At 44.1% G+C, this 254888-nt stretch overlaps 2 protein-coding genes and 2 pseudogenes across 2 annotated transcripts; 1 reads left to right on the top strand and 3 right to left on the bottom strand.

Moving 5' to 3' along the window:
• Nucleotides 1–38792: 38792 nt before the first annotated feature.
• Nucleotides 38793–96283, bottom strand: LOC126106113 (uncharacterized). The gene is made up of 6 exons (XM_049912359.1): nt 96278–96283; nt 85766–85831; nt 72458–72607; nt 64724–65017; nt 52961–53242; nt 38793–38891 (listed from the first exon to the last, which is right to left on the bottom strand). Exons 1-6 carry the CDS (start codon nt 96281–96283, stop codon nt 38793–38795), a joined length of 897 nt encoding a protein of 298 aa, XP_049768316.1.
• A 382-nt stretch (nt 96284–96665) lies between these two features.
• Nucleotides 96666–231546, bottom strand: LOC126106112 (trichohyalin-like). The gene is made up of 12 exons (XM_049912358.1): nt 231136–231546; nt 224562–224978; nt 215437–215523; nt 198744–198830; nt 179586–179692; nt 165016–165322; nt 164642–164752; nt 159153–159341; nt 140277–140384; nt 137960–138193; nt 118606–120376; nt 96666–96988 (listed from the first exon to the last, which is right to left on the bottom strand). The coding sequence occupies exons 1-12, from the start codon at nt 231544–231546 to the stop codon at nt 96666–96668; spliced, it is 4152 nt and encodes a 1383-aa protein (XP_049768315.1).
• On the bottom strand, nt 192559–192677 carry LOC126107216 (5S ribosomal RNA; annotated as a pseudogene).
• Nucleotides 231547–240585: 9039 nt separating the features above from the next.
• LOC126106969 (5S ribosomal RNA) lies at nt 240586–240703 on the top strand (annotated as a pseudogene).
• Nucleotides 240704–254888: the final 14185 nt, after the last annotated feature.

The raw sequence follows: 254888 nt of genomic DNA, 5'->3' as shown, positions 1-254888 counted from the left end.
CATTCTAACAGATGCGGGTGGGAGTTATCGTAGAACACACTTTCCGGTCGTGGTTCTAGGACTGCGCCTACAAGACGTCTGAGTTGTAGAGATAAATCTTAGCAGTGATGGTTACACCTAGAGGAAGCAATTCATAGTAGACCACATCGTCGCTGCTCCACGACATGCCTAACATACCTTTTGCGGATGAGTGCTGTTCTTTGTACAAGGAGTTGCTGCTTTGTTTGGGCTCAACCATTCCTTTCTTTTCCGTATGTTAGCATAAAGACACCATTTCCAGTCATCAGTAACGATACAGGGTAGAAATGGTAGGTGTTCTTCACGAGCCAATTGATGACAAGCAAGCAGAGATACATACTCGTATATGGCCACCTGCTGACCTTTTTTATTTTGACTCAGAGCATGCAGTACCCATACACCCGATTTTTAAACCTCTCCATCGCATGCAAATGGTGCACGACAGTGGAATGATTACAGTTCATCACATTCGTCAGTTATCTAGTACACTGACGAGGATCATTGTGGATTGATGCTTTTAAACGATCTTCATTGAACCAGAAAAGGTCTTCCTTCTTAAAACACGAAAGACATTTTCTTGCCTTGCTCTGTCCAATGGCAGTATCCCCATACATGGAGAAAATGTTTCTGGCAGCCTCCGCTGCTGTCACAACTCTATTAAACTCAGTCAGAAGAAAATGTCGGAGATAGTTCGACTTCTCCAATTGGCACTCCATTTCTTGGCGTACACAAGCTCCAATCACTAACTCTAAATGGCAAAATGACAATATGCAAACTCACATAGGAACAGTGACGTACAAACAAAGAATTTACAATCGATAAATGAAACCGTAGTAACCGGAATACCAACATGCAAAACAAAAACGCTACGAACATTTAGAGTTGTTAAAAGAGTACATATCGGGAATACGGCAAACAGGAAGCTAAATACATTAAAACATACAAACACGTTGTTACACCGCTGGAAGTTAAAACTGCATATCCAGAGAGAATGGGAAATAATGAATTTTTTTCATTTCTTTTTTATTTCGGGTCTTCACGTTCGGGGAATAGTTCCTACTACTTCTATTTCTGAGGAAGGACTTTATCGAAAAACTTGTACGTCCGTAGAGTTATGTTAACTGATTCTCCCGTCGTTTCTTGGCAGAACAACATAATTATAAACGAAAAACATAGTATTGTCTTTTTCATTTATAGTTTCTAGTACTCTTTCCCTTATGCGAGTGTGCGGCACTGGGCCTCCTCTACATGGTGAGTAGCGAACGATTCTCGCCAGTCATCTTTGTTTCCGTTCTTGCAGGATCTTTTTCCAGTCGCAGCGATATCGGAGATTTGATGTTTTATCGGATTCCTGATATTCACGGTAACCTCGTTAAATGGTCGTACGGGAAAATCCCAACAATAACAGCACATTCAAACTCACTTAAATCGTGATAACCCAACATTGTAGCAGCAGCAACCCATCTAACAGCAGTGCCAGACAACTGTTATATTGTATAGCCATTTCTGACCGCAGGGCCGTGTTCTGCCTACTTACATATATGTGTATTTGAATACGCATGACTATAACAGTTTCTCTGGCGCTTCAGGTTAGTACACTAAGGTGAATACGTGATTAACTTTATAGGTGATACTCTAGCAGACAAGGTGCGAATTTAGTACACAGGGCTGTCGTCTCTGGCAGCAACAATGACTCTAACACGACTTCACATCGAGAGGAACGGAACTTGGGTGACAGGTACACTATGTGATCAAAAGTATCCGGACACCGGGCTGAAAATGACTTACAAGATCGTGGCGCCGTCCATCGGTAATGCTGGAATTCAGTATGGTGTTGGCCCACCCTTAGCCTTGATGACAGCTTCAAATCTCGCAGGCATACGTTCAATCAGGTGCTGGAAGGTTTCTTGGGGAATGGCAGCCATTTCTCATGGAGGACAGGTATCGATGTCAGTCGGTAGGCCTGGCACGAAGTCGGCATTCCAAAACATCCCAAAGGTGTTCTATAGGATTCAGGTCAGGACTCTCTGCAGCCCCCTCCACGAAAAACGCGACTACACCATAACACCACCGCCTCTGAATTTTACAGTTGGCACTACACACGCTGGCAGATGACATTCATCGAGCATTCGCCACAGCCACACCCTGCCATCGGATTGCCACATTGTGTACCGTGATTCGTCACTCCACATAACGTTTTTCCACTATTCAATCTTCCAATGTTTACGCTCCTTACACCAAGCTAGGCGTCGTTTGGCATTTACCGGCGTGATGTGTGTCTTATGAGCAGCCGTTCGCCATGAAATCCAAGTATTATCACCTACCGCCTAACTGCCATAGTACTTGCAGTGGATCCTGATGGAGTTTGGAATTCCTGTGTGATGGTCTGGATAGATGTCTGCCTATTACACATTACGACCCTCTTCAACTGTCGGCAGTTCCTGTCAGTCAACAGACGAGGTCGGCCTGTACGCTTTTGTGCTGTACGTGTCTCTTCACGTTTCCACTTCGCTATCACATCGTAAACAGTGGACCTAGATATGTTTAGGAATCTGGAAATCTCGCGTACAGACGTATGACACAAGTGACACCCAATCACCTGACCACATTTGAAGTCCGTGAGTTCTGTGGAGCGCTCCATTCTGCTCTCTCACGATGTCTAATGACTATTGAGGTTGCTGATATGGAGTACCTGGCAGTAGGTGGCAGAACAATGCACCTAATGTGAAAAATGTATGTTTTCGGGGGTCTCCGGATACTTTTAATCACATAGTGTACGTCTACGTCGTTACAAAGTGCTTCAAATCTATGTGAGAGTGGCTGGTGAGCTTTAGCGTTCTGATCCCTCAGCAACCCATGACCTCAATTTTGTAAGCGGTGGGAAATCTAGAACGGGCTTGGCAGGCAACGGTGATTCAGGACAGCACGGACATCAGGCGGTCGTGCGTTATCTTGTTCGAAGACAACGTCACAGAAGCCTCGAATACAGCGCACAGGCACCGACCTTAACAAGTCAGAAATATGACAGCTGCTGTCCCAAGTACCGCACACCTGCCAGTCAGAACAAAACACATTTGTGACAGGTTCGCATGCACGTCGTATAGTGGTGGTATGCAACTCTGTCCACTTCGAAATTTAAATTATTTACTAAGCGAGAAATTAGAATTTACGAAACGTGAAAGATTCACTGAATAAATGAATGACAGCATGTGCGATTTCTGTTGTCCTAAATTAATCAGATATAAGTTCCGCCTATTTTGCAAAACACTGTTTTATCATACAACCCAAACATTTTTCTGCACTTCCATGACATTAGCAGTAGAGTGTCTTTATTCAAATCTGATTAATGTGAAGGTATTTTAAGTGGTAACTAATCTACGAAAAGACAGTTTTTTTGTTTCTCTCATTTCTTTAATTTTACCATATACGGTCATGCAGGACCATTAGTATATTATCATGTACTAGTAGCTTGTCATCTGCAACCAAATTATGATAACATGAATTTGGCTGGCGAATTAACACACCACTTTATGTTTAAACGTGATTTTTTGTGTCAAGGTATTTCAGGCTTATATCTGCTATGATTTACGTTTTGTTTTGGTAGATCCTTCTTATTTTGCAACGTCACGAGTTACTGAGAGCCACACACAAAAACTACACATATTTTGTGGAATTTTGTTTGTGGCAAACACTTTTCACATTATATTTTATACAATGACGCGTTACAACACCCATAAGAATTGTAATCATATCTGCAGTTATGTATGAGCACTTTTGCGCCATTTCATGAAAACACTGCCAGTCTAGGAGAATGTAACAAATGGAACAGCATTTTATTTGAAAGAGAGAACAGTACTCGACTTTTGCAGTCGATAGTCTGATCGTACTTAGCATTCTGTTCCAGAAATCTCAGCTCTGACTGCACCTCGTCCCTTTTCAGAACTCCTAGATGATGTGGTGACGAAGATGCGCGATGCTGGTATTTCACGGTTCTGCGTTGAACCTGTGTTTGCAGTTGGGTTTTACATGTTTTGCAAGTAAAATGCTGTGGGAGCTATCGCCGGAAGGGTGATGTCGAGGAATTGCAGTTCCAGAGCGTGCGCAAGATGAAACACATGGCACTCACATACGAGCGGATTGTATTTGTGTTCATGGTGTCCTACAATGGACACTAGCAAAAATAATTTCAGTTCATTGGGTCGTATGAATAATAAAGATTCTCAGATCAAAAGAGCATTCTCTGAATTATCAGTTTCGTACATATGATAAATTCGAAGGATATTCTATGACGAGGGAGTTTGTGAGGTAACGGGCGAGTTGTGGTGCCCTGAAAATATTCCAAGTTCGAAGTTGGCATGGCCATACGGGCCGCTCGGCAATCCGGGGCGCCGCAGCAAACACGTGGTGCAGAACGTTAGCCGGACAACAGAGGTAGCCCAGCGTATGGTCCAGCAGAGCTCGTGGCTGGGAATCTCTTGGTGACGCTGTGTCGATGAAAGAGACTTGTACGCTGGGAGAGCCAAAGGTGGCGGACTTTGTGAAAACTTAATGGCAGACATTTCACAGTTCGTATAGAAATTAATGGGAGCCAGATGAATCACACCTCAAAAAGAAACGTGTACATTACCACTATTTGCACGACGATTCTGATGGTGTAATCAGATTTTCAATATCTTTATTAGTTTAAAGTTTAGTATCTGACGATAAATTATGTAAGTAACACCCAGCAACGAATTTCCAATATTTAAACGGTTCATCCGATTCTGTCGATCGCCGTGTCTTTAGAAAGCTATTTGTGTAAACTATCAGTGTAAACCTAAACTGGTATAAATTACAGGCATGTAACTTGAGTAGTACACGAGTTATTGGAGGTCAAAGTGGCTGATTACTGTCGATCGCGTCAGGCCGTAAGTACTCCACAGTTACACAAAAAACGGTAGTAGCATGCTTTTATATTAGGGTGTCCATTCGTCCCGTTTTTCCCGGGACAGTCCCGTTTTTTACCAAAATGTCCCGCTGTCCCGAAAGTTTCTTTGGGGACGTTCAAATGTCCCGTTTTTGTATGATTCTGCTTGGCTAGAGTATTTTACGCTACTGGTTGTTTGACTTGCTATTAACTGCGCAATTATTTACGCTAGAAAGTGTGTGATGACTTTCAGCATACCCCAAATATGTACCGAACTGTCAAAAGTCTTAAGTAATTTTAAACGCACTATAGGTTACGAACAATCAGTTTAATAAACCACAGCTGCAAAATACTAACACGAATTCTTTACAGACGAATGGAAAAATTAGTAGAAGCCGACTTCGGGGAAGATCAGTTTGGATTCCGTAGAAATACTGGAACACGTGAGGCAATACTGACCTTACGACTTATCTTAGAAGAAAGCTTAAGGAAAGGCAAACCTACGTTTCTAGCATTTGTAGACTTAGAGAAAGCTTTTGACAATGTTGACTGGAATACTCTCAATCAAATTCTAAAGGTGGAAGGGGTAAAATACAGGGAGCGAAAGGCTATTTACAATTTGTACAGAAACCAGATGGCAGTTATAAGAGTCGAGGGGCATGAAAGGGAAGCAGTGGTTGGGAAAGGAGTAAGACAGGGTTGTAGCCTCTCCCCGATGTTATTCAATCTGTATATTGAGCAAGCAGTAAAGGAAACAAAAGAAAAATTCGGAGTAGGTATTAAAATCCATGGAGAAGAAATAAAAACTTTGAGGTTCGCCGATGACATTGTAATTCTGCCAGAGACAGCAAAGGACTTAGATGAGCAGTTGAACGGAATGGATGGTGTCTTGAAGGGAGGATATAAGATGAAAATCAACAAAAGCAAAACGAGGATAATGGAATGTAGTCGAATTAAGTCGGGTGATGTTGGGGGTATTAGATTAGGAAATGAGACACTTAAAGTAGTAAAGGAGTTTTGCTATTTGGGGAGCAAAATAACTGATGATGGTCGAAGTAGAGAGGATATAAAATGTAGACTGGCAATGGCAAGGAAATCATTTCTGAAGAAGAGAAATTTGTTAACATCGATTATAGATTTAAGTATCAGGAAGTCATTTCTGAAATATTTGTATGGAGTGTAGCCATGAATGGAAGTGAAACATGGACGGTAAATAGTTTGGACAGGAAGAGAATAGAAGCTTTCGAAATGTGGTGCTACAGAAGAATGCTGAAGATTAGATGGGTAGATCACATAACTAATGAGGAAGTATTGAATAGGATTGAGGAGAAGAGAAGTTTGTGGCACAACTTGATGAGAAGAAGGGATCGGTTGGTAGGTCATGTTCTGAGGCATCAAGGGATCACCAATTTAGTATTGGAGGGCAGCGTGGAGGGTAAAAATCGTAGGGGGAGACCAAGAGATGAATACACTAAGCAGGTTCAGAAGGATGTAGGTTGCAGTAGGTACTGGGAGATGAAGAAGCTTGCACAGGATAGAGTAGCATGGAGAGCTGCATCAAACCAGTCTCAGGACTGAAGACCGCAACAACAACATAGGTTACGAATAACAACGAAGATTCTTCTCTTCTAAATCGATCCACTGAATCCGTCCTTTCGGTCCAGAGATACTCTACACCACTGATAGTTCCTCTCTGGCTTTCGTCACCACACTGTTATGTTTTGCATTGTGCAATCACTGTTTCATTATGCCAAAACGAAAGTGTAATTTTAACAGCAATATAAAAAGCGAGTTTCCTTTTATCACTGGTAGTTGAGAAACTGTAGAATGTACGTTGTGCAGATCAAAATTTGCTATTGGTCATGGTGGAAGGTCTGACATTGTGAATCACATTAAGACGACGAAACATCGCATGAGTGATCAAACAAAAAGACCAAATAAATGCATGAGTGACTAATATGTAAACTTAAAATCAGTAACAGAAATGGATAGGCAGTTGGCAGCACAAGAAGCTACGTTTGCATACCACAGTGCAATGCATAACCGTAGCGTTAAGTCAATGGACTGTACTACAGCAGTTGTTGAAAACTTTTCAATCCTAAATTCATATGTGGACACACAAAATGTAATGCAATCATTTCAAATGTTATTGCACCGTATGCAGCTCAGCAAGTTTTAAATGAACTGATAAGTGCTACATTCATTTCTGTAATGATTGATACATCGCATCACCTGGATTTGAAGTTCGTTCCTCTCCTTATCGGGTATTTTCACCCTGAAAATGACATCACGGTGAAAGTGCTCGAATTGGTTAATTTAGCTGGAGAAACTTCAGATTTACTTCAGAATTATGTGCTGGAGGTTTTAAAGAAATATGATCTTGAGGGAAAGGTGATTGCAGTTTCTGCAGACAATTTTAGTGGTAAGCAAAAGAAAAAACAATTTGTTCTATAAACTGCAACACAACACAGTGAATAATATAGTAGGTGTGGGTTGTCCAGCACATGTGGTGCACAATTCCATACAAACTGGCTCAGATTGCCTACCCATCGACTGCCAATTAATTGTAAACAAAATCTACCGGCATTTCCACATATATACAGTAAGGGTTGAATTTCTGAAGTCATTCTGTAAGTTTACTAAAACTGAATACAAAACTGTACGTAGGCACAGCAAGACAAGGTGGCTATCTCTGCTACCAGCATTGGAAAGAATTGTAGAGATATTTCCTGCTTTGAAATCATATTTCATTTCCCTTGATAAGTGTCCTATTATCCTTAAACAATTCTTTGATAATCCTGAGTCTATTGTTCTTCTACATTTTCTTGTTAGCCAGTTAAAACCTTTCTCCACAACAATTAAATGTATTGACAAACAAGAAATCACAATAATGGAAGTTTATGAAGAAATAAACAAATTATTGGGCAAATTTCAATGTAGAAAATGTGAAAGATTTCTCACATCCTTTGTACATGAGACTGTAAGAAAGCTGGAAGAAGAGGGTGCAATTACTGTAGAACAATTTCATGTTTATGCTGAGGTCTTCCATGACTCTTGAATTGAGTATATTAAAGAATGGTGTTCACCATTTCTTACTCCTTTTAAAGCATTTGACTGGGTTAATACTGAAAAGGAGCAGCTACAGTGGAAGGATATTCAGGACTGTTGTGTTTTTGTTAAAAGTATTGTACCAAATTTTCCTGTTGATGAAGACGAGCTGTTCGATGAATTTTCATGTGCACAGAACTTCATAAAAAGTGAAGAAGGAAACAAAGAAAGTGTTAATCCAACGTGGTGCAAAATATTTGCTTATTTCAAAAGTAAAAACACTAACATGAAAAACATGATTCATTTGGTGCAGTTTTGTCTGGAAATTCCTGGGTCAAATGCTGCTGTGGAACGTGTGTTTTCGTTAGTGAACTCTTTGTGGTCAGATGAAGAACAACAGAATGAAAGTTGAAACAGTGAGGGCCTTGCTCATTGTCAAAACACACTTTAATGGTGTATCGTGTACTGACTTTTATGATACAATTTCAAACGAAAATGCACTTCTTAATAAAGTATATAAACGTGAAAAGTACAGTGATAGTGTGGCAGAATAACTGGAAAAAGGGATTTGGGATCATCTGAGCGCACATTGTAAAGGTAAACTTGTATGTATATTAAATTTAGTCAGTACAATATTTATGTCCCGTTTCTTTCTTCATTGTCCCAGGTTTTTCTCTAATTTATTTTAAATGTCCCCTTTTTCAATGAAAATGAAATGGACACCCTATTCATTCATCTGTGTCTTTGTTTATATCCGATATATACTATTCATGAAGAAATTGGGTAAATATTTACTGTTTTTTGGAAAGCACAGAGACATTAGGCTATTGGTCTACCTTTTGTTCAATTCCTTTGATATATGTATATTTCATTTGTTTATGTATCTAATAATGTGTGTTAGAGCGTGTTTATGGTCCAGCCGTAGGAATATTTATTTAATTTCAAGTTATTTAAATGTAAATCCAGTATTTAGAATGTGTTACATTATGTTTATGTGGGTACGTTTCTGAGCGTGTGGGGTTGATCTATTATTCTGTTATTCTGCGCAACAGATTAATCTGAGATGTACCCTTTACCCTGTGGCTCCTGCAAGATGCAATTTCCACCCCCACACTACTACAGAAGTCAGACAGACGCTCTTAACGTTCTAAAGAGAAATGCCCGAAAAACTTTCAGCAATAAATATCTTCTGGAGTCGTCCGCTGTAAGGAAATGACACAAAAATTCACAAAATTTCTTACGTAACTAGTGGGATACTTTGGTACTGGAGTAGTGCTAGTTAGTGTAAGAAAAACATGAAACTAACGAAAGTTATTATTTATTTTGCAAAAATTCTGAGAAATCACAATGACACTTTTAGTTATGAATTGAGCAAGTTATATCCTGGTTCTTTTCGGAATGTGAAGTTACCTTTCAAGGATAGGATTCGCTAATGAAATTTCTATACAAAGTTTAAGATGCTTGTTGCCTTGGCAGAATGGCTGAGAGGCGCGCATACTCAACTTGAGTAATTATCCTTTAGAATGTTGTTAGGTACAGTCGAGGCTGTCACGTGTGAAATGCAGTGAAGTGTACTGTTGTGGAGGAAATATGGGGTTCGCAATAGCTGTAGCGCACAATACCATAAGCTGCGATGACTGCTGTCTGCGTCGCTCACTGCTGACAAATAAGATAACTCTCGTTCTATCTGGATTGACTTTCGCCAATCAAACTTTCCCTATGCATTGATGAAGTCAAGGGTTCCTATTCGCCCATAGTCTTAACTATTGGCATGGAACACCGGTCAGATAACCAGTCCACCACGATGCCACTCAAAATTCGCTCGCAGGCGTTTAACTATAACTCTGTCCATTCACACCGCACAATAAGTATGTCGGCCAACACAGTGAACAGCCCTTAATCGCAAGGACTCAATATAGAGTCGCCCTTTGATTCGCTCTCGACAGAGGTGCTCTCCCAGTGAAGTACTGAGGAGAGACTTGTTCCTCGCTCTTTCGAGAACACATACGAGCGCGCACGCTCTCGTTACGTGTTCTCTCTCCAAGAGCGATAACGGAACGGCCCCTCTCCACGCCAGACATGAAGGGGTATATCTTTTGGTCTCTTCCAATATTCCTTCAGGTCAAGGCGTCAGAAATATCGTCTGCCAATCAGAATTGCTCTTCTAAAACAGGAGAATGACGTTTCGTTTAAGGCGATCAATCCGGAAGCTTGTATCTTTGGCGTTTGGCGTTTGCTGTCTCCCTGTGAAAATCTCTGAAACTGTGTGCTATGTGTAAAGAATGCGTAGGCTGGCCACTCCCACACAATGTAGCGGAATTTGCTTTTAAGCTGAACACGGGGTCGTTCCCCCCTTTCCACTCGGGCCCACGCTGTCCGCTACGGGTGGTCACTAGCCGACATGGGCTGGGTCGTCCTCTGAAGGGACTGGCGTCCTGTTGTGCGGTTTGCGTCTCCCGAACTAAAAGCTCCTGTGACCTTTGTGTCTGGAATGTATGTGCGTACGCCAGCCTCGATTATTTCAACCACGGTGCGCTTACTTGTAATTTGCATATCGTTTATATGAATTCATACAAAATTGACTTTGTCTTATCGAGTTTGGGTTCGAATGAAGCGTCTGGATGTGCGGAATATGATTGTGAGGGCGGAACATGTAAGCAATGAAGGTCAGGAGACCGTGACGTCTTACACGTTGGCTTGAAGACATGGCGCGAGCGCTCTAGCCAATCACACGCTCGTGAATGGGAGACTGGATGGAAGTGGGAGCAGAGTTCGGGACAGGACATGGGGTACGGCACAGCACATGCAGAGTTGCACAGGACACGGAGGAGAGTCCTGGACAGTACGGCGACGGACGCACAGGTGCGGGAAAGACTTGGATTGGAGCAGTTTGCGCGTGGCCGCGAGAGAGAGAAATATTTCGGAGTGCCGACTTGTAATCTTAAGTGATTTCCGTGGCTTCTGTAGTGAAGACGTAGTACGCGTTTAGAACTGCATATCTCGCGAGCTATTTTGTTGTTCATAACTAATTTCGTGAATTAGGAATCTATTAAACTTCCTGGCAGATTAAAACTGTATGCCGAACAGAGACTCGAGCTCGGGACCTTTGCCTTTCGCGGGCAAGTACTCTACCAACTCAGCTACCGAAGCACGACTCACGCCCCGTCCTCACAGCTTTGCTTCTGCCAGTACCTCGGCTCCTACCTTCCAAACGGTACAGAAGCTCTCCTGCGAACCTACAGAATTAGCACTCCTGAAAGAAAGGATATTGCGTCGACATGGCTTACCCACACTCTGGGGGATGTTTCCAGAATGAGATTTTCACTCTGCAGCGGAGTGTGCGCTGATATGAAACTTCCTGGGAGATTAAAACTGGGTGCCGGACCGAGACTCGAATTCGGAGCCTTTGCCTTTCGCCGACAAGTGCGAAAGGCAAAGGTCCCGAGTTCGAGTCTCGGTCTGGCACACAGTTTTAATCTGCCAGGAAGTTTCATATCAGCGCACACTCCGCTGCAGAGTGAAAATCTCATTCTAGGAATCTATTGTTTACCCGTTATTCAACTTATACTTTATTTAATTGCTGGACCATCGACAAGTGTTTTGCAGAAATATGGTTCAACTGGCTCTTAGCTCTATGGGACTTAACTTCTGAGGTCATCAATCCCATAGAACTTAGAACTACTTAAACCTAACTAACCTAAGGACATCACATACACCCATGCCCGAGGCAGGATTCGAACCTGCGACTGTAGCGGTCACGCGGTTCCACACTGTAGCGCCTAGAACAACTCGGCCACTCCGGCTGGCTTGCAGAAATATATCACATTCTCAAAATTACTTCTACTATCGTACCCATCATTTAAAGTCATTGAGACAGTACCTGCAGTTTTTATTTAATTGCGATCTTTCATTTACAAATTTCTATATTAATTCGCAATTGCCGAGTTACAAGAACCTTCGACCATTCGATTCATGTGTGTCTTCACACTGTATACTGTAGACTCAGCAGTATTTGGCTTGTAATGCGGCAACTACGTATCCCAGCCCCTAGATAACGAAACCAGCCAAAACTTTCAATATTTTAACTCTGAGTCGGAGGGTACGTAGTTGAGGGCCACCACATCACATCACCACATCATTCTCTATTGGCAAGCCCTCAAGTTCCTCCTCACTATTTCCTCTCCTTCCTGACAAGGTTCTTGGTGTGTGTCTTATGCCGTGTGTGGCATAAAACGTACGCCTGATGCTACATTTCATTTAGGTCACTCAAACAGGCAAACTATTCAGTGTACAAATGTAGAACTGGCATTAGTGTGTTCTGGAAGACTTGCACTACGTTTCGATTTTTCTTTAATGTGCGGCAACAAATTATTAAGACGATTAAGGACAGTTTATGAATATGCATTTTCTTTAAATGTTAACGAATTTTCGACGTGCGGGGAAACTATTTGTTATTGAAGTTAGGTGAACATATTATGCGAACGAAATCTTTGGTTTACGTACGTTTTCATCTGCTCCAAACAGGAACTCTGTCAAAGTTTTCTAATACGAGACAATTTTGGTTAAATGCGACGCATAATGGTGTACTCGCGTACGTTAGCGGTCGCACGTGCAGTTCCTTACGAGAAGCAGTTAGCTAGGTCTGTAATAAACCAGTTATTAATTTTTCTGATCTACCTACTTATTTCTTACATGTCAAAATATAGGATTTATGCTGTCAGAAGACGTGATGAACATCTGGAAATGTCAGTGACGCAGTTGTTCGGTATTTACCTAAGACTTCTCGTACATCAGTCTGGAAACTTGGGTCTGCTAAATAGCAGCAAAATTCTTTTAAATTTCACGTCGTTTGAAAGGTCGCCCCTATTCTTTCACGAATTTCTGGAATAAAGTTCGACAGACAAATGAAGATTTGTACAAAGTTCTTTAGTTCACTCTTCAGTATTTCTTTGGGCTACTAATATCTTTTTTTGCCTTCCAAACAATATAAATTCTGCCACTACTACCAACAAGTCGGTGAAACTTAACGTCAACAGAACTTTCCAGCTAGAAGTGTGCTACGAGAATTTTCTTTGTTTTGAGCAACTTCTTCCTCCCCCCCCCCCCCCCCCCCAATTCTCCAAGTAGCTTTGTTCGTGCGAATTTCGAGTATAAAGTATATTCTGTGTTTTATTCATACGTCCCATTGAGTGGCACTACAAAAATCGCAACAAAGGACAGTCCCTGTAATTTTCAAATCTGATTTCACGCAAGCGATCAATATGCATGTCTTGGTCACGCGAAAACTCTCTTACTTCATCAGAAATGAATGCACAGTGCCCAATTTACAGTTTACGCAAAAGTAATCAGCGTCTCCCTATACTTCATATCGATACGGCGTACATTTTAATTTAAATGTATTGCCTGTGTTGTCACACACCTACCGTTCATGACATACGTCAACAACCGGTGTCTTCTGCTCATCGACTTTTCCACTCGACTGTTCAGTTTTGATGGTCGTATCAAGATAAATCATGAACACTGAAACATTTATGTTCACATAGATGTAGTTGCAATATTTGAATGTACTGACATTTATTACTATGTATAATGAATGAAACAAATTAATATGAGGGGAGAAAATATTTGCTTCGACTCCCTAGAATTATTCCTCAATAAGCTCTTGCATCACATTGTGGATGATTGCGCAACACACGAAACATTGCCCAAACGTTATCTTTCAACACACACGAATTACAGGAAGGTTCCATACCCGATCTATCTAAAGTTATTCACAATTCTCAGCACATAGTTTTCAATTCAAAACACCATAGTGAGTAATGACACCTTAATTCCGCAACATTGTGCCTAAATGATAACTATTACTCTCCACCATGAACTTTCTCCAATGGTTGTCAGTTTAGAAAGGCACGACAATGTCTGTCATGTCTACAAATCAGGACAGAAATGGTGATAGTTTGATGCCGTGAAGCAGGTCTGGATGGAACCTCGGCTGGCCCATTTAGAACAACGGTCTGAGTTTTAACCCCAGTCCAGCAACCAGCGAGCGTATCGCAAAACTATTCACCGCTCTTTGCTATCTGGCCAACAACGATGATGAAAATTCCTCTGTAGCTTAGATCTGAACCAGTTTCCATTTTCTCGATCGTCCACACATCACTGCAAGCTACCGTTGCCGACAAATAGATCACCACCAACCACTTTCTGTACTGGATATCTGGAGAATATCAGCATTAGGTAAGATGCTAAAATTATTGTTATCAACCCTCTTGAAAGTGAACATCTACGCCCAGTGCAATAGCAGTAAAGATAAGAACGCCAAACACAGCGAGAGGCAATGTTTGCTTAGATAATGAGAGACACAAAGAGATAACACTCATATCCTTACGTTGAGTGCTAATATTGTCGTAGGGCAGTGGTGGGAGGAGAAAGGAAACGTTTCGATTTGGTAGATGGTAACCGTAAATATGTTGTGCAGGTGAAATCAATTCACAAGTAACTAATGTGATTAAATATGCGAGCCTTTTCTCTGGCTATGCGTGCTTGTTAGCCTATTTCCAGGAGATGATGATGATGTTGGTTTGTGGGGCTCTCAACATTGTGGTCATCAGCGCCTGTACAAGTTCCAATCTTTCCATTTCCAGTCTTGCCACTACCGAAATGATGATGAGATGATGAGGACAACACAAACACCCAGTCCCAGGGCGGAGAAAATCCCCGACCGGGGCGGGAATCGAACCCGTGATCCAGAAGTAGCAACGCTAGCCAGGTTTCCAGGAGAGATTCTGCTCTGTACTTGTTTTACTGTTGGTGACAATGTCACGCAAGGATCAGGAAGCTGTTCCCTACCGCCGTTACTGAAACCAAATAATAAGACAAAATTTACATTGAGAAACAATTGCCTGAAGTCTATTACGAAAGTGTTACCCCGTTCCAGTTATGCGCGGGTAGCATTAAGTAGAGGGCGAGCCAAAAAGAACTATACAACTTTGGAATGATATATAAATTTATTGAGATAACTTACAGAATCGGTCGATGTGTCATTTTGTAACAAAGAACCTCAAGTTTGAGTCACGTCATGTATCAGTACCCCATTCCGCCGCCAGGAGCGCCAGCTAGTGCACAGTTAAAATGGCTACTTTCACTGCTGCTTAGAGTCCTTGTTTCATGAAAAAAACTCTGAAACAACTGTTTGGTGTAAATTTCGCACCGTGTAAACTAAAGAAGTGTGCCTACAATTTACTCTTGGCACAAGAACTTATATTGAGATGGGTTGCTCACTGCAACGTTATAAATCACCAGGACATCACTTGTTGATGATTATGTGGAACATTTGGATATGCTTGAAAACTTCTTAATTCCACAGGTCGATGAAGATGATCGAAAGGGGATGGTTTACTACCAGCAAGACGGTGCACCAACTCATTACCTCACGGGAGTTCCGCGTTTCCTAGATAATTTCTTCCTAGGTCGGTGGGTCGCCCGTGAAGGGCCAATCCCATGGCCACCTCGCTCCTGAGTTGCCACCACTGGATTTCTTTCTCTGGGGTTTCATTAAAGACCATTCTATACTCCTCACTTAGCAAACAATTTAATTGACCTGGAAAATCTTTTAAGAGAATACAAGCATTCAGCTAATGACATTAACAAAATCATCGCCATTCTCCACAAAGCAGAAAAAGGCAGATCATGAAATATACTGGAAGAAACTGAAATATGCACACATATGACAAAACAACCAGACAACATTCTTAATGAACAAACCGAGTTACAGAATGAGATGTCTATACAAAATTGCAAATGGTTCAACCTGGTGTCTATAACCTGCATGTAAAAAATTGTCTTATTTGACGTGATATGTTGGATTACTTTACAATCATATACCTTCTGTATATTCTACTATCATATGTAAATTACCAAAAATTGTAATTTTACATAATTATATGACTGCAGGGTCTGGATATATATATATATATAAATATGATCTTAGAAATAACAAAAGACAGGTAATGTAGACTCTGTCAGTTCCACGTTTACTCTATATGGTAGTTATCTCAAACAATATCGAGAACTGTAACTGCCTAAAATCTGACAGTAGTAACATACATGACAAACTGTGCACTAAGTTACAGGACACATTTCAGATCCTGTCGTATTAACTGACAAGCACGTCATTCTTATAGAAGTGCATAATGTAAGCAGAGTGATCGTCAACGATTTATCTTCTTCTTTAGGGCCAGCAGCATAATGTACGTCTGATAATGACATCATTATTAAAGAGACTATATTGTACTCAAGTCTAGACTGATGTGATGTCCATATTACGTCGTTAGTGAACTATCTTATAACTCTTATTGTTTTAATAAGATGGTAAATGATGCAAATATACTGAAAAGAAAATGTTAATTACAACAGTAGTTTGTCTGTTCCATTCTTATAGCACTATATGTTTACAAAGACTATGCAGATGAACAGCTATATTATTTTAACTAAATTTTGTTACTATTATCTTTGATTGTTGCATTCGTTACTTCAGATTTATCCAGTTTCATGTTCCAAACTTCAGTAAAGTTTTTGACGTAGTACTTATGTCTAATTTATTATTTCTTGTAGATATTTTCCCGTGTGTATGGAGATTTCTAATTCTTCAAGAATGTTCATTGGAAAACCTTCTGGTATTCCGTGAAGAATCTGGAGTGTATTTTCGATCGTATCAGCAGAGTGATTTTGATTTTTCAAGTGTATAAAGAAGCTCGACTGATTATTTTCGCTCTCTCTAAAGCTTTTCTTATATCTCACATTAAAATTTCTTCTTGTTTCGCCAATATAAAAGCTGTCACATTTGATTTTATATGTGCCTGGATTATCATACTTCGATGTTCTTGTTGTGACGGAATGTAATTTTATTGAAAGTTTGTTATTGGTTCAGAAGGCTAGTTGAATAGTTGTGGCTTTAAAAAGTACATTAATTCTGTTGGAGGTTCTATCAAAGTAGACAACTGGTACCTTTTTCTGTGTACATGAATGTTTCTCAAGTTAGGCTTATCTTGCTATGTATTGTGTTCTACTTCGGTGTTTTAAACTTATAGTATAATTTTGTGATTATGATGGTGTCAAAGGCATTTGCAAAGGCTATATAACGAAGCGTGTTAAGTTCCCATTGCATTGCTGGTTTTCCTAATTGTAGGTTATTTAATCTGTTAATCACTGAATGGAAAAATTTATGAACCATTGGACGACAGAAACTGGCTTTTATAATGTTGTTGGAAGTGGTGTTCCTTCTATAAATGTCAAATGTGTTGTGATTATCATTTTTTGCCAATTGTGAGATCTAGATAGTTAATGGTATTATCTTTCTCACTTTCATTGTGAATTTAGTTTTAGGGTGTAGTTGTTGACTTTTGGAGGATATTTTCGATAACTGCATGGCTGCGATTTACCCACATGAGGGTATCATCTACATACCTAAAGCAGTATACAGTTTGGTTGAGAGTAGGCCAATCTGAGTTAAAGAACTTCTCTTCCAGAGAATTTAGGGAAATATAGGGTAATGTGCCTGCTACATTTTTACCCATGGCTATTCCATCTACTGAGATATGCACTTTGTTGTTAAATTCTAAATAATTTGTGATAGTGTGGTTTCCAAAAGATCTATAATTTCAGACGTTCCAGTCAAAACTATTTTCCTAACTTGTAACAGGTTGTATTTTATTATTTGAATAATTTCCTGTACTGACACATTGGTACATAGAGCTATGGCATCAAATGAAATAAATTTATCATTAAGTGCTATTTGTGTGTCTTTCATATCTCTTGCCAGATTACGCGAATTTTTGGTTTTTAACAGTTTGTCAAAAATATATAGTTTTGTTATAAGTATGTTTAGTTTTTTGACTATCGAATGTGATGGGCTATTTATACAATTAATTGTGAGCCTGCTTAGAACCATTGGTTTGTGTGTTCTTGGTTGGGCTCTTAATTTTTGTATATTTGGATTCATTACTATATATATGTTTTTGTTCATGTTCAGTGAGAATGGTATTACAACTTTTAATGGCTTTCTTTATTTTAACTGCAAATCTGTTGATAGGGTTGTGAGGCAATTCTGTCGTATTGTCAGATTAAAAGAATGACATGACCTTATCTATATAGTCGTTTCTGTTATGTATGACCACACTATTCTCTTAATCAACTTTTAATGCTATAGCACCATTTAATAGCAATTTATGGTTTATATTATTCAGAATTCTCTGTTCGGTCTTGGGCTGGTATTTATATGCATAATGTTTGCGTAGTTCCTTGTCTATAATGTTTGTTACGTTAACTGTAATTTCAGTCTGTTTTCTGTATGAGAGATTCGTGACATGTATTGCAACTTTACCAGTGGCTATCAAGTGATTTATAGAATTTTTCTGTAATGTCAGGGCTATGCTTTGTTTTAGACCTTTTGAGAGGAGATTTGTTTCATAATCTGTAAATTCTATATTTCTAAAATTTTCTAAACGTGGGTAAAATTAAAAATCAGATTCATATGCATGTGTAGGTTTTTGTATGCGATGCTGAATGTGTAACCATTTTGTGAATTTCCTGCTATGGGTATATTGAATATGTCTACTTGTTTTCCATATTTATCTTTGTACAAAATGTGCAGTATAATCAAAGATTGAAGGTATTATACTGTTACTTTACTTTAGATGTTGTGCATAGAATTCTTGACTAACAGTTTCTTTCCGATGTAATTTGTCCTGTATTTCTTGTCTTATCCACACTCTTGTTGCATAGTTCTTGATTTGAGGTACAGACCTGGTCTTGCTGTCACTTTTATTACATTTGATGCTTTCAGTTATCTTTACTAATTTAACTTTTGAGCGAAAGAAACGCAGAATGTTCCCCTTTATTTCATAAGGCAATATCGTCAACAATTTTTCTTCTTTAAGGCCAGCAGCACAATATATGTCTAATAACGACAAGATTATTAGAATAGATGACCAAATAGTTACTTATAATAAGTAATCTTTATTTACGATCGACTGTTTCGGTAGTTATCGCCATTGTCAAGTACCTTCGATTACAATTTGGTGAAAACGTGTATTAATGTGAATGTCATTGATATTAAAGCGACTATATTGTAATCAAGTCTAGATTGATGCGATGTCTATAGTACATCGTCAGTGAGCTATGTTATAACAGTCACTGTTTTAATGAAATGGTAAATGATAAAAATATATTAAAAATAAAATGATAATTACAGTGTGACAGTAGTTAAACAGTTCCACTCTTACGACACTATATGTTTACAAAGATAATGTAGGTGAACAGCGATATTATTTCATTAACTAAAATTTGTTACAAATGCCTTTGGTTGTTGCATATTGTACTTCCGATTTATCCATTTTCGTGTTCCAATGTTCAGTTATTATATTACTTATATTACTGCTATATAATCGCAGTTACCATTTGGTAGAAATCGATACACATGGAGTTATTTATTTCTTTGTATCGGATGCTACTGATGATGGGTTATAAACCCAAAAACCGATTTTGATAAAGAAAACCTTTCTATGCAGCGTATGGTGTATAGAAGATGGCTTTCAATAAATTATTACAGTTTCGGAAAAATTGGATTATTTATGTAAGAGAAAGAGCTTCACATATTGAGCAAGTCAATAACGCGTTGGTCCACCTGTGGCATGTATGCAATTAGTTATTCAGCTTGGCATCGATGATAGAGTTCTTGGCTTTACAATGGCTCTTTCATTCACTCTGTTACATGGATGTTACCTGCCATATAGATATTCAAAGCAGATATACTCGTGACACCGAAAACATCTAATGACCGCAATCTTCGAGTACTTACTTCGTTCCTTTCGAAGACCCGACGGAAAACGGACTCGGTTTCCATTTTAAAAAACTTATTTTTCGGGAATTAATTTCGATGCATACCACGTATACCATAATATTGCCTGAAAAGTCGCTGTTGAATGTAGATCGTGAACCATGCTGTGAATCATTATTGCTTCCGCTTGGTTGTGCGGTTCCTGCTGGGTTTCCAGAAGCAGATTACAATTTCCAAGCCACGAAATAAAGCTTCCAGCTTGGCGATGGAAATAAACATGGCACTGCTGGCACATATGTGTGCAGTTTGGCGACAGTGTTTGTACCATGAAAATATACAAAAGTACTATCATAGATGATAGTATTACTTTGTCCATCCCCGAAATCAGTATCAGACACAAATCTGTTAACAGCAACGTATGGTTTTAAAATATCCTGGAGATATGCTTTATAAATCTAGTTTGTCATTTTTCCGGATTTGGAGCAAGTAACGTAATCTTTTTTTTAAATAATTTTTTCCTTATAAGCACAGGATAGCTTCAGGCAACATTTTTCCAGACGCAGTGATAAAATATTGCGCCTTGTAAGAATGCTTATTTTACGTATGCTATGTTAGTGATAAAGTGACTCGAATTCTCGTCTTGTTTTAATAAAACTAGGCAAAAATTTTAATTCGTTGCTAATCCAAGTTGTGTGAGAAATATACACTCCTGGAAATGGAAAAAAGAACACATTGACACCGGTGTGTCAGACCCACCATACTTGTTCCGGACACTGCGAGAGGGCTGTATAAGCAATGATCACACGCACGGCACAGCGGACACACCAGGAACCGCGGTGTTGGCCGTCGAATGGCGCTAGCTGCGCAGCATTTGTGCACCGCCGCCGTCAGTGTCAGCCAGTTTGCCGTGGCATACGGAGCTCCATCGCAGTCTTTAACACTGGTAGCATGCCGCGACAGCGTGGACGTGAACCGTATGTGCAGTTGACGGACTTTGAGCGAGGGCGTATAGTGGGCATGCGGAAGGCCGGGTGGACGTACCGCCGAATTGCTCAACACGTGGGGCGTGAGGTCTCCACAGTACATCGATGTTGTCGCCAGTGGTCGGCGGAAGGTGCACGTGCCCGTCGACCTGGGACCGGACCGCAGCGACGCACGGATGCACGCCAAGACCGTAGGATCCTACGCAGTGCCGTAGGGGACCGCACCGCCACTTCCCAGCAAATTAGGGACACTGTTGCTCCTGGGGTATCGGCGAGGACCATTCGCAACCGTCTCCATGAAGCTGGGCTACGGTCCTGCACACCGTTAGGCCGTCTTCCGCTCACGCCCCAACATCGTGCAGCCCGCCTCCAGTGGTGTCGCGACAGGCGTGAATGGAGGGACGAATGGAGACGTGTCGTCTTCAGCGATGAGAGTCGCTTCTGCCTTGGTGCCAATGATGGTCGTATGCGTGTTTGGCGCCGTGCAGGTGAGCGCCACAATCAGGACTGCATACGACCGAGGCACACAGGGCCAACACCCGGCATCATGGTGTGGGGAGCGATCTCCTACACTGGCCGTACACCACTGCTGATCGTCGAGGGGACACTGAATAGTGCACGGTACATCGAAACCGTCATCGAACCCATCGTTCTACCATTCCTAGACTGGCAAGGGAACTTGCTGTTCCAACAGGACAATGCACGTCCGCATGTATCCCGTGCCACCCAACGTGCTCCAGAAGGTGTAAGTCAACTACCCTGGCCAGCAAGATCTCCGGATCTGTCCCCCATTGAGCATGTTTGGGATTGGATGAAGCGTCGTCTCACGCGGTCTGCACGTCCAGCACGAACGCTGGTCCAACTGAGGCGCCAGGTGGAAATGGCATGGCAAGCCGTTCCACAGGACTACATCCAGCATCTCTACGATCGTCTCCATGGGAGAATAGCAGCCTGCATTGCTGCGAAAGGTGGATATACACTGTACTAGTGCCGACATTGTGCATGCTCTGTTGCCTGTGTCTATGTGCCTGTGGTTCTGTCAGTGTGATCATGTGATGTATCTGACCCCAGGAATGTGTCAATAAAGTTTCCCCTTCCTGGGACAATGAATTCACGGTGTTCTTATTTCAATTTCCAGGAGTGTATTTTCCTACCTTGTTATTATTCCTTATTGATTTACTTACCTTATTAAATCTCTTGTTACTGTCAAATTCGAAGTGGAAAATATTCCAAACGAAAAAAAGAATTCACTTGGGAATTAAACACAGGTTCTCTGCACCCGAGCCAAATACCTTGGTTTCTTTGTGTGGCGTTTACTTATGACCGACAGTCAGAATAGTCACTCTTCTCGATTTATTTGAAAATATGCGTTTGTGGACCACTGATGAAAAATTCTCAGTTTTTCGATTATCTATCAATCTCGTCAATTTTGAGTCGATTGCGCGTAATGAAATTTAGGCTGGAGGGGGCGGGGAAGGGGGTGTGTGTTACTGAGCTACAATATGTTGCCTGTTTTAGGATGTAAACAAGCGACCTGCTAAATGCCATCTATGAGCCGAGTGGGTTGGCCTTGTGTGAGGCCCTTCCCCTAGTGAGTTGAAAGAAAAAGTACGTGGTTCCAGAGACAGATAAACTACAGACTGCTTTTTCTTGAAAAGAAAGAATGAATAATTCAGCCAATTTGCAAAACTGCAATGCATCGGATCGGCTCTTTTCATTCAGTTGCTCCCAAATACATAAGCAGGAGCAACAATTACAAATCGCATTTCATTCCACTTACAAGACATCTGTGATTTAAGAGGCAAATTAGTGTTGTCATAGAAGATCAGGTTTCTATTAGAAATTGGTCTACAGCCTTCTGAAATTCTTAGTAAAATGTATTATTCCTCATGACATGTGCATGGGATATGTGTATTTCAAGATAAAACGTCTAAAAATATCTACACTAGTGGCTGTCAAACGTTTTTGCTCAAGAGGCACTATTGACATTTTAGAGTGGAACCTTGGGCCACATATACACCGATGTTACACACATCAAAAAACTTTTGCATCACCCCAGTACCCAGAACTTCTCAGGACAGACGTTGACTGTGGGTAATGTATCACAGACACAGTGCTTTTGATTGTTCAGAGATGTCACTAAATCCACCCAAAGATGTAAACATCCATGCATGGGCAGCGCCTATTAGACGGAGGGGTTCCGAAAGATCAGTTCCAGTCATTCCACCAGGAAGGAGGTGCACGGCTTGTGTTGTCTGTAGTTCAACCATACCTAGACGGTCAATACCGCGGTTCGATCAGGTCCGCATTGTTACTTTGTGCCAGGAAGGGCTCTCAACAATGGAAGTGTCCAAGCGTCTCGGAGTGAACCAAAGCGATGTTGTTCGGACATGGAGAAGATACAGAGAGACAGGGACTGTAGATGACATGCCTCGCTCAGGCCGCCCAAGGGCTACTACTGCAGTGGATGACCGCTACCTACGGATTATGGCTCGGAGGAACGCCAGACAGCAACGCCACCATGTTGAAAAATGCTTTTCGTGCAGCCACAGGACGTCGTGTTACGACGCAAACTGTGCGCTATAGGTTGCATGATGGCGCAACTTCACTCCCGACGTCCATGGCGAGGTTCATCCTTGCAATCAAGACACCATGCAGCACGGTACAGATGGGCCCAATAACATACAAATAAAACAATATAACATAGAACAATATAACAAATGGACCGCTCAGGATTGGCATCACGTTTTGTTCACCGATGAGTGTCGCATATGCCTTCAACCAGAATAGAGATCAACAACCCTGTCAAGCTGAACGCCTTATACACACTGTCCATCGAGTGCAGCAAGGTGGAGGTTCCCTGCTGTTTTGGGGTGGCATTATGTGGGGCCGACGTACGGCGCTGGTAGTCATGGAAGGCGCCATAACGGCTGTACGATACGCGAATGCCATCCTCCGACTGATAGTGCAACCATATCGGCAGCATATTGGCGAGGCATTCGTCTTCATGGACGACAGTTCGCGCCCCCATCGTGCACATCATGTCAAGACATCGCTCGACTAGAGCGGCCAGCATGTTCTCCAGACATGAACCCTATAGAACATGCCTGAGATAGACTGAAAAGGGCTATTTATGGACGACATGACCCACTAACCTCTCTGAGGGATCTACGCCAACTCGCCGTTGAGGAGTGGGACAATCTGGACCAACAGGGCCTTGATCAACTTGTGGAGAGTATGCCACAACGAATACAGGCATGCATCAATGTTAAGAGAATGTCCTACTGGGTATTAGAGGTACCGGTGTGTACAGCAATCTGGACGACCACCTTTGACGGTCTGGCTGTATTGTGGTACAGTAAGCAATGTGTGGTTTTCATGAGCAACAAAAAGGGCGGTAATGATGTTTATGTTGATCTCTATTCCAATTTTCTATACAGGCTCCGGAACTCTCGGAACAGAGGTGATACAAACCTTTTTTTGAAGTGTGTATTTCTGACCTCGGCAATAGTAACGGTCTAAGTTGGGGAAAATAAGCTGAAGACGTGAATTGAAGTTTGTGTTAGGGAGGGCGTTGGTCTACGGTGGTCCGTGAAGCTGTGTTAAATGTAATTTTTCACGGCCGGAATTGTCACAGTTAATAAAATATTCCGGGGTGTTATGCCGTGGTCTAAGGAATTTCACTTCAAAATCCGACGTTTCGTCCTCATCGGCGAAGGACATTTTCAAGGGGGATCGTAGCTTTGTTGAACGTCCGATTCACGTCCTGGCTCGCTACTGACTACTGCAAAATTCCGCTTCCGCGAGAGTCCGCGCAGTGGCGTGACGTCACATGTTTTGAATACGCGAGCACAACTGGCCGTTGTTGACTGCCGTCGTCCGCTGTTACTGTCATCCCACGGTGGAAGACTGGTACACATCTTCTTCAGCACCGGAATCGAAATATCATTCAATTTCACGCCCTCCTCCTTCCTATTAAAATTCTTAGTGTGTTTCACAATCTCTATTGCCTCTCTGTATAGCCTTTCGTGATATCCGTTTGTGGCTGCCAGTACTCGAGTCCGGTCAAAATGAATGCGATGGTCTCCTGGCTGTACAGCAAGTTCTGCAACAGATGATCTGCTAGTCTCCCCTCTTCTGCAATTGCTGGTTTGAATCATACTTAATGAACAGAAAGCAAAAAGTTGTGCTGAATAGTACAAATAATGTTTGGAGGGTGGTAAATTCTAGTGAATGGGGAGTTATCACAAAGGGAGGCCCACAGGGTTCAATTTTAGGTCCTGTGCTGTTCCTTATTCATGTGAATGACCTCCCACTTAACGTTCGGCAAGCGGAACTAGTACTTTTTGTAAATGACTCGAGTGTTATAATGAATCCCATTCCATACAAAGCAGCTGAAGATATTGTTAAGGATGTCTTTCAAAGAATTATTAAGTGGTTCTCAGAAAATGGACTCTCCCTTAATTTTGAAGAACCTCTCTATATCCAGGTCTGTACACCGAATATAGAGTCATACTGACTATTGATGTAGCATATGAACAGGGCTCAGTTAACAGGGTAGATTTCTCCAGATTTTCGGGTGTTCACATTATGGCAACTTGAACTGGAAGAAGCATATTACTGGGTTTCTCAAACATCTAAGTTCAGCTTCTTTCGCTCTTCCTATAATCGCTAGTCTTGGTAATAAACAGATCAGCCTCCTAACGTACTTTGCAGATTTCCACTCCATAATGTCTTATGGATTAGTTTTCTGGGGTAAGTCACCAATTGACTGCACAAAAGAGAGCAGTGCGAATAATTAGTGATGTTCACCCGAGGACGTCATGTAGGCACCTTTTCAAGGAGTTACGTATTTTAACTGCACCATCAGAGTACATATATTCGCTAATGAAATTCGTTAAAAATAACCCATCTCAGTTCGCGAAGAACAGTGATGTTCATACGTACAACACTAGAGGGAAAAAAATGACCTATCCGTTATTGAAGCTGTCAGTTGCTCAAAAAAGGAGTACATTATTCAGCAGCAAAAATCTTTGATCATTTGCCCAACAACATAAAGTGTCTGGCAGGTAGCAGATCAAATTTTAGATCTAGCTTAAAATCATTTCTTTTGGACAACTCCTTCTACTCCACGGATGAGTTTCTGTCTCAGAAATGGTGAAAAAAGTACATCTAATTGTAGTTGCACGAGTAGAACTAAAAATTTCAGTAATATTAATACTGTCACTATTCATGTGTGTTTATATAGCTTGTAATCTGACTTCTTCCACATCATATCGATAAAGTAATCGGGAAAATGATCCACGGAACATGACATAACTAAGTAACTAACTTGTGCTGTTCGAGTCGTTTTTTCACTGTTCTTTTTGTTGTACCCCCACACCCCTCCCCAAAACTATAAGGAATCCTATAAATTCCAGCGGCTGGAGAGAATCCTTGGCCGATTTTAGATGATCTTGTATCTTCCGTGTTGGTGCTTTCTCAAGATTTTTCCTACGCGGTCAGTCACGTCCTTAATGAATGGCAGGGAAACTTTCGATTTCACCGGCGCTTGAGCACCGCTGTGATTTGTACGCGGTGGTCTTAACGCTCTTTTCACCTCAGCGAACGAATAACCATTCTTGAACAATGCAGTGGCGAGGTGTTTTAATTCTGCATCAAGCAGCTCTGGTTCACAGATTTTCCTTTATTATTATTGAGCATGTCTGGGACGCCTTGCAATGTGCTGTTCGGAAGAGATCTCCAGCCGTTCCTACTCTTACTGATTTATTGGCAGCCCTGCAGGATTCATGGTGTCAGTTCCCTCCAGAACTACCTCAGACATTAGTCGACTCCACGGCACGCCGTGTTGCGGCGCTTCTGCGTGCTCGCGTGCGGCCCACACGATATTAGGCAGGTGTATCAGTTTCTTTGGCTCTTCAGTGTAATAATATGTACCAAAATACAATGAAACGCTGTAACATGTTACCTGATTGATTGGACACTTTCAGCATTGTAACGCGTGAAAAAGACGCACGCATCTTCAGAGTAGCTAGAGGACCAGCTGACGGTAACAGCTGCACTGCCCCCCTACGCTTTCGCTAGCGGAGACGAGAGAGGAGATGGATCCTGTAGTTGAATGCACATGTGCTTTGCATTTAGACAACTCAGTATTTCACCTCCTGCGGTCTCAGTGAAGCAATACCTAATCGCTGTTGCTGGAAAGTTGCAGGAGTGTAGCGTGTAGCTGACCAGCCTCTGTGGCGCCTGTCAGACTGACAGCCTTTAATGTCTAAATTGCCCCCAGGTTCACGCTGTGTTTTACAAGTGTGATGCACGCACGCTACTGAAGTTGTAGAAAACATGTATACCAAGACTGTTTAAATGTAAAACAGAATGTGTCTTTTCTGAAACTGTAGGCGACGATTACAGCAGTACGACCGAGCGAGGTGGCGCAGTGGTTAGCACACTGGACTCGCATTCGGGAGGTCGATGGTTCAAACTCGCGTCTGGCCATCCTGATCAAGGTCTTCCGTGAATTTCCTAAATTCTGGCCATTGAAATTGCTACACCAAGAAGAAATGCAGATGATAAACAGGTATTCATTGGACAAATATATTATACTAGAACTGACATGTGATTACATTTTCACGCAATTTGGGTGCATAGATCCTGAGAAATCAGTACCCAGAACAACCACCTCTGGCCGTAATGACGATCTTGATACGCCTGGGCATTGAGTCAAACAGAGCTTGGATAGCGTGTACAGGTACAGCTGCCCATGCAGCTTCAACACGATACCACAGTTCGTCAAGAGTAGTGACTGGTGTATTGTGACGAGCCAGTTGCTCGGCCACCATTGACCAGACGTTTTCAGTTGGTGAGAGATCTGGAGAATGTGCTGGCCAGAGCAGCAGTCGAACATTTTCTGTATCCAGAAAGGCCTGTACAGGACCTGCAACATGCGTTCGTGCTTTATCCTGATAAAGTGTAGGGTTTCGTAGGGATCGAATGAAGGGTAGAGCAACGGGTCGTAACACATCTGAATGTAGCGTCCACTGTTCAAAGTGCCGTCAATGCGAACAAGAGGTGACCGAGACGTGTAACCAATGGCACCCCATACCATCACGCCGGGTGATACGCCAGTATCGCGATGAGGAATACACGCTTCCAATGTCCGTTCACCGCGATGACGCCAAACACGGATGCGACCATCATGATGCTGTAAACAGAACCTGGATTCGTCCGAAAAAATTACATTTTGCCATTCGTGCACCCAGGTTCGTCGTTGAGTACACCACCGCAGGCGCTCCTGTCTGTGATGCAGCGTCAAGGGTAACCGCAGCCATGGTCTCCGAGCTGATAGTCCGTGCCGCTGCAAACGTCGAACTGTTCGTGCAGATGGTTATTCTCTTGCAAACGTCCCCATCTGTTGACTCAGGGATCGAGACGTGGCCGCACGATCCGTTACAGCCACGCGGATAAGATGCCTGTCATCTCGACTGCTGGTGATACGAGGCCGATGGGATGCAGCAAGGCGTTCCGTATTACCCTTCGGAACCCACCGATTCTATATTCTGCTAACAGTCATTGGATCTCGACCAACGCGAGCAGCAATGTCGCGATACGATAAACCGCAATCGCGATAGGCTACAATCCGACCTTTATCAAAGTCGGAAACGTGATGGTACGCATTTCTCCTCCTTACACGAGGTATCACAACAACGTTACACCAGGCAACGCCGGTCAACTGTTATTTGTGTATGAGAAATCGTTTGGAAACTTTCCTCATGTCAGCACGTTGTAGGTGTCGCCACCGGCGCCAACCTTGTGTGAATGCTCTGAAAAGGTAATCATTCGCATACCACAGCATCTTCCTGTCGGTTAAATTTCGCGTATGTAGCACGTCCTTTTCGTGGTGTAGCAATTTTAATGACCAGTAGTGTAGCTTCAGGCAAATGCCGGGATGTTTCCTTTGAAACGGCACGGCTGACTTCCTTCCTCGTCCTTCCGTAATCCTGTCGACTGATGACCTCGTAGTTTGATCCCCTCCCCCAAATCAACCAACCAATCAATAGCAGATACTAACACCCCTCGCCCCTGGTGAGTGCTCAATAACCGGTTATCCATTAAGTAATTTTTCGCAATCTGTTGCGTGGGGTGTGGTCCGATAGGTGAGGGTGTTTTCTCTTTTGAAATGATGCAAGGGGTCGAGAGCGACAACGGTCTGATGGGACTGAAGATGTTTGTCACGTTTTGTGGGTGTTCCTCGTGCCACGATTTCAGTCCACTGGTTCATTTTACCGTGAACAAGAGCCAGAATTTTGAACAAAAACTTTTTTCGAGACCAGTTGTTGCCTTTTCTTCTAAATCTTGACGACGACAATGCTGTAGTCACTGTCCTCCTTCAACATGACAATGGTGCTGTTTACAATGATGGACACACTTCTTCCTGGTCTGACTAGTATTCAAGTACCTCACCTACGCCGCAATATCACTTCATCTGAATACCATTAGAAGTGGTTGTGACTGATCACGAGAGCAACTGAAATACAGTTTGATAGCTTTGGGGATGTAAATATCAGTGGTGATTATTTTGTCTACGAAGTACGGCACTATGAGGCCTTACACTGTTCGAAATTATAGAAATACAACAGTTTTCTCCATCAGTCACTTATGGACTGTATTCTGCCACTACGTGTTTCGATGGATGACACCATCATCTTCAGGTGGAGAATCGTTTAGTTACATACACTATGTGATCAAAGGTTTCAGGACAGCCCAAAAAACATACGATTTTCATATTAGGTGCATTGTGCTGCTACCTACTGCCAGGTACTCCATATCAGCGACCTCAGTAGTCATTAGACATCGTGAGAGAGCAGAATGAGGCGTTCCGCGCAACTCACGGACTTCGAACGTGGTAAGGTGACTGGGTGTCACTTGTCTCATAGGTCTGTACGCGAGATTTCCACATTCCTAAGCATCTCTGGGTCCACTGTTTACGTGAAGGAACACGCACAGCGGAAAAGCGTACAGGCCGACCTCGCCTGTTGACTGACAGAAACCGCCGACAGCTGAAGAGGGTCGTAATGTGTAATAGGCAGACATCTATCCAGACCATCACACAAGAGTTGCAAACTGCATCACGATCCACTGCAAGTACTATGACACTTAGGCACGAGGTGAGAAAACTTGGATTTAATGGTAGAACGGCCGCTCATAAGCCACACAGCACGCCGGTAAATGACAAACGACGCTTCGCTTGGTGTAAGGAGCGTAAACATTGGACGATTGAACAGTGGATAAACATTGTGTGGAGTGACGAATCACGGTACACAATGTGGCGATCCAATGGCTAAGTGTGGGAATGGCAAATGCCCGGTGAACGTCATCTTCCAGTGTGTGTAGTGCCAACAGTAAAATTCGGAGGCGGTGGTGTTATCGTGTGGTCGTGTTTCTCATGGAGGCGGCTTGCACCCCTTGTTGTTTCGCGTGGCACTGTCACAACACAGGACTACATTGATGTTTTAAGCACCTTTTTGCTTCCCACTGTTGAAGAGCAATACGGAGATGGCGGTTGCATCTTTCAACACGATTGAGAACCTATTCATAATGCACGGCCTGTGGCGGTGTGGTTACACGACAATAACATCCCTGTGATGGACTGGCCCGCACAGAGTCCTGACCTGAATCCTATAGAACACCTTTGGAATGTTTTGGAACGCCGACTTCGTACAAGGCTCACCGACCGTATTCGATACCTATCCTCAGTGCAGGACTCCCTGAACAATGGGCTGCCATTCCCCAAGAAACTTTCCAGCACGTGATTCAACGTATTCCTGCGGGAGTGGAAACTGTCATCAAAGCTAAGCGTGGGCCAAAACCATGCTGAATTCCAGCATTACGGATGGAGGGTGTCACGAACTTGTATGTCATTTTCAGCCAAGTGTCCGGATAGTTTTGATCACATAATGTAGGCAGTATTAGTGAGAGCACACATACTTTCCACAGCAGCGGACCAAGGGTCATACATAGTGAGGTGACAAAAGTCCTGGGATAGAGATATGCACATGTACGGATGGCGGCACTATCGCTTACACACAGTATAAAAGGGCAGTGCATTGGTGGAGCCGACATACATATTCAGGTAATTCATGTGGAAAGCTCCTCGACGTGATTATGGCCGTGCGGCGGGAATAACAGACTTTGAACGAGGAATGATGGTTTTCGCTAGACTTTTTGCACGATGTCTATTGCGAGTTCGCTCAATCTATCCTAAATGGCGTTTGTGTAGAGTTGTCAGTGCTCACAGACAAGCAACACTGCGTGAAGTAACCGCACGACGAACGTATCTATGAGGACAGTGCGGTGAAATTTGGCATTGATGGGCTATGGCAGGAGAGCGACGGGAGTGCCTTTGCTAGCAGTAGGACATCGCCTGTAGCGCCTCTCCTTGGGCCGTGACCGTATCGGGTGGATCATAGACGACTGGAAAACAGTGGTCTGGTCACATTAGTCCCTATCTCGTTTGGCAAGAGCTGGCGGCACAGACACCACGAAACGATGGACCCAAGTTGTCAACAAGGCACTGTGCGAGCTGGTGGTGGCTCCATAAGGGTGTGGGCTGTGTTTACACGGAATGGATTCATCATTGTTTGGAAATGGCTGCGTTCAGCTACACGGAGACCATTTACAGCCGTTTATGGACTTCACGTTCCCAAACACCGATTTTATGGACGACAATTCACTATGTCAAAAATGGTTCAAATGGCTCTAAGCACTATGGGACTATTCGAGTTAACGATTTGGTCACCCAGACCGCACGACATGAATCCCACTTAACATTTATGGGACATAATCGAGAAGTCAGTTCGTTCAATAAATCCGGCACCGACAATACTTTCGCTTTTACGCACAGCTATAGAGGCAGCATGGCTCAATGCTATTCTGTAGGGGACTTCTAACGACTTGTCGCATTCATGTTACATCGAGTTGCTGCACTATGCCGGTCAAAAGATGGTCCGAAATTATATTAGGAGATATCCTGTGACCTTGTCACCTCAGTGTAGATAACATTGTGTATTTTATTGATAATAAAAACGGGTTTTTAGAAAAGCACTTCTAAATTTAAAAAAAAAATGTGGTTCTGTGAGGGTAAATTGTACTTACAGGGCAAGTAGTGCCGTAAAAAGTTTGCATACTGTACACTAGTCGTACGTTCTGTCAACTTTCACAGTATTTACGCTATCACTTCAAATATACGAGGTCTGTCTGAAAAGTAACCGACCTATGATTTTCCCGCGCAAAATAGAGACGATAGCGCGGCGCCACTGTACACAGTAAAGGAAGAGACCTTTATGCGCACGCGTGGATTTCGTCCCCACCTTCCAGCGCATCAGTCGCTGCCTGTCGGTCGCTGAGTGAGGTGCTACACAACGTGTTCGTCGGATTACCGATTCTCTGAAGATGACTGAATGTATTGAGCAAAGATACTGCATCAAATTTTGTCAAAAGCTTGGTGATTCTCAAAGCGAAACAATTCGTAAGATTCAGTAGGTGTTTGGAGAAGATGCGATGGGTGTGACACAAATTAAGGAGTGGTTCAACCGATACGAAAATAGCCAACATCTGAAGAGAGTGACCAGCTTTCTGGCAGGCCCCCATCTGCTCGCAGAGCAGCTGTTGTTGAGAGGGTGCAAAATTTGGTGATGGCAGGTCGTCGTTTGACCGTGCGGGAGATTGCCCAAGAGGTTGGAGTGACTAAAGATTCTGCACACGCAATTTTGCGTGATGATTTGAACATGCACCGTCTGGCTGCGAAACTCGTGCCCAAGATTTTGTCGCTGAAAAAAAAAACCTCTGTTTTGACATTGCACATGACCTTCAGGACACCACCATCACTGATCCTGGGTTTGTGAACACCGTAATGAATCATGGGTGTATGGGTACGACCCAGAAACAAGAAGACAGTTGTCGCAGCGGAAGCATCCCGAGTCTCCAAGGCTGAAGACAGTGTGGTAGGTGCGAAACAAAATCAAGACGATGCTGACTGTCTTCTTTGATGTCCGTGGAACTGTGCATCACGGATACGCACTGGAAGGATAAACAGTGACAAAGGAGTGCTATCAAGATGTTCTCCAGCGACTTCGTAACGCAGTTCGGGGCTAAAGACCAGGTATGTGGACGGCGAAAAACTGGCAATTGCTTCACGACAACGCCCTCGCACGTTCATCCCACTTAATCCAAAATTTCTTGGCCAAACATGGACTTACAGCGGTTCGCCAACGTCCCTACTTTCCAGACATGGCTCCTTGAGAGTTCTGGTTGTTTGCAAAATTGAAGACGCCGCTGAAAGGATCCCGTTTTGAGAGTAGAGAAGAGATCATGCGGGACATGACGACGGAGCTGAACACCATTCCAGAAGAAGACTTCCGGAGGTGTTTGAAGGCAGTGGAATGATCTGTGGGCTAAGTGTGTGCAAGCACAACGGACGTACTTTGAAGGGACTAGGGTCCCAACCCCGTCAGATATTCGAAATATTTTTTCTGGTCAAAGGTTGGATACTTTTTAGACAGGCCTCGTATTCTACATGTTAGCGATATGCTTCCTTATCTCTTTGGAGTGGCAGTATAAACACAATTACAGTGGAGACGACATACAACAAGTACACAATATACAGACTTTTTACGATTCTACTTGTCCTGTAAGTACAGTTTACTCTCACAAAATCATGTCTTTCGAGTTTACAAGTTTTTATCAGCAGCAAAAGACGCAACATAACCCACGTTGCCGTTGTTCTGCTGTTGTGGAAAGGCGTCTCTGCTCTTCACTAACTCCACCTATGTAACTAAACAATTCTCGATGTGAAGACGATGGTGTGAGCCACCGAAACGGCCAGTGGTAAAAAGTGAGTGGTGCGGAAAACTGTTTTATTTTCATTTGTTTTGAGTGTCTTCAGGTGGACATGTCACACCTGAAGAAACTTTTAGACTCAACGAAGCGATGTTAATATCAACGGCACTGCCGATGTTGCACGGTGGTTCGCTTTTTCACTGGGGAGCAGGTACTTAGCGCTCATCCAGGAAGTTCCACACAAAGAGTGCGATAGCGGACAGCCCTGCCGAAACACGTCTGTTGTGACCATAGCAAACGAGAATGTCTACAGCATACTCATCATCGAGAGTTTGAAGAAAAGGCAGAAATTGTCACACATTTTTGTGGAACACCTTCTCCCACAAACAAATTAAATTTAGTTCGTGTGCCTCGAAAATGGCTCTGAGCACTATGCGACTTAACTTCTGACGGTCATCAGTCGCCTAGTACTTAGAACTAATTAAACCTATCTAACCTAAGGACATCACACACATCCATGCCCGAGGCAGGATTCGAACCTGCGACTGCAGCGGTCTCTCGGTTCCAGACCGTAGTGCCTAGAACCGCACGGACACTCCGGCCGGCCGTGTGCCTCGGTTCTGACCAAGGTTCTCGGAAATTGTCCCTTGTAAGGCACACGCCAGAACTGTAGATTTACTCTCAGATTATTCGCAACTGGAACTTCATCTGCCCCACAACCAGCTCGTATGAGATTTAACCGAAAGTAATTGGATCCTACATTACATCGCATCTCAACAGCTCGCTCTATCTCGCTATAGGTCCAAGAAATATGTTAACAGAATTATTAAATGCTTTTAAATGTGAGGGCGGGTTACTCCTGACACGGAAAATTGCCTTATAGCCACTCAGAGATAAGTAAAGCGCCATGTTAAGAAGTTCTGGAAAGACCTCAGACCTCATATAACTCACGAATGTGGACTAATCTACAAATTGCACCATACATTTTCCTAGTAGTGCACTTGCTATGTGTAACATTAGGTAACGAGTTTGCACAATTTCATCCACCATTTACTGGATCCTTCATTACGCTCGATTGCTCATTGAATCCGTCATGCACTGCCGAATGAAAAGTGTGTCGGACTGCAGATTAGGGAAGTGGACCACGCCCTAACAACACCACTTTAAGTAAAAATAAAAGCGCTACCGAAGCGACGTATTTTTCAAAATTGTCCGGAAAACCGATATGTGATAGATTCGCTTAACATTCAGTAATATGCGGAATTTTAACTATGTTAATATCAGCGTCTGTAGGCAACGATACTAACGACCCTATTAACCCTCTGGAACCTTTTGTCATTTGAAATTAAAAACAGTATTTTCCTTCCTCGTTAGAATTCACATGGACTTTCACTGAAATTTATTAAACGTGTTTCTTTTTCTTTCACGTTTCTTCTCCTGTCTGTAGGCCAGTCACAAAGTCTACATATTTTTTGTCGTACGTCCTCATCACGTCACTGTTTCACTTGATTGCTGAGAAAGATAATCTCCGACGTAGCATACATTTACGGATTCGGTGATGCGTTTGTTCAGTAAGGGCTAGAAGCAAAATAAATGAAATTATACACAACAGGGGAAGACAACACATTTTATTATTTGTACACTTTATAATCAATGTTTGCAGGAAAACAACAAGAAATGAAGAGCCGATATTCGGCCCTGTAAGAAAACTTAAACTGTACTTTCATTTTCGAACTACTTCAGTAGCAATAACATGACACATGACAGAGCTCAATTCATACATTAAAATACTTTCAAGTAACACACATTGGAACAACATATATTATTTTACATTCTTCTAAATTTTGAAGTTATCAGAGATAAATTGCAGGGAGTGAATGGTTGTATAAAACCTGTACAAAGGTTATGAATAGTAGAAGATTTTGAAAATGAGGGGGTAGTTGAGAATGAAGTGATTCAGCATTGAGTCAGATCCGTCGTGTTATTCAATCTGCACATGGAGCAAGGAGTAGTGGAAAACAACGAGAAATTTGGTAAAGGAATTAAGGTTCAGGCAGAAGAGGTTTTTACTGATGGCCAACAATGTTGTAATTATGTCAGAGGAAGTACCGGTAGAATCAGTTGAACGGAATTGGTAGAGCCATGAGAAGAGGTTAGAATACGAACCTTAATGGAAGTAAGACAAGGAAAATGGAACTCAGACAAGTGATACTGTCGAATGAGATTAGCAAATGAGATGCAAAAAGAGGGAGATGAGTTTTACATTTTGGGCAGCAAGAATGCATGGTCAAGGTACAAATAAATAACATATAATACAGTGTGTTTCAAAAAGAATGACCTGATTTCAAAACTCCATATTTATTGATAAAAGCATACTACAGACATGAGATGGATTGCCAAATACTCACAAAATCTTGAAGTTTTAGCTGTGCTATTATAAATGTTCTATGTGTCCACCAGCAGCGGTACGTCTCTTTACATTTTTACCACGTTTAATTTTCAGTGATGAAGCAACATTTCATGTTAGCGGCAACTTACTTCGGAGACTGCAGAACCCTGACGACATTACTGAGCACGAAAGAGACACATCTCAAGTGAACTGTTTTTGTGCCATTTCTCGTGACAAAGTGTATGGTCCCTTCTTTTTCGAGGTAAACACGGTAACTGGAACCAGCTATCTTCAGATGCTGCAGAAGTGGCTTTTTCCACAACTTCCGGATTACTTAATTTCCCAACAGGATGGTGACCCGTCACACTGGCACAACAACGTACACCAGTTTCTCAGTGACACTGCCTCAACGCTGTATAGGGCGTACAGGACCCTGAGACACCGCTCTGCATTCTCGGCCTCCAAGATCGGCAAAGAAGACCGCCATGCGATTTTTTCTTGTCAGGATATGTGAAGGAAACAGTGTTCATCTACGCCATATGTCGTGACACAGAAGAAATGAAAAACATAACGACAGCCACCGTAACTTCTGAAAAAGCAGATACATTGTGTGAACTTTATGTCGAATTTAGCTATCGTCTAGATGTTTGTGCTGTTGCTGGTGGACACGTAGGGAATTTGTAATAGCACAGCTAAAACTTAAAGTTTTTGTGAGTGTTTTGCAATCCATCCCGTGTTTGTTCTATGTTTTTATCAATAAATATGGAGTTTTGAAATCAGGTCATTCTTTTTGAGTATAGAAATAAATGCTCTCCTTAATTAGCAATACATTAATGTCAAATATACCTCCGAAAAAATTAATGCAATACCCTCAGGGAATGTGCTCAATGGTACCACGGAATAACGTCTGCATACTGAGATGTTTTTGTGTTGGTTGTTAGTCTGTAACGGTCAGTGGCGGTCAGGAAGACTGTCTGTGCGTCCTCTATTTGGCTCTTCAGGCAGTAACTGTGCTGAGTTCAGAGGTGAAAAGTGATAGCAACATTCACTGTAGGGTACAACCATGGCCCGCCGAAAAGTACAGACTCCTGGTGAACAGCTTCAACCATGGGCCTGTAGGAAGTTAGATTGACATATCAATGGATTGTCACACATGGTGCACACTTTGTACCGGTGGTGTGTCGCTGTTTTCATCAGCGGTCTGTGGAATATTGACACAGCTGTAGACCGGGTTCGATTAATTATGCCAGCAGCAGTGGCCGGCCGCTACATCACACAGGGTATAAATCCACGCACACCTGCTGCGTCATCTGCTTGCAGCAGATGTGTGCCTCTGGCCAAGCAACCACTGACACCGCAACACTACCCCCGTGTCGTGAAAGAGTTCACTGGGGAATGGAATGGCTCTCTGTTGTCTTGAGTGATGAGAGTAAGTTCTGTCCGCATGCGAGTGATTGATGTACAGGTGTGTGGCGTAGACGTAGTGAGCTCTCTATTCCAGAGCGCATTCGCCCATGGCACTCAGGTCACACCCCAAATTTATGGTGCGAGGGGCCATTGGGTGTTCCTGCAGTGTAAAGTAACCAATGTCCGCTACATTCCACGCTCTGTTATCTCCATGCTACAGCCGCTTCTTCGACTTTAGGGTGGTGTGCTCTTTCAGCAGGACAATGCACGTCCACATATAGCGTACTATGGCCAGCGAGATCAAAATATCTCTCGCCAATTGAACAGGTGTGGGAAATAATGAAGTGGGAAATAGCGTCTGCAGGAACCATTGGTGAACTGCAACAAAAGGTGTAAGGTTGTTGGGACAGTTTATCACAGTATTCTAAGCGGTACCTTTACGACCATTTGCTTGTGAATATACATGCCTTCATTGTCGCCAGAGCGGTCCACAGTGTATTGATGCGGCAGCTTCAGCGCCCTTTACTGTGACTTGTGCGTTGCATTTGGTCAGAATTTTCGCCATATGTGGAACTGAAACGTGTACGATAAATAGCAGAGATGGGTAGATGGCATAGCTTATGAGAGGGTACCAAATCGAAACGAGGAGAAATGAAATTTACAGCACGATCTGACTAAAAGAAGGGATCGGTTATTACGACAACTCCTGAGGGGTCAGGGAGTCATCGATTTGGTTATGGAGGAAGACTTAGGCTTGAATGCAGTACTAGGGTTCTAGTGGATATGAACTGCAGTTGCTAAGCAGGACAGAAGGGACTTGCATAGGATACACTGGTGTTCAGGATTCTCTCAAACCAGTATTTGGACCGAAGGCTTCAGGAATAACAGATTATATTAGGCTATGATAATCACTAGTCCTTAACTACAAATTAGGTCGTCACAATGTCATGGGAAAAATATATACACAGCACACACACACACACACACACACACGCAAACGCGCGTACACGCAATTTGATGAACATCAAGAAACTTGGAGTACTTATGTTGACTACATTTAAATTATAATATTGTGGTCCTCACCAAAACATTCATGTCGCTTACTTTTCAATGGAGGTGATTAGCGTTCTCTTCAGAGAATTACAGACTTAGATAGTGTGAATAGTGGGAACGCATCACGTTGGTCTCCAAGGAAGATGTTAAAACATGTGATTGGCCTGGGCCTGAATAAACGCCGTGTGCATCTTACGCTATTCAGATATCCACTAAAGATCTCACATCAGAATGAATATGGTATGTGGAATAAAAACTGACTAATTTTATTTGTCACATTCACGAGTGAGTGTTTACAGAAGGCGCTATGGCCGCTCCTCAGACGAAGATGGCGCCGTCGTCTTCCTTGTCGTCGCCGTCTGTCCGACCGGGCACGTAGCTGATTGGACGCGTGATCCCCGGTGGTGCTGGAGGTGCCTGAAAACGAAAGCAAAAGTTGAAACCCTTCCTCGGTTGCTGTTACTGTTCTTCTTGATGTCGTCTTTAGATTCCATACTGATCTGATGTGGGACTTTGGTGACAACATGTACAGATTTCAAATGGTCTCGAGTGTCCCACTAAATGATTAACCTTCTGTCTATGTTTCTTTTAAAATTGTAAGTCTAGGATAAAGAAATAACAACTGCGCTTAAAACCGTGCGTCCGCTGAATCTCTCCACAGCGGCAAGGTTGGCAGGACATACAAGCCTCGCCCGCACGTGTTACGTTGATCTGAAGTGGCAGGGTGCCTATAATAGTGTTGCATGTGCAATGCTCCTATTAGTTGTGTTATTGTCTAGTTCATGTGTAAGCTGAGTGTAGTGAGAATGCCTACCATTGCAGAGAGAGCGTTTTTGGAGATAGAGTTTTTACGTGCAGTGGGCAACTTTACGGAGCATGTGAGGTAACCATTTAGATTCCGTTTCCCCGCTTCGAGGTGACCTCATCGTGACAGTGTAAGTGATTTAACTCGCAAATTCTGGGCAACAGGTTCCGTTCATCATGCACCATGTACTGGAAGGCTCACAATTTTAACAGAACGGAAGATTGACGATATTTCGGACATCACGTTGCAGAAATCAGTGAGGAGATTACAGCAGGGGCTAAAGTCTCTTCTACGACAGTACATAAGGCCGTAACAAAAGAACAGGGGATGAATCCATATAAAATCACTGCTGTGCAACAATTACATTGTAGAGACCATGTGAAACGAATAGAGTATTGTGGTTTCAGCCATTTGTTAACCTTGGTGTTTTAGATCGAAACTTTTTCACTGATGACTTGGTTTCACCTATCTGCCTACATTAATTCCCAAAATTGACAGATTTGGTCATTAAGAAATCTTTGGAGAGAGAGTAATTACGAAATGTCTCTGGTTCCTGTACTCGCTATATCTGTTTCTAACAGACTATCTTCTATGGGGTGTGACTGTATATCAAAATAAGCCAAAGACAATAGATGACCTGAAGGGAGCGACAATTGATTATCTGCATTATATTGCACGTGAAACATTAGTGAAGGTATTCGTAAATATATGTTAACGCATTGAACTATGCCTCCAAGAAAGAGGAAAACGTTTCCAGCACATACAGTGGTGTTGGTGGGTGCAGTGTATTTAAGTGTAATTAATATAATTAATTTCGCTGTTATAACTGAAATAACGTTAAACCCCATCTCCCAATGTAACTGCAGCCACTGGCAATGAATCCTGTCCCAAAGCTTATGGAGTAGCATGACTCCTCGCAACATTATGCACCCCGCAAGGCGAGACACTTGGAGCTCGTCACTGCAGAGAGATTTTACGGACGCACTGTACACAGGATCTCTCTATCCTCAAACTATGTTTCCTCACTTATGATTCAGCCTGTATGCAGGGTGTATCATCTATGTGAAAGCTGGTCCAGGTGAAAATATTTCACACATGACCCGCAGTTGGACAATGCGATATATGCATTGTAGCCCACCAGCCCTTCTTGCTACTAACATCAGGCGACGTGTAGCACACAACTTTCGCCCAGGAGGGTCTGTAACTTGGCTTCTGAGAGCACCTGTTCTCGGAGTCCTCAATGACGAAATTTCAGGCCAGTCAGACGGGGTTCTTAATCAAATAGTTTCCATTCCATTTGCACTTTTACTAACGAGGACAGTAAATGATACTGAAGTCATTAACAATTATCCCCCTAACGGCTCGTCTGCGGACTCATTTAGACGGAAATTTTTCATTTTACTGTAATAGTTTTTCACACGTGTAATTTTTATATGTATTCATGGTGTCTGCCCTTTCAGACATGTCAAATAGAATGGACACCACACATTTATATAAATGATTCAACTTAACATCCTTCAGTCTGGATCTACATCTACATCTACACGGATACTCTGCAAATCACATTTAAGTGCCTGGAAGAGCGTTCATCGAACCATTTTCACAATTCTCTGTTATTCCAATCTCGTATAGCACGCGGAAAGAACGAACACCTATATCTTTCCGCACGAGCTCTGATTTTCCTTATTTTATCGTGGTGATCGTTTCTCCCTATGCAGGTCGGTGTCAACAAACTATTTTCGCATTCGGAGGAGAAACTTAGTGATTGGAATTTCGTGAGGAGATTCCATTGAATCGAAAAACGCCTTTCGTTTAATGATGTACAGCCCAAATCCTGTATCATTTCTGTGACATCCTCTACCATATTTCGCGATAATACAAAACGTGCTGTCCTTCTTTGAATTTTTTCGATGTACTCCGTCAGTCCTATCTGGTAAGGATCCCACACCGCGCAACAGTATTCTAAAACAGGATGGACAAGCGTAGTGCAGGCAGTCTCCTTAGTATACCTGGCACATTTTCAAAGTGTCCTTCCAATAAAACGCAGTCTTTGGTTAGCCTTCCCCACAACATTTTCTATGTGTTCCTTCCAATTTAAGTTGTTCGTAATTGTAATACCTACGTATTTAATGGAATTTACGGCCTTTATATTTGACTGATTTATCGTGTAACCGAAGTTTAACGAGTTCCTTTTAGCACTCATCTGGATGACCTCACACTTTTCGTTGTTTACGGCCAATTGCCAATTTTTGCACCATTCAGATATCGTTTTTAAATCGTTTTGCTGTTTGTTTTGATCTTCTGGTGACTTTATTAGTCGATAAACGACAGCGTCATCTGAAAACAACCTAAGACGGCTTCTCACATCGTCTCCCAAATCGTTTATATAGATAAGGAACAGCAAAGGGCCTATAACACTACTTTGGGGAAAGCCAGAAATCACCCCTGTTTTACTCGATGACTTTCCGTCAGTTATTACGAACTGTGACCTCTCTGACAGGAAATCACAAATCCAGTCACATAACTGAGACGATATTCCATAAGCACGCAATTTCACTAAAAGCCGCTTGTGTGGTACAGTATCAAAAGCCTTCCCGAAATCCAGAAATACGGAATCGATCTGAAATCCCTTGTCAATAGCACTCAGCACTTCATATGAATAAAGAGCTAGTTGTGTTTCACAGGAATGATGTTTTCTAAACCGACGTTGACTGTGTGTCAATAGACAGTTTTCTTCGAGATAATTCATAATGTTTGAACACAATGTATGTTCCAAAATCCTGCTGCATATCGACGTTAACGATATGGTCCTGTAATTTAGTGGATTACTCCTGCTACCTTTCTTGAATATTGGTGTGACCTGCGCAACTTTCCACTCTTTGGGTACGGATCTTTCGTAGAGCGAACGGTTTTATATCATTGTTAAGTATGGAGCTAATGCATCAGCATACTCCTAAAGGAACCTAATTGGTATACAGTCTGGACCAGAAGACTTGCTTTTATTATGTGAGTTGCTTCACTACTCCGAGGATACTTACTTTTACGTTACTCATGTTGGCAGCTGTTCTCGATTCGAATTCTGGAATATTTACATCGTCTTCTTTTGTGAAGGCATTTAGGAAGGCTGTGTTTAGTAACTATGCTTTCGCAGCACTGTTTTCGATAGTATCTCCATTGTTATCCCGGAGAGAAGGCATTGATTGTGTCTTGCTGCTAACATACTTCACATACGACCAGAATCGCTTTGAATTTTCTGCCAGATTTCGAGACAAACTTTCGTTGTGGAAACTGTTATAAGTATCTGTGGACAGGTGGTGGTAGGTGGGGACGTGGGTCAGCTGGGATGTGTGTCAAGATAGTCCGCGCGATTGCAATAAACTTTGTGTTCGGGTGGTGCGGTGGTTAATGTAAATGCCTAGTAAGAAAGAAAAAAAAAATGAATCAAATGGCTCTGAGCACTATGGGACTTAAAATCTATGGTCATCAGTCCCCTAGAACTTAGAACTACTTGAACCTAACTAACCTAAGGACATCACACAACACACAGTCATCACGAGTCACAGAAAATCCCTAAAACTTAGAACTACTTAAACCTAACTAACCTAAGGACATCACACAACACCCAGTCATCACGAGGCACAGAAAATCCCTGACCCCGCCGGGAATCGAACCCAGGAACCCGGGCGTGGGAAGCGAGAACGCTACCGCACGACCACGAGCTGCGGACAGTAAGAAAGAGATCCCGGGTACGAATCCCTGTCTGGCACACGTTTTCAGTCACCACTGCTGATTTTATATGAAGTCCGGATGCAGCTGACATCAATAGTCCCTTCCCTTTCTTTTCTGTTCTCCTCCTCCACTTTCAATTTTCATAATACGTATCATTTTTTGTATACAGACACAGGAAGTAACAAAAACCACACTAAAAAAATTTCATAGGTTATAAGCGTGTCTTGGGTAATGTGTTTAGTATAGAAACTCATTTTCAGAAATGTTACCATATGAAGGCGACGAAAAAAGGGTCTTTTATCAGTGTTGGATGACATAAATGAACATAAATTCAAATCCTTAATTAGTTCTTCAATTCAATCTACCACATCTCCAAGTTTGTTGGCATTGTTATGTGTACGAGATGAACATTAATGAAACTGACAAACTGTAGGTACAGATTCCACAGTAGTTGTGCTGGAGAATGAAAGTTCCTCTGGGCATGTGCCATGTGTTCCTTGTGTGTTGCAGGCTGTGTGATTGATACAGCGTAATGTAAACAGCAGAATGGTCCGTATTCATGTTGGGAACAATCAAAGATGTTTGTGTGCAGCCAAGATGCAGTACGTTCCAAATGCAGCATGGCTATACAAATACAGGTACCCTCACAGACATCAACCACATCACACAACATTTTATTCCTTTTTTGAGTGTTCGTGTGATTATGGGCTCGAGCAGTGGACTATGCATACATCATATCTGGAGGACCGGGTTCCACAGGATATTGAGACAAACCGTAGTACAAGCTCCAGGCAAGTCGCCCACCAACGTGGTGTAAGCCAAAGTACGATTATGCTTATCTTGTATGACAACTGCTGCATCCCCATCTCCTGCAATCCCATGGAGGCCCCTTTCAACATATGTTGTGACGTGGACATGACGGAACTCTGTACTGTGTTCCAGGACGATGTGTTGTCGTTGCAAACACACTCTCCATTTCTGGACACATGTTCATTGGACCTTTTTTCTTCCATTTCGAGTCAGAAATCTGTCACTGCAGTTTACCGGTTTCATTAATGTTTACCCTGGATATTGAGTAAACACACTGCCTGACAAAAACATTAAAGAATCCATGTGACATGTTCAGCGTTCAACATAACTTTGTTCATGTACTCTCCATCAGTGGGTATGTAAATGATTACTGATTAGAGTTACTAAAGTGCACTTCACTAAACTCAGTGTGTTCTCTAAATCTAAAGCCAATCCGCAAGCAATAAGTGCTCATTTACTAGAATACAAGCGTTCTGCTTATGATATTAACAGAAACAGGACCACTCTCCACAAAGCAAAATAAAAAGGCAGATTATTAGATATTCTAGAAGAAAGTGAAAAATACACTCACATGACAAACCAACCGGGCAACATAATGAACAGAGTTACGTTATAAGATGTATATACAAAATTTCAACAGTGTTTTAACCGAATAATTTTAGTCGGGAGTCTATTTTCTGAAAGGAAAATTGTCTAATTTGGTGTGATATGTTGGATTATTTTGCAATCTTATATCTTTTGATTATTCTGCCTTCACATGCCTATTATCAAACATTGTAATTTAAATAATTAAATGAATGCATGTCACAGATGTAGACGTATATATTATCTTAGAAATAACAAAATACAGGTAATGTAGACTCCTTGGACTGTCAGTTTCATGTTTACTCTATATGACAGATATCAAATGTTAGTGCATTAAATTTGACAGCAGTAACATAGATGACAAACTGTGCACTGTGTTATAGGACATATTTAAGATCCTGTCGTATTGACAAACAAGCATATCATTGCAATAGAAGTGCATAATGTAAGTAGACTTACATTACAGCTATAAGTGCACAGTTATCATTTCACAGAAATCGATGAACATATAGTTGTTTGTCCCTCTGTATCACATGCCACTACTCATGGGTTACAAACCTGAAAATCAGTTTTGGCAAATGAAACATTTCTAGTGCAGCTCTTGATGTATAGAAGAGGTCCGTTAATGAATATCTGGAAGTTGTGGATCGCTAAACATGCAAGACTGATGAACTCTGGCAGAGCGCTGAAGGAATATAGAATGACATAAACGTATCAGCAGATGAGCTCAGTTGAACTTAGCGAACAACTGTGTTCCAGCCGTTCCGGCTGCATGAAGTGGCACCTCTGTGTACTGTATGCCCACAAATCACTTACAGATGTAACCATACTAGTACACGGTACGTGCTTGACAAATAGAATTTGGTTATTTACGACGGCAATCCAGAAAGTAACAGACGTTTTGGTCTTTGGCGGCGTTGGTCGGGTCTACAGCCGCCATCTCGGTGCCGTGACCTTCCCACACGCACAAGGGGAGGCCACGGCGTTGGGAACGCGGATCTACTGCAAACTTCGTACACTCGTAGTACTCCATGAGGACAACAAAATGTGTAAGCAGTTGCGCGTACTTCTCAAGCGTTATTGAGAAAATCGCAAGATAATTTAGGTCTTCAAATATAAACCCGTGCGTGGCCATTTTTAGCACGAAGCGCCTGCAGCCGAGTGGTCAGTGTTCAAGCTCTGTAATCGTTGGGTTGCTGGATCGAGTCCCGCTCGTCAGTTTTTTTTATTTCTAACCCAGTCATTTTCTTTACTATCTATATTACAGTTGATGTAATGGGAGAAATACGTGTAATCGGATGAACTTTTATTAAATTTACAATGTTATTTGGCAGTCTACAAATTTTTATTATCACAAATACGAGTAATATAGTACTCATAACTACCGAATAGTAAACGATCAAACGCATAAAGTGATACTGAAAATGTATGCTTGTCCGTGTCTTCAAAATTGTTCGTACTGAATCGAAAGAGAACGAGAAATTGCTTCTCGTGAAGACGCTATTAAAATACATTCGATACCGCATGACAAATGATCAGCGCCGATTTTTAAGGAAATGCTGCGTTATGCATGGTTTGCTCCATATTATCGGCTGAAAGAGAGGTTTTTGAAAATGTTAACGAGTTTTGTTTTTCCACGGAAAACCTCAAAAGAGCTTGCGTGTGCGGAAACATAGCATTTATTCAATGCAGCTGGTGCCGTTTACCTTTGTTTTTCGTGTTTTCACGAAAAATAGCATCCCGCAACTTTTACTCGTAATGTCGAAGGCGACGATTAATTGTACATCTTTCGAAAGCCGTCTGTGCCGGTCAAAACTTGGAGATAACAAGTCGTTTCGGGCTCCTTCCAGGTATAGGGGATTTCTCAAATCACGGACAAGCATAAATTTTCAGTATCGCTTTATGCGTTTGGCCGTTTAATAGTCGGTAGTTGTGAATATTATAATATTTGTGATAATAAAAATTTGTAGGCTGCCAAATAACATTGTAAATTTAATAAAAGTTCATCCGATTACACGTATTTTTCCCATGCATCAATTGTAATATAAATAGTAAAGAAAATGACTGTGTTACAAATTAAAAAAAAAAAAAAAACTGACGAGCGGGGCTCCATCCAGCGACCCAGTGATTACAGGGCTTGAACGCTAACCACTTTTTTTTCGTTGTTGATCGTTGTGTTTGGTCGTTGCGGACGTCACATGACATCCGTTCAAGTTCGTTTGTTGGTCCTTTCACTCAGTTTTTTTATCACAGAGGCCAACCAGCTCTCTGACCGAACACGCTGAGCTACCGTGCTGGCATACCACTCGGCTGCCGCCGCTTCCTGGTAAAAATGGCCACTCACTGGTATATATTTGACGACCGAAATTATCTTGCGATTTTCTCAATAATGCTTGAGAAAGTACGGCCTACTGCTTACACATTTCGTTGTGCTCGTGGAGTGCTACGAGTGTACGAAGTTTGCAGTAAATACGCGTTCCAAAGGTCGCGGCCTCCCCTTGTCAGTATGCAGCCAGCGGTGGTAACGGGTGGACTATGTTTCCACTATTTTGCTTTTTGTGACGTGTTAAAATATGCGCTGCAATAAAAAATCCCGCTCCTTGTGTGGTGCGTTATGTGATTAGGCTTTCATTGGCAAAAAACTCAAACCAACTGAAATTTATCGCGACGTTTTTGATGTGTACAGAAAAGGAATAACGAGTGAATGCCAAGTGAGAGGCCGAGCGGTTCTAGGCGCTTCAGTCCGGAACCGTGGTGCTGCTACGGCGGCAGGTTCGAATCCTGCCTCGGGCATGGATGTGTGTGATGTCTTTAGGTTAGTTAGGCCAAATAGTTCTAAGTCTAGGGGACTGATGACCTCAGATGTTAAGTCCTTATAGTGCTTAGAGCTATTTGAACCATTTGCTAAGTGAGACAATGGGATGTTGATTTTAAAAGTGGTTGTACCGATCTTCACGATGAGGACTGCAGTGGTAAGCCTAGCCTTGTGACTAGGAACTGGTGACGAAAATCAACGACAAAATTCGAAAAAATCGTCGTTTCACGATTACGGAAATTTCACAAAATTTTATCCAACTTTCACCGAAATTATGGCAGAGAAGCTCTGTTACCACAAATTTGTGCTAGGTCGGTTCCCAAAATCATATTGGAAGAACACAAAAAACAGAATGGCTGCAGCGCAGACCTTGCTCGAAGATAACGAGAAAAATGGTAACGAAGTTATAGATCGTATCGTAACTGGGGACGAGACTTGGCGGAAGCGAGTCAACTATGACACAAAAAGGCAGTCGATGGAACGGGGACACACAAATTCTCCCGATAAACCAAGGAAGTGTCTGCAATCGCTGTCGGCAGGAAAGATCATGGCTATGTGTTCTGGGATTCTAAGGGAGTGATTCTCGCTGATTTCCCCGCACAAGGCACAACAATTAACTCACAGAGGTATTCAGAATGAGATTTTTCCCTCTGCAGCGGAGTGTGCGATGATATGAAACTTTCTGGCAGATTAAAACTGTGTGCCGGACCGAGACTCGAACTCGGGACCTTTGCCTTTCGCGGACAAGTGCTCTATCAACTGAGCTACTCAAACACGACTCAGGCCTCTGCCTCACAGCTTTACTTCTGCCAATACCTCGTCACCTACCTTCCAAACTTTACAGAAGCTCTCCTGCGAGCATTTGCCAGGGAAAGGCAAAGGTTCCGAGTTCGAGTCTCGGTCCGGCACACAGTTTTAATCTGCCAGAAAGTTTCATATCGGCGCACACTCCGCTGCAGAGTGAAAAATCTCATTCTGGAAACATCCCCCAGGCTGTGGCTAAGCCATGTCTCCGCAAAATACTTTCTTTCAGGAGTGTTAGTTCTGCAAGGTTCGCAGGAGAGCTTCTGTAAAGTTTGGAAGGTAGGAGACGAGGTACTGGCGGAAGTAAAGCTGTGAGGACGGGGCGTGAGTCGTGCTTGGGTAGCTCAGTTGGTAGAGCACTTGCCTGCGAAAGGCAAAGGTCCCGAGTTCGAGTCTCGGTCCGGCACACAGTTTTAATCTGCCAGAAAGTTTCAGAGAGGTATTATCAAATACTGACAAAGTTAAGGCGGGCGATACGAAACAAGCGTCGGCGAGAACTTAGCCCAATTTTTTTTCTTTTTTTTTCAGGAGCACGCACGTCCACAGATGGCAAGCTGTACTCGAGAGCTCCTACCGTGTTTTGGATGGGAAGTGTCTGATCATCCACCAAGCAGCCCGGGTTTGGCGCTAGCGACTACCACCTCTTCGCACCAATGAAGACATGGGTCGCTACACAACGCTTTGACACTGACGCCTAACAGTATGTCTGTATAAACCAGTGGCTGCAATCGCAGGCGGCACATTTCTGCCGAGACAGTATTGGAAAACTTGTGCCACGGTATGATAAGTGCCTCACTTTGAATAGCGATTATGCTGAAAGACAGCTTTAAAGAAAACCTTTAAAATGTGTCTAATATAACTGGTTTTCCATACTGTTAATTTTTTTTTTAAAACGTATGTTACTTTATGGGTAGGCCTCGCACTGCCTGAACTGTGACGGAATGTGACGGTTGGTTCTCTGAGTTTCCTCCTTGCCTGTAGCGCGTTCCTTTTGAAATTCCCGCTTCGCGCTCTGCTGTTTCCTTACCCTAGCCAGAGGGCGCTGTGGATTTGCTGCGGCCGGCTGCCTACCCTGTTTGCGGGAGATCGTCGGTCTGGAGGATGGACTCTGACTGCGGGCGTCTGGGAGCGTACAGGAGCCCACGCCGTTTTGTTGATGGTTTGGCGTGGCTCGTGTCATGTGAGATGCATCGCTAAAGCCGTGATAGCAGCCAGTGTTACTGTCTTGCTCGTAGATGGATCAAAGGGGATGAGGCCTGGTTATTCATTGAAACTCCTGTCCTACGGATGTCGTCGGACTTAAAGTAAGACGTTTTGACCATTAATTTGCGTTATTTGCATGCAACTGGGCATTCCGCCGTCTACAGTAATTCGGCGAAGATTAGTTGTTTCGTCGGTGTGTAAATAATTGAACAAGGAGCAGTTTATTTAATGTTCACTTAAGCTCGTGTTCTGCGTGTGCTGTTTGCGAGTGTAAACTTTATTCTCACTTTTGTCTGTTGGCTTTGAGCGCATCGTCAAATACTGGATCCAAGTAGTGACTTTCAATTACTTAGCTGGATTCTTCCTTTTCCTCGCAACGACGCGTGTTAAACGGCAAAGTAGACATGTATACTTTAATTTGCTACCTCACTTGCGTGGTCTCAGTAACAGAGCCTAACCTGTTAACTAATTAAGGCTTGTGGTAAACAAAGGTATTTATCTATGTTGTTTTAAAATATTATCTGAAAATGTGCCAATGATTTATGTTGCGCTAGCTGACTCTGGGGTATGAACGGATGTGTTGGCACGTCTGCCGGGAATCCTGCTAGTTTTGATTACCTTCTGACCAGGTACCTTGCTCGACACATGTCTTTAAATACGACGCTAACCTGGTTAGCGTATGCTGTGGCTATTTTAAATTAATCACTGCTCAATAGCCCAACACAATTTGTCGGCCGTCAGAAACAGTGTATGTGTTATTTATTCCTTTATTTTAGTCAATCTATAAGCATGCTATTCTTAATTTATTACTCTAGGTAGCCATTAAGTTGCCATTTTTGGGCTGTTTGGATGGAGTGCGGGTACTTTGAGTATAGATTTGACAACTTCCAATTTATTTTTCTTCAGCAATTTTTAATTGTGCTTATTCGCGTATATATATAAACAGGGTGTTACAAAAAGGTACGGCCAAACTTTCAGGAAACATTCCTCACACACAAATAAAGAAAAGATGTTATGTGGACATGTGTCCACTTAATTTCCATGTTAGAGCTCATTTTAGTTTCGTCAGTATGTACTGTACTTCCTCGATTCACCACCAGTTGGCCCAATTGAAGGAAGGTAATGTTGATTTCGGTGCTTGTGTTGACATGTGACTCATTGCTCTACAGTACTAACATCAAGCACATCAGTACGTAGCATCAACAGGTTAGTGTTCATCACGAACATGGTTTTGCAGTCAGTGCAATGTTAAAGAATGCGGAGTTGGCAGATGCCCATTTGATGTATGAATTAGCACGGGGCAATAGCCATGGCGCGGTTCGTTTGTATCGAGACAGATTTCCAGGACGAAGGTGTCCCGACAGGAAGACGTTCGAAGCAATTGATCGGCGTCTTAGGGAGCATGGAACATTCCAGCCTATGACTCGCGACTGGGGAAGACCTAGAACGACGAGGACACCTGCAATGGACGAGGCAATTCTTCGTGCAGTTGCCGATAACCCTAACGTCAGCGTCAGAGAAGTTGCTGTTGTACAAGGTAACGTTGACCACGTCACTGTATGGAGAGTGCTACGGGAGAACCAGTTGTTTCCGTACCATGTACAGCGTGTGCAGGCACTATCAGCAGCTGATTGGCCTCCACGGGTACACTTCTGCGAATGGTTCATCCAACAATGTGTCAATCCTCATTTCAGTGCAAATGTTCTCTTTACGGATGAGGCTTCATTTCAACGTGATCAAATTGTAAATTTTCACAATCAACATGTGTGGGCTGACGAGAATCCGCACACAATTGTGCAATCACGTCATCAACACAGATTTTCTGTGAACGTTTGGGCAGGCATTGTTGATGATGTCTTGATTGGGCCCCATGTTCTTCCACCTACGCTCAATGGAGCACGTTATCATGATTTCATACGAGATACCCTACCTGTGCTGCTAGAACATGTGCGTTTACAAGTACGACACAACATGTGGTTCATGCACGATGGAGCTCCTGCACATTTCAGTCGAAGTGTTCGTACACTTCTCAACAACAGATTCGGTGACCGATGGGTTGGTAGAGGCGGACCAATTCCATGGCCTCCACGCTCTCCTGACCTCAACCCTCTTGACTTTCATTTATGGGGGCATTTGAAAGCAACCCCGGTACCAAATGTAGAGACTCTTTGTGCTCGTATTGTGGACGGCTGTGATACAATACACCATTCTCCAAGGCTGCATCAGCGCATCAGGGATTCCACGCGACGGAGGGTGGATGCACGTATCCTCGCTAACGGAGGACATTTTGAATATTTCCTGTAACAAAGTGTTTGAAGTCACGCTGGTACGTTCTGTTGCTGTGTGTTTCCATTCCATGATTAATGTGATTTGAAGAGAAGTAATAAAATGAACTCTAACATGGAAAGTAAGCGTTTCCGGACACATGTCCACATAACATAGTTTCTTTCTTTGTGTGTGAGGAATGTTTCCTGAAAGTTTGGCCGTACCTTTTTGTAACACCCTGTATACAGGCGGAATCGAAATTTTTTATTACTATTGAGCTGTACTTAATGTCATATTGTGAACAAAGGAACTTATTGGAGATTAACTGTCGCCGTAAGGTGCTGTGGACGGTGCACTTTCCTGTAATTTATTTTAATGCTCTAGTCAATGTGTAAACTTGTTAATTATTTTCTCTTTACATGGAGTGTGCCTGCCTTGATGTTATAAGTGACTGTTTCATAACCAGTCCTTTAACGCTGTAAGTAGGCTGTTTAGGTTTTTATATTGGTAACGCCACGTAGCGCTCTGTATGAAAATCACTGGCTGCGCTGTGTGCAGTCTGTGGCTGGTTAGCATTGTTGTAATACTCGCTATTGTAGTGTTGGGCAGTTGGAGGTGAGCCGCCAGCAGTGGTGGATGTGGGGAGAGAGATGGCGGAGTTTTGAGACCGGATGATCTGGACGTGTCCATCAGAGACAGTAAATTTGTAAGACTGGATGTGATGGACTGATATATATATATATATATATATATATATATATATATATATATATATATATATATATATATGAACACTATTAAGGTAAATACATTGTTTGTTCTTTATCAAAATCTTTCATTTGCTAACTATGCCTACCAGTAGTTAGTGACTTCAGTAGTTAGAATCTTTTATTTAGCTGCAGTATTGGCGCTCGCTGTATTGCAGTAGTTTGAGTAACGAAGATTTTTGTGAGGTGAGTGATTCATGAAAGGCATAGGTTATTGTTAGTCAGGGCTATAATTTTTTAGGGATTATTAAAAGTCAGATTGCGTTGCGCTAAAAATATTGTGTGTCAGTTTAAGCACAGTCATTTATAACTTTTCTAAGGGGACGTTTCAACACGCCTACGTGGGGGAGAACTTAAAGTGTGTCCCCCTGTTGAACTTTAACTAAAGTGCAGAAAACTGAATCAGGTGTTTATTATTGTTCTAGTGCTATTATCTGTCAAGTGTAACATGCGACATTTTCTCGGTCTGTTATCAAGTGTTACAATAAATGAAAATAGCTGTTAAGAGATGCGCTATTTCAGTTGTTCCCGTGATTTCCTATCTCGGCATTGGTTAATCTAAACTCATAATATTTAATTGTTTAAATATTGCATGGAGGTGTGTGTGTCCCACTACCCCTGGCCGGTGTCGCAGTGTCAATGGTCAGTAGGGTAGACTCACCGTGGCCGGCAGCGGCGGGGGCGGCGAGGGCGGCTCCCCGGCGTCCGGCCCCCCGGAGGCGGCCCTCCCGGCGGCCCTCAGGCTGAGGGCGGCGTGTCCGGCGCCGCCCACCAGCTGCCACGTGCCGCGGCCCACGCCGGCCCTCTCCAGGGCCTTCCCAGACTCCTCGCCCTCCGAAGAGCTCGACGACGAGGACGAGGACGTCGACGACTGCTTGTCTTTTTTCTCTTTCTTCTCCTTCTTCTTCTCTTTCTTCTGATCCGCCTCTTTGGCCTTGTCTCTGTCTTCTTTGGCCACAGGCGGCTTCGGTGGAAGTGGAGGAGGCTGCAAAGATAACAACATTGACACTGAGGTGACAGAAGTCATTTGATAGCGGTATGCTCATATGCAGAGGGTGGTAGTATTACGTACAAGGGCAGTGCACTGGCGAAGATGTAACTTGTACTTAACTGCATGAAGAATGTAGGTATCACATCAGCCTTAAATACATGTATTTCAGCCGGCCGGTGTGGCCGTGCGGTTCTAGGCGCTTCAGTTTGGAACTGCGAGACTGCTACGGTCGCAGGTTCGAATCCTGCCTCGGGCATGGATGTGTGTGATGTCCTTAGGTTAGTTAGGTTTAAGTAGTTCTAAGTTCTAGGGGACTGATGACCTCAGATGTTAAGTCCCATAGTGCTCAGAGCCATTTTTAACATGTATTTCAGCGTAACATTTGGAATTGAATGGTTTAGAAAATTCAGGGTGGTTTATGGATAAACTGACATCAACAGATAAATAGAAACCATTTAGTGCATGCATTCCTCTCAATATACAGATGGGTTATTTGGAACATCTGAAATGCATTATAGTGAATTTAAAGGAAGAATTCATTTTAGTATCAAGCGGAATTGTGAGTAATGCATACATCCAGGGAGACACCAGTCCTTAAGAGAACAAGATTCTGCTTGACAAATTAATTTAAAAAATGCCCCATAGCTCTGTAATCGATGAGGAATGCTTGTAACTTCTGAAAATACTTGATACTGGCATTCAGTTGCCTCTAAATTTCAGATCATGGGATCTACCTGAATATCCTCTATTTCTGAATGCGTATTGACAGCTGGTATTTAATTGCCTCTAAATTTCAGATCATGGGAGCTATTTGAATGTACTCTACTTCTGAATACATATTGACAAACGTGGAGTAGTAAAACGTCAGTTCAATTAGAAACACTTCAAGTTACCACACTTGTACTTCAAACCAATAACAATGCAAATCTGAACCATGATTTGACTGAATTTGATAACTTCATATTAACAGATTAAAAAGTTTGTTAATTCAGAGCTCTACCCTTATGGCAATTTGCAACAGGATTTGCCGAATAATGTCTACACCATGCTGTTTGATATTCATGCAAGGATCTGTCCAGCGTACTATATGGGTGTAGGGAATGATGGTGTCTGCTCAGTCCAAAGGAATTTATTAAATTAGCTTCAACTGTAGTTATAGATTGTTCAAAACAGAATAAAAGTGTGAAGACTGGACTGATTGATGTCCTTATTCAGTTCGAAGCCTCTGAAAAGTTCTCAGCAAACACAGCAGAACTCGAATTAATACTTCACAATCACGTAATTAACTACTGTCCACATACAGGCATTCTGCAAAGCCTTGTACTAACTGATAAGTGCCATATCAAATCCTAACCATTCCACTATGGCACCTCAAAACACGAACATTCTAACTGGTGTACAAGGCTTCCTTGATGAATATGGCCAGTTTGTATTTAAGGATGTCACTTTCATCATTTTCCCTAACGAGAGTCACATTATCAGGATCTTATCAACAATTATCACGTCGAGAATACTTTTCAGAAATGTGAAATATATCATGAGACATAAAGGATGCGTTATGGTTAAGTCAAAATTGCTCTAGAACGAAGTCAGACTGGCATCACTCCAAATTTTTTATCATATTGACTCAATCACATAGATAGTGTTGAACCGATATGGATACATGATGCCGGCCGGAGTGGCCGAGCGGTTCTAGGCGCTCCAGTCTGGAACCGCGCGACCGCTGCGGTCGCAGTTTCGAATCCTGCCCCGGGCATGGATGTGTGTGATGTCCTTAGGTTAGTTAGGTTTAATTAGTTCTAAGTTCTAGGCGACTGATGACCACAGCAATTAAGTCCCATAGTGCTCAGAGCCATTTGAACCTTTTTTTTTTGGATACATGATATTTACCAGAATTCCGCAGTTACAAATCTAGAAATATATAAGTGTCCTCCACTATGCCTCCTTAGGGCGAAGATGAAGAAGAATTGGTTTACACATGCATTAGATTATGTAACACTCCATTAAGTTGAGTGAAAAATAAGTGACTTACTTTAGAACAATCTCTTGTCTTATTATTTCACCCATGGCGTCCCCCTGGCACTCACTCCCACAGCCACAGGAACAACATCATACACCTCCAAGCCTGATGAAAGCTGCATCTCTACTCATGGATTTCACCCCCTCCCAATGCTCCCCCAACTGAGACAATATAAAGTGGGCGGGCAGACCCCATTTTACTTCATTCCGTCTGTAACATTTGTGTTGTCAGCATTAATAGCATCTTCATCATAATGATGTGCTCCAGCAGTTGCAGTAGCAGTGGCAGTGGCAACAAATGTTAGCATCTCGAAGAAGAGGATGATACTATGCCATGACGATGATACGCTGGCTCCTTTAATGTAATGCACTTCAGAGGAAGACTTACGGGTTACTTTTTTTAATTTAAATATGTGTATGTGTGGGTGGGTGCGCATTTTCACTTTCAATTTAATGAGTGCTGTTTTTAAGATTATTGAATGTTGATGACAGTATACCAAGGCAGTTCTTGGCTTTGCTAGCATTAGAGAGATAGTCCCTTGATGTGAATTAACATGTTGGTCACATCATCTCAGGACCCTGATGGTGATGATGGTAAGTAAAATACCTATTTATATGTGTATATCCATGTATGTTTAACAAGTACGATTGTTTTCTTCTAGTAAACTGAGTGCGCTCAATGTAGGGCAGACAGTGCAATACATTATGGGCCACTGCATTCATGGTTAGTCAGCTTACACATTCGCAGAGTTCTATGTTAGATGATGAACTGAATCAGAGATTGCTAGAAGAGAAGCTCGAGAGGGGATACACACCCAAGAGGCATTCAGCAAAGGCTGAGCTTTTATGTTTTGCATATGTCTCTCTCTCTCTCTCTCTCTCTCTCTCTCACTATACAGATATGTTTGTATGGGTGTGTCGCTCTCACTACATGCGTGTGTGTGTGTGTGTGTGTGTGTGTGTGTGTAAATTTTCGATACTTGTAGACTCTTATACACACACGCACACACACACACACACACATATATATATATGTATATATATATATATATATATATATATATGTGTGTGTGTGTGTGTGTGTGTGTATGTGTAAACTTTCGATACTCGTAGACTAACGCTCTTTTTTCACAAATGTTGACTGGTTTGGACCTACCATCCCCTTGGATGGCATCCTCTGCACACACAGTCGGGCCTTGGCGATTGGCAGTGCTGACTTCGCCGCCCGCACTGGTGGCTTTCGCACCACCGGCTTCACCTGCATCTGCGCCAGTGGCTGCGAAACAGTCCGCGCCCGGGTCTTCACGACCGCTGGCGCCCGCACAGACTGCATTGCCAGAGATTGGCTCCGCACTCTCTCTTGCGGCAGCATCGTCACCTGCGCCATCAGTGTCTGTGTCACCATCGACCGCACACGGACCAACATGAGCATCATCAGTATCTGGGCCATCGACATCTGCAAGGGCCTTCTGTAGGCCAGCAGCAGCCTCTCTGGCCATCTGTTAGCGATGATGAGGGTCAGATAGGTGGTACGCTAATTCGAGGTGCACTTTGGGGCAGGATATCGTTTGCTCACATTGATAACACTGTCCGGCATCGTGATCTGATTCTTTTTCTAAATGTGTGCCCATCTGTTTTGGAAAGGGAACTATCCAAGACCATAAATGATCCATAGTATCCTGCCAGTAAGTCTATTGCTGTGCTATGCAGCGAGTTTGCTGTCCCGTTGAAGGCATCTCCAAAAGCTCAATTGTACCCATTGGAGTGATAATGGTGTGGTATTGTGAGACGCCGCAATATAATTGGAATAAAGGGCGTCAATAATGTCCAAAATAACGACTATTGTTATGCATGTTCACATTTGGGTTGCGAGAGAGAAATTATGATACATTCTGAGTGTACGAGCAAATAACGCATTGATAGTATTTGAAGGTGTTAAAAGCATGATGGAGTTAAATTCCCCGTGAGAATCTATAATGTTGCTGATTCTGAGGGGTAGAATCGCCATATATCTATATTTACGGCACAGATGACTCCAAGTCAGATGGGCATGATGGGGAGAATAACATTAAGCATAAATTTGTTGGACCCCTTCACTTATCGTCATTCACTGGTAGAAACATGAAGAGTTGTTGTTAATCTATCAGAGTGTTGAACAACACTACTGCTGGATGTAAAACATGTCCCACCCTGTTTCCTCGAAATGGTTTCAAAATATGGTGGATGACATATTTTTCCTAGGTGCCTGAACTCATTTCGTATGAATGAGCAATTAGTAGAGTATCTGGTGGGTTACTCTATATATGATCTGGTATGTGCTGAGATGCCTACTGGGGCGAGTAAGCTTTAAAGTTTAAGAATGTTCTCCACAAGAGGCATGTGGCCTTTGAGGTATACTTCAGGTTCTAACATCTTCTCACTCAAGCGGCACACTGTCGGAGCAACACCATTGCCTCATATACTACCCTCATAGAAAGACACATACTATTTGTATCAGTGTATTAGGTTGTATGTGCATACAACTCAAGTCATAACTATTTTGAGTCATACGTCAGGGAAGATCCCGTGAGATGGTTGCTCTCTGACCTTGAAGGACTTGCAAAGAAAGTTAGTGTGAATTATCACATGTACGTTTCTGTGAACAACACACAGGAAAATGAATCACTCTATGACAATGGAATTGCCTTCTGTATTTGTGGGCAGCCATTAGTTAATAAAGCTAAAATATCACGTAGGGATTAGTGCCATCTACCAGCAAATTCTGAGCGCTGCACACAATTCATGCAACGTGAATTATAAACTACCATTCCACATAGCTGTATTCTTTCACAATTTAAGCAGATATGATACTCTCCTCCCTGCTGAGCACTTGGGTAAGATCGATACGTGCAATCATCAGGTTAGTTTCATACCTGACAGCACAGAGAAATGTATTTCATTTTTAGAGATAATCACCAAGGATACTGCGCTGCATTTCCTGGACTCACTAGGATTCAAAAACTTACTGAAACCATGCATCAGGAACGTATTACTCTGACTCGAGTAGCACATCCTCATGACGGTAAGTTGCTGCTTAAAACCGAAGGGAGTCTTCCCATAAAAGTACATGGATATGATGGAGAAACTCAACTAAACCACATCACGTGCCATAACCACATTCTCCAATAAACTCGCAGACAATGCCATAACAGACGTAGAGTATAGGAATATGGTAAATTTTTTGCAGGAGTTTAACACCTCTAACTTAGGGGACTATGCAAGTCATATGGACACAGATGCATGCTTACTTGCAGACATTTTTGAACAATACCAGATGTATGCATGGAAGCATACTTGCTGGACCCTGCATTCTGCTACACTGCACTGCTATCAAGCTCACACATGTCCACATTGAACTTTCAATCAATGACGCCATGCAGGTGTTTATGAATGCGGGATCTGGGGGAGACTTTGCAAAGGTTTTCATAGGTACTCCATGGGAAATAAACCATTTATGCATGAAATATTCAGTGTATTCGGCGATTTAGGTACATTATGTGTTTAGATGTAAACAACTTATGCAGTCATACCATGAAACAATCTCTGTCTATTGGGAGGTTTCCTTGGCTGTAAAGTGAAGAAATCGCTGGATTTGGTAACTTCTCATTTCTGGTAGTAGATTCTGAAACTTTTAAAAAAAGTAGCCTTAGTGTGTCCTAATACAGTGCGTTACACGCACAGCGTTTCCGTTATGTTCGAGCACTGATTCCCATGAAACGGTTTCCATCCACACTGGACTCGCATTTGGGATTTAGGTTTTCCATGATTTCCCTGGATCACTCTGGGCAAATGCTGGGATGTTTTCTATGAAAGGGCACTGCCGATTTCCTTCCCATCCTTGACCCCATCTGACCTTGTACCCCATCTCTAATCACCTCTAAGTGGATGGGACGTTAAATCGTTCGGTTTCTACCCCAAGTTGTTGACAATGATGGAGGGAAAAACAAGGAATTATCGAAACCTCCAATGATGTATCGAGCTTGGGTTGCAACTGTAGAGTCACACAAGCTACTTCCTTCAAGCAACAGCCAGGTTCAAGGAATACATTGATGTAAATACCGAAAGGAGGATTTCTGCGCTGTCTGATTTTGAAAATATTTTTATAAGTTAATGAATAATGCAGTTTTTGGTAAAACTATGCAAAATGTTAGAAACCACCGTAAGATACTCTTATCCATTTTTTGGGATGGGCGTTGTGATGCAAAAATGTATATCATCAGGTCAAATTTTAAATGAACCACTATCTTTAATGAACTCGTGGTTCTGCACACAAAGTTTTTGTAGGTATGTGTATATTATACGTATTTAAACTCCACGTGTACCAGTTGCATTATACACTCCTGGAAATGGAAAAAAGAACACATTGACATCGGTGTGTCAGACCCACCATACTTGTTCCGGACACTGCGAGAGGGCTGTACAAGCAATGATCACACGCACGGCACAGCGGACACACCAGGAACCGCGGTGTTGGCCGTCGAATGGCGCTAGCTGCGCAGCATTTGTGCACCGCCGCCGTCAGTGTCAGCCAGTTTGCCGTGGCATACGGAACTCCATCGCAGTCTTTAACACTGGTAGCATACCGCGACAGCGTGGACGTGAACCGTATGTGCAGTTGACGGACTTTGAGCGAGGGCGTATAGCGGGCATGCGGGAGGCCGGGTGACGTACCGCCGAATTGCTCAACACGTGGGGCGTGAGGTCTCCACAGTACATCGATGTTGTCGCCAGTGGTCGGCGGAAGGTGCACGTGCCCGTCGACCTGGGACCGGACCGCAGCGACGCACGGATGCACGCCAAGACCGTAGGATCCTACGCAGTGCCGTAGGGGACCGCACCGCCACTTCCCAGCAAATTAGGGACACTGTTGCTCCTGGGGTATCGGCGAGGACCATTCGCAACCGTCTCCATGAAGCTGGGCTACGGTCCCGCACACCGTTAGGCCGTCTTCCGCTCACGCCCCAACATCGTGCAGCCCGCCTCCAGTGGTGTCGCGACAGGCGTGAATGGAGGGACGAATGGAGACGTGTCGTCTTCAGCGATGAGAGTCGCTTCTGCCTTGGTGCCAATGATGGTCGTATGCGTGTTTGGCGCCGTGCAGGTGAGCGCCACAATCAGGACTGCATACGACCGAGGCACACAGGGCCAACACCCGGCATCATGGTGTGGGGAGCGATCTCCTACACTGGCCGTACACCACTGGTGATCGTCGAGGGGACACTGAATAGTGCACGGTACATCCAAACCGTCATCGAACCCATCGTTCTACCATTCCCAGACCGGCAAGGGAACTTGCTGTTCCAACAGGACAATGCACGTCCGCATGTATCCCGTGCCACCCAACGTGCTCTAGAAGGTGTAAGTCAACTACCCTGGCCAGCAAGATCTCCGGATCTGTCCCCCATTGAGCATGTTTGGGACTGGATGAAGCGTCGTCTCACGCGGTCTGCACGTCCAGCACGAACGCTGGTCCAACTGAGGCACCAGGTGGAAATGGCATTGCAAGCCGTTCCACAGGACTACATCCAGCATCTCTACGATCGTCTCCATGGGAGAATAGCAGCCTGCATTGCTGCGAAAGGTGGATATACACTGTACTAGTGCCGACATTGTGCATGCTCTGTTGCCTGTGTCTATGTGCCTGTGGTTCTGTCAGTGTGATCATGTGATGTATCTGACCCCAGGAAAGTGTCAATAAAGTTTCCCCTTCCTGGGACAATGAACTCACGGTGTTCTTATTTCAATTTCCAGGAGTGTACATTTGCAAAAACTCGTTCTACTAAAGCAAAATCACTTTACATGGATACAAACAGCTTCATATGAAGCAAAAAGATGCCACCCTAATGCTTTGACACATCTGGACATGGTTCTGATAATCTTTATGACTCCTGAAGAGGGGTAGCTACCTTTTCAGTGGTTGCAGAGGTAACAGTGAGGATGACTGACTGATCTGGCCTTGTGACATCAACCACAATGGGCTTGCTGTGCTGGTACGGTGAATGGCTGAAAGCAAAGCGAAACTAGAGCCATAATTTTTCCTGGGGGCATGTAGCTCTACTGAATGGTTAAATGATGACGGCATCCTCTTGGGTAAAATGGTACTCATTCGGATCTCTGCACGGGGACTACTCAGGAGGACGTCGTTATCAGGAGAAACAAAACTGGAGTTCTATGGATTGGAGCATGAAATTTAAAGACCCTTTAATCAGTCAGGTAGACTAGAAAATTTAAAAAGTAAAATCGATAGGTTGAAGTTAGATACAGTCGGAATCAGTGAAGTTTGGTGGCAGGAGGAACATGACTACTGGTCAGATGAATACAGGGTTATAGATACAAAATTAAATAGGGACAATGCAGAAGTAGGTTTAACAAAGGATAAGAAAATAGGAATGCGGGTAAGCTACTATGAACAGCATCATGAATGCATTATTGTAGCCAAGATAGAAGCAAAGCTCACACTCACCAGTGTAGAACAAGCTTATATCCCAAGTAACTCCCAGATGATGAAGAGACTGAAGAAATGTATGTTGAGATAAAAAAAATATTCAAATAGTTAAGGGAGGCAAAATAAAATAGTGAAGTGTGACTGGAATTCCACACGAGGAAAAGGAAGAGAAGGAAAAATAGTGGGTGAAAATGGCCTAGGGGAAAGGAATGGGAGAAGGAGTTGCCAGGTACAATTTTGCACAGAGCAGAATTTAATCATCATTAACACTTGGTTTAAGAATCATGAAAGAAGGTTGTACATGTGGAAGAGACCTGGAGACACTGGAAGGCTTCAGTTGATTGTATAATAGTGAGTCACAGTTTTCAGAGCCAGATTTGAAATTGTAAAATATTCCAGGGGCAGATGTGGACTATGACCACAATTTATTTTTTAAGATCTATATATCGAAACTGTAGAAATTGCAAAAAAGGTTGGAAATTAAGGAAATGAAACCTGGATAAGTTGAAAGCACCAGACGTTGTTGGAAGCTTCAGAGGGAGCATTAGACAACGATTGACAAGAATAGGGGAAAGGAATAGAATTGAAGATGAATGGATAGCTTTGAGAGATGAAACAGTGTAGATAGCAGGTAAAAAGACAAGGCCTAGTAGAAATCTTTGGACAACACAGGAGATATTTAATTTAACTGATGAAAGGAGAGAATGTAAAAATGAACTAAATGAAGCAGGTGAAAGGGAAGACAAATGTCTAAAAAATGAGAATGAAAGGAGGTGCGAAATAGCTAACAGGAATGGCTAGACGATAAACGTAAGGATTTAGAAGCATATATCACTAGGGAAAAGATTTCTATCGCCTACAGGAATATTAAAGAGGCCTTTTGAGAAAAGAGAAACAGCTGCATGAATATCAAGAGCTTAGATGAAAAACCAGTCCTAAGCAAAGTAGGGAAACCTGAAAGGTGGAAGGGGTATGAAGAGGGTCTATACAGGGGAGATACGCTTGAGGCCAATATTATAGAAATGGAATCTGAGAGGCAGATGAAGATGAAATGGGAGATATGATACTACGAGAAGAATTTGATGGAGCACTAAAAGACCAAAATCGCAACATGGACCAAGGAATGGACGACATTCCGTTAGAATTACTGATAGCCTTGCGAAAACCAACCATGACAAAACCCTTCCTCATGGTGTGCAGGATGTATGGGACATGCGAAATGTCCACCAACTTCAAGAAGAACATAATAATTCCAGTTCCAAAGCAAGGAGTTGCTGACAGGTGTGATTATTACCGAGCTATCAGTTTAATAAGTCAAGGTTGCAAAATAGTAACACCAATTCTTTGCAGAAGAATGGAAAAACTGATAGAGGACAACCTCGCGGGAGGTCAGTTAGAATTACCGAGAAATGTAGGAATACGTGTGGCAGTATTGACCCTACGGCTTCTATTAGAAGATAGCTTAAGGAAAGGCAAATCTATATTTATAGCATTTGTAGACTTAGAGAAAGCTTGTGACAATGCCGACTGGAGTACCCTCTTTGGAATTCTGAAGGTTGCAGAGGTAAAATGGTTCAAATGGCTCTGAGCACTACGGGACTTAACTTCTGAGGTCATCAGTCCCCTAGAACTTAGAACTACTTAAACCTTACTAACCTAAGGACATCACACACATCCACGCCAGAGGCAGGATTCGAACCTGCGACCGTAGCGGTCGTGCGGTTCCAGACTGCAGCTCCTAGAACCGCTTGGCCACCCCGGCGGGCAAAGGTAAAATACAGGGACCGAAACGCTATTTACAACTTGTACAGAAACCAGACGACAATTATACAGGTCGACAGGCACGAAAGGGAAGCAGCGGTTGAGAAGGGAGTGAGACAGGATTGTAGCTTATCCCTGATGTTATCCCATCCGTTCAATCTGATGACATACTGGCTGCCAGAGGGTCTGGCTGGCTCTGAGCACTATGCGACTTAACTTCTGAGGTCATCAGTCCCCTAGAACTTAGAACTAATTAAACCTAACTAACCTAAGGACATCACACACATCCATGCCCGAGGCAGGATCCGAACCTGCGACCGAAGCGGTCGCTCCGCTTCAGACTGTAGCGCCTAGAACCGCACGGCCACTCCGGCCGGCCCAGATGGTCTGTTATCGCACCTACTCGATAAGGAACCCAAGTGCTGGAGCAGTACTCTAGAACTGTCACACAAGAGAGCTTTACCCAAATCCCTTCTGAGAAATCTAACTCTTCCACTCGCATTCCCAGCCAAAAATTTTAGTTGCTCACCACTTGACGCATCGACGCATTGCTGGACAGTACGGAAGGTGCGGTATCGAGTTTTCACCAAGATTGAAGCACATAACTTACGAGCAGCCACGGACAGAGGTCTGAGAATCTCATTGCGGCAGTTAGCACTCGACTATTGTGCGAGTGTGATGAGCTTAATAATCTTAGGCAGGTGGAAGACATGCCATAAGCAGGTGTTCTAGTGACCAAAAGATGAGGAGGTTGGAATCTTTGAGTTACTCAAAATAGACAGGCGATGAGTAGACAAAAGAAGGTGTTTTAGGTGATGTATAATGGAGGCAGTTATAAATCTTAGGCAGTTGATAAGATGCTAGAAGGTGGTGTTCAGCTGACCTTCAGTAGGATGAGAACCTCAGGCTGATAATGGCACAACAGAAGGTGATCGACTGATATCAAGGAAAATACGTTGGGGATTTCGACAGATTACGAGAAGGCAGAAACAAGTGTTCAGCTGATCTGCAAATGAGGATGTTGGGAATCTTGGAGAGATGGGTGCCACGCCAGAAGCTGGAGTTCAGCAGAGCTGTTCTCCTGATGTGGAGGTGCAGAATACTGCACAGGCAATGAGATACCAGAAGCAAGTGTTCGGCTGACCTCCCGATGAGGAGTTTGGGAACCGCGGACAGTGACTGAGACGCCAGCACCGTGTGTTTGGACTCACCTGCTGTGGCCTCTGTGGGCTGGCTGGCTGGGCTGCCGGGGCGTCTTCGTGGGCCGCAGTGGCTGGGCTGTCCTGGACGAGCGCCCAGGACTCGGCGCGCTCGGTGCCCTCCAGGGAGGACTCCAGCTGGGAGTGGGGGCGGCGCCGCCCCCGCTGCGAGCCCCGCAGCGACAGCCGGCGCTCCAGCTCCGCCTCCTCCTCCTCCAGCAGCGCCTCCGCCATGTTCTCCGTGGACACGCTCTCCTCGTCCGCGAAGATGTTCTCGATCAGGTTCTTCAGGCGCTGCTTCCGCTCCTGCAGCAAGTACGAGAGCGTGTCTCAGGTTCTGTAACACTGCCGTTGTCTCTACTGTTATGCGCCTAACAATAATGCTATGGTATTCAAAGAAGAAAGTTTCCGCATTGCAGAAGAGAAAACGAAAATGTGGTTATCTGGAAATCTTTATTGGAACAGATAGGGTAGCCGTTTGGCTTTTTCAGATAATGCTGAACTGATATACACTACTGGCCGGTGGCGACACCTACAACGTGCTGACATGAGGAACGTTTCCAACCAATTTCTCATACACAAACAGCAGTTGACCAGCGTTGCCTGGTGAAACGTGTAAGCAGGAGAAATGCGTACCATCACGTTTCCCACTTTGATAAACGTCGGATTGTAGCCTATCGCGATTGCGGTTTATCGTATCGCGACATTACTGCTCTCGTTGGTCGAGATCCAATGACTGTTAGCAGAATATCGACACGGAACGCCGTGCTGGATCCCAACGGCCTCGTATCACTAGCAGTCGAGATGACAGGCATCTTATCCGCATGGCTGTAACGGATCGTGCAGCAACGTCTCGATCCCTGAGTCAACAGATGGCGACGCTTGCAACACAACAACTATATGCACGAACAGTTAGACGACGTTTGCAGCAGCATGGACTATCAGCTCGGAGACCGTGGCTGCAGTTACCCTTGACGCTGCATCGCAGACAGGAGCGCCTGCGACGGTGTACTCAACGACGAACCTGGGTGCACGAATGACAAAACGTCATTTTTTCGGATGAATCCAGGTTCTGTTTACAGCATCACGATGGTCGCATCCGTGTTTGGCGACATCGCGGTGAACGCACATTGGAAGCGTGTATTCGTCATCGCCATACTGGCATATCACCCAGCGTGATGGTATGGGGTCCCATTGGTTACACGTCTCGGTCACCTCGTGTCGCACTGACGACACTTTGAACAGTGGACGTTATATTTCAGATGTGTTACGACCCGTGGCTCTACCCTTCATTCGATCCCTGCGAGACCCTACATTTCAGCAGGATAATGCACGACCGCATGTTGCAAGTCTTGTACAGGCCTTTCTGGATGCAGAAAATGTTCGACTGCTGCTCTGGCCGGCACATTCTCCATATCTCTCTCCAATTGAAAACGTCTGGTCAATGGTGGCCGAGCAACTAGCTCGTCACAATACGCCAGTCACTACTCTTGATGTGTGGTATCGTGTTGTAGCTGCATGGGCAGCTGTACCTGTACACGCCATCCAAGCTCTATTTGACTCAATGCCCAGAAGTATCAAGGTAGTTATTACGGCCAGGGCTGTAGGGAGGATGTGGCAACACTTCCGATCCGTATTCGCGCAGTTTTTGAGCTACAGAAAGGCTGATATTTGAGCGAGCATTGTCGTGGGTGACCTAGCCGCGAGCAACTGAGGTTGTGTTTTGTGCAATTTTGTGCGCAGGTTTTTCATGAAGTTACAGTAATACACTGCTGTGACCCTTGTTGCAGATGGAACTGTGTCATGATAATTCCTTGGTGATCATAAACAAAAATCATCATTTACTTGAGCTCTGATTGAGCGCATCGAAATGTTTTGGACGTGGAGTATCTGAAGCTCTACATTCATTGTACTGTGATTTCAACTGCGGTCCAAAGTCTTCAATCGACTTTTCATCAATACCAAGAATCCTTGACCTTCACGGTCGAATTGTTATTTGAGCAAGGTTTCAATGACCAGGCGTTTCTGCTTATCTTAGGCAGACAAACAGTGTGGGATACAGCTCGCAGAATTTTTCTCTTCTTCAAATTATTTGTCGGAATACGGAAAACTGGTGTTGGGGGAATTGCCGTGGCTTCAGGGAGTTCCTTACAAGTCGCACAGCGACCTTCTTCAAGAGCATCTGCCACAAGCTTTACAGATCGTTGATATGTTGACGTTTTTGGCCTTTCAGATCTTGGATTGTCTTCTGTACTCTCACGACCACCACGAAAACGATTAACCGAACGTCAAATTGTACTATGGTCCTTTGCTAACTCACCACAAACTTCACTTAAAGCACTGTGGATTTCTGTTGGGTTTTGACCATGTAAAGTTTCGATCTTGATCAACGACCTCTGGTCTTTAACAGTCACAGTACCCGAGACCCTTGGAGGGTTCTTATCTACCCCTCGCCAATTTTATGTTAGGAGTACACAGCGAAAAAACAAAAAGAAAAAAAGAACGTGCTTATTCCTTAAGCTCCTAACTACAGCTGACTGTCTGACGTAATTTTCATTGTTGTTGCATCGAAAAATCCACAGTAATACCAACGTGTGCATTATTTAGGAAATGTCCCTCGTATTTATGGTATGTGAAATTCAGAACTTAACAATCAATCAACCGAAGCAAATTGATGCAACTCTCAAAAATTATCAGGAGAATCTACTTTGAACCTTTCAGAGCATCTTTAATAGACTAAAATAAAGGTCACCATTTCCATACTCAGCGTGGCTGTGTGGTAGAACGTTCGCCTGCCGCGTGGGCGGCATGAGTACGATTCCAGGACGATTCAGATTATTAAATGTTCTACTGGCATTTCTGTGATGCGTAAAACACATAACGAAGGAAAAAAATCTGCAGCACATCATGACTAGCGATTGCTGGATCGTTTGTTCGAGTCTCACTTCGGTCATTACATTTTTCTTTTGTTGTGCATCCTCGTATACCTACGTTATTTACTCCAGTTTTTATTGCCTCTCTATGAAAGATCATCACTTGAGAACAGTTCGACCGATTTGGGTGAATTTTTTTGTTGTGTTCGTAATTATCAGGGCAAAGTTTGTAAGAAACAATTTTTTTGGAAAATCCACCGAAAAAGTCGGGAATTTGGCTTGTGTCTTTGAATGAAAATTTCAACGAAAGAAATGTGGCGGTCGGTCTGTGACTTCTGCTGTCACATGTTTTCATAATAAAAACAAAATTTGACGTTTCAGTTTGACAGTTCTACTGTCAAACTCATAACAACAACAAATTCCAAAATGAGTCTTGATATTTTGCAAAAAAGAATAGAAATGAAATCGATATTTCAGTGTGTTGTCGGTGGTGACCGAATCTTTGGTGTGTTGCAAAGATCGAATTGATGTCAGTTCGTGGTAATTTCGTGTGTTGCAAACATTGAGTCGGTTTCAGTTCGTGGTTTGTTTTTTTTGGAAAAAATGCCACCAGCGAGGCCTTGAAATACCGGTCAGAATATGCGAAACGCAGACCACCAACTTGACCGGAGAGTCAGGGAGACTGACGAAAAGCTTGGACATCGTTTGGGGGCGAATCAAATAAGAATTTCCCACGAGGGATCCATTATGACTCCGTGACAACGAATTCCGATTTATTTCATTTCAATAAATTCATGATCGTACTGAAATTGTTTTGTTTCAGTTCACACAAATTCAAGGAAAGATTCGGTTGGATGAATCCCTTCTCGACCAACTGACTGACTCACTGACAAACAACACACAGTCTAAACCGCTGGGGAAATAGACTTGTTTTTAACACTTTCTGTTAAACTGTCTACGAGAAACAACATACTTAGCTATGATAAGTGGCTTTGTTTTCGTTTTCGCAGTCATTTTGAACAGAAAACAGGAAACTTTTGTTTATGGGTAACTTTATATCTCTACCTGTTTGAAGATGAAAACTATGTCAAATATAATCGCCGGCCGGTGTGGCCGAGCGGTTCTAGGCGCTTCAGTCTGGAACCGCGCGACCGCTACGGGCGCAGGTTCGAATCCTGCCTCGGGCATGGATGCGTGTGATGTCCTTAGGTTAGTTAGGTTTAAGTAGTTCTACGTTCTTGGGGACTGATGACCTCAGATGTTGAGTCCCACAGTGCTCAGACCAATTTGAACCATTTTTTTTTCAAATATTGTCATTAACGTTACACCACTCACAGATTCAGCAGCTGAAGACGGCCCTTTCACACCGCATGTACTAATGACTGCAACTAATTTAACCATTCATTCTGACTTCTACTCCCAATCGAGGTTCCGTTTGCAATAACAATAAATAAAGTGAGAGAAAAGAAGATTAGAAGATGGACAGAGAAGGGGGGAGGAAAGACTATAAAGAAGGGGAAATAGTATATGGACAGACAGACGTTGGAGGAAGAGATTGATAGAGAGAGTGTGGTATAAGAGATGCACAGGGAGCTGGGGGAAGATGGTGGACTGAGACAGGGAGATGTGGAGGAAGAGGAGGAGGAGGAGGAGGAGGAGGAGGAGGAGGTGGACAGGGAAGGGGGCAGGAAAGGAAATATAGAAAGGGAAGGAGGATATGGACAGAGAGGTGAGGGAGGATGAGACTGATGGAAAGAGTGTGGTATAAGAGATGTAGTGGGAGCTGGGGGAAGATGGTGGACTGAGACAGGGAGAGGTGGAGGAAGAGGAGGAAGAGGAGGAGGAGGAGGAGGAGGAGGAGGTGGACAGAGAAGGGGGGAGGAAACGAAATATGGAAAGGAAAGGAGGATATGGACAGAGAGATGAGGGAGGATGAGATTGATAGAGTGTGGTATAAGAGATGTACAGGGAGCTAGGGGAAGATGATGGACTGAGACAGGGAGAGGTGGAGGAGGAGGAGGAGGAGGAGGAGGAGGAGGAGGAGGAGGAGGAGGTGGACAGAGAAGGGGGGGAAGAAATATAGAAAGTGAAGGAGGATATGAACAGAGAGATGAGGGAGGATGAGATTGATAGAGAGAGTGTGGTATAAGAGATGTACAGGGAGCTGGGGGGAAGACGGTGGACTGAGTCAGGGAGAGGTGGAGGAAGAGGAGGAGGAGGAGGAGGAGGAGGAGGAGAAGGAGGAGGAGGAGGAGGTGGACAGAGAAGGGGGGAGGAAAGGAAATATAGAAAGGGAAGGAGGATATGGACAGAGAGATGAGGGAAGATGAGATTGATAGAGAGAGTGTGGTGTAAGATATGTACAGGGAGCTGGGGGAAGATGGTAGACTGAGACAGGGAGAGGTGGAGGAAGAGGAGGAGGAGGAGGAGGAGGAGGAGGAGGAGGAGGAGGAGGAGGAGGAGGAGGTGGACAGAGAAGGGGGGAGGAAAGGAAATATAGAAAGGGAAGGAGGATATGGACAGAGAGATGAGGGAGGATGAGATTGATAGAGAGAGTGTGGTGTAAGAGATGTACAGGGAGCTGGGGGAAGATGGTAGACTGAGACAGGGAGAGGTGGAGGAAGAGGAGGAGGAGAAGGAGGAGGAGGAGGAGGAGGAGGAGGAGGTGGACAGAGAAGGGGGGAGGAAAGGAAATATAGAAAGGGAAGGAGGATATGGACAGAGAGATGAGGGAGGATGAGATTGATAGAGAGAGTGTGGTATAAGAGATGTACAGGGAGCTGCGGGAAGATGGTGGACTGAGACAGGGAGAGGTGGAGGAAGAGGAGGAGGAGGAGGAGGAGGAGGAGGTGGAGGAGGAGGTGGACAGAGAAGGGGGGAGGAAAGGAAATATAGAAAGGGAAGGAGGATATGGACAGAGAGATGAGGGAGGATGAGATTGATAGAGAGAGTGTGGTGTAAGAGATGTACAGGGAGCTGGGGGAAGATGGTAGACTGAGACAGGGAGAGGTGGACGAAGAGGAGGAGGAGGAGGAGGAGGTGGACAGAGAAGGGGGGAGGAAAGGAAATATAGAAAGGGAAGGAGGATATGGACAGAGAGATGAGGGAGGATGAGATTGATAGAGAGAGTGTGGTGTAAGAGATGTACAGGGAGCTGGGGGAAGATGGTAGACTGAGACAGGGAGAGGTGGAGGAAGAGGAGGAGGAGGAGGAGGAGGAGGAGGTGGACAGAGAAGGGGGGAGGAAAGGAAATATAGAAAGGGAAGGAGGATATGGACAGAGAGATGAGGGAGGATGAGATTGATAGAGAGAGTGTGGTATAAGAGATGTACAGGGAGCTGGGGGAAGATGGTGGACTGAGACAGGGAGAGGTGGAGGAAGAGGAGGAGGAGGAGGAGGAGGAGGAGGAGGTGGAGGAGGAGGTGGACAGAGAAGGGGGGAGGAAAGGAAATATAGAAAGGGAAGGAGGATATGGACAGAGAGATGAGGGAGGATGAGATTGATAGAGAGAGTGTGGTATAAGAGATGTACAGGGAGCTGGGGGAAGACGGTGGACTGAGTCAGTGAGAGTTGGAGGAAGAGGAGGAGGAGGAGGAGGTGGACAGAGAAGGGGGGAGGAAAGGAAATATACAAAGGGAAGGAGGATGAGGGAGGATGAGATTGATGGAGAGAATGTGGTATAAGAGATGTACAGGGAGCTGGTGGAAGATGGTGGCCTGAGATAGGGAGAGGTGGAGGAAGAGGAGGAGGAGGAGGAGGAGGAGGAGGAGGAGGAGGAGGAGGTGGACAGAGAAGGGGGGAGGAAAGGAAATATAGAAAGGGAAGGAGGATATGGACAGAGAGAGGAGGGAGGATGAGATTGATAGAGAGAGTGCTATAAGAGATGTAGAGGGAGCAGGGAGAAGATGGTGGACAGTGACAGGGGGAGGAGGAGGAGGAGGAGGAGGAAGAGGTGAACAGAGAAAGGCAATAGGAGTAATCCATTAAATTACAGGACCATATCATTAACGGCGACATGCAGCAGCATTTTGGAACATATATTCTATTCGAAAGTTATGAATTACCTCAAAGAGAATGGTCTATTGGCACACAGCCAACACGGATTTAGAAAACATCGTTCTTGCAAAATACAACTAGTTCTTTACTCACACGAAGTGTTGAGAGCAATCGACAAGAGATTTCAAATTAATTCCGTATTTATTGATTTCCAGCTGGCTTTGGACACTGTACCTTAGAAGTGGCTTGTTGTGAAATTGTTTGCTTCTGAAATATCGGCTCAGTTATGTCACTGGATTTGTGATTTCCTGCCAGAGAGGTCACGGTTCGTAGTAACTGACGGAAAGTCATCTAATAAAACAGAAGTGATTTGTGGTAGTACTCAAGGTACTGTTATAGACCCTCGTTGTTCCTTATCTATATAAACGATTTAGGAGACAATCTGAACAGCTGTCTTAGGATGTATGCAAATGATGCTGTTGTTTATGGTCTAGTAAAGTCACTGGAAGATCAACAAACTGCGAAACGATTTAGAAAAGATGTCTGCATGGTGTGGAAATTGGCAATTGAACCTAAATAATAAAAAGTGTGAGGTCGTCAACATGAGTGTTGAAAGGAATCCATTAAACTTCGTTTACACGATAAATCTATCAAATCTATAGGCCGAAAATTCAGCTAAATGCCTAGGATTTAAATTTGGAAAGAATTTAAATTTGGAAAGAACACATTAAAAATGTTGTGCGGAAGGGGAACCAAAGACTACATTTTATTTATTTTTAGAAAATGCAACAGATCTGCTAAAGAGACTGCCTACACTACACTTGTGCGTACTGTTAGTAGCCAGACCTGGACCAGCGCTCCAGGGCAGGGCACTGACCTCCATCTCGCGCTTGCGGTCCTCCTCCAGCTGCTGGTCCAGCTGGAGCCTCTGGTCGCACTCCTCCTGGAAGTCGCGCAGCAGTCGCTCGCACTCGCTCTGGACGCGAGACGTCGCTTCCAGCTCCAGCGTGGAGAGCCTCTCCTGGGCCTGTGAAGTGCAAAGAAAACGAAATAGCTGACTGAACGCTTCTGTTCTTGGCACATTAAAAATGCTTCTATGCTTTCCAGTACACTCTTCTACTTGTCAAATAGATACTGTGTTATTGAAGATATTCCCCGATACTAGGACCCTTTCCTCAATTTACAAGCTATTCACCGAGCACGTAACAAATCGAATAGTACAGAACAAGCAGTTGATTTTAATAAGGCAAATCAACGAGCGGACTTTTAATATACTATTTGCTTTGAATACGAACTGTTGTTGTTGTTGTGGTCTTCAGTCCTGAGACTGGTTTGATACAGCTCTCCATGCTACTCTATCCTGTGCAAGCTTCTTCATCTCCCAGTACCTACTGCAGCCTACATCCTTCTGAATCTGCTTAGTGTATTCATCTCTTGGTCTCCCTCTACGGTTTTTACCCTCCACTCTGCCCTCCAATACTAAATTGGTGATCCCTTGAAGTCTCAGAACATGTCCTACCAACCGATCCCTTCTTCTAGTCAAGTTGTGCCACAAGCTCCTCTTCTCCCCAATTCTATTCAATACCTCCTCATTAGTTATGTGATCTACCTATCTAATCTTCAGCCTTCTTCTGTAGCACCATATTTCGAAAGTTTCTATTCTCTTCTTGTCTAAACTATTTATCGTCCACGTTTCACTTCCATATATGGCTACACTCCATATAAATACTTTCAGAAACGACTTCCTGACGCTTAAATCTATACTCGATGTTAACAAATTTCTCTTCTTCAGAAACGCTTTCCTTGCCATTGCCATCTACATTTTATATCCTCTCTACTTCGACCATCATCTGTTATTTTGCTCCCCAAATAGCAAAACTCCTTTACTACTTTAAGTGTCTCATTTCCTAATCTCATTCCCTCAGTATCACCCGACTTAGTTCAACTGCATTCCATTATCCTCGTTTTGCTTTTGTTGATGTTCATCTTATATCCTCCTACACGGTCCATTCCGTTCAGCTGCTCTACCAGGTCCTTTGCTGTCTCTGACATAATTACAATGTCATCGGCGAACTTCAAAGTTTTTATTTCTTCTCCGTGGATTTTAATTCCTACTCCAAATTTTTCTTTTGTTTCCTTTACTGCTCGCTCAATACACAGATTAAATAACATCGGGGAGAGGCTACAACCCTGTCTCAATCCCTTCCCAACCACTGCATCCCTTTCATACCCCTCGACTCTTATAACTGCCATCTGGTTTCTGTACAAATTGTAAATAGCCTTTCGCTCCATGTATTTTACCCCTGCCACGTTCAGAATTTGAAAGAGAGTATTCTAATCAACATTGTCAAAAGCTTTCTCTAAGTCTACAAATGCTAGAAACGTAGCTTTGCCTTTCCTTAATCTTTCTTCTAAGATAAGTTGTAGGGTCAGTATTGTCTCAAGTGTTCCAACATTTCTACGGAATCCAAACTGATCTTCCCCGAGGTCGGCTTTATCAGTTTTTCCATTCGTCTGTAAAGAATTTGCGTTAGTATTTTGCAGCTGTGACTTATTAGACTGATAGTTCGGTAATTTTCACATCTGTCAACACCTGCCTTTTTGGGATTGGAATTATTATATTCTTCTTGAAGTCTGAGGGTATTTCGCCTGTCTCATACATCTTGCTCACCAGATGGTAGAGTTTTGTCAGGACTGGCTCTCCCAAGGCTGTCAGTAGTTCTAATGGAATGTTGTCTACTCCGGGGGCCTTGTTTCGACTCAGGTCTTTCAGTGCTCTGTCAAACTCTTCATTGCAAGAAAACGGACTAATAAATTTGTGGAATCATTTTCTGGAGCGAATTAATTTATCCTTGAAATTAGAAATCACGATATACTGACGGAAGGCACGCAGAAGCATCAAATTAGGTCATCTGGATAATCTCGGTGTTATTTAGTTTCTGCTCCGGCGCTGGACAGCTATGAATCAGGGTCATGTTCGTTTCCGCTTCGTGCTCAGTAGCGTATGTTTTAGTTTTGACGTAAGTATAGGCAACGTGGTTTCTTTGGTCAAAGTAACTAAAGTCTTATATGGAAGTGTTCCGTACGCTTTTGAAAATAATTTGATCATTTAATACTTCCTGTTTTTCATTTTCTCACCTCATTTACTCAATTCTTTCGTTGTTTTATTTGAAATTAATTTTTTTTCCGCCTCTTGCCACCCCTAAAGTATTGCCAGCCTAGATGGTCACCTAGTCTTGGCTAATGGCAGAAACGGTCCTGTGTACTTTGCTTCTTTCTGTCTAAAATTAAGATGCAGAAAATGGTGACTGTTTTTATTCTTGATGTTACATTTATGAAAACCACAATTTTTTTCCTCAAATTCTGCCCGATTTTTCACAATACAGTTGTAAGGTGGCTATAATTTCGCACCTTACGAGCACCCATCCACATGCTTTGCCGTGAACTACAAGCACAATTAGGTATCATTTGGTAGGTTATACATCGTATATACGAATATTTGAAGGACACTGACATTGTCACGTACGCCTTGTAAATAACTGTTAACGCTTATTGCATGAAAGGTGACGGAGTGTCTTTATTACCAGAACGGCGTAATGAATGATTGCCTACACTAGTAGAGGTTGGAACGCCAGTGGAGATGAAACGGCAGGCAGAACTCAAGCTCTCGGTGGAAGGCCAGCAGAGGTGTTGGTCCTGCTTAAAAACAGGAAGTAGCTAGACGGACGTCGTGGCTCCTGAGCTCTGGAGCACCATAGGGTGACGGCCGGCCGCTATTGCAGCAGGACTGGAAGGATAACCGGGAGCTCTGCAAATCTTGGACGCAGGTGAGAGGAACGAAGAAGCAGCACCTCGGAAACCACGCAGGCTGGGTTATTTCCAAGTATTTTTACTCAGAAGCGTACCATTGTACGAGTATAGGTTTTACCTCGCAAACTTTCCGCGCTGCACGACAAAAGACTAAAATGTGGTTGGTCGGCGTTCGGAAGAATCTGTTGACAGGGAGAATATTCAGTGATTTCGGGAATATGATTCGTTTTCGGAATTACGAGGGTGGGGAGCCGAGCCTTACTGGGAAACCAGCGGTGGAGAGACGAGGTCTTCCGTTGTGAGCGCCCGTGTGTGACGGTCGCTCGACATCAGCTTTGTTGGTACAGCCGGACTTGCTGTCTTTGCTCTCAGGAGAGTTTATAGTTAGAACAGTTAGGCACTGTACTGTTGCGAACCTATACGATTCTAGACTTCACTTCCGGGTTGGAAGTAGTCGTGGAGTACACAGCGTTCAGTAATTGAGAGCACTTCCTCTGCCTATACTTACGTTGAGACGTTATCTGAATACCGTCCTTGTGGTTGGGAGTTAGCGTTTCTCGTCTGTAGAACACAGAGAGGAGAAGACAGTATTAAAGTTGATTAGTCAGAGGATCACCTTCTGCCGTGCTAGTGTTTGAAAGAGTTTATTTGTGGCTGGAGTTCTTCCATCGTCGCAGACGAGTACGAGAACCATCACTTCGACGCACCGGACGCAGTACATACATGATACACATATTTCTTCGGCTTATTAGGGCTATAAAGCTAAACAGCTGTAACCACGTTAGTTTATTTCCACTGAGGTTCCACACCTCCGTAGATCATCTTTGAAAGTAGTGTCTTCTAGTGTTTGGTATGTAGATGATGTCAGTCATTTCGTGTTAGTAATATCAGACCGCGCAGTCATAATAAGAGGCAGAGTTGGGCAATTGATTAATAATTTTAGTTAGGAAATATAGACAATTGTACTTAAAGGGTTGATTTTAATCTGTAATAAATATATATTGAACAACAACGTTTATCATTTAGTAGTATTAGTTGAGTTGCCTTCATCATTCATTTATGTTTAGATTGTAATTTATACGTAAAAAAGAGCATTAAGAGATCCTAAGATCTGTTTCAGGGGGTAGTCAGACACAGCCAAATAATCATTTTAGCGTTTATTATTTTCCGTTGCGCACATTCATTTTACACCACCCTGGAGTAGCATCTTAGACAGTTCATAAGGGAGTAAATGATGTATTATGAGGTTATTGTTAGTACGCATAATTATTTAAACAGTTGCCTCCATGTAGTTTGACACACACGTCTTATTGCACCTTTCTGTGAAACTAATACATGTGTCTACATGGGTTGGACAAAAATATAGAAACACCATGAGAAATGTGTGCTTGAGCATAAATGGAGGTACTAGCCGATCCTGCAGGTGTCGCTGTTGAATTTGACCACGAACGACACCTGTTCAATGTCGTCAATACGTTGCAAGTGGCACTCGTGATCACAACAGCGTTCGCTGTAGTTGTGAATGCATTACGTCGCAGCTGAGTGAATTCCAGTTTGAGTAAATTGTTGAGCTCACATGGTGGGCCCTTCCGTAACCAAGGTAGGCGAAATATTTGGTGTTTCAAGAGGCACCACTTCCCAGATTTATATCAAACACTGGAGAAGTGGAAAGTCACAACGCGGATGAAAGTGTATGTTGAGTGATCGTATCGTGATAGACAGTCATTGAAGAGGATTATAATGAAAAACAAGAGGAAGACAGCTGGGAAAGTCACTGCAGAACTGAAGGTCGCATTCGTGAACCCTGTCAGCATCAAAACAACGTGACGGGAGCTTCAGATGGATGATATTACAGGGCGAGTTGGAATTCAGAAACCATACACCAGTGATACAATAACAGGAAAATGAGGTGTGGAAGACATAGAACTAGGACTATTGGACAATGGAAGAAAGTTACTTGGTCGGATGAGTCTCGTTTCACACTGTTTCAGCTTCTGGCCGAGTTTACGTCCAGCGAGTGAAACATGGCTAGGGCTCGGCGATGACTGGGCAGCCATATCGTGGTATTCCATGGAGGCCAAGGGTACTCTGGAAGATCACATTACTGGCAAGACTTATGTGACCAGTTCGGCCACCTCATGGTACAATGTTTCTTTGTAAATGGCGATGCTGTGTTCCAAGACTGGTTTTGTGAGCACGAGGATGGATTTTCTCACCCCACCTGGCCATCATCGTCACCGGATAACAGTATTACACACTACTGACCATTAAAATTGCTACACTAAGAAGAAATGCAGATGATAAACGGGTATTCATTGGACATATATATTATACTAGAACTGACATGTGATTACATTTTCACGCAATTTGGTTGCATAGATCCTGAGAAATCAGTACGCAGAACAACCACCTCTGGCCGGAATAACGGCCTTGATACGCCTGGGCATTGAGTCAAACAGAGCTTGGATGGCGTGTACCGGTACAGCTGCCCATGCAGCTTCAACACGAAACCACAGTGACTGGCGTATTGTGACGAGCCAGTTGCTCGGCCACCATTGACCAGACGTTTCCAATTGGGGAGAGCTCTGGAGAATGTGCTGGCCAGGGCAGCAGTCGAACATTTTCTGTATACAGAAAGGCCCGTACAGTACCTGCAACATGCGGTCGTGCATTATCCTGCTAAAATGTAGGGTTTCGCTGGGTTCGAATGAAGGGTAGAGCCACGGGTCGTAACACATCTGAAATGTAACGTCCACTGTTCAAAATGCCGTCAATGCGAACAAGAGGTGACCGAGACGTGTAACCAATGGTACCCCATACCATCACGGCGGCGATGAAGAATACACGCTTCCAATGTGCGTTCACCACCATGTTTCCAAACACGGATGCGACCGTCATGATGCTGTAAACAGAACCTGGATTCATCCGAAAAAATGACGTTTTGCCATTCGTGCACCCAGGTTCGTCGTTGAGTACACCATCGCAGGCACTTCTGTCTGTGATGCAGCGTCAAGGGTAACCGCAGCCACGGTCTCCGAGCTGATAGTCCATGCTGCTGCAAACGTCGTCGAACTGTTCGTGCAGATGGTTGTTGTCTTGCAAACGTCGCCATCTGTTGCCTCAGTTATCGAGACGTGGCTGCCCGATCCGTTACAGCCGTGCGGATAAGATGCCTGTCATCTCGACAGCTAGTGATACGAGGCCGTTGGGATCCAGCACCCCTTCCGTATTACCCTCCTGAACCCACCGATTCCACATTCTGCTAACAGTCATTGGATCTCGACCAACGCGAGCAGCAATTTCGCGATACGATAAACCGCAATCGCGATAGCCTAGAATCCGACCTTTATCGAAGTCGGAAACGTTATGGTACGCATTTCTGCTGCTTACACGATGCATCACAACAACGTTTCACCAGGCAACGCCGGTCAACTGCTGTTTGTGTATGAGAAATCGGTTGGAAACTTTCCTCATGTCAGCACGTTGTAGGTGTCGCCATCGGCGCCAACCTTGTGTGAATGCTCTGAAAAGCTAATCATTTGCATATCACAGCATCTTCTACCTGTCGGTTAAATTTCGCGTCTGTAGCACATCTTCGTGTTGTAGCAATTTCAATGGCCAGTAGTGTATGATTTTATTAAGCTGCGCGAGAAGCTGTACCAATAGATAAAACCACGTCAAAAGGTTAAGCACATCAATAAGAGTTGTGGTTTTGGGAAACTACACATGTGTAGTCGTGGGGGCTTCTTTTCTTTCCAAATAACATTTTGAAGGCATCGCGCTGTATGCGCTAGGTGCAGCAGTGACTTTGATAATGGACTCTTGAGTTGCTACGGCTGAGATCAGCGTTGCCCACCAGGAGCTGGTTTTGCACAAGGATGTTGTAGTGCGTACTGCCACTCGTATCATAAACCCTGTCTGCCACACAGTTTACGAATGTGGGATACTGAAACGTCGTGCACGAGCTTGATCGAAATTTCCGATTTAACTGTAAGTGTACTGACTAGGGATGTCAGTTATCACTAAAACAACCGGTTTTCAGTTATACCGTTTTTCTTTCAACAACAATTATACGTGAAACTTAAAACGGCTCAAATAAGCGGTTTCTGAAATAACCGATAATCGGTTTTCTGTTCCTACTATTTCCGACAATAAATGTAGAAATCGAATAAAGAATGAAAAATTTTGTCTGCTTTAGTTTCAAGATACATAGAATCAACATATGAAATACAGTAGCCAAGTAGAAGAAAATTTCGTCCGTCCACCGTTCGCTGATTCTCTCGAAAAGTGGTAAGTCGTTGAATTTACAAAAAATCACCGGTATTCTACAACTGAATCCAATTTTTTGAAACTTTTCTAAAAAATCATGTAATCGTCGAAGATACTACTATTTGGGCATCACGAATAGTCAGTGCTAAAGGGTGGAAACTTAAATTTTACAACTCTATTTCTCGTGTTAATTTATAGGTTTTCAAAGACTAGAAGCAGATAAAGACGTATTATGTAGATCCTACGACTTATCTTAGAAAATACACTCCTGGAAATTGAAATAAGAACACCGTGAATTCATTGTCCCAGGAAGGGGAAACTTTATTGACACATTCCTGGGGTCAGATACATCACATGATCACACTGACAGAACCACAGGCACATAGACACAGGCAACAGAGCATGCACAATGTCGGCACTAGTACAGTGTATATCCACCTTTCGCAACAATGCAGGCTGCTATTCTCCCATGGAGACGATCGTAGAGATGCTGGATGTAGTCCTGTGGAACGGCTTGCCATGCCATTTCCACCTGGCGCCTCAGTTGGACCAGCGTTCGTGCTGGACGTGCAGACCGCGTGAGACGACGCTTCATCCAGTCCCAAACATGCTCAATGGGGGACAGATCCGGAGATCTTGCTGGCCAGGGTAGTTGACTTACACCTTCTAGAGCACGTTGGGTGGCTCGGGATACATGCGGACGTGCATTGTCCTGTTGGAACAGCAAGTTCCCTTGCCGGTCTAGGAATGGAAGAACGATGGGTTCGATGACGGTTTGGATGTACCGTGCACTATTCAGTGTCCCCTCGACGATCACCAGTGGTGTACGGCCAGTGTAGGAGATCGCTCCCCACACCATGATGCCGGGTGTTGGCCCTGTGTGCCTCGGTCGTATGCAGTCCTGATTGTGGCGCTCACCTGCACGGCGCCAAACACGCATACGACCATCATTGGCACCAAGGCAGAAGCGACTCTCATCGCCGAAGACGACACGTCTCCATTCGTCCCTCCATTCACGCCTGTCGCGACACCACTGGAGGCGGGCTGCACGATGTTGGGGCGTGAGCGGAAGACGGCCTAACGGTGTGCGGGACCGTAGCCCAGCTTCATGGAGACGGTTGCGAATGGTCCTCGCCGATACCCCAGGAGCAACAGTGTCCCTAATTTGCTGGGAAGTGGCGGTGCGGTCCCCTACGGCACTGCGTAGGAACCTACGGTCTTGGCGTGCATCCGTGCGTCGCTGCGGTCCGGTCCCAGGTCGACGGGCACGTGCACCTTCCGCCGACCACTGGCGACAACATCGATGTACTGTGGAGACCTCACGCCCCACGTGTTGAGCAATTCGACGGTACGTCCACCCGGCCTCCCGCATGCCCACTATACGCCCTCGCTCAAAGTCCGTCAACTGCACATACGGTTCACGTCCACGCTGTCGCGGCATGCTACCAGTGTTAAAGACTGCGATGGAGCTCCGTATGCCACGGCAAACTGGCTGACACTGACGGCGGCGGTGCACGAATGCTGCGCAGCTAGCGCCATTCGACGGCCAACACCGCGGTTCCTGGTGTGTCCGCTGTGCCGTGTGTGTGATCATTGCTTGTACAGCCCTCTCGCAGTGTCCGGAGCAAGTATGGTGGGTCTGACACACCGGTGTCAATGTGTTCTTTTTTCCATTTCCAGGAGTGTAGATTAAGGAAAGTCGAACCTACTTTTCTAGCATTTGTAGACTTACAGAAAGCTTTTGACAATGTTGACTGAAATACTCTCTTTCAAATTCTGAATGTGGCAGGGGTAAAATACAGGGAGCGAAACACTATTTAGAATTTGTACAGAAACCAGATGGCAGTTATAAGAGTCGAGGGCCATGAAAGGGAAGCAGTGGCTGGGGAGGGAGTGCGCCAGGGTTGTAGCCTCTCCCCGATGTTATTCAATCTGTATATTGAGCAAGCAGTAAAGGCAACAAAAGAAAAAATCGAAGTAGGTATTAAAATCCATGGAGAAGAAATAAAAACTTTGAGGTTCGCCGATGACATTGTAATTCTTCAAGAGACAGCAAAGGACCTGGAAGAGCAGTTGAACGGAATGGACAGTGTCTTGAAAGGAGGGCATAAGATGAACATCAGCAAAAGCAAAACGAGGATAAAGGAATGTAGTGGAATTAAGTCGGTTGATACTGAGGGAATTAGATTAGGAAATGAGACACTTAAAGTAGTAAAGGAGTTTTGCTATTTGGGGAGCAAAATAACTGATGATGGTCGAAGTAGAGATGATATAAAATGTAGACTGGCAATGGCAAGGAAAGCGTTTCTGAAGAAGAAACATTTGTTAACATCGAGTATAGATTTAAGTGTCAGGAAGTCGTTTCTGAAAGTATTTGAGTGGAGTGTAGCAATGTACGGAAGTGAAACATGGACGGTAAATAGTCTGGACAAGAAGAGAATAGAAGCTTTCGAAATGTGGTGCTACAGAAGAATGCTGAAGATTAGATGGGTAGATTACATAACCAATGAGGAGGTATTGTATAGAATTGGGGAGGAGTTTGTGGCACAACTTGACTAGAAGAAGGGATCGGTTGGTAGGACATGTTCTGAGGCATCAGGGGATCACCACTTTAGTATTGGAGGGCAGCGTGGAGGGTAAACATCGTAGAGGGAGACCAAGAGATGAATACACTAAGCATATTCAGAAGGATGTAGGCTGCAGTAGGTACTGGGAGATGAAGCAGCTTGCACAGGATAGAGTAGCATGGAGAGCTGTATCAAATCAGTGTCAGGACTGAAGACCGCAACAACATGTAGACACTGACAGCAGGTGAGGTATTTTCTATTTTCATCGTAAACTATTAATGAGCAATTAAATTTTAAGTTTCTTCCTAATATGAAGTCACAAGTTTCTTGTGGCTCCTCCAGTTTCTAATTTTGCAAAGCAAACTGAGCATTGTACTTCTTTGCTATGTCACTTTGTGAAAATATTAGTTGGTCCCATTCTGTAATACGTCGGATGTCCGGTGACGACTGTCAGAAACTACCGTACAAACCAGGTGGGGCAAGTCTTGCACAATGCATGTACAAGCGTACCGCCTAAGAGACCACACCGCATGGTAAGGTCCGTTTCACACAGGGACACTGGTGACGGTCACCGACAGAGATACATTCGTTTGAACTGGAGCACTCACACCGGGACACTACATCGCCTCACGGGCCCACTGTGACCCAGCACTGAGTCACCCTCGCCACATGTGACGGACAGGCTCACTGTGTTCACGGCAGTCACCGCTGGCCATGCATTAGTTTGAATTGCAGTGTTCGCACTGGGACACAGACCACAGACACAGCACTGCAGATTTGCCAACAGGCAGGCAGTCATTTCCGAGACAGTGCCGCGAAATATTCATTATATATTATACTATACACATTGTAGCCATGAGTTTAGATTTCATTAACACGGCTGGCCATTAAAATTGCGACACCACGAAGATGACGTGCTACAGACTCGAAACTCTACCGACAGGAAGAAGATGCTGTGATATGCAAATGATTAGCTTTTCAGAGCATTCACACAACGTTGGCGCCGGTGGCGACACCTACAACGTGCTGACATGAGGAAAGTTTTCAACCGATTTCTCATACACAAACAGCAGTTGATCGGCGTTGCCTGGTGAAACGTTGTTGTGTCTCGTGTAAGGAGGAGAAATGCGTACCACCACGTTTCCGACTTTGATAGAGGTCGGATTGTAGCCTATCGAGATTGCGGTTTATCGTATCGCGACATTGCTGCTCGCATTGGTCGAGATTCAATGATTGTTAGCAGAATATGCAATCGGTGGGTTCAGGAGGGTAATACGGAACGCCGTGCTGGATCCCAACGGCCTCGTATCACTAGCAGTCGAGATGACAGGCACCTTATCTGCATGGCTGTAACGGATCGGGCAGCCACGTCTCGATCCCTGAGTCAACAACCATCTGCATGAACAGTTCAACGACGTGTGCAGCAGCATCGACTATCAGCTCGGAGACCACGGCTGCGGTTACCCTTGACGCTGCATTTCAGACAAGAGCGTCTGCGGTGGTGTACTCAGCGACGAACCTGGGTGCACGAGTGGCAAAACATCATTTTTTCGGATGAATCCAGGTTCTGTTTACAGCATCATGATGGTCGCATCCGTGTTTGGCGACATCGCGGTGAACGCTCATTGGATGCGTGTATTCGTCATCGCCATACTGGCGTATCACCCGGCTTGATGGTATGGGGTGCCATTGGTTACATGTCTCGGTCACCTCTTGTTCGCATTGACGGCGCTTTGAACAGTGGACGTTACATTTCAGACGTGTTACGACCCGTTGCTCTACCCTTCATTAGATCCCTGCGAAACCCTACATTTCAGCAGGATAATGCACGACCGCATGTTGCAGGTACTGTAGGGCCTTTCTGGATACAGAAAATGTTCGACTGCTGCCCTGGCCAGCACATTCTTCAGATCTCTCACCAAATGAAAACGTCTGGTCAATGGTGGCCGAGCAACTGGCTCGTCACAATACGCCAGTCACTACTCTTGATGAACTGTGATATCGTGTTGAAGCTGCATGGGCAGCTGTACCTGTACACGCTATCCAGGCTCTGTTTAACTCAATGTCCAGGCGTATCTAGGCCGTTATTACGGCCAGAGGTGGTTGTTCTGGGTACTGATTTCTTAGTATCTATGCACCCAAATTTCGTGAAAATGTAATCACATTTCAGATCTAGTATAATATATTTGTCCAATGAATACTCCTTTATTATCTGCATTTCTTCTTGGTGTAGCAGTTTGAATGGCCAGTACTGGATTATACTCTACACACTGTAGCCATTAATTTAGATTACATTAACACAGAAGATTTTATAAGTGATATGGAAAGTCGTCCCACTATTTGGGATGTCAAAAGCGGTGACTACAGCAACAAAGTGGTGGCTAGGAGGGTAGTAACCTTCAAGGTCATTCGCATCCATCGCCCTCTTTTCTTCTGCGTCTTAAGTCGTTCCGCCATATGGTTCAAAAAATAGAGTTAAAATATTATTCTTAGTTACAGTTATTTACTCGTATGTGGCTACTACAATAATGAATTTTATTCATTTATTATAATATTGAGGTACAAGTTCCTTACACACTATAATTTTAATTGTAACTTCCAGTCAGTTCAGTGAATACAATAATGTGACTTCTTACAGTTAACATAGTACTAATTGCAGAATGCACATCACAAATACAATGTCAGATAAAAAATGAGGCCTAACAACATTAACGTTCACGTTACCTTTCTAGCACTTAAATTTTTTGCAGCTGCTAAGCCACTTCAGCTTCAGGGACAACGAAGTAGTTTGCAAGGTCATCTCTGATGCTGTTCGCAATATTTCCTCTACGGGCTAAACGAGGTGACATGAATAGTTAACGTATCCTCAAACGACATAAAGAGTATAAAACAATCTTTTCTCCATCCTATCATGTAGCAGTTGATGTACGTGTAGTAAACGTTTTGACCTCATTCTCCTCCTCCTCCAGCTTAGAAGTTCTAACAATAGTTCCTCCTCACTCAAGTCCATTTCACTAACTAATCAGCTGGCAATATCTGCAGTTTCGGACACCGGTGATCCAGGAGTGTTCACCACAGTCACCGGTGACCGTCACTGGCGACCGTCACCAGTGTCCCAGTGTGAAACGAGCCTAATGGTTACAGTAACGTCTCAGCAATGATGTAACAGTATTGTTACTCGTTACCGTCAGCATTGTTATTAAACTAGCACTGGTCGCTTATCCTATTTTCTATTGTAATTTAATATTTTAAAGCAATGGAAATCTTACGAAAAAAATTACTCGTTTTTAAAAGAGGTTTAGCTAAAAACCAAAAATTTTAACACTGCTTCTGTCGTTAATTGATATTTTGATTCCTTTACACGGTTCTTAGCAAATAATAAAAAAACGTCTGTTGTAACCGAAGCCAAAAAAATACCGGAAAATACCAGTTATTCAGAAGTATCGCTCTTAACAGCTCGGTTTTCCACATCCCTACTACTGACGAAAGAAGACCAAACACGGTGATTCATTAGCCACTGATAGTGTAGAGGGGCTTACCTTGTGGACTGCACTGTCAGCAGAATCTCGAATTCCTGAGTTAATCTGATCCGTTGCCTTTTCGATCTGGAAAAACAAGAAAGAAAAACAAAGATCAGGAATACCACCAGTGTAACATGCCGTCATTCCAGATTTCGCGACTTCTTAAAAGGAAAGTGACGATGGTACCTCCAGAGTCTGAAACAGTGAACAAAATGGTGTCGTCTTTTATTAATAATGGAACCAATTGTGGAGGATTAATGCATCCTCAAGTGGCAGGTAGCTTAGTGCCAAGAGACGTGCTACGCCGTTGGTGTAGGGATCCTTGACGTTTGAGGTCTGAGAATAGACAACTAATTCTCCAGAAGTGGTACTATTTTTATTAAAGGACAGTCTCTTAGTAAAGATTAGCCACATCGTGTGCCATAGCATAACAGACAAACAGAATATTGTATTTGAAAACATAGGGTTTTTTTATGTGGAGGATTTCTCTACTATTATTAAAAAGGTAAATGATTATTTATGTTTATGATTATTTTCAAGAAACATATAAAGTTTATCTCAATGTTTACTTCATGAGTGATGTATGCATGTATTATGTATCTCCACTGGTTCCTATTCAGGGATTCGATACGTATTGATAAACATGTAACTTAATGATGAAGGTACACACATCAAAAAAAGTTTTGCATCACCCCAGTTCCCATAATTTCTCAAGACAGACGTTGACTGTGGGTAATGTATCACAGACACAGTGCTTTTGATTGTTCAGAGATGTCACTAAATCCACCCAAAGATGTAAACACCTATGCATGAGCAGCGCCTATTAGACGGAGTGGGTCCGACAGCCCATCAGTTCCAGTCATTCCACCAGGAAGGAGGTACACGGCTCGTGTTGTCTGTAGTTCAACCATGCCTAGACGGTCAAGACCGCGGTTCGATCGCGTCCGCATTGTTACATTGTGTCAGGAAGGGCTCTTAACAAGGGAAATGCCCAGGCATTTCGGAGTGAACCAAAGTGATGTTGTTCGGACGTGGAGGAGATACAGGGAGACAGGAACTGTCGATGACATGCCTCGCTCAGGCCGCCCAAGGGCGGATGACCGCTACCTACGGATTATAGCTCGGAGGAACCCTGACAGCAACGCCACCATGTTAGATAATGCTTTTCGAGCAGCCACAGGACGTCGTGTTACGACTCACACTGTGCGCAATAGGCTGCATGATGCGCAACTTCACTCCCAACCACCATGGCGAGGTCCATCTCTGCAAGCACGACACCATGCAGCGCGTTACAGATGCTCCCAATAACATGCCGAATGGACCGCTCAGGATTGGCGTCACGTTCTCTTCACCGATGAGTGTCGCATATGCCTTCAACCAGGCAATCGTCGGAGAGGTGTTTGGAGGCAATCCGGTCAGTCTGAATGCCTTAGACACACGGTCCAGCGAGTGCAGCAAGGTAGAGGTTCCCTACTGTTTTGGGGTGGCATTATGTGGGGCCGATGTACGCCGTTGGTCGTCATGGAAGGCGCCGTAATGGCTGAACGATACGTGAATGCCATCCTCCCACCGATAACGCAACCATATCGGCAGCATACTGGCAAGCCATTCGTCTTCACGCTCGACAATTCGCGCCCCCATCGAGCACATCTTGTGAATGACTTCCTTCGGGATAAAGACATCGCTCGACTAGAGTGGCCAGCATGTTATCCAGACATGAACCCTATCGAACGTGCCTGGGATAGATTGAAAAGGGCTGTTTATGAAGACATGACCCAGCAACCACTCTGAGGGGTCTACACCGAATCACCGTTGAGGAGTGCGATAATCTGGACCAACAATTCCTTAATGAGCTTGTGGATAGTATGCCACGACGAATGTCACATTTTCTAGTATTTCCCATTTGTTGATGTGTATTATGGACACAGCATTTGCTAGCGAGATGTTAATATTACTGGATCCTCCGGCGTTGTTGCAGTATGTAGGTGTTCGCCCTGGTTTCTTTAGAACAAAGAGGCTGCATTCATTTATTGTGTCAAATACGATTTGTCCGCTATTGTCTGTTCTGTCTGCGTGCCATAGACACGACGGTGCATTAAAGTCACTAAGTATGAGTAATCTTTTGTGCCTAGAAAGTTGTGATATATCTCTTAGTTGCTCAGCAAAAGTCTCATGTGAATACTGCCCACACACGGATGTCATAATCCACGATTCTGATCCATATGTAATTTCAAATGTGGCTACATGTTCAGAACATAGCTGATGGTTTGAGTGCTGAGCACGAGCTTAAATATGCAGAGCCTCCGTCTACTTCCTGTCACACTACTTCACAACTGCCAATCAGCGTTCATAATATGACGCCATCGTCAAAGTATAAAAGTAGGAAATACACTAATAACATAAAATTGATTCATTTAAATGTCTGATTAAAAGATAGTTAGTATGTCTACAGCTTATTTATATTTTACATAAAAACAGTGAACTACGATGTGTAATAGTTGTGCCCTCTATGGGCAACCTTAGTACTATTACAGTGCCAGTTACATCAAAGATGTGAAAGTCTTTGGCATTGTGGTATATATCGATTATACCGAGTCGCCTGCATCATAATTGCATCTTTGTTGGATGCTGCATAACCTCTTACTTTAACTGCAGTTTTTATAGCAATATTCTTTATAGTTGTAGGGTAGCAGCCAAGAGTACGTTCCACATTATGTATATCTGAATAACTGATAAGACTGCTGATTAAATTTTTTAATCATCGATCTAAAAGTTCTTATAATAATCAATGTCAATTTAATTTTTTTTTATGTTTTGCTGTATATTTTACATACATTGCTTTTGCCATGGGTATAACTAGTCTTATATTTTATAAAAAACAAAAGAGTAGATGCTTTTACTATAAAATTTCGTCAAAAAGGTCGTAATAATATTTTTCGCGAAAATCTAATTGTTCATTGAGCAGCACCGATGATTTGGTTTTCAAATGAGCATATATCTCAATTTCTTCTAGGATATTCATAAGTAAGCCTTTATTTGCATAATGCAGAACTTGTAAATTCTGTTCTACTGTCCCCTCAGCATGATTATTGAATGCTATATGATGGCCAAATACAGACTTTGTTCGTGAGGTACCCGACGTATGTTCTTTGTACCTTACTGCAAAATTTCGACCTGTTTGGCCGATATATATTTTCTCACAGTCTCTACATTGGATCTTGTACACTCCTGATCTGGTAGATTTTCCATTGTCTTTACTTACTGTATGTCTTAATTTTTGTTGTAAAGTATTGTCAGTTGTAAATGCTATTGTTATTCCAGAATTTTTGAATAAATTAGTAATTCTATCTGATATGTTTCCCATATATGTCATCTTCATATATTTTGGATTACCTATTAGTGGAGTGCTTTGTGATTGTTGTACTTTATTAAAAATGATATCTACCTGTCGTGTGTCGAAAGAGTTGGTTTTTGCAATTTGTTTTAAGATGGTCATTTCCTTTTTGATTTCATTAGCATCTAGCGGTAATTTTAGTATTCGGTGTATCATAGACTTAAAAAATGCTTTTTTATACTTGTCAGGATGACATGATGTGGCATTAATAATAACATCAGTGGTTGTAGGTTTCCTGTATATGGCAAATAAATGTTTCCCATTGTTATTAGTTGTAGTGAGATCTAGGTAGTTGATAGATTTTCGATTTTCATGCTCAACTGTAAATTGTAACTTCGGATGCGTAGAGTTTAATTTTATAGTAAGTTTCTCAATTTCATCTTTTGAGCCATTATAAAGCAATAATGTATCATCTACATATCGCTTGTAATATATGATTTTATTTGCGATGTCAGGGTTATTTTTCAGGAATTGCGTCTCAATGTGGTTCACGAAAATGTCTGCAACTGTCCCAGCTAAAGAATTTCCCATTGCTAAGCCATCTTTCTGACAATAGATTTTAGTATTAAAAGAGAAATAATTGTAATCTAAAGTGCATTCAAGCAGTTCTATAAATTCGATTATTTCGTCTTTAGTCATATTTTTGTATTGTATTAAGTTATCCCTAAATATATTAATTGTCTCATTAATGGGTATATTTGTATATAAATTTTTAATATCTAGTGAGGCGAAACTTGCACTGGTTGGAATGTCTATATTGTGGATTTGTTGTGCTAGTTCATAACTGTTTTTGATACTGAAATTGCTGTCATATGTATAGAATGCTTTCAAAATTTTATTAAGTTTCATATTTAGTTTATATGAAGGACTGCTTTTGTAGTTGACAATAGGTCGTATAGATTTCTCTTTTTTTATGCAGTTTAATCTGTGATCTTAATTTAGGTATTTGGGGATTCATATTTTTCATCATATTCTTTTCTTCAGGGGTCAAGAGGTGATTATTTTCATCGACTAATTTCTTGATCTTTAACTGGAACTTTGGAGTGGGGTCTTTAGTTACTTCAACAATCCCATTTTCATTAAAAAATGAGAGTGTTTTAAATATATAATCGTCTTCTTTAATAATAACAAGGGTATTTCCTTTATCGGCCTTTACCACAATTGCTTTCTCTGCTAGTAGTTTATTATTGATATTTTTAAGTGTTTTATCTTCAGTTTTTCTATGCAGTTTATTTTTCTCTTTTAAAATTAAATCCTTCGTTTTTAGGGCTATCTTACATGCTTCGGGTTTATTTATTTTCGATATTTTGCTTGTTGCTATAACATCAGCAATTATGTGTTTAACATTCGTATTATTTAGTGGGGGAGTTAAGTTATATTTTAAGCCTTTGTCAAGTAGCGACATTTCGGACTTTGTGAACTGAATATCTGTAAGATTCATTGTCCTTGGATAAAATTGATGTATATTGTTGACCTTCTCTAAAAGCTTATTTTGTTGTTTAGCTACGAGTAAATCAATTTTTCTCTGATATCTTTGGGTAATCGCTTTACGTAAAAAGTCTATTTTCTCATCAATGCTGCTTAGTAAAATAGAAAAAATCAAAGATGAGAGTTCGTTACTTAGCAATAAATGCAGACTATACATTTCGACATTTAAAAGATCTTTTATCTTAAAAGCTTCTCTAATTTCAGATTTAATCCATAAAATACTACTCTTTTGTTGTACATATGTTACATTACTAGATTTGGATTGGATATTGATTGACATTGATTATTATAAGAACTTTTAGATCGATGATTAAAAAATTTAATCAGCAGTCTTATCAGTTATTCAGATATACATAATGTGGAACGTACTCTTGGCTGCTACCCTACAACTATAAAGAATATTGCTATAAAAACTGCAGTTAAAGTAAGACGATTATGCAGCATCCAACAAAGATGCAATTATGATGCAGGCGACTCGGTATAATCGATATATACCACAACGCCAAAGACTTTCACATCTTTGATGTAACTGGCACTGTAATAGTACTAAGGTTGCCTATAGAGGGCACAACTATTACACATCGTAGTTCACTGTTTTTATGTAAAATATAAATAAGCTGTAGACATACTAACTATCTTTTAATCAGACATTTAAATGAATCAATTTTATGTTATTAGTGTATTTCCTACTTTTATACTTTGACGATGGCGTCATATTATGAACGCTGATTGGCAGTTGTGAAGTAGTGTGACAGGAAGTAGGCGGAGGCTCTGCATATTTAAGCTCGTGCTCAGCACTCAAACCATCAGTTGACTGCGTAGCAGCGAGGAGAGCTCCGCCTACCATCCTAAGGGAGCCATGGGTATAATTAATTTTATCTTATCTTGTTAAATTTTGACATCATTAGACACTTTCATTTTATTTAAAGATTGGTATCTAGTATTTCTTAAAATTTATCCACAGGTCTGATGATGGTTCTGTAGAAAGAACCGAAACCGGTTACCTATATCATTAAAACATACATGAGTGATCAAGACTGAACTTTAGTCAAAATATAACAATTAATTGATCACTGCTTTCCAAAAATGTTTACCAAAACTTTTATTGTTTATTCCGAGGGTATACTTGCATTAATGCATCTAGCAATAAATCAGATTGTTGTAGTGATCTTTAGTTTCATACAGTAGCTGGATGGCAACCTTTACCTATATTTCTATTGGGTTGTGGTACCCATGTTTCATGTTGAACTGGGCCACCCCTGTACAGATAGTCAGTACATGACTCTGCACGACTTTGCTTTTTATTTCACATGTTCACATATGGGGTCTTCGGTTCTCTGAGTGGATCAACAGATTCCGATCTCGTAGAATCTCAGAAGTATGTCAGATGATCAACTGACACCTCACACTAGGGTTTCTATGGAATCGTTCTACGATCTCTGTTGTTTCTAATCTATATAAACGATTACAGAATACATTCTAAGGGCCCCCCTTAGATAGTTTTCAGGTGACGCTGTCGTTGACACCCTAGTAAAGTCATCAAAGATAAAAAAAAAGTGCAACATGATTAAGACCACATATTTGCATGGTGCAAAAAGTAGCAATTAACACTAAATAAGCCGGCCGGACTGGCCGAGCGGTTCTAGGCCCTACAGTCTGGAACCGCGCGACCGCTACGGTTGCAGGTTCGAATCCTGCCTCGGGCATGGATGTAAGTGATGTCCTTAGGTTAGTTAGGTTTAAGTAGTGCTAAGTTCTAGGGGACTGATGACCACAGCAGTTAAGTCCCATAGTTCTCAGAGCCACTTGAACCATTTTTGAACACTAAATAATAAAAATGTGAGGTCTCAGACACAAATACTAAAAAAATCCATTAGACTTCGGTTACATGCTAAATCACAGAAACATAAATGCTAACGATTCAGTTAAATATCAAATGTGTACAACTACGATGAACTTGGATTGCAACAATAACACAGCTAATGCTGTGGACAAAGCGAATCAAAGACTATGATTTCCTGACAGAACACTTGGAACATTCAACAGGTCTACTGAAGGCATTGCACACACTAGGTTTCTCCATCCTCTTTCGGAGTCCTGTTATGCAGTATGGGATCCTTAGCAGACCATATTGATACAGAGAATTGCAAGTGCGCAGAGAAGGGCAGCTCGTTTTGTATAGTGGAGAGATGGGATGGCAGTCATCAACACAAAGGCGTTCTTCGTTGCAGCTAGTTCCTTTCCCCAAATGACAGTCACCAACTTTCCTCCCCCAATAGCAAAATATTTTGCTGAGTCCCACCAAATGGAGAGAAATGACAATTCTGTTAAAACAAGATAAACCACAGCTGGCATGGAATGATTTAAGTTTGCATTTTTCCCACGTGCTGTTAGAGAGTAGAATCAAGGTGCTTATATATTAACAGATTATTGTCATCAAAGTATTTCATAATGTTAGAGCACAATTTGAATTCTAAAATTATACTGCCAATAGGCGCCACTGATAAGGGGCCTACAATGCAGCAGATTAGTTCTGTTTCCCATCTAGTGTATTTTTGTGATCTGACAAGATTTGTAGTCTTTACACACCCACTTTAGATTGAAAGAGCGGCTGCGTGTAATTACTAAAAATGGATGTATTTCAAACTCTGAAAGAACCTTGATGGTATACAGTTTGTATTGAAGACTTTCTTTTATTAAATGATTTAAGCTGCTTCGCTACAAGGAGGGTATCTACGGTAAATTTCTCTTGTTAGTAGTTGTTCTCTATTCGAATTATTACTGCATCCTCTTTCATGAGATACTTATACAAAACTATGATTACTGACTATGCTTTGAAGAGGCAGTCGTTGGTAACATTACCATTGATATCACACAGTGAAAGAATAGATTGTCTCTTTGTATTTGTACGTTCTGGATATGACCACAATTTATTCCAGTTTGCTGCCAGATTTCGTGGCAGAGTTTCGTTGTAGAAACTATTAAAAGCATATCGCATTTAGTCCACATTAACTTCAGAGATTGTGTAACCTGTTGCATGTCCTATACATTTTGTCCTCTTTTATAATATGTCGTATGCTTCTTTAGTTGTCCTGACCTGTTTTATGTACCTTGGTGAAACACAAGAAAAATCTCAATGCTGATAGATGGTTCAAATGGCTCTGAGCACTATGGGACTTAACTTCTGAGGCCATCAGTCCCCTATAACTTAGAACTACTTAAACCTAACTAACCTATGGACATCACACACATCCATGCCCCAGGCAGGATTCGAACCTGCGACCGTAGCGGTCGCGCGGTTCCAGACTGTAGCGCCTAGAACCGCTCGGCCACCACGGCCGGCAATGCTGATAGACAGATGTAATTTGAACCCCAATCCTTCTACATGTGAGCTGAATGTCTTAACCAATTTTCTGCCTCTCTTTGTGGCAGTCTTTTAATGTTAAGCATTTGTCCGAAAATGTTGTTTCTGTACACCACAGTGCAAAAGGCAGTATGAATGTGAACCTGTGTATGGTTTTATGGGGTCATACGAAATAAGACACACGGTAACCAGAAATGTGTAAAAAGTACATTTACAATAAGAAAAAAGTAAAAAAAATGTTTCAATAAGTAAAGTTCACGAAATGATGGCGAAAACAGACCCTCGTCTGATAAAAGTGTAGTATTTAACATTTAGCGCCATTTGGTTGATGAAGAACGTTAAGTTTTCTTTCAAGTACACTGCATAAAGGTGAGATGATGAAACAAAACATTGACAAACCACCCATAATATCCCAAAGCAAACAGGGAGAGTATAGCCAAAAGGTGAATTCTTCTTATGGGGCAGCCGAAACTGTATAAGTTCATTTTGAAAAATGAAGAAAGCGCAGAACAGTTGCTTAATCCACAAACTTTTATTGCGTTCATGAACGATTTTGCGACACTTAAAGTTCAATGATCTGGTTTAACAAATGAAATAACTTAATCATTCTGAGATCATCCTCACACCAATGAGTCCATGACGACATTTGGGGTGAGGATGACCTCAGAATGATAAAGTGATTTTTTTCGTGTGTCAGATGATGGAACTTAAAGTGTTCCGAAACGGGTCATGTATACAATGAAGAAACAGCAATTGTCCTGCTGTTTCTTCATTTTTCAAAACAAGAGTTGTCACATGATAAGGGGAGGCTCCCAGCGGTGGGATCGACTTTTAGAAACGATCTCTATGGTTATGCAGGATAAGATCCCAGGTATCATACCATGAAGCCATTCACCCTGCTGGACCTTCGTTTGCGAGTAATTCACGAAAAATGATGTCGGTATTTAACGTGACTCCCATAGCTTTGAAAACGTAGCATTATAAATACTATTTGAGTAGCATAACGGCTAGGGGGAGAGTTTCACATGCAGAATGTTGTGGGATCGAATCTCTTCAGATGCTTAAATTTTTTGTATTTTTAAATCTTTGTCAAAATGGCTTTAATCATTATTTTTATTCGATTAATTGGTTTAAGTGTAAGCTTTCTTCTATTTCTTTGTCACAGCTTTTACCCACCGTATGAAGTATTATATTTGTTCACATTTTTTTCTTTACATCATTCTTTTTCCATCAGAATTTTTGCAAATGTGAATTTAAATACATTTATTTACCTACTATAAAGTTTAAGCACTTGAAAATCCCGATCTGTTATTTAAAAACCACAAGACGAAATAATGTCGCTATATTGACAGTGCAATGGTGTCAAAATTGTATTTTCTGTTGCAAGATGTGCATTTTTTTGGAACATAATCGTCACACAAACATTTTAAACATAAATTCATATTGCACTATAGACAAAACAACTTAGATGAAGATTTAAATGGAAGAAGTAATTAAAAGTAAAACAAAATTAAAACTAAATGCGGAGTAGGAATAATGAATGTATTATCATGGATAAAAATATAGGATGATAAATGAAAGAAATGAAATCGAAATTAATTCATAAAGTTAAATAACGTCACATAACAAAGATTGCAACTGGAAAAAGAATGACTACAAGAAAAATGAGAGAAAATGGAAAAATTGATATGATGATTAATATAATGTGACAAAGGAACTCAAATAAGAAAATACATTTAAACAAATTAATTGAATAAAGATAATGAACAAAGTCATTTTGATAAATATTTAAAAATAAAAAGAAATTTGGGCTCCTGACGAGATTCGAAGCTGTGACTTACTGTTTGTGAGAGCTTTACCCTGTCCATTGTGCTGCACAGCTAGTCTATACAACACGACATTTTTAAAGCTACTGAGCATCATGAAACATTTTCGAACTTTTTTTCTCGTTGCTTACTTACAAACGTTTGCCCACCAGGTGAATAGCTGCAGGGTGTGATACCTGGGACCTTAACCTAAATCACCGTATAGATAGTTTTAAAAAATCGATGGCACTGCTGGGGCCTTCACCTACAGAGTAAAAATTATGATACACTTTTTCAGTATACTATACACAGCCTGTCACGTATCAAATATGCTGCACATTGGCATGTTCTCTTGCTCAAGAAGGAATCTCTAAGTCTAAGCACACTAGTCGATTTGGAGATGAGCTCACTGCTTTAAAGAACTATACCACAGCCGGACAAGTGAGCTCACTGGGCCGAACTAGTCAACTTCGCCCTACCACCATGGCCTCTCACCCCTACCAGCCAATCCATCTCACGTCAGTGTGCCACGTAATGCCTCGACAACAGCGTGCTCACTGCACGAAGGGTATCAGCACATTATGGGGCAACAGGTGTGCTGCTGTGAGTGACAGACACCTTCCTTATCTCCTGCTGACCCCACTGAAAGGAGGAAATGGACAGCAGGTGAACAGCTGTGGGTTATATACTCATGTTCATATCTCCTGAAGGTCCAAATGATTGGAGGGGATGGGCAAAATATGAGACAGTACGTGAGCAACTGTGAGTGACATGTCACATCCCTTATCTTCTGCAGCTCCCACTGAATGGAGGTGGTGGACAGAGACTGAGACAGCAGATGAACAGCTGCAAGTGACACACCACCTGTCATATCTGCTGAAGGCCCAGCTGAATGGAGACGTCGGTGAGAGTAGGGAACAGCAGGTGCACAGGCCCACACTGTGCAGAGCGGTGGGGCAGGGTTCGGGGTGCGGGGTGTGGGTCAGACAGCAGCTGCGGGTGACTCACCGCCTCCCTGATCTCCTGCAGCCCGCGGTCGCAGCAGCGGCCCAGCCTGTCCAGCTGGCCCTTGATCAGCTCCTGGCACACCAGCTCCAGGCGGTCGCGCGCCTCCTGCTCGTGCCGTGACAGCGTCGCCAGCACGCGGCCGCACTCCACGCTCACCGCCTCGCGAACCACCGCCTCAGAGTCTGCAACCACAATGGCACCACTGCATGTTTGCGAGTTTGTCACACTGGCTAGTGTCTGAGGTAACGTATGAACCGACTCGAGAGTATCTGCAATTTAACATCGGCTGCACTTCTGTTTGTAGATACTCAAATTGCACTACAGCTAATAAGCACACCTCATTTAACAATCTACTTTAAAAAAGTTGTACCTGTGATCGATTTTTTTTCTTTGCTTTATTGAGTTTCGATCCCCCCCGAAGGGGTCGGGCTGGCAGCAGCTTAGTATGCTGCTCTTCAGCCTACAGAATTTGTTTTAAAAGGATGAAGATAATAAATAATAAAAACAGGCGATAAAATCGGAGACTTAAATGGTAACATGGCGGAAAATCGTGGAACTTAAAACATAGAACAAAGGGATTATGGTGCTAATGAAATACATATGAAGCAGACAGGTAAAATAATAGACAGACAATTAAAAAACACGGCGACAGTCTTGTTTCTGTTCACAAGAGACATAAAATTCACGCCCAGCAACAGCATGATTTCTGTTCGCAACACATTGGAAAGACGAACAACACTGAACATTCGCTTGATTACTGCACTGAAAAGTTGGCAAATATGACATACCACAGCCGAGGGCAGACAGGGGGAACCTGGACAGATGATGGGAAAATAAAAAGGGGGGAAGGAGAGGAAAAACGAAGAATGGAGGGGGGTAAGGAGCCGATGGAGGATGAGGACCCATAAGAGGGGTGGGGGGGGGGGGGGGCAGACGCGACAGGGAGTGGGGAATGGCAGAGGAGGGGAATACAAAAGGAGTTGGGGGGGGGGAGTGTGATCGGGTCTTAAAGACCACATAAAAATGAAGACCACATAAAAATGTTTGATCTCCTTCTCATCCTTCACCATTAGGAGCGTGGAGCTTTACGTTCATGTTTTATGCTTCTAATTCCATAAACTGAAGTGATTAAAGCCCTTAACTTAAAACACCGAGTTATCTCATTTTTATTATTCTGAGAGAAACTTAAAATCCTAACTACACTAGGGCAACATAAGAAAAGATTCTCAAACAAATGAAACCCCGCTTATACCCTTTTCAGCACTGATAGTTACGCGTTTGGCATCTGGTACTACATTTGTAGCGCAGCTGTCGTGTTTTGCTTGAGGTGGTTGCCACTTCTTTATTGTGTGCAGGTTTGGATACTCGCCAACAAAACGCACGCCTTCAGACACCCTCTTGTACTGTTGTTTAATCAGTGCTTTCAAGAAAGGATGGCTACAGTGATCCTGAGTTTGGCATTGAATTTAGCGGCTCAGGCAGTGAAGAGGAATGTGATGTTACTTCTTTAGAACTGAAAGTGACGACAGTTCGTCAGCTGAGAGGCAAGTGCTCGCCAGCGGAACGAGATAAATACATTCCACTGTACTCCAGCCAGCTCCTCCAACATTTATGTTCACAGGAAACCATTGTGAAACACATGGTTAGACTTCTTAGCTACACAGAAGCAATACTTCAAGTTTCAGGATACTTTAGTCGAAGTATACTCGAGATTTTATTATTGGTGATCTTCAAACTCTTGTAACTCATTGTTTTGAGCTTTAAAAGCTGTCAGTATATGTCTATGTGTAATGACATTCATTATAGGATGTTTTTCATTAGCACTGTACCCACACCTATTGTTCTAAGTTTAACATAACTGCAGAGAATAGGATAGTAACAATTCATCTTTGTTTAAAAAAGCAAATAAATACCAGATTGGGGAGAAGTCACTTCTCAGCGACCGCAGCGTTTGTGATTGAGGAGGAGTAATGTGCATTTCTTGATGTTAAATTTCTGTCCAGAATGCATGTATGTACGTATGTATGTTTGTGTGTATGTGGGGGGCGGTTGTAGATTATTGATGCTCCTCGCTAGCTGTCCTAGCGTTCGTTTCTCATTCGCTATTGAGTAGACATGGATGGAGCAACCGTGGGATATGATCAAGGTCCTATTCCATAAGCTTTGTGATACTGAATACACAGTATTAATCAAAATTCCTCACCATGACTCTTGGAAAGTCTCAGTTTAATGTCTCAGTTAAATGTTTGACCAGTGCTAATAAATCGACGACGCAGGGCAATATTTACATCACAATCATAATTTTGCATATGATCACATATGTCTTTCTAAATTTTCTAATTGGCCTGAGAAATCACCTATCTGACAAGGATAGGTGATGTGACTGGATTACAGCGCCAGAGGTTTGCTTACTATGGCTTAGTGCTACAACGAAATCAGTGTAGGCAACTTTGGTGTTATTTATTTTGTGTTTTTCCGAGCGAATGTTGCTTGTGCAGTTTTCCACAAATTTATGAATACATGTGTGTTAAGAGTCTGGTCATCATCAGCGTCATAGAAGGCAAGACGACTGTCTACTTTACACTTACTCATGCATTACAGTCTTCAGTTAAATGCATCGACGCTTCTCTTGTTTTCTGTCGTTATGTCATCTCCCGACCATTCATTCACTCGTCGTCCTTTTGCCTTGAAATCCAGCATAGGACTTTCCTGGGACACGAAACCATCAGCTCACTTGCCTAAATGTCCCAGTCAAATGTATTTGATTCCCATTACAGTGATAATTACGTCTTACACTGTAGCCTTTCACCTGCTCCATCCTTTCCTCGTGTGTCTCCCAATAGTTTGTCATTTTTCTAATTAAAAATCGGTGGCCTATTCTCGTAAGTCCAAACTGATAATGCATATTGACTAGCCACATCCGAAACTTGGTTTTAAAATGCATATTTGACTTAAAAACGTACTGTACTCAGGCATCGAGACGTGGCTGCACGATCCGTTACAGCCATGCGGATAAGGTGCCTGTCTTCTCGACAGATAGTGATACGAGGCCGTTGTTATCCAGCACGGCGTTCCGTATTACCCTCCTGAGCCAACCGATTCCATATTCTGCTAACGGTCATTGGATCTCGACCAACGCGAGCAGCAATGTCGCGCTACGATAAACCGCAATCACGATAGGCTACAATCCGAACTTTATCAAAGTCGGAAACGTGATGGTACGCATTTTTACTCCTTACACGAGGCATCACAACAACGTTTCACCAGGCAACGCCGGTCAACTGCTGTTTATGTATGAGAAATCGGCTGGAAACTTTCCTCATGTGAGCACGCTGTAGGTGTCGCCACCGGCGCCAACCTTGTGTGAATGCTCTGAAAAGCTAATCATTTGCATATCACAGCATCTTCTTCCTGTCGGTTAAATTTCGCCTCTGTAGCACGTCATCATCGAGGTGTAGCAATTTTAATGGCCAGTAGTGTATGTGCCATCTTCATTGATACGAGATGACTTGCCTACCACATACGAAGTGTAACTCATGCATAATGGCGGTTTAGCAGCGTTTATGAGCAAGATATAAAATTAAGGCAGGCAAGAGCGTGTAAAACGTTTCTCAAAAACAGCAATTTATGAACACTGAATACAGATTTAAATACAGAAAGCCCATTATCGAGGTATTTGTCTGGAGTGCAGTTCTGTACAGAGCTGGAACGTGGATGATGAAAGGATCCGACATGAAGAGAATAGAAGGTTGGGTAGATCACGTAACTAATGAGGAGGTACTGAGTAGAAGAAACGGAATTTGGGGTGAAAGCTGTCTAGAAGAGGGGAGCGGTTGATAGGACACATTCTGAGGCGACAAACAATCGTCAGTTTCGTAATCGAGGGAAATGTGGTGAGTAAAAATTACAGGCGGACACGTAGGCACGAACAGAGCAAGCAGGTGCAGCCGGTTGCAGTAGTGATAGAGACATGAAGAGGCTTGCGCAAGGCAGAGTAGCAAGGACAGCTGCCTCAAAACAGTCGTCAGACCTATGACCACAACTACAATAAGAGAGCACAAGTCATTTTAGCAACGGCTACTAACGATGCAAAACGCTTAGTTTCCCTAGGGAAAGTTAGCTTGTGCGATAATCTGCTTTCTTTTGAAGCTATGATTTTGCTATTAGAGCTTTCGAAGAATATCATCTCTGACTTATAGAATTAACGAGAAATAAGATTAGTCTGTTCAGTGTGGCACGACAGCGCGTTTCGTCTCACTTAAAGGTTAGTTATTCTTGTCACGACAGCGAGATAAACGCGATCCGAACGTACTGACTCACTCCACTTGGTCAAACAGTTTACAGGTCTGCCGCACAGATAAGGTTGAGACGAAAAATTGACTCACACCAAGCTTTAAGTCGGGGCTGTGGCCAAAGTGTCCCAGATACGGCCTCACCTTCAGCACAACGGCGCGTGATGGATCGAATCTTCTTGTAAGGTTTATAGGCCCGTTCACAGAGAGGTTATCACAGCGTTGAACTGATGTCTGCCTTAATGATACTGGATTACGACAAACTCATCATTGACTAAAACAGAAAGAAAGAAAAGTAGAAGTCGCGCTCGGAGTGTTCCCTACAAACTCATTTTTTTTCCTTTATTGAGTTTCGATTCCCCCTAAAGGGGGCGGGCTGGCAGCAGCTTATTACGCCGCTCTTCAGCCTACAGAATTTGTTTTAAAAAGATGAAGATAATAAAAAAATAATAACAGTTGGCGATAAAATCGGTGACTTAAAGGTAAAACGGCAGAAAATTCTGGAGCTTAAAACATAAAACACAGGGTAGATGATGCTAATAAAATACATAGGAAGCAGAAAAATAATAGACAGACAATTAAAAAACACGGCGACAGTCTGGGTTCTGTTCGCAAGAGATATAAAAAGCACACCCAGCGACAGCATGATTTCTGTTCGCAACACTGTGGAAGGACGCACAACACTGAACACTCACTTAAACACTGCGCTAAAAGTTGGCACAAATATGACATACCACACCTAAGAGCAGGTGGGGGGGAAACTGGTCAGATGACGGGAAAAAGGGGGGGGGGGAAAGGAAAGGAAAAGTGAAGGAGGAGGGGGGAAAGGAGCCAATGGAAGAGGAGGATCCATAAGAGGGGTGGGGGGTGCTGAGCAGACGTGCCAGGGAGTGGGGAAGGCAGAGGAGGGGAGTACGAAAGGACTCGGGGAGGGGGGGGGAGAAAGGAGACAGGGAGAGGATAGGCGGGGAGAAAACACAGTATGGAAGTGGGAGGAAGAGGGAGCTCAGGGAAAGGACGGAGGAAAGAAGGGGGGTGAGGATCAGAGTTGATAGGAAGGATAAATGGAGGGAGAGAGGGCATCATCTGGGAGGGGGAGTTGATGGACGCCACCTTGGGAAAGGAGATGTAGGGTGTAGAGATGGAGGGTAGGGGGGACACAACGGGGAAGACGTGGCAGGGGGCGGGGATGGGAGAGGAGAGGAGCAACCAGGGGGTGAGGGGGTTCAAGACGGTGGGAGGTGTAGAGGATGCGGATATGTTCGAGGAATAGGAGCAGATGGGGGAAAGGAATGAGATCATGGGGGACGGGAGGCGTATATGGAAAGCGAGGCGGAGTGCATGACGCTCAAGGATCTGGAGGGACTTATAGAATTTGGGGGGGGGGCAGATATCCAGGCAGGACTGGCATAACAGAGGATGGGACGGATTAAGGATGTGTAGGTGTGGAGGATGGTAGAGGGGTGCAACCCCCACGTCCGGCCAGAGAGGAGTTTGAGGAGTCGGAGGCGTTTGTGGGCTTTGAATTGGATGGAGCAGAGATGAGGGATCCAGGTGAGGTGACGGTCAATGGTGAGGCCAAGGTAGGTGAGGGTGGGGGTGAGGCGGACAGGACAGGCGCAGACAGTAAGGGAGAAATCCAGGAGCCGGAAGGAGCGAGTGGTACGACCTACGATGATGGCCTGGGTCTTGGAAGGGTTGAGTTTCAGGAGCCACTGGTTACACCATGCAGCAAAAAGGTCAAGGTGAGTCTGGAGAAGGCGTTGGGACCGGTGGAGGGTAGGAGCGAGGGCGAGGAATGCGGTGTCATCAGCATATTGCACTACAAACTTATTTATACTGGGGGTTTCACAACTCATGTTACACATTTCTATAGGCTGTAGAGGCGACTTAGTAGATTAAGTTTTACATAGACATCCATGTCCGGAAACGTCATCCTACGACGTTATACAGTATAGGCGCCGGCGCGTCTTAATGTATGTATATACAGGGTAAACACCAGTAAAATCGACAAACTACAGGGACGAATTCTTGACTGGAAATGGAGGAAAAAAAGATCCCATGAACATGCGTCCGGAAATGCATCGTTACCACGGTAGATGGCATTGGCGAATGACAGTTGCTCTGACCACGGCTGTGTGTTCCTTGTGTGTTGCAGGTTCATCTGGAGGGCGCCGCACAGCCAACCGACGTGTTCTGTGCAAAGCCTACCTTCATTACACAGTAGTTTTTATTGGACTGTGACAAGACCCTGAACTACAGGTGTAGACCTACTACGACACATATAACAACTTCGAAATACTGGTATGCAATTTAATGTAATGTATGAGGGTTGGAACTTGCCAACTATTTATTCACACCCTCCTCTCCCCCTCGTATTTCTGATTTTCCATTACGGCGTTTGACTGTCGTTCTCTGTCTCATATTCGTAAATTTTCTCTCCTGCAGCACCCCTGAAGTTTCGTATCACTGTCACGGGAACAGCTTCTGAAGCGTCCTCAGTGTTCATTTCTTCTCTTCCGCAGAAATCAATATGCTTTCCATAAACAAAGACCGGGTGAGAGCCAACTCGCTCTGTTTGTCCACGAGTATGGTTGCCATCGGTCCCAATATGTCGGGACCATCACCGTTATGGACCTTCTTATTCCTACATCCAGACAAGACTCAGTTTTGTCCCGATTTCTACACCATGGCATTGGATTACTTAGACAAATGGGCTATTTCCTTTAATAAATATCAAGTATGTGATTGGATGATGCTATCTGAAGCCGCAGACTGGGTGATGATTCAAAAAACTATTGTATAACTGACTAAAAATGGTGTTAAAGATGTCAGTCGACAATTGTTTTCAGGAATATATGTATCTGAAGGGCTTTTTAGCAACTAAGCGTGACTCAGATGAATGGAAGTCTAAACACTCCGTGGAAGAAAGATGTATTTGCTTTCTTAAGGAAACAGAAAATTCTAAACACAAATGCCAACAGCTAAAATTATGCGAGTGTTTGTTTTCTGTTCCCGCACACAACGTCACTGCGGAAAGAGTATTTTCGCTGATGTCGAGCCAGTGGACGCATGAAAGAAATCGACTGCTACCTGGGACTGTGTAATTAGCGGCGCCAGTTTAAAAACAAGCTAACTTGCATGGAGTTTTATAAATATGGAAAAGGGAAAAAAAGACTTGCTGAAAACGGCGAAATCTTCCGAAAAAAATGGAGTACCAGCTACTTCTGCCGCAACAAGTTCCATGTACTTATGTTCCAAATGAAAAGTAACTGTATTAAATAAATTTTTTACTTCATTTCTATATCCCAACTCCCCCCTATCTCAGAGTGTACCGACGAGGCCCCAACCAGATATGGCAACAATGTCTGCGAAGCCCACAAGGCGGCCGACGCCAGGCATCTAGTTCGATGCTCTGTTCCTTGACTTCCGAAACAGGGTCGTACACAATTTCGTACGACCACATAACGAATAAATCCCGTGCTTAGTCAATACAAGACGTGCTTTGTGACTAGACTGAAAAGTTTCTGCCAAATAGAACACACTTGGGTCGCCCGGTGTCCACAGAAAGCTACCGTTTGATTTCCGTTACAAACAAAATAATTTTTAAAGCGGAATTTTACGAGCCCGTTGCATAGGGCGGTCCCTGATTAGTCTAAAGAGATATTCGTGTTATCAATATGTATTGACACGAACAGTAATACACGAAGAATAACTGCTACCTGATTTTTATTATAAAGACTCGAGTTTAAGCATGAATTAGAAGCGAACCAATGGGCCTCTCACAAAATAAGTGATATTATTATTTTTTTTGTTTTATTCTGTGTTAGGTTATGTGGAACAATTTGCTTTTAAATATATATATATATATATATATATATATATATATATATATATATATATATATATATATAATGTAATAAGGACTGTGCAGCTCTTGGGCGTCTTCGCTACGAACTCCTCACTTAAAAACTATATAGCTTGAAATATATTTCTCCGATGTTACTGAAATTTTCATATTTTATACGCACATATATTGCTACTGGACATCTCAAGTTACAGAGTTTTCCACTCAGCCCACAAAAAAGTTGTTATGACTTTTCTAAAGTAATTTTTTGTCAGCCCAGGACAAACATGCTACGAGGTGCATTCAAGTTCTAAGGCCTCCGATTTTTTTTCTCCAGACTGGAAAGAGATAGAAACATGCACATTGTTTTAAAATGAGGCCGCATTCATTGTCAATACGTCCCAGATATGGCAGCACTGTACGGAAGATGGAATTTTACCGCCAGTGGCGAGAATGAGAACTGTTTTAAATACTTAAAATGGCGACGTTTTCCTTACTTGAACAGTGTGCAGTCATTCGCTTTCTGAATTTGCGTGGTGTGAAACCAATTGAAATTCATCAACAGTTGAAGGAGACATGTGGTGATGGAGTTATGGATGTGTCGAAAGTGCGTTCGTGGGTGCGACAGTTTAATGAAGGCAGAACATCATGTGACAACAAACCGAAACAACCTAGGGCTCGTACAAGCCGGTCTGACGACATGATCGAGAAAGTGGAGAGAATTGTTTTGGGGGATCGCCGAATGACTGTTGAACAGATCGCCTCCAGAGTTGGCATTTCTGTGGGTTCTGTGCACACAATCCTGCATGACGACCTGAAAATGCGGAAAGTGTCATCCAGGTGGGTGCCACGAATGCTGACGGACGACCACACGGGTGCCCGTGTGGTATGTTGCCAAGCAATGTTGACGCACAATGACAGCATGAATGGGACCTTCTTTTCGTCGGTTGTGACAATGGATGAGACGTGGATGCCATTTTTCAATCCAGAAACAAAGCGCCAATCAGCTCAATGGAAGCACACAGACTCACTGCCACCAAAAAAATTTCGGGTAACCACGGTGTCCATGTTCTGGGACAGCGAGGGCGTAATCCTTATCCATTGCGTTCCAAAGGGCACTACGGTAACAGGTGCATCCTACGAAAACGTTTTGAAGAACAAATTCCTTCCTGCATTGCAACAAAAACGTCCGGGAAGGGCTGCGCGTGTGCCGTTTCACCAAGACAGCGCACCCGCACATCGAGCTAACGTTACGCAACAGTTTCTTCGTGATAACAACTTTGAAGTGATTCCTCATGCTCCCTACTCACCTGACCTGGCTCCTAGTGACTTTTGGCTTTTTCCAACAATGAAAGACACTATCTGTGGCCGCACATTCACCAGCCGTGCTGCTATTGCCTCAGCGATTTTCCAGTGGTCAAAACAGACTCCTAAAGAAGCCTTCGCCGCTGCCATGGAATCATGGCGTCGCGTTGTGAAAAATGTGTACGCCTGCAGGGTGATTACGTCGAGAAGTAACGCCAGTTTCATCGATTTCGGGTGAGTAGTTAATTAGAAAAAATATCGGAGGCCATAGAACTTGAATGCACCTCGTAACAAAAAGCGTGGCTATGTTTGGAAGGTTTCTTTCCTCGTTGTAATAAACTACAACCACTGTGACCGTACAGTGTGGTAAGGATTTGATATTTAAGTCTGGTTCTGTACGCGCTGGACCGTGGGAATTACAGTAGCCGTAGTGTCGGAATCAGGTGCTACGTTGCCAGACACAGACAAATCGTTTCCCAAGAGCCCGGGGATTCGTCGCAACGACGCATTCATTTTCACAGCCGGGCACACTGTTAGTTAATGGCGAGGTCCAATACTCGTAGGACCAGTCTTAACTATCACTCTTCATGAAATCCGTATCACACTGTGCGAACACAGTGGCTGTAGTTTATTACAATGAGAAAAGATACCTTGAAAGCAAACCCACGCTCTCTGTTAGCATGTTTACCCTGGGCTGAGAAAAAATTGACGAGAATTCTTCCGGGGTGTACGGCCGTGGTCCATGGAACTCTTCTATCGCTGACGTTTCGTCCAAAGCTACGTTGGACGTCTTCGGAACTGCTCCTGGTTCTACTGAGTCTTTCCGACTGACGAGTCGGACGTCGATGAACGGCCTAAACACCGTGGAAAGTGGACGTGGTCTGGATTTCACGTGATAGCAGAGGTAAACCTTGTCAAGCATAAAATATAACTATCGACCATAGTACATCAAAGACAAAAACTTCTCATCGATTCTGTAGCGCCACTGCCCATATATCGCTGAGTTTCATGGCTTCTTCTTTTCTGTTAAAATTATCCCCATGTTTCTATATTTCTTTATAGCCATGGATAACAGTACATAAAACTTCAGGAGGCCTGAAGACAACGATAGGACACAGTGATGGAAGAACACCGTTTCTCTGCCCTTCATCAAAAAAGGAACGGATCAAATCGGCAAGATTTTAAGGAAACATAACGTTCGACCGATTTTCAGACCAACTAAGAAAATAGGCCAAGCACTTCGTTCCATTAAGGATAAACGTCCCCCTCTGTCTGCAAGTGGTGTATACAAGATTCCGTGTACATGTGGTAGGGTCTACATTGGAACTACAAAGAGAAGTGTGAATACACGGTTGAATGAACATGAAAGTCTTTGTCGACTAGGGAAAACAGACAAGTCAGCCGTGGTGGAACATGCTCTTCAGTCGGGTGATCATGTAGTGAAATTTTCGGAAACTGAAGTTTTATGTACTATGACGAACTATTATCCACGGCTATTTAGAGAAGCCACCGAAACATATAAACATGGGGATAATTTTAACAGAAAAAAAAGAAGCTATGAAACTCAGCGAAATACGGACAGTGGCGCTACAGAATCGATGGGAAGTTTTTATCTTTGAGGTACTATGGTTGATAGTTATATTTTATCCTTGACAAGGTTTATCTCTGGTATCACGTGAAATCCAGACCACGCCCACTTTCCACGGTATTTAGGCCGCTCTTCGACGTCCGACTCGTGAGTCGGCAAGACAGCACAACTAGGAGCACCTCCGAAGATGTCTAACGTAGCCTTGGACGAAACATCAGGGATAGAAGAGTTTCATGGATCACGGCATTACAACCCGGAAGAATTCTCGGCAGCTGAAACATCCGGTAGTGAAAGCCTTCATTGTATGATCAGAAAAAGTTACTTTAGAAAAATCATAAAAACTTGTTTTTGATGACTGAAAAATTCTATAACTTGAGATTTCCACTACCAATATGTGTCCTTATAACGTATGAAAATTTCGTTAACATCAGACAAATACACTTTATGCTGTATAATTTTAAAGTGAGCAGTTCATAGCGAAGACGCCGAAAACCAGCCAATTCTTACTACAATCTAAAATAAAAAAATTTACTGAACTTTAAAACCTAAATTGATACATGTGGACTAGCGCAGAATAAAACAAGAAAAATACTGTTGTAAACTCATTTTGCGATAGGGCTATTAGTTTGCTTGTAATTAAAACTTAAACTCGAATCTCCATGAAAAGAATCCGACAGTGGTGCACAGGGCCGAGGTGGCAGCTTACTGCGGCGGTGGAAGCGACTGACGTAGGAGCCTGTGAGTTGGGGGACCGAAGTGGACGGCCGCAAAAGAGCGGGAAACCGCTTACGTAAGTGTGCTTCACAAGATCGCTACAAAATGTTAACTACAAATATAAGACTATTAAAATAGCATTCAAACATGAGGAACAGGCAAAATGCCTACAAGGGAACGTGGCAGACTACATTAGGTAAAAGAGATATAAGATAAAAATACAACTAAAACAGTGCGTACGGATTATACATAAAAACATACATCGGAACATTGAGCAACAAAAGCTGAGATGTGGTGGGAGAATTATGCAAAGTGTTACGATCGTTAACCATGTATACACTTCCCCTTGCAGGGCAAAACCATTTTAGTATAAAAAGCTTAGGTACGATTAAAATGATAAACGCAACACCTATAATAATCTACACATACACGTGTTCGGAAATTCCCGTAACAAACTTCAAAGTCTTGTAGAGGGGAGTGAGTACTTAAAACTTTGAATAGGAACTCGTGTCCAGGAAGTAGTGGCCGTGCGGTTCTAGGCGCTACAGTCTGGAGCCGATCAACCGCTCCGGTCGCAGGTTCGAATCCTGCCTCGGGCATGGATGTGTGTGATGTCCTTAGGTTAGTTAGGTTTAAGTAGTTCTAAGTTCTAGGCGACTGATGACCTCAGAAGTTAAGTCGCATAGTGCTCAGAGCCATTTGAACCATTTTTGAACCGTGTCCAGGAAAATCATCCAACAACGCTACAGAGCGCCAAAATTGCAGGCGCCGGCGCTTCTAAACATAAGCATACACTCCGTGATTCTGTGATGATGTTACAGACTTTCTAGGATGATGGAGGAGGAGAAGTGTATGAATATGAGGTAAGGATCCTTGTGCTGGAAACGAAGGAGTCAAAAGTTATAAGCGAAACCCGTTCTGATACCTCTGACAGTGGAATACATGTACTGGTACTCCTATTGCTAAGATTGCAGATCTTAAGAGTAGTTAGAACGAAAAAAAATGTTTTCACATTTTCGACTTTTTATCTTATTATAAAATTTGAAATTTTCTGAATAAAATTATATATATATATATATCACATAAACTCACATGGGAAGTATTTTATTTTATTTTTTAAATATAATCTACACCTGTCGAAAATGTTAAAATGCTTACGTGCATTACTTCAAGATCTAATAAAATCAGTAATTTTTTTATATAGAAGGCTGTGGATTGCTGTGTTATATAGGTCATGTCCAGAAGAGGATGGGCACCAGGTTGAGGAAGTTGAAACAAAGTTTGAGAGACAAGAAACTTTCTGATAGTATAACCATAAGAGGCAGGCTGACAGACTAAATGATTGATGAACTACAGCAGTATTATGGAATGGCCATTAGAAATAATACTGAGGATTTGTTGACAATGAAGCAGTATGGGCTACCTTCTACCGCAGACTGTCAACTGATGAAAAACCAGTACACAATCTTTGCCCTCCTGGACCTGATTCATGGTGCCCAGTACTCGAGCAGCTCATACAGTCATAAACATTCCATCCCAGCAGCAGTCATGGATATCATGAATCATATTTACAGAGAGCTGGAAAATCCTAAATTACTGAAGAAGTGTCTGCATGGCCAGAATCTAAACCCCTATGAGGCGTTCAAGAATCTTATATGGACTCGCTTACCAAAAAATGTTTTTGTTGGAATGAAGACGCTAAAATGAGGGGTCAGTGATGCTGTTATTTCTTTTAATGATGGCAAAATTGGTAGGGTGTAAGTGCTACAGCATATGGGAATTAATCCTGGAGCAAACTGCATCAGAGAACTTGAAGGATGGACAAGGTTCGCATTGATAAAGCAGAGTATGCAGCACAGTTGGCCACTAAGGAGTCCAGAAAGAAGAAAGAACTTGGAAAAAATCAAGAGGATGATATACAGTATAGTGCAGGGTGCTTCTGAGTGGCTAAAAATAAAAAATTAAGCATATATCAAGTGAGTTAGAGTCTTTTGAAACTTTAGAAGCCGGTCCTGAAAATTTCCATTTTCTGTTGCATTTTTCCCTAAATCTCAGAAACCACTTCGAGTTAGAGTATTCAAATTTTCAGGGAGTAATAACATACATATCCTGAGCCTACTGAACTAGAGGAAGAACATTATGTTATGTATAATTAAAATTATTTAGGATAACGTACAAAAAAGTACACAACATTTTAAACGTGTAATTAAAAAATTGTATTTCCGAAAGGAGTGGGTGAAGTGCAATTATTGTAGTTCAGTAGACTCAGAACATACAGTTTAATGTTCTGGAGTTTCATGTTAATGGCTCCAGTGGTTCCTCTAATACCAGGAAGCCAAGTCACTAAATTTAACATTGTCGGCATAGGGCGTTCCAACTCTCCTTAAGAGTTGTAAGTACTTCTTCAATAAAGAGCTTGCGTTTCACACTAGCGAAGATCAACAAGTGCTCATAGCTCCTCAGGTATGCATATTAGAACCCATGTTTTCTAGACATTTTTTCCTTTTTTTTGGTCCATACTACCATCTCTGAAAGTTTTCTACCCTACAATCTTAGCAACAAGAGTACCAGTACGTGTATTCCACTGTCAGAGGTAACAGAACTATTTTCGCTTATAACTTTCGACTCGTTGGTTTCCGGTAGAGAGACCCTTACCTTAAATTGATATATTTACCCTTCTCCATTATGCTAGAAGGTTTGTAACATCATCACGGAATCACTCTGTATATACACAGATTTACAGACGCCGGCGCCTATATCTTTCACAATGTGTAGCTTCGCTGGATTACGTTTCTAGACGTTGGTTCCTATGGAAAACTTAATATATTAAGTCATCTCTACAAGTCCTAATAGTCTGTAACGGGAATTTCTTAACACCCTGTATTAATAATCTAGTAGAAAGCGGCGGATGATCTTTAAGTTTGTTCGCAGATGATGTGTTTTACTATATGGTTGTTGCAACGCCAGAAGACAATAACGATTTCCAGAGTCATCTGCAGAGGATTGATAAACGGGGCAACACATTACTTCCTTCCACATGCGTGTCGCGAAATAACGACGACGAGAAAATTCGAGAAATTGAGCCAACACAGAGGCTTACCGACCATCATTCTTCCCTCGCGCCATTCGCGACTGGACCAGGCAGAGGCGAATCAGTTAGTGCCAACCAGAAATACCCTCCGCCACACGTCATCGGGTGGCTTGCGGAGTGCTCTTGTAGATGTAAATGTTGCTACCTAGACCAAGGTAGATGACCCTTTTCAAATTAATGGCCATCCGTCTGAAGCAATACTGAGGAGAGGCTCTGATTTTAGCCGCTTTCTCTTGCCATTCTAGGCGAATAACAGGATGCTACCCATTTCAATTTAAATTACTACTACCAACAGAACACAAATACTGACAAAATACAGTAGAAGAGAATGTTTTACGCTGAGGATAGGCTTCCGAGGAAACAAACGATGCTTCTGGGTCATTCTTTCAGTCTAGTGACCGATTTTAGGATCACATCAAGGAATACAGTCAGTGATAAGCTGTTTCCACCACTTTCTACTGTTTTCGTCGTCGTTGAGACATGGGGTTGTGTTTCGTCTAGCGCTTGTATACAGGGTGATCCATTGATCGTGACCGGGCCAAATATCTCACGAAATAAGCGTCAAACGAAAAAACTTCAAAGTACGAAACTTATATAGCTTGAAGGGGGAAACAAGATGGCGCTATGGTTGACCCGCCAGATGGCGCTGCCATAGGTCAAACGGATAACAAATGCGTTTTTTTAAAATAGGAACCACCATTTTTTATTACATATTCGTGTAGAACGTAAAGAAATATGAATGTTTTAGTTGGACCACTTTTTTCGCTTTGTGATAGATGGCGCTATAATAGTCACAAACATACAGCTCACAATTTTAGACGAACAATTGGAAACAGGTACGTTTCTTAAATTAAAACGTCGGTACGTTTGAACATTTCATTTCGGTTGTTTCAATGTGGTGATACATGTACCATTGTGAACTTATCATTTCTGAGAACGCATGCTGTAACAGCGTGATTACCTGTAAATACCACATTAATGCAATAAATGCTCAAAATGATGTCCGTCAACCTCAGTGCATTTGGCAATACGTGTAACGACATTACTCTCAACAGCGAGTAGTTCGCCTTCCGTAATGTTTGCACATGCATTGACAATGCGCTGACGCATGTTGTCAGGCGTTGTCGGTGGATCAAGATAGCAAATATTCTTCAACTTCCCCCACAGAAAGAAATCCGGGGATGTCAGATCAGGCTAACGTGCGGGCCATGGTATGGTGCTTCGACGACCAATCCATCTGACACGAAATATGCTATTCATTACTGCTTCAACCGCGCGCGAGCTATGTGCTGGACATCCATCATGTTGGAAGTACGTCGCCATTCTGTCATGCAGTGAAGCATCTTGTAGTAACACCGGTAGAACATTACGTAGGAAATCAGCATACATTGCACCATTTAGATTGCCATCAATAAAATGGGGGCCAATTACCGTTCCTCCCATAATGCCGCACCATACATTAACCCGCCAAGGTCGCTGATGTTCCACTTGTCGTGGATTTTCCGTTGCCCAATAGTGCATATTATGCTTGTTTACATCACCGCTGTTGGTGAATGACGCTTCGTCGCTAAATAGAACGCGTGCAAAAAATCTGTCATCGTCCCGTAATTTCTCTTGTGCCCAGTGGCAGAACTATACACGACGTTCAAAGTCGTCACCATGCAGTTCCTGGTGCATAGAAATATGGTACGGGTGCAATCGATGTTGATGTAGCATTCTCAACACCAACGTTGTTGAGATTCCCGATTGTCGCGCAGTTTGTCTGCTACTGATGTGTGGATTAGCCGCGACAGCAGCTAAAACACCTACTTCGGCATCATAATTTGTTGCAGGTGGTGGTTGACGCTTCACATGTGGCTGAACACTTCATGTTTCCTTAAATAACGTAACTATCCGGTGAACGGTCCGGACACTTGGATGATGTTGTCCAGGATACCGAGCAGCATACATAGCACACGCCCTAGGGCACTTTGATCACAATAGCCATACATCAACACGATATCGACCTTTTCCGCAATTGGTAAACGGTCAATTTTAACACGGGTAATGTATCACGAAGCAAATACCGTCCGCACTGGAGGTGTGTCACGTGATACCACGTACTTACACGTTTGTGACTATTACAGCGCCATCTATCACAAAGCGAAAAAAGTGGTCCAACTAAAACATTCACATTTCTTTACGTACTACACGAAAATGTAATAAAAATGGGGGTTCCTGTTTAAAATAAAAGAAGCAGTTGATATCCGTTTGACCTACGGCAGCGCTATCTAGCGGGCCAACCATAGCGCCATCTGGTTTCTCCCTTCAAGCTAGACGAGTTTCGTTCTTTGTAGTTTTTTCGTTTGATGCTTATTTCGTGAGTAATTTGGCCCAGTCACTATCAATGGACCACCCTGTATATTGAGATTTTCATATGTAAGTGGAGTGTAATGTAGAGGGTTTTTCAAAATGAATATACAGGTTTTAAGGCGTTGTACTATTTATTACGTTCAACTTACAATTGTAAATAATAAACCAAATGAAAGAGCAGCTCAAACAGTTTTTTTGTATACCCGTGCGCAATGGAAAGAGTTTGGAATGACAAAGAATGACTGAAAAACGTATTGAACTAGTGCGAGTCTTTCACGCTTTCCCCGCGGAAAATTTATGGGCCTTTCTTTTTCGGTGAATAATCTGTAACTGATGTTTCTTATCTTGATGTGCTACAGCTATGGCCCGTGCCTCAATGGGAAGGAGCTGAACAACACATCTACACTCCTGGAAATTGAAATAAGAACACCGTGAATTCATTGTCCCAGGAAGGGAAACTTTATTGACACATTCCTGGGGTCAGATACATCACATGATCACACTGACAGAACCACAGGCACATAGACACAGGCAACAGAGCATGCACAATGTCGGCACTAGTACAGTGTATATCCACCTTTCGCAGCAATGCAGGCTGCTATTCTCCCATGGAGACGATCGTAGAGATGCTGGATGTAGTCCTGTGGAACGGCTTGCCATGCCATTTCCACCTGGCGCCTCAGTTGGACCAGCGTTCGTGCTGGACGTGCAGACCGCGTGAGACGACGCTTCATCCAGTCCCAAACATGCTCAATGGGGGACAGATCCGGAGATCTTGCTGGCCAGGGTAGTTGACTTACACCTTCTAGAGCACGTTGGGTGGCACGGGATACATGCGGACGTGCGTTGTCCTGTTGGAACAGCAAGTTCCCTTGCCGGTCTAGGAATGGTAGAACGATGGGTTCGCTGACGGTTTGGATGTACCGTGCACTATTCAGTGTCCCCTCGACGATCACCAGTGGTGTACGGCCAGTGTAGGAGAGCGCTCCCCACACCATGATGCCGGGTGTTGGCCCTGTGTGCCTCGGTCGTATGCAGTCCTGATTGTGGCGCTCACCTGCACGGCGCCAAACATGCATACGACCATCATTGGCACCAAGGCAGAAGCGACTCTCATCGCTGAAGACGACACGTCTCCATTCGTCCCTCCATTCACGCCTGTCGCGAAACCACTGGAGGCGGGCTGCACGATGTTGGGGCGTGAGCGGAAGACGGCCCAACGGTGTGCGGGACCGTAGCCCAGCTTCATGGAGACGGTTGCGAATGGTCCTCGCCGATACCCCAGGAGCAACAGTGTCCCTAATTTGCTGGGAAGTGGCGGTGCGGTCCCCTACGGCACTGCGTAGGATCCTACGGTCTTGGCGTGTATCCGTGCGTCGCTGCGGTCCGGTCCCAGGTCGACGGGCACGTGCACCTTCCGCCGACCACTGGCGACAACATCGATGTACTGTGGAGACCTCACGCCCCACGTGTTGAGCAATTCGGCGGTACGTCCACCCGGCCTCCCGCATGCCCACTATACGCCCTCGCTCAAAGTCCGTCAACTGCACATACGGTTCACGTCCACGCTGTCGCGGCATGCTACCAGTGTTAAAGACTGCGATGGAGCTCCGTATGCCACGGCAAACTGGCTGACACTGACGGCGGCGGTGCACAAATGCTGCGCAGCTAGCGCCATTCGACGGCCAACACCGCGGTTCCTGGTGTGTCCGCTGTGCCGTGCGTGTGATCATTGCTTGTACAGCCCTCTCGCAGTGTCCGGAGCAAGTATGGTGGGTCTGACACACCGGTGTCAATGTGTTCTTTTTTCCATTTCCAGGAGTGTATATTAGGGAGTAAGACGGTGCGCCGCCTCACTGGCATAATCAGCACGCGACTGGTTAAACGACGTTGTATCCGACCTGTGGAATTGGGCGCAAGGGGCCGGTTGACACAGCAGTTTATGCATGACCTCTACGTTCACACACGATCTCACGCGGTCATGTGTATGTGCCTCCGATACCAGCTGATCTATCAGACTTAAGAAACAGTGTTATTTCAACAGTTGCTCCTGACACATTGATCAAGGTTTCGGAATGACTCGCCTAGCGACTCGATGGTGTGATCGGTGTTCACACTGAATAACTGTAAGACAAACTGTTTGTGTTTCTCTTTTGTTTGGTGTATCATTTATAATTGTCAGGGGAATGTTATATGTGCTACAAAGCCTTAAAACCCTTCTGCTCATTTTGAAACAACCTGTATTAAAACTCCTTGGAGGATATCGTTAATTCTTCAGGTACAGAGTTTCATGCCGAGTAAAATTCTGTATATTTTTGAAACTAGTTGTATAACGTGTGAACGTTTGGACCATACTTCGTCGTTCGTGCACCACGTTGTACCTTCAAACGCAAGAAGGTCTTTTGCTACAGAACATGTGATACTTGCAAATGAGCTGAGTTTCTTTAATCTCTTAACATTTTTCCATATCTTTAAAATGAAAATTTGGTTTAGCTTCCAATAGCTGCCGTTCACTATGTATTTAAATTGTAGCTGGTTTTTGATAATACTTCTACCTAATTTTTTTCACTTATTGATTGTTAGTGTGTAGTAATAATATAGCAGATAGACCATCAAATACAGTTCTGAAATGATTTTTTCTCACAGCAAAGCTTTCAAATTGTAATACATTATTTGTTCCTAGGTAATAGACCATATTATATTATGGAAAATTTTTTCACATTTGGAAACATCTTACTTTTCCAGAGTAATTTCAGCAAAAAACTATAGCGTACAGGAAGTGGATTTCATCATTTAAAAATGGAATACGACAATTTTGTGGGTGTGGTTTATTTGTGTTGTACCGTCATATTATTGTGCTCACTGGGTCCTGAGTGAAACGATTGTACAGGAATGGCTGCTTTGTGTACAACTCGATACATATCGATTGCTTGTTATACACCGAAGATCTGGGATATTGAAATCTGGAATTTTACAAGATTACCGATCTGGAGTATCTTCATCGAGTAATTGCGAATTACTTACTGCATTTTGACATCTGAAAAAACGTGTTTCAGAATCTCCATAGGTAGACACACAGCCGTGCCTGTTGGGACTATGATACTGGGGTATGCTCGATTCACTCAATGTCTGAGGCTACGATTCGGGGCATATTATGGAATAGACGTGACATATAACCATTAACTTTACACATTACTATCACAGGGCGCTAGTTTTTTTTAATTTTGTTGTTGTTACTGTTGTGGTCTTCAGCCCAGAGACTGGTATTATTCATCTCCGAATAACCACTGTAAACTACATCTTTCTGAATCTGCTTACTGTATTCATCTCTTTGTCTCCCTCTACCATTTTTACCCTCCACGCTGCCCTCCAATAGTCAATTAGTGATCCGTTGATGGCCGCGCGGGATTAGCCGAGCGGTCTATGGGGCTGCAGTCTTGGACAGTGCGGCTGATCCCGGCGGAGGTTCGAGTCCTCCCTCCGGCATGGGTGTGTGTGTTTGTCCTTAGGATAATTTATGTTAAGTAGTGTGTAAGCTTAGGGACTGATGAACTTAGCTGTTAAGTCCCATTCGATTTCACACATATTTGAACATTTGATCCCTTGATGCCTCAGAACATGACCTACTAACCGATCCCTTCTTCTACTCAAGTTGTGCGACAAATTCCTCTTCTCCCCTTGTATGTTTAGTACCTCCTCATTAGTTATGTGATCTACCCATCTAATCTTCAGCATTCTTCTGTAGCATCACATTTCGAAACCTTCTGTTCTCTTCTTGTCTAAACTATTTATCGTCCATGTTTCACTTCCATATATGGCTACACACTACACAAATACCTTCAGAAACGACTTCCTGACACTTAAATCTATACTCGATGTTAACAAATTTCTCTTCTTCAGAAACGCTTTCCTTTCCATTGCCAGTCTACATTTCATACCTTCTCTACTGTGACCATGATCAGTTATTTTGCTACCCAAATAGCAGAACTCATATACTATTTCTTCTGTCTCATTTCCTAATCTAATTCCCTTGACATCATCTGACTTAATTCGACTACATTCCATTACCCTCGTTTTGCTTTTGTTGATGTTCATCTTATATCCTCCTTTCAAGGTACTCCCTACCCCATTCAACTGCTCTTCCAAGTCTTTTGCTGTCTCTGACCGAATTACAATGTCATCGGCAAACCTCAAAATTTTTATTTCATTTACCTAGACTTTCATTACTACTCCAAATTTTTCTTTGGTTTTCTTTATTGCTTTCTGAGTGTACAGATTGAATAACATCGGCGATAGGCTACAACCCTGTCTCATTCCCTTCTGAACCCCTGCTTCCTTTCATGCCCCTCGACTCTTATAACTGCCATACTTCGGTCCCTTTATTTTACCTAGAATTTCAATGAGTGTATTCCAGTCGATATTGGCACAAGATTTGTCTACGTCTACAAATGCTATAAACGTAAATTTTCCTTTCCTTCTAAGGTTTGGGATTCATCAGTGGAAATATGCCATTTAATTTATGATGTATATTTGTTTGTTTCCGAAACTAGCAACTATGGTCTTTCATGAATTACACTGCTGTCACGCTATGGTTCTTGCTCCAAACTTACCTTGTATGACTTGCTGTTTGGTCTTCAGAAGCTCCTCTTCCACCAAAGATTTCGTCGTCTGGGATATTTCACTACCAAACTCTTCCTTTAACTGATACTGCAAGCTGGCCAACTTTGTTCCGACTTCGGCAGTGATGATCGCTTTCATCTTCACCTCGTTCTCCTTAACTTCTGAGAGTGCTTTCTCCGTTACGTCTTCCCGAATGTCTTTCTTCACTTTTTTCACTTCTTCTTTTATTTCCTCCTTGAGTTCCTCTTCCAAGTCCTTCCTGATCTTGTTGCTGTCTTCTTTCCAGCGCTTTCTAACTTCTTCAGACACTTCCTTCTCCATTTTGTCCCTCAGCTCGACTGTGGAGCGTCTGACGGTCTCGTTCCACTGTTCGATCAGTTCCTGCCTGGCTTTGTCCTGGTCGACCTTAATGGAGTCTTTCACGTGGACCAGCACTCCCTGCAGTAGCTTCTCATCCGTTTCTCCAGAAACCAGTTTCCCCCTTTCTTCGATCAGACTGACGACCAAACTCTTCGTGTACTCTCTTTCGTCATTTCTCGACGTAGACAGTGTTTCTCTGACCCTGCGGTCCACTTTATCCTCAACATCGTCTACAGTTTTGCGCAGTTTCTCCTCTACCTCCTTGGCAACAGTTTGTTCGATTTCGCTTATATCTTCCTTTCTCTCTTTCTTGACTTTCTCCATGACGGCCGACACGATGTCTTTCTCCAGCTGCTTTGCGGTATGACTCCATTTCTCCTCCACCATTTCGGCAACGACAGACGCTACTACAGCCGTTCTCAGATCTTCGATCTTACTGTACACCTCCTCCAGGGTCTTGGTCTGGAGAGCTTGTTCCATATCGTGCATGTAGCGGCGCACCTTCACTTCCAGGTCCTCCGCCAGTTCTTCCTTGATCCCCACCCTCTCCAGCTTCCACTTGGAGCTGATCTCGTTGGCGGTCTTCTCCTTGAGCTCCTCGGCCAGCTCCTCCACGCGGCGGCGGACCTCCCCCTGCGACGCGTCGCCGTCCCCCCCTTCGGCGCTGGCCGCCTGCTCGATCTCGCCCAGCCGGCCCTCGATGCGGGCCACCAGCGCCGCCTCCATCTCCTTCAGCACCAGCCGCGACGTCTCGTTCCGCTGCTCGGCGGCCCTCCGCTGCTCCTCCCGCAGGTCCTCCTTGACCCTGTCCAGCTCGGCCAGCACCTGGCCCCACACCTCGGCCTTCAGCTTCTGGACGGACCTCCCTCTGGGGCGCTCGGATCCGCTGTCGCTGTCGCTGCTACTGCTGCTGCCGCTGCCTCTGCTGTGCTTCCTGGACCCCGAGACCGCCTGCGCCGCGACGGCCGCCGCCAGGGCCTCCAGCCTGCCCCGGCTCTGCTCCAGCGCCTCCTCCAGCCGGCGGACCGTCCCTTCCTGGGCCTCGCGCCAGCGCCGCAGCTCCTGCGAGGCCTCCTCGTCCAGCTGTTGCCTCCTCTTGGTCTCCTCGTCCCGACGCCTCGCCAGCAGCGCCTCGTAGTCTCGGATGCGCAGCGTGAGCTGCTCCTGGGCCCCGTCCTGGTCACGGCGAGCGACCTCCAGCTTCCTCTCCAGGTCTGCGGTCATCTGTTCCCGGTCCCGTTTACGGGCGTCCGTCAGTTTCCGTTCCAGTTCGTCAGAAGTGCGTTGCAGATGGTCCTCCGCCTCCTTGAGGAACTTCTTCCTCGCTGCAGAGTCCTCCTCGAGGAGAGCTTCGTGGTCCTTTATTAGTGACCTCACCTTCTCCTCGAGTTTGTCGCCGTCCTGCACAGAACAGACATTACATATAGCCACCACTTTGCATTACCAACATCTACATCTACATTTACATCTACATGGCTACTCTGCAAATCACACTTAAGCGCCTGGCAAGGGCTTCATCGAACCACTTTCACAATAATTCTCTAGTATTCCAATCTCGTACAAAATGGTTCAAATGGCTCTGAGCACTATGGGACTTAACATCTGAGGTCATCAGTCCCCTAGACTTAGAACTACCACGTGTACCGGTATGAAATGAGCGTTAAGATACAAATGTGTCGATAGGGAACGTTTGTTGTGAACGAGCCTTAATTTTTTGTTTGTTTGGTTGATATGACATCTGTCAAAGATATTTAGTATACATCAAGTCATGGAACAAACAACATCATATGTTTTCATCGTGTTAACAATGTCGAATTTTGTACCAGAAAGTTATGATTTGCGGAAAGCATTAATTTTTTGTTTTCATTTGAAAAAAAGTGCTGCAGAGTCGCATCGAATGCTTGTCGAGGCATATGGTGATCATGCTCAATCAGAAGCACCATCAAAAGATGGTTTCAACGGTTCAGAAATAATGATTTTGATGTAAGAAATGAAGAAGGTGGAAACTCACCAAGAAAGTTCGAAGACGCAAGCAATATTATATGGAGATGATACTTTGAGTCAGAAGCAAATGGCAGCAATGCTAAATGTTGCACAACAAACAGTTTCTGACCGTTTGAAAGCTATGGGAAAGATCCGAAAGTGTGGAAAATGGGTGCCACATGAATTGAATGAAAGACAGATGGAAAACTGAAAAACTATTTGTCAAATTTTGCTTCAAAGACATGAAAGAAAATCAGTTTTGCATCGCATTGTTACTTGCGATGAAAAATGGATTTATTTTTAGAATCCTAAACGGGAAAAATCGTGGGTTAATCCGGGACAATCATCAACATCGACTGCAAAATCAGATCGATTCGGCAGGAAGACAATGCTCTGTGTTCGGTGGGATCAGAAAGGTGTGGTGTATCAGGAGCTTCTAAAACCCGGTGAAACTGTGAATACTAATCGCTAAAGACAACAAATGATCAATTTGAACTATGCATTGATCGAAAAAAGACCAGAATGGGCCAGACGACATGGCAAAGTAATTTTTTACACGACAATACTCCTGCACACAAAGCAAAACTGGTTCAGGATACAATCAAAACACTTGGCTGGGAGCTGCTACCCCACCCGCCATATTCACCAGCCTTGGCCCCTCCCGACTACCATTTGTTTTCATCAATGGGACACGCATTGGCTGATTCCTACGAAGAAGTCGAAAATTGGGTGTCTGATTGGTTTGCTTCCAAAGACGAACATTTCTATTGGTGTGGTGTCCACAAATTGCCAGAAAGGTGGTCAAAATGTATAGAAAGCAATGGTCAGTACTTTCAATAAAATGTGTTTACTTTTCAATTCAAAATTACTGTTTCATTTTCACAAAAAAACGCTCATTTCATACCGGTACACCTGGTACTTAAACCTAACTAATCTAAGGACATCACACACATCCATGCCCGAGGCAGGATTCGAACCTGCGACCGTAGCGGTCGCGCGGTTCCAGACTGAAGCGCCTAGAACCGCTCGGCCACCACGGCCGGCCTACATCTACATATACATCTACATGGCTACTTTGCAAATCTCACTTAAGTGCCTGGCAAAGGCTTAATCGAACCATCTTCACAATAATTCTCTAGTATTCCAATGTCGTTCAGCTAGCAGAAGAAACGAACACCTACACTATGTGATCAAAAGTATCCGGACACGTGGCTGAAAATGTCTTACAAGTTCGTGGCGCCCTCCATCGGTAATACTGGAATTCAGTATGGTGCTGGCCCACCCTTCGCCCTGATGACAATTTCCACTCCCGCAGGCATACGTTCAGTCAGGTGCTGTAAGGTTTCTCGGAGAATGGCAGCCCATTCTTCACGGAGTGCTGCGCTGAGGAGAGGTATCGATGTCGCTCGGTGAGGCACGGCACGAAGTCAGCGTTCCAAAACATCCAAAAGGTGTTTTGTAGCATTCAGGTCAGGACTCTGTGCACGCCAATCCATTACTGACGTATAACCACTCCGCCACAGGCCGTGCATTATGAACAGGTGCTCGATCGCGTTATGCAATCGCCATCCCAGAATTGCTCTTCAACAGTCGGAAGCACGAAGGTGCTTAAAAACATCAATGTAGGCCTGTGCTGTGATGGTGCCACGCAAAATAACAAGGGCTGAAAGTCCCCTCCATGAAAAACAAGATCACACCTTAACACCACGGCCTCTGAATTTTACTGTTCACACTACACACGCTGGCAGATGACGTCCACCGGGCATTCGTCATACCCACGCCCTGCCATCGGATCACCACACTGTATACCGTGATTAGTCACTCCACACAACGATTTTCCATTGTTCAGTCGTCCAATGTTTAGGCCCCTTACACCACGCGAACGTTGTTTGGTATTTACCGGCGTGATGTGTGGCTTACGAGCAGCCGATCGACCATGAAATCCACGTTTTCTCACCTCCCGCCTAACTGTCATAGTACTTGCAGTGGATCCTGATGCAGTCTTGAATTCGTGTCTGGTGGTCTGGATAGATGTCTGCCTATTACACATTACGACCCTTTTCAACTGTCAGCGGTCTCTGTCAGTCAACAGACGAGGTCTGCCTGTACGCTTTTGTGCTGTGCGTGTCCCTTCACATTTCTACTTGACTATCACATCGTAAACAGTGGACCCAGAGATGTTTAGGAGTGTGGAGATCTCGCGCTCAGACGTATGACACAAGTCACACCAAATCACCTGACCACGTTCGAAATCCGTGAGCTTCGCGGAGCGCCCCAATCTGCTTTCTCACGATGTCCAATGACTACTGAGGTCGCTGATATGGAGTACCTGGCAGTAGGTGGCAGCACAATGCACCTAATACGAAAAACCTACGTTTTTGGGGGTGTCCGGATACTTCTGATCACATAGTGTAAGTAAATTATGTTATATAGTGTTTCATGTAATGATAGTGACTGTTTGTCTCAAATAAACCATTTGTGAAATAAATCACGCGTACTTACAGTATTCTCGTTGTAACTTTGACGACTTATACCTCCTGTTCTAATAGTCTATAGCAGCTGAAATTTTAATGTTGTTATTTTATTAACCACGCTATGTATGAATATTATTTGCGTGACAAAATATTCCGACCTTCCCGTATAAGATTACACTGCTTACCAGGAGAACACTGTGTCATAATCCGATTTCTCAGAAACTTCGCCCAGTGGAAGAAGATCCAAAATAAGCGAAGACGTATCTCGGTTTATCCGTAAGTATTCGACCGTTTCTGAAAATTTAGCCAAGTGTCTCACCCTGTTATACACTTATGCGCCGGAGAAACTAGTATAGGGTTGCGTTTTCAAATAGAAACATATGTAAACAGTCAGAATACAGCGTTGCAGTGGCCTATATAAGACAACAAGTGTCTGGCGCAGTTTTCAGAGCGGTTACTGCTGCTACAGTGGCTGGTTATCAAGATTTAAGTCAGTCTGAACGTGGTGTTATAGTCGTCGCACCGTAATGAAATTCGTGACAAATTACTAATCACTATTTGAGAGGAATAGCATTTACGTAAGTAATATTCACACTTGTCTTCATAATTATTTATGTGTGTAGTCTTCAACCTGCTCCAGTTACAAAACGATTGAAAATCTGACTCGTGTTCATCGAACTTTTTCGGTTTCTTTCCAAATGTAGAATCACTTCACAAATTGCCTGACATCCCTCCTGAAACAGTTTGTATATGTGTGGTTCAAATGGCTCTGAGCACTATGGGACTGAACATCTATGGTCATCCGTCCCCTAGAACTTAGAACTACTTAAACCTAACGAACCTAAGGACATCACATAACACCCAGTCATCACGAGGCAGAGAAAATCCCTGACCCCGCCGGGAATCGAACCCGGGCACGGGAAGCGAGAACGCTACCGCGCGACCACGAGCTGCGGACTTGTATATGTGTGCCTTCAGCACTATCGACATATATACATATACGAAAGAAGCTAAGCGTGCTATTCCAGGAGTGCTAACGCAAGGTATGCAGTAAAGTCTCGATTACCCGTGAGCGACTGTAAACAATGTGCTGGTCGAAAAGCGCAAGCGCTGGTCTGTAGCTATTACGAAAGACGGTCTGTTAATGCCGAATAATCTCTGAAAATCGAAAATGCATTGTGTTGACAATACAGCAGGAACTGGAAATAATATAGCTACCCAAGGAGGGCGATATTGGCACACAAAATCGGCACTTATTTACAATGTGGGTGAAACTACGATGCGTGATATTGGAAAAACGAAGAACAACTAATTCAGTTTAGCCAACGGCCTTGCTGCAGTGGTAACACCGGTTCCCGTCAGATCACCAAAGTTAAGTGCTTTCGGGCTGGGCAAAGCACTTGGATGGGTGACCATCCGGTCTGCCGAGCGCTGTTGGCAAGCGGGGTGCACTCAGCCCTTGTGAGGCAAACTGAGCAGCTACTTGATTGAGAAATAGCGGCTCCGGTCTCGAAAACTGACATACGGCCGGGACAGCGGTAAGCTGACCACATGACCCTCCATATCGGCATCCAGTGACGCCTGTGGGCTGAGGATGACACGGCGGCCTGTCGGTACCGTTGGGCCTTCATTGCCTGTTCGGGAGGAGTTAAGTAATTCAGTTTGCTAGCACTTCTGACTCATTTGAAGGTTTGTCAAACTGGAAGGCTCTCAAAATGTCTACAATGAGGTAGCGAATGTCATGGGATTGCGAGATGAACATATGGCGGTAGTATCGTGTACAAAAGGTATAAAAGGTCAGTACATTGGCGCAGCTGTCATTTGTAGTCAAGTGATTCACGTGAAAAGGTCTTCGACGTGATTATGGCTGCAGCGCCTCTCCTTTGCTCGTGACCATATCGGTTGAACACTAGACGACTAGAATATCGTGGCCTGGTCAGATGAGCCCCAATTTCAGTTGGTAAGAGCTGATTACAGGATTCGAGTGTGGCGCAGGCCCCACGAAGTCATGGACCCAAGTTGTCAACAAAGCACTGCGTAAGCTGGAGGTGGCTCCATAATGGGTTCAAATGGCTCTGAGCACTATGGGACTTAACATCTGAGGTCATCAGTCCCCTAGAACTTAGAACTACGTAAACGTAACTAACCTAAGGACATCACACACATCCATGCCCGAGGCAGGATTCGAACCTGCGACCGTAGCGATCACGCGGTTCCAGACTGTAGCGCCTAGAACCGCACGGCCACTCCGGCCGGCGCTCCATAATGGCGTGGGCTGTGTTTACACGGAGTGGAGTGGATCCTGTGGTCCATCTGAACCGATCATTGACTGTAAACGGTTGTGTTAGGCTTCTTGGAGACAACAATGTAGCAATTCTACATCTACATCTACATGCATACTCCGCAAGCCACCTGACGGTGTGTGGCGGAGGGTACCTCGAGTACCTCTATTAGTTCTCCCTTCTATTCCAGCCTCGTATTGTTCGTGGAAAGAAAGATTGTCGGTATGCCTCTGTGTGGGCTCTAATCTCTCTGATTTTATCCTCATGGTCTCTTCGCGAGATACACGTAGGAGGGAGCAATATACTGCTTGACTCCTCGGTGAAGGTATGTTCTCGAAACTTCGACAACAACCCGTACCGAGCTACTGAGCGTCTCTCTTGCAGAGTCTTCCACTGGAGTTTATCTATCATCTCCGTAACGCTTTCGTTATTACTAAATGATCCTGTAACGAAGCGCGCTGCTCTCCGTTGGATCTTCTCTATCTCTTCTATCAACCCTATCTGGTACAGAACCGACACTGGTGAGCAATATTCAAGCAGTGGGCGAACAAGTGTACTGTAACCTACTTCCTTTGTTTTCGGATTGCATTTCCTTAGGATTGTTTCAACGAATTTCAGTCTGGCACCTGCTTTACTGACGATCAACTTTATGTGATCATTCCATTTTAAATCATTCCTAATGCCGACTCCCAGATAATTAATGGAATTAACTGCTTCCAGTTGTTGACCTGCTATATTGTAGCTAAATGATAAATGATTTTTCCTTCTATGTATTCGCAGCACATTACACTTGTCTACATTGAGATTCAATTGCTGTTCCCTGCACCATGCGTCAATTCGTTGCAGATCCTCCTGCATTTCAGTACAATTTTCCATTGTTACAACCTCTCGATATGCTACAGCATCATCTGCAAAAGGTCTGAGTGGACTTCCGATGTTATCCACAAGGTCATTTATATATATTGTGAATAGCAACGGTCCTACAACACTCCCCTGCAGCACACCTTAAACCACCCTTACTTCGGAAGACTTCTCTCCATTGAGAATGACATGCTGCGTTCTGCTATCTAGGAACTCTTCAATTCAATCATGCAATTGGCCTGATAGTCCATATGCTCTTACTTTGTTCATTAAACGACTGTCGGGAACTGTATCGAACGCCTTGCGGAAGTCAAGAAACACGGCATCTACCTGGGAACCCGTGTCTATGGCCCTCTGAGTCTCGTGGACGAATAGCGCGAGCCGGGTTTCACACGGTCGTCTTTTTCGAAACCCATGCTGATTCCTACAGAGTAGATTTCTAGTGTCCAGAAAAGTCATTATACTCGAACATAATAAGTGTTCCAGAATTCTACAACTGATCGACATGGATTATTATGGATGACAATGTGTCATGTCATCAGGCCACAACTGTTCGCCATTGGTTTGATGTACGTTCTGAACAACTGAACGAATGTTTTGGAGACCCACAGAACATTAATGGGATATAATCAAGAGGTCAGTTCGTGCACAGAATTCTGCACTACAAAAACTATTGCAATTATGGACGGCTATAGAGGCAGCATGGCACAATATTTCTGCACGGGACTTTCAACTACTTGTTGAGTCCATGCGACACGGAACTGCTGCACTATGCAGGTCAACAGGAGGCGTGACACGAGATTAGGAGGCATCCCGTGACATTTCTTACCTCATTTCACATACGGAGATCTGGAGAAAGCTACGTTGGCCTGGTTTCAACAGAGAAGACCCGTGGGTACACAAGTTGGGTAGGTGGGGACAAAGATCTGAATCTGGTGTTTTTTCCTACTTGTGAGACCTTTTACGGTGGAAGAGTCAGGTGTGATGTGTTAGTGATTTGTGATGTGGTTTGCGCTTAGAAGCTTTCGGGATATAAGGTGAGTTAGTTTTTTGAAAATTTCAATCTATGTATATACCATTGTTATCGATGGTATAACAAAATGCCTTATACCTCGTGTTAAGTAGTTAACCAATTCAAGCTTTAAGCTTAGTCGTTAGTTTAACAAGCTGCCACATACGGCAACTGATACCACAATTTTAGAAATGAGCGCAAGGGGGCAAAGATGCTACGAACTAGGTAAGGCAAATATCTGCATGCGTACCTTTGCCCGAAAACGTTTGTCTTTTCTTTCTTCGGTTTTAATACTGAATGCATATTGTTGTATAACATATTTAATTCGCCTTAATTTATAATTCAATATCTCAAATCGATTATTCAGTAGTGATAGGACTAGTTGAACTTCATAATACACAAACTACGCCACTGTCTTCTAAAAGGTTGGAGGAGTCTAAGACGCTAAAAGAAAATGGATCTTCGATTCGAAATGCAGCTAAAACTTTTCGATGTAATGAATACACATTAAGTGAAGGACTTAAGGCAGGCTATGAAGTGAGATCACTCGGCCGTTTCAAAAGAGTATTTTCTGAGACACAGGGAACTGAATTGGCGGAGCACTGTATCAGTCTGGATTCTATGTTCTACGAGCTTACGTTTAAGCACTTTCAACATTCAGCATATCAGTTTGCCAAAAGAAATGGCGTAAACCGCATGTTGAGCAAAGAAATCCAAGTGGCAGGGGAAGACTGGACTCATTCGTTCATGTTGTTGTTGTTGTGGTCTTCAGTCCTGAGACTGGTTTGATGCAGCTCTCCATGCTACTCTATCCTGTGCAAGCTTCTTCATCTCCCAGGACAGACTGCAACCTACATCCTTCTGAATCTGCTTAGTGTATTCATCTCTTGGTCTCCCCCTACGATTTTTACCTTCCATGCTGCCCTCCAATACTAAATTGGTGATCCCTTGATGCCTCAGAACATGTCCTACCAACCGATCCCTTCTTCTGGTCAAGTTGTGCCACAAACTTCTCTTCTCCCCAATCCTATTCAATACTTCCTCATTAGTTACTTGATCTACCCATCTAATCTTCAGCATTCTTCTGTAGCACCACATTTCGAAAGCTTCTATTCTCTTCTTGTCCAAACTATTTACCGTCCATGTTTCGCTTCCATACATGGCTACACTCCATACAAATACTTTCAGAAATGACTTCCTGTCAAATATATACTCGATGTTAACAAATTCCTCTTCTTGAGAAACGCTTTCCTTGCCATTGCCAGTCTACATTTTATATCATCTCTACTTCGACCATCATTAGTTATTTTGCTCCCCAAATAGCAAAACTCCTTTACTACTTTAAGTGTCTCATTTCCTAATCTAATTCCTTCAGCATCACCCGAATTAATTCGACTACATTCCATTATCCTCGTTTTGCTTTTGTTGATGTTCATCTTATATCCTCCTTTCAAGACACTATCCATTCCATTCAACTGCTCTTCCAAGTCCTTTGCTGTCTCTGACAGAATTACAATGTCATCGGCGAACCTCAAAGTTTTTATTTCTTCTCCATGGATTTTAATACCTACTCCAAATTTTTCTTTTGTTTCCTTTATTGCTTGCTCAATATACAGATTGAATAACATCGGGGAGAGGCTACAACCCTGTCTTACTCCCTTCCCAACCACTGCTTCCCTTTCATGTCTCTCGACTCTTATAACTGCCATCTGGTTTCTGTACAAATTGTAAATAGCCTTTCGCTCCCAGTATTTTACCCCTGCCACCTTTAGAATTTGAAAGAGAATATTCCAGCCAACATTGTCAAAAGCTTTCTCTAAGTCTACAAATGCTAGAAACGTAGGTTTGCCTTTCCTTAATCTTTCTTCTAAGATAGCCTATCATAATTTAAATTTGAGGCAACCGGAGAAAATCAGTATCGGGTGGATGACAAGAGTTCAATAGAGCACAAATGGAACGTTCTTCCAGCAACTTGGAAACTTCGCAATCAAAATATAAATTACAAATCAGGAATACAGAGTGTACCTGCAAAACAACAGAAAAGGGTGGCAAGAAAACGCCAAATAACAATAATAATAATAATGCCACGTGTTTCTTTGTGTAAAAATGTTTTGTATTGAAATTATACGTTAATGTCCCGTTTCGATGTCTAATACGACCTCGATGATGGAGAGAATGAGATTAATACTGAACGGATTAATCATGGTAGTACATGACAGGCACTATAATTCTTCTTAAGTCTCTTATAGCTACAATAATTTCTTTTTGTGTGGAATTTTGCAACGTAACAATACGATTCCAGAATGAAATTTTCACTCTGCAGCGGAGTGTACGCTGATATGAAACTTCCTGGCAGATTAAAACCGTGAGCCGGACCGAGACTCGAACTCAGGACCTTTGCCTTTCGCGGGTATGTGCTCTACCATCTGACATAGCCAAGCACGAGTCACTGTGCGAACGTCTAGTGCCGATGGTCATTTGCCCATTTCAGTCGCAGTGGCAGTCGCTGATGTTGTGGTGTCGACGTCGGCACATGCGCGGGGGCATCGGCTGTGGAGGCCCACCGTCAGGAGTGTTCGAATCACTGTGTGTTCAGACACACCTGTACTCTGCCCAGCATTAAAGTCTGATGTCAGTCCCGCCACAATGCGGCGCCTATCCTGCTTTACCGGTCTGTCCAGCCTACGACATCTGACATCTGACCCAACCCCATGACATCTGGACGTGGTTTCGACTTGGTTTAGCCACGTGTTGAAGACACTCACTCCTCGAACACCTAGCAAGTCGTGCAGTCTCCCGGCCATCACAATCTGCCCTCGGTCAAACTCAGATAGATCTTGCAATTTTCCCATTCTACATACGGACAGTACGCTCACTGATACTACATGCACCGTGCGTGTGTCTGACTAGCAGACATTCCACGCAAGGGTTATATCGATAGTAGGTCGGTAGTCATAATACAGGGCGATTCAAAAAGAATACCACAACTTAAAAATGTGTATTTAATGAAAGAAACATAATATAACCTTCTGTTATACATCATTACAAAGAGTATTTAAAAAGGTTTTTTTTCACTCAAAAACAAGTTCAGTGATGTTCAATATGGCCCCCTCCAGACACTCGAGCAATATCAACCCGATACTCCAACTCGTTTCACACTCTCTGTAGCATATCAGGCGTAACAGTTTGGATAACTGCTGTTATTTCTCGTTTCAAATCGTCAATGGTGGCTGGGAGAGGTGGCCGAAACACCATATCCTTAACATACCCCCATAAGAAAAAAATCGCAGGCGGTAAGATCAGGGCTTCTTGGAGGCCAGTGATGAAGTGCTCTGTCACGGGCTGCCTGGCGGCCGATCCATCGCCTCGGGTAGTTGACGTTCAGGTAGTTACGGACAGATAAGTGCCAATGTGGTGGCGATCAATCCTGCTGAAATATGAATTGTTGTGCTTCTTGTTCGAGCTGAGGGAACAGCCAATTCTCTAACATCTCCAGATACTGTAGTTCGGTTACAGTAGCACCTTCGAAGAAAAAGGGACCAAAAACTTTATTGGCTGAAATGGCACAGAAAACGTTCACCTTAGGCGAGTCACGTTCATACTGAGTTGTTTCCCGCGGATTCTCAGTGCACGCTGAACAACTGTCGTCGATTCACTTCTGCCGTACTCAATAACACAAAAAGCTTTCTGTTGAGCGGTCGCCATCTTAGCATCAACTGACGCTGACGCCTAGTCAACAGCGCCTCAAGCGAACAAATGTACAACTAAATGAAACTTTATAGCTCCCTTAATTCGCCGACAGATAGTGCTTAGCTCTGCCTTTTGTCGTTGCAGAGTTTTAAATTCCTAAAGTTGTGGTATTCTTTTTGAATCACCCTGTATTCTGGGTGATCAGTGCATAAACTTCATATTGGAAGCAACATTTCAGTCTCAGGAGTCAGTACTGTGAGACGTGTAAACATTTCAGGCTCGGAAATGTAATGGCGCAGACATTCCTTTGTAACAGTGCCCCACAATGTTGGCACTTAATGTTGCCAGGCTATATTGTCAACAATATGTAATTTCTTTTGCTAGTCTAAACCTACGTTTAGAATTTTTTTATGAGATCGACACATACTTCCAGATGGTTAGTGACCGGAGCAAATTGTATGTGTGAATAGCGGCAAGCCATTTCTCATGCCCCTTTTCATTTAGTATGAGAATAAGACACTAATTAGAGGAGCAGATTTCGGTATTAATATTTTATTAAAGGCAACCGCATTACAGTGACTGTACGTATTGACTTCTAACTTCATCTGAAATACATTTATTATGGTGTAGCTCTTTCTTGTTTTTCTGTATGCTTTCTGTGAGTGTGTGGGAATGGAAAGCACAGTGGCCCTGGGGCAGGCAACATCGATCAGTTGTAGAATTTTGGAACACGTATTATGTTCGAGTGTAATGACTTTTCTGGACACTAGAAATCTACTCTGTAGGAATCAGCATGGGTTTCGAAAAAGACGACCGTGTGAAACCCGGCTCGCGCTATTCGTCCACGAGACTCAGAGGGCCATAGACACGGGTTCCCAGGTAGATGCCGTGTTTCTTGACTTCCGCAAGGCGTTCGATACAGTTCCCCACAGTCGTTTAATGAACAAAGTAAGAGCATATGGACTATCAGACCAATTGTGTGATTGGATTGAAGAGCTGCTAGATAACAGGACACAGCATGTCATTCTCAACGGAGAGAAGTCTTCCGAAGTAAGAGTGATTTCAGGTGTGCCGCAGGGGAGTGTCATAGGACCGTTGCTATTCACAATATACATAAATGACCTTGTGGATGACATCGGAAGTTCACTGAGGCTTTTTGCAGATGATGCTGTAGCATATCGAGAGGTTGTAACAATGGAAAATTGTACTGAAATGCAGGAGGATCTGCAACGAATTGACGCATAGTGCAGGGAACGGCAATTGAATCTCAATGTAGACAAGTGTAATGTGCTGCGAATACATAGAAGGAAAGATCCTTTATCATTTAGCTACAATATAGCAGGTCAGTACCTGGAAGCAGTTAATTCCATAATTTATCTGGGAGTAGGCATTAGGAATGATTTAAAATGGAATGACCATATAAAGTTGATCGTCAGTAAAGCAGGTGCCAGACTGAGATTCATTGGAAGAATCCTAAGGAAATGCAATACGAAAACAAAGGAAGTAGGTTACAGTACACTTGTTCGCCCACTGCTTGAATATTGCTCACCAGTGTGGGATCTGTACCAGATAGGGTTGATAGAAGAGATAGAGAAGATACAACGGAGAGCAGCGCGCTTCGTTACAGGATCATTTAGTAATCACGAAAGCGTTACGGAGATGATAGATAAACTCCAGTGGAAGACTCTGCAAGAGAGATGCTCAGTAGCTCGGTACGGGTTGTTGTCGAAGTTTCGAGAACATACCTTTACCGAGGAGTCAAGCAGTATATTGCTCCCTCCTACGTATATCTCGCGAAGAGACCATGAGAATAAAATCAGAGAGATTGGAACCCACACAGAGGCATACCGACAATCCTTCTTTCCACGAACAATACGAGACTGGAAAAGAAGGGAGAACCAATAGAGGTACTCAAAGTACCCGCCGCGACACACCGTCAGGTGGCTTGCGGAGCATGGACGTAGATGTAGACGCAGATGTAGATGTAGACATAGCCTTGCTCTGCAGCCGACCTTTGATCAGGGAATGGTCTGTGTCAGGGGGAGACCGGCGCTTACTCATGTACTGAAGAGTGCTTTCAACAGATCAAAATCTTACACTTTCCTCAAGAAACACGGCTTGCAGAAACATAAGAGCCTAGTCTGGGGCGCAGTTTTCTACGCTCTTGGCCATCCAAAATACAACACCCCGAAGGAAGCATCCAAATCAGGTGAAATCTGCAGTATACATTTGCGCGATGGCAGAGGGAGATGAATAGCCTTTCAGCATAGGTGCACATGACGGGAGCTGGTAGCGGCACCTGCAAGCACTATATGAAGGGGGAACAAACAGCCGTGTTGAAGCTCTGTAATTGTTCTTTCGTATGGCTGTTTTGAGTAAGCAGCTCCAGACTGCCTCTCAGTAGAGTGTAAGTGCCTTTCGAGTACATTCTGGAGTTCGAACGAGGAAGAATAGTTGTGTATAGGGATTGCGGATTATCTTTCAGAGAAATGGGTGATAGTGTCAGAGAGAACGAAGCAACTGCGATGTGGATCAGTAATCGCTGAATGCAGGAGACAATGACGGACCAAGGGGACCGATTGCACCCACCACTACACGTGATGTCGGGCATATTGTGTGCATGGCAGTGATGGATCACTCTGCCACATCACGAACCATATCACAACAAATTCGGTCTGTTGTGCAACAAGTAGTGTCCGTGCTTACCATTTGACGTCATTGTGCTTACCATTTGACGTCATTTGCAACAGAATGGACTGTCCACAAGGCGTCTATTGCTGCGTTTGCCTCTGAGTCGGTGCCGTAGGCATTTGTACTGGCAGTGATGCGATAAACGACGGACATGGGCAGCTGAATGGAACGACATTGTTTTTACCGACGAATCCCGATTCTGCCTGCACCACCGCTATGGATGGATTAATGTCTGGTGAGACTGTTGAACTGTTACATTATGCATCGCCATACTGGTCCTGCACCCGGTATTATGGCTTGGGGTGGTATTGGATACCACTACCCCCCCCCCCCCCCCATAGTATGCGGTGCGGGTACACTAAACAGTCAGCGTTACATCTCTGAAGCGTTGGAGCCTGTTGTCTTCCTATAGCTTCACAGCTTGCCGACGCCGGCAGTGGTGGCCGAGCGGTTCTAGGCGCTCAGTCCGGAACCGCGCGATTGCTGCAGTCCCAGGTTCGAATCCGGCCTCGGGCATCGATGTGCGTGATGGTCTTAGGTTAGTTAGGTTTAAATAGTTCTAAGTTCTAGGGGACTGATGACCTCGGCTGTTAAGTCCCAGAGCCATTTGAACCATTTGAGCTTGCCGACGGTCACATTCCAACAGGATAATGCATGACCGCACGTGGCACTCAACATCCGACACTTCTTCTTCGGCTATCATATTGCCATGACCTCTCTGTTCTACCGATCTCTCGCGTATCGGAAACGTCTGGTCGATGATCGTACAACGAATGGCCCGGGATGCACCACCCACTGCTACACCGGATCAACTTTGGCAGTATATGGAAGCACCATGAATTGCTGTACTCCAACAACACATCCAGAGCCTTTTTGATTCCATGCCGAGGCCTTTAGCAGCGGTTAAACAATGCAGTGGTGGCAACACTCAATACTAATTTCATCATCTTCCCCCTTCACATGGTGCTCTATTTTCAGTAATGTGACCTCTGTACGACGTGTTACCTCCCACATCGATTTTGCTGTGATATCTCTGGTTCTCCGTGGCGTTGCACTTTGCATGGCCAGCAGTGTACTTTCACCGCACCTCGGATGCAAGGCCAGTTACTGGGCGCAAAAATGCGCGAACGGTAAAAATATTTGTGGCGTCGGAGACACGGAGCAGAAGCAACAGCTTTGTGGAAGAAGAAGGGCGAATCAGAAAGTTATTGGCGCTTTACTGCGACGCGTTTTTCCTGGAGTACTTTTTGTACATGAACGAATCTCGGCATTAGTCGGCTAGGTTTTCATATCCTGCAATCGGTGGGTATGTCCTGTTTTGGCGGGAAGGAACTGAACGTGTCACGGTTCCTTTGAAAATCGAGGAGTTTGCTAGGAGATAGGGAAGTGGGTGGAAATTTTGGAAATTTGTGGTAAGTTCCTGTGGGAGCAAAGTACTGAGGTCGTCCCTAGGCTTACACATTGGTTAATCTAACTTAAACTTACTTACGCTAGGGGCAACACACACGCCTGTGCCCGAGGGAGGACTCGAACGTCTGACAGAGGGCAGCCGCGCGAACCGTGGCAAGGCCCCATAGACCGCACGGCTACCTCGCGCATTTGTTCGTTCAGAGATGGAGAGCCGTGCACACTTGGGGCGCGTCTTAGCAGATGAGCGGGGTCCTTAGTTTGTGTCGACGGACGCCAGACCCTCGTCCTATACCGTAGAGCCACATCCATGACGGCGCCGTTTTGCTGGTCTCATACTGATTAATTATGGTGAGCATAATTATCAGTGCCGGCGTCGTAGGACAACTTTTAGTCCGCATTTCGTCAGGTCACAGCATTCATCAGTCGTAATTCCAGCATTGCTTTTGTAGACGCATTAATTGCTCGCTTTAATAGACGCATTAGTTTCTCAACAACTATCAAGCCAACAGTTACTGAATTCCTTTAGATAACTGTTCGTGAGTAACTTTCATAACGCCAGCTGCGTCTAAGCAGCGTGTTTCTTTGTTCGTTCAAGTAAGTCTGAAAACCAATAAGTCTCCTTCGTAAAATTCGCATAGGAGACATCTATAAAGTAAACTGATAATCTTTCTTAGTCAGATCTGTTTTACGTGAATTTAATCGAATAGAGGAATGTGTTAATCCAAAGCTTGTTTCTGTTAACACTTTATTCCCTTGTAATTCTCCACTTTAGGATCCATACCTATGGCCTCATATTCCTCAGGTTATTCATTCCATTGTGCACAATAGTGACAGGGATGCTAAACGCGTGTCCAGGTCTTAATTAACTTTCTGTGTCAGGATAAACATTTTTACACATAAGGAGTTTTGCAAGGGGCGATCAGAAATTTCCTATTCGAGAGCGTTGCTGCAGCATGTAGACAACCCGGCAACGACTCTGATGCTACTATATAAGCGCCGACATGGAGGCAAGGGGCTACTGTGGCCTTCGAATGCAGACTTTTTCATCGCCCTTTACATTTGCAGTTGACTCTCAACAAAATATATGTAATAAAATGCACAGATATGGACATAAGGATGTAATATGGTTTGACTATGTCATTGGTGGTCAATCACTGGAATCACACAGCCCTCAAATATGAAGAAGCTTCTATCAACAGCAACTGAAGAACACAAATTTATTGAAAGAAGCGACATGATATGTAATGGTTCAAATGGCTCAGAGCACTATGGGACTTAACTTCTAAGGTCATCAATCCCCTAGAACTTAGAACTAGTTAAACCTAACTAACCTAAGGACATCACACACATCCATGCCCGACGCAGGGTTCGAACCTGTCACCGTAGTGGTTGCGCGGTGCCTGACTGTGGTGGCTAGAACCGCTCGGCCACCACGGCCGGCCACATGATATGTAATACTGGCATGACAGTGATCACTTAAGTACCACTCTTCAACTAATTCTTGAGTATTTTGCGTAAGCGTGGGACCGTCACCAAAATTGGATTAACTGGAGAGATAGAAAATATCCAAAGAAGAGCTGCATTGTTGATTTCGGATTTGGTTCATCAGTGTGAGTCTCAGGAGAAAGACTCCAAAAACTGCAGTGTGTAATGAATGAGATAGCTCGTTGTGGAAGGACTTACTCAGGGAACTTATTACATCCTCCACTACGTGTCCTCTGTAAAGTACGAAGTCCGTGAATAGTACAGAAATTCTGGCTCTAAGACATTCGTACCGACAGCGTTTCTCTCTCATAAAATATGCGAATGGAATGAAGGAAAGTTATAGTGGTGCTCCGTGCACCCTCCCTCTCACACAGTTCACACAGTACGAGGGTTTGGAGTGTGCATTGTATGCACATGAGATGCACAACAATATGGAAGCACCAAAAACTCAACACATTGCCGTGCCTAATATGGTGCAAGAAAACTTCTAGCATGCAAAAGATTCCAATCACGTCGAAATGGATAAATACAGGTTGTGTTTGGGTTTGAAGGGAATTTTACCATTCTTCCTGAAAAGTACCAGCAATCTCACGTAATTATGATGGAGGTGGATAGCAATCACGCAACCTTCTCTTCATATCAGATTACAAATCTCAATAATACTGGTGTCTGGTGACGATGGTGGTCATGGTAGATGTGTTAATTCAGCCTGGTACTCACAAAACCAGTTCTGCATAATGCAAGCTGTGCAGATAGGGGTTCTGTCGTTTTGGAACACAGCACCACCTTGGGGGAACGAACTTTGTGCCATGTGGCTCAGACACGGTGCCTCTTGAAACACTGAAGACTTTGGCTCTTTCCATTATAGAAGTATGCACTGTAGCAGCACAGACAATTTTCCCACGTTCTAAATCACTCAGCTGAGACATAATCCACTCACAACTGCACAGAGCGCTGTTCTGACCACGACTGACACATACGCCATGTGGGGACACCGAACAGGTGCCGCCCGTGGTCAGATACAGCAGCGCAATCAGCAGGCTTAGCCAGCAGCGGCCGCAGCCGCACAGCTGCCGCCGCCTCTGCGCCTACACACCTGTGCGGCGGGCTGCAGCTGCTGCAGCGAGCCCAGCTGCGCCGCCAGCTGTTCCCTCGCGGCCGCCAGTCGCTGTTCCTGCTGCTCCACCGCCTCCCTCAGCTGCCTCGTCGCCTCCTCCCTCTTCTCCAGGGACTTCTGCCACTGCTCCCGCTGCTGTCTCTCCGACGTCTCCAGCCGCTCCAAGCGCTTCTTGGACTCTGCCTCCAGCTTCTCCAGAGACACGCGCCACATCTGCGAGCATTGCAACGTTCTGCAGCTGAGATGGGTGACAAATTACGACAGAAATAATAATGACAGTTGTATAGTTTTGAGCATTTATCATTATAAACATTATAGTGTACGCCAAAGTAGAACATTCAAAACAGCAATGAGAGAAGCTCGGAACGTAATGCACAATAATTTTATTACCACAAAGTATAATACGTTACAAAAAAAAAAATCACAAGTGAACTTCCCTGTTCGTAGAAGTCAGTTTGGTTGGAGTATAGCCATCTGCAGACTGCTGACTTCACTTCCCGATCCTTATGTGTAATGGTGGATAACACACATCTCGCCAGAATAGAACAACATACTGCCCTCCTAGGAAGCCAGTATTGACACATACAACACACAATTGTGTACATATGATTAACTGGCTCTCTAGGTGTCCATTACAAGCAATATTAGTAAACACCCTAGCACCCCACTGTTCTAAGACAGTGGGTAAGGCAACACATGGAATGGAACCACTATCAACGCTGTTCCATTTTCTACACTGAGAGGCGCAACAATATGCAATGAGGTGACAACAGTCATTGAGTAGCGATATCCACATATAGAGATGGCAGCAGAATCGCATATGATGATGATGATGAAATCCCATACTCCGAGGAGCATAGCGGACAATGCGGGAGACCCGTACCGCCGTACTAGGCAAGGTCCTAGCGGAGGTGGTTTGCCATTGCCTTCCTCCGACCGTAATGAGGATGAATGATGATAATGAAGACGATACAACAACATCCAGTCAACCCGAGGCAGGAAACATCCCTGACCCCGCCGGGAATCGAATCCGGGACGCCGTGCGCGGGAAGCGAGAACGTTACCGCAAGACCACGAGCTGCGGACATAGAATCGCACATGCAAGGTGTAAAGGGATAGGGGATTGGCGGAGCTATCATCTACACTCAGGTGATTACTGTGGAAAGGTTTCCGACGTGACTATGGCCGTACAACGGCAGTTAACAGAAGTTGATAGCAGAACAGTAGTTGGAGACATGGGGGCGATCTATTTCGAACATCGTTAGGAAATCAAATATTCCGAGATCCACACTGTCAAGAGTGTGCCGAGAATACCCCCCCCCCCCCCCCCACAACACACTTTATATATCCTCTGCTGCTAGCGTTCACACCTGGCGTCTGTGGATGGTTATTGAATGTTGACGTTCAACATAGGCAGTGGTCACATTAATGTCACTAGTCCGTCTATCTGGGGGATAATATATGAGGTAAATGAAAACATCATACCTAACATTGATTATGCTATAACGTGAGTGAGTGATACGCTGTGTCCACGTTGTTATTCAACGTCGTTATTCAATCGGCACATTGTACAAACTCTAGAGGAAACCAAGAAGAAATTTGGGAAGAGAAACAAAGTTGAGGGGAAAAAATGACATGCTAATTCTGTGAGAGGCGCCAAGGGACCTGAAAGAATAGATGTACGGAATGGCTAGTGTCATAAAACGTGGTATAAGATGAACAAAACATAAGCAAAGAAAGCGTAACGGTATGTAGCTGAGTTAAATCAGGTGATGCTGAGGGAATTAAATTAGGGAATGAGACACTTAAAGTGGTAGATCAATTGTGCTATTCTGGTAGCAAAATAAGTGCTGATGGCTGAAGTAGAGTGCACATATAAAATGCAGATTGGCAGAACCTTGGGAAGCATCTCTGAAAAAGAGAGATCTGTTAACTTCGATTATCAATTTAAATGGTGATCCATCTTTTCTGAAGGTGTTTATCTCGAATGTAGTCTTATGTGGAAATGAAATGTGAACGATACACAGTTCAGGCAAGAAGAGATTAGAAGCTTTTGAAATATGGTACTAAAGGTAAATGCTGAAGATAGATGCACAGATCGAGTAATTACTGAAAAGGCGCTGAAAACAGAAACAGAAATATTTCTGTATATGTAATTTTTTTTGAGACAGTAGTTCCTGTATCATCTGCGAAAAGCTGCTAATATTGTCTTCCATATTATAGATATATGTATGATAATGACAGGAAGTCTCCTTTCTGACCTCTGTCCCATCCGTTCCTGTTCCTACTGACTCACCTGTTCCTGTTCGGATCGTCTTTCTGCGGCACGCTCCTCTTCTTCCAGGATTCGTTCCAGGCGCATCATAGCCTGCTCCGCTTTCGACTCCAACTCCTGCTGTTGTTCCTGGAGCATCAAGAACAACATACACATAATGACATATTATGACCAGTCAATGAATGTTTACAACAGGAGTACAACAAACATTCGGCCAAACAGTCTACATGACCTAACCAACGGTACAAACTTATCGTATTAAAAACATTATCAGTGGATTTTTCTGGAATAGTGCACAGTGTTTTTACATATATTACTTGCACACTAATGCACCTACGTAGCTGAGTGGTCAGCGAGTCTGGCTGGTATGCACCACTGGCAGAGGACGACACAGCGGTCGGTCGGGACAGATTCGTCCATCATGACTAGAATGTGGGGCTTTACTTATACATTTCAAAAGACTAAATTTTTACATTAATAGGATGTTACTTACAGATAACTTGTGCCGGTCATAAACGTTTCCAAGTTTTGTAATGAACTGTTTCTGCTGAAGAGTAAATCTACGGTAATGGAGATGTTAAAGAGAAACGACTGCAGTCTGTATTTGGGCGCAATGCTGCTGTCTGTCAAATAATTGGAAGGGCTGGAGGTAGAAACCGTTACCCATAAGAGTACCCCGCCATGAAGTCGTCTTCTGTGCCAACCTTTTCATCTTAGAGTAGCTTATAACCTACCTCAATAATTTGCTGGTTGTATTCCAATGTCCGTTTTCCTCTACAGTTTTTATCCTGTATAGCCCCCTCTAGAGCTATGGAAGCTATTTCGTGATGTATAAACATATGTCCTATCATCCTCTTCCTTCTCCTTGTCAGTGTTTTCCACATATACCTTTCCTCTCCGATTCTGCTCAGAGCCTCCTCATTCTTCACCTTATCAGTCAACCTGATTTTCAACGTTCGTCTGTGGCACCACATCTCAAATGCTTCGATTGTCTTCTATTCTGATTTTCTCACAGTCCATGTTTCACTATACAATGCTGTGCTCCAAACGTACATTCTCAGAAATTTTCTTCCTCAAGTTAAGGCCTATGCTTGATGCTAGTAGACTTCTCTTGGCCAGGAATGCCATTTTTGCCACTGCGAGTCTGCTTCTTATGTCATCCTTGCTCCGCCCGTCATTGCTTATTTTACTGCCCAGGAAGCAGAATTCCTTAACCTCATCTACTTCATGACCATCAATCCTGATGTTAAGTTCCTCGCTGGTCTTATTTCTGCTACTTCTCATTACTTTCGTCTTTCTTCGCTTTACTGTCAGCCCATATTCTGTGCTCATTAGATTGTTCATTCCATTCAACAGATCATGTAATTCTTCTTCAATTTCCACGACTGCCTTCTCGATGTGCAGGTTGAACAGAAGGGGTGAAAGACTACATCCCTGTCTTACACCCTTTTTAATCCGACCACTTCGTCTTTGGTCGTCCTCTCTTATTATTCCCTCTTGGCTTTTGAACATATTTATGTTACCTGTCTTTCCCTATACTTTACCCCTATATTTCTCAGAATTTCGTACGTGTTGCACCATCTGGACACAGTAGAACGCATTTTCAAGGTCCACAAATCCTACGAACATGTAATGATTCTTCTTTACTTCTGCTTCTATTACCAATCGCAACGTCAGAACTGCCTCTCTGGTGATTTTAAATTTCCCAAAGCCAAACTGATCGGCATCTAAGAAATCCTCAATTACCTTTTGTTATGTTACATGTCGGTTAAACGGAAATATGTAAACAGTACCATATGACAAAGCAAATTAATTAGCAGACAATTTTCTAGCGGTACATGCGGATCTACATTGTACCAGAATATGGTGCATTCGAAAGCACAACAGATAAGGTGATCAGACTAATCGATACCAGACTGAAAGGTTGGGCCGGCCGGAGTGGCCGAGCGGTTCTACGCGCTACAGTCTGGAACCGAGCGACCGCTACGGTCGCAGGTTCGAATCCTGCCTGGGGCATGGTTGTGTGTGATATCCTTAGGTTAGTTAGGTTTAAGAAGTTCTAAGTTCTAGGGGACTGATGACCTCAGAAGTTAAGTCCCATAGTGCTCAGAGTCATATGAACCATTTTTTTGAAAGTTTGGACCAAAACAATAGATGGGCTATCAAAGAGTTTTACAGCTGAGTTACGCGTTCGTTTCTATGCCAATATTACACTCATGCTCATAAATTAAGGATAATTGCAGAAAGTGGTGCCACACAACGAGGCACTACACAAAACTGGCGCTAATAGCATAGGCACATAGGGAACACACACGACACAGATCTGTAAGTCCACAGTATTGGTGATAAGTTGAGAAAACCGCCCCGAAATACATGTACTACAAAACGCCACTGTTTCCTGCGTATGTACCCTGACATCAATATGGGATGTGATCACCATGCACACGTACACAGTCTGCACAATGGGCTGGCATACTTTGGATCAGGTGGTCGAGCAGTTGCTGTGGTATAGCCTCCCATTCTTGCACCAGTGCCTGTCGGAGCTCCTGAAGTGTCGTAGGGGTTTGAAGACGTGCAGCGATACGTCGACCGACAGCATCCCAAAGCTCGACGGGGTTTAGGTCTGGAGAACAGGCAGGCCACTCCATTCGCCTGATATCTTCTGTTTCAAGGTACTCCTCCACGATGACGGCTCGGTGACGCCGTGCGTTAGCATCCATTAGGAGGTCAGTTGGAATCACTGCACCCCTGAACAGGCGGAAATACTGGTGCAAAATGATCTCCCGATACACCTGATCTATTACAGTTCCTCTGTCAAAGACATGCAGGGGTGTACGTGCACCAATCATAATCCCACCCCACACCATCAAACCACGACCTCCATACAGGTACCTTTCAAGGACATTAAGAGGTTGGTATCTGGTTCCTGGTTAACGCCAGATGCAAACCCGGCGAGAATCACTGTTCAGACTATACCTGGACTCCTCCGTGAACATAACGCGGGACCACTGTTCCAGTAACCATGTACCGTGTTCTTGACACCAGGCTTTACGGGCTCTCCTGTGACCAGGGGTCAGTGAAATGCACATTGCAGGCCTTTGGGCGAATAAAACATGTCTGTTCAGTCGCCTGTAGACTGTGTGTCTGGAGACAACTGTTCCAGTGGCTGTGGTAAAGTCCCGAGCAAGGCTACCTGCAATACTCCGTGGCCGTCTGCGGGCACTGATGGTGGACATCAGTCTTCTTGTGGTGTTGTACACTGTGGACGTCCCGTACTGTAGCGCCTGGACACGTTTCCTGTCTGCTGGAATCGTTGCCATAACCTTGAGATCACACTTTGTGGCACACGGAGGGCCCGTGCTACGACCTGCTGTGTTTCACCAGCCTCCAGTCGCCCTAGTATTCTAGTCCTCATAACGTCATCAATATGTGTTCTTCGAGCCAATTTCAACACACAGTCACCATTAGCACGTCTGAAAACGTCTGCACACGTACTCGCTGCACCGTACTCTGACATGCACCAACACACCTCTGCGTGTGTGGACTGTTGTCGGCGCCACCGTGTGACGACCGCAGGCCAAATGCACCGCATGGTCATACCCCGAGGTGATTTAAACCCGCAAACCGCCAACCAGAGCGTTGTTTCTCCACGTATAAGCATTATCTTTAATTTATGAGCGTGAGTGTAGATTCTCTACAGTGAAATGCGTTGTTGACAACAAATATTGTTATAGGAAAAAGGTATTACCTCGCTGTGGTTAATAGTCGCCATCAAATGGCTCTGAGCACTACGGGACTTAACATCTATGGTCATCAGTCCCCCAGAACTTAGAACTACTAAAACCTAACTAACCTAAGGACATCACACACATCCATGCCCGAGGCAGGATTCGAACCTGCGACCGTAGCAGTCGCGCGGCTCCGGACTGAGCGCCTAGAACCGCTAGACCACCGCGGCCGGCTAGTCGCCATCGTTTATTGATATCTGCAAGATGTATGTGTGTGTGAACTGCAAATATTATACAAATATTTTCCTTGTTCAGTGGAATATTTTTACTTAATTGCGGCGGAGTTACGTCAAAATATTATCGCGTAGAACACCAATGAATGTAAATATGCAAAATACGTTAAGTTAATGATTTTTGTGTCCTTCAGAATGAAACGTCCCCTTTGAACAATTTTACATGTGAAACGTCCACTTAGAACAATTATACAAGCCTGTGCTTAACCTGACACACAATATTATTTAGCGCAACGCAATCTGACTTTCAATAACCCCTACAAAACAATGGCCCTGACTAACTTTAACCTATACCTTTTACAAATCACTTACCTCACAAAAATCTTCGCTACTCAAGCTACTGCAAAACAGCGAGCGCCACTACTGCCAGCTAAATAAAAGATTCAAACCACTGAAGGTACTAACTACTGATAGGGATAGTTAGCAAATGAAAGATATTAATAGAGAACAAACAATGTATTTACCTTAATATTCATAATTGACATTCAGTCTTACAGATTATCAAAACTCCGCCATCTCTCTCCCCACGTCCACCACTGCTGGCGGCTCACCTCCAACTGCCCAGCGCTACGCGCTGTTCGCATCCAGCTATAGCAGTTCATGACAATAATGGCAGACAACAATGCAAACTAGCCACATACTGCACACAGCACAGCCAGTGATTTTCATACAGAGTGCTATGTAACGTTGCCAATAAGAAACATAAACAGCAAACTTACATAAAGAAAACATAAACAGCCTACTTACATAGCCCCCATGCTCTCCACAAAAAATTTTACAAAATGTTTTTGGCCGGTGGCCAATAATGATTTGATAAAATTTTTCATAATTACACTAACAAAGATATCCAATGCACACACTTATTGATACAATGTTGGTCAACAGCTAAAATTTTTTTCACAGTCAATAAAGACAGTCCAGATTGTTCATCATATATGTAAGTAGGCTGTTTATGTTTTCTTTATGTAAGTTTGCTGTTTATGTTTCTTATTGGCAACGTTACATAGCACTCTGTATGAAAATCACTGGCTGTGCTGTGTGCAGTATGTGGCTAGTTTGCATTGTTGTCTGCCATTATTGTCATGAACTGCTATAGCTGGATGCGAACAGCGCGTAGCGCTGGGCAGTTGGAGGTGAGCCGCCAGCAGTGGTGGACGTGGGGAGAGAGATGGCGGAGTTTTGATAATCTGTAAGACTGAATGTCAATTATGAATATTAAGGTAAATACATTGTTTGTTCTCTATTAATATCTTTCATTTGCTAACTATCCCTATCAGTAGTTAGTACCTTCAGTGGTTTGAATCTTTTATTTAGCTGGCAGTAGTGGCGCTCGCTGTTTTGCAGTAGCTTGAGTAGCGAAGATTTTTGTGAGGTAAGTGATTTGTAAAAGGTATAGGTTAAAGTTAGTCAGGGCCATTGTTTTGTAGGGGTTATTGAAAGTCAGATTGCGTTACGCTAAATAATATTGTGTGTCAGGTTAAGCACAGGCTTGTATAATTGTTCTAAGTGGACGTTTCACATGTAAAATTGTTGGGGAGAGAGATGGCGGAGTTTTGATAATCTGTAAGACTGAATGTCAATTATGAATATTAAGGTAAATACATTGTTTGTTCTCTATTAATATCTTTCATTTGCTAACTATCCCTATCAGTAGTTAGTACCTTCAGTGGTTTGAATCTTTTATTTAGCTGGCAGTAGTGGCGCTCGCTGTTTTGCAGTAGCTTGAGTAGCGAAGATTTTTGTGAGGTAAGTGATTTGTAAAAGGTATAGGTTAAAGTTAGTCAGGGCCATTGTTTTGTAGGGGTTATTGAAAGTCAGATTGCGTTGCGCTAAATAATATTGTGTGTCAGGTTAAGCACAGGCTTGTATAATTGTTCTAAGTGGACGTTTCACATGTAAAATTGTTCAAAGGGGACGTTTCAAGAATAAGTAATTATTCTTAAGATGAAAGAAGTGAGGCGTAAAAAAATTAGTAGCTTTACTGTATCGCTTTTCCGATTTACGTTTTCGCAATACGCACACCCAGGAATTTGGAACTTTTTACTCTGATCCTTATTTCTCTTGGTAAACTACATTCACAGTTGGTGGGTTTTGTGACTGCTTAAGACTGCATGAACTTTTTTTAACTTAACGCTAGTCCATTTCTGGAAAGCGAGCTAATAACTTCAACACAAAACCATTTACTCTTTTCTGTGTTGTGATATATTCTACAGGGTGTTACAGAAAGGTACGGCGAAACTTTCAGGAAACATTCCTCACACACAAAGAAAGAAAATATGTTATATGGACACGTGTCCGGAAATGCTTACTTTCCATGTTAGGGCTAATTTTATTACTTCTCTTCAAATCACATCAATCAGGGAATGTAAACACAGAGCAACAGAACGTACCAGCGTGACTTGAAACACTTTGTTACAGGAAATGTTCAAAATGTCCTCCGTTAGCGAGGATACATGCATCCACCCTCCGTCACATGGAATCCCTGATGCGCTGATGCAGCCCTAGAGAATGGCGTATTGTATCACAGCCGTCCACAATATGAGCACGAAGAGTCTCTACATTTGGTACCGGGGTTGCTTTCAAATGCCCCCATAAATGAAAGTCAAGAGGGTTGAGGTCAGGAGAGCGTGGAGGCCATGGAATTGGTCCACCTCTACCAATCCATCGGTCACCGAATCTGTTGTTGAGAAGCGTACGAACACTTCGACTGAAATGTGCAGGGGCTCCATCGTGCATGAACCACATGTTGTGTCGTACTTGTAAAGGCACATGTTCTAGCAGCACAGGTAGAGTATCCCGTATGAAATCATGATAACGTGCTCCATTGAGCGTAGGTGGAAGAACATGAGGCCCAATCAAAACATCACCAACAATGCTTGCCCAAACGTTCACAGAAAATCTGTGTTGATGACGTGATTGCACAATTGCGTGCGGATTCTCGTCAGCCCACACATGTTGATTGTGAAAATTTACAATTTCATCACGTTGAAATGAAGCCTCATCCATAAAGATAACATTTGCACTGAAATGAGGATTGACACATTGTTGGATGAATCATTCGCAGAAGTGTACCCGTGGAGGCCAATCAGCTGCTGATAGTGGCTGCACACGCTGTACATGGTACGGAAACAACTGGTTCTCCCGTAGCACTCTCCATACAGTGACGTGGTCAACGTTACCTTGTACAGCAGCAACTTCTCTGACGCTGACATTAGGGTTATCGTCAACTGCACGAAGAATTGCCTCGTCCATTGCAGGTGTCCTCGTCGTTCTAGGTCTTCCCCAGTCGCGAGTCATAGGCTGGAATGTTCCGTGCTCCCTAAGACGCCGATCAATTGCTTCGAGCGTCTTCCTGTCGGGACACCTTCGTTCTGGAAATCTGTCTCGATACAAACGTACCGCGCCACGGCTATTGCCCCATGCTAATTCATACATCAAATGGGCATCTGCGAACTCCGCATTTCTAAACATTGCACTGACTGCAAAACCACGTTCGTGATGAACACTAACCTGTTGATGCTACTGATGTGCTTGATGCTAGTACTGTAGAGCAATGAGTCGCATGTCAACACAAGCACCGAAGTCAACATTACCTTCCTTCAATTGGGCCAATTGGCAGTGAATCGAGGAAGTACAGTACATACTGACGAAACTAAAATGAGCTCTAACATGGAAATTAAGCGTTTCCGGACACATGTCCACATAACATCTTTTCTTTATTTGTGTGTGAGGAATGTTTCCTGAAATTTTGGCCGTACCTTTTTGTAACACCCTGTATATCGAAGTTTGGATCTGAGCCGTGCTGGGACAGCCAAAGCGACATTTCCTCTTCAGCCTAGAGTCGCACGCACCTGGACATTCTTTTCCTTAGCCTTGTTTGTGTCTTCGTGTGTGTCACACCGTCCTTTGCGTCCGGAGCAACAGCGCAGGAACATAAGGATTTGAGGAGCTGGGTTGGGAACCCCCTCTCTGTGACTCTTCACTGGACTCAGCAGTGGATCTTGACACTGACTGATGACGTAACTCAGTTGGTCAGCACGTAGAATTTCGTTTCTTGTTGTTAAATTGTGCTGGCTTATACGTTTCTTTCCTTGAATGTTAATAGGATCTACGGCTCTCTTCGTTGCGTCAATTTATCTATGATTCCTGTCAAGATGTCGTTTTCTCTCCCTGGTTTTTGCACTGCGTTTAATATGGGTCCCGAATGTTCCACAGGGTCTGCCTTGTTTTTAGAGAGGGCATGCCCATAGAAGGGACTGAAGTCGTTGATAATGGTAGAGAAATAGGATGTACTTTTCTTCACCTGGACTGGGTTCTCCTTTGTGCACCGCCCGGTGCCGGACGCATAAGAGGTCGTTTATTTGTTACGGAAAAGTCTGCAGTATATTTTGATAAGTGGTGTTTTTAACTGTGCTTTGCGTCCCGTCTGCCAATTTTAATTTCTGTCGGGAATTGCAAGGTTTACTCTTTTTCCTTGAAACTGCAAGATGACTGGGTCTACAAATACCCGACTCTTGTCACATATACATCTACATCATATTCTGCCTGGCAGAGGGTTCATCGAACCACTTTCACAATTCTCTACTATTCCAATTTCGTATAGCGCGGAAAGAATGAACACTTATATCTTCCCGTACGAGCTCTGATTTCCCTTATTTTATCGTGTTGATCGTTCCTCCCTAGGTAGGTCTTTCTCAATGAAATATTTTCGCATTCGGAGGAGAAAGTTGGTGATTGGAATTTCTTGTGAAGATTCCGTCGCAACGAAGGTAGATCTTTTAATGATTTCCAGCCCAAACCCTGTATCATTTCTGTGACACTCTCTCCCATATTTCGCGATAATACAAAACGTGCTGCCCTTCTTTGAAATTTTACGATATATTCCGTCAATCCTATCTTGTAAGGATCCCACACCACGCAGCAGTATTCTAAAAGAGGACGGACAAGCGTAGTGTAGGCAGTCTCTTTAGTAGGTCTGTTACATTTTCTAAGTGTCCTGCCAATAAAACGCAGCCTTTGGTTAGCCCTCCTAAGATGTTCGTAATTGTAATAGCTAGATATTTAGTTGAATTTACGGCTTTTAGATTAGACTGATTTATCGTGTAACCGAAGTTTAACGAGTTCCTTTTAGCACTCATGTGGATGGCCTCGCACTTTTCGTTACTTGGGGTCAACTGCCACTTTTCGCACCATTCAGGTATCTTTTCTAAATCGTATTGCAGTTTGTTTTGGTCTTCTGATGACTTTATTAGTCGATAAACGACAGTGTCATCTGCAAACAACTGAAGACGGCTGCTCAGATTGTCTCCATAATCGTTTATATAGATAAGGAACAGCAAAGGGCCTATAACACTACCTTGGGGAACGCCAGAAATCACTTCTGTTTTATTCGATCACTTTTTATCAATTACTACGAACTGTAACCTCCCTGACAGGAAATCATAAATCCAGTCACATAACTGAGACGATATTCCATAAGCACGCAATTTCACTACGAGCCGCTTGTATGGTACAGTATCAAAAGCCTTCCGGAAATCCAGAAATACGGAATCGATCTGAAATCCCTTGTCAATAGCACTCAGCACTTCATGTGAATAAAGAGCTAGTTGTGTTTCACAGGAACGATGTTTTCTAAACCCATATTGACTCTGTGTGAATAGACCGTTTTCTTCGAGGCTATTCATAATGTTCGAACATAATATATGTTCTAAAATCCTGCTGCATATCGACGTTAACGATACGGGCTTGTAATTTAGTGTATTACTCCTACTACCTATCTTGAATATTGGTGTGGCCTGTGCAACTTTCCAGTCTTTGGGTACGGATATTTCGTCGAGCGAACGGTTGTATACGATTGTTAAGTATGGAGCTAATGCATCAGCATACTCCGAAAGGAACCCAATTGGTATACAGTCCGGGCCAGAAGACTTGCTTTTATTAAGTGATTTGAGTTGCTTCCCTACTCCGAGGATATCTACTTCTACGTTACTCATGTTGGCAGCTGTTCTCGATTCGAATTCTGGAATATTTACTTCGTTTTCTTTCGTGAAGGCATTTCGGAAGGCTGTGTTTAGTAACTCTGCTTTGGCAGCACTGTCTTCTATAGTATCTCCATTGCTATCACGCAGAGAAGGCATTGATTGTTTCCTGCCGCCGACATACTTCACATAAGACCAGAATCTCTTTGGATTTTCTTCCAGATTTCGAGACCATATTTATTTAACTGCTACTTCTAGCAGTATCCTAGAGAGATTTTATTTATTTAGTTGGATGTGTGATAGGATTTTGAATGTCTATGTCAAATACGTCAGCTTCACTTACCATTGCGCAGTGACAGTTACTTTAAATTACACCCGACAGTTGGTGAAATTGTTACGGTCGCCCTGGATTTTGTATGTGTCGCACTTGGAGGATCACTTCCTAGATTAGGTGATCCGGGAATTGTGGGACTGTAGTCTTCGTTCAACTGTGTGATATACGAGGTGCATTCAAGTTCTAAGGCCTCCGATTTTTTTTTCTAATTAACTACTCACCCGAAATCGATGAAACTGGCGTTACTTCTCGACGTAATCGCTCTGAAGACGTACACATTTTTCACAACGCTGACACCATGATTCCATGGCAGCGGCGAAGGCTTCTTTAGGAGTCTGTTTTGACCACGGGAAAATCGCTGAGGGAATAGCAGCACGACTGCTGAATGTGCGGCCACGGAGAGTGTCTTTCATTGTCAGAAAAAGCCAAAAGTCACTAGGAGCCAGGTCAGGTGAGTAGGGAGCATGAGGAATCACTTCAAAGTTGTTATCACGAAGAAACTGTTGCGTAACGTTAGCTCGATGTGCGGGTGCGTTGTCTTGGTGAAACAGCACACGCGCAGCCCTTCCCGGACGTTTTTGTTGCAGTGCAGGAAGGAATTTGTTCTTCAAAACATTTTCGTAGGATGCACCTCTTACCATAGTGCCCTTTGGAACGCAATGGGTAAGCATTACGCCCTCGCTGTCCCAGAACATGGACACCATTATTTTTTCAGTACTGGCGGTTACCCGAAATTTTTTTGGTGGCGGTGAATCTGTGTGCTTCCATTGAGCTGACTGGCGCTTTGTTTCTGGATTGAAAAATGGCATCCACGTCTCATCCATTGTCACAACCGACGAAAAGAAAGTCCCATTCGTGCTGTCGTTGTGCGTCAACATTGCTTGGCAACATGCCACACGGGCAGCCGTGTGGTCGTCCGTCAGCATTCGTGGCACCCACCTGGATGACACTTTTCGCATTTTCAGGTCGTCATGCAGGATTGTGTGCACAGAACCCACAGAAATGCCAACTCTGGAGGCGATCTGTTCAACAGTCATTCGGCGATCCCCCAAAACAATTCTCTCCACTTTCTCTATCATGTCGTCAGACTTGCTTGTGCGAGCCCGAGGTTGTTTCGGTTTGTTGTCACACGATGTTGTGCCTTCATTAAACTGTTGCACCCACGAACGCACTTTCGACACATCCATAACTCCATCACCACATGTCTCCTTCAACTGTCGATGAATTTCAATTGGTTTCACACCACGCATATTCAGAAAACGAATGATTGCACGCTGTTCAAGTAAGGAAAACGTGGCCATTTTAAGTATTTCAAACAGTTCTCATTCTCGCCGCTGGCGGTAAAATTCCATCTGCCGTACGGTGCTGCCATCTCTGGGACGTATTGACAATGAACGCGGTCTCATTTTAAAACAATGCGCATGTTTCTATCTCTTTCCAGTCCGGAGAAAAAAAGTCGGAGGCCTTAGAACTTGAATGCAACTCGTAGCTCTGTTTTGAAATGGTGGATCAGATAAAAAAGTTGGGACGATTCTGCGCTGATAGGGCGAGGGCATTTCGGGGGACGCAAGACTCTTACTACTCTCTCTTACGTGACTTTTATGAAAGTGCGCATCACGTTTCGCTACGGATTGCAGACGTCGGGCGTGTAAAGGCGGAATGTTACGGTTGAAGCATCGTCAAATGGAAACGTTAAGGATGCGATCTAGACCACGTTCAGTGGTAGCGGATGAACTGACTTATTTATATCATCTCATTCGACAGCAGATTCATCGTCCACGCAAGTGTATCACATCTCTCACGACAGAGGCCGGCAGTGTCGTGACGACACATGTGAACAGATTGCATGCTCTACAGCAGTTCTAAGTTAGGCTTTATGAGGTACCCGTTCCCGTCCATACGTCATCCGATTTATTTGTTCAGGGCTCTCATCATAGACTTACGCCTGGTCATAACGCTGCGTTTTTAGAAGCTTCTCAATGTGACGAAGTCTGGGGCGTTATTGTCAGATCGCCTTCACGCAAGTCGCCGTGGTACGCTGCTCTGCTTAAGGAGTTTTTGGCCTTTGTTGGGTACTACTTTTATACTGTTTTTGCACGAAGACTTGAGAGGAGGGTTTGTGTCCGACTCAATTAAAGGCGGCAAAATTGTGTTATTTCCTAAAAGCTCTGGTCAGGCAGCAACTGACAAAATTCACCCGATTACCTTATTAAATTTTGATTATAAGAACTTTACGGTTCGCCGATGACACTGTAATTCTGTCAGAAACAGCAAAGGACTTGGAAGAGCAGTTGAACGGAATGGATAGTGTCTTGAAAGGAGGATATAAGATGAACATCATCAAAAGCAAAACGAGGATAATGGAATGTAGTCAAATTAAGTCGGGTGATGCTGAGGGAATTAGATTAGGAAATGAGACACTTAAAGTAGTAAAGGAGTTTTGCTATTTTGGGAGCAAAATAACTGATGATGGTCGAAGTTGAGAGGATATAAAATGTAGACTGACAATGGCAAGGAAAGCCTTTCTGAAGAAGAGAAATTTGTTAACATCGAGTATAGATTTAAGTGTCAGGAAGTCGTTTCTGAAAGTATTTGTATGGAGTGTAGCCATGTATGGAAGTGTAACATGGACGATAAATAGTTTAGACAAGAAGAGAATAGAAGGTTTCGAAATGTGGTGCTACAGAAGAATATTGAAGATGAGATGGGTAGATCACATAACTAATGAGGAGGTATTGAATAGAATTGGGGAGAAGATGAGTTTGTGGCACAACTTGACTAGAAGAAGGGATCGGTTGGTAGAACTTGTTCTGAGGCATCAAGGGATCACAAATTTAGTATTGGAGGGCAGCGCAGAGGGTAAAAATCGTAGAGGGAGACCAAAAGATGAATACACTAAACAGATTCAGAAGGATGTAGTTTGCAGTAGGTACTGGGAGATGAAGAAGCTTGCATAGGATAGAGTAGCATGGAGAGCTGCATAAAACCAGTCTCAGGACTGAAGACCACAACAACAACAACAACAACAACAACATATAAGACAGGTGAGGGCAGTGAAGAGCTGGCTGTCTGAATTGCTGGGAAGAGTTGTTGCTGAGCATCAAAGTTGTATTCGTGGTGGCATTATTCTGATCCCAGTAGCAATATGTCGGATACCATATAGGTGGCCACTGTTACTTCTGCACGTGGCGCTCTGACATTTTAGAATTTTGACAAGGCGTTCCACCCGGTCAGCCATGGCTTCTTGTTGCAGGTACTGAAAGCCGTTGGGTCACAGCTGACCAGCGCAGGGTCTTGAGTAATTTGTTTGCAGGTACCCAAGCTTTGGTAGCTGCCTATGGCCAACTGACACCCCCTAATACCATCCGTAAGGGTTTTCCTCGGGTAAGTTCGCTTTCAGTGTCATTGTTTTCTCTATCACAAATAATTCAGTACCTTCTCTTGCTGACAGTACGGGTAATGTAAGTGATGATGATAAACAGAAGGCCGAAATTCTAAACCTAGCTTTCAAAAACTCGTTTACAATAGTGGACTACAGTACCATTCCACCATTCAATTATCGAACAAACGAAAGGATGACTGACATAGTGTTTAGTGTATCTGGGATTGTAAAACAGTTAAGATCCTTAGACGCCAGAAAGGCATCTGGCCCAGACGGTATCCCCGTAAGATTTTATGTTGACTATGCTACAAATATAGCTCCATTCTTATCCGTCATCTGTCAGAGACCATTGGAACGGCGGAGAGTTCCACGGGACTGGAAGAAGGCCCAGGTCATAGCAATCTAACAAAAGGGTAGAAAATCGGATGCATATAATTACCGGCCAATTTTACTGACATGGATTTGTTGTAGAATCATGGAACATATTTTGTGTTCAGACATAATGACCTTTCTAGACTCTGAGAAGCTCATCTGCAGAAACCAGGACGGTTTTAGCAAAAGCAGTCATGCGAGACACAGCTGGCCCTCTTTGTGCATGATATACAACAGGCTCTAGATCCCGGCTCCCAGGTTGATGCCATATTTCTCAACTTTCGAAAGGCGTTCGACTCAGTTCCGCACTGTAGCTCGCTACAAAAAATGAGCGCTTACGGTCTACCCAGTGACATATGCGGTTGGATAGAAAGTTTTATAACAGACAGGGAGCAGTATGTCGTCCTGAACGGGTAACTTCAACAGAAACAAGATTAACTTCAGGTGAGCCCTAGGGCAGCGTAATAGGTTCTCTGCTTTTTACGATTTACATAAACGATCTCGTTGATGGTATTGACAGCGGCCTTAGACTGTTTGCCGATGATGCTGTAGTCTATATAAAAGTAGTATCACACGAAGGTTGTGAACAATCAATGAGGATTTGCAGAAAATAAATGCGTGGTGTAATGACTGGCAGTTATCTCTCAATATTAGTAAGTGTAACCTACTGCGTATAACAAGGCGAAAATCCCCATTAATGTACGAGTACAAAATAAATGATCAGTCTTTGGAAGCGGTAACATCCGTCAAGTATCTGGGTGTGTCTATTCGAAATGATCTCAAATGGAATGATCAGATTACACAAGTAACAGGGAAGGCGAGCTCTAGATTGCGGCTTATTGGTAGAATCCTGAAGCGATGCAGTCCTTCAACAAAGGAAATAGCTTACAATACGTTAGTCCGTCCAGTCTTGGAGTATTGTTCGTCTGTATGGCACCCTTACCAGTTGGGTCTGATTCAAGAGATTTAGCAGGTCCAAAGATGGGCGGCAAGATTTGTGACTGGTACATTTAGCCACCGCGAGAGCGTTACAAATCTCATAAAAAGTTTGAAGTGGGACACACTTGCAGATAGACGGCGCGCTAAACAGAAGGGGCTGGTCACTAAATTCCGAAATCCGATCTTTTCCGAGGATGTAGAGCATATATTATTACCACCAACTTTCAAATCGTGCAATGATCACGATTCAAAGATAAGGGAAATTAGAGTTCGTACTGAGGCGTTCAGACAGTCGTTTTTCCCTCGCGAAGAAGGGGCTGCATCTTCATCTACATATATACTCCGCTAGCCATCTAGCGGTGTGTGGCGGAGGGCACAATTCGCGCCTAAGTCATACACTCCTGGAAATGGAAAAAAGAACACATTGACACCGGTGTGTCAGACCCACCATACTTGCTCCGGACACTGCGAGAGGGCTGTACAAGCAATGATCACACGCACGGCACAGCGGACACACCAGGAACCGCGGTGTTGGCCGTCGAATGGCGCTAGCTGCGCAGCATTTGTGCACCGCCGCCGTCAGTGTCAGCCAGTTTGCCGTGCCATACGGAGCTCCATCGCAGTCTTTAACACTGGTAGCATGCCGCGACAGCGTGGACGTGAACCGTATGTGCAGTTGACGGACTTTGAGCGAGGGCGTATAGTGGGCATGCGGGAGGCCGGGTGGACGTACCGCCGAATTGATCAACACGTGGGGCGTGAGGTCTCCACAGTACATCGATGTTGTCGCCAGTGGTCGGCGGAAGGTGCACGTGCCCGTCGACCTGGGACCGGACCGCAGCGACGCACGGATGCACGCCAAGACCGTAGGATCCTACGCAGTGCCGTAGGGGACCGCACCGCCACTTCCCAGCAAATTAGGGACACTGTTGCTCCTGGGGTATCGGCGAGGACCATTCGCAACCGTCTCCATGAAGCTGGGCTACGGTCCCGCACACCGTTAGGCCGTCTTCCGCTCACGCCCCAACATCGTGCAGCCCGCCTCCAGTGGTGTCGCGACAGGCGTGAATGGAGGGACGAATGGGGACGTGTCGTCTTCAGCGATGAGAGTCGCTTCTGCCTTGGTGCCAATGATGGTCGTATGCGTGTTTGGCGCCGTGCAGGTGAGCGCCACAATCAGGACTGCATACGACCGAGGCACACAGGGCCAACACCCGGCATCATGGTGTGGGGAGCGATCTCCTACACTGGCCGTACACCACTGGTGATCGTCGAGGGGACACTGAATAGTGCACGGTACATCCAAACCGTCATCGAACCCATCGTTCTACCATTCCTAGACCGGCAAGGGAACTTGCTGTTCCAACAGGACAATGCACGTCCGCATGTATCCCGTGCCACCCAACGTGCTCTAGAAGGTGTAAGTCAACTACCCTGGCCAGCAAGATCTCCGGATCTGTCCCCCATTGAGCATGTTTGGGACTGGATGAAGCGTCGTCTCACGCGGTCTGCACGTCCAGCACGAACGCTGGTCCAACTGAGGCGCCAGGTGGAAATGGCATGGCAAGCCGTTCCACAGGACTACATCCAGCATCTCTACGATCGTCTCCATGGGAGAATAGCAGCCTGCATTGCTGCGAAAGGTGGATATACACTGTACTAGTGCCGACATTGTGCATGCTCTGTTGCCTGTGTCTATGTGCCTGTGGTTCTGTCAGTGTGATCATGTGATGTATCTGACCCCAGGAATGTGTCAATAAAGTTTCCCCTTCCTGGGACAATGAATTCACGGTGTTCTTATTTCAATTTCCAGGAGTGTATATCCCCCCCTCTGTTCCACTCGCGCGAACGCTACGGTCGCAGGTTCGAATCCTGCCTCGGGCATGGATGTATGTGATGTCCTTAGGTTAGTTAGGTTTAAGTAGTTCTAAGTTCTAGAGGACTGATGACCTCAGAAGTTAAGTCCCATAGTGCTCAGAGCCATTTGAACCATTTGAAAGCTGGCGTCGAAGGGAATCCAAAAAAAGGGAAACGTCCAGTGCCGAGCAAATACGAGAGCTACGACTGTGTGGAAAATTAAATGAAGAAACGGCGCTAACTGATCATCGTGCATAGCTAGCTAACCCGTCAGGCATATGGCGACCATGTGAGAGAGTCCAAGTTTGTGACTTACTTACTCTGTAACCATCACTTTACTCTGAGCAACCACTGCATTACAGAGATTGGTAATTATACGGCATATAATTACGAAATATTTGTTACGATTTTCTCCTGACGTTTTCACGAAATGCCTAGGGCGCGGACCCGGAAAGCGTGAACATAAATTTCTTCGCGATCAAGTTTCCATAGAGTTTGTAAAATATTTGACTGTCGCCACACGGTGGGATACTCTTCATTTCCGTTGTTCTGTATCAAAAATTTCACTTGGAAAGGGAGGCAGTAAGATCGACCCATTTGTTGTAAGCTACAGCGTTTCATTATCAATCGTTGTTGTTGTTGTTGTTGTTGTTGTTGTTGTCGTTGATGATGTGATCTTCAGTCCGAAGACAGGTTTGATGTACCTACTTTATCCTGGGCGAGTCTCCTTATCCCTAAATAACTACTGCGACCACCAACCTTCTGAATCTGCTTACTATGTTCGTTTCTTCGTCTCCCTCTATGATTTTTACCCTCCCCCCCCCGCAGTCCCAATATACCCACCAATACTAAATACGTGATCCCTTGATGTCTCAGATTGTGTCCTATCAGCTGATTCCTTCTTCTAGTCAGTCTAGTCTAGTGTACTAAAATTTCTTTTATCACCAGCTTTATTCAGTATATCCTTATTACTTACGTGGTCTACCCATTTAATCTTCACCATTCTTCTGTAGCACCACATTTCAATCGCTTCTATTTTCCTCTTTTCCAAACTGTTCATCGTCCATGTTTCACGTCCATACATTGCTACACTCTATGCAAATGCTTACAGAAAAGACTTCCTGACACTTAAACCTCTATTTAATATTAACAAATTTCCTCTCTTCAGAAACGTCTTTTTGGCCATTGCCCCTCTACATTTCATATCCTGTCTACTTCGACCATGATCAGTTACTTTGCTACCCAAATGGCAAAATTCATCTATTGCTTTTAGTGTCTCGTTTCCTAATCTCATTTTCTCACGACTACATTCCATTATCCTTGTTTTGCGTTTGTTGATGCGCGTCTTATATCCACCTTTCACGTCACTTTCCATTTAGTTCAACTGCTCTTCCAAGTCCTTTGCTGTCTCTGACAGAATTACAATGTCACTGGCAAACCCCACAGATTTTATTTCTTCTCCCTGAAATTTAATTTTTACTCACAATTTTTCTTTGGATTCCTTTATTGGCTTCTCACAGTATAGAATTAATAACTTCGGGAGTAGGTTACAGTCCACTCTCAGTTCCTTCTCAACCACTGCTTCCCTTTCATGCCAATCAACTCTTATAAATGTCATCTGGTTTCTGAAAAAGTAGAAAACGGCCTTGCACTCCCTGTATTTTACTCCTGCTATCTTCAGTATTCCAAAGAGAAGATTCCAGTCAACATTGTCATAAGCTTCGTCTAAGTCTACAAATGCTGTAAATGTAGGATTGCCTTTCCTTAACCTATCTTCTAAGATAATTCGTAGGGACCGTATTACCTCGCGTGTTCCCACATTCCTCTGGAATCCAAACTGATCTTCCTCGAGGTCGGCTTCTACCAGTTTTTCCATTCTTCTATAAAGAATTCACGTTAGTATTTTGGGATCATGATTTATTAAGCTGATATCTCGGTAATTTTCACACCTAATTAACTGTAGAATGTTGCAAACACAAGGAGTTTCACCTGTCGTCCTCCAGTGAGCACTCACCTTGCGGACGAGCGCCTGCTCCAGCTGCCTGGAGCGCTGTTCCAGCTGTAGTTCCAGTTCGGCCAGCGCCTCTGCTTGCGAAGCCAGCTGCTTCTCCCTGTCTGCCATCTTGCTCTCCATCTGCTGGAGCCTGGAGTCCAGGGCGTTCACGCTACTCAGCTTGGAGTCAAGTTCCTCTTGTTGGCGCTCCTGGACAGATAAAAAGAAGATGTAGAGCAGCGGAGACTCCAAGGGCGTCGGGCAGTCTGAGAATTCATAACCGTCAGCGTTTCCCATTCCAGAAAAAAAAAAAAAAAACTGAGCATCACTGGGGCGTCGACACATTGCAGACCACTCACAAGCAGAGGTCCGCAGGTGTGGAACTGACATTTTGAAGCAAATCCACAGGGTATCATCTACTGCAGCCACTCAGCCTCACGGGGATGCGAGCAATCGAAGGAAAAGAATTTAGAATTCCGTGTTACGGTCTAAAACCTGTAAATAGGAAGTTTATACAGACTTAGTGTAGCGCAGTGGGGCAGATACCTTCGTGCCATGCAGAAATTTGTGGTTTCGAATCCTCTCATTGACTAGGAAATACTTCACTTTAAAACCTTTGTACTAAAGAATTTGATCACTATTTTCATCGAATTAATTAGTTTTTATTAATTTTTTATTTATAGTCTTCTGTCACATCAGTTTAAACATCTTATTAACTGTTTCACTAACCCTCATTTTTTCACTCTGTTATTCTTTTTTCATTCGGACTGGTTATGCATGTGATTTTAATTACCTTTATTTATTTGACATCATATTTAAAAGTAGGAAAATGCTTATACATCAGTTAAACAACAAAAGACGAAGTAATCTATATCTGTTGGCTGCTCATGAGGTCTAAAGTGTTAACAGAATCTTTCATTGGTTCTTGGTAGAACAACATTATAATAAATTAAAAGCACCAGTTTGCTTTTGTTCTACAATATTACTTTTATTGTGTTAACCGGTTTTTGGCTTACAAGGTCAAAGAAGTTACAATGTTTGCAAACAACTTTGGAAGAGAAGTAACACGTTTAGTCTGAAGCAGAGACATACAGTAAGTAACATCTTTGACAGTGTGGTAGTAATGCAATAAAAAAGTAAAAAAATTGAACAGCAAATCAATTAAAATGGTGTCGACAAGAAAACTTTAACACGTAATAAGAACAGCATGCCTACATAAGTTTCTATTAATAAACAAAACTAATAAAATAAAATAAAATTAGTACTTGACAATGGTACGTCAGGATGTATAAAACATGGAGAGTAATACACAAACCAATTAAAAGAAGAAACAATTATCAATGTAACTACAGAATACATAAGGAACTCAAGCACTGTCAATAAGATAAACAGAAATAAATAAATGCAGGAAAATGGAGGCGTTTGAGGGAACATACAATAAATGCAAATTTTGAGAGTGTGGTGGTACTACATTTTAACATTAACATTATACTTAAAACAGTGGCTATGTAACAGATTGCATTAAATAAATGAACAAAGTAAAATATGAACAATATTTGATGAGACAACTACAAGAGGTGTTAAACACAGACAGTAATACAAGTACCAGTTAAAAGAAAGCGTTAACTATTGAAACTACAGTCTATATGGAATACATATAGCCAAAAACCAGTTAACATAATAACTAATACTGTGAAACAAAGGCAAACTGGTGCTTTTCATTTATTATAGGTCTAAAATGTATTCTTCGTTACAAAATGTGCAATTTTTGCGGTGGTGATTTTCATATAAACATTTGAGATGTAAATTTCTGTTACGTTCTGAACAATGTAACACGGATGAAGATTTAAACATAAGGAGAGATTATGTATAAAACGAAATTTAAGCAACATGAGGAACAGAAGTAATGAATGCACAAGGACGGAAATATAGTATCATAAAATGGAAATATTAAATAGAAGTGAATACATAAAAATAATTTTAATCACATGCAGAAGGAGTCCAAACGAGAAAAGAATGACGGGAAGCAAAAATTAGAGGTAATGAAACATATGATGTCACAAAGGATTATATATATAAAATAACGTTTAAACCAATTAATTGAATAAATATAGTGATCAAAGCCATTTCGATGAAGATTTTAAAATAAAAGATATCGAAGCATCTAACAGGATTCCAACCCACAACCTTCTGGATATCAGTAATGCACCTTCCCCTCCACACTACCTAGTCAGTATACATAGTGCTACTGTTTTTATGGCTCTAGACCATCACGTGAAATTCCTAAATTTTTTAATCGATTGTTCTGAAATGAGTGCTCACCCAGGTGAATGACTAGAAGATGTCCCCACACTGGGGACCTCTCTTTGCCAAAAAAATGTCAGGTCGTTCCCCTTTTCAGGAAGAGTCGTCAGACAGATGTGCGCAACTGAAGTCCTATATCGATGATATTAATCTATTTTACAAATATTCTCTAACATTTTAATATTTTTCGAGTCTTAAAACAACTGCTATTAGAATCAACGTGGATTCCTCAAACAGACATCTAGTGTAACTCAAATTTTTGAGATCCAGAACTAAGTGAATAGTGTGTCCAAGATGATGATGTCTCCCTTGATCCAGATAGTATTCAGTACAGTTATGCATTGTCGCCTAATAAATAAATGAGCTTAAGGAATACTGACTTTGTCACTTAATTGAAGACATTGTAGTCAGTGTTACTCAGCACTTAGTTCTTGTGGTGGAGAAATCGGCCAGTGTGAGGATTTTCAGAAGAATAATTCATATGCTGAAGATGATCAAATTAAATGACACCGAACTATGAGATATGCCACTAAGTGAAATAAATCCTTAATGAGATATGCGTTGAAATTGGGTTGAAATTCACAATGAGCAGCTAGACTCTGCTTTGAGAAAGGAGTCAAAGAAAAGATGCAAAGTGGACTGCTAAGGAAGACATAGGTCAACTAGTGCAGAAACGACTTCGCATGGCGAGATTCAGAATTACAGTGAAATATTCTTGCATAGAAATAAGTGCAAAGTGCACTCTCATTGTGTCTGGGAAACTGCAACTTGGTCAAGAAAACGGCGACATGATTCATATTTATTGGCTGGATTAGAATCTGGACTTCTCATATAGGAGAACAATATTCTCTCGTGTGGTGATCAGTTAGTGGTGGCCAGTGTCGCTCGTCACATACCGGAGTATTAGTCTCCATGTCTTCACATCATCTCATGAACTAGAAAGGAAGAATTTCTACGCAGAAGTCAGTGGTCCCAGTAAAGAATAACTCCTTTACTTATTGCCTAGCAGTAATAAAATCATCGCCCGATGCAAACGTGAAATTTTTGGAGGTGGTACCACTGATCCTCTTGTACTGTGATTGTGGACCTAGCTTCTGAGTTTACCACACCTACCCAGTGTCGAAGTAAGGATACTCCATGTTCTCAGACAGCTGTGATGAAATCAATTTCACTGATACTAGAGTACTTATCATGGCGATCTTACTCTCCCCAACATTGAATACTCATGTGCATTGTCCCTATGTCAAGTTTCTGTTGTCAATGTATGTCTGTTATTCTTGTGTGTAGGATGGCATACTCCACAGAAATATTCAATGGTGAAGGCTGTGTTGTCGGCCATAGGGCTATGTCATAACTCTGAAGACATCTTAAACATGCCAACAACTGAAATACTTGCCCCATGCCGCTGTGGTAGAGCGGTTCTAAGCGCTTCAGTCCGGAACCACGTGGCTGCTACAGTCGTAGGTTAGAATCCTGCCTCGGGCATGGATGTGTGTGATGTCCTTAGGTTAGTTAGGTTTAAGTAGTTCTAAGTCAAGGGGACTGATGACCTAAGATCTTAAGTCCCATATTGCTTAGAGCCGTTTGAACCAACTTGCCCCATGGTTTACATATAAACCTGTTGTACCTGGGTTGGCGAGATTTCCTACAAGACGTTTGAAGTCCTAACATCAACAACACTTGTGCATTACCTGTAGGAAACGTTCCTGATACTGGTACATGGCATATGTCCATTACTCACATGCCAAATACCAGGTAGTCCAAGTGAGAGAATTAGGAGTAAATGTCCTGTCTATGAATGGTCTATGTTGTGGCCCAGAAAGCGAATCAGTTATTAGTGAGTCCCACAACAGACGTTGTGGAAATATGACCAGCTGACATAGCACCAAACTGTCAACGACTACCACAGTTCGAAGAGACTATCAGTAGACAGAGTATGCTGGAGGATGGCTAGACTGGGCAGAGAATAATAGAGTCTCCAGCTCGGCCAAGTGCCTATTGAATACAGTGGTGGCCACTTGGTTTACGGCCTAGAGTGATCTTCCTGTTCCCTGAGCACCCCCATCAACCTGCACCAGTGAAGCCTCAAGCATAAAATAGTGGGACCACACGCTAAATCGAGCTGCTGAGCGTGGTGGCGACTACAAAATCCACTGTACGCACTGTTCTCCACCTGCTTCCTGAGTACCTGCAGCTCTGAGACTCGCCGGCAGTGAGCGGTGGACTCACCAGCTCGGTCTCACATTTGCTGAGCATTGCAGTGACTGTGACGGTCACCGTCGAGTCGGCAGACTCCGGCACGTTTTCTGCCTGCTACCTAAGTACCTCTACACACCTGCATTTGTGTGCCCAGGCTGAGACCAGTGGACTCACCATCTGGGCTTCAGGCCACTTGAGTGTGGCAGCTACTGTGAGGGTCATCATACAGTTGCCCACATCAAGCATATTCTACACCTACTCTGACAGTGCCTCCGCATATCTGTAGCTGTAACTCATCATCAGTGAGTAGTGGTGTACCAGAGCGGCTATATGCCATTGAGAGCAGTGGGAACAGTGGCAGACACCATATAGTCTCCAGTCTCGAGTACGTCCTACCCCTGCTCAGTGAGTATCTCCACATATGTGTGGGACTCCCGATCAGAGAGTAGCGGATCCACTAGCTTGGCCTCTAGCCTGTCGAGCACAGCAGCCATTGCAATGACCGTCATATACACAGCAGCGCCGAGCGCGCTCTGCTCCTGCTTCTTTTGAGCATCTCTGCATAGCTACAGTTGTGAGAGGCCCCAGTGGCGTGCATCACCAGCTCGGCCTTGTGCCTGCTGAGTACAGTGGTGGCCACTTGGTTTATGGCCTAGAGTGATCTTCCTGCTCCCTGAGCACCCCCATGAACCTGCACCAGTTAAAGCTCCAGCATAAAGTAGTGGAACCACAAGCTCAGTCTCGAGCTGATGAGCGTGATGGCGACTGCAAAAGCCACTGTATGGTCTGTTCTCCACCTGCTTCCTGAGCACCTATGCGTACCTACAGCTCTGAGACTCGCCAGCAGTAAGTGGTGGACTCACCAGCTCGGTCTCACATTTACTTAGCATTGCAGTGACTGTGACGGTCACCGTCGAATCAGCAGCCTCCAGTACGTGTTCTGCATGCTGCCTGAGTACCTCTACACACATGCATTTGTGTGGCCAGGCTGAGACCAGTGGACTCACCATCTGGGCTTCAGGCAACTTGAGTATGGCAGCTACTTTGATGGTCACCAACAGTTGCCCACATCGAGCATATTCTCCAACAACTCTGACAGTGCCTCCGCATATTTGTAGCTGTAAGTCAACATCAGTGAGAAGTGGTTGTACCAGATCGGCTATACGCCACTGGGAGCAGCGAGAACGGTGGCAGCCTCGAGCACATCCTACCCCTCCTCAGTGAGTACCTCCGCTGTGCGACGCCCCATCAGAGAGTAGCGGATCCGCTAGCTTGGCCTCGAACCTGCCGAGCACAGCAGCCGCTGCAACGACCGTTGTCCACCCGCTTCTTCTGAGCACCTCAGCGCAGCTACAGCTGTGAGAGGCCCCAGCGGACTCACCAGCTTGGCCTTGTGCTTGCTGAGCGCGGCGGCGACCGCGGCGGACACCATCTGGTCGGCGGCCCGCAGCACGTCCTCCGCCTGCTCCCGCAGCGCCGCCTCCGCGTGCTGCCGCAGCGCCAGCCGCGCCCCCGCCAGCGCCTGCAGCCTCTCCTCGTCCAGCTCCACCCTCAGCATCTGGCGCGCCTCCGCCACCGCCTCCTGCAGGTCGGCCTCCCTCCTGCCGCGCAGCCGCTGCTCCTCCGCACGGAGACGCTCTGCCGCCGCACGCCATTCCTCATCCACAGTCTCCATCGCCAGTTTCCACCTGCCATACAAAAGTACACACTTCTCTTCACAAAAGGTAATCTTCTGTGTCACAAACTGTTGAGACTAAGTATGACTAGCACGATCTCAAAAGTCTATCTGCACAGCACAGTTACACTACTGGCCATTAAAATTGCTACACCAAGAAGAAATGCAGATGATAAACGGGTATTCATTGGACAAATATATTATACTAGAACTGGCATGTGATTACATTTTCACGTAATTTGGGTGCATAGATCCTGAGAAATCAGTACCCACAACAACCACCTCTGGCCGTAATAACGGCCTTATACGCCTGGGCATTCAGTCAAACAGAGCTTGGATGGAGTGTACAGGTACAGCTGCCCATGCAGCTTCAACACGATACCACAGTGCATCAAGAGTAGTCGGTGGCGTATTGTGACGAGCATGTTGCTCGGCCACCATTCACCGGACGTTTTCAATTGATGAGACATCTGGAGAATGTGCTGGCCAGGGAAGCAGTCGAACATATTCGGTATCCAGAAAGGCCCGTACAGGACCTGCAACATGCCGTCTTGCATTGTCCTGCTGAAATGTAGGGTTTTGCAGGGAAAGAATGAAGGGTAGAGCCACGGGTCGTAACACATCTGAAATGTAACGTCCACTGTAAGACGTGCCGTCAATGCGAACGTAGTGTCAGTGGCGGAACAAATCATCCACAGGTCTGCTGATTTCTTAGAAAAGAAGCGCCACAGTTGTGGAACGGACAGACAACTAATGTGGAAGCTGCGTCCAACTGTGGAGTGACCATCCCTTATCAGTGAGTGCATTCTTTGTCAGTGTAAGTTATATCTCAAATCCTGACTGTGTGACCATAAAAGACATGAACACAAATCAAGTTGTAGAAAACATAAATGTTATGTATGCTCGAAAATTGGTAACAGCCATTGACGACCAGGTGTGTATGCCCACACAGCATACAATAATGAATCTGTTATCTGAAATTATGAAGCTGACTAGAAAACTTCACGTAGTTAATTGTCAGAAACCTGGGCCATCCCCACTTAGTGGAAGAAGTAAATACAAATGCCGCCGTTGTACATATAATATGATTACACATAAGGGATTTTCATCAGAACTCATGTTCAACGATAGAAAGAGTCGAATGTAATGGTTTTGTTTGTCATGTGATCATAATGATTATCAGAAGATCGACATCAACCCCAGGTTAAGTGCCTCCTCAAGGCTTTACAGACTGTTTCAAAGCAAATTCAATTCCTGGGGGTACTTACAATTTTTTAAAGTTATGGCTAAGCGCTGGCAGCAAAGAATCGGGTCACAATCAGTACCTGGGACATGGAAGGAGTGTCGTGTTGGAGCAGGCAGGGCGCCACCAGTAATACATTACCATACTGGGCCGAGCTGTAATCAAGAAGTGCGAACAGTGCAGTATAAGCTGGATCCTTTATTGTATGATTATATGATAGCGGAACAAACACTGGTAGCAGTTACTTCTGTAAAATATCTGGGAGTATGTGTACGGAACGATTTGAAGCGGAATGATCATATAAAATTAATTGTTGGTAAGGCGGGTACCAGGTTGAGATTCATTGGGAGAGTCATTAGAAAATTTAGTCCATCAACAAAGGAGGTGGCTTACAAAACACTCATTCGGCCTATACTTGAGTATTGCTCATCACTTTGGGATCCGTACCAGGTCGGGTTGACAGAGGAGATAGAGAAGATCCAAACAAGAGGGGCGCGTTTCGTCACAGGGTTATTTGGTAGGAGTGATAGCGTTACGGAGATGTTAAGCAAACTCGAGTGGCAGACTCTGCAAGAGAGGCGCTCTGCATCGCGGTGTAGCTTGCTGTCCAGGTTTCGAGAGGTTGCGTTTCTGGATGAGGTATCGAATATATTGCTTCCCCCTACTTATATCTCCCGAGGAGATCACGAATGTAAAATTAGAGAGATTCGAGCGCGCAAGGAGGCTTTCCAGCAGTCGTTCTTCCCGCGAACCATACGCAAGTGGAACAGGAAAGGGAGGTAATGGCAGTGGCACGTAAAGTGCCCTCCGCCACACACCGTTGGGTGGCTTGCGGAGTATAAATGTAGATGTAGATGTAGATAATAGCACCTAATATGTTATTCTGAGAGTCTTCCACTATGGAGCCGTAACATGTAGCCACTGTACTCAGATGCTCCACGGTATCCTAACACGGATAGAAAATGCGAAGGGAAGGGGAACGGGGAATAGTGGAAACACCAAGGTGACGACAGGTCCACTGACCCCTCCGCATAATGAGAGCAAATGACTGTACCGCCAACTGCGATGACGTAATGTTCAGCTTAAATAGAACCGCTTCTGAAGCCTCTAAGTGGGCTGCTTCTGTGTTGGCAGCGCTGTGTAGCGCTGACTGACACAGGGATTAGTGATCACAAGGTCGTTGTAGCTAGGCTCAATACCGTTTCTTCCAAATCCATCAGACGCAAAATAATTTTATTTAAAAAAGCGGATAAAGATACGGGCAAGTCTTCAGGTCCAGATTGTACACCGATTAGGTTCCTTTCAGATTACGCTGATACAATAGCTCCCTACTTAGCACTCATATACAACCGCTCGCTCACCGATAGATCTGTACTTATAGATTGGAAAACTGCACAGGTAGCACCAGTGTTTAAGAAGGATAGTAGGAGTAATCCATCGAACTACAGACCTATAACATTGACATCGGTTTGCTGTAGGGTTTTGGAGCATATACTGTATTCAAACAAAGTCCTGGTTTCAATGTGATTAGTGATCCTTGTTGTATGTCCGAATAGAAGTAACCCATTGAATAGCAGACCCATATCACTGACCTCAATTTGCAGTAGGATTTTGGAGCATATACTGTACTCGAATATGATCAATCACCTCGAAGGGAACGATCTATTGATACGCAATCAACATGGTTTCAGAAAACATCGTTCTTGTGCAACGCAGCTAGCTCCTTATTCGCACGAAGTAATGGCCGCTATCGACAGGGGATCTCAAGTTGATTCCGTATTTCTAGATTTCCGGAAAGCTTTTGACACCGTTCCTCACTAGCGACTTCTAATCAAGCTGCGGGCCTATGGGTATCGTCTCAGTTGTGCGACTGGATTCGTGATTTCCTGTCAGGAAGGTCGCAGTTCGTAGTAATACACTCCTGGAAATGGAAAAAAGAACACATTGACACCGGTGTGTCAGACCCACCATACTTGCTCCGGACACTGCGAGAGGGCTGTACAAGCAACGATCACACGCACGGCACAGCGGACACACCAGGAACCGCGGTGTTGGCCGTCGAATGGCGCTAGCTGCGCAGCATTTGTGCACCGCCGCCGTCAGTGTCAGCCAGTTTGCCGTGGCATACGGAGCTCCGTCGCAGTCTTTAACACCGGTAGCATGCCGCGACAGCGTGGACGTGAACCGTATGTGCAGTTGACGGACTTTGAGCGAGGGCGTATAGTGGGCATGCGGGAGGCCGGGTGGACGTACCGCCGAATTGCTCAACACGTGGGGCGTGAGGTTTCCACAGTACATCGATGTTGTCGCCAGTGGTCGGCGGAAGGTGCACGTGCCCGTCGACCTGGGACCGGACCGCAGCGACGCACGGATGCACGCCAAGACCGTAGGATCCTACGCAGTGCCGTAGGGGACCGCACCGCCACTTCCCAGCAAATTAGGGACACTGTTGCTCCTGGGGTATCGGCGAGGACCATTCGCAACCGTCTCCATGAAGCTGGGCTACGGTCCCGCACACCGTTAGGCCGTCTTCCGCTCACGCCCCAACATCGTGCAGCCCGCCTCCAGTGGTGTCGCGACAGGCGTGAATGGAGGGACGAATGGAGACGTGTCGTCTTCAGCGATGAGAGTCGCTTCTGCCTTGGTGCCAATGATGGTCGTATGCGTGTTTGGCGCCGTGCAGGTGAGCGCCACAATCAGGACTGCATACGACGGAGGCACACAGGGCCAACACCCGGCATCATGGTGTGGGGAGCGATCTCCTACACTGGCCGTACACCACTGGTGATCGTCGAGGGGACACTGAATAGTGCACGGTACATCCAAACCGTCATCGAACCCATCGTTCTACCATTCCTAGACCGGCAAGGGAACTTGCTGTTCCAACAGGACAATGCACGTTCGCATGTATCCCGTGCCACCCAACGTGCTCTAGAAGGTGTAAGTCAACTACCCTGGCCAGCAAGATCTCCGGATCTGTCCCCCATTGAGCATGTTTGGGACTGGATGAAGCGTCGTCTCACGCGGTCTGCACGTCCAGCACGAACGCTGGTCCAACTGAGGCGCCAGGTGGAAATGGCATGGCAAGCCGTTCCACAGGACTACATCCAGCATCTCTACGTTCGTCTCCATGGGAGAATAGCAGCCTGCATTGCTGCGAAAGGTGGATATACACTGTACTAGTGCCGACATTGTGCATGCTCTGTTGCCTGTGTCTATGTGCCTGTGGTTGTGTCAGTGTGATCATGTGATGTATCTGACCCCAGGAATGTGTCAATAAAGTTTCCCCTTCCTGGGACAATGAATTCGCGGTGTTTTTATTTCAATTTCCAGGAGTGTAGACGGCAAATCATCGAATAAAACTGAAGTGATTTCAGGTGTTCCCCAGGTAAGCGTCCTGGGACCTCTGCTGTTCCTGATCTATATAAATGACCTGGGTGACAATCTGAGCAGTTCTCTTAGGTTGTTCGCAGATGATGCTGTAATTTATCGTCTAGTAAGGTCATCCGAAGACCAGTATCAGTTGCAAAGCGATTTAGAAAAGATTGCTGTATGGTGTGGCAGGTGGCAGTTGACGCTAAATAACGAAAAGTGTGAGGTGATCCACATGAGTTCCAAAAGAAATTCGATGGAATTCGATTACTCGATAAATAGTACAATTCTCAAGGCTGTCAATTCAGCTAAGTACCTGGGTGTTAAATTTACGAACAACTTCAGTTGGAAAGACCACATAGATAATATTGTGGGGAAGGCGAGCCAAAGGTTGCGTTTCATTGGCAGAACACTTAGAAGATGCAAAAAGTCCACTAAAGAGACAACTTACACTACACTCGTTCGTCCTCTGTTAGAATATTGTTGCGCGGTGTGGGACCCTTACCAGTTGGGATTGACGGAGGACATCGAAAGGGTGCAAAAAAGGGCAGCTCGTTTTGTATTATCACGTAATAGGGGAGAGAGTGTGGCAGATATAATACGCGAGTTGGGATGGAAGTCATTAAAGCAAAGACGTTTTTCGTCGCGGCGAGATCTATTTACGAAATTTCAGTCACCAACTCTCTCTTCCGAATGCGAAAATATTTTGTTGAGCCCAGCCTACATAGGTAGGAATGATCATCAAAATAAAATAAGAGAAATCAGAGCTCGAACAGAAAGGTTTAAGTGTTCGTTTTTCCCGCGTGCTGTTCGGGAGTGGAATGGTAGAGAGATAGTATGATTGTGGTTCGATAAACCCTCTGCCAAGCGCTTAAATGTGAATTCCAGAGTAATCATGTAGATGTAGATGTAGATGTAGATGCATTGGATCTGTGACTGCGTTTTTCTTCTAAGAGACTCTGTGGGTGGTTGGACTCGTTGTTGGAAGTTGATCGCTAGTAGTGTTGGGGTGAACAGCCAGCATTAATGGATGTTAGATGTGAGAAGATAGCATTGTTGGAGGGTAGAGGTCTGAAGTGTTAACGTAGGCTAACGATCTGGAAGTATCCGACTTGGAGATTGAAAATTATTTATGATTATATTTCTTTGTACTGGATGTCAATGACGATTTATATTCGTATTTGAACTGGATGTCACATTATTAAGGCAAAAAATACATTATTTGGTTTGCAACAAAATCTTTCCTTTGATAACCACATGCCTATTAGTAGTTAGTGGCTTTAGTAGTTAGAATCTTTTATTTAGCTGGCAGTATCGACACTCGCTGTATTGCAGTAGTCCGCGTAATGAAGATTTTTTGAGGTAAGTGTTTAATGAAATGTATAGGTTATTGTTAAGATTTCTTTTTAGTCAGGGCCATTCTTTTGTATTAAGTAAGTCAGCTTGTAATTTTTTTGAGCAGTCAGACTGCGTTGCGTTAGAATATTGTGGGTCAATGTTGTCATGAAAAGAAAAAGTAAAGAGAAAGTGGGCTCAGTACGTTCAGTTTTACTCAGCTGTTTCAGAATCAAATAACGTAGAAGTTTCATCTTCTCCGTCATTCAGCAATTTAAGTACAGATTCACACATTTAAATAAAGAAGGTTCAGCCTCAGTCACAGTATCTGGTCATCCCGTCTGTATCTCTGATTCTGACGGAATAACCCTCTGACTAGTCGCAGAAAAAATATACTGGTGAATCGTGATGTCCTGCCTAAGACCAAGAGCAGACTTGGTTCAAAGGGCTCTGAGCACTATGGGACTTAACATCTTAGGTCATCAGTCCCCTAGAACTTAGAACTACTTAAACCTAACTAACCTAAGGACATCACACAACATCCAGCCATCACGAGGCAGAGAAAATCCCTGACCCCGCCGGGAAACCAAGAGCAGACTTCACCTCCGAGACCACAGGCGGCTGGCTGTAATGGCGACCTTAAACATACGGCCGGAGTGCGCTTCGTCTTCGGTGCTTGTCCGATCATCTTTAAATTGATTAATCAAAAAGTAAATAGTCTTTGATGATGATGCAGATTCGACGTGAACATCTATCAGTTTTGTTTTGATTTGTGTGGCAGTCCTACTCTTCAAATGAAAATGTTCAATAAACTCTCAAAGAGTCGGTTTTCTTCATTTTAGATGACAGTCGACACACTGACCTACTCATATGGCTGTCAACAACAAACACTGCTTCGTTGCAAGTGTTCATGCGATCATTAGAATAATAAAGCTGACCAACTATGAAGGTGCAACAAAAATGTTCCATTTTTTCATGGCAATTTTCCAGACTTATCAAACCATCCTCGTATTTACAAATCGAATCGATGGCATCAAAACCGCTGCAAAAACGAGAATAGCGGTCAATACTACAGTTGTACATCACATTTCAAGACGACGAATTGAACTGTTATCGTCAGCGGAAAGCAGCGTCAACTGACAGCATATTACTGTAGCATCGCCAGAGGCACAGCACAAGCCGCTACCTAAATCTGGCGGAAGTACCACTACTGGCCATTAAAATTGCTACACCACGAAGATGATGTGCTACAGACGCGGAATTTAACCGTCATCTACATCTACATCTACGTCCATACTCCGCAAGCCACCTGACGGTGTGTGGCGGAGGGTACCTTCAGTACCTCTATCGGTTCTCCCTTCTATTCCAGTCTCGTATTGTTCGTGGAAAGAAGGATTGTCGGTATGCCTCTGTGTGGGCTCTAATCTCTCTGATTTTATCCTCGTGGTCTCTTCGCGAGATATACGTAGGAGGGAGCAATATACTGCTTGACTCTTCGGTGAAGGTATGTTCTCGAAACTTCAATAAAAGCCCGTACCGAGCTACTGAGCGTCTCTCCTGCAGAGTCTTCCACTGGAGTTTATCTATCATCTCTGTAACGCTTTCGCGATTACTAAATGATCCTGTAACGAAGCGCGCTGCTCTCCGTTGGATCTTCTCTATGTCTTGTATCAACCCTATCTGGTACGGATCCCACACTGCTGAGCAGTATTCAAGCAGTGGGCGAACAAGCGTACTGTAACCTACTTCCTTTGTTTTCGGATTGCATTTCCTCAGGATTCTTCCAATGAATCTCAGTCTGGCATCTGCTTTACCGACGATCAACATTATATGATCATTCCATTTTAAATCACTCCTAATGCGTACTCCCAGATAATTTATGGTATTAACTGCTTCCAGTTGCTGACCTGCTATTTTATAGCTAAATGATAAAGGATCTATCTTTCTGTATATTCGAAGCACATTACACTTGTCTACATTGAGATTCAATTGCCATTCCCTGCACCATGCGTCAATTCGCCGCAGATCCTCCTGCACTTCAATACAATTTTCCATTGTTACAACCTCTCGGTACACCACAGCATCATCTGCAAAAAGCCTCAGTGAACTTCCGATGTCATCGACCAGGTCATTTATGTATATTGTGAATAGCAACGGTCCTATGACACTCCCCTGCGGCACACCTGAAATCACTCTTACTTCGGAAGACTTCTCTCCATTGAGAATAACATGCTGCGTCCTGTTATCTAGGAACTCCTCAATCCAATCACACAATTGGTCTGATAGTCCATATGCTCTTACTTTGTTCATTAAACGACTGTGGGGAACTGTATCGAACGCCTTGCGGAAGTCAAGAAACACGGCATCTACCTGTGAACCCGTGTCTATGGCCCTCTGAGTCTCGTGGACGAATAGCGCGAGCTGGGTTTCACACGACCGTCTTTTTCGAAACCCATGCTGATTCCTACAGAGTAGATTTCTTGTCTCCAGAAAAGTCATTATACTCGAACACAATACGTGTTCCAAAATTCTGCAACTGATCGACGTTAGAGATATAGGTCTATAGTTCTGCACATCTGTTCGACGTCCCTTCTTGAAAACGGGGATGACCTGTGCCCTTTTCCAATCCTTTGGAACGCTACGCTCTTCTAGAGACCTACGGTACACCGCTGCAAGAAGGGGGGCAAGTTCCTTCGCGTACTCTGTGTAAAATTGAACTGGTATCCCATCAGGTCCAGAGGCCTTTCCTCTTTTGAGCGATTTTAATTGTTTCTCTATCCCTCTGTCGTCTATTTCGATGCTGTGATATGCAAATTATTAGCTTTTCAGAGCATTCACGCCTACAACGTGCTGACATGAGGAAAGTTTCCAACCGATTTCTCGTACAAAAACAGCAGTTGACCGGCGTTGCTTGGTGAAACGTTGTTGTGATGCCTCGTGCAAGACAACAACCGTCTGCACGAACAGTTCGACGATGTTTGCAGCAGCATGGACTATCAGCTCGGAGACCATGGCTGCGGTTACCCTTAACGCTGCATCACAGACAGGGGCGCCTGCGATGGTGTACTCAACGACGAACCTGGGTGCACGAGTGGCAAAACGTAATTCTTCGGATGAATCCAGGTTCTGTTTACAGCATCATGATAGTCGCATCCGTGTTTGGCGACATCGCGGTGAACGCACATTGGAAGCGTGTCTTCCTCATCGCCATACTGATGTATCACCCGGCGTGATGGTATGGGGTGCCATTGGTTACACGTCTCGGTCACCTCTTGTTCGCATTGACGGCACTTTGAACAGTGGACGTTACATTTCAGATGTGTTACGACCCGTGGCTGTACCCTTCATTCGATCCCTGCGAAACCCTGCATTTCAGCAGGATAATGCACGACCGCAAATTGCAGGTCCTGTACGGGCCTTTCTGGATACAGAAAATGTTCGACTGCTGCCCAGGCCAGCACATTCTTCAGATCTCTAGCCAATTGAAAACGTCTGGTCAATGGTGGCCGAGCAACTGGCTCGTCACAATAAGCCAGTCACTACTCTTGATGAACTGTGGTATCGTGTTGAAGCTGCATGGGCAGCTGTACCTGTACACGCCATCCAAGCTCTGTTTGACCCAATGCCCAGGCGTATCAAGGCCGTTATTACGGGCAGAGGTGGTTGTTGTGGGTACTGATTTCTCAGAATCTATGCACCCAAATTGCGTGAAAATGTAATCACATGTCAGTTCTAGTATAATATATTCGTCCAATGAATAGCCGTTTATCATCTGCATTTCTTCTTGGTGCACCAATTTTAATGGCCAGTAGTGTAGATCTTCGGTTCTATGTATCAAATTGATGATATTTCGCACAGTATATTTTACATGTCTACTATAATTTCGGACCCGCAGAACACATGTTGCTTTGACATTTGGTAGTACTATCCATTAAATTACCACGTCAAGTTACTCTTATTTCGGTTACAGATACAAAAGCACAACAGCTAGGCAACAGAGCGTTCCACTCACATTTCTACGAATGTCTGCCCCCGGTAGCTGAATGATCCGCGTGACGAATTGTCAATCCTGTGGGCCCGGGTTCGATTCCCGGCTGGGTCGGGCAATTTTCTCCGCCCAGCGTCTGGGTGTTGTGCTGTTATCACCATCCTATCATCCTCATCGACTGCAGGCCGTCGTAGTGGCGTCAATTTGAAAGACCGGCACCTGGCGAACGGTCTGCCCGACGGGGGGCTCGAGCCATACGAATAAATAAATAAATTTCGACGAACAGTGGTATAGCGATATAACAGCTAGTTAATGCTTCGAAGAAATCTTAGTCTTCTGTCAGCTACTGCTGTGCTTCACGAAGCCAATTGGTTTGATATGTTTTACGCAAAGTATTAGACATCAGACGTTTCCTTCGGATTTCTACTCGTAAGTTGGACATCGAAATACCGAGCACAAAGCGGTAACACTCACACAGATATCAGACAACGTATCGGATTTACTGTCAGACATGACTATGAGAGTGTAAGAGACGGCGTCAAGGTTGCAAACCATTTCTCCTACATGAGGCTGGCAATGTGATTACAGAGCTCCAGCCGGCCAGTGTGGCCAAGCGGTTAAAGGCGCTACAGTCTGGAACCGCGTGGCCGCTACGGTCGCAGGTTCGAATCCTGCCTCGGGCATGGATGTGTGTGATGTCCTTAGTTTGGTTAGGTTTAAGTAGTTCTAAGTTATAGGGGACTGATGACCTCAGAAGTTGAGTCCCATAGTGCTCAGAGCCATTTGAACCATTTTTTTGAAATAGTGTTTTGTTTATCCACATTAGACAGAGCCACAAGTTCCTCCAAAAAATCGTAAGACAACCCCCCCCCCCCACACACACACACACACACAAATGTCATACTAACAAATGTAAATCCACCTGATACTAGAGGTTTAAACTTTTGAAATACGTTGTGGAGATAAACAAACAGTGACTGGTAACAGTAAACTTGTTTTTTCATTTAGCGCCACTTAGAGTGCACATTGTCTTTATTTTCATATGACTGTCAATCTGAAGGACAATGTATTAAGTGTTTTATCATGTGACTGCGTTACTTACGTATTTGCTAAAAGAGAAAATTTGTGAATAATTACGTCTGTGTCAGATTACTACATTAAAATAAGATTGCACATCAACGAAGAACACTATATGGCTATCCGTTTATATATAGCATAATTAGAAGAAATGAAACTCGGTCTATTCATAACCTGTATTTCATTCAGCATGCAAGTGCACTTAAAGTCTGTGAACTGCAAATTGCAAGGTACTGACAGCTCTGAATATTATCGAACTATCAGTTTAATATCTCATAGTTGCTAAATACTAACACGAATTCCTTACAAAATAATGGAAAAACTGGTAGAAGCTAACCTCGGGGATGATCGGTTTGGATTCCCGAAAAATGTAGAAGCACACGAACGATACTGCCCCTACGAATTGCTTTAGAAGATAGGTTAAGGACTGCCAAACATTTATAGCATTTGTACACTGAAAGAAATCTTTTCACAATGTGACTGGAATATACTATTTGAAATTCTAAAGGTAGCAAGGGTAAAATACAGGGAGCAAAAGGCTATTCACAAGTTGTGTAGAAGCCAGACAGCAGTTATACGAGTCGAGGAGCATGAGAGGGAAGCAGTGGTTGAGAAGGCACACGTTTGTAACCTATCACTGATGTTATTCAATATGTGCATAGAGCAACCAGTAAAGAAAACCAAAGAAACATTTGGAGAACGAATTAAAGTTTGCGGAGAAGTAATAAATACTCTGAGGTTTGCCGATTACGCTGTAATTCTGTCAGAGACAGCAAAGGACTTGGAAGTGCAGTTATACTCAATGGACAGTGTACCGAAAGCAGGATATAAGATGAACATCAACGAATGCTAAACAGTGATAATAGAATGTCGTCGAATTAAAGCATGTGATACAGTGGGAATTACATTAGGGAAGGACACACTTAGAGTAGCAGCTAAGTTTTCCTTTTTGGGCAGCAATGTAACTGATTATGGCCGAAGTAGGGAGGATATAAAAATCTAGACTGGCATTGTATTGTATTGTACTGTATGTATGTTAACCGGGGACCTAGAAACGACGGAGAGACTCCGTCCCCACCGCAGCCGCAGTGGTCCACAACCCCACGACGACTGCCGCAGTCCACTTCACCCTTCCGCCGCCCCAACCGAACCCAGGGTTATTGTGCGGTTCGGCCCCCGGTGTACCCCCCCAGGGAACGTCTCACACCAGAAGAGTGTAACCCCTATGTTTGCGTGGTAGAGTAATGGTGGTGTACGCGTACGTGGAGAACTTGTTTGCGCAGAAATCGCCGACATAGTGTACTGAGGCGGAATAAGGGGAACCAGCCCGCATTCGCCGAGGCAGATGGAAAACCGCCTAAAAACCATCCACAGACTGGCCGGTTCACCGGACTTCGACACAAATCCGCCTGGTGGATTCGTGCCGGGGACCAGGCGCTCCTTCCCGCCCGGAAAGCCGTGCTTTAGACAGCACAGCCAACCGGGCGGGCTAGACTGGTATTAGCCAAAAAAAGTTTATAAAGATGAGAAATATGTTAGCATCGAATATACATTTAAATGTTAGGAAACCTGTTCTGAAAGTATCTGTATGGCGAGTAGCCATGTATGGAAATAAAACATGGACGATAAACAGTTTAGACAAGAAGAGGAAAGAAGATTTTGAAACGTCATGTAACAGAAGAATGCTGAGGATTACTAATGAGGAGGTAGTGAATAAAAATGGAGAGAAAAGAAATTAGTGGCACAATCTGACTAGAAGAAGGGATTGGTTGACATGATACTTTCTGAGACTTCAAGAGATTAGGAATTAAGTACTTGAGGGACATGTCGAGGGTAAAAATCGTAGAGGGAGAGCAAGAGATGAGTATAGTAAGTGGATTCAGCAGATTTCAGTAGTTATTCGGAGATGATGAGGCTTGTACAGGATAGAATAGCATGCAGAACTGCAACAGACCAGTCTTCACACTGAAGACAACAACAATGACTGCTACAAATTTTGGTGTCCACTACAGGGTGATTCAAACAGAATACCACAACGTTAAAAATGTGTATTTAATGAAAGAAACATAATATAACCTTCTGTTATACATCATTACAAAGAGTATTTAAAAAGGTTTTTTTTCACTCAAAAACAAGTTCAGAGATGTTCAATATGGCCCCCTCCAGACACTCGAGCAATATCAACCCGATAATCCAACTCGTTCCACACTCTCTGTAGCATATCAGGCGTAACAGTTTGGATAGCTGCTGTTATTTCTCGTTTCAAATCATCAATGGTGGCTGGGAGAGGTGGCCGAAACACCATATCCTTAACATACCCCCATAAGAAAAAATCGCAGGGGGTAAGATCAGGGCTTCTTGGAGGCCAGTGATGAAGTGATCTGTCACGGGCTGCCTGGCGGCCGATCCATCGCCTCGGGTAGTTGACGTTCAGGCAGTGCTTGAACCAATTTCAGACGATAAGGTTTCATAACTAACCTTTTTCGTAGGACTCTCCATACAGTTGATTGTGGAATTTGCAGCTCTCTGCTAGCTCTGCGAGTCGATTTTCCTGGGCTGCGAACAAATGCTTGCTGGATGCATGCTACATTTTCATCACTCGTTCTCGGCCGTCCAGAACTTTTCCCTTTGCACAAACACCCATTCTCTGTAAACTGTTTATACCAACGTTTAATACACCACCTATCAGGAGGTTTAACACCATACTTCGTTCGAAATGCACGCTGAACAACTGTCGTCGATTCACTTCTGCCGTACTCAGTAACACAAAAAGCTTTCTGTTGAGCGGTCGCCATCTTAACATCAACTGACGCTGACGCCTAGTCAACAGCGCCTCAAACGAACAAATGTACAACTAAATGAAACTTTATAGCTCCCTTAATTCGCCGACAGATAGTGCCTAGCTCTGCCTTTTGTCGTTGCAGAGTTTTAAATTCCTAAAGTTGTGGTATTCTTTTTGAATCACCCTGTACATTACCGGTAGCAGACTGTTCCCTTCTGCTCAGCGAGTTCGATGGAAGTCCTTTTGCCAAACTGCAAGTGAAAATGGGCAAGCTGCAAGTGCAGCCCCTCCGAACAATTCGCTCTGTTCCCGAAAGTTTACGGTGAGTTCCTGAACACTATAATTGAAATGATCGAGCAGCGTGGAGAAAGATGAAGGGCAGCAATGAAAATGTCAACTGAACATTGACTCAAAAAATTAGAAGAAGAACGGAAATACAGAGACGAGTGCATGCCGCTATTCTGCCGCCCTCTCCTTACCTGGACTCCCGGTAGCTCTCCTCTTCCTTCCGCTTCTGCAGACGATCCTCAAACGCGTTCTGCTCGGCCTCCAGCGCCTCGCGCACTTGCCGTACTATGTCTTCCGCCTGGAACACACACAAGGGAACATTCATTTCCGACGCTGGCGTGGAAAATTCCTGATCCCCGCGACCATTCTTCAGACTCACCCCATATGAATTCACCTTAGCTTGGAATTTATTCAGTTCAACCCTCGTTATGGCGTTTCGCTGAAAAGAACGTTACTGTACAGTACACTAATGTGACAAAGGTCATGGTATGGCGATGTACAGACATATACACTTATGTTAAATTAAGGATAATGCTGATACACGGTGAAACAACGCTCTGGTGGGCGGTTTTTGGGGATAAAATCACCTCGGGGTATGACCATGCGGTGCACTTGACCTGCGGTCGTCGCACGGTGGCGCTACCAGCAGTCCACACACGCAGAGGTGTGTTGGTGCATATCAGAGTACGGCGCAGCGAGTAAATGTGCAGACGTTTTCAGACGTGCTAATGGTGACTGTGTGTTGAAAATGGCTCAAAGAACACATATTGATGACGTTATGAGGAGTAGAATACTAGGCTGGTCAAACACAGCAGGTCGTAGCACGGGCCTTCCATGTGCCACGAAGTGTGATCTACAGATTATGGCAACGATTCCAGCAGACAGGAAACGTGTCCAGGCGCTACAGTACGGGGCGTCCACAGTGTACAACACCACAAAAACACCGATATCTCACCATCAGTGCCCGCAGACGGCCACGGAGTACTGCAAGTAGCGCTGCTTAGGACCTTACCGCAGCCACTGGAACAGTTGTCTCCAGACACACAGTCTATAGACGACTGAACAGGCATGGTTATTCACCCGGAGACCTGCAAGGAGCATTCCACTGACGCCTGGTCACAGGAGAGCCCGTAAAGCCTGGTGTCAAGAACACAGTACATGGTCATTGGAACAGTGGTCCCAGGTTTTGTTCACGGACGAGTCCAGGTCTAGTCTGGAAAGTGATTCTCGCCGGGTTTTCATCTGGCGTGAACCAGGAACCAGATAACAACCCCTTAATGTCCTTGAAAGGGACCTGTGTGGAGGTCGTGGTTTGATGGTGTGGGGTGGGATTATGACTGATGCACGTACACCACTGCATGCCTTTGACAGAGGAACTGTGACAGGTCAGGTGTATCGGGACGTCATTTTGCACCAGTATGTCCACTTTTCAGGGGCGCAGTGGGTCCCACCTTCCTCCTGATGGATGCTAACGGACGGCCCCACCGAGCTGCCATCGTTGAGGGTACCTCGAAACAGAAGATATCAGACGATGTCGGGGTACACGCGCAGGAAAAAGTGGCGCTTTGTAACACATGTGTTTCGGGACGGTGTTCTCAACTTATCACGAATACCGTGGACTTACAGATCTGTGTCGTGTGTGTTCCCTATGTGCCTATTCTATTAGCGCCAGTTTTGTGTAGTGCCACGTTGTGTTGGTTGGTTGGTTTGGGGAAGGAGACCAGACAGCGTGGTCATCGGTCTCATCGGATTAGGGAAGGATGGGGAAGGAAGTCGGCCGTGCCCTTTCAGAGGAACCATCCCGGCATTGGCCTGGAGTGATTAAGGGAAATCACGGAAAACCTAAATCAGGATGGCCGGACGCGGGATGCCACGTTGTGTGGCACAACATTTTGGAATTATCCTTAATTTATGAGCATGAGTGTAGATGACACCGGTATTGCGTACACAAGGTATAAAACGGCATTCCATTGGTATAGCTGAAAATTGTACTCAGATGGTTCACGTCAAAAGGTTTCCGACGTGGTAATGACCTCACGATGGTAACTAATAGAGTTTGCCGGCCGCTGTGGCCGGGTGGTTGTAGGTGCTTTAGTCCGGAACGGCGTTGCTGCTACGGTCGCAGGTTCGAATCCTGTCTGGGGCTGGGATGTGTGTGATGTCCTTAGGTTAGATAGGTTTATGTAGTTCTAAGACTAAGGGACTGATGACCTCAGATGTTAAGTCCCATAGTGATTAGAGCCATTTTTTGAGTTCTTTGAAGGGTATTGAAGGCTTATGCTTAAAATGTGAATAAAGAAGTTTAAAAAAAAATGAGGTCGATATCTTTTGGGTGCCCCTTCGTATTTGAAACAGATGAAGAGAAATTGATAATAACAAAAGATTACAATTAAAATGCACTGCGCAATATGCTTAGAGCCATTTGAACCATTTTTAATAGAGTTTGAACGTGGAATAGTAGTTAAGCTGGACACACGGGCACTCCATTTCGGAAGTGGTTTGGAAATTCAATATTTCGAGATTCCCAGTATCAAGATAGAGAATACCACATTTCAGGCATTGCCTCCCGCCACGGACAATAAAGTGGTCGAGGACCTTTCCTTAACGAGCGAGAGTAGCGGCGTTTGCGCAGAGTTGTCAGTGCAAACAGACAAGCAACACTATGTGAAATGACCGCAGAAATTAATGTGGGACGTAAGACGAATGTATCTGTTGAGATGGTGCAGTGAAATCTGGCGTCAATGTGCTATGGCAGCCAACAACCGACGCGAGTGCCTTTACTAACAGTACGAAGTCGCCTGCAGCGCCTTTCCTGGGCTCGTCACCGTATCGATTGGACCATAGACGAGTGGGTCAGAGGAGTCCCGCTTTCAGGTGTTAAAAGTTAGCGTAGGACTCGAGTCTGGAGCAGACCTCACGAAGCCATGGACCCAAGTTGTCAGCCGGCCGCTGTGGCCGAACGGTTCTAGGCGCTTCAGTCCGGAACCACGCGGCTGCTACCGTCGATGGTTCGAATCCTGCCTCGGGCATGGATGTGTGTGACGTCCTTAGGTTAGTTAGGTTTAAGTAGTTCTAAGTCTAGGGGATTGATGATCTCAGATGTCAAGTCCCATAGTGCTTAAAGCCATTTGAACCATTTGAACCCAAGTAGTCAAGACAGTGTGTAAGCTGGTGGTGTATCCATAACGGTGTGAACTGTGTTTACATGGAATAGACTGGATCCTCTAGTCCAACTGAACCAATCATTGACTGGAAATGGTTATGTTCGGCTACTTGGCTACCATTTGCAGCTATTACGCACTTCATGTTCCCATACAATGATCTCATGTCACAGGGCCGCGATTGTTCACGACTGGTTCGAGGAACATTCGGGACAATTCGAGCGAATGATTTGGCCACCAGATAGCCCGATACGAAGCTCATCGAACATTTATGTGTGGGACATAATCGAGAGGTCAGTTCGTTCAATAAATCCGGCACGGGCAACACTTTCGCAATTATCGACGGCTGTATAGGCAGTATGGCTCCACATTTCTGCATGACACTTCCAACGGCTTGTGAGTCCATGCGACGTCCAGTTTCCGCGCTACACTGGGTGGGGGTGGTGGTGGGAGGAGGTTCGACGTGGTATTAGGAGGTCTCCCACGACTTTTGTGCCTCAGTGTAGGTCAGAAACGAAAGCCCCCCCCCTGTACCTTTAACAGTTGTTGTTATTGTCTCTCAGGTATACTCGGGGTGATTGCTTATTGGCGTGCTTCCGGGTGTTCTGTTGAGCTGGTTGTTTTGTTTTTATGCGCTGCTCTCCTGAACACCCAGGAACACACCATCGTCGTTGTCTGAAGACCGGTTTGATGCACCTCTCTGCGCTACTGCATCCTGTGTAAGAGTCTTAATTTCTGCATCAATACTGCGACCAACATCCTACTGCATCTGCTTACTGCATTCATCTCTTCGTCTCCCTCTACATTCTTTTTACCTCTCACACTTCCATCCATCACCAACACTAGCGAATCCTTGACTCAGGGTGTATTCTATCCACCAGTCCACTCTGTTATTTACATTGTGCCATAGATTTGTTTCCTACTCTATTCTGATCAGTACCTATTCATCACTCATCAACATATTCTCAGCACTCTTCTGTAGCACCAAATTTCTAAAGCTTCTATTCTGTTCTGATCTGAAGCTCTTATGGAGATATTTCACTTCTCTACGTGACTACACTGCTAACCAATGACTTAACAAAAACTTCCCACCATCCACATTTCTATTCGATCTTTACAAATTCGACTTTTTTAGAGTTCGTTTTCTACGTATTGACAGTCCGTGTTTTGTATATCTCTGTTTTGGTCATCATCAGCTGTTCTGCTGCCTAAATAGGAAAATACATCTAATACTTGCACAGTCTCATTTTCTCAGCAAATTGCCGCAGGATTGCCTGATTTAGTTCTACTGCATTGCATCACCCTTGTCTTACTTTTGTAGATGTTCATCGTGTACCCTCGTTTCAAGCCACTATACATTCAGCTCAGCTGTTCCTGAACGTCCTTCCGTGTCTCTGACAGAATTAGAATGTCATCATCAAATCTCAAAGTTTTCATTTCTGGTACTCGAACATTAGTTTCCTTAACAAAGTTTTCCTTGATTTCCTTGGCCGCTTGTTCGTTGGGTTGCAATTGAAAAGTAGATATAGCATGTCCACAAGACACCGTACGCCTCTTGTGTTACAAGGACACAATATGAGAATCAGATATGTTGATTTACAAGGAGCCAATATGACAATTGAAGTTCAGAACTCAAATATCAGTCACCCAAAGCGTGTCGTCTCGAGTAGTTTTCTAAGTGTCTTTAATAGAGTAGAGTGTCAGATTTTCAGACAGGCGGCGTGGCTCTGTGGAAGAATGCTCTCCTGCCTTGTGGGCGGCCCAAGTTCGAGTCCTGGCTGAGGATATTAAAAAGAAAGTGTATGTTCGACGGGCGTTACCGTGAAGCATAAAATACATAATGATGAAAAATGTAATTTGTAACGTTTTTTTAATTTAAACTATCCTCTTTAACAATATTTTATAAAAGATCACTAATTACGAATTTATATTTGCTGTAAAAACTGGATTTTTGTGTACGATAAATAACTAGAAACCACATATATTTGATGAATTTTATATTTAAATGACGTGGGTATTGGAACTGTATGGAAAAAAGAAGAAATAATGATTGAAACAACAGTTGAACCTGTGATCCAGACACTATGTCTCGAGCGCTATCGATTTTATTCCAGTTTTATGTATTTCATGCATCACAGAAATGCTCATACAGCATGCATCTGTGTTGAAAACTTTTCTTCAGCGAGGAAATGAAGCCAAGCAGTTAGCAAGCGAGGATTCTACGATGTAACCAGGTTGCCAGTCGAAGGTTCGAACACACTTTTGGACAGGGTTCTCAAACTTTTTGTCACGTGTAACATTTGACATTTTTAGAAATTTGGGTGTACGTCTACAACTTGTTCACTCTTTAACTAAACCTGCTTTGTTTGGGAAGAGGGGGAGAGGTTGAGTGATGATTGCCGCCGGGGAAGGAACGGTAGGGGGAGGGGGCGCAATACTTTTCGCCATATTGCTCAGTTCTGACAACACACATACGGTTTTTGCGTCGTACCAGTCAGGTATTATGTACGGTAGGAATCTGACACACACAAGTAATAACGTTTCATGGAAGCATTTTTTTACACAGTCCTTTATTTGGTACTTATTTGTAGCAAATAATATGAAATTACATTATCCTGGTTGTGATATAACTATTCACTGAATAAGAAGGGAATGACATCTACAATGTTTATTAAATTTGTACATTACAAAAAATTTGAACCAGATGTGCAACAGAGCATTAAACTGTGTAGTATAGTAATTTAGAGACAAAAAAAAAAAACGAAAGAAAGTCAAATCGAATCTATTGTCACCGTTACATCGAACTTAAAAATCTGTAATTAGTCAGATTTCAAATTTAGATTCTGATGAAAGAACATCTACAGGTTTCAGTTGGAAGCACGCTGTCGTTTATTTTTAATTGGACTTCAAAGTCTGGTTCGATTCAGCTCAATTTAACTCCCAAGTCTTCTTCAGTACTAAATCTGTTTTTGTAATTAATGTATAAGAAGTCATACGATCCTCATCTCGCACATGTACCTAGCAACAAACGGCACCAAAAATTGGATTATTCGTTTGAAAAGAGAATGGTATTCTGTTTTTGTCCACATCCAAAAAGAGAGCAGAATTTTCTTTTTGAAACCACCTTCCATTCAACTGTCGCTAGTCACGACGATAAAAGTTTCTTTCGTGATTACTTCTTCGGGTACTTTTCCTGAAAATGGATTTCTTATACAGTCATATTCTGTGTAATCATCTGGACAGCACTTTTCAAAACCTCTCTGAAGATCCCGAGTTCGAGTCTTGGTCCGGCACACAGTTTTATTCTGCCAGGAAGTTTCATATCAGCGCACACTCCTCTGCAGCGTGAAAATCTCATCCTTTGTGAAGGGCCTTTAAATGTATAATAATCTCTTGAACTAAATCTTGCATGGGAGAAAGTTCATTGTCTTACAAAAATGATATAAGAATAGGGAATGCGAAAATGTTATTGTTTAGCACTTCAGAACTAAACAAAGTCAACTTTCTATGGAATGACGAAATTCTTTTACCGGCTAAGAAAGCTTTTGTGCCTAGTTTTGTAGGCCCATTTTCAGTATGTGAAGTCTGTCAGAGATATCAGTTAAGCAGGCCAACCTTGATAACCACTGATCATCGGGGATAAAAAGTTTCATGTCATTGTTTTTGTCACTGAGAAAAATAAAATCCTCGGACCTCATTTCTAGTAATCGGTTTAAAATATTACCCTGGGACAGCTGTCTTACGTGAGTATGAAGAAGCTAACTTTTAACAGCTTGAATTGAACGTGAGTTTAGAACCCTTACTGTGGTGACGTTTGTAATCTTTAGACCATCTGTCAAAACTACATGAAGAATTTCGGGTATATCCTCAGAAGCCAGTGCCTCTCGGTGTGCTACATGGTGTGTGCTTTGACAATCAGGCGCAACTTTATCATTTTTGCTGCCAGTGCAGCTAAGCGTAGGATTGCCATCCCTTCCGATATATCGGGACCGTCAGCGTTATGGACCTTCCTGTCCCGACATCCCGACAGGATCCAGCATTGTCCCGATTTTTCGAAATCCTGTTACGAGATTGACTCAACAACTGAAGTAATGCCATCCGTTAGCGCAGCATATAAATGCAGCCTCAATTGGTTATATTTATGTCAACGGGTTTATGTTGACAACGTCGTCTCATAGATGGTGTTGCATGTTGCGTATCCTGTATCGACGATGCAGGCACCTTCTAGATATGGCGCCATGATTCAAGAAATACTGCGAATTCTATTAGACAAATTAATCGCTGGTTGTGGAGACAATACCAATATCAGTTTCGGACGGCTTCATCGAGGCGGCCAGCGGAATGTGTTTCACCAGATTAAAGAAGAACTAGACAAAACTGTAGAAGGAATTGGATGCCCTGCCCATATTCTTCACAACACCATATCAAGAGCTGCTGGAGTATTAGCTGTCAACACTGAAATAATTGTCATGAAAATATTTAATTATTTTTAAATATACACGGTAAGGACAGAGAAGCTGAAAGCGTTCTGCTTATACGTTGATGTCAGTCATCTCACCTCGCACTCAAAAACAAGATGGCTGTCATTAATGCCCATAGTTGAGAGAATTCTTAATCTTTGGATTAGAATAAACAATTTTATGACGCCGAAGGCAAGCCAGCTAAAATAATTTGAAATTTTTTCAGTAGTCCGATCACTGAAATTTACATGTTTCTGCAGTGAAACTTAGCTCTGCGAGAAAAAATATAAAAATCGTCGAGAAGAATAACGTCTCAATAATTGAAATAAGAAATATATTAATCGACACTCAAAGATGTCTCAGTGGAAGGAAGACTGACAATTTCACTGGCATGCAAACAAAGATGAATTTCAACAAACTAATGAATCAGAACCCTAATGAAGAAATAATTACTTTTGAATTCGAAATTTGAAGACCAGAAAATGGCTTTTTCCACCAGAGCATTTGACTGCTTAGAGAAATGGGCTATTTTTTTTAATAAATATCAAGTATTTGATTGGATGACGCCATCTGAAACCCTAAACTGGTTGATGATTCAAAAAACTATTGTATAACTGACTAAAACGGGTGTGAAGATATCTTGTTTCCCGGAATATATGTATCTGAAGGGCTTTTTAGAAATTAAGCGTGACTCAGAAGAGTGGAAGTCTAAACGATCTGTGGAAGAAAGGTGGATTTACTTTCTTAAGGAAACCTAAAATCCTAAACACAAATGCCAACTGCTGAAATTGTGCGAGTTCTTATTTTCTATTACCGCACACAACGCCACTATAGAAAGATAATTTTCGCTGATGTCGGCCCAGTGGACTGATGAAAAAGAAATCAGCTGCTGCGTGGGACTGTGGAATCAATCTTAAGTGCCAGTTTAACTACAAGCTGACTTGCGTGGAGTTTTATCAACACATAAAAGGAAGAAAGACTTGCTTGAAAACGTGAAATCTTCCGAGAAACATGGTGTACCAGCAACTTCTGCCGCAACAAGTCCCACGTAATTGTGTTCTAAATGAAAATTAATTATATTAAATAAAGTTTTTTCTTAATTTCTACACCACCATCTCAGAGTATCCCAAAAGGGTCCCAGCTAGATATAGCAGCACTAGTTAAATGATCATACATTGCTTTGGCCCCATCTATACAAATACCAACACATTTTTTCCGAGCAATACCCACTATTAACAAGTAAAGGTCAATAACATTGAAAATATTTTCTGTTGATATACAAAACGAAAAAACGAGCAATAGCGCCGTATTTGTGAGATCTGTACTCTCGTCTATTTGAAGAGCGAAATAAGCGCACTCTTGTAGTCGTAATACCCGTTTCTTCAATACTGGAAGACATGTCTTCAATTCTCTTTTTTACCTTATTGTTGGATAACGGAACTTCTTGTATTTCGTTATTACTGTACAACGCTAATCATTCACTACAGTTGAGAATGCAAGAATTTTAGTGTGATGCTGTTGACTATGGTGAACCACACGTTTGCAGAATATGCCGACATGATGTATTGTGCGGCTAAGCTCGTCAGTTGTACACGGAGCATTTTCCACACTGGCACACACCTTCGCTCTCCCTCTCTGCTTCCAGAGCACTGCCAGGGAGTCTCTGAGACAGATACACTCCTGGAAATTGAAATAAGAACACCGTGAATTCATTGTCCCAGGAAGGGGAAACTTTATTGACACATTCCTGGGGTCAGATACATCACATGATCACACTGACAGAACCACAGGCACATAGACACAGGCAACAGAGCATGCACAATGTCGGCACTAGTACAGTGTATATCCACCTTTCGCAGCAATGCAGGCTGCTATTCTCCCATGGAGACGATCGTAGAGATGCTGGATGTAGTCCTGTGGAACGGCTTGCCATGCCACTTCCACCTGGCGCCTCAGTTGGACCAGCGTTCGTGCTGGACGTGCAGACCGCGTGAGACGACGCTTCATCCAGTCCCAAACATGCTCAATGGGGGACAGATCCGGAGATCTTGCTGGCCAGGGTAGTTGACTTACACCTTCTAGAGCACGTTGGGTGGCACGGGATACATGCGGACGTGCATTGTCCTGTTGGAACAGCAAGTTCCCTTGCCGGTCTAGGAATGGTAGAACGATGGGTTCGATGACGGTTTGGATGTACCGTGCACTATTCAGTGTCCCCTCGACGATCACCAGTGGTGTACGGCCAGTGTAGGAGATCGCTCCCCACACCATGATGCCGAGTGTTGGCCCTGTGTGCCTCGGTCGTATGCAGTCCTGATTGTGGCGCTCACCTGCACGGCGCCGAACAGGCATACGACCATCATTGGCACCAAGGCAGAAGCGACTCTCATCGCTGAAGACGACACGTCTCCATTCGTCCCTCCATTCACGCCTGTCGCGACACCACTGGAGGCGGGCTGCACGATGTTGGGGCGTGAGCGGAAGACGGCCTAACGGTGTGCGGGACCGTAGCCCAGCTTCATGGAGACGGTTGCGAATGGTCCTCGCCGATACCCCAGGAGCAACAGTGTCCCTAATTTGCTGGGAAGTGGCGGTGCGGTCCCCTACGGCACTGCGTAGGATCCTACGGTCTTGGCGTGCATTCGTGCGTCGCTGCGGTCCGGTTCCAGGTCGACGGGCACGTGCACCTTCCGCCGACCACTGGCGACAACATCGATGTACTGTGGAGACCTCACGCCCCACGTGTTGAGCAATTCGGCGGTACGTCCACCCGGCCTCCCGCATGCCCACTATACGCCCTCGCTCAAAGTCCGTCAACTGCACATACGGTTCACGTCCACGCTGTCGCGGCTTGCTACCAGTGTTAAAGACTGCGATGGAGCTCCGTATGCCACGGCAAACTGGCTGACACTGACGGCGGCGGTGCACAAATGCTGCGCAGCTAGCGCCATTCGACGGCCAACACCGCGGTTCCTGGTGTGTCCGCTGTGCCGTGCGTGTGATCATTGCTTGTACAGCCCTCTCGCAGTGTCCGGAGCAAGTATGGTGGGTCTGACACACCGGTGTCAATGTGTTCTTTTTTCCATTTCCAGGAGTGTAGATTCACCACCAGCAGGGCCGACTGTGGTGCGCCCACAGCTGCATCACACCGCATTGTACTCCATGTAGTGGAAAACGATGTGACAACAAGTACCAGAAACGTGGTAGGCAGGCTGAATGTGGATCAGCAAAATGTCTGTCTGGCATGATCTGCATGAGCAGCAGCTACACTCCGACCTTCCGTTACGATTTTTCGTCACAAGCCCACTTTTGCAAGTGGTTCTTGCACTGTTGTTTGGATGAGCCCAGCTCCCCATGGCGGATCCTTTTCACGGATGAAGTCAAGTTCACCAGCTAAGGTGTTCTCTGTTCCTACAACTTATGTGTGGACCAATGAAAATCCACTTGCTGTGCACTCCCAAGTGTTTCAGAAACAATGCGGTCTGAACATTTGGCTAGGGTTCCTGGATGGATGTTCGACTGGGGCATATGAGGGTGATTCAAATGAGGACCTTAAAGGTTCCATGAAATTTCGAAAAGTTTTGTGATGTATTTACCAGGTTCCTTGAGGTTCACAAAGTGATCGACAGGTGGCAGAGTGAAGATACAGCACGGGAGAAGGCAACAAGATGGCCGACCCGCTGTCAACACACACTGACTGAGCAGCGATATGCGATGCGTTTTTTGTGCAGTGAAGGTGTCAAACCAATCGAAATTCATCGCAGAATTACAGCGCAGCACGGTGATTCGTGTTTATCGTTGCAGCACGTGTACGAGCGGTGTACAAACTTTAAATGCAGTGTAGTGTCTGTCAAGACCAGGACAAGCTCACCACGTAGTGATAGGCGAGAACATTGCTTTAGTGGAGGAGCTTCTAAAGGAGAACAGACCGAACCTCTGAACAAAATACCCGCAAATTTGAAGAGTGGTATTGGTTCAGCACACAATATTATTCACAACCTATTGCACTTCAATAAGATGTCTGCAAGATGCCTATGAAGAACTTTTGCATCGTTTCCAAGTCGTAGGTGAAGTGCATTTTTGAGAAAAATTGTTACAGGCGATGAGGCTCGGTTCCATTATCGCCAACAAGAAACGGAAAGGTCAAGCAAGGAATGGCGCCACAGCTCATTGCCGAAACCAAAAGAATTCCGCACTCAACCGTCTGCTGGAAAAGTCATGCTTATTTTCTTCTGGGATGCAAATGGATTAATTTTGGAGCGTTACATCGAAAGTGAGTGACGGTAACCAATACTTCTACGACAGCAAATAATTCCACTGACAAATAAACCCCACTCCCACACTCCATGAATTCGGTATCGATGACGAAGTTAATTATTTGGTTAAGGAATCCTTCACAAACAGGAAATCTTAACTGAAATTTCTCGCAAAGATTTCCGAATCATTCGAAACAATGACAGGTGTTAGGCAGGAAGACGAAACGTCACCTGCGTTTTTTACGTGTGGCTTAAAAAAATAAAAGTCACCCGAGAGTGGTAAGAACCACTACCAAAGACAGAGATAAATAATGTAAAACTCGGACTAAAAGATAAAAGAGTCAAAACCAACAGTTTCTCTTTCGCTAGTGACCTAGCGATATTTACCAGATACACAAATTCAGCCATATTTGCCCGCATCTCGTGGTCATGCGGTAGCGTTCTCGCTTCCCACGCCCGGGTTCCCGGGTTCGATTCCCGGCGGGGTCAGGGATTTTCTCTGCCTCGTGATGGCTGGGTGTTGTGTGCTGTCTTTAGGTTAGTTAGATTTAAGTAGTTCTAAGTTCTAGGGGACTGATGACCATAGATGTTGAGTCCCATAGTGCTCAGAGCCATTTGAACCATTTTTTTCAGCCATATTTCTGAGAAATTATATAGAAAAACTGTTAGGAAACAAAGCTAAAAATAACGGCTTTCAAGTAGAAATAAATAAGTAACACACTGGGTGTCTCAAAATAATTATAAACAGACTTTGAGAGGCTCAAAAAAGTTCAAAAAAATCAAAGATATAAGAGATGTCACTTAGATCAAAGGACTGCATAAAGAAACAAATGGTACCACGGACTAAAAATCTATGACTGAATGCCTACTCTGCAAAGGCTTCTGTAACTAAATGTTATACCATTGTAATAAGACCTCGAGGAGTCAAACCAACAGAGCATATTACGTTACTGAGAGTAGGACAAATGGAGATAATACAGAAGAATCCTTCGAAAAATTCTTGATCCGTACTCTGATGACGATGGGCAACACTTGCTAAGGAGCGACAACGAACTCAGTAGCAAAAGCCCACAAAAAAAGTCCGTCCGAACAGGCCTCGGCAGGCCCAACGGTACCGACCGGCCGCCGTGTCATCCTCACCCACAGGCGTCACTGGATGCGGAGATGCAGTGGCATGTGGTCAGCACACCGCTCTCCCGGCCATATGTCAGTTTACGAGACCGGAGCCGCTACTTTTCAGTCAAGTAGCTCCTCAGTTTGCCTCACAAGGGCTGAGTGCACCCCGCTTGCCAACAGCGCTCGGCAAAGCCAGACGGTGACCCATCCAAGTGCTAGCCCAGCCCGACACCGCTTAACTTCGGTGATCTGACGGGAACCGGTGTTACCACTGCGGCAAGGCCGTTGGCAAAACCCCACAAAGTGTCAGACAATATTCGGAGAGTTTCCTTTGACGAATAAAAAATGAGGGAAACATGATACCTAAACAAATATTCCAGTAAAAAAAAAGAAAGACTCTCAATCAATGAACCTCAAAGAAGAAATGAATGTTTCTCTTTTAGATATCCAGAACAAGGAAAAAGGTTAGAAACTAATTTAAAAACTCCGACGTTTTTCAAGAAAAAGAAAAATACTAAATACATAAAAATATTCACCGAGGAACAGACTTAAAGACTGAAAAAGTACTGGTAAGAAGAAAGGAACACCAGAAATAAGAAACAAGTAACGGTGGTCCATAGTCGTCAAGATTCAATACAGCAATGGCAGCCACTGTCTCGAAGATATATATGACTCTAAAACACTAAGGGGCCTACACAATTTTTTTCGCTGTTGACGAACACACTCATTTCATTCACTATAACATGACCTTAACTCTCAGTTTGATTACACGGTCGTTAACATATTTAAGTCTAATTTGACCAATCGGTTTTGTTAGCTGTTATACGAGGCACATTGCTACAAATGAAAAGGTGGAAGGACGGAGTTTATTTTTCCGTCTTCGCCCAAATAATGGGAGACGCACCCTTCGATTACACGTAGATCCGCTAGTAACTGGACCAGTGATGGACCTGTCCCAGCAACTGCCTCGCAAAGGATTTAGGAAAATCCTGTGTACGAGCCCGCCTGCTCTGAATGCGATCAAAGTGCTTGCCTCGATCTGAGAGTCAGTTTTCTCATACAGTTATGTACTCTGTAAACCATTCTGGGTGATCGATGTTTCATAATTAATCAGTCCGTGTCACGTACGGATAGAGGAATTAGTCTCCGCATACATCAGCTAATCTTTCTTATCATGTACATATTACTCTGAAGTGAAATATGCGATAGACACAACAGAACTTCAAATACGTGTTGATTTAGCTTTATATTATCGAACAGCGCACAAAGAGACTAACTACAGTTTTATTCTTGCAATTTAGATTTAAAGATAACTGAAGAGAGAACGGATGATCAATTTGCGCCAGTTTTCAATATCTTTCTTCATCATTTTCGAAGGAGAACTGTACTTATGGGCCAGTGGCTGATAAAATATTTATTTTGGAAAAAGAAAGTCTAGATGTACTTTTATTCTTTATATTTTATTTATTGTGTTTCATTTTCTGCAGCTAGTTTCTCGATCGCTACTGTAAAAAAAATACTAAGTTAAGAGTGCTCTGACCTTGTCGCCCTCAGTTCTAAGGTACATCTGCTATATCAAAATTTTAAGTTTTTCTGTTTCAGAGGATAAATTAAAATCGCTGTATCTGATTGTTGCACATACTTTTCTGTTCCTGCATGTTCCTAGGAAGTGGCAGTATCTGCTGTAAGAAAACCGTTTATCGCAGTGTCAGCATGGGTTCGAGATAGAAAGATCTGTATGTTTTCAGTAACTTTGGACTAGGATATGTTTATAATATACTGTAATATGGTGACATACCCAGCTGCATCGAACAAGCGATTGCTTATTGCATTACAACACTACAGCCGGCGGCTGTGGCCGAACGGTTCTAGGCGCTTCAGTTTGAAACCGCGCTGCTGCAACGGTCGCAGGTTCGAATGCTGCCTCGGCCATGAATGTGTGTGATGTCCTTAGGGTAGTTAAGTTGAAGTAGTTCTAAGTCTAGGGGACTGATGACCTCAGATGTTAAGTTCAAATGGTTCAAATGGCTCTAAGCACTATGGGACTTAACTTCAGCGGTCATCAGTCCCCTAAAACTCAGAACTACGTAAACCTAATTAACCTAAGGACATCACCCACATCAATGCCCGAGGCAGGAACGAACCTGTCACCATAGCGGTCGCGCGGTTCCAGACTGTAGCGGCTAGAACCGCTCAGCCACTCCGGGCGGCTGTAGCGCTGGGCCTACATTCGGCAACCACCTATACTTCCACAATACAATGGCAGTTTTCGTAAGTTTTGGGTTCTGTCATTGATTTTTCTAAATAAATATATGAGTTATTTTCTAACAAGAATAGTATTCACTTTGAACATGAGCTAAAATTTTGGTGACGCATACAGCTTTTTTAAAATTTGATATTTTTGTCTTATTTTCTCCCGGTCCGCAGCTCGTAGTCTCGCGGTAGCGTTCTCGCTTCCCGAGCACGGGGTCCCGTGTTCGATTCGCAGGCGGGGTCAGGGATTTTCACCTGCCTCGAGATGACTGGGTGTTGTTTTGTCGTCATCATCATCATCATTCATCCCCTTTACGGTCGCAGTAAGGGAATGGAAACCACCTCCACTAGGACCTTGCCTAGTACGGCATTGCGGCTTTCCCACATCGTCCCCTACGCTCTGTTACGGAGTATGAGACTTCATCATCATCATTTTCTCCCGGAACAGCGCATTGATCACCAATATACAATGAGGTGACGGAAGTCATGAGACAGCGACATGCACATATACACAAGGTGATAGTATCGCGTACATCAGGTATAAAAGGGCTGTGCGTTGCCTGTGTTGTCACTTGTACTCAGACGAATTATGTTAAAAGGTTTCCGACGTGATTACGACAGCACGACGGGAATTAACCGGCTTTGAGCGTGGAATAGTGGTTTGAGCTAGGCGCATTGGACATTCCATTTCGGAAATCGTTATGGAATTCAACATTGCGAGATCGACAGTGTGAACAGTTTGTCGAGAATACCAAAGTTTAGACACAATCTGTCACCACGGACAATGCAGTGGCCGATGGACTTCACTTAACGACCGAGAGCAGTGGCGCTTGCGTAGAGTTGTCAGTGCTAACAGACAAGCAAGACTGCGTGAAATAACTGCAGAAAGCAATGTGGGAAGTACGACGAACGTATCCGTCAGGGTAATGCAGCGAAATTTGGCGTCAATGGGCTATGGCAGCAGACGACCGACGCGAATGCCTTTGCTAACGGCACGACATCGCCTGCAGCGTCTCCTTTCGTTTTTCACTGATGAGGCATGGTTTCACCTATCCGAGTACATGAACTCGCAAAATTCTCGTATGTGGAGTAGTGCAAATCCTTTGTGTATTCATCAGGAACCACTGCATTCTGTAAAAATAGGAGTTTGGATTGTGATTTCTAGATGTCGGATTGTGGGTCCCATATTTTTCAACGAAACAATAAACGCCCAAAGATACTGCAGTGATATTCTGTTCCCATTCATAGGAGAACTTGTGTTAAGTGAAATACTGAACGGTTATTTTCAACAAGATGGTGCAACCGCGCACACAGCTCGCGTTTCAGTGTCACTGCTTGCTGATGTTTTTGGTGATCGCATAATTTCACAGGGGCTTTGGCCTCTGCGATCGCCTGACCTAACACCACCTGACTTTTTCTTCTGGGGAGCAGCGAAAGCAACTGTCTATAAAAACCGTCCAAAATCCATCGATGACTTGAAAACTGCAATATCAACTTTCACTGCTTGTCTTACAGAAGAAATGCTACAGCTTGTGTTTGGAACCATGATTAGACTAATTGAATAGTGTATTCAAACACAGGGGGGACACTTTCAACATTTAATGTGAAAATCTGTAAGTATAATGAGTGTTCAATGAATTAATAACTTGTTCAAATGGCTCTGAGCACTATGGGACTTAACATCTGTGGTCATCAGTCCCCTAGAACTTAGAACTACTTAAACCTAACTAACCTAAGAACATCACACACATCCATGCCCGAGGCAGGATTCGAACCTGCGACCGTAGCAGTCCCGCGGTTCCGGACTGAGCGCCTAGAACCGCTAGACCACCGCGGGCGGCTTAATAACTTGTATTTCACTGAGTTTCATTTCGGTATATTCACTGCGGCATACGGCACGCATGGCTAACAGTCATACGGCACTGCGGAGAGACTTTTTGAACAACCCGTATATACCTGGCAGTTTTGTAGTCACGCTGGATTGACAGGCTGGACGGGTCCCGTGAAGCTTGCCAGCCTAGCGGAAACACAAGCTAACCTGCTTTGACCACTGCGCTTTAGAACGCGTGCACTCTTGTGGCAGGCTACGCTGCTTTAATGTTTAACGCGGAGACAATGGCAGGCAGGGCTTGTGCAACAGCCTGTAGCAGTTAGTGTGGGGACTCGATAATACAGGGTGATTCCGTCAAAGAGTTACAAACTTCCTAGAATGATGGAGAAGGATAAAGTTATCACAATGAGGTAGGGGACCGTATACAGGGAACAACCGAGTCGAAATCATAAAGGAAACTCGCTCTGATACTTCCGACAGAGGACTAGATCTACAGGTACTGTTATTGATAAGATAGTGGGGTAGGAAACTTTCAGATGGACAAACATGGGCTCTAAAATGCTTACCTTAAGAGTTACGAGCACTTGTTCACCTTTGCCACTATAAAACACATCTGAATTCCTGCAGCCCTTTCGTTTCCATGTATTTTTGGAGGAGCTACTACGGGCCAAAACAAAAAAAAAAAAAGTCCAGTAAATATGGACACTGAAATCTATGCCGGCCGGAGTGGCCGAGCGGTTAAAGGCGCTACAGTCTGGAACCGCACGACCACTACGGTCGCAGGTTCGAATCCTGCCTCGGGCATGGATGTGTGTGATGTCCTTAGGTTAGTTAGGTTTAACTAGTTCTAAGTTCTAGGGGACTTATGATCACAGCAGTTGAGTCCCATAGTGCTCAGAGCCATTTGAACCATTTCTTTTTGAAATCTATACTTTTTACATACATCTACATCTACATCTACATTTATACTCCGCAAGCCACCCAACGGTTTGTGCCGGAGGGCACTTTACGTGCCACTGTCATTACCTCCCTTTCCTGTTCCACTCGCGTATGGTTCGCTGGAAGAACGACTGCCGGAAAGCCTCCGTGCGCGCTCGAATCTCTCTAATTTTACATTCGAGATCTCCTCGGGAGGTATAAGTAGGGGGAAGCAATATATTCGATACCTCATCCAGAAACGCACCCTCTCGAAACCTGGACACCAAGCTACACCGCAATGCAGAGCGCCTCTCTTGCAGAGTCTGCCACTTGAGTTTGCTAAACATCTCCGTAACGCTATCACGCTTACCAAATAGCCCCGTGACGAAACGCGCCGCTCTTCTTTGATCTTCTCTATCTCCTCCGTCAACCCGATCTGGTACGCATCCCACACTGATGAGCAATACTCAAGTATAGGTCGAACGAGTGTTTTGTAAGCCACCTCCTTTGTTGATGGACTACATTTTCTAAGGACTCTCCCAATGAATCTCAACTTGCCACCTGCCTTACCAAAAATTAATTTTATATGATAATTCCACTTCAAATCGTTCCACACGCATACTCCCAGATATTTTACAGAAGTAACTGCTACCAGTGTTTGTTCTGCTATCATATAATCATACAATAAAGGATCCTTCTTTCTATGTATTCGCAATACATTACATTTGTCTATGTTAAGGGTCAGTTGCCACTCCCTGCACCAAGTGCCTATCCGCTGCAGATCTTCCTGCATTTCGCTACAATTTTCTAATGCTGCAACTTCTCTGTATACTACAGCATCATCCGCGAAAAGCCGCAAGGAACGTCCGACACTATCTACTAGGTCATTTATATACGTTGTGAAAAGCAATGGTCCCATAACACTCCCCTGTTGCACGCCAGATGTTACTTTAACGTCTGTAGACGTCTCTCCATTGAGAACAACATTCTGTTTACTAAAAACTCTTCAATCCAGCCACACAGCTGGTCTGATGTTCCGTAGGCTCTTACTTTGTTTATCAGTGCGGAACTGTATCGAACGCCTTCCGGAAGTCAAGGAAAATGGCATCTACCTGGGAGCCTGTATCTAATACTTTAAGAGGTATGAACAGTTTTTCATCTTTACTACTGTGAAGGAAAGCATTTTAGAGCCCCTGTTTGCTCGACATTTTTCTCTTTTATTTTGGACGATACTACCTCCTCCCAAAGCCAGAGAACCAGAGAACTAGAAGAGGTCCACAGCCAGAAGTATCAGAACGATTTTCGCTTACAACTACTGCTGCACATACGATAAAACTGAGCATTCGTGTCTCACCTGCTTCTCCAGTTCCTCCCTGGCGTTTGGTGGGAGCTCCGCCACAGCCTCTGGTTTCTTCTTGTTGCGAGGCTCAACAGTCGCATACTGGAACATAGAAGACGGACTGAGTCATCGCCATTGCGAAACCTTCTCACAAGTAAAACAGTTAAACAGATTCACTCGCACACACCAAGGAAGCTCTAGTATAATTATTGAGACTGTTCTTAGCATTGCCGGCCGGTGTGGCCGAGCGGTTCTAAGCGCTACAGTCTGGAACCGCGCGACCGCTACAGTCGCAGGTTCGAATCCTGCTTCGGGCATGGATGTCTGTGATGTCCTTAGGTTGGTTAGGTTTAAGTAGTTCTAAGTCTTCGGACTGATGACCTCAGAAGTCAAGTCCCATAGTGCTCAGAGCCATTTGAACCATTTTTTGTTCCTGACATTATGACGCTCCGCTCGTACAGCTTAACGCGCTGCGCGGCAGCTTGCGAGACGGCGAGCGAGGCAGACCTGGACCGAACCCGCCTCACGAGGCAGATAACAGACGGAGTCACCCGTGCAAAGTTCACTCGTTTCCCAAACAGATCACGCGAACAACTCCCCTCTCTTAGGTTAAGTGCTCATTATACCAACAGGAAGGCCGTCAGACCAGAAAAATCGAAATCAAACTAATCTTCTGAAATAGTAAAAACATCAGAAACCGTACGATCCACCCACACTTTGGTGTTTCGTTTACAAAAGGCGAGCCGGAGCCGACTATCAAATCTACAACTCACATTCGTAAGTCAACACTTATCTTGTCGCTATTCTTTTGACCAAGGCTGCGAGTCCTTGGCTTCAGTTCATGGTTAGTTGATTTTAAATTTACACTACTGGCCATTAAAATTGCTACACCACGAAGATGACGTGCTACAGACGCGAGATTTAACCGACAGGAAGAAGATGCTGTGATGTGCAAATGATTAGCTTTTCAGAGCATTCACACAAGGATGGCGCCGGTGGTGACACCTACAACGTGCTGACATGAGGAAAGTTTCCAACCGACTTCTCATACACAAACAGCAGTTGACCGGCATTGCCTGGTGAAACGTTGTTGTGATGACTCGTCCAAGGAGGAGAAATGCGTACCATCACGTTTCCGACTTTGATAAAGGTCGGATTGAAGCCTATCGCGATTGCGGTTTATCGCGACATTGACAGTTAGCAGAATATGGAATCGGTGGGTTCAGGAGGGTAATACGGAACGCTGTGTTCGATCCCAACGGCCACGTATCACTAGCAGTCGAGATGACAGGCATCTTATCCGGATGGCTGTAACGGATCGTGCAGCCACGTCTCGATCCCTGAGTCAACAGATGGGGACGTTTGCAAGACAACAAGCATGTACACGAACAGTTCGACGACGTTTGCAGCAGCACGGACTATCAGCTCGGAGACCATCGCAGCGGTTACCCTTGACGTTGCATCACAGACAGGAGCGCCTGCGATGGTGTACTCAACGACGAATCTGGGTGCACGAATGGCAAAACGTCATTTTTTTCGGATGATTCCAGGTTCTGTTTACGGCATCATGATGGTCGCATCCGTGTTTGGCGACATCGCGGTAAACGCACATTGGAAGCGTGTGTTCCTCATTACCATACTGGCGTATCACCCGGCGTGATGGTATGGGGTGCCATTGGTTACACGTCTCGGTCACCTCTCGTTCGCATTGACGGCACTTTGAACAGTGGACGTTACATTTCAGATGAGTTACGACCCGTGGCTCTACCGTTCATTCGATCCATGCGAAACCCTACATTTCAGCAGGATAATGCACGACCGCGTGTTGCAGGTCCTGTACGGGCCTTTCTGGATACAGAAAATGTTCGACTGCTGCCCTGGTCAGCACATTCTCCAGATCTCTCACCAATTGAAAACGTCTGGACAATGGTGGCAACTGGTTCGTCACAATACGCCAGTCACTACGCTTGATGAGCTGTGGTATCGTGTTGAAGCTGCATGGGTAGCTGTACGTGTACACGCTATCCAAGCTCTGTTTGACCCAATGCCCAGGCGTATCAAGGCCGTTATTACGGCCAGAGGTGGTTGTTCTGCGTACTGATTTCTCAAGATCTATGCACCCAAATTGCGTGAACACGTAATCTCATGTCAGTTCTAGTATAATATATTTGTCCAATGAATGCCCGTTTATCATCTGCATTTCTTCTTGGTGTAGCAATTTTAATGACCAGTAGTGTATGTATGCCTTGATGTCTTCAGTCCGAAACTGGTTTGACGCAGCTCTCCATGCTACTTTGCCTTGTACAAGCGTCTTCATCTCTTGGTCTCCCTCTACTACTTTTACCCCCCCCCCCCCCTTCACTTCCCTCAAATACCAAGTTGGTTATCCCTTGATGTATCAGAACGTGCCCTATCAACACACCCCGTCCTCTATTCAGGTTGTGCCACAAATTTCTTTTCTCCCCTGTTCAAGAATTATCACGTTCTTGTGAAATTAACAGCTCCTCTATATAAATCAACATGGATTCCGCAAACAGAGATCCTGCGACACTCAGCTCGCTCTGTTCCTCCACGAGATCCACAGCGCACTGGACAACGGCGCTCAGGCTGATGGCGTGTTCCTTGATTTCAGTAAGGCATCTGACACCGTCCCGCATTGCCGTTTAATGAAAAAAATACGAGCTCACGGGGTATCGGAGCTGACCTGCAATTGGATTCAAGACTTTCTTGCAGATAGAACTCGACACCTCACTCTTAACGGAACTAAATCGACATATGTAAAGGTAATATACGGAGTACCACAGAAAAGTGTGATAGGACAGTTGCTGTTCACAATATATAGAAATGATTTAGTAGGAAGCGTCGGATGCTATTTAAGGCTATTCGCAGATTATGCAGTTTTTATGCCAAAGTAGCAACGCCAGAAGACAGTAATAATTTGCACAACGACCTGCAGAGAACTTATGAATGGTGCAGACTCGGGCAGTTGACCCTGAACGCAAATAAATGTAACATATTGCGCATGCAGAGGAAAAGAAATCCTCTGCTGTACAGCTACACTATTGATGACAAGCAACTGGAGACAGCGCCTGCCGTAAAATATCTGGGCGTATCTATCCAGAGTGACCTTAAGTGGAATTACCATATAAAACAGATAGTGGGAAAAGCAGACACAAGACTCAGATTCATCGGAAGAATCTTAAGGAAGTGTAACTCATCCACGAAGGAAGTGGCTTATAAGGCGCTTGATCGCCCGATTCTTCAGTATTGTTCATCCATCTGTGATCCCTATTAGGTAGGACTGATAGAGGAGATGGAGAAGATCCAACGAAGAGCGGCGCGTTTCATCACGGGATCGTTTATCTGGCGAGACAGCGCTACGGAGATGCTAAACAAACTCCACTGGCAGACGTTACAAGAGAGGCCTTGTGCATCACGGAGAGATTTACTATTGAAATTTCGGGACAGCACTTTTTAGGAGTAGTCAAACAACATATTACTTCCCCCCACATACATCTCGCGTATTGACCACGAGGAGAAAATTCGAGAAATTAGAACCAATATACAGGCTTACCGACAATCATTCTTGCCACGCGCTATTCGCGAGTGGAACAGGGTTGGAGGGTTCAGATAGTGGTACCAAAAGTACCCTCCGCCACACACCATTAGGTGTCTTGCGTAGTATGATGTAGGTGTAGATATATATATACAGTTCCTCCTCATTAATTAAACGATCTACCCATCCACTCTTCAGTATTCTTCTGTAGCACCACGTATCTAGAGTTTGTGTTCTCTTCTTGTCTGAAATGTATATCTCCACATCTCAGTTTCATACAAGGCTACACTCCAAACAAATACGTCCAGGAAAGAGTTGAATCTGTTTTCGATGTTAAAAAATTCCTCTTCTTCAGAAACGCTTTTCCTGCCATTGCTTGGCAATCGTCAGTAATTTTGCTACTTAAATATCAAAACTCATACACTACAGTTGGTGTCTCGTCGCCTAATCTAATTCCCTCAGCATTCAACTACATTCAGTTGCCCTTGTTTTGCTTTTGATGATGTTCGTCATATAGTGTCTCGAAGACACTATCCATTCCGTTTAACTGGTCTTCCAACTCCTTTACTGTTTATGACCGGATAACAATGTCGCCGGTAAACCTCAAAATTTTTATCTCTTGTCCCTGAACTTTAATTCCTACTACAAATTATTCTTTCGTTTCCTTTACTGCTTGCTCGATTTACAGATTGAATAACATCGGCGTTAGGCTACAACCCTGTCTCACTTCCTTCTCAACAACTGTTTTCCTTCCATGTCCTTCGACTCTTAACAGCAGTCAGGCTTCTGATCAATTTCTATGCAAATTTTTGCTCCCTGTTTTTAATCCCTGTTACAACCAAAAATTCAATTAGTGCATTAAAGTCAACATTGTCAAAAGCTTTCAACTGATTTTCCTCGTGGTCAGCTTCAACCAGTTTTTTTCATTCTTCTGCAAATAATGAAACTGATAGTTTGGTAACATTAATATCTATCAACACCTGCCCTTTTTGGAACTGGAGTTATTGCATTCTTATTAAAATCTGACGGTATTTCACCTGTCTCGTGCATCTTCCACGACAGGTGCAATTATTCTCTCACAGCTGCTTCATCCAAAGATCCCAATAATTCCAAGTGATTATCATCTGCTCGAGATGCCCTCTATCGGCTTTACGCTTTCAGTCAAACATCTCTCGGAGTATCATTTCTCCAATCTCATCTTCATCACCTTCTTTCTTCGCCTTCTACAATACTGCCTTCAAGTTACCTAGAATACGATTACTGTATATTCCTTCTTCCTTTTGACTTTCCCTTCTTAGCTTAGTACAGGATCCCAGTTTCAGGTCTTGATATTCATGTAGCTATTTCTCCTTTGTCCAAAGATGTCTTTAATCTTTGCATAGGCGGCGTCTGTCTGTCCCATAGAAATGCATGGTTAGACGGCCTTACATTTGTCCTCTAGCCAGTCCTCCACAGCCATTTTGCACTTTTTGTCAACCTCATGTTGTAGACGTCTGTATTCTTTTTCGCTTGCTTCCTTTTTTCTGGTTTCTCTTTTCTTCAGTTAGATTCACAACTCCTCTGTTATCCAAGGATTACTGATAGGCGTCGTCTTTTTACCTATTTGATCCTCTGCTGCCTTATAATTTCTTCTCTGAAAGCGGGTATTCGTGTTCTACTGCATTCTTTTCCCGTGTTTCATTCAATCGTTGCCTAACGCTCCCTCTGAAACTCGCAACAACCTCTGGATCGTTTAGATTATCTAGGGCTCATCACCTTAATTTAATACCTCTTTATAAATTTAATCTACAATTCATAGCTAATAAATTATGGTCTGAGTCCCCATCTGCCGCTGGAAATGTCTTACATTTTAAAACATGTTTTCTAAAGGTGGTGGTGGTTAGTGTTTAACGTCCCGTCGACAACGAGGTCATTAGAGACGGAGCGCAAGCTCGGGTTAGGGAAGGATTGGGAAGGAAATCGGCCGTGCCCTTTCAAAGGAACTATCCCGGCATTTGCCGGAAACGATTTAGGGAAATCACGGAAAACCTAAATCAGGATGGCTGGAGACGGGATTGAACCGTCGTCCTCCCGAATGCGAGTCCAGTGTGCTAACCACTGCGCCACCTCGCTCGGTTGTGTTTTCTAAATCCCTGTCTTACAATTATATAGCGACTCCATGTTTGCAATTATATAGCGACTTCATGTCTACAATTACATAGCGAGTCCAGGTCTCTTCCAAGCGTACAACATCGTTACACGATCTTTAAACCAATTGTTAGCGATCATTAAATTATGGTCTGTGAAAAATTCTGCCAGACAGCTTCGTCTTTTATACCTTTCCACCAATCCATGTTCTCCTACTATTTTTCCTTCTCTTCCTTTTCCTAGTATCCAATTCCAGTTCCTCATGGCATTTCAGTTTTCGTCTCCCTTAACTATCTGAATAATATCCTGTATCGCAACATAAAGTCTTTAAATCTCTTCATCATCTGCGGAGTTAGTTGGCATATAAACTTGTATTTCTGTGGTGATTGTTGCTTTCGTGTCTGTCTTTCCTGCGATAAAGCGCTCACTATGCTGATCGAAAAGAGTTACCCACATTCCCATATTGTTATTCATTATTAGGGCTACCCCTCCGTTACCTCTGTTTGATTTTGTATGCATAATCCTTTATTCATCTGACCGGAACTGCTTTTCTACTTGCCACCCCATTTCATTAAAACCCATCCATTTACCTTCTTAAATTCTCTAACATATGTTCGCGTATAAGGGATCCAACATTACTGCTCAAACCTGCAGATTGCCGGTCTTGTACTTCCTGATGACGATATTCTCCTGAGTAGACCCCATCTGGAGTTTCGAATGGGTGGCTATTTTACACCTGAAAATCTTTGCGAAGACGATGCCATCATTATTAAACCATGCAATAGACTTGCACGTCTTCGCCGGCCGGGGTGGCCGAGCGGTTCTAGGCGCTACAGTCTGGAACCGCGCGACCGCTACGGTCGCAGGTTCGAATCCTGCCTTGGGCATGGACGTGTGTGATGCCCTCAGGTTAGTTAGATTTACGTAGTTCTAAGTTCTAGGGAACTGATGATCTCAGAAGTTAAGTCCCATAGTTATCAGAGCCATTTGAACCATTTGCACGTCTTCTGGAAAAATAACACCTGCAGTTTGTCCTAGCTTTCAGCTATTCGTAGTTGCAGTATAGCAAGTCCATGTTGAGTAATGTTAGAAAGCCAGATCAGTCAATCCTCAAGACTGTTTTCACTGCAATTACTGAAAAGACTGCTGCAACTGTTCACGAAACACATATTGTATCTGGGCTCTCAACAGATACCCCTCCGTCTGTATCGTTCAGGAACGCAAGACAACACACCTCGGAAAGGTCCATGATTCACAGAAATTTATAAATAAAAAACAAAACTTTGCGTCATCTTTGCTTATTATCGTCGGGCAAGAAACTAAAAACTGCTCCGCTTCAGCATGGTTACATCTCATTGCTACCATAAACCCCTCTAGTACAACAGAATCGTCCGAAACTACTGCTCTCGTCAGTCTGCTAGTAACTCGCCTAATTCACTGAAGACTCTCCAGAACTGCTCACAGCTGCCCACCTAAAAGTGAGGCGACTACATTCAAATCACGGCTTGTGACGTCATTCTTATGGTATCAAAAAGCTATACGTTAGAATTAGAAGCTGTCTTATGAAACAAATAACTATGTATAAAATTTCCAGTTATGCTGAAGGCGAATTTGTCGTATGATTCTTTGGAGCAAACTAGTATTGGAAGATCTTCCCAGATTGCTGATTAAGTCTTCTATGCTGATCATGTTTACAATACACTGAACCTGCATATCACGGGCATAGAAGGATTACAAACATAAAAAACGAAAATTAGCACAAAAATTTCAAAATACAAACCAAAGAAAATCAGTTTCATATATACCACGAATATCTTCGGGGCTCAAAAACTATGGATATCGCATATCGAGAAATTGGGAAATTTTCGAAATTGCATGTGCAACACAGATTCCAAATTTATGCTGGAATTTTTCTAAGGCAAATTATCTCATAAATTGTGCTTCTTCTTAATCAATATACCCTAAGTAGCATCAAATGAAAACGAGACACGTGAAAAAAAGTAAATATACTTTTTATTATTTCAAAAGTAATCTCCGTAACTGTTTATACATTTAGTTTACTGTGAGACAAGACGGTCAGTACCTTCATGGAAAAATATTTGCGGTTGCCTAAAGAAATCAAGGTCGTACCGGGCGCCCACCTATTCATCTGAAGCATATCTATGGTCACGAATATCTTCGGGACTCAAAAACTGTGGATATCGCATATCGAGAAATTGGGAAATTTTCGAAATTTGAGGTAAGTTCCTATGGGACCGAACTGCTGACGTCGTCTGTTCCTGAGCTTACACTCTACATAATCTAACTTAAACTAACTTACGCTAAGGACAACACACACAGCAATACCTGAGGGAGGACTCGAACCTCCGACGGGGGGAGCCGCGCGAACCGTGGCATGACGTCCTAGACCGTGCGGCGAGAGAATGAGACTCTATGGAGGAAGTGTAAGAGCTTTCAGCAAAAGCTCTGTATTGTACTCGAAACAATCTTGGCAGGAAAACGCCTGCCCAGACGTTGGATACTCTGCAGAAACTTCGCTTTTTTTTGGAGCCCTGAAGAAAGACATTCGTGGCGGTCGCTTTGCTTCGGACGAAGAGGTGCACCCCAGGCTACGATCTCGGTTCTGTAGGCTACCGCAAATATTTTTCCATGAAAGCACTGACCGTCTTGTCTCACAGTAAGGTGGATGAAGTAACACTAACAGCGATTACTTTTCAAGCATGTAACAGAACATAATAAAGGCTTTACTTTACCGAAGTATGCGATACCCTCCAAATTCAACCAGTTTAACGAGTATTTATGATTATAGAAAAGTTATTGTGTATGTTAACAATGATGGCATAACATGTCTCCATAAACAGTCAACCCATTAAATTATACTGAATAACTGACCCACACAAAAGTTAATATCACTTGATCACTGATACAGCAAATGTCATCATGTAAAAACACTAAATTCATCTTAAATAATTAATATGAAGTACGAAAAATAGTGGCCAACTTAGGTATTTTGGATCTCCTTAAATAAAAATCACCCAGTGAAACCTATTTGTTCACTAGGAGCGTTTTCACTCAGTATTCACGTAATCAATCCTATTTTAGACGAAAACCAATGTAATTCTTAATAATTCATGTTATTTACTTATTTATGCAAATTAGAGAAGTCAATTGACAAACTTATAAAAAACGGCCTTTTTGTAACAAAGAATTATTCTGTCAAGTCAGCAAATCTGTTTGTCATTTTAATAACATGTTAAATTATGTCACTCGATGCAAATTAATAACTTTTATGCACAAATTATGATAACAGATGTACATGTGACTTATAAACTATATCTCTTTTTAGTAGTTCTTTGACAATGTTATAAATACAAGCAGCAAGAACGGTCGGCAGGCAGTCGGAATGTCACTTTGGTAAAGTGTGTTTGTGTGTTATTGTTTGAGGTGGATAAACAATGCAAAAAACATGTAAAGGAAGTACTACTTTGTGTTGTGTCATTGTCTGTGGTGGACAGTGGAATTAAGATGGCCACCAGAGTAATAAATATTTGAAGTTTACATATTTGTTGGTTTCGCTCGTTCTTTATCATCAAAAGCACATAAAAAACACGGGACCTCATGTGTTTAACCCTAGACAACCAGATTTAGATCCAGCAAGCAGCAGCGATTACCACAATGCATTTTAATGGTACCAACCTAACATCAAGTGCTAACAAGCTTTGTAAATGGGAGTGAAATAGTGCGATTATAGCAATTAGCAATATCTACGACTAGGCGACCATTACAAGCATTAAACAGTTTGCTTACTCTTTTTTCGTCCGCCTCGCTTTCATTTGACTAGAGCTTATAATACAGGGCTATTGTAAATGATTGACCCATTTTCAAAACTTCGTATACAGGGTGTCCCAGCTATCTTGTCCACCCAAAATATCTCTGGAACAATAACAGCTATTTGAAAACGACTTTCACCGGTATCAATGTAGAGCTGGGGCCCATGAATGTACATATTTGGAAACATTCTAAAACGAAAGCATATGCGTTTTTTAACACAAACTTATGTTTTTTTAAATGGAGCTCCTATATTTTTTCTTCAGCAATCCATAGCATGACAAAGCACATACACAATGGCGTTGATTGCATCGCAATATTCCCATTATATCCCGAGATATTGAGACGCGAAGTTGACGCTTGAAACATCCGACATGCGCTGCTAGCGCACGTCCTGAGGCTCAGACGTGAACCCCATGCTGCCCGAAATCGCGATGAGATTGACGAGTAAGTGTCCCTCTTGATAAGTATGGAGGTGTGATTACACATGTCAATCACATCGCGACTACGGGCAGCATCGGGTTCACGCCTGAGCCTCAGGACGCGCGCTAGCAGCGCATGTCGGGTGTTTCAAGCGTCAACTTCGCGTCTCAGTATCTCGGGATGTAATGGGAATATTGCGATGCAATCAACGCCATTGTGTATGTGCTTTGTCATGCTATGGATTGCTGAAGAAAAAATATAGGAGCTCCATTTAAAAAAACAGAAGTTTGTGTTAAAAAACGCATATGCTTTCGTTTTAGAATGTTTCCAAATATGTACATTCATGGGCCCCAGCCCTACATTGATACCGGTGAAAGTCGTTTTCCAATAGCTGTTATTGTTCCAGAGATATTTTGGGTGGACAAGGTAGCTGGGACACCCTGTACAGGGCTATTACAAATGATTGAAACGATTTCATAAATTCACTGTAGCTCCATTCATTGACATATGGTCACGACACACTACAGATATGTGGAAAAACTCATAAAGTTTTGTTCGGCTGAAGCCTCACTTCAGGTTTCTGCCGCCAGAGCGCTCGAGAGCGCAGTGAGACAAAATGGCGACAGGAGCCGAGAAAGCGTATGTCCTGCTTAAAATGCACTCACATCAGTCAGTCATAACAGTGCAACGACACTTCAGGACGAAGTTCAACAAAGATCCACCAACTGCTAACTCCATTCGGCGATGGTATGCGCAGTTTAAAGCTTCTGGATGCCTCTGTAAGGGGAAATCAACGGGTCGGCCTGCAGTGAGTGAAGAAACGGTTGAACGCGTGCGGGCAAGTTTCACGCGTAGCCCGCGGAAGTCGACGAATAAAGCAAGCAGGGAGCTAAACGTACCACAGCCGACGGTTTGGAAAAGCTCACGGAAAAGGCTAAAGCAGAAGCCTTACCGTTTACAATTGCTAAAAGCCCTGACACCCGATGACAAAGTCAAACGCTTTGAATTTTCGGCGCGGTTGCATCAGCTCACGGAAGAGGATGCGTTCAGCGCGAAACTTGTTTTCAGTGATGAAGCAACATTTTTTCTTAATGGTGAAGTGAACAGACACAATGTGCGAATCTGGGCGGTAGAGAATCCTCACGCATTCGTGCAGCAAATTCGCAATTCACCAAAAGTTAACGTGTTTTGTGCAATCTCACGGTTTAAAGTTTAAGGCCCGTTTTTCTTCTGCGAAAAAAACGTTACAGGACACGTGTATCTGGACATGCTGGAAAATTGGCTCATGCCACAACTGGAGACCGACAGCGCCGACTTCATCTTTCAACAGGATGGTGCTCCACCGCACTTCCATCACGATGTTCGGCATTTCTTAAACAGGAGATTGGAAAACCGATGGATCGGTCGTGGTGGAGATCATGATCAGCAATTCGTGTCATGGCCTCCATGCTCTCCCGACTTAACCTTCAGTGTTTAAACCTCCTCTACCAAGAAACGTGCCAGAACTGCGAGCTCGCATCAACGATGCTTTCGAACTCATTGATGGGGACATGCTGCGCCGAGTGTGGAAGGAACTCGATTATCGGCTTGATGCCTGCCGAATCACTAAAGGGGCACATATCGAACATTTGTGAATGCCTAAAAAAACTTTTTGAGTTTTTGTGTGTGTGTGTGCAAAGCATTGTGAAAATATCTCAAATAATAAAGTTATTGTAGAGCTGTGAAATCGCTTCAATCATTTGTAATAACCCTGTATATTAAAGTACAAAACCAAAATGAACAAGCTTTATATCAATGAAAATAGGAAGTTTCAAAGCTTTTTTTCATAATATTTGATATAATTTAATAATTTGTAATTAATTAGTTTTTAATAATTATTTAGTGAGAAATGTTATAAATGTTCAGTGTGGCCACTGTTCGCCGCACGGCAAATATTGACGCGGTCGCCACACTCGTCCCACACACGCAAAAGCTTTTCTGCTGTTACTGAGTGCACCGCAGCAGTGATCCGGTTCTGCAGAGCGGTCAGAGTGTTTGGTAGAGTTGGGACGTAAATAGCTTCCTCCACGCAACACCATAAGAAACAGTCGCAGGGTGTGAAATCAGGAGATCTCCGTGGCTAGAAGTGCACAGCCAGATTCTCAAGTCCCCTGCGACCGAACCAGTGCTGAGGAAGGGAGTTATTCAAAACGCCTCGTGTATCATGGTGCCAATGGGGCGATGGTCCATCCTGTTGGAAAATGAAGTCCTTTGACTCTTCCATGACTTGAGGGAACAGCTATTCTGTAAAGAGAGATGGTCCGTAAACTTTTGTACAGGATACGGCACAGAACACTTTTGATCTTCGGTGAGTCTCTTTCGTGTTACAATGGTGAATGTGGATTTTCCAAACCCCACATGTGAAAAATGTATCTGTTGACTTTTCCTTTAACGTGGAATGTCGCTTCGTCGCTAAAAATTACACGCTGTAGACATGCGTCATCCTCCATCTTTGCTAGCACATAACCACAATATCAGAAACGCTTCTCTTTGTCTCTGGGATTGTGAGCGTGCACAAGTCGTAATCGGTAGGGCTTATGCAGCAAACGCAGTCTCTGAGCTTTCCATATATTTGGTTGTGATATTCCAGGTTCTCGACTGGCTCTATTGGTAGACTTAGTGGGACTGCGCACAAATCTTTCTTGAATCCGTCGGACTTCATCCTCAGTCCGCAGCTCGTGGTCGTGCGGTAGCGTTCTCGCTCCCCACGCCCGGGTTCCCGGGTTCGATTCCCGGCGGGGTCAGGGATTTTCTCTGCCTCGTGATGGCTGGGTGTTGTGTGATGTCCTTAGGTTAGTTAGGTTTAAGTAGTTCTAAGTTCTAGGGGACTGATGACCATAGATGTTAAGTCCCATAGTGCTCAGAGCCATTTGAACCATTTTTGAACTTCATCCTCTGACACACGCAGTTCAAATGGTTCAAATGGATTTGAGCACTAAGGGACTTATTATCTGAGGTCATCAGTCCCGTAGAACTTAGAACTACTTAAACCTAACTAACCTAAGGATATCACCCACATCCATGCCCGCGGCAGGATTCGAACCTGCGACCGTAGCGGTCGCGCGGTTCCAGACTGAAGTGCCTAGACCACTTGCCCACACCGGCCAACACACACGTAGTCGGCCTGTTCTTTTCCCTTTGCACACACACCCAGTCTGTTTAAATCGCTTAAACCAACGACTAATGCTTTTGCGAGTTGGTGGTTGAATACCGAATTTGGTACGAAATGCTCACTGCACTGCAATTTGCGACTCACTTTTCGCGAACTCAAGAAAGCAGAAAATCTTTTGTTCCACAGTCGCCATCTCACTCACAACTGACAGTGAAACTATAGCCACGCGAACTCTACCGGCCACTTCTCAAACCATCAGCGCCCGCCCGCCAAAGACTTTAAAACTTCCTCTTTTCGTTGGTATAAAGCTTGTTAATTTTGGATTTGTACTTGAATACATTCGAAGTTTTGAAAATGGGTCCATCATTTAGAATAACCCTGTAATTAGGAAAATGACGTTCGGATGAAAGAAATTATCTGATACATTCAGGTAATTCGTTGTTGGTGTGGACTGTGGTATTTGGTTTAGCTGTGGTTATCGCTTCCACTTCATAATCGCATCAGCAACCAACAAAGTTGAAATCTCCCTCATGGATTTGTCACCCAGGCAATATCCACTGACTAGTCCACGTTCGAAATGACGGAGCTCTCCATATCGACCCACTCTGCTGTGACTGTTTCTCTAGTAGCAACACATTAGGCCACGCCTACTTTTATGCAGGGGGCGACGCCTTACGCGACATCTAGTGGTCCATTAAATATGGGCGTTGGAATACATTTGGTCGGGTAGTGTAGATCGCACTACCCACGTCGGGCCTTACGTTATACTGCTCAGAGTTGCACAATGAAGCAAAATCAAGCTGCGAATAGAGCGTCCCAGAATGTCCCTAAGAGGTACAACACCAAGAGGAATTGCTTCTTGCCAAGATCAATGCGTTGATTTTTTCACGTTCATATACTTTATTTACAAAAAAATACAGTCATATCACCAACAAGAATAACATTTTCACGCACACCATGCCCTCTTAACCATACATAAATAGCCTCATCAGAGCCAACTTCCCATTGATCATGAGTTCTTACAACAAAAGCCATATGCGACAAAAATAAGATGAACTTATATCTGTGTTATAACTTTCAAATACATTTCTTCTCCATGGATTTTAATTCCTACTCCGAATTTTTCTTTTGTTTCCTTTACTGCTTGCTCAATATACAGATTGAATAACATCGGGGATAGGCTACAACCCTGTCTCACACCCTTCCCAGCCACTGCTTCCCTTTCAAGCCTCTCAACTCTTATAACTGTAATCTGGATCCTGTACAAATTGTAAATAGCCTTTCGCTCACTGTATTTTACAATTGACACCTTCAGAATTTGAGACTATTCCAGTCAACATTGTCAAAAACTTTCTCTAAGTCTACAAATGCTAAAATTGTAGGTTTGCCTTTCCTTAACCTATCTCCTAAGATATGTCCTATGGTCAGTATTGCCTCGTGTGTTCCAACATTTCTACGGAATCCAAAGTGATCTTCCCCGAGGTTGGCTTCTACCAGTTTTTCCGTTCGTCTGTAAAGAATTCGTGGTAGTATTTTGCAGCTGTGACTTATTGAACTCATAATTAGGGAATTTTCACATCTGTCAACATCTGCTCTCTTTGGGATTGGAATTATGATATTGTTCTTGAAATCTGAGGATATTTCGCCTGTGTCATACATATTGCTCATCAGGTGGTAGAGTTTTGTCATGGCTGGATCTCCCAAGGCTGTCAGTAGTTCTAATATAATGTTGTTTACTCCTGGGGCCTTGTTTCCACTTAGGTCTTTCAGCGCTATGACAAACTCATCACGCAGTATCATATCTACCATTTCATCTTCATCTACGTCCTTTTCCATTTCCATAATACTGCCCTCGGACACATTGCCCTTGTATGGACTTTCTATATACTCCTTCCACCTTCCTGATTTCCCTTCTTTGCTTAGAACTGGTTTTCCACCTGAGCATATTCATACAAGTGGTTCTCTTTTCTCCAAAGGTCTCTTTAATTTTCCTGTAGGCAGTATCTATCTTATCCGTAGTGAGATAAGCCTCTACATCGTTACGTTTGTCCTGTAGCGATCCCTGCTTAGCCATTTTGCACTTCCTGTCGATCTCATTTTTGAGACATGTGTGTTCCTATTTGCTCCATTTACTGCATTTTTATATTTTCTCCTAAAGTACGATAACTAATCACGTCATGGTCGGTGAAACTTTCAAGGCCACAAATTTCACTAATACTACCACAACGAATAATAGCAACGGTGAACCAGCTGCCGCCGGCCGCAGTGGCCGAGCGGTTCTAGACGCTTCAGTCTGGAACCGCACGACCGCTACGGTCGCAGGTTAGAGTCCTGCCTCGGGCATGGATGTGTGTGATGTCCTTATGTTTGTTAGGTTTAAGTAGATCTAAGTTCTAGGATACTGATGACCTCCGATGTTAAGTCTCATAGTGCTCAGAGCGTTTTGAGCCATTTTTGAACCCGCTGTCACTATGGGAAAGAGAATAAACTTCACTAATACTAAAATTCAACACTCCATCAACGAAAACACAAGGGCTATCAATAGGCTGGAAAAGACCCATTTCATTCGAACTTTACTTGATTCTCCGTAACCATAGACCCTGCCATAATGTTTACATCGTCAATAACTTCGTGTACAGTACCGCGTGGGCGCCGGCTCCACCTATAACCACTCATATTTGTGAGTCATTCAGTGCAGTTGTTGGGCAGTGAGACTGGAAGTCATGTCACTTCTATAGCAACTTCTGGCGCTTCAGAAATGTGCTAGATCCCTGTAGTAAAAGCAGTAGGGCTCAAGCGGGAAGAACGCAGTAGCTGCGGCTTGCCTTATGTGGTATAACTGTATGTTTGGCAATCGTGAGCTTCGAGGTGCGAATCACAGAGTGACTCTGAGAGCATTCGAGTGTGCCCCTAGTATTTTCAAGATATCTCGTGTAAAGAGAACAAACTATCCTACGTAGGCCTTCATCCTCAGACGGTACTCGGTGAAAGTGCTAATGTCACTCTGATTTTCTTTCCAGTTTGTTCACCAACTCACTGCTGCACTTTTAAAGGCAGCAATAAAAGGGAGGCAGAAACAAAGTCAGAATGATATGAAGATGGTATCTGTTCTTTCGGACAAGTCCGAAATAACAGATACCATCGGTGACCATGCAGCTGTCTTAGAATGAAATGATAATTAAATCAAGACCCTACGCGGACATGTGCGAAAGAACAGATACCATCTTCATATAGTTAAGGCTAACCGACCATTCACCTTCGTATTCTGTGCTGGATGCACACGCATTGCCCGAACTCTTACGGGACTCACTAAGATTGTCTGCCGTGAGTAATGAGTGTAATGGCCAGGGGCACTACCAGTGTAGTGTGTCGACATTTAGTTGGGAATGTGGGTCTCACGGGAAGCGTGCAAGCGATAAATCCCTGCAGTCGCACTATGTTCTGTGCCTTCGGTGGCTCAAATGGATAGAGCGTTTGCCATGTAAGCGGGAGATCCCGGGTTCGAGTCCCGGTCGGGGCACACATTTTCAACTGCCCCCGTTGATGTATATCAACGCCTGTCGACAGCTTAGGGTCTTGATTTAACTATAATTTCAAGTGAGAATGAAGCGATGCGGCCTTACCAGACTCTCGGCCCTGGTGGAGCGCTCGAACTCCTGCATCCTCTCCCGCTGCTGTCGCTCCCTCATCTGCTGCACCACCATGCTCTCCTGTAACAGAGCGAGAGGAACACACGGGATCAGCTTAGCTGACTTTCCTGCAAGTTACGTGGGCCATATTTGTGACTCCCTTCCGTGACGTAGAACGTGTCACGAGGCTAACAAGCACGATACGTTACCTCTGTGGAAACATGGCAAGAAAAGGCCCCAGGAGCAGACAACATTCCATTAGAGCTAGTGACAGCCTCGGGAGAACCAGCCACGACAAAACTCTACCATCTGGAGAGCAAGATGAATGAGACAGACGAAATACCCTCAGACTTCAAGACGAATATTACAATTCCAAATCTCAAAGAAAAGAGTTGTTGAAAGGCGTGAAAATTACCGAAATATCAGTTTACTAAGCCACGGCTGCAAAACACTGACGCGAATTCTTTAGAGACGAATGGAAAAACTGGTAGAAGCCGACCTCAGGAAATATCAGTTTGGGTTCCGTCGAAATGCTGGAACACGCGAGTCAAAACAGATCCTACGACGTATCTTAGAAGATAGGTCAAGAAAAGGCAAACCTACGTTTCTAGCATTTGTAGACTTAGAAAGAGATTTTAACAGTGTTGACTGGAATACTCACTTTCAAAATCTGGAGATGGCAGGGGTCAAATACAGTGAGTGAAAGGCCATTTACAATTTGAACAGAAACCAGATAGCAATTATAAGAGTCGAGGGGCATGAAAGGGAAGCAGTGGTCGGGAAGGGAGTGAGACAGCAAAGGATCTGGAAGAGCAGCTGAACGGAATGGATAGTGTCTTGAAAGCAGGATATAATATGAACATCAACAAAAGCAAAACGAGGATAATGGAATGCAGTCGAATTAAAACAGGTGATGGTGAGGTAATTAATTTAGGAAATGAGGCACTTAAAGTAGAAGATAAGTTTTGCTATTTGGGAAGCAAAGCAACTGATGATGGTCGAAGTAGAGAGGATATAAAATGTAGACTGGCAATGGCAAGGAAAGCGTTTCTGAGGAAGAAAATGGTTCAAATGGCTCTGAGCACTATGGGACTCAACATCTGAGGTCATCAGTACCCTAGAACTTAGAACTACTTAAACCTAACTAACCTAAGGACATCACACACATCCATGCCCGAGGCAGGATTCGAACCTGCGACCGTAGCGGTACCCGGAATGAAGCGCCTAGAACCTCTCGGTCACACCGGCGAGCTCTCAGGAAGAGAAATTAGTTAACGTCGAGTATAGATTTAAGGTTCAGGAAGTCCTTTCTGAAAGTATTTGTATGGAGTGTAGCCATATATGGAAGTGCAACATGGATGATAAATAGTTTAGGCAAGAAGGGAACAGAAGCTTTCAAAATGTGGTGGTACAGAAGAATGCTGAAGAACAGATGGTTATATCACGTAACTAATGAGAAGGTACTGAATAGAATTGGCGAGAAGAGGAATTTGTGCCACAACTTGACAAGAAGAAGGGATCGGTTGGTAGGACATGTTCTGAGGCATCAAGGGATCACCAATTTAGTACTGGAGGGAAGCGTGGAGGGTAAAAATCGTAGAGGAAGACCAAGAGATGAAAACAACAAGCAGATTCAGATGGATGTAGGTTGCAGTAGTTACTCGGAGATGAAGAAGCTTGCACAGGATAGAGTTGCATGGAGAGCTGTATCAAACCACTCTCTGGACCACAAGTACAACAACATGGCAACATGCTGGCTGCTTAAGTAATGGGATTTTTTGTTTTACTTTTATGCTACTCGTACTGCAAAATTTGATAAATCTACCCAGCCTCCTAAATATGGTATCTATTTAGAAACAAATTTATACAGCATAAGGAGTCATAAAGAATAAATGATGTCAACTCCGTCTTAAAACTTTCATTATCTGCCAGCATCCTTGATTCACAAGCAAGCTGATCAATAAATTTTTGACTGCCCATTTGTGAGCCATTCTTTACAAGGGAAGAGTTAAGTTGTGAATAGCGGAGGCTGTTATTGTTCCTAGTGTCATGCACGTTTATTCGTAAATGCTGGATGGCTGTAATTAAAATGACACTTTTCCGAGTGGTGCAGTGCGGGCTGTATACGTCACAGGACGCTGAAACATCGTACGTACGTTTATCAATCGTTGTGCTCCGGTCCGGATTACGCTGAAAAAATAATAGTTTCACTTTCTGCCACCAGGCGAAAAAATGGCGCTGTAAGCAGTCAGAAAGTGGTGTGGGACCAGTAAAAGGGGAGGAACAATCGAACACATGATAATGGTGGTTCGGGCACTTTTATTAGGATATTGTTACAAGTTACAACATGTGTTCAAATTGGTTTCCCGATTCAGCAACGTGCTGCATCTGTAACACGGCAAGATCGACAGATGCTCGCGCCACAACCAGTGCAGAGTGCTACGTCATTGTACACTGTCTCTCAGATAAGAAAGAGTCCGGATACATTCCTGGTAGTCACGATATTTCAGATATCCTCACAGCCTGAAGTCACATGGTTACGGGATCAGGAAGGCCACACATCTTGAAACTGCGATGAGATGATGCAGTCGTTACCGAAGTTTTCTCGAAGCACATTTTTCACCTGACAAGTGACACGTGGTGCCACCTCATTGTGCATCAAAATAGTGGTGTGGACGCAGTTGTGTTCTTGCAGAGCTCGAATGACATGTTGCCAATGGAGATCCTTATAATATGCAGATGTCACGATACACATAAAAGGCCTGCAAAGTGTCATCTCCTCGAAGAACAACGGATCGAAAATGAAGGAGCTTGATAAACCACACCACACAGTCACATAAGCTGAGTACAGTGAATGTTTTTGCACAACACGTGGGCGAGCAGCCCGTCACATGCAACCGTTCTGTGCATTCACAGCGCCGTGCTAAGCAAAATGTTGCTTATCCGTTCACAGAATATTCCCTGGCCACAAGTCATCCATTCCCACGTGTGCCAAAAAACGAAGCGGAAAGTCATTGCCTTGCAGCCTATCTTCAGGCTTAATTTGGTCCACATTCCGAAACTTGTAGGGATACCAGTGCAAAATGCGTCGCAAAATCTTTTGAACTGTTGACCAGGGGGGAGACAATTCCCTTGACACACCTCGAGCACTGGTCGCAGAATTTGAGTCACGTGCTGCACGGTCGGCTAACTGCAGCAACGTCATCAACAACTGCCATGGGAATAGGCCACCTCCCTGTCGCTGTTGCACTACATAATTCACCTTTTCTTGAAATTTTTTTGACATGTTCTTCAGCCCATTTGAGGACATGGGGCTTATTCGCAGCTGTTTCTGTCAACGATATTCCCTTAATACAGCGCTCCTATAGCTGCCGTTTTGATAAAGCAACTTTACCATCAGTGAAAAGTCTTTCTTCTTAATAGCCATTGCGTTCCACACACAAAACTTCTACGTCCTTAACCCTTTACGCAACTGTCACTTCACAAAATAATTCAATATGCATAGCCAAGTGACATTCAGCGTACTGACGTCAAAATGGGAAACATTTTACTTTCTGACAGCCTACAGCTCCATATTTTCAACTTGTGGCGCAAAGTGCAGCTATTATTTTTTGAGAATACTCCACGAGCGCACCGATTCAAGAACATACCGAGGATGTTTCAGCGTCCTGTGATGTATACAGCCCGCACTGCGACAGCTGGAACACCGTCATTTAAATAATAACCAGGGGTACTTCCGTGGTTTCAGAAGACGACTGCAACAAAAAGAATAAGACATACAGAAAAATGGCAGGTATCAGTGGATAGAGCATCTCAGCCAGTTTCGATTCGTAATACGTGCCGCGGCATAGTTCCATTACAGGGCAGCCATGTCACAACAGGTCGATAACTCATCCGCTCCATATTGTGGCATCGACCTCGTTCCTGCAGATAGACAAACCATTGAATAGTTACACAAAGCAAGCTGCTTTTATCCCCTTCTGAACAATTAATATTAGCGAATTTAATCAACTACACATACGTATTGACATTTGATGCGTCACAAACGGTTCTAGTATTCCCCACCTATGAACTGAGTTAAAAACTTTGAGAAATGCTCTATCCACCCATAGGTGTCTATTTTCTGTGTATGTTGTAGTTTTATTGAAGTCGTCGTCTCAAATCACAAAGATAGCTAGGAATAACACTGTATATATGAATGTAGATATTATTATTGAATTCTCCCCAATGCTTCACAATACAGTCGCATATCTGTCGCGAATGAGCAGCGTGAAGTATTGTGAGTGTATAGCGAAGGGTATACGAGGTGTAACAACAAAGTAATGAGACTGATTTTCTTTGCAAGATGTGGCAACCCTGCAGACTTGCGTAGGCACAATATCTTTGACCTTGGTTCTATAAGCTGCTTCTAGTCCAAGCAGCACATCGATGCAACTGAGGAGGTTATGTCAAGAGTTCAAAGGGATCACCCAGGCCAAAAAGAGCTTGCATGTCAAAGTCAAAAGTGAAATGCTTGTGTGTTTCTTTGATTCCAAGGGAATTGCTCATAAAGAGTGGGTGCCTCCTGGACAAACAGTTAACCGATATTACTACAAAGAAATTTTAGAAAGACTTCGTAAAAGAGTTCTTCGTGTCTCTGGTACCGCGCGCCGCGGAATTTGAATCCCCGCCAGACGTCATGGACGTCGAAGACCGCTAGAGGTCTCTGCACCATCGTGCCGTAAGCTGTGGCGGCGCCCGCCTCCTGGCCCGCATTTAGAGTGAAGGCGCCACAGTGGAACACGTGGTTCCAGCGGCCAATAGCGGCGCCCCCGATAGAGTATTTAAGTTCCGGCCTCTCGCTCAGCCAGCTCCCCCCCCCCCCCCCCCAATCTGCCTTTGGCTCGGGAGTGACATCTTTGTGCCGCCACATTCGTGCAGTGTTCTACATTGAGTGTTCTACAGTGAGTGTTTTACAGTGAGTGTTCCGTGTTGTGTTTTTTGCGAAGTGTTGCGAACGGCCATCATACTGTCACTGGGTGTGCCTTTTATCTCTTGCGAACAGAAACCAGACTGTCGCCGTGTTTTTTTTAATTGTGTGTGTACTATGTTACTTGTCTGATTCCTGTGTCTTTTATTAACGTTGCCAACCCCTTTTGCTTTCTGTTTTAACTTTCCACATATTTCCGCCATTTTACACTTGACGTCACCGTTTTATCGCCTGTTTTTCTTGTTTCTTTTCTTCTTCCGTTTTTTAAAACAAAAGTCTGTAGGCTGTAGAGCAGCGTACTAAGCTGCTGCCAGCCCACCCCCTTCGGGGGGAATTTAAAATCAATAAAGGAAAAAAAGCTCAGCCAGCGAGTCTAATCGTTGCGTGAGTCTTGACACATCGCCTCAACAACAGACAGCGTGATTATAGTTCTTTGTTTTCATTACTAGTGGACGTCTTGGATTCGTTTGGCTGTCTCTGTCACTCCGTTGCTTCTTGCGTGTTGTCGTCGTAAGGTCTCTTTCCATCGTCCGTCTTTGTTTCGTGTCCGTCCTTTTCATTCGTTTGTTTGTTCGCGGGCCGCTCTCCGTTTGGTCCCGCCGCGCTTTCTCGGCCACCCCGCGACCGTTCCGGTCTCGGTCACAACAGGTTACAACAGTGTCCATGCCGACATTGCTGATAACTGGATTCTGCATCACGATAATGCGCCATCCCATACTGCTCTGTCAGTACAGCAATTTTTAACCTTAAAACAAAGTTCAGTACTACCACAGCCACCTTATTCACCAGATATCGCTCAGTGGTACTTTTCTCTATTTCCAAGAGTCAAAATGGCGGTCAAGGGGCACCATTTTCAAACAACACAGGATGTACAAAAAGCTGTGACGAGAGTCTTGGAGAATATAACAGAAGATGAGTTCCAGAAATGTGGCAGAAGCGCTGGAAAAAGTGTGTGCAATCAGAAGGGAACTACTTTGAAGGAGACAACTCTAAACTTTACTAGAACGGTAAGCAACATTTTTTTTTCACATCAGTCTCATTACTTTATTGTCGCACCTCGTAATGTAGCACAAGGTGTGCCAGTAAGGAGCACCCTAACGTGAGCAGGGAGGCCAGGAAGAAGGAGGAACTGCGTTTTTGTGGTAAGGGTAGTGTGGGTTACGTGGCCAGGAGCATAGAGCCGAGGTCAGGTCAGCACGTGATCGCATGGGAGGTGCGTCATGCGAGCCTACTGTACAAGCGGCGCCGCCGGCGCTGCTGAAGATTCCGACTCCGATCTCAGTCTGCCTCAGACGCTGGACCTGCGTTACTCCGCCCCCGAGACGGAACTTTCTTTCTCGTGGTTCTTAACCGCACAGGATACATGCAGGATTGCAGACCTTAGACAAAGTGTTGGTGCCTCGTAGGATTCGATAGTAGTTTCCAATACTACTTTGTTGTTTAGTGTCAGTTATTATTCAGAGTTCCTCATCATTTCCCCACCGAGCTTCCTTATATGGAAATATTCCAGCTCGTTTTCTCAGGCTCTTCTCGGGATCTTCTCATGAAATTTGTATCGCCAGTTTTCTCCTTGCGAGTTGGACGAGCCACTTCCCAACTGGAGACAGCGATAGCTCGCATCCTGACCCGCTCACGGGACACTAGAATACGTTGAGGTGACAAATGTCTTCGGATTCCGACATGCACACATACATATGGCTCTAGTATCGCGTACAAAACGTATCGAAGTGCAGATCTGTAAACTGTACTCAGATTCGATTGCACGATAAGTCAAACAAATTTGAAGGCTTTAAATTCAACTAAATACTCAGGGATTGCAATTACAAATACCGTAAATTGGAACGATCACATAGATAATGTTGTGGGTAGAGCAAACCAAAGACTGTGATTCATTGGCAGGACACTTAGAAGGTGCAACAGGTCTACTAAAGAGACTGCTGACACCACACTTGTCCGCCCTATTCTGGAGTACTGCTGTGCGGTGTGGGATCAGCATGAGATGGAACTGACGGATGACATCGAAAAAGTACAAAGAAGGGCAGCTCGTTTTGCATTATCGCGAAGTAGAGGAGATAGTGCCACAGACATGATACGTGAATTAGAGTGGCTATCATTAAAACAAAGGCGTTTTTCGTTGCAACGGGATCTTCTCATTAAATTTGTATCGCCAGTTTTCTCCTCAGATTGCGAAAACATTCTTCGGCACCTACCTTAATTCGGAGAAATGATCATCACGATAAAATAAGAGAAATCAGGGCTCGCACAGAAAAATTTAAGTGCTCGTTTTTCCCGCGCGCCGTTCGAGAGTGGAACGGTAGAGGGTTGTTTTGGGAGAAGAGATCAAACAGCGAGGTCATCGGTGTCATCGGATTATGGAAGGACGGGGAAGGAAGTCGGCCGTGCCCTTTCAAAGGAACCATCCCGGAATTTGTATGGAGCGTTTTAGGGAAATCACGGAAAACCTAAATCAGGATGGCCGGACGCGGGATTGAACCGTCGTCCTCCAGAATGCGAGTCCAGTGTGCTAACCACTGCGCCACCTCGCTCGGTAGTGGAACGGTAGAGAGACAGCTTGAAGGTGGTTCATTGAACTCCCCTTTATTGTGAATAGCAGATTAATCACGTAGATGTAGATGTAGATGACTCATGTTAAAAGGTTTCCGACGTGATTAAGACAGCACTACGAGAATTAACAAGCTTGGAGCGCGGAATAGTAGTTTCAGCTAGACGAATGGGACATTCAATTTCGGAAATCGTTATGGAATTCAGTATTTCGAAATGCACAGTGTGAAAAGTGTGCTGAGAATACCAAATTTCAGGCATTATTTCTCACCACTGTTGCGCAGTGGCCGACGTCCTTCACTTAACAGCAGTGGCGTTTGCGTAGATGTATCAGTGCTAACAGACAAGCAACACTGCGTGAAGTAACCGCAGAAATCAATGTGGGACGTACGACGAACGTAACTGTTGCAACGGTGTGGCGAAATATGGTGTTAATGGGCTATGGCAGTAGACGACCAACGCGAGTGCCTTTGGTAACAGCACAACATCGCCTGCAGCGCCTCTACTGGGCTCGTGACCGTATCAGTTGGACCTTAGCCGACTTGGAAACCGTGGTCTGGTCAGATGAGTCCCGATTTCAGATGGTAAGAGCTGTTGGTAGAGAGCGAATGCGGCGCAGATCCCACGAAGTCATGAACCCAAGTTATCAACAATGTAGAGTCCAGTGTGGTGGTAGCTACATAGCGGTGTGAGCTGTTTCTGTGGAATGGAGTGGGCGCTTTGGTCCAACTGAACCCATGATGGACGGGAAATCGTTATGTTCGGCTAGTTGTAGACCATTTGCAGTCTATCATGGACTTCATTCTCACAAACAACGATAACATTCTTATGAATGACAATGCGTCATTAACAAGATTCTGGACAATTCGAATGAATGATTTGGCACCCAGATCGCTCGACATGAATCCCATTGCACATTTATGGGACCTAATTGAGAAGTCATGGCAATGGCCTTGCCGCCTTGGATCCACCGGTTCCCGTGAGATCACCGAAGTTAACCGCTGTCGGGCGTGGTCGGCATTTGGATGGGTGACCATCCAGGCTGCCATGCGCTGTTGCCATTTTTCGGGGTGCACTCAGCCTCTTGATGCCAATGGAGGTGCTACTCGACCGAATAGTAGCGGCCTCGGTCAAGAATACCACCATAACGACCGGGAGAGCGGTGTGCTGACGCCGCGCCCCTCCTATCCGCATCCTCCTCTGAGGATGACACGACGGTCGGATGTTCCCGATAGGCCACTCGTGAACTGACGACGGAGTGTTTTAATTGAGAGGTCAGTTCATACACAAAATCTTGCACCGGCAACAATTTCGCAATTATGGACAGCTACAGATGCAGCCTGACTAAGTATTTCTACAGGGGACTTCCAGCGAGCTGTTGAGTCCATACCACATCGAGCTGCTGCAATATGCCAGGCAAAAACAAGTACGACACGATATTAGGAAGTGCTCCATGACTTTTGTCACCTCAGTGTTTTATATAACAGCGCCTTAGTGAAAGATTTCGTTCTCATATGAAGAATATAGGCTAGCGTCAAGAGCAGCATCAAAGCAGTCTTTGGACTGCAGACCACACCACCGCACTCACCTGCACCTTGAGCTCCACCAGCGACACCTTCTGCTCCAGCTGGACCTCCTGGGCCGCCGGTGTCGTGACCTGGCCGGCGTCATCCCCCGCGGACTTCTCAAACTTCTCGACCATCTCGGAGACGCTGGGCTGTCGCGGGCCCATGGGCGACAGCGGCGGCGAGCTGCTGGAGCTGCTGCTCTTCCTGGAAGCCGCCGTCAGCGTGACGGAGGGGGGCGGCGGCGGCTGGAACTCCACCTGCGCGCTGGACGCATCTCTCTTCCCCTTCTTGTCCTTGCCCCTCTTCTTGGCCTTGGCCTTCTTCGGAGGCTCCTTCTCGGTGGGGGAGGTGGCCGGACTGCTGCTGCGGCTGCTGTACCTGCTCTGGGGCCGGCCCTCCGTCACGTCCTCACCCGAGTGGCCATTCAGCTGGACAGTCTGGAACAGGCACAGTCACTGAGATTAAAAGGCTAGGTCCAACCATTTCACACGTAGGTTGATTTACCATTACATCTGCATCTACATCTACACCCATACTCCGCAAGCCACCTGACGGTGTGTGGCGGAGGGTACCTTGAGTACCTCTATCGGTTCGTCCTTCTATTCCAGTCTCGTATTGTTCGTGGAAAGAGGGATTGTCGGTATAACTCTGTGAGGGCTCTAATCTCTCTGATTTTATCCTCATGGTCTCTTCGCGAGATATACGTATGAGGGAGCAATATACTGCTTGACTCCTCGGTGAAGGTATGTTCTCGAAACTTCGACAAAAGCCCGTACCGAGCTACTGAGCGTCTCTCCTGCAGAGTCTACCATTGGAGTTTATCTATCATCTCCGTAACGCTTTTGCGATTACTAAATGATGCTGTAACGAAGCGCGCTGCTCTCCGTTGATCTTCTCTATCTCTTCTATCTCTATATAAGGTGATTTAAAAAAATGTTTACAAACAGAGATAGCATGTCTACATCTACAAAAATATTCAAATGTGTGTGAAATCTTATGGGACTTAACTGCTAAGGTCATCAGCCCTTAAGCTTACACACTACTTAACCTAAATTATCCTAAGGACAAACATACACACCCATGTCCGAGGGAGGACTCGAACCTCCGCCGGGACCAGCCGCACAGTCCATGACTGCAGCGTCTTAGACTGCTCGGCTAATCTCAAGTGGCTCTACATCTACATCTACATGGTTACTCTGCAATTCACACTTACGTGCCTGGCAGCGGGTTCATCGAACCATTTTCATACTGAAACTTCCTGGCAGATTAAAACTGTGTGCCGGACCGAGACTCGAACTCGGGACCTTTGCCTTTCGCCGGCAAGTGCACGGGTAGAGCACTTGCCCGCGAAAGGCAAAGGTCCCGAGGAGCCAGGGAGTTTCATATCAGCCCACACTCCGATGCAATGTGAAAATCTCATTCTGGAAACATCCCCCAGGCTGTGGCTAAGCCATGTTTTCGCCATATCCTTTTCTTTTAAGGAGTGCTAGTTGTACAAGGTTCGCAGGAGAGCTTCTGTAAAGTTTGGAAGGTAGGAGACGAGATACTGGCAGAAGTAAAGCTGTGAGGACGGGGCGTGAGTCGTGCTTGGGTAGCTCAGCTGGTAGAGCACTTGCCCGCGAAAGGCAAAGGTCCCGAGTTCGAGTCTCGGTCCGGCACACAGTTTTAATATGCCAGAAAGTTTCATATCAGCGCACACTCCGCTGCAGAGTGAAAATCTCATTCTGCATTTTCATACTACTTCCCTACCATTCCACTCCCGAATGGCGCGTTGGGAAAAAGGAACACCTAGCTCTGATTTCTCTTATTTTATTATGATGATCATTTCTCCCTACATAGGTGGGTGTCAGCAAAATATTTTCGCATTCGGAAGAGAAAGTTGGTGATTGAAGTTTCGTAAATAGATCTCGCCGCAAAGAAAACAGCCTTTGTTTCAGTGACTGCCACCCCAACTCGAGTATCATATCGGTGACACTCTCGCCCCTGTTGCGCTATAACACGAAACGGGCTGCCCTTCTTTGCACCTTTTCGATGTCCTCCGTCAATCCTCCGTGGTAAGGATCCTACACCGCGCAGCAGTATTCCAGCGGAAGACGGACAAGTGTAATGTAGGCTGTCTCTTTAGTGGGTTTGTCGCATCTCCTAAGTGTTCTGCCAACAAAGCGCAGTCTCTGTTTCGCCTTCCCCACAATATTATCTATGTGGTCTTTCCAATTTAAGTTGCTCGTATTTGTAGTCCCTAGGTATTTAGTCGAATTGACAGCCCTTAGATTTGTGCGATTTATCGTATACCCAAAATTTATCGGATTTCTTTTAGTGCCTTCGCACATTTCTTTATTTGTTGCCAATTGCCACTTTTCGCACCATACAGAAATTCTCTCTAGATCATTTTGTACCCACTGTGCCACCTCGCTCTTTCGACAACGTTGCTATATCTCCACAACTCTGTTCATCATTTACATATATGAACTAAAGCATATATGGGAATTTCAGAAAGGTATTGACCTAAACAGGAGGAGACCCTCAAATATACGCCAACGATGTAATGATCCTAATAGATAAAGAAATTTAACATGAAGCTCTCAGCAGAAGAAACTAAGATAACGACCTTTATATGGAAAAACATATAAAAAGCAAAGTAGTAATGGGTCAGAAGATTCTAGAACAAGTAAACCACATCAGTCACCTATGGCGGGAGTCGATATATGGCTATAGCAAAAATATAGAAATTAAGCTTAGTAAGTTCAGATGGTTTCAGCAATTAACAGAAGCTTTAGGGAAGATACTCAAATTAAATTCTACAGAACTGTTGCAGTCCTCACACTGCTCTATGGAAGCGAGACTTGGGTAGTTATAAAAAAAGAAACGAAAACATATTCAGGCACAATAAATGAAATTCCTGATAAGGGTTAAAGATTGTGTGATTGAAGAAAGTCAAAGGAACCAAGATGTTACAGAAGAAGTAAAGGTATCTAGTCTAAATGATGAAATTATATATTACAGAAGGAAGTGGAAAGAACACCTAGCAACAATGGAGAGTGAGAGACCCCCCCCCCCCCCCTTAGACCGAGCGAGGTGTCGCAGTGGTTAGACACTGGACTCGCATTCGGGAGGACGACGGTTCAATCCCGCGTCCGGCCATCCTGATTTAGGTTTTCCGTGATTTCCCTAAATCACCCCAGGCAAATGCCGGGATGGTTCCTCTGAAAGGGCACGGCCGACTTCCTTCCCCATACTTCCCTAATCCGATGAGACCGATGACCACGCTGTCTGGTCTCCTTCCCCAAACAACCAAACCAAACCAAACCAGACCCCCCCCCCCCCCTTAAAGGCCAGACATTTTAAGTGTGAAGGAAGGAAAAGTAGAGGAAGACTCTGGCGAAAATGTGTTTCCGGGAGAGCCGCCAGCCCTGGGTCAAATCAGACCGGTGGATTAACGACGAGGTTTCGGTGTGCCAGCCAAGCTGGATGCGGTGTTTAGGCGCTTTCCCACATGTCATTAGGTAAATACCAGGCTGGTTCCCACATTCCGCCTCAGACGCACGCTACGTAAACATTTCTCACACTTTCTCACACTTGGATACAAGATTTACTCTATACACAGTCAGAATGGGTGCAATATTACTGTTCTGGGGGGTGAATGGTGAATAGGAAACTGATTGTCCTTAGTTTTCCGGTCTGCTTAAGCGCTCAACCAGAGAATCAGGAAGATGGGTACTGTAACACGCAATTTTGCCTAATCCCTGAAGAGAAGAAGAAGAAGGAGAAAATAAATTGTGAGAAATGCGAGGGCATTTCAAAAAGTAACAGTAAACTATCTGTATTGTAGTTAACATGTCAGGCTTTTGAGACTCCTGGAAATTGAAGAAGCATGCTTTGAGAAAGTTTTAGTATAGTCCTGCAGATTTCATGACAAGCTGAATAGGAAAGGCGGCTGAAACAAAATGGACGCATTCCTAGCTATGTGCAGCTTAGAAGAACAGCAAGCAGTAATACGATTTTTGTGGTTGGGGGCATGAATTCTGGACGAATCCATATAAACATATTGGAAAGGTGTGGAGATAGCTGCATTAGTAAGAGAAGAGCGAACAAGTGGGTAGATGCCTTTAAAATGTGGACGTAACTAAGCCACAGATGAGCAATGGTCTGGTCGTTCAAATGGTTCAGATGGCTCTGAGCACTACGGGACTTATCATCTGAGGTCATCAGTCCCCTAGAACTGAGAACTACTTAAATCTAACTAACCTAAGGACATCACACACATCCATGCCCGAGGCATGATTCGAACCTGCCACCGTAGCAGTCGGGCGGTTCCGGACTGCAGCGCCTAGAACCGCTCAGTCACAGCGGCCGGTTTGTCTGGTCGTCCCAGAACGGCCGTTACTGATGAGTATATGGGGCACGCTGACCTATGATTCGTGAGAACCGGCATATTTCTGTAGAAGCTTCAGCCAAGGAACTTAGTATCATTGTCGGATAACGTCATACCATTGTTAGTAAGGTTCTCAAGTACTGTTTTTCCTGTGCACGATGGGTGCCTAGGATGCGCACTGGTGAGCACAGGGTGATGTGTGTTCAGGTTCCACGCCATTTCTGGGGCGATATAATGCTGAACGACAGGACTTTCTGACACGTATCGTCACAGGACACGAAGCCTGGGTGCATCACCATGAACCAGGAAGCAAAAGACCGTCTTCATAATGGCGACACACATCTTCTGCAGTCAAGAGGGAATTCAAATCTCAGCCCTCTGCCAGAAAGCCTCTTTTGACCCCATGGGACATAAATGGTCCGATTTTGGAGCACTGTTAGCAAAGAGGTGAAACAGTGAACAGTGCCCAGTAAAGTCCCATGTTTGAGAATTAGCTGAAGCTAACAATACGGAGCCGTCGCAGAGGGCTTCTGTCTAGAGGCGTTCTTCTCCCTGACGACAACGCGCACCCCCACACCGCCGCTGCAACTCTTGCCGTCATTCGGAGACGGAGGTTTCAGGTGCGACTTGCACCCCATATAGCCATGCGGCCGGGTATTGTCTTGCAGCAAAACGATGCCCTTACTCAACTTTCATGGACTGTTGCTTTGATTATGGTGTGACGTAGGTCACCCGTGTTTCATCGCCCGTACAATTTGGCTTAAGAAATCATCACCGTCGTTGTGGTACCGCTCAAGGAAAGTCAATGCACTGTCTAAAGGTTTGGTTTTGGGCACATCCGTCAACATTTCCGGTACCCAACGAGCGGACAATTTTCGGTAATTCAAGTGCTCCGTCACAATGCCATACAGAACACTACGAGAAACGTTAGGAAAGTCATCCCGCAAAGAGGAAATCGTAAAGAGTCTGTTTTCTCTCACCTTATTGTCCACTTCCTGCACCAGACTTTTATTAACGAGCGAATGACGCCCACTCCGTTGTTCATCATGCACATTTGTGCGGCCATCTTTAAATGCTCCCACCCACTTTCTTACCATTCCATCAGTCATAATGTTTTCTCTTTAAACAGCACGGATCTCACGATGAATATCGATCGCTTTTAAGCCTTTAGCACTAAGAAATCTTATAACAGCCCGTACTTCACAGTCGGCGGGACTCATGATTATCGGAGGCATCTTAAACACTCAGTACACAACGTAAACAAGGAAGAATCAGACTGTAGCGGCGTCAGTGCGTAGATTAAGGTACAGGCTTTCATCTAAAAATAAAATTATTGAGATATCTTAGGACGTCTTTTTTTAATTTCAAAACGGTACTTATTTAAAAAACACGCCTCGTACTTTTTGAATCACTTAGAGTAAGATAACCAAACTAAGCCCGTTGTTGTTGTTGTGGTCTTCAGTCCTGAGACTGGTTTGATGCATTTCTCCATGCTACTCTATCCTGTGCAAGCTCCTTCATCTCCCAGTACCTACTGCAGCTTACATTCGTCTGAATCTGCTTAGTGTATTCATCTCTTGGTCTCCCTCTACGATTTTTACCCTCCACGCTGCCCTCCAGTACTAAATTGGTGATCCCTTGATGCCTCAGAACATGTCCTACCAACCGATCCCTTCTTCGAGTCAAGTTGTGCCACAAACTCCTCTTTCCCCAATTCTATTCAATACCTCCGCATTAGTTATGTGTTCCACCCGTCTAATCTTCAGCACTCTTCTGTAGCACCACATTTCGAAAGCTTCTATTCTGTTCTTATCTAAACTATTTATCGTCCAATGTTTCACTTCCATACATGGCTACACTCTATACAAATAATTTCAGAAACGACTTCCTGACACTTAAATCTATACTCGATGTTAACAAATTTCTCTTCCTCAGAAACGCTTTCCTTGCCATTGCCAGTCTACATTTTATATCCTCTCTCCTTCGACCATCGTCAGTTATTTTACTCCCCAAATAGCAAAACTCCTTTACTACTTTAAGTGTCTCATTTCCTAATTTAATTTCCTCAGCATCGCCCAACGTAATTCGACTACATTCCATTATCCTACTTTTGCTTTTGTTGATGTAAAATAATAATAAGGCAAGGCAATTTTTTAATGAATAGGAAAAATGATTTAAGGCGAGAGCCCGCAGCAGCACCGCGGCGCAGCCCTGGCACTCACCTGTGAGGCGCTGCTGTGCAGCGGGATCTCCCAGAGGCCGTCCTCGCCAGCCCTGCCCTCCTGGCTCTCCCTCAGGATGCGGTCCCTCTCCTGGAGATCCTCCTGCAGGCGGCGCTCTTGCTCGGCCTCCGCGCGCCGCCTCTCCTTGCTGCCGCGCCTATTCAGAAGTCCCGACCCAAAGGGCGAAGTCCCGGTGCCGGACCGCTTCTTCTCCTTGGGAGACTTCTCCTTTTGGGGCTTCTCCTTCTGGGGCTTCGCCTTTGGGGACTTGTCCTTGGACGAGCGCTTGGCGGACACCTTGACCGCCGGCTCCTCATTCAGGTCGGTCTCGAGGCTCTCGCGGCTCGCGCGGGTGCTCGCGGACCCGCCCGGCTTCTTTGGCCGGGCTCCACTGAATAAGTTCTTAAACATTTCCTGAGGAAGGAAAGAGAAACACTGCGTGATGTAGTGGAAGGTTCGACAGTAATGGTCAGTGGCTTGCATAAGAAAAGAGCTGTTTCTAAATTTTGCCATTAGTGGCAGTACTAGCTACGCCACTGTTGTGTCAGCGATGCAGGAGCAAGACTATTCATGTTAGTTTGAATCAAAACAATAGTGATTATCTGGGCAGAAGCAAACTATCTCTTTCTTGTTGGGTTTTTCTGCATATACTGAACTTTAGAGTGCTGTGTATTACTTGCAAGTTATGTATATATACACCCTAAATTTTAAGCAAACCAGAATAACTCGAAAAGTGAGCTTTACACGAAAAAATGTGTAGAATCCAAAGTTGATTATTTTCGAGGGAGACATTTGGTGGTGCTAAAAGTAGCCCGCCACCCCAGCCTCCTGGGAGTGGGGCGGGAGGCAACTTTAAAATTTCAAATGTGAACCCCCATTTTTTATTGCAGAACCAGATTCTACATAACAAACTATGTTTATTTTGTCTTAAACATTTGTTTTGACTCTTGATAGTTGGCTCTGTAAGTCAAGAAAATGTATGTTCTCATTTTTGCGTGGAAAATGGTTACCGACTGACTGGAAACAAGGATTCCGAAATTCATTTACCTACACCAAGGCGGCCGGACCTGCCCCTGCCGGCCCATGACGCCAAACGCTCGTTTCCAATATTTAGAAAAAGGTGACATGTCCAGTGTTCCCCGACCTTCCCCTACAGCAAGAAAGCTGTACAAAGGAATATATTTTAATTTCTTTCCCATAGGCTGAGTCCTGTTGGTGGACACACGATCAGGCAGTAAAACACATTAACACCTAACAGTCGTTGCCTTTATGAAGTGTTGCGGCGATAGCTCACCTAGGGCATGTTATTTGGTGGCTGGGGATCTGCTCATGTCAGTTTTGTAGAATGAGGTACGGAGGAAAGAGAGCACACTTACATACGAAACAGAACTGAATAAGGCGTGTGTTTTTCATCACCAAACATTCTAATTTTCATTCATTCATACTGAGGCTTGCATCAATTTCAGACTGATTTACTCTCGATCTACGACACTTAACACTGTGTCGTTTTATGCCAGCACCGAATGCCATGAGGTAAAGCAGTATTAGAAACTGTATATGCAGGGTTATTAATACAGGGCGACAATTATTGAACTGTATGAAATAAAATCGTCAGAACTTCTGAACGGTTTGCGTTAGGACGTTCAAACTGCACGGTTACGGTTGGCCTTGGGGCATGGTTTGGTTTAGCGACGAAGCCGACTTTCATTCGGATACGTGCGTCAACAGGAAAAATTGGAGCATTTAGAGGACTGGGAATCCGCATTTCGCGATCGGGATGTCTCTCCTCACTAAACGGCCGACTGCGTGGTGTGCAATGTCCAGTCACGGAATAATCAGTGTGATATTCCTCGATCTTATGTTGACTACCGAACGGTACGTGAAGGTTTTGGAAGATTATTTCATCCCCATTATTCAAAGGACCCTCATTTCGAAAAGATGTGATTTATACAAGACGGAGTTCGACCACATCGAAGCAGGAGAGTGTTTCATGTCCTGGAGGAGCACTTTGGGGGCCACATTCTGGCTCTGGGGCACCCAGAGGCCACTGGCATGGGCCTCGAGTGTGCCGCCATATTCTCCAGATCTGAATACATGCGACTCCTTTTCGTGGGGCTATAATAAAGAAAAAGTGTACAGCAATAACCCAAAAACCATTGCTGAGCTGAAAACAGCCGTCCAAGAGGTCATCGACAGCGTCGATGTTCCGACATTTCAGCGGGTCATGCAGAATTTCGTTATTCGTCTGTGCCACATCACCGCCAATGATGGCAGGCATATCGAGTATCTCATAACCCAAGTCCAAATATCTGTGGTGACGTTTGCATGTTGAATGAAGTGTGTGTACGCCGTAGTTTGTAACTAATATACACTCCTGGAAATGGAAAAAAGAACACATTGACACCGGTGTGTCAGACCCACCATACTTGCTCCGGACACTGCGAGAGGGCTGTACAAGCAATGATCACACGCACGGCACAGCGGACACACCAGGAACCGCGGTGTTGGCCGTCGAATGGCGCTAGCTGCGCAGCATTTGTGCACCGCCGCCGTCAGTGTCAGCCAGTTTGCCGTGGCATACGGAGCTCCATCGCAGTCTTTAACACTGGTAGCATGCCGCGACAGCGTGGACGTGAACCGTATGTGCAGTTGACGGACTTTGAGCGAGGGCGTATAGTGGGCATGCGGGAGGCCGGGTGGACGTACCGCCGAATTGCTCAACACGTGGGGCGTGAGGTCTCCACAGTACATCGATGTTGTCGCCAGTGGTCGGCGGAAGGTGCACGTGCCCGTCGACCTGGGACCGGATCGCGGCGACGCACGGATGCACGCCAAGACCGTAGGATCCTACGCAGTGCCGTAGGGGACCGCACCGCCACTTCCCAGCAAATTAGGGACACTGTTGCTCCTGGGGTATCGGCGAGGACCATTCGCAACCGTCTCCATGAAGCTGGGCTACGGTCCCGCACACCGTTAGGCCGTCTTCCGCTCACGCCCAAACATCGTGCAGCCCGCCTCCAGTGGTGTCGCGACAGGCGTGAATGGAGGGACGAATGGAGACGTGTCGTCTTCAGCGATGAGAGTCGCTTCTGCCTTGGTGCCAATGATGGTCGTATGCGTGTTTGGCGCCGTGCAGGTGAGCGCCACAATCAGGACTGCATACGACCGAGGCACACAGGGCCAACACCCGGCATCATGGTGTGGGGAGCGATCTCCTACACTGGCCGTACACCACTGGTGATCGTCGAGGGGACACTGAATAGTGCACGGTACATCCAAACCGTCATCGAACCCATCGTTCTACCATTCCTAGACCGGCAAGGGAACTTGCTGTTCCAACAGGACAATGCACGTCCGCATGTATCCCGTGCCGCCCAACGTGCTCTAGAAGGTGTAAGTCAACTACCCTGGCCAGCAAGATCTCCGGATCTGTCCCCCATTGAGCATGTTTGGGACTGGATGAAGCGTCGTCTCACGCGGTCTGCACGTCCAGCACGAACGCTGGTCCAACTGAGGCGCCAGGTGGAAATGGCATGGCAAGCCGTTCCACAGGACTACATCCAGCATCTCTACGATCGTCTCCATGGGAGAATAGCAGCCTGCATTGCTGCGAAAGGTGGATATACACTGTACTAGTGCCGACATTGTGCATGCTCTGTTGCCTGTGTCTATGTGCCTGTGGTTCTGTCAGTGTGATCATGTGATGTATCTGACCCCAGGAATGTGTCAATAAAGTTTCCCCTTCCTGGGACAATGAATTCACGGTGTTCTTATTTCAATTTCCAGGAGTGTATGTTTTTTTTTCATACAGCTCACTAATTGTCATCCTGTAAGTACCTCTGAGCTTTCAGAAGAGGACTGCATTAAAAACGCAGGACATTCACGAAACAGGCATTTATCGTCGAAGACAGCATCTCTGCAAGTTTTTAACTCTCATTCGGCCACCGTTTGTGACGTGGCAAACGTCAATAGGTCCTATAATTCGCTGGCACGAATTGCCCGTGCAGGAACCGAAGCAACGCGCTTCCGTTCATTCAGTTGTCTGCTGCAGGCGCGAACTAATTCGATACCTCAATATGGAGCGGAATCTGTTGTGGCGTGCCTAGCCCCTAGTTGTTACAGAGGATATTAGAAATCGAAAGCTGGAGAGATATTCTATTTTCTGATACGTCATTTTTGTGTGTGTTCTGTAACTTTCTTTTGAAATGAAATCTTTCCTTCGTGGGGGAACAGAGTCATATGCAATTTTTTTGAAAAAAATGGAAACGGAAATGAGCGTATGGCGTCAGTTGCCTGGAGTTCCCCGCCGGGAAGTTCGGCCGCCAAGTGCAGGTCTTATTGAGTGCGACGCCACATTGGGCGACCTGCGGGACGACAATGGGGATGAAATAAGGATGAGTGCAGCACAACACCAGTTCCTGAGAAGATCTCTCGCCTCCGCCGGGAATCGAACCCGGGCCCCCGTGCATGGCAATCCAACGCGCTGACGGTTCAGCTAATGGGGTGGTCTTTGAAATAAATTTCCGTCATTTGATTTTCATTGTTCATTTACTTTACTCAGTCATCATTTCGGCTTTGTAGGCATTCGGTGGTGGATGTTGAAATGTTAAAATACGTCTGACCTGTCTGTGACATGTCAGCGTCGAAATAACATATTAATGGTCATATAGACCGATTGTCATATTATAGGATGAAAGTACACATCGAAGATACATAATATGGCTGACATTGTGCACAATGAGAAATTATTAGCCTACAGCTTGGTGTATTATTTGTTAAATAATGTTTTTCGACAATGACATGTCACAGACTCGTCAGACATATTTTAACTTGAAACTGAGAATGACTGCAAAGCCGAAATCACGATTGTGTGAAATAAATGAATAATTAGCATTCAAATGTCGGAAGTTTCTTTCGAAAGAAATTGCTTCTGAAAACCTAGAGGTACTGATGGTTCAATTGGCTCTGAGCACTATGGGACTTAACTGCTGAGATCATCAGTCCCCTAAACTTAGAACTACTTAAACCTAACTAACCTAAGGACATCACACACATCCATGCCCGAGGCAGCATTCGAACCTCCGACCGTAGCGGCGCGCGGTTCCAAACTGTAGCGCCTAGAACCCCTCGGCCACTCCGGCTGGCTAGAGGTACTGATCAATAACCTTCTATTTTCTCTTAAAGTCTAATTACTACAGCAATTTGTCTACGATATGAATTTCTTCTCAATAACCATACAGTAATATTATGCCTCACATCTTACAGTTTGAGGTATATCTAGAGAAATAACAATTTTTTTCACCTAATTATTATTTTCTTCAAGAATTACCGTCAATAATAATATGTAAAAGAATGTGCTGAAAAATAATAGCTACGATTTTTTTATTCTGTTCTCAATATCGGTTAAGACATTACATATCATGCTTATAACTCGGTCGATTTTCCCGCCTTGGCTCACTCGAGTTGCAAGCCTCTGCCGCTAGCGTACCGTGTAACATGGCCGTGCGTAACGTAACTACGTAGGAGCGTGAAAACAGCATGCAGTAATCGAATTTCTACCTGCAGAAAACGTTGTTCGACACATGGAGCAGGGTCTCCTTCAGCATGACAACCCCAGTCTACACACGACCGCCGCTACATCTGTAGCGCGAAGACGCCCTGGGTTCATTGTCTTCGATTATCCCCCATGCAGTCCCCACCTGGCCCTATGCAATTGTTATCTGTTCCCAAAACTTGAAGAACACCTTGGAGGACTTCAGTTTTATAGTTATGAAACAAGTAGAGGACAGGTTGCGGTTCCGTTAGCAAAGCCAGACATGAAACTTCCTGGCAGATTAAAACTGTGTGCCAGACCGAGACTCCAACTCGGGACCTTTGCCTTTCGCGGGCAAGTGCTCTACCAACTGAGCTACCCAAGCACGACTCATGCCCCGTCCTCACAGCTTTACTTCGGCCAGTACCTCGTCTCCTACTTTCCAAACTTTACAGAAGCTCTCCTGCGAACCTTGCAGGACTAGCATTCCTGAAAGAAAGGATATTGCGGAGACATGGCTTAGCCGCAGCCTGGGGGATATTTTGGAAAACCATACATTCTATAGTAGAGGTATCAATAAACTGTTCTCTCGTTGTGATTCTTCAATTTCTCCAGGCGTATTTTATGACGAAATAAATCTCGGGTGAACAGCGCTAGTCGTTTATGAAATACCGTACTTTGAAGCGGTTCTGGCGCTGCAGTCCGGAAACGCGGGACTGCTACGGTCGCAGGTTCGAATCCTGCCTCGGGCATGGGTGTGTGTGATGTCCTTAGGTTAGTTAGGTTTCAGTAGTTCTAAGTTCTAGGGGACTTATGTCCTAAGATGTTGAGTCCCATAGTGCTCAGAGCCATTTTTTTGAACCGTACTTTGAAAATTTTACACAGACACTTGTTTGTGACATTCAGCCTGTGTAATTGCTAGGTACTGTCTTCTTGTGATTGTTCCCAGTGGACTTGTGTTTTCTTTGCGTCCATTACTATTTGTTAGTTACGGTTCAAAAAGTAGGTCGTGAATGGACGACGGGACTTACTAACGCAGAAAAAGGCCAACATGAATGGAGAGTGTAGCAAGAATGCAGTTCGTTCTTGTATGATGAAACGTAATGCCTCCAATTTTTTTTATGTCAAAACCCTTAAAGCTTTCTAAATAAAACAAAGTATATTAACACTCCACATTTTTATTCTTCATGTCTCTATACAGTATTTGTTTCTCAACGTAGTCATCCTGACCATGAACACAGTACATCCGCGCACCTGATGATGGCAATGTGGTCATTTGCCAAAATATTGTGTCCTATGCACACTCATACCAGGCTGTTCACCGGAGATATATTTCTTCAACTGTTCTCTCGTTGGGAAAAATGTGTTCATGGTCAGGATGACTACGTTGAGAAACAAATACTGTATAGAGACATGAAGAATAAAAATGTGGAGTGTTAATATACTTTGTTTTATTTAGAAAGCTTTAAGGGTTTTGACATAAAAAAATTGGAGGCATTACGTTTCATCATACAAGAACGAACCGCATTCTTGCTACACTCTCCATTCATGTTGGCTTTTTTCTGCGTTAGTAAGTCCCGTCGTCCATCCACGACCTACTTTTTGGACCGTAACTAACAAATAGTAATGGACGCAAAGAAAACACAAGTACACTGGGAACAATCACAAGAAGACAGTACCTAGCAATTACACAGCGTGAATGTCACAAACAAGTGTCTGTGTAAAATTTTCAAAGTACGGTATTTCATAAACGACTAGCGCTTGAATCCTGCAACAAACACCACTGACATCCTGATTTACACTCTAAGGGGGTGCTGTTTGTGTCGTTGCCCCAGATTAGACGAAATATTTGTCAGGATTTGTAAGCGGTCGGTCCTTGAAGTACGGCAATACGCGAACACGAGAAGTAAGTTTAAACAGTTTTATTAACAAAGGCTGATTATAAAACACGTACACGCTTGTATCATCACTCTGTCTGACGTCCTAATTACAAAAAAAAAAAATGGCTCTGAGCACTATGGGACTTAACATCTGAGGTCATCAGTCACCTAGAACTTAGAACTATTTAAACCTAACTAACCTAAGGACACCACACACATCCATGCCCGAGGCAGGATTCGAACCTGCGACCGTAGCGGTCGCGCGGTTCCACACTGAAGCGCCTAGAACCGCACGGCCACACCAGCCGGCCTCCTAATTACACTCGTATCAAAAGGCTCCATGGTGGGCTAAGAAAAGAGACATATTCGCGCCCGAGGCCGTGCTAGTTAATACTGCCCGCTGTAGACGGCGGCCAGTCGCGTATCCTGCTTCGCAGTACGGCCGGACGCGCGTCTACTGACCAACCAAGTTGTTATCATGCCAGACAGGTCGGCTGACGAACGCGTGTTACGTACCGTACGGCTGCGCGCAATCCGTAGACCCTTACAACACTAATTTTAATCTGTTAATGTCAACAGGCACTGTTACATTCAAACAAGTGCGTGTATGTGCAAAAAACGCACTTTCTAAGTATTGCCACAATGTATTAATTGGCTAACAATACGCGCCCCTGACCACCAATCCATTCCGCGAAAACCGCACATCAACAGCCCCTTCCATTTCCGCAACATTCGATATGTAAGTTTCGGTGATTCACGCTGTATAAATGTTTTCTACATCCCATAAACATGCCCAAAAATGGTGCAACAAAGCATGGCATAGGTAGTTTTTGGAGAAGGTGGAAGACAAAACAGGTAAATACAAGACCTAGGTCTGGCTGGCCAATGGAACTCTATAGAAGTAAACTGAAGTACCGATTTTTACTGAACAGGGTCCGCCCCCGGTAGCTGAGTGGTCAGCGCGACAGAATGTCAATCCCGGGCTCGATTCCCGACTGGGTCGGAGATTTTCTCCGCTCAGGGACTGGGTGTTGTGTTGTCCTAATCATTATCTTTCATCCCCATCGACGCGCAAGTCGCCGAAGTCGCGTCAAATCGAAAGACTTGCACCCGGCGAACGGTCTACCCGACGGGAAGCTCTAGTCGCACGACATTTTTTATTTATTTACTGTACAGGAACAAGCCATCAGAACTAGCGCCATCACAAACAGAATCTAGAAATCAGTAAAACACCCAAAGCGCAGGCTCTCCAAAGAACCTGATAAAATATCTGACCGTATTTCGGTCTGTTGAAAAAGGTCGCCGTGACTGATTACAAGCGGAGCGACAGAGATGTGCCACAAATGATCCACTGGAACTTTCGCCAGAAACAGCAACTGCCGGTTGCAAAGAGGTGATGGGACGACACGCCAGAGGAAATGTTCGAAAGCGAAAGTGTTGTTCCGACTTGTGTTGTTCCGACTTCAGACAGATCGAATGTCGAAACACAATACATCACACATAAAAACTGTATAGAAAAAAAAGTGTGGACTGTTAACATTTCCATCATAGGTGATAGCAGAATCGTCGAAAAAACTGGAAATACTTGCCAGATACGATGAGTAGAAAATCAAAATACAGCGACTTTGGCGTAAACATCTTACAATGGTTCTAGTAGTCCTCAGAAGTCTGGGAACAGTGCGAAAAAACTTTAGTTGGCACTTGGGAACCATTAGCATTTATAAAATATCATATGTCAAGTGCAGAAAGCCACTTTACTAGAATCTGTGTGAACTATCCGCCGATAGTCATAGACACTTGGGAAGTGCCCTACTAGTGATAGAATGCGACGTCCAATGTAGGTGTCCCACTTTCTGTGTTTACTGTTATAATAGTGATCTACAGTAATGTCAAACAAGGGCTTATTAGGCACAGAACGGAAGTAAGAGCCATAACTGCAAATCACATGTAAATATACGATTCGAGAAACATGTTAGGGTTCACCATTCTGCCCAGAGCTGTTTACACTGAAAAGCGAAGTGCTTATTGCTGTGCATGGGCAACGGCCTTGCCGCAGAGGATACACCGGTTCCCGTCAGATCACCGAAGTTCAGCGCTGTCGGGCGTGGCCAGCACCTGGATGGGTGACCATCCGGGCTGACATGAGCTGTTGCCATTTTCCGGGGTGCACTCAGCCTCGTGATGCCAACTGAGGAGCTACTCCACCGAGTAGTAGCGGCTCCGGTCAAAGAAAACCATCATGACGACCGGGAGAGCGGTGTGCTGACCACACGCCCCTCCTAGCCACATCCCCAACTGAGGATAACACGGCGGTCTGATGGTCCCGATGGGCCACTTGTGGCCTGAAGACGGAGTGCTGTGCTTTTTTTATTGCTGTGCATAAAGACACTGTATTTCTTCAAGTAAATATAGAACCTCTCACAACAAAGTTCGGTGAATGAAGCCAGAAAGGTCGATTAGGCAACACTGCCGACTCAACGCTGCGCCTGCGTAGCGGTCGGTGTTGACAACCTGCTCCTAGCGTAGTTCAGTTGAGCATCGTCTGTGTTCCGTGTTGAACATGTTGTTAGTGCGTTGCTTCTGAAATGAGCACAGGACAATGAACAAGCAAAGGATCAATTTAAAGTTTTGTTTTAAGATTGGCGTGACACCGAAAGAAATGCATCCAATGCTGGTACGTGTTTAAGGGGATCAAGCGCTGCCCATAAAGTGTGTGTACGAGTGGTTCGCCCATTTTCGAGAAGGCCGGGAAACACTTTCTGGCAATCCCCCTAGCGGACGACCGGCGACAGCCGTTAGTGACGAAAAATTGTGAAAGTGAGGACATTAATCACGAACGACTGTCGATTAATTGTGCACATGATAGCGGATGAACTGTAGATGAACCGTGAAACCGTGCGACAAATCCTTACCCAGGGTTAATGGAAGAGGAAAACGTGTTGTCGTCTTGTGCCACATCATTTGACTGACGATCAGAAGCAGACATATTTAGAGGTTTCACAGGATTTTGTCGAAACGGTGGTTGCGACGCCCAATTTCTTGAACCGTATTGTCACTGAGGATGAAAGCTGATGCCTCCACTACGACCCTGAAACGAAACAGCAAAACAAGGAACGGCTTTCTGCGACATCACCTCGTCGGGCATCAAAACGATGCACATCACCTTTTTCGACAGTGAAGGCATTATCCACAAGGAATATCTACCTGAGGCAACGACGTTGAACGCTGCGCGGTACGTTGAAATTTTGACCCGTTTCATGCAACGTCCACGCAGGGTACGACTCCAGTACACATAAAAGGTTCCTAGTTTTTTGTTCACGACAACGCTCGCCCATGCGCAGCCAATATCGCCCAACAATTCCTGGCAAAAAGGGTGGTGGTGCAACATGAACATCCATCATACTCGTCGAATCTCAATTCTCCAGACTTCTTCTTATTCCCTCGACTCAAACTCGCTCTGAAAGAAAAGAGAACTGACGATATTCCTGACATACAACGAAACGTGACACGGCTTTTGAACACCATCCCAAAGGAAGACTTCGTGCAAAGTTTTCCGGACATGTAACGCAGAGCTCAGCGGCGCATAGTTATGCGAGGTGACATTTTCGAAGGACAGTAAGGTAACTGTAGTTCATAGTTCATCTACGTTAATGTTACAGGACTATTCACCGAACTTCATTGTCAGAGGTTGTTCTAATGCTACTACTTTATAATGGGCATCTACTGTCTACATTTTGAAAAGAAAGTGATAAATCTGCAGTTTGCATTCAGCAGTACTAACTTTAACTTCGATCAAACTTGGATCTTGGCAAGACATCTGTTTTGCCAGACAGTTTTCTTTCGAAAGCAGCCTAGTTATCGCAGATATTTAAGAAATTTCACACATGTATAGTAGCAACGGCATTTAAATATTGATCCAGATGACACAAAATTAGTATTAAGTTAAAAAAAACAGAATTCACTTTTTCGTTTGAAATGTATCGTCCCTCTACAGGGTGTATTACAGTTATTGGCGTAAACGCATACAGCTGAAAGAACACAATACTAGAAGCAAAAAGGTCTGGAGTTTGACCCCTCACCCGTGATCGAGTGGGAGACCATTCCAAAGTCTGGCAGGCAGAGAAAGACTTTCCAAGGAGCCGATCGTAGGGCCTCCCCAGTCCATTTGACGAACAGGTTTCGGGTGTTATCTGTGGCTGACGAAGTCTCTGAACTGGATGCGGTCGTCCACCTTGTTCCAGAGGAAGCTTCTCGGCTCGCAAGGACTGGCCATTCACACAGGGTGGGTTTGCTGGTAGTTGGGAGCTCCAGCGTTAGGCGCATAATGGGGCCCCTGGGGAACATGGCTTCCAAGGAGGGGAAGGAAGCCAGTGCACTCTCCGTGTGCATACCGGGGGTGGGGGGTCATTCCGGATGTGGAAAGGGTGCTTCTGGATGCCAAGAAGAGCACAGCGTGCAGCCAGCTGCAATGTCGGTACCAATGACGTGTGTCGCTTTGGATTGGAGGAGATTCTCTCTGGTTTCGGGCGGTAAGCGGAAATGGTAAAGACTGCCAGTCTCGCTTGCGAGATTAAGGCGGAGCTCACCATCTGCAGCATCGTCGATAGAAACTGTGGTGTCACCGCCAGACACCACACTTGCTAGGTGGTAGCTTTAAATCGGCCGCGGTCCTTTAGTACATGTCGGACCCGCGTGTCGCCACAGTCAGTAATTGCAGACCGAGCGCCACCACACGGCAGGTCTAGAGAGACGAACTAGCACTCGCCCCAGTTGTACGACGACTTTGCTAGCGACTACACTGACGAAGCCTTTCTCTCATTTGCCGAGAGACAGTTAGAATAGCCTTCAGCTAAGTCCATGGCTACGACCTAGCAAGGCGCCATTAACCATTTCTGGAGAGAGTCTGACTTGTATCATCAAGAATGCTGTATACAAATGATGCAGTAAAGTTAAGTATTAACGCAGCTACGTATTTTTCTTTATAGCATTCATTCCGTTTCCTGTTTCAGACCTCACGCCAGACGGCGTGTGTGTACGCGTGCATTTCGGTTACCCGTCACTGTGGACTGGCTGTCTTGTCAGTCCACAACAGAAACGACTGTGGTTCTTTGGTGCACAGCCAAGTGAAGGGTCTGAATCAGAGGCTCAGGCGGTTCTGTGACCGTGTAGGCCGCAGATTCCTTGACTTGCGCCATCTGGTGGTGGGTTTCCGGGTCCGCTTAATAGGTCAGGAGTCCACTACACACAGGAGGCGGCTAAGCGGGTGGCGGGGGCTGTTTGGAAGAGACTGGGCAGTTTTTTTAGGTTAGAGGGCCTCAGAGAACCACAGAAAGGGCGTCCGTCTAAAAGGGGGCAGGTAATTCATAGTAAGGTAGTTGTAGAAAAGATCGGTATTGTAGTTGTAAATTGTAGCTCTGTTGGGAAAGAACCAGAGCTCCAAGCCCTAATAGTAAGCTCCGAAGCTCAAATAGTTATAGGTACAGAAATCTAGCTGAAGCCGGAAATAAGTTCAGCCGAAATTTTTTCAAACGATATAATAGTGTTCAGAAAGGATAGATTAAATACAGTTGGTGGTGGAGTATTTATTGCTATCAGAGGTAGTTTGCCTCGTAGCGAAATTGAAGTAAGTAGATCGAGTGAAATAGTATGGGTAGAGGTTTTACCTGACAATCGGACTAAACTATTAATTGGGTCGTTTTACAGACCCCCCCCCCACCCCCCGACTCAGAAGATATAGTTGCTGAACAGTTCAAAGAAAACTTGAGTCTCATTTCAAATAGGTACCCCACTCATACAACTATAGTCGATGGCAAATTCAATCTACCATCGATATGCTGGAAAAACTATATGTTTAAAGCCGGCGGCAGGCATAAAACATCTCCCGAAATTGTACTGAATGCTTTGTCAGAAATAGTTGCGAAAGCATAGTTGACCTCTTAGCAACAAATAATCACGGACAAATAGGAAGCATCGTGACGAATATAGGGATTAGCGACTATAAGACAGTTGCCGCTAGGATGAATACCGTAAAACCTACAATCATTATGTTGAATCATGGAGAACTTTAGTTGTGTCCAGAACAGTTAGTACTCAGCGGTATAGGCAGATTATTTTTGGCCTCCAAGGCTCATTTACTGTTGGCTGAGTCTAGTTTTATACTTGGTCCTTGAACTCTGATCTTGTTTCAGAAGCAGAAAAGCTTCTCTCCGCAGATAAAAATTCGGAAATTTGTGGTAAGGTTGTATGGGATCAAACTACTTAGGTCATCGTGTTGTGGGTTGGCAAGAGAGCCAACCCGGTTTTGAGATGAAGCCGAAAGGCACGCGTTTTAGCTCACGCAGGCTGGCGTGAGGTCTGGAACAGGTCAAGGAAATTAGACTAGCAAAAAGGGACGTAGTTGTGGAATACTTAACTTTAATCCATAAATGGTGAACATCGCTCTTGACGGTACATGTTTTACAGCATCAATAGTAACTGGTAATGGCGCCTTGCTAGATCGCAGCAAATGACGTAGCTGAAGGCTATGCTAACTATCGTCTCGGCAAATGAGAGCATAATTTGTCAGTGAACCATCGCTAGCAAAGTCGGCTGTACAACTGGGGCGAGTGCTAGGAAGTCTCTCTAGACCTGTCGTGTGGCGGCGCACGGTCTGCAATCACTGATAGTGGCGACACGCGGGTCCGACGTATACTAACGGACCGCGGCCGATTTAAGGCTACCACCTAGCAAGTGTGGTGTCTGGCGGTGACACCACACATCGGTCCCTAGGCTTACACACTAACTAAACTAACTTACGCTAAGGACAACACACACACGCATGCCCAAGGGAGGACTCGAACCTACGACGGAGGAAGCAGCGCGAACCGTGACTAGACGCCCTAGACCACGAAGCCACCTTGCGCGGCTCTCCGCAAGTAAACTTGCTCTTTTTCCGCGTAGCGTTCGACAGGGAGTCGAACTGCAGACTGTTAACGAAGGTCCCAGCGTACTCGTACAGAAGAGGCTCTCAGATGTGTGAGTTTCTCCAACAAGTTTTAAATACTAGAAGACTGTACGCTCTCCTCGAGGGCGAAAGTTCATCAGAGACAAGGTTCCAGGTAAGTGCGACAGGACTAGTCTTGTTCTCTGTATTCAGTAACGATCTGATATAGACAGCCATGCCGTAGGTGGAAACACTTTGGAGAGGTATACCAGATAGTCTGCACTAATCAATGGTTCCTGAAGAGGGGCAGCAACAGGCTTCTCAGTAGTTGCAGCGGAGTTTAGTCGGAACGACCGACTGGTATGGCCTTGTATATTAGCCAACATAGGCTTGTTGTGTTAGTTGGACAGAGGCTGAGAGGAACGCGAAACTACCGCCGTAATTTTTCCAAGAAACATACAGCTCCACTATATGAGTTAATGATGATGGCATCGTTTTGCGCCGGCCGGGGTGGCTGAGCGGTTCTAGGCGCTACAGTCTGGAACCGCGCGACCGCTACGGTCGCAGGTTCGAATCCTGCCTCGGGCATGGATGTATGTGATGTCCTTAGGTTAGTTAGGTTTAAGTAGTTCTAAGTTCTAGGGGACTGATGACCTCAGAAGTTAAGTCCCATAGTGCTCAGAGCCATTTGAACCATCGTTTTGCGTAAGATGTCCCAAGAGGTAAAATGGTTCCCCATTCAGATCAGCGGACGGGGCTGTTCACGAAGATGTCTTAAAGAAAAACGGAACTGGCGTTCTAATGTGTAGGGAAAGGTGCCCTATTCTCGGATAGTGGCCTAATTCAGGATATGTGGATATTTGCTCCCTGGACAGCGCTGGTGATCCGTAAACTAGCTGAACTCCTTGTGCTTCTGAGATTTTAGTGTCCTGATAACTGCCAAGCGCATCAGTCGCGTTCCGTGCTCGCAGTTGATTTTTTCTTAATATCTCACATATGAATATAATAATGTATATAGTATACACAACCTAAGCATTATAGCTTCACGGTAAGTAGTTTGATATTTTACTCTTATTTTTTAGTGATATACCATATTCAATGAAACTTTTGAGTAATTCTTAAATGCAACAATTCGTTACATGTTTTTGTAGTTTACCCGTGTTTTTCAAGCGGTACAGGTGCCCAATTTCGGATACTCATAGGGGCAGATGTGGACTCTGATCACAATCTATTGGTTATGAACTATAGATTAAAACTGAAGAAACTGCAAAAAGGTAGGAATTTAAGGAGATGGGACCTGGATAAACTGACTAAACCAGAGGTTGTACAAAGTTTCAGGGAGAGCATAAGGGAACACTTGTCACAAATGGGGGAAAGAAATACAGTAGAAGAAAAATGGGTAGCTCTGAGTGATGAAGTAGTGAAGGCAGCACAGGATCAAGTTGGTAAAAAGAGGAGAGCTAGTAGAAATCCTTGAGAAACAGAAGAAATATTGAATTAAATTGATGACAGGAGAAAATATAAAAATGCAGTAAATAAAGCAGGCAAAAAGGAATACAAACGTCTCAAAAATGAGATCGACAGGAAGTGCAAAATAGCTAAGCAGGGATGGCTACAGGACAAATGTAAGGATGTAGAGGCTTATCTCACTAGGGGTAAGATAGATACTGCGCACAGAAAAATTAAAGAGACCTTTGGAGAAAAGAGAACCACTTGTATGGATATCAAGAGGTCAGATGGAAATCCAGTTCTAAGCAAAGAAGGGAAAGCAGAAAGGTCGAAGGAGTATACAGAGGGTTTATACAAGGGTGATGTACTTGAGGATAATATTGTGGAAATGGAAGAGGATGTAAATGAAGATGAAATGGGAGATACGATACTGCGTGAAGAGTTTGACAGAGCACTGAAAGACCTGAGTCAAAACAAGGCCCCCGGAGTAGACAACATTCCATTAGAACTACTGACGGCCTTGAGAGAGCCAGTCCTGACAAAACTCTACCATCTGGTGAGCAAGATGTATGAAACAGGCGAAATACCCTCAGACTTCAAGAAGAATATAATAATTCCAATCCCAAACAAAGCAGGTGTTGGCAGGTGTGAAAATTACCGAACTATCAGTTTAATACGTCACAGCTGCAAAATACTAATGCGAATTCTTTACAGACGAATGGAAAAACTGGTAGAAGCCGAACTGGGGGAAGATCAGTTTGGATTCCGTAGAAATGTTGGAACACGTGTGGCAATACTGACCTTACGACTTATTTTGGAAGAAAGATTAAGGAAAGGCAAACCTACGTTTCTAGCATTTGTAGACTTAGAGAAAGCTTTTGACAATGTTAACTGGAATACTTTCTTTCAAATTCTGAAGGTGACAGATGCAAAATACAGTGAGCGAGAGGCTATTTACGATTTGTACAGAAACCGGAATGCAGCTATAAGACTCGAGGGACATGAAAGGGAAGCAGTGGTTGAGAAGGGAGTGAGATAGGGTTGTAGCCTATTCCCGATGTTATTCAATCTATATACTGCGCAAGCTGTAAAGGAAGCAAAAGAAAAATTCGGAGTAGAAATTAAAATGGATGGAGAAAAAATAAAAACTTTGAGGTTTGCTGACGATATTGTAATTCTGTCAGAGACAGCAACGGACTTGGAACAGCAGTTGAACGGAATGGACAGTGTCTTGAAAGGAGGATATAACATGAACATCAACAAAAGCAAAACGAAGATAATGGAAGGTAGACCTAGTCGAATTAAGTCGGGTGATGCTGAGGGAATTAGATTGCGAAATGAGACACTTAAAGTAGTAAAGTAGTTTTGCTATTTGGGGAGCAAAATAACTGATTATGGTCGAAGTAGAGAGGGCATAAAATGTAGGCTGGCAATGGCAAGGAAAGCGTTTTTGAAGAAGAGAAATTTGTTAACATCGAGTATAGATTTAAGTGCCAGGAAGTCGTTTCTGAAAGCATTTGTATGGAGGGTAGCCATGAATGGAAGTTAAACATGGCCTGGACAAGAAGAGAATGTGGTGCTACAGAAGAATGCTGAAGATTAGATGGGTAGATCAGATAACTAATGAGGAGGTATTGAATAGAATTGGAGAGAAGGGGAGTTTGTGGCACAACTTGACAAGAAGAAGGGACCGGTTGGTAGGACATGTTCTGAGGCATCAAGGGATCGCAAATTTAGCATTGGAGGGCAGCCTGGAGGGTAAAAATCGTAGAGGGAGACCAAGAGGAGAATACACTTAGCAGATTCAGAAGGATGTGGGTTGCAGTAAGTACTGGGGGATGGAGAAGCTTGCACAGGATAGAGTAGCATGGAGAGCTGCATCAAACCAGTCTCAGGACTGAGGACCACAACAACAACAACAACAACGTGTATAATCGGAGTGTTTTCGACTACATCAACAAAAGCTGGTCCTGCATTAATTGATTTTTTGAAAGCTTAGACAGGGTCAGCCATGCGTAGTTATTCAATACAATGATACACATGGGTTTTAACGGAAATTTTCTTGTTGTTTTAAGAAGGCTGCTGAGGGAGACAATAACAAAAGTTTCAATCAGTGGTCGTTATACAAGGCTTTTCGAGATTAAAAATAGTATCCCGCGGGGATGTCCACTATCAATGCTTTTATCGGAACTTTAGAAGCTTTCTTGCACTGACTGAATAATGAGCTAGAGGGCATAACAATATTACTTGAAAGTCGAGCTAGCAGCGCTTCAGTCGATGATTTCGGAGTCGTTGTTAGAAGTTAGGAGGATATCCAATGACTGACATTACTTGCTTGACTCTACTGCAGTGCCACATGAACTAAAATGAGCTCGTTTTTAAATCTCATCGGCTTTCGACACGTATACCTAGAGTCTTTCAACAAACGAAAAGCGAAATACAATGGTACTGAAGTATCCGAATCAAAACTGGAAAAGCATCTGGCGCGATATACATAACGAAGTCTTGTCAACATACGTACAAGGAGCGTGGTATCAGGTTGTAATTAACATCGTTTGCACGAATGACAGATCTTATCTATAGGTTTAAGTAACGAAAACGTGTGGCAGAAATGTAATGCAGTGACTCTATCGTTCATCGTTTCATCTGCAACAGCAACAAAACTGTCTGGGATAATGTAAGGAAACAAATAACCTTCATAATAAGGACTGAAGCCGAGACATAAAGATTAATACCATAGTTTTGCCGCAAAATTAAACGTCTCATCAACAGAAACATAACGTAATCTTGTGGCTGCTTGCAAATTTCGTTCACTATGTCATTAACAATAAAGGCGCCAGTAACAGCCTGGAATATAATCAATATTTACAAACACAATACTACAAAACATGCAGTAAAAATAACCATCAAAAACCGTTTGGGAACAAGTTACAGACGCTTTTAGAAAAGAAGGGAATCGGATAACGGATGTAGGAAATGAGAGAAGCATGCCGAAATAGGGGGTTGCTGCTGGGGGCGAAGTACGGTGGGGTCTTCGTAGCCGTGAAGACCTCAGCAGAACCCTAAAAAAGTACTGCGTGCAGTGCTGGAACAGGCTTGTTAACTTTGTGAGACATCGGAAGGAGGTACCTCCCAAAATGTTGGAAGATATTTATCTATTTCTTTATTTTATTTTCCCTTTATTACTAATTCTTTTCTACATTAACAAGTATTTCGCTTAACTTCCAAATGGTCTTTCTCAGTAGTACTTTTGTTTATCGTTATTTATTTTACTGCAAAGGACTTCTCCTCATCTGCGCTGATCTGAAAGAGGCGCCCTGACTGAAATATGCGAAGTAGGGAAGCCCGGTTTTCCGGCCGTGGTGGCCGAGCGGTTCTATATGCCTCAGTCCAGAACCACGCGGCTGCTACGATCGCAGGTTAGAATCTTGCCTCGGGCATGGATGTGTGTGATGTCCTTATGTTAGTTAGGTTTAAGTAGTTCTAAGTCTAGGGGACTGATGGCCCCAGATGTTAAGTCCCATAGTGCTTAGAGCCATTTGACCCATCTGAAGCCCGGTTTCTTATAGAAGCGAAGAATTTTTTGTTTTAGAAGAGGTGAAACGTTCGTTGCAGAAGAAGCTCATTGCTTTTAGAAGCAGATATATGTTTATTACGAAGGTAGACAAAAAAAATGTTCAAATGGGACTTAACATCTGAGGTCATCAGTCCCCTAGAACTTAGAACTACTTAAACCTAAGTAACCTAAGGACATCACACACATCCATGCCCGAGGAAGGATTCGAACCTGCGACCGTAGCAGTCGCGCGGTTCCAGACTGAAGCGCCTAGAACCGCTCGGCCACACCGGCCGAAGGAAGACATATCCTTGTTCCAGAAGAGAAGAGGAAGGGAACTACTCTTTCGTTTCGGAAGAGACATTTTATTTAAATATCTTGCGAACCTAAAAGACACTGTCTTTACTTCAAACAAGAATTTTGTTGTTTATTTTAGTGGAGAGAAGTACTACAGATCATGCCTTACCACACTGTCGATAGCGCGAAGCAAATATAAAACATGTCTAACAAGAAAAAAAAAATGCCGCAGAGGAAAAAAAATTGGTGAATATGGCTGGATATCTGGCTCTCTCCTAATTAAAAAAAAAAGGCTTAGTGGTAAGAGCATTTGACTCATAAGCAGAAGACCCGGGTACGAATCCCGTGACGGCATAAATTTTCAGCTTTCCCCATTGATTTCAGTCAATACTCCCTTGCAGCTAATGTCTGTAATTCCTTTGTGTTTTAATAGTGTCCTATATCTACAATAGCAACGAGTTGCAAATACAGGGTGGAGCGCGGTAAATTGCTGATTTGGGAATGAAATATAAAAATAATGAACACTTAAAACTTACCTTTTTATTTTTCTCATATTGGACAATAATGGAAGTTTCTAATTACATGGATTAAACAGTATACCTGGGATATGTCTACCTTCACAATCCACACACTGTTGCAGTTGTTTTCTGAAATTCTCATGCACTCTCTCAAGCATGTCTTCTAGTATTCTTGCAATTTTAGCCTCAATACTGTTATGTAGGCCTTCCAGGGTGTTGGAACGGTTACAATACACCTTTGACTTCAAGTAACCCCAAAAAAGGTAATCGCAGGGGGCTAAGTCCGGCGATCGTGCGGACCTGCGGGCCTGTTGAGGTCCCCTATCCGAGACATAAGCCTTCCAGGAAACGTTTGCCTCAAAAAATTCATGGTAACGCCCACTGCTTGCGCAGTGGCACCGACTTGTTGAAACAAGGTATCCTGTAATTGTATTGCCTCGAAAGCAGCTGGGAAAACTCTTGAAGCATAGTTAAGAAACGATCGGAATTCATAGTTACAGCACGACGATTTTCCTGGAAAAAGTAAGGGTCAGTGATGCCTACTTGTGATACGGCGCACGACACAGTGACGCGGTCTGAGTGCGGGGGCCTCTGGTGAATGCCGCGCGGGGTAGCCGAGCGGTCTGGGGCGACTTGTCACGTCCGCACGGCTTTCCCCGTCGGAGGTTCGAGTTCTCCATCGGGCATGGCTGTGTGTGTTGTCCTTAATGTAAGATAGTTTAAGTTACATTAAGTAGTGTGTAAGCTTAGGGACCGATGACCTTAGCATCAGACCTTACATCTACATCTACATCCATACCCGCAAGCCACCTGACGGTGTGTGGCGGAGGGTACCTTGAGTACCTCTATCGGTTCTCCCTTCTATTCCAGTCTCGTATTGTTCGTGGAAAGAAGGATTGTCGGTATGCCTCTCTGTGGTCTCTAATCTCTCTGATTTTATCCTCATGGTCTCTTTCCGAGATATACGTAGGAGGGAGTAATGTACTGCTTGACTCATCGGTGAAGGTATGTTCTCGAAACTTCAACAAAAGCCCGTACCGAGCTACTGAGCGTCTCTCCTGCAGAGTCTTCCACTGCAGTTTATCTATCGTCTCCGTAATGCTTTCGCGATTACTAAACGATCTTGTAACGAAGCGCGCTGCTCTCCGTTGGATCTTTTCTATCTCTTCTATCAACCCTATCTGGTACGGATCCCACACTGATGAGCAGTATTCAAGCAGCGGGCGAACAGGCGTACTGTAACCTACTTCCTTTGTTTTCGGATTGCATTTCCTTAGGATTCTTCCAATGAATCTCAGTCTGGCATCTGCTTTACCGACGATCAAATTTATATGATCATTCCATTTTAAATCACTCCTAATGCCTACTCCCAGATAATTTATGGTATTAACTGCTTCCAGTTGCTGACCTGCTATTTTGTAGCTAAATGGTAAGGGATCTTTCTTTCTATGTATTCGCAGCACATTACACTTGTCTACATTGAGATTCAATTGCCTTTCCCTGCACCATGCGTCAATTCGCTGCAGATCCTCCTGCATTTCAGTACAATTTTCCATTGTTACAACTTCTCGATACACCACAGCATCATCTGCTAAAAGCCTCAGAGAACTTCCGATGTTATTCACAAGGTCATTTATGTATATTGTGAATAGCAACGGTCCTACGACACTTCCCTACGGCACACCTGAAATCACTCTTACTTCGGAAGACTTCTCTCCATTGGGAATGTCATGCTGCGTTCTGTTATCTAGGAACTCTTCTATCCAATCACACAATTGGTCTTATAGTCCATATGCTCTTACTTTGTTCATTAAACGACTATGGGAAACTGTATCGAACGCCTTGCGGAAGTCAAGAAACACGGCATCTACCCGGGAACCTGTGTCTATGGCCCTCTGAGTCTCGTGGACGAATAGCGCGAGCTGGGTTTCACACGATCGTCTTTTTCGAAACCCATGCTGATTCCTACAGAGTAGATTACCACAAATTTCCAAATTTTTCCTCTGGTGAATTTGCCTGCAGTTCCGCATATTCTGTTTGTTTATACACCCACTGAGGTGCAATTGTGCCTCATCAGAAAAAAACACATTTGTGTCACAGGGTATGGTTGCAAGCATTTCTTCAAAAGATGTTCTTCGTGTTACATTGTTCCGTACTGACAATTGCTGGTCCACGAACAGTTTACACGGGTGAAAATTCAGTTCATTATGAAGAATCCTGCGGAGAATGTGTGTGTGTGTGTGTGTGTGTGTGTGTGTGTGTGTGTGAAATCCTATGGGACTGAACTGCTAAGGTTATCAGTCCCTAAGCTTACACACTACTTAACCTAAATTATCCTAAGGACACACACACACACACACACACACACCCATGCCGGAGGGAGGACTCGAACCTCCGCCGGGACCAGCCGCACAGTCCATGACTGCAGCGCCTAAGACCGCTCGGCTAATCCTGCGCGGCAATCCGGTGAAGAGAACGTCTTGAAACGCCAAAAGCAAGTGCGTGCTTCCGAGCTGCCTTCCGGAGGTTACAGTACTGCTGTTCTCACTCGTTCGACATTCTGTGACGTTCTAACGCTTCTCTCAGGTCCTCTTCGTACAGATGACACATCCTCCGTTGTTCTGAAGCATTTACCCAACTTAAAATTGATTGCCGTCTGGGAACACGTCCGCGTGGGGGTACTGCAAATCGCAAACGAGGAGCACGCTGGACTGCAATGATCAGGTTGGAATTCAGGAAATACACTTCAACACAAAATGAGCCCTCCTCACGTGTCCACTGCACTATCACAACTGAACAACAACTGAATACAAACCTCCCGTCGGTCACTATAAACCACGCCCACTCCCCCCTCTAGTCAACCGACAGCGCCGCCATAACGTGAATTCTAAAAACGCAATTTACCGCACTCCACCCCGTATCTGGGTGTAATGCTTCGTAGCGACGTCAAATGGATAGGCCAATAGGCTCAGATAAAGCGGGTGACATAGTTTGGTTCATTGGTAGAATACTAAGAAAATGCAATCAGTCTACGAAGGAGATTCCTCACAAAACACTCGTGCAGCCAACCCCAGAATATTGCTCAAATGTGTGGGACCCGTACGCAATAGCACTAATAGGGGTATTGAACATATACAGAGAAGGGTAGCATGAGCAGTCAAAAGTTTCGCTATATCCAATATGTTCATTCCAAGCAGCTGCATTCATATTTTAAAAAATTCTCATTTTTAGTTTCTATGCTTTCAGAGCAATACCTTACGGTTTTATAATTTCAGTGATTCACACTTAATATTTTCATACAGTAATACAGTTGTAGCTACTTCATTTCCACTTTTATAATTTATTCTGTTACCCCTTTTAGAGTTTTACACATCCATTGGTCTACGCTTTTAATATTATAACGGAAAACAGTTTCTAGATTTTTGATTTTTCTACAAATTTAGCGTAACACCCTCCCTTGATAAAGCCATAACATCCCTATTACCACCGCCTCCTCACCTGTTCTTTTCTTCTTTAACCAATCTGAAAGTCTCTCGCTCTATTTTATAGTTTTATTCTTTTATACTGATGTAGTTCATACTGCCATTGTTCTACAATA

Source organism: Schistocerca cancellata, chromosome 10 (assembly GCF_023864275.1).
Source record: "Schistocerca cancellata isolate TAMUIC-IGC-003103 chromosome 10, iqSchCanc2.1, whole genome shotgun sequence".
NCBI lineage: Eukaryota > Metazoa > Arthropoda > Insecta > Orthoptera > Acrididae > Schistocerca > Schistocerca cancellata.
This window is presented reverse-complemented; position numbering and strand designations above follow the sequence as displayed.

Bases quoted from the DNA above. Each gene is read 5' to 3' on its own strand.
- LOC126106113 (XM_049912359.1), bottom strand. The intron at 53,243-64,723 runs GTGAGTCCAAAC...TTATCTTTGCAG, and splicing joins GCCCACAGAGGCCACAGCAG to CCTCCTCCACTTCCACCGAA. The intron at 38,892-52,960 runs GCCGGGGAGCCG...TTTCGTTTTCAG, and splicing joins CCGCCTCCGGGGGGCCGGAC to GCACCTCCAGCACCACCGGG.
- LOC126106112 (XM_049912358.1), bottom strand. From the start codon at position 231,546: ATGTTTAAGAACTTATTCAGTGGAGCCCGGCCAAAGAAGCCGGGCGGG. The intron at 138,194-140,276 runs GTGAGTCAGTAG...CAATGCTCGCAG, and splicing joins GACGATCCGAACAGGAACAG to ATGTGGCGCGTGTCTCTGGA. The intron at 120,377-137,959 runs GTGTGTAGGCGC...TGTTCTGTGCAG, and splicing joins AGCTGCAGCCCGCCGCACAG to GACGGCGACAAACTCGAGGA.